Source organism: Apus apus, chromosome 9 (assembly GCF_020740795.1).
Source record: "Apus apus isolate bApuApu2 chromosome 9, bApuApu2.pri.cur, whole genome shotgun sequence".
NCBI lineage: Eukaryota > Metazoa > Chordata > Aves > Apodiformes > Apodidae > Apus > Apus apus.
In genome coordinates, this window is record NC_067290.1 from 5,222,244 (window position 1) to 5,466,036 (window position 243,793).

General features: G+C 45.9%; 1 protein-coding gene across 11 annotated transcripts; it reads left to right on the top strand.

The window, feature by feature from the left end:
• Nucleotides 1-27,618: 27,618 nt before the first annotated feature.
• CADPS (calcium dependent secretion activator) lies at nt 27,619-243,579 on the top strand. 11 transcript variants are annotated; one of them, XM_051627715.1, is made up of 31 exons: nt 27,619-28,020; nt 69,342-69,455; nt 73,918-74,250; nt 105,200-105,280; nt 110,224-110,460; nt 112,741-112,862; nt 128,582-128,693; nt 132,613-132,752; nt 134,767-134,833; nt 142,881-142,989; nt 144,044-144,256; nt 148,285-148,296; nt 155,303-155,439; nt 160,614-160,801; nt 170,978-171,079; nt 171,971-172,034; nt 172,770-172,893; nt 175,324-175,392; nt 176,255-176,272; nt 185,805-185,911; nt 191,553-191,709; nt 192,702-192,843; nt 199,931-200,077; nt 203,169-203,324; nt 206,466-206,613; nt 212,280-212,354; nt 213,382-213,465; nt 217,674-217,706; nt 220,751-220,858; nt 240,306-240,410; nt 242,204-243,579. In XM_051627715.1, the coding sequence occupies exons 1-31, from the start codon at nt 27,634-27,636 to the stop codon at nt 242,381-242,383; spliced, it is 4,071 nt and encodes a 1,356-aa protein (XP_051483675.1). In that variant the 5' UTR covers nt 27,619-27,633; the 3' UTR covers nt 242,384-243,579. The 11 variants fall into 11 exon arrangements, with proteins under 11 accessions (XP_051483675.1, XP_051483682.1, XP_051483677.1 ...); XM_051627722.1 differs by lacking the exon at nt 199,931-200,077; XM_051627717.1 differs by lacking the exon at nt 176,255-176,272.
• The last annotated feature ends 214 nt before the right edge of the window (nt 243,580-243,793 follow it).

Below are 243,793 nucleotides of genomic sequence, written 5' to 3' on the forward strand. Positions count from 1 at the left end.
TGGTCTACTGTTGTTCTTCATTAAATAGGTACAAAATCCTGCTCTTCATTAAAAAACCCACACACCTCTTTATGCAACTTGTAACATTTTTTTTGACCCCAAATATGTTCTGTGCTTTGTAGTGCTTCATAACGACAAAAACAAAAAACCACCCCAAAAACCAGATGGTTCATCTTCACAATTCTGTTTGTCATGGAATAAGGTGGCAGCATTTCTGGCTGGTGAACGTAGCCTTCTCCCACAGTCCTGAGGAGAAGAAAGCCCAACTCTATCATACAAGAACTGTTTTAAATTTAAAGCCAAATTGATTGATGTTTGTGTTGGGAAAGGCAGAGAGCTAAGTAGTTTGTTTCAAGAGAGAAGCTAAGTTTGCATTCAGGTATTTAAATGATAAAAATATTTCAATTATACGATATGTTCAGATTTTGATTTATGAAGGTCTTGCTTCATCATCTCATCACTTCTTTTACCCTTTCCATAATTCAAGCTTTCATCCCACATCCCTCTGGGAAATGTTTTTTTTAAAAACAGGGAAAACTCTTCCAAAAGCCTTCTGCCTCCATTCCTTTGACTCTTACCTGTAACTGATATAAATAGATGTATAATTAGACATTAAAAAGTCAACACATCAAGCTTCTTCATTAATTATGATTTGCCTATTGAGTTAATGTCCTCGAAAATTATTCTGCAGGTGATGTGATTGTCTTTTCTAGACATAATTGCATTGTTTATCCTATAGAGGCTTTCCATAGAGTTGTGTTAATTGTAATAACAACCCATGCACACAAAGGAGTCATTTGCATTGTCCTTTCCTGCTCACGACTTCCAGATATGCAGACAATACACAAAATCCCAAAAATTGCCCTTCTGCAACTCAGGTGCTTTTTTTAATTATTATTATCTCCTAAAATTCTAACTATAAATGTCTTAAAAATCAGGTATCTAGATGTAAGTATTAGATGCCATAACTAATACCATTTGTATCTCACATTTTCAGGGGCAGTATCTAGGCTCTAATGTTTTCATAACTCAGGCCATATGTTAGAGGAGTTACATCAGAGCTACCTGGAGCTGTCTAAAAGCAGCACGACTGTATTTTAAGCTATTTCCCAAGGCCATGGGGAATAAACAGGCCTGATCATCCCTTTCAAGAGACAGCAATATTCCCTATGAGCACACACACCTCACTCATCTATGAAAACTACTAATTAACAGGGCACATTTTGCTGCTACCTGATTCTGCACACCCTTTTGCAATGAGTGATTAACTTTAAATAGCTTGATAATCAAGTGCAAATTAGGAAGGGTGGAATTGGGATGTTGGAAGTATTTAGAGACCTGGAAACCTCCCTTCCCAGCCTATTTCCTAGAGATAGGTGGCCCAGTAGGCTTTTCCTGTGGCTGGCCATGCTATGCTCACAGAAGGGTGGCTGCAGGAGCAGGGCAAGGAGACAGCAGTCATGTAGGCATGGAGAAACCATTCCTTATGACTCCCCACTTGGTGTTCTCCCTCTCCCTGAGCTGGGCTGCTGAAGATGTGTGTTTACCATGGCTCATGGAGGAGAGGGCTCTGTTGCCAAGCTGTCTAGAGATTCATCCTTTCAGCTCTTGAGGTGGATTTGGTTTGCTCCTGAAGGCCAGCAGCTGTCAGGTATGTGCTCCAGAAGATTTTGGGACCATGCAGGGCCTGACAGCAGGGCTCCTGGTGCCACCTGGGGGGAGGTTCTGTTTCAATCCAGTTGGTTTTTCCACATGGGAATCCATGTATTGTTGGATTGTACACCTTACTTAATGGGGAGGTTGTTGCCTTTAATCCAGCTGCTTGGATGCTTTTGTTGGGTCTTGGAAATCCTCTTGGGGAAGGAAGCTCCCACCTGCACATGTCTTGCTGACAGGTGGTGCAGACTTGCCTGTAAATTGGGCTCCATCTCAAAGACAAGGCATGCTGGTAGCTCCATAGCATTGATCTGGGGCAGTGGAATGGCTATAGTAATATCTGTTTCCATCTGGGGGTCTCTCAGCATTCTCTGCTATGCTTTTTGTTTCTCTCTTGTTCCCTCAGGAATGTGTGGGTTGGTGATGAGAAAGTTTACAAAATTTGTCATGGAAATTCTTTTTATTTCACCTTTTCCCTTCCCTGTTTCTAAGACTTGTCAGGTCTGCTGAACCCTTTGCTTCTTCCAGCTGATCTTTCTGCCTTGCCAGTGTTCTCTTAACAGGAGAATCCTCCTCTTTTCTTGCAGTGTTCAGAAACCACAGTGGTGGACAGAAGGACTCACTGTGTTGAGGTTCCTGGACACTTTTTGTGGTCTGAGTTATTTCTGAGGCTAATTAGCTTATCAGCTCTTGATGAGATTTGTTAAGTGCTTGCTTAAAGAAAACAAACAGCAAGAGTTTTGAACCTTCAGAGAGATATATAATTGAGGCTCAAGCCCAGGTATCTCCCCTCCTGCAGTTTGGCAAATCCCCTCTGCTGTCAGCTCTTCCTCTGGCACCTGCCTCATCTCAAATTGCTGTGCAAGACATGCACATGTTATTTTCCTTTCTGCTGTCAGCTCTTTCCTCCACATCATTTGCTACTTCAAATAATGCTTTGAAAAAGGAACTCTGATGTCTGCTTTCAGATGAGAAATGACAATCCCTGGGTAACCTGTTCAAACACATTGACAGGAAAGCTGTAATTTCAGGATGGCATCTTTCCCTCTCCAGTCATGAGATATATTGCAGATGAATGGAACAACTGCAAGTGATTTCTTAGTCACAAATTTAAATAGATAAGCAAGGAAATGCCCTGATGGTCTGTTGAGGAGCTGCATTTGAGATGTGATTTGAGCAAGTGTTTTCATTGCAGTGTATCTACCTTCCTTCCAGCACGAAAAGATACCTTCACAAGTATATTTTTCCAGGAAAATTTTGGCTTGGTTTTGTAAGATCTAATTGTTTTGCTACTTCTAAGCTGAACAGCTTTGTTCAGAAACAGGTTTTTTTAGGCTGAGTGTATCTACATGCCTTTAGGTGTGACTATAGACAGGCCTGTGCAGAGGAGAGAAAGCAATTCCAGCTGCATTTCTCCAGCAGGGCATCCTGGGGAAACCAGAGAACTGGAAGTAAAGCCTAAAGGTGTAACAAGGCAAGGAAAGGTGGAGAAAAAGCTGTTGTGAGCATGTGAGTTGTTGTGAAGCAAGTGTGGTGGCAGGTTTCAATTTGGCCTGGGGGATTTCCCTAATATTTCAGCTGGGCCTGAGTCCTTTCACATAAACGGAAAGAAGCCTTTGGTGCAGAAATGAGGCCCAAAGCATACAGAACTTTTTGGCTGTTCAAAAATATAGATTGTCTCTTAAGAGACGATGATATGCCACATGATTTTATTGAAGAGCTGATTCTCAGAGATACAACTCTGTGGCCTACAGGACGCAATGGAAGTTTTGACAGCCCATGAACATGGGCTGTTTATGCCAGAGTTACAATAAACCCTCTGAAAAGCACTTCCAGTTATTTTAAATTACTTTATTCTCTGCATCTCCAAACTCTGATCACTTGCAAAGTGAAGTGCTCTTAAAAACTTTAAGTACTTTATTAATTTTAAATTGCTCTGAACTGTAGAAGCCCAGAAACCCAAAGCACTCTTGAAAATCTCACGTGTTACAACTGCTTTGAATTGCTAAAAAAAAATGGGTTCAAAATCCATTTTATGTGTTTATTATTTTCATGTTCGTGGTTTCCCTTTCTGTGCAACAGAGTGGAGACATAACATCTTGAGTCCACTAGGAAAAAAATATCATTCTAAGAACAAGTCTTCAAACAAGTTGTTAAAATAAAAAAAGAGCAACTTTGAAAAAATTCAGTAATACACTAGGATTGCCAGAAAATGCCTGTGCCTTCACACACTCCTATTTATCCCAAATCTGAGATGCAGGCAGACATATGCTGAGCTGTGTCCCTGTTACTGATGGCTATATTAAATTCTGGAAGAGGCTGGTGTTGTTTCCTCATGCCTGTCAGCAGCACCCTGGGCTGGCTGCTCCAATATCTGATTGCAAAGTTCCTCAGGTGCTGCTGGGCACAGAAATCTTCCTGCTTACTGCCTGGATTGACAGTAAGTTTTGTCCCTGAAAAATGGCACTGAGATTCTGATAAATATTTTAATAAACCCTCTGTGGGAAGGATGGCAGGGTTGATAAGGGCCTGCAGTTATTGGCAGGATGTGTCCAGGGGCAGTGAAATTGTCATGTTTCCCACTCTTGGCTGTGGCACACTCTTAATACACCCTTGGCACAGCCTCCTGCTGAGGCTGGGATACTTGATCTCCATTCCTGTTGCATCCTTGATGAGCGAGCCCAGTCAGTTTGAGCCCCAAGACCAGTTCCCTGTCCTGTGGACAGTGGAAGAAGTCATGGCTGTGGAGGTGTCTGGAGCTGTGAGAACCAGGGGGATGATCAGCAGCTTTAGGGTTGATGAGGCTTTCAGATGTCATAGATTTTGATGCCACCATGTCACTGCATTGTGCCTCTCCCACCCTGCTTGTGCACTCCTTGTCCTCACCCCCCCAAAACACATCTCTGGCTTCTACCTTGGAGGGAATTGGTTATGGAGAAGGAAAGGTTCCTGAAAGTTGAAATTTTTATAAAGAGAGGGGGAATACTTTGAAATAACTTTGTGCAGTTTGCTTGGTTCCTGAATCTCTCTGTTCCTGAAATGAAGGTCATGGGGCTGAAGTAGGAGTAGATCTCAGCACTTCAAGCTTCTGCTGTGCCAGTACTTGTACTACTTTGACTTCAGTGCTGCTGTTCCCTTGCCTGCCTGGCTGTTTTACCAAGTGTGAGCAGTGACCTTAACCCCATCACACACAGTCTCTGCTCTGAACCTTTTATACTTTTGCCTCATTTTGCAATATTGTTTCTCCTTATCCATTCCCTGCTCTGCTCGCAGAATGGGGACAGAGCTGTGGCTTACTGGGTCCTGCCTGACTTCTGTGCAGGTTTCCCTTTCTCAGTGTCTTCCACTGGGGACAAAGGACACAACATGTGTCCTTTGACTATCTGGGTTTCAGCCACCAACCACAACACACAGGTTTTGAATTCAATGAGAGAAATATAACCCCATTGAATTGCAAGGTGGCTATGGACAAGACACTTAAATGTAAATCAGCTCCAAAGAACATCTGGGACAGGTTCCTGGTATACCCTGGGAACCTCTTCCTGCAAGTGGGAGAATACAGGAAAAGCAGCAGCTTGAGTGCAGCTGCATGAGAAGATGAGATGGCTGCAGCTCCATCCCATCTGCCTTCATGCCCATGGCTGGGCTGCATAAAAAAAACTGGGCCAGGGGACTATTTTTTTTGGTACAGATTTTCTGAGGTCACAAAATAAAAAGGGAACCCCCCTTTCAGAAGACCAAACCAGGCTTTCACATCCCGGCAGACCCAGTGCCATCTCTGACCCTCCTGGGTAGAGTTTCTCCTGTAAAAGTGTATTCCCCACCTCCATGGTCAGAATACTATGCATGGGAAAGAGAAGGGCAGAGGGTGTCTCAGGACCAGCTCAGGGACCTGCTGCCTTTGGTGTGTTTGTTTGGGGAAGGAGGAGGAGTGCCAGCTGCTCTCATCACCCTTAAAGTTGCATGGGGTAACCAAATAATCTTGCATTAACTGAACTACTGGAGGAGTCAAGCTGAAAGGTTGGTGCCATGCCCTGTGCTCCCATGTTTCCAGCTCATTTTATCTCCACCCACTCATTTGGCACTGGGAGGTGGTGGTGCTGCCCTTCCCAGGGGCATGGCATTGCAGGAGGGCAGTCCTGGGAGCTGAGACTCCTCACCTCACTTGGCTTCCAGATTGTGGAAGCTGAAGCCAAGGTTGTTCAGATACAAATGCTCAGCAGCAGGAAGCTCCCTGTGAGAAAGAAGAGCAGCACTGAAGTTAGTTTTGAGGTGAGCACCTCCAGGGATTGGCCAGCGCACTGGGATGGCTGGGAACTATAGGTGTTTCTTACTACTTATGTATCAGACCCTCCCTGTGAGAACTGGGACTCTTGAGACTCTCCACTGTGTACATCAGGGCCCTGGGCTGGTCTGGAGCAGAGCTGGGTGTGTTCCCCCATCCCCAGGGGAGCTCAGTGCTCCCCCACAAGCTCCCACTTCCCTAGCTCAGCAAGAACAAATGTCTAGGAGGATCCTGCAGATGAGCTGCTCCCAGCTAATACCTAATCAAAAGAAAATACCCTTTTGGCAAGGTGTGGGAGGAGCAGCATGGCACTCTGCTTCACTGGGGACAAGTCACACTGTGATCTTCAGCTGCTGGAGCAGAGTTAGGGATGACTAATATGGAATGAAGCAGCACAACAGGTTGCTCCCCCTGGTAAAGCCTTTGATTTCAGTGGCAGGTGTTGACAGATGAAACTAAGAAATGCTTCACATGCTCACATAAAGCTGTCTGAATACTATCATAAATGAAAACTTTAAATACATTTTTCCTCTCAAAGAGAAAAGGAAATTATAGCTATGGAGGAAAAGCTTCTGGGGATCTCCAAGTCATTTGTTTTGCATTTGTTTTCCCAGATTTTTTTAAAAAAGTCATATTTATCACAAAATAAATAATTCATCATCCTTAAAAAAATATTAATATCTCTGATCATTACTTCCAAGAAACAGTATCAAATATTTAGGTTTTTCTCCTATTTAGAGTAACTGTTTCTATCACAGGATGGTGGCCTCCTGTGTGGCTGAGCAATGCAAGGCTTTCATCTACAGTCAAAACAACCATCAAAGATTTTTGCAACCCTCCCTGTCACCAGGAAATCAGCTCTTTAAAAGCTCTCTCTGCTTTCAGGCTCTGATCTCCCTGCTACATTCAGCTGGTGGGGAAAAAAAATATTATATATAAAAAATTGGAAAAGCAATTTTTTTGTCTCTCCAAGGAGTTTGTCACTTTGGGAGCTTGGGATCCTTGGTGGGCTTTGGCACAGCCCTAATTCCATTGGAACATTGGGGTCTGGCTTTGAGCCCCTGTGTCTTGCAGTGTGACTGTGTCTGGGGAAGGATGTGGTGTCAGGGGGCTCAGCCCTGGGACACCCTGCATGGGATGCCAGGCAGGCAGGGGGTTTGCTGGGAGGGACTGGTGGCAGTCCCAGCTGGCACAGGGAGCAGGGTTTGTGTGACACTTTCATTTCTACTCCCTCCTTATTCATGCCTTATAATCAATCCACAAGTGATTAATGATGGCTCTAATTGACTTTCTTCTCCACCCTCCTGCTGGAAGATGCACAGACCTGCCTTTGCTGAAATCTACACACGTGGTCTCAGACTGTGAGTGTGTCACCTCTGCCCTGGTCTTGTCCCCTCAGTGCCTGGCTGTCTGCTGGCACCCAACACACTGTCAGGAGGGGGGATGAGCACCCTGTTTTCTTTCAAAGCTCTGTGCTGAGACCTAATTTGGTTTATTTGCCACTGATGGTATAGCTTGATTTATTCTTCAATTTTAATTAAGAGGCTCTTGCCCCAAAAAGCTGCTTGCTGGTATGAAGGCTGTGTGTGTGCAGTGGAAATGCCATGAGCACATTCACTTGAGCAGTTCTGTTCCCAAAAGAAATGACCAAGTGAAGCAGTGAGGTGGTTCCCTGTGTGGCACTTGGCAGCATGAGAGGGCAGAAAGCATGAGTGGTGCAGCCATGGTGTGGGATCACAACATGTTCAATCCAAAAAACATCTTGTTGTTATCACCTCAGCTATATGAGGAATGATGATCTGGCTTCAGGATAGGTTTGTGACATCTAGACCTTCAGGAGAACTGACTGTAGGATACTTGGTTTTTACCAGCTCTTCACAGGTCTCAATAGTTTCAGAGAAGATTTGAAGAAATATATAGAGATGTGGATCCAAAGGGTGCTTTGTAAATATTTTGTGTTCCCAAAGGAGTGATGTGCCAGTTGGTGTGGAGAGCAGGATGTTCCCCTTGTCCATGCCAGGTGAACTGCAGCTGAGCTTTTGGTGCTGGGGTGCCCAGACCCCCCACAAACAAGGATCTGCAGTTAGTGACCCAAAGGCCATGCAAAATGAGCTGCTTGGATGTAAATACATCCTAAAGCACTTCAGCCATCACTGGCTTCTAGAAAGAAAAATCACTCCAAGTCCATCATTGCAGTGTGGAAGCCAAATGACTGGCAAACCATGACATGTGCCAGATACTAAGTGATGCACGATGAGGTGCTTCAGCAGTTGATCATGGAAGAGAGGAAGCCACTATGAAATGAAAGGGAAGTGGGAAGACAAGAATCTGCCTACACCAAACAGAGCCCTCTCCAAGAGATGAGACACTGGTTTTGTTGCACTGAAGGAGCTGCTAAAAAAGAAAACCATTGAATTTGATGTTGGAAAAAAACCCAAACAGATCTGGGTTCAATAGGTAAAGTCCTGATAGCAGTGGCTGCAGCCTCCAGCTGTGCATTGCTCTGATAAAACATTCTAGTTTCCACTGCAATGCCTGATAAAAACATTTCCACTGTGAGCAGATCCACCTCAGCACTTAGGAACACGCTGTTGGGCCAGCAGCCCCTCTGCTGCACAGTGTTTCAGAAATAATTGCATCAGGACCCCCTCCTGTATCAGCCCTTTAGCTATTTTCAACCTAATTACTCACCTTCAGACCCAAATCTCTCTCTCAGAGGCTGATCTCTTGGGCACAGCTCTACCACGTCCCTGTTCTTGCCAAGCTCAAGTGCCACAATCTCTTTCAGCACACGACCTTGCCCACAGCTAAAGGGAAATGTGTGCAGCCTCATCACATTCAGCCAAGCAGGACATTCACCCCTGCACCAGGGACCTCTCCTGGCCTCTGCTCCTCACTCACCCAGCACAGGTCAGTAACCAGGCAGATCTGATGGGATTTCATGTGGTGGTTTTCCACGTAACCCCTGAAGCATTGCCTGGCTCAGGGCCACAAAGAGCTTTCTGTGGAGATCCTGCTTGAAACATGGCCACTTCAACTGGTCTTTGACAGGTAATTCTTTTCACTGGTATTTAATTCACTTTGTGTGCTGTGTTGATTTTGCACTGAACTGGCTCCTTGAACATTACATTGTGGGATACCAAGTCAAATATTTTACAGAAGCTTAAATCAACACTATTTCCTTTATTAAGCAAAATGGTAATCTCATTATAAAAAAATCCAGTTAGTTTTAGATCTACTCCTCATCAGTCCCTGTCAATGGGCATTAATGATATTATCCCTTCTTATTTTTTTAATCCCTGCAGTTGTTTCTCATTGTCTGGGATCCATTATCTCCCCAGGATCAAAGCTCAGCAGGCATATTGATATCCAAATCACTCAGCTTCCCTTTAAATAACAGCTTTTCTTCTGCTGTAATTTTGCCTGTATTCCCCAGTCTCTGCAAAACCAGCATTAGCAGTTCAGAAAAGCCAGTAAGTTCTCTTCAAAACTCTTCTATGCAAATTATTTAGACTGCTGATTTGAAGCTGCTTAGCTGTTGTAACTGTTGCTTGTTACCCCTTGAGTTTCTGCTCTTATACAAATTGTTGTATCATCATCATCTGATGGGAATGCATCATTTGTGGTTGTTTTTCTCCCCAGGTTCAGAACAGGGATGTTTGTTCATTAAAAAACGTTTGCCTTTCTGCATAATTATTGCCATTTCTATAATTTCAATTTTGGTGGTAGTCCAAAGACATTGTTTGGCTTCTCTTCATCCCTAGCATATTTTAAAGACTTTTTCTTACTGCTTTTTTTCTCTGTGCATTGTTTTCCTTCCTTCCCCTTATCTAATTGATCCACTTTCTAATTTCCAGATTACACTAACTGCACCTTTCCCCTTTTCTCTTTGTTTTCTGTTTAGATGCAAATATTGCTTCCTTCATTGTTTCTCTGACATGTCTGATTTCTGTAACCATCTCAGGGACCTTTTGCCAGCAGAGGGACTGGGGCTTTCAGAGCCTTTGGCTGCAGAAGCCTACAAAGGTGTGCCTGTATTTTCTGAGCTCTGTTCTGGACCAGCATTGTTTTGCATTATAAAAAGGGCTTTTTCAAAGCACCACATGGATGTGTGACTAGCTGAGATTTTTTCAGCTCCCCATGAGCTGTGTTCAACACTTGATCTTGTCGTCCTACAGGAATGGCTACAAATCCATTCTGGAGTTGTTTCCTCCCTGCCTGAGGGAAGATACTGTCTTGTTGGGTGTTATTTGTTTTTGCATTAGGTAATGGAAATAAACTCTGGAGCTTCACTGGGTGCTGACAGGTCTATAGAGATACCTGCTGTTGGCCAGCCCTCCCCTAGACACTTCCTTGCATTTTCATCCCCAGCTTCCACCTCCAGCAGAGGAGCAGCCTGAGCTGCACATTTGCTGGTCTGGGAGAATTAAGTGCACTCAGGGGAGCAGCAGCTTATTGCTGAAAATAAGATGTCCCCAAACTACAGTTTCTCATTGCTGGGATAGTTGAGCCAGAGCTTTCTGACTTTGGCTTTTCTGTATGGAATGAAGTTGTCAATTTATGAGTATTGTTTTCTGGACAGGCAGCATGTTTTCTCAATTATTTCTATTTCTGCCTTTAGGTAACAGATCTAGATTATCAAGGGTCATCCTGGGGACATTTTTAAGGATGTGAGGCTGGCCCAGCTGCTGCTGTCAAAGCCATGCAAGGTGGCAGGGTTTTGAGAGGAAGGGAAACTGACAGGAAGCTCTTGACTTGGTGGCCAGGAGGTGTTCACCTCCATGGTAGCTCTACCAAAAATGACTGGGATGATCAAGGAAACCTGGCAGCCCCTCCAGTGCTCAGATGGGTGCCTCAGGGCTGCTGCCCTCCCCAGGTCACAAATCTGGGGTTGGGTTTGCAAGGGTTGGCGTCTGTTGCCCTAATATCTCCTCTTTGGGATGCCACCTCTCCTCTTGTGTCTGTCAGACCACAGGGACTTGTAGTCCACACACCGTGCCTTGAGGGAACTCCCTTGTTAGCCACCTTCCCACGTGCAGACACTCCAGGTTTTCTGTGCATTCCTCAAATAATGAAACCCCAGTGCAAAATTCAGCATGTCTGGATAGCACGTGAGTTGGTCACACACCTGCTGGTGCTCTCAGCAGGAGACAAAGGGCAGCAAACCACAAAGACAACTCCCTCCTCTCTGATGGAGGTGCCTTTCTTTGCATTATGCTCAGGCTGTTTAAAATAAATTGCAGCAATTTTCTTCACACTGAATCTGAAGATTAAAAAAAAAAAGGCACTTTGGGGTATGAATAAATGGAGAATAACATGTTATATTCCTGCGAAGTTGTAGTCTTCTAGGATCCAGCTACCCACTTTGATAACTGTTTCTTCCACACAGGAGCTAAATAAGTAGTTCTCCACTAATTTAGTCAGTAGGTTGTAATTATTTTCCAATAATACTCTTGCACAAAGCTCTGTGTAAATACAAAATACAAAAATAGCCTCTGTGCTAGGGGCTTGCAGTTCAAATGACACAGAAAGCAGTGCCCTGTGAATGAATGTGGAATCACAGTGGGTTTTATTGATCCATGATTAGCCATCAGATCCAGCTGGGATGAGATAATACATTAACTCTGCTCATGTTACAATTATTATAGAGAGTCACATATTTACTTAAGCAAAAAAACCCCAAACCCCACAGTCTGTGTTGAGTTTGCTTTGATGCTAAATACAAAAAGCATTCTACTAAAGCAAAGCCTTGCTAACATCATCCTTTTAGCCCAGCCTCTGCATTTCCCAAGCATTTTCCTTCTCAGGAATGCTGCTCTTCTCTATTTACACCCACACCCTTCACATGGCCAACCATAGCTTGATCTGCGGACAGCAGTGTTGTGTGTGCCCTCTGCAGTGGCCAGTTGCCAGGTGAAGAGGTGCTCATGGTACCCAGGAGGCAGAGAAAAAGCCACATTTCCAAAGCACGTGGCACTGTGTGCATCTGAAACGTCAAGGCTCTTCACAACAGGCTCATATAGGAAGATATTTGTCCTACATTTTGCATTCTCAAGCTTATATTTGAATTTAAAATAAGCTTCTCTACAGAGAAGAAGTAATTGAGCAGCATTTCAAGGAGCCCACTCACAATGATGACCTCCACATACACAGCAAAATTGATTAAATGCACACTTACTTCCCTGCAGCTTCAGCAAGGCCAACAGGTCAATCACATTAATATCAGATACTCAGTTTTATTGGAGATTTCTTGTGGAAATAAATGTCAGCATAGCTGCAGACCAGAAATGTAAAGATTTGCTAGAGAAATCAAACATGAATTAATCAGATCTTGTGGTTTGACAAGGCTTTTTCCATTGATATTCCTCCCTGGGCACCTCAAGCTATGGATGCAATGTAGGATGTGCTCTGTGATTAGGAGAAATGTCAGATAAAGTGTCTCAGCACAACACAGAAGCAGGTGAAATGCAGTGGGTTTTGGGATGTAATACATCTCCCCTGATGTTGGAGACATTATAAACACCTCCATCAGTGGCATGGGCTCCTTTTGTAGCCAGGGAGACAACTCAAGACTCTTAAAGCAGGAGCTATCAGACACATTTAAGACACTTGTCATGAAAGGAGATGGACTGTAGCCTGAAATTGCCTGTTGTGCTGTGGTCTCTGCAAAAGATGGCTTGTAAGGAACCAGCAGTTTTGGAGATGGAGGGTTTGGAGGGTGCTTCCTGAAACAGCCCCCATGTCTGTTGCAACTGTAGTTCTACCATTATGGGCACATGGGTTGGAGACTTGGAAGCAGGAGAGTGCAGGGATTCTGCTCTGCTTTATTGCCTCAAAACAGCCTCTGGGCTTGACTTCCATGCTGGCTGCAAAACTCAAAGCCTGGAGATTTTGCAGAGTGGTGTATGAAGGACACACGACACATTCCTTCCAACATCATAGAATCATAGAATCCTAGGGGTTGGAAGGGACCTCGAAAGATCATCTAGTCCAACCCCCCTGCCACAGCAGGGTCACCCAGAGCACATCACACAGGAACGCATCCAGGTGGGTTTTGAATGTCTCCAGAGAAGGAGACTCTACAACCTCTCTGGGCAGCCTGTCCCAGGGCTCTGTCACTCTCACAGTAAAAAAAATTTTCTGATGTTCACCTTAAACCTCCTATGCTCCAATTTGTATCCATTACTCCTTGTCCTATCACTGGACATCACTGAGAAAAGCTTAACTCCATCTTCTTGACACTCACCCTTTACGTATTTGTAAACATTGATGAGGTCACCCCTCAGTCTCCTTTTCTCCAAACTAAAGAGACCCAGCTCCCTCAGCCTTTCCTCATCAGGGAGATGTTCCATCCTGGCGTTCTAGAACACAGTGGGAATTAAAGGGAAAAGAAAAGGTGAGTGTTTCAACAGGCCTGTCCTGCCACAGCATGTCACAGGCAGTGTGACACTGAGCCTCTGCAACCCATCCAAAAACTCAAGTACCTGTTAAAACCAGTGCAATGACTCAGACACCAAGCTACTAGCAGGGGGATGGTTGGACTCTGTGATCTCTGAGGTCTTTTCCAACCAAGGTAATTCTGTGATTCTCTGTTGTAGACTGCCAATAGCTCACTAAATTGCATGTTTTGTTTGCACATATTCATCCTCGTCAGGTTAAATTCAGTTTCAAAATGCTTTTAATATTTTCAACGAATTCAATATAATGTTAAGTAAATATTAATTATCTGCCTAGCATTATTAAACTTATACCCTTCTAGCACTTGTTTTTTGTAAGTTAATTATCCAAAGCTTTTCTGCACCAACAACATTAATGAAACCTCTGACTGCAATCAAGCAAGTTTTTAATACAGAAAAGTGTTTGGATGTATGTTTAAAAGCAAAAAACAAGGAGTAGTGCCAGATCTTTGAAGAATATATGTTGTCTTTGCATTTTTAGAAGCTGGCACATTCTTGATTACTCTGTCCCTTGATTACCCTTACAGATGAGGTGAATGTGGCTGCACAGAGACAGCAGCTTGCCAAGGCCCCTGTGGTACCTGTAAATCACAGGCAGCAGCAATTGCTTTTTTTTTCCCCCTCCCTGTGGGTCTTGGAAATGTTTGTGGTCTCAGCTGTTTCCATGACTGGTCGAGTGCCAAGTCACCATTTCAGACATCGTCCCACATCCAGTCCCAAGTGGCTGAGCTGGCTGGGAAGGCATGGCCAGGCAAGGCAGAGCCAGCTGCATTTGGGGGGTTTGTGGGCATAAAGAGAACATCTTAAAAAAAAAAAAAAAAGCAGGTGAAAATAATGAATTGACAAGAAAAACAGCCCAGTGCCGTTCTTGGACCAAGGCAAAGCAGAAATGGGAGAAGCTCTCTGAGTAGAACTCACAAGTTTTGTAAAGAATATAAATTAACAAGGACTGTAAATATCAGTACCATGGGGAATGTCTTGGAGTTAGTTCCTTGTGAGGGAAATGGTGGCTCCCATCCTTGTCATGCCCACCTGGGCAGTGCCAGCATTGAAGTGTTCACCCCATCTCCTCACCCAGGCTGCACAACCCGGTGGGCACTGACCCCCTGCACATCAGCCTAGAGCAGGGGGTTGTGTGCATATGAAGCAGCACATCTCAACAAACCCTGGGAATGGTGACATTTCGGAGCCCTCCCTCAAAAAAACAATATCCCATATGGCAATGATGTTGGGAATGGCTCCCTGAGAAACTTGGTGCTCCCTGCCCTCCCTGCTTGCTGAAACGATGCTCTACCAAGGGGACCAGGAACAGCAGCTCCTCAGCCATCAATTACCATGGGAGACCAGATAGCAAGAGGCAGTCTGCTTGTAGATGCTGTGACATGCTCTCAGGGCTTGATAAACTGCAGCAGTATTTACCTAGTCATCCACTTTCTATTTCAGAGAGGAAAAGGGCAGCAAATATTAAGGAAAGTGGCCTTGTGAGAACTTGCTTTCTCTCCTCTACAACTGTAAGACTCTTAAGAGGTGAGGGACAGTAGGAAGGCTAGAAATAAACATCACATCTTTATTGGCTTATATAATTTTAAGCAGGGAAACATGCTAACTCCAATGCAGGAAAATGTTTTTAAAGAAAGGTATATTTTGCAGTGCTGTAAAGTTTCACATAAAGCAGTGCAAGGAAGACAGGTAACATTCAGTGAACAATCCTGAGCTCACCATCTTTGGGAACCTCAGTATTATTTATTGCCTCCTAAGAGGTGGTTTGACCAGAGCTTACACAAGTCTATGCAGAGGGAATATATGATGCTGCCTAGCAGAAAATGGCACAATAAAATGGGAGCTGAACCCAGACAAACAGCTGAAAAGATGGCACAACATTTTTTGACAGAGGCAATATTTAACAAGCTTTGTAGATGCTCCAACTTTCCCTCCACTGCAGGGTTTTGCACTGGGACTGGAGGTCCTGAGCTAAGCACTGTTGAGGTGCAGGCACAGGCAGTCAGAAATTACTGGGTGTGATTCAGGTTTGGCTGCAGCCAGCCTTGGAAATCCATTCTCATCACTTGTGGCTGAAAAACATGTGATTGTGTCCTTCAATTTCAGTCTGGGCAGTTTCATTGCAGGGTAGGGAAGGTTGGACATCTTCCTCCTGCTCCTCAGGGAGGTGTTCCTGCTTACCTGGTCCTGATTTTCTGACCATGCCTGGTCTGTCCCGTGAGATGGTGGAGCAGCCCTCTGGGGCTTGTCCTTACTGGCTGTGGTGACAAGACACATTCATGTATTCACAGGATGGCACGGAATGGCAGCGGGATCCTGCAGGGAAAAGGCACAGCACAAAGCTTGCTTAGGGACAGCTTGCCAGGGTGACACAAGTGCTGGCTCCTGCTGTGACTGGGGAGTCTACTGGCAGTTTTTTGTAGTTCTGGTTACTCCCAATGAAGAGCTCCTTGCCTCCCTCTGTGCTTGGAGCTGCAGGGTGATACCAGCCTTTCTCCAGCTATTTGAAATCCAGCAAGCAATGCTGCTTTGCTGCTCCCTTCTGCCACTGCTGGCCTCCTTGGGGGAAATACTGTGACTGTTCTCCCATCTGAAGATGCGTTTGGAAATTTTGATGTCTCCAGGGAGCAAATTGTCTCTCTCCTTCTCATCACATATGCTACTAGAGTTATTTGGCTTCATAGTTATTTCCATCTCCATGTACTCATGATAAAACACTGCCCTGCCCTCAGCAGGGTCCACACTCTCTATGGCTGGTCCTCATTGGCATGAGCTGTTGTGGTTTTCACGTGGTGGTTCTGCCAGCCCCACTTCCACAAATGCTCACAGAGGCTGGATGGTGCATGTCCAGCCTGATACATGTACAACACACAGCCCTGCACACACACAGAGAGCTCAGTGCACATAAAATACTTTGGATGTACAACAGAGCAGACACGCAATGCACAGACAGCACAGGGAACATGGAGCGTGGTGCAGGTACAGCACAGACAGCACAGTGCATGTATGGCACAATGCCCAAAATCCCAAGCCTCCCTCAGCTCCCTCTAGAGCCTGAGGGGCTCTGAAGGAGCTGATCTGCCCAGTAGACTCAGTCCTGATGGCTTTGACAGAACCAGGCAGCTGGCTGCCTCTCTGTATTGCTCCCAGTCCACCTGAGAACCAGGTTACCTTCTTCACCCTTGCCCCCAGTCTCCCCATAACAGCATGGGGCTGACTGGAGCTGTTTGCTTTTACCTACCCCACTCAAAGGGCTGCTGAGGAGACATACAGACTTTGTCCCTCTGTTGTACACACAGGAAAACAGGTTGCCAGAAGTTATGCCAGTGAGAATAATAGAGTGTTCAGTGTTTCAGCCCTGCTGTTCAAAACCTGCTGTTTAGAAGAAATAAGCTGTGTTGATCAGCAGAATCCTGCCAGAGAAACAAAGCCTGGCTCTGCAACACTACTGAAGTTTAGGATTTGTCCTAAAGATGTGTGATTGATTGACACACAGAGGGCAAAGAGGGTCCACGTGGGCAAGCTCCCACCAATAGTGATGAGGAGCTGGTGGGCATCCTGGAAACCCAGCACCCATGTGGCTGCAAGCTGGGATGCCCATGTACCCAGAGCATGTGCAGCCCTCGAGGCAGTGCCAAATGGGAGAGATACCTTCATTCTGGGAGATCAGAGTGGCTGTTCCTGTTCCATACCAGCCTTTCACAGACCACCTGCTGCAAACCACCTGCTGAAATAGGTGTTTTCTGTAGGACGAGCCATGCCCTGGCTGAGGGTGGTGGCAGAAGCAACTCAGCAAGTCTGCAGTCTGAAAAATTATGTCCTGTGACACTGTCTACCTGTTGCAGCTTGATTTGCTGTTAAACAGGATCTCCCCTGTTTCTGTGTAATATCTCTGCAAATGGTGTTGAGTTCAGAGCATCACCCAAGACTGAGGCAGCAAGATGTTCCTGTGAACCACAGAAACCATGTTACAGGAACATTCTTTTTGTTAAGTGATCTGGCCATCCTTATAATATATTTAAATTAATAGTGTCCTAGGATCATTACAAATAATATAATATTTTTAAGTATTAGGCTGAGGCAGTTCTATAGAAATTTTACTATTATTATCCTCTTGCCCACCACCTCACATGTAGAAGTATTAGTTTGTGTGTATCTATAGGTAGACAGACAGATAGATAGATAGACAAATAGATGATAGATAGATAGATAGATAGATAGATAGATAGATAGATAGATAGATAGATGCACACATATACATACAGTGCTTGATGTCACCCCAGGATCAAGTTTCTTAGTGAAGGAGAAAATTTTGCATCTAACCTGAAAGCTACTGTTTGCAACAAAAATACTTGGGAAGTAACAGGGAATGCAAACACTGCACAAATGCTTGGAAGGGATCCAAACTCTTTCAAAACCTACATCAAACCTTCCTGTTCTGTTGCTGCTGCTATGTGATACCATGTACAAAGATGTCAAATTACTTAGAAGGCTGAACTCTGTGCAACTCAGCATCTTTCCCATCAGTAAAATAGAGATTCATAGTGTAATCAAACTATTAGAGGAGGTTTCCATGGTGTAAAGAGATGTATTTCCTTACATTAATATGCTTTTAAGGGACAAATTCACTCAGCAGCTGTTTTACCAGGTTGTGAAACATGCAGCACGGGCACAGCCAACGCACACAGCAGTACAGCCCCAGACCTCTTCCTGCTCAGGAAAATCACTTTCTCTGTGGGAATCTGATCAGTCTATAATTTACCTGGGGCTGTATTTGGGCTATGTTCCTCTGGGAGCCTGGATCAGCTGTGTCTCATTTGGGTGAGTACCTCCCTGACTCCAGGCAGGTGGTTGCGAAGGGGTATTTTATGAGACAGACCTGCCTCATTTGCCTTGCCTGGGAAGGCAGAGCCTGTCATGAAAGGGGTGAGGTGGCAGCAGGATTGAGCCTGTGGGTGCCAGCTGGAGTCCCCTCATCATAGCTGGCTGCCTGTAGCAAATGGAGAGGAAGAAGTCAAGCATTGCTCTTCTCTGGCTTCCCAAAGTCACCCCAAGTCCCCTGAACATAAAGCCCCCACCAGTGAAACCACAGCTGTGGGCTTCTTCATACTTCAGTTGTAATGCCCTGGTGCTCTACTTCTAACTTGTCCATAGAAATGTGCTCAGAGATGAGACATGTAAATATCTAGGTGACTCAAAGTGCAGGACATGAAGCTGAGTTTCTTTTTTTTTCATTTGGTTCCGCTGAAGTCTTCCTTTTTTCATCAAACTTGGCAGGGAATTGGTTAAAAGCAGCTTTCAACCTCTTCAAACTGGTGGGAGCCTAAAACTTCCCCAGTGGATCTCTTCAGGAGTTTCACAGGGAGCCTGGCTGTGGTGTTGCTCATGTGAATAACTAAAAAGATGTTTATTTGGAGTGATCAAAGAGGAATTCCTTTGAGAAAACTCAACCAAATCGAGCAATTGCTGAGCAACTCAGGAGGACACCCAAGCACTCTCCTCCCAATGAGCCTTGGTGTGTCAAAATGGGTCACCATCATTTCCAAAATAACCACAGGAGAAACAGCCCCTTCCTAAGTGTGTGAGCTTCCAGTTTGATAAAACCCCCACCTCTGCCAAACTCTTCTGCTCTTACCAACCACGGCCGAGCTCCTGAATGGGACACTCAGGGAGGCTGGATGTTATTTGTAACCTGTCTGATGGCAAAGTCCTTCTGAGCAGCACTGAGTCTGCTTGCCAGGCATTTAGCTGGTCCTTTCCTGAATTAATAGCAGAGAAACTGCAAAGTGCTGTGAGTCATGGCTGTGCCACCAGCCAGGGTGCTCCTGAGCACCGGAGCAGTTTCGCCAGGAAGGACACAAACAGCTGGCTGGTATTTGTGTCAAATTATTGATATGTAAGCAGGGAGCATGCTGTGCATTTAAATCACTTTCACACTAAATTTGGAACAGAAATCATTAAATATTTATTCCACGCCTAAAATACTGCTCGAGCGTCCTACTTACTGATATTACATATTAATTCACGTAGGCTTTGCAGTACTGATCCTGGGCTCATTTTTAAATGGTGATTCCAAGGTGTTCATTATGATTGGGCTGTTTAATAGAATGTGGATTTCATGGCCCCAGAGAAATCCCATCTGGTCACTTCTGTAAACCTGAGGAAGTTGCTTGTGAGAAGGGAAATTCAAGGGTCTGTAATTACCGTGAGAGAAAAAACAAAGCGCTAGCTGGAAGTTTTTAGTGATCTGTTGAAGACCAGGAAAATCAGCCCTTACAGAATACAGACACTTCAAAGCCCAGCAGAAATTAGGAGTTATTTCCTCAGCACTGGGAGTACTGTGCATTCAGAGAAGTAACAGCTCAGCCAGGGCGTAATTGCGACAAATCGATCGCTTCCTTCTCCGGATGCTCTCCTGAAATGTGAGGACCAGTTGAAAAACTACCACAAGAAACTTGAAAATAAGTAGATAGATGCACCTGGGCTTGCAGTGACCAGAGGGATGGCAATCAGGCACTGAATGGCAGCAGCAATCCAGTCCAGGTTTTGTAGGAGCCCTGTGCGTGCTGGAATAGATCAGCCACAATTATTTCCGAGCTCTGGGCTAGCAGAGTAGGGTGCTTTTAATAAAGCTCCCGTGGTCCTATCTGCAATAAGCCTCAGTCATTTTTAATTATAGACGCCTTGAAAACTGGGAGCCAGCTCTGATTGGGCAGGAAAATATTGCTACAATCCTCTCACTAGGGTTTGGAAAAGGATTTTGGTGCCGAACCTGACACAAACGTGATGCTGCCAGTCTCGCCAGAAAACAGAGATAAACAGCTCATGTGTGGATTTTGCTGAGTAGCTGCAGACATCGAGTCTGCCCTCCTTCAGGGCCTGCTGGGTCAGGCTAATTTGGGGTTATTTTATCACCTGGGGTAGCAAACCTTAATAAGAGGCTGCCAAGCACCAGGGTCAAGCACCTTCGACTCTTCGCATCCCTGGGGCGAGGGGCTCTGCCCCAGCCTGGGGGAGGAGAGCAGTGGGGCAGGGGACCCAGGGCATGCAACATGTTTCCCAGCATCCTTTGGATAAATTTCCCCACCTCCTGCCCTCTGTTATCAAAGAGGGCAATCCAGCCTCTCCTCCTCTGCCTCTCATTGGGCATCACCCCTGCATTCACTGCAGTGCCTTGGAGGTCCCTGGGGAAGCACATCAGGTGGGTCATCACGAGCATCAGCCTCAAGGCATAGAAGCCACCAAAGCTGATGTGCTGGCTGCCTCCTTCCCACAGAAGGGCTGAGGGAGGCGGAGGGCTGGGGGAGCAGCAGCATTGCCTCGGGAGGCCAGGGTACTTCAAGCCCAGCCACCAGCACCCCCCACACAGCGTCTAAATGCAGTTGAAGGGTGGAATAAACGCTCCTACCACAGCACACACGGCGAGTTCTGGTTGCTGGGAGCTCTCATTTCCTTGCAGATGCTAATCAGGCCTGGAGAGCAGCACTGGGCACCTGCAAGGCAGGGAGAGGCAATGCAAAACGATGGCTCCACAGACTTTTTTGAGGGACTTGCTTTCCCAAAGCATATTCAAGCACTCTAGCTAGAAATAGATTAGCAGGTGACCTCATTGCAAGCCCCACTTTCCCAGCAGTGTGGGGCACTCCATCTCTCTTGGCTCTGCCAGTCCCCAGTGAGCTGCTGCCACCAAGCAGGACACATAACTGGTCCCACCATGGAAGAGAGACTGACCCTCAACCAACTGGAAGCTGCCCTCCGAGAGGACAGTTTGTTGAAGAAAGGAAACTTCCTTGCCCTGTTGTAATTCAGGCAGCCCTGCACTGTAAATACAGTGTGTGCGGGGCAGGGAGGAGGCTGAGCAGCTGCTACAGCACTGGTCAGAGCAAGGCTGAGCTGCAGCAGTGCCACCACTGCTCTTGCATGTCCCCAGCTGCAGCAGATGGGTCTCCTGTGGTGCCTTCCTTCCCCATTCCACACTTCCCTGATGCCCAGGGGTTCAGTAAGGCCAGCAGCCTGCCCTGGCCCCTGCTTTGCTCCCAGCACAGCCCTGATGCAGTCAGGATCCCAATGTAAATATTAGCTCAGCGTGTGTGAAGGGGGTGAAAAGAGCACCATTTTAAGCCCTTCTGTTTGGAAATCCAGCAATCTATATAATGCTGTTACCAAGAAACAAGGATTGTTTTCTGTGCTATTTTAGGAGATGGTGAAACAAACAGAGCCCAGGACACACCAGGATTTCCATTTCCCCTCTGTGAATTAGTGTGATTACCAAGCAGCAGTGTTTCACCCTGGCACTCTGCTGCCCCAGACTGGGCTCCATTCATGCCTAAAAGGAAGGTTGTGTTACTCAAACCTGCCCCTTACACAGCCTTGTTACCCAGGGCTGCAGCTGCTGTTCTTTACCCTGCCCAGCTGCAAGGGGCAAACTGTCTGGCCCTTCACAGTGTGTGTCCAAGGACATCACAGCAAGTCCTCTGGAGAAGATACCATTTACTCAGCACTATTTGTTGCACAGCCTAAGCAAGACTGGCCCTCAGAAGCTCCTCTGCTTCTGCTTTCAGTTGATACTGAAATTTCTTATTTTTATGAACCAGAAAATATCTTTAAGGAGACTCTTTGCCACTGTCTTTCTCTTTTTTTTCCCTTCCCGTGTTGCCTGATACTGTACAAAATTCAGACTTGTATTGCAAAATTGGTTTTCCAAAACAAGATGTACAGCTGAGCAAACACTTCTTTCACATTTTGACACAAGTTGCCAAAGGGCCAGAGTTGTGGTGAGTAACAGCCAGAAGAGAAAACGATCAAAAATGCTGGACTTCTATGGGAGCCAAGAGCAGGGAATATGTGATTCCCAGGTGGCTGGCACTGGGAGGCACCATGCCCACCTCTGCACCAGCCAAAATCAGGAGCTGCTCTGCTTGTCTAGCTGGTCTCAAAGCAAGGGTGAATCCCAGCTGAGGCCCCTGCACACTCCTCCAGCATTTCCAGATCCATACCCAGCATGCTGCAGGCACAAAGCAAATCACTCCTGGCTCATTTCACCAACAACATCTGAGATGGATGGGCAGAAGCAGTGAGTGTCCCAGCACCTGCAGCTTGCAGGCTCATCTCACATCCAAATCTCTTGTTCAGTGCAAGCAACTTCCCATGGTCATCAGGGAGGCTAAACAGGTACAAGAGATGCTCTTTGCTCTCTCTTCTCCCTTCTCAACCATCTCCATGACTCCTAGCCACCAGTGCACACAGATTTTACAAAGGCACTAATTGCTTCCAGCTTACATAAATATTCCGCTTTAGGCCTTTAACCAGGATTAATATAATGAGCATGGGTTTGTTTGTTTTCCACATGAGCCTCCTTGTGGGACCTATTCTGTTAAGCTCTCCCAAATGGCTGCTTTAGATGGAGTTTACTCTTTCTGAGGGTTTCTTCCAAACCATTGGGTCCTGCCAGCCTGCTTGCCAAGGCAGCGCCCCAGCACCCAGTGCTGTGTACACAGCCACTCTTTTTCCAAAGCCAGGGCCTGGCTTCAGCTCTGCTTTTCTTCACAGTCATTTCCACAAATCATTATCTACACTGATTTCCCCAGTCTAATGGGAATAAATGGAGAGGGCTACGAAGGCTGCAGCGGTGATTTTTTCTAATACCAGCTGGCTCTTCCGTGTGACACCGTACAAAATGGAAACAAATTTGAAACATCTCACAAAATACTTTTAATCTTCTCCAACCCATGCTGCTTCCAATGTCTGAGGCCACCTGAGATCTCCTTGACTCAGCTGCAGTGGCTCTAGCCAGCAGAAGTGAGAGGCATTATGCCATCCATGGGGATGGTGCAGGCGCTGCCAGGCAGGTGCGTGTTTGCTGCTCCTTGTTTGCCATGTAAACACCAGCAGGCACAGAGGTCAAATATTCCCGCACAGCGAGCACTGCTTCTTACTGGAACCTGCAAGAGAGCTGGCAATGCAGACACTTCGGATCTCATTAGGTAATTCTTCTGGAAAGTGTTTTAGAAGAAGCCATTTAGAGGAAGCACTCTCCCCGTTTCTCCCTGGCAGAAACATACAGTGATTTTATTAGGCATTAGGAGGAAATTCTTTAGTGTGAGGGTGGTGAGACACTGGAACAGGTTGCCCAGGGAAGCTGTGGAAGCCCCATCCCTGGAAGTGTCCAAGGGCAGGTTGGATGGTGCTCTGAGCAACCTGATCTAGTGGGAGGTGTCCCTGCCCATGCGAGGGGGCTGGATCTAGATGATCTTTAAGGTCCCTTCCAACTCAAACCATTCTATGACTCTATTAATTCTTTGAATTAATTTGCCATTCTGGGAACAAATATGTTAAGGGCAGATTTTTTGAAACCTCCTGGAACCTGCTCCAAAGTGCTAAGCCAGAAAACATCATAGATTTTGCAGCTGTGTTGCATCTTGAAAACAAACTGCCCAACGTTATGAATCCTTTTAACCCAAAGAGCCTTTGTTTTAGTATCCTGAGCAAACAGCATTATAAACTGATACAGTATCAACAATGACTTAGCTAATGCTCTCATTTGTCTACATTTATCCACTCATAATGGGTAATTACACAATTACCCACCATGAAACATTACCAGGGGAAGTTACGCACATGTAATTTTCATGATGGCTCCGCTCGCTCTCCTTCCCCTCCTGCAGGAGGCTGGACAGTCGTGCCTGTTTTCTGGCTCACCCAGCCACGATTCAGATCATCTTTCTAGGTGCAAAATTCAGGATTCACACACTGTTGATGTTTTTAACAGAGCAATATACCTTGGGATGTTTCGACACCATGGAAGGCCTTGGCTCCCTCAAAAAGTACCACAAAAATGGGTGCAGTGGGGGTTAATGCTGGAAGTTTTTGAAAATCCTGCTCCTCTTGTTGTCATCAGAGGGGATTTTTCCTGCAGCTGGGGATGCTGTGAGAGCACTGCTTTGCAGTAGGGTGCAAACAACTGTAAGTGGAACATGTTTTGGAGGGAGCTGGATACACCTCTCTGGACAAAACTGGCATTTGGAAACAGAAAGCAAAGGGGCCTGAGACTGTTTGACTTTATCCTTGTGTTTACTCAGGAAAAAGTATTAATGTTGTAACTGTGCGTTCAGACATAAACACTGGGAAAACATGGCTGTGCAAATTAAAGGAAAAGCAGAGCATTGATCACTCTGAGGTGATGTGTTCCTGCTTCTCTGGACCAGCAGCATTTCCAGATGAACTTGACTAATCTGTGCCTGGATGTCCAGTCAGGCCCTTTCAAGCATATCCAGTTTCAAAGTTCTCCAGTGAGCAAAATCTCACGCACTACAGGATAAATATAGGAGATATGCTTTTGAAAACTCCTAAAGAAGAACACATTTTTTTGGGGTGGTTGTATATTTCTATTTTGCATCAACTAATTGGAGAAATCTTTTCTGACAATCTGTCAGAGAAGTCAATCTGTCTCTGTAGATAGATGTCTGTGATGTTCCTACCAGCAAAAGTTGCTTCTGTCACCCCCCAGCTCCTTTCCTCCAGCAAATCCAGCTCTGCAGAGTTATCTGTAGCACTTCCTACCACCTAAACAATTCAGAGCAATCACCACTGAAAGAAAACCTTTCAGAAAAGAAAATGGTCCAGTTGTCCTTTGATCATCTTAGAGAGTTTCACTGCTGTCATATCTGGGATGGGGAAGATGGAGAGCTGCAGCTTTCAGACATCTACTCCCTCCACTACAAGGGAGAGTCCCTGCAGCCTCATGTTGCAGCGAGAAATGTCTCCAATCTCCAGTACAATAAACAGCATTTCTTTCTAGAAAACCCCAAAGAGAAAGGTCTCTCCTCTGTTGTGGGATTACCTACAGATGACACCATTATAGGCACTGATATAATCAGTTCTATTTTGTTTTGCCTTTGCAGTTGGCACTCCGGGCAATGAGGGTTTTTTCTGATGGATAATATGAAAATTGCATCTGTTTTTAGAACCACAAAAGAGACCTTAAAAAATGAGAGAATTTTGCTGAGATCTTTGAAGATGTTCCCATCACCCTTGTGGTGGTCATCCTGACGTTAGTCGTGTTAGGGTCATGTGTGCAAGGCAGAATGGCACCTGGAGGTGCTGTAGGACATGTCCCTGTCACAAGGGGCTGGCAGCACAGCCAGGTGACAATGTCCCTGCAGTGAGGAGGGGGAGCTGCCTCACAGCAATGGTACCATGGTACTTGTACGGTTTTGCTTGGGGAGGTAATAAATATGGAGGCATAAAGCAAAATGATACTGAGGAAGGCTGAGAGGGACTGAAGAACCTTTTCCTAAGTTCAGCTTGGACCAGCCTGTAGGGCCGAGGGCAGCCTGGCAGGGGCAGAGGGCTGGGGGCTGTGCAGAGGGCAGTGCCTGTGCCCTGATGTCCTGGGCAGGACGCCCTTCTGGGAGCTGCTCTCATGAAGACTGAACCATGGACAGTTCCGTGCAGTGCCAGGGGTGCGAGGCTGCAAATCCCAGGCTTCCCAACCCCAGTTCCTGACAGGGAGCACGCACTTTCCTTGCAGCAACTTGAAAACTCTGCCCTTTCCAGAAAAGAGTTCAGCATCCCCAGGGCTTGCTGCCCCACAGGCAGGACAAACATCACGGCATGCACAGCCACAGGCCTCCTGGCCACTGTCCCACCACTGGCTGCCAGAGTCCCTGGGGGATTCCCACAAGGGTGGCAGTGAGGCTGGCTGCTCCTGCAGGCAGCCCCGTGGGACCTGCAGGGTGGCAGAGCTCCAGCAGGGAAGGCCGTCAGGCTTGGGGAAAGCCATTTCCCCCCCCCCATCTGCACCATTTCTTCAGGTGCTTCTTGTGGCTTTCAGAAACGCAGGGCCCCGTTTTTTTGGTTTGTTTGTTTGTTTGTTTGTTTCCAGACTCATCTGCTCCACGGAGCTATTAATTAGAAGCAGGCAAGGAGCTCAGAAAGCCCAGTTGATGTGAAAATCCTGAAACACGTGGTCTGAAGCAGCACCCATCTCCCCTCCTGGGAGCTAATGTCATCATCCCCTCACCAGGAGCTGAAGTTTACCTGCTCTCTCCAACAGTGAAACCAACATTTACCAACATGTGTAAGAGGTGACAGGTGTTTTGGCATCTACAAAAGAAGCACTGCTAATTGGGTGGGAAAAAAATACAAACCTTGAAAACACTCACCCACCACAAATATACATGTACGGGCAAAGGAAGCCTCAAGCAGACCTGAAAATGACGAAAAATTGAAACATGGAGCAAACATGGGATGTCATCACTGACTCGTCCCTCGGAACTGCTCCTGAAGTCCTTGGATTGCTCCAGGTAATCCTCAAAGCAGAGCTATCGTTACACAGGTAATAATTAGTGAGTTGGGTGAAATGTTTATTGGCAGGGTGGCTTTTCACTTCAGATGTTTAGCTGCCTCGAGGTGCAAGAAGAGCTGCATGGTGGAAAGCAGAGCAGCTGAGAGCCTCAAGTCTGCAGGGACTGGTGTGGCTCGTGCAGCCACGTGGGTGCAGGGGTGCCCGCGTGGGGCTGTGGGCACACCAGAGGTGTCTGTGGGGACCCCTTGGCACAGTGACATGTGGGCATGGCTGTTGGGACAGCAATACCTGCATGTGCTGTGGGGACACCTTGGGCACAGTGACACCTGGGTGTGATGCAGGGACACCTTGGGCACAGTGACACCTGGGTGAGCTGTGGGGACACCTTGGGCACAGTGACACCTGGGCATGGCTGTGGGGACACCTTGGGCACAGTGACATCTGGGTGTGATGCGGGGACCCCTTGGGCACAGTGACACCTGGGTGAGCTGTGGGGACACCTTGGGCACAGTGACACCTGAGTGTGATGCGGGGACCCCTTGGGCACAGTGACGCCTGGGTGTGCTGCGGGGACACCTCGGGCAGAGCGGAGCCCGTGCGGGGCGCTGCGGACCCCAAGGACACCCGGGTGCCGGTGGGGACAGGCGGGCAGGGCGGCGCGCGCCGGGGGGCACCCGCCCCCCCGGGCCGCCCCTCGGGGACGCGCGCGCGGGGCCGTGCCCGCCGCTCCCGCTGCCGCGCGCCCCGCCGTGCAGCACCGCGGCCAGCGCCCGCGCGCAGGGGGCGGGGCCGGGGCGGGGCCGGGGCGGCGCGGGGGCGCGCACGGGCGCGGCGGCGAGCGGAGCCAGAGCCGGGCAGAGCCCAGCGGAGCCAGAGGAGCCCAAAAAGCCGGCCCGGCCCCGGCCGAGCCCAGCCTAGCCGCTGTCGCCATGCTGGACCCGTCGTCCAGCGAGGAGGAGTCGGAGGAGCTGGTGGAAGAGGAGAGCGGGAAGGAGCCGCTGGCTCCCGCCGCGGCGCGGCTCTCCCCCAGCCGCCCCGGAGAGGGCCCGGGCGGCGGCGGTGGCGGCGGCGGCGGCGGCAGCGGCGGCGGCAGCAGCGGGGGGCTGCAGCCGGGAGGGCGCGGCGGCGGTGCGGCTCGGCCCGCCAGCCCCAGCCCCTCGGTGGCCAGCGAGAAGGAGAAAGACGAGCTGGAGCGGCTGCAGCGGGAGGAGGAGGAGAGGAAGAGGAAGCTGCAGCTCTACGTCTTCGTCATGCGCTGCATCGCCTACCCCTTCAACGCCAAGCAGCCCACCGACATGGCCCGCCGGCAGCAGAAGGTACCGTCGCCCCGGCTGCCCTGCCCGGCCAAGCCCGGCCTCCCCTACCCGCTCCCTGGCTACATCCTTCCTGCCCCCAGCCCGCTCCCCTGGCTGCCCTTTTGTCCCCTGCTCGCCAACCCCGCCGCGTGCTCCCTCACGCACCCTGCTGCTCGCACCCCTGCCTGTGCCCTTGCCCCTCCTCCCGCCTCCATCCCGCTCTCAGCAGCCTCACGCACCGCTCCCCAGGCCCGCAGCCGCCCGGGCACCCCAAGGGCAGCGCTGGCTCGGGGCACTTGGGTCCCGCACGGGTGGGGTTTGCCGGCAGCCTCCCTGTCCCCTTGTCCCCCCTCCGTGCTGCTCCCCGCCGTGGTTTCCCGCACGGAGCCGACACGCTGACATGACATACGGCATCGCACCTAGTTATGCAACATCGGGATTTGGGAAGTTTGGGATGTTGGCCCCGTCTAAAGGTTGTTGGAAGGAGGGAAATGGGTTATGTTGCTGGGAAACACCAGGCGTGTGCCCTTCTCTGCTGCCAAGGGGCTCTGCGACTCCGTGCTCGCTGCAAAGTTTGCTTAACTGGGAGTGCTGGTGGTGACCCGGGAAGTTACCGGGTCTCATTTCAACTTCTTGCAAGTGTTTGTGTGTGGTGAGCTCCCTGACGCCAGCTTGCTGGCAAAACATGGGAGCAGAGCTTTGTGATGGAGATGCTGCCGCAAGACCTGACTCTTCCTCCCCGAGCGCGGCAGGGCGGCAGGGCCACCCGCTGCTGCGGGCAGAGGCTGGGCAGGAGCCCCTCACCTGGGCTCCCCAGCACGAGGAACTGCCTTGGAGCTTGTTTCTCCACTGAGACACAAACTCATGGGCCAGGGCAGAACTAAGTTTCTCCGGGATGCAGATACTGGCACCTTTCAGTCCAATACAGCCAACTTTATCCCTGTGGCAGCCAGAGTTAGGTCTGTGTTGGGATGTAGCTCCCTGGAGTGGTTGGCTGATTTATTTTTTTGTTTGTTTGTTTCCCCTCTTCTCGGTTGAGTTTCTTAGACTGCAGTTTTAGCCTTGATACCGTTCTGCATTCACACATGACCTTTACCAATCAGACAGGCTCCTGGATGTATTGATGCAAACGACATTCAGGGCTGCTACACCACAGGACTATTATTAGTCATTGCAACAGACGGAGGTAGGAAAATGTATCTGCACTGTGTGCAGTTTAAAGGCAATATAGGACAATCTGGTGTTGCTGGAAGGTTGAATGAGCTGCTTTTGTTTGCTGAGGCAAAGTGCATCGCTGGAAATATAGCTAGGTTTGGAGAACTTTGGAATATATATGTTCTTTTTCTCTTTTTTTTTTGCCTTTTCAATAGATTGTGGATTTCCAAAGTTGTTTGGGCTTTTGTTTCCTGTGCGACTTGTTTGTTTGAGAAAAAGACGATGAAATTGAAGTAATTGCTAGTTTTGCGACACTTTGTTTGCAAACAAACAAAGAAGCCTTGCAACTGTTTCTCACACACACACAAAAAAAGTAAACTGAAATTGAAAGGTGTTTTTTCAAAGGAGCAGACAGTCCAGAGAACAGTGGCTGGGAAGAAGGGTGATTCACAGCCCCTGAAATCAAAAGACTGCACTGTGAAGGGACAGAAAGAGGGGAGGGAAAGAGGAAAGGGAAGGAATAAAGTCCAAGTGAAAAAAGTAAATGAGGAGTAATGAGAAAAATTATAAACTGATGGCAATACTTGAGGGAACGGGGAGGTTACACAGGATCTTGGGAGGAAATAAGCCATTCTCTGTGAAATAAGGAATGTAGGGAAATGTGTCTGGCTTATACAAACAGCTAAAATAGGTGTGTCTTGGGGGCTTACCATTTCTCCTCAAACTTAGTAGTGAAGTAGAATTGGGAAAGCTAAATTTAACTTGACAACACATGTCAAACTGAATTCACCCTTCTAAAGGTGAATCCATTCTAGGTTTTTATCTTCTGTGTATCCCTGTATTTAGCTGTCACGCAGGTTCCTTGTCCTTTTTCCTTAGCATGACTACTATTCAAGTCAGTTAAAAGACTGCCACAGCTCAGAGTTTATTGCTGGACTCCATTTGTTCCTCTGCTTTCCTCACACATCTCTTGCATAAAGCTCACCCTTCCTTCTTTGGCTTAAGGGGAACCAGAAGGTGAAGGTGTGGGACTCGTTCCCCCTTGGTCACCAAGCTTCTGTTGTGGTGACTCTGCCAGGGACTTGGTGGCTCTGTCGAGACTTGGTGTATTGATGGGCCTTTGGTAATGATGGAAGTGCTAGATACTGCAAGACTCATCAGTGCAGAGCAAATGTATTTTGATCCTCAGGGGAAAGGTGGGAGAAACCCAGGTTTTGGTCCTGCTCTGATAGGAGCTGTTGCCTCCGTTCTCTCATCAGCAGGTGAGGGGGATAAAAATTCCCTCTCCATGTGCTGTTTGCCGCTTCACCCTCACAGCCTGTCATTTGCAAGGGAAAGGTTTAATCTTGGGAGGAATGGGAAGCAGAAAACCCCCAAAGATTGTGGTTTGCAGCCCCCATGCTGGTGTGCAGGACTGCATTCTTGCCTCTCCTCTCAATGCCAGACAGAGAGGTTGTGGAGGGAAGATGGGCACCCTGGAGACATGAAGGCCTGGCCCTGCCCACCCACTCACTGTGGTCACTGCCCCATGAGCAGGGTGCCTGAGAGCCCCACAGAAGCTCTGCTGAGGCAGGGATGCTGCGGCTCCCCACGGGAGGTGTGGGGACCAGCCAGGCTTCAGTGAGGCTGCTCAGACCCCACGCCTGCATCAGGGAGGTGTTGAGCAGCCACCACAGAGGTACTTTGGTGGAGCTGTGAGGAGCAGTGAGGGCTACACCTCTGCTCAGCAGGTCCTGCCTTGTGCTGGGAGGAGGGTAAGGTCTGGCATCACCTGGCCCACAGGTCTCCTCAGTAGCACAGGAGTTGCTCCCACCCCAAGCAGGGTGACCACGGTTTTGCAGGTGAGCCTGTCACCTCTGCAGCAGCTGCCTGGCACAACCCAGCATCTCTGGGTTACCAGATAAGAGCCAGCCTATCTCCACGGGAGGACCACAGGTGGGCTCTGTTGCATGCAGCCCCTGCCAAGCTCCCAGAGCCCGAGCTGCTTCTGTAGATTCGTCGTCATCTTTGCAATTTTCTCAGAAAAGAAAGTAACTGATTTTGTTGCAGGCACAGCACTGAGGTTCTTGTCTAGGCTGAAGATCCCTGTGGTACAACCCCTGAGGTGTATAATCCTCCCTCCTTGATCCTGCAGCATTGCTGTATCAGAGCTGGCTGGTGCCCTGAGCCCCAGGGGCTGTGTATCACAGTGCTGTGATGCACAGGCACCGAGGTTACCAGCTGTGTAGCAGCACTCCTGTGTGTAGTGTTCTGGAGCTGGAAAATGCAGCCTGGTGTTTTATAGCACTTGTGAACCCCCTTGGAATGAGGGGAAACGTGTACTTAACGTTCTGTTGCAACAGAAAGATAATTGGATGTGGTTTGATACATTTTAACATGTATGAGAGTGAAAGAGACTAGTGGAAACTTGTGAATGGGTGACACGTGCTGCACGTGGGTATGACAGGGATGCTTGTTTACACCTGTAATACACCCTTTTTCCATTTTCAAGATTAATTCAAGCAAATACCACTCAGAGCTGGTATTTTTCTGAATCCTGACACCCCAGAAATTTCAGCGACAGAGTAAAAATTGGTTTTTAGATCCGTATGTTAAAACCTACATTTTTGCTTCAGGTTTATCTTGATGTAAGTTGAATAATGATACATCTGTGATGTCTACCTGTAAGTTCTTTTATTTACATGTCTTTAACATTGTTTCCTAAGGAGGAGAAAAAAAAAAGGCTTATTATACACCTGCCTGTGCTGTCTTACTTCCTTCTTGGATTTCTTTTTTAAGCTGCCACTGAATTCCAGGCACATTTGACAGGCAGCCAGTGGTCTGCAAGATACTCTTCTCTTAATAGCTTAGTGAAAATAGGGAGATCTGTATTTAGCTCCTACCCTAGGTAGGAGGAGGGTGGCAGTGTGTGGGCAGCCCTTCCTAGACACCGGGTAATCTGAGCAAAAGACTTACTGAACGTGTGGCCTGGGAGGAAAAGCTCCCATCAGAGCTCACACCTTGCTGGGCACTGAAGTCTCCAGCCTCGCTGTGCAGCTCAGGAGGAAAGCAGCTCTGCCAACTCTATTGCTCTCAGAACAATGTGTTTTAGTACTGCAGATGGCACTTAGCTTGGTAATTGCTTGCCCAGGATGTATTTAGTCTTTTCTCTAGCTCATGCTGGCTTGTTGGAAGTAGAGCTGAGATGACCATACATGCTCTGTGCCTCTCCCTGCTTGAACCCAACTGTCTGAAGCCTTTGGGAGCAGAACTCAGTCGGCAGCCTGGACGTGTTGGGCAATGTGTATGTCTGTAATGATGCAGACCAAGCACCTTTGGGTGTGGGTTATACCTTGTACTAAATACCTCCAGAACAAGGCAGCCAAAAGGCACAGTGAAACCCAGGAATTGGCATTTGCTCATTCAAAATAGCATAAACTGGGAGATCTTCTCCAGATTATCACCACGAAGAACTTCTTAGGAGATAAAACGTGGAGAGCATGTTAGGTCAGGCCTCACTGCAGACGTGGTTGCCATCACCTGGTTTTCATCACTTTGTCTCCTTCCCTCCAATGGAGCAGGCAGGTGGCATGCAGGAATGTAAATCAATTCCCAGCAGGATAAACGTGGGATGAAAAAAGTTCCAGCTTAGTTGCAGATTACTGGAGTTACTCCTGGGAGAAGTGGCTTGTGATTTGGGTCCTTGTGTAAGCCTGTGGGATGACGTTGGGTGCATTAGCAAAATTCTCAGTCAAATTCAGCAAAGCGCTTAAGCCTGAGCTTTGCTGAATGGGGGTTGATTTATGTGTGGTGCTTCATGCAGAACAGGTGTGAGGGACCAGGAACTCTGTTAAATCAGTTATGGTGCATCTGAAAAAATCAAATTTCTGCCATTTTGGTGTACGTGCAAATGCTGTAACAGTTAAGAACACAGTCAAGCTAGTGCAGCCTTCCAAACAATCTCATACTTCTTCCCTATCATGGGAACCAACACATTGTTCCTCTGGCACAGACCATGACTCAGGTGGTGTTTGGTCTTGTTTTTAGCAGCTCTCTGCTGGTCTAACTGTGATTTTTATGGTCAGATTCTGCCCTGCTGACCCCAAGAAACACTTGGAGTTGTGGCTTTCTCAGCTCTTCAGGTGAGAAGAGGTAAAGATGATGCTCTGCTTGTTTTCTGAGTTCCTCTGTTGCTCTCTAGTGTTGTTTTAAGAAGGAGAAGCAAGATTCAGGCAGGTCTTAGGCATGAGCTGGAGAGTTGTTAGCAGGGCTTTGCAAGATGATTATTAGAGCTATGTCCATGGAAGCCTGGAAGTAGTTGGGGGCTGCCTTCAGCCACTGAGCTGGCTCAGTGTGGACACTGGCCATTGCCACCATCAGATGAGGGCTGTGCATGTGGCTGGGCTCTCAGCTAGGGCCATTCCTGGGTCAGCTCTGTGCTAACCCCAAAGTGAAGGTGAGCCTGCCCATGTGTCACTGCTGCTTGGAGAGCATTGCTGTGGAAAAGGAGGACTGGCACATCTGAGATGCCTTGTTCCTCAAAGGATGTGATCGTTGTGCTCCAATTGTCTGGAATCTGCAGAAAATGGTTGTTTTCAGTTAGAACACATCATTTATTTTGCCAGTGCCTTATCTTAATTTAATTCTAGCAGATAGTAAATATTTGTCCTACTTTGGCTATTTATATACTTGCAGCTTATTGGATTGGGAAGCAGGTAATTAAATGGGCTGTGAGCTTGGTCTTTGGCTGTTGTAAAACTTTGCAGTTTCTGCTCCGTAGCCCCACAATTCGGTTATTGTAGGTGGTACTTCTCAGGCTAGAGGTGTTGTCAACTGAGAGTGGAGAAAACTCATCAGATCAGGCAGTTCCAGCCTCTCCTAAAGCCTATCATTTCCAAAAGGTATTATTTATGGGCTTGCTTGGTGTAGTCTAGACGCTCTCCCTGAAGCACTTTGCCTTTTGCACAACTTGTAATTCCTTCTGCTGAATGATGAGTCACTTGTTCCCCATTCGCCTAAGTGGGAAGTGGTCAGCAAGTCACTTGCCTGTGTAATTTTTTGTGTAGCTGGAGAAGTATTTTATTTGGTTTTAGTGTGGTTTAGCAGCAGGAGCCCAGCCATCACAGCACTCCTCCTACAAGTGTATTGATACAAACCTCTTGCAGCCACTGCCAATGCTTTAGTCCAAGAGAGTGGAAGGTAAATATCCTATTTCTATTTAATGATGTAAACCTGATTAATACATTAAGACCAATCAATACAGTATAATCAATAAAGCTGTTGCTTGCTTGGTGTTGATGTGAATTCAGTTAGTGGCTTCAGCAGGGCCAGGGTTTCACACCCAAAGTGATCTCTAGGAACCACCTATATTTTAGTGTCTTTAAAAACTAAGGCTAATTAAAACAGTGGAGTTCCCTTAACACAGCAGATCAAGGGACCTTCCTGGTGAGCAGGTCCTCTCTGTTGGTCACCTAGGAGGATGGGTGGCTCCTCAGAGGTGGGGTTTCATGGGTGGCCAGCAAAGGTCTTGCCTTCTTGGAAACAGAGCAGGGTGATGTGCAAGGGAAGGTGGCATCTGACTTCCCAGCTCTTGGAGAGCATGGTACAGGCACAGGAGGACAAGGTTTGTCTCCTTGCCTTGGCTTCTCCACACCATAAGAAGCATGGCTAGCTCCCAGCAAGTCAAAATTTGGCCACCCTTATCATAGGGCATGCTTTGAAGTCCAGCAGGAGGATCCAGCTGTGTCTTCATAAGCATGGGAGGTGCAAGAGATAGAAGGTTCCTGGGTAGTTTCTCTGTCAGTACCTTGTAGGTACTGAAAAATATATATGGAGCATCCTAACCTGGCACTTGCTTTGGAAGAAGTTATTTGTGAGTACAGGATACTTGGGTTGCTTTTATTGGGTTTTCTCCTGGGTTGGATGCACTGGATGCAAGTGCAGTCACTGAGTGTTTGAGGTGAACATGTGAAACTGTTGTTTGAAAAGGTGCTTTTAGTGATTATACTTGGTATTGTTTGTCTGTGATTCAGGTTGATAAAGTCAGACTTTTTATAGAATTTAAACACCTGAGTTAAAATGTCATGCAAGTGTTTATTCAGCTTGGGGTAAGCAGTGCCATGTTTGTAGTTGTCATAGTTCAGAACCTGTCTATCTACCTCACAGTAAGGCAGACAAGCATTTTGGCAGTGGAAAAGAAGCACTTATTTTGGATGTTGTCATTGCCTAATGTACTTCTGCAGGAGAAGGGAACCCTGCATCTGGAGCAGCTGCAGCTCCAGGGCATGCAAAGACTCCGCTCTGTCCCTTGGAGTAGGGCTTGAAGTGCACAGTTTGCCTTCCAATTGCCTGTCTGGCACAGGGGAGGAAAGTAATAGGGAGCAAAGGCTGTTTTCCAGGCTCACGCCGTGAGGAAGTACTGATAGAAGAAGCCATTTGTTAAGAAATGCACTACTGAAACAGTCTCACATATTGTCTTGTGAAGAGTATCAGCTGTGTCTGTGCTAGCATCTGAATTGGATCCCGAGCACCTGCTGAGGCTGGAGAGGATGGTGCTGGGAGTTTGCAGATCCTGTAAGTTTCTAGTAGCCCCTGATGTCTATTAGTTGCAATGCGTGTTTGCAATTGGTGAGGTGTGTGGGGCACGCCAGCTCCTGTAGGAAGCAATTCTCTCTTCCCCAGGGAATTTGTCATGTTACCAATCCAGATGATGCTACATTGGGGTTGCTGTGAGATTCAGAAGACTGAGACTTGTGGTGAAGTATTTTACCATCCTAAGCAGCCCAGCATACAGCTGCATGTAAAATCCTGCATCCCACTGCTCAACCTTCTCCATCTCCGTGTCACAGGGGAGCAGCCCTTGCTTCCCTCAGAGAGGGGTGGTGATGTGCCTTTTTTGAGATGGATGTGGGTGTGTGAGCATGAGAGTCATTTTGGAGACCAAGGAGTCACAGCCAATGTACAGGCTTCCTCTGGGAACAGGAGGGGACAAGCTGCCTGGCTGGTGGCACCCTGGTGAGATGAAGGAGACTTGGGTTTCATATTTGTCTGCCAGAGGGAATATAAACCAAGGTTCCTGAGCTCTTCAGAAGCTCTGTTGGGTCTGCTGGCAGGGGCTAGTTTTTGCAAGAAGGGGGTTTCATTTTGCCTGCTGTGCTTTGGAAAGGGTCAGGTGCTCTCACAACTCAGCAGCACAGGATTTAGGCAGCCAGGAGGTGATGCAGAGGCATCACAGAAGCAGGACATCATACAAAAGGTGAATTTCCTCCAAGGTGCCAAATACCCTGTCCTGATTCAGCTAGAGGGCACAAATCCTTTTCATTTTGCACAGGCCAACTTTGCTTTGATTGCCTACAGCCCTAGATTTCCCCTCCCTCCTAGCATACTGCTCCTACCCATCTTGCAAACCAGAGACGACAGACTCATTGCTGCCTCGGAAGGAAGCTAATGGGGTGACGCAGCAGGAGCCAGCTGCTTTGCTACCTGCATGGTGACAATGCAAGGATGAAGGAAGGACACAGCCAGCAGTTCTTCAGCCACAGGCAAGGCTGTGTGACCCACCAGCGGTGTGTGCTGCAAAAACCAGGGCTGTACCTCCCACCCCTGGCACTGCAGACCACCCTCTGCCAGTGAGACCTATAGGCAGGAGCCATCTGCTGCTGCTCTCTGGGGACACACAGCTGTCTGACTTGCATGGGGTTGTATTTTGGTGCATAGCCAAGAGCTAGCTGGAGTTAGGACTGCAGAGACTCTGTGTGTGCTCAGTCATTGGCGAGGGCAGAGCAGCTCCCAAGCGTGAATCGATGCCGACGCTCTGCGGTGGGGAGGAGTGGGGAGCTGGGAAGGACACCATGCCTGGCCAAGAAAGTTTGGAGATGGGAAGTGACAGCTTTGCTCCTGCCCTTCCTTAGGCCTTTGGTGCTTCAGTCTGCAAATTTTCTCCTTCCAGAAGGGACCTGTGAAGAAGCCAGAGCAGGGAGGAGGGTTTGCTCACAGCTCTGATGAGTAGCTGTGTTTTCTTTTTCCAGCTTCCATTTGCTCTGCAGCAGGCATGGCCTGGGGCCATGCAGGGATGGTGAGAAATAGTACTTTTCTAGCCTCTAGCTGTCTCGAGAGAACTTCTGTCCTCAGAAAACTCGAGTTGATCATGCAGGGGTGGTTTAGAATGGTCAGAGATCTGCCCGGTACAATTTCTGCTCGTTGGCAGATTCCCTGGACTTCAGCGGTGCCTTCTGCTCATGAAGACGTTGATTGTGATGCTGCAAAGACCCTGCCCCTACTTTCAGCTGAGGTCTCGTGGCTTTTTTCTCCTCTGAGAGTTCCTTTTTCACCTGTATCTCTTGGCATGTTTCTCTCAGCCTGAGCCACATGCAGGGACGGTGCCTCACAGCAGCAGGTGCCTTTGCTCCAGCCTCGCTGGCACAGGGAGGGAAGGGTGAGCAGGGAATGCCATCAGAGAACTTGCTCTTTAAGCAGTGAGCTGGCTGCTTGCACTGGCTACCATTAGCCTCTGTGGCCAAGACATGGACATCCCCCCAGGGGTTACCCCAGCCCAGGGGAGAGGGTTACATGTCTGCAGAACAGAGTGAGCATACCTGAGGCACAGGTAGGAAATGGAGCATGCTGCTGGCAGCCTGAGGAGCATCCTCAAGCAGGTTTGGCATTTGAATTCCACTTTTAAACCTCTTTTGTTAGCTGCTGTGCACATGCTTATGCAAGGGTTATGAACTGAGCAGGGCAGGATCTCTGTGGGTGCTGAAGAGCAGCGTGGTTAGGAGGTTCCTCTTTCAATAGTGGCAGTCACTGAACTGTCCTGATGCCAGTGCCATACATGTTGCTGGCTGGCATAAAGTGGATGTTTCTTTCTAAGGCTATTTCACTTCTCTGCTGCTGACCTTTTATTTGGAGTTCCTCAAGCTCAGACCTCGAAAGCCTCCATTGTAAAGCTCCTGCAAAGACCTCCTGCATATTTCATGGAGAAGATGATGTGTGATAGAAATTCTTCCTGTAATCTCATCTCTCTGTAAACTCTCTTCTCAGATTCCGTCTCACACCAGAATATTCCTGTCTGTGCAAGAGTCACCCCAAAAGTGAATCAGATCCTGCTGAGTGGGACAGTCTTCCCACCACCTATTTATAGTGTGTGCAATTACCCTCCATGCATCTCGGAACTCTTAATTGCCTTTTTATTGCTGTTTAGCAGCATGTTAAAGGTTTTCGAATGCTCGTGCCTTGTTTTCTCATTAGCTCTATTTATTCCTCCTTTGGCTCCCTTCCTCAACCTCATCAAATTTAGCATCTTCTGTTTGCCTTCGGGGCCTTGGGCAGCTCTGCCGCTTCTGACTTGTTCTCCCATGTCCTTTCTCGTGTTGCTGCTCCAGATGCTCCTTGTTCCCCTGTCTCACCCTGTCATGCTGTCAGGTCCTTCTCCTGGAAAAGACTCTGTGCTGCCCTGCGAGCAGTCCCTTTGCTGGGCAGGGTGGCTCAGGCAGGATGCCTCGGTGTCTCCTAAGGTATCTCCTTATGTCAGGCAAGGCTGGTTTGCCTGGAGAGGATGCCCGGGCTATTAAGGGCAGGAACACTATCTGGGAATGGGGAACACTGGTCAAGACTCTGGAAGGGAGCTGGTAATGGGGACTGGGAGTTGGTAAGCAAGGTGCGAAGCAGGTGCTGTGGGTTGTGGATTTGTTTTGCTAGGGTGGCCCAGGAGCTGCTGCATCAGTTGTCCCCATGTGGCATGGCCCTCCCTAAAGCCACAGTGTGTTTCTCTGGCAGCACCTACAACTGATGTCACTGGGATTGCTTTTTTAATGCTTTGTGTTTATCCTGTACCTGTTTTCACCTGTCTCCTCTCTGATGGCCATGACAACATGGGCTTTGTGCTTGTACAGCACCTGGCACCCTGTCTGGGTAACCAGGAGCAAGCAATAGCCTGGGTTTGTCTCATACAGTCTCCGAGTGCAAAGTCCTTTTTGATGTTATTTGCTTTATGTTTTAGCCTTGTTGCATGGCATTTCCATAACTCAAATTAATTTAATTATCCCCTGAGGTGCTTGCTTGCTCACAGTTGTCCAGGACTTTATTGCCCTCCTCTTGTGTATTGAGGAGCCCACACAAGTCTGAATCATCAATAAATGTAATCACAGTGCTTGATGTTTGTTCTTCCAAGTCTGTGATATATACGATAAATGAAACTGGTCTTAATACCAATCTGTGCCTCCCTTTTCAGCACCTGTTATGTTCCAAAATGCTGCTTTGCTCATACAGCTCTGCTACTCAATCCTAACAGCATTTGTATTGACCAGAGAAATTAGTATTTTATGTAAAATTGTATCAAAAGCTTTCTCAACTTATAGGTGATTCATGGCCAGAACTTACCCCCAGCAGTGTGAGCACATCTGCTAAGCTTGGTGTCAGCTCAGACAGGACTTGGTGACCAGGCTGAGTTCAGTAGCCTGTAGTGCTCTGCAGGTTGCAGGCTCAGCACAGGTGAATGTGCCCTGCATCCCTGCCTGCATCCCTGCCTGCATCCCTGCCTGCATCCCTGCCTGCATCCCACAGTCACCTGGGCCCCAGTGGTAGTCGCAGTGCAGGCTTGTGCAGTGCTGCCCTGGGCTGGCATCCTCACCAGTGGGCTCCAGCCAAGTGCAGGGCTTCATCAGTCAAAGAACAAATTACTGAACTGGAACAGGGACCAAAGCTTCCTAGTCCCAGAGGGTGTCTGGGGTTTCAGATACCTTGTGCTTGAAGTGAAAGCAGAGGCAGAGCTCAGCAGTCTGGGCACTGGCTGGGGGCTTGGGCTAGGTTACAGGCTTAGCTCCCTGGTCACTCCTTCACAAGCTCACACAATTCTCCAGATTTTTCTGCTGCCATCAATAAAAAGATGATGAAAATATTTCTCTTTCCTCCAGAGAGTGCTGGAAGATGGTGAGAGCTTATGAGATGCTGAGTTAATTGTGTAGTGCAGGATGTGTGGGTCCCTGGGAGCACTAGGACTGGGTCAGGGAGAGTGGCTGTCCTGCAGCTCAGACACAGACAGACACTGAGCATCCCCGGGCTGCCACTTCTGCCACTTGCTGTGTCCTCCTGCAGCCTCTGCAGCTGCTGCCTCTATTAATAAGACAGTTAATAGCATTGCATAATTCATGCTTACAAGTTGTATGCACTTGATGATAAAAGGAGCCGATGTTTAATTTACACACACAGGGTTTCATATAGATCTTAACAGCTCCATGCTCAGTAGCCCTGCATCCTTTCCTCCTCTCTGTTTGCATTTGGGAAGGTGGGCAGCAGGCTGCCTGGTGTTTCCATAGGCAGAGGAGTGCAAGGTTTGCCCCCAGTTCTCTCCTCTGTCATCTCCTGAGCTTGTCACGGGTGCTGTTGTCCTTCAGGAAGGTGCAGCAGGGAGAACTGCACTGCAATTCCTTTTCACACTCTCAAACCCCTACTATGAAAGGAAGGCAGGGACAAACAAAATGGGGCCATTTAAAATTATCATAACAGCTCAGCTACCCCCCGTTTAAGCCCATACAAGCAGGAGAAGAGTAAGACGCCCTGGTTCTTTCCTATAAGCTGAAGGCACAAGATTCAGCGGCCAGCAAGAAGCAGATGGGTTTGCTATTTCTGTGCCCTTTGCTTTGATTGCTGCAGGTCTGGGAGGGAGTTGCAGCTGCTCCAGTAGTGTGGCAAATGGTCTCCATTTATCTTGTGGTGTTATGCCCAGGTAATGACAATTGTTCTCTTTCCATTGTCTATATATTTGGACTAAGAAAATCGCAGTGTTTTTTCTGTGAAAATTTAATGGTGAAAGATGACACCAGAAGTGTTGTGGTTTTTTCTTTAACCAATTGTTTAATTTACCATATCACTCCTACAGTAATGGTGAGATTTTTCCTTGCTGTGGCTCAGGAGAACAGATGTACCTTTGAATTTATTTATTTATTTCTACCTAGACAGAATCTTCTGTTTTATTTGCAGCTCTGATTACTTGCTTTGCAGTGCTGTGACCTACATTCAAGGTGGAACTTGTGATAAGTGTTTGCTTTGGGGAGGGAGGCACAGCCATGGTTTTGAGAAGATTAAGGCCTGTCAGGCAGCAACCCTCATTTCAATTAAATGTCAAAATGCAAATCAAGCAGGCTTCAGAGTATGGTCAAGGTGAGAGTCGAAAGGACCTTAATCCATTCTGAGATGAAGTTGAAATCCTCCTGTGCTTTAATTGTTCTTGGTCAATTAGGTTGGGTAGGAATGGTGTGGGGGTAAGTCAAAGTTGTGCAAGACAGTGTGTCAGTGATATTTTTGTCATGTGTTCAAAGGCTTGTTGGCTACATGTTGTACTTGCTTGCCCAAAGGACTGTTACCCCTCAAGTGATAGAAAAATGGCTGAAAGTTGCAGCTGTGCTGATGGGGGTGGGTGCCTGGGGTGCACAGCATGAGGCTGTGGGGTGGATATAGAGGATGTCCCGTGCTCCAGATGTTCCCATCTGCCTGGTGATGCTGCTCACTCCACGTGTTTTGACCAGAAAAGCAGCAATAACAACAAAATCCAGAAGGGTTTTAAGACTGGTTTTGTGGAGGTGCAGCCTGGTTTGAGCATCCAGCCAGCAGGGTTTCTCTAGATTGCCTCTCGGTGCTTTTAGTTAAATCAGCTTCTCTCATGGGAGAGATCTTAAAAACAGATATTGTCTCAAAACAAGCAAAACAAAAAAAATCCAGGAAAGGCAGGTGCAACATGGGTGCTACTGCTGGATCTCCTTAGGTGGCTTATGGGAGCAGCCAGCCCTGTGTGACCAATCCCAGTCCTTGTTGTCCCAGCCAAGAGCTAGGGTTGCTGTGCAAGGAAGGGGAAGCTTGTTTGGGATGGCAGGGATGGGAGCAGCCCCCTGGGGCTCTTGGGCAGCTCCACTGGATGCTCCATGGTTTGGATGGTGCAGCAATGCTGAGCATGGCCACAGCCAGAGTTGCTGAGTATCAGCATCACTAAACAACTGGAATGGAGGTTTTCTCCATGACGTTGGTGCCTTTGGGAGAGATGGTGTCTGGAGCCAAGAGCACAGTTTGCTAAAGCAGAAAGAAGCATGTGAGCCCCAGGACTTTGGGGCTGGAGTGAGGAATTGCTCGCATGGATGGTCTGTGTAGAGCAAGTAGGTGCCTAGGGGGGCATTTCTTCCCTTTTCTGGCTTTGAAAGGGTAAATGAGAGAGCTAAAGTAGTGGGAAGGCTCTGAAATATTTTCATTCTCTCTGCTTGAAGGGATAAGTTACAATTTTAGGAAAGGTAAGGTAAATGAAAGATGATGTTTCTACTCTTCAGTCTTTCTCCTTTTCATATATCTGCTTCACCTTCTGGCTTCTCAGCAAACATTAATGAAAAAATTGGGGGTGAGAACCAGCAAAAAACGATTTGTCCCTGTTGAAATCATGTATACGAGGTCATAGCTGTTTATGTAGCAAATCTCACAGGACTTGAAAAATGTCCTTGTTGTCGACTTGTGCAATTTGTCAGGGGTGTTTATGGAGTTACAGCACTACTTTTTACCAGAGATGACAACTGTATGCTGTGGTTGTACATCGTGCCTCTTGTAGGATCCAGCTTGGATGACTGAGATTTGTAGATACAAGGCTCATAAGCTCAATGAAAAAATAGCAAAAATGTGAACTATGCAGTTATTTTCATAGCAAAATACTTCATTATGGTTGCGTGTTGACTTTGCACTAGAAAAAAACTGCTGTAGACAGAAAAGCTCTGTAAATATCCCTGTTCTTGGGAGCTAGACCTTGCCTGAAGGGCATTCACAGGCACCCCACATCACCCCCTTTCCCTGGGAGCTGAGCAGCTGGTGAGTCCCCCATAGCTGGCAGATGTGTCCCAGCCCCGTGGGGCTGGGGGTGTTTTTCCAAGGCAGACCTGGGCATCGCTTTTGAGAGCTGCAGGGAGCTGGGGGCTGAGCTGAGGCTGGAAGGGCTGCAAATGGGAAGACAGAGGCAGGGGAACAGCCTTTTCCATCACATGGGCTGCTGCTGAATCATTGTTTACGCTGCTTCTGTACCTGCTGACTCGATGCATGGAAATAGAACACCTCTATTTTTAGCTCCTACCTTGTACATTCATGCACACGCACGCTGAAATTAGACTTTTTGTGATGGGAGCAGTTTTTTGCCTACATGGGGAAAGTATTTCAGAATTGTAGCACAGTAACTCCCAGTTTCTTCCCTTCCTAACATCACCCACACAAGTGGAGAGTGGGGGAGAGCTGCTTGCTCTGTGCACTAGTTAGGTGGTGTGGGCAGGACCCGAGTGCCTTGGAGCTGCTTCTCTCCTCGGTGCCATTCAGCTGTGGTCCTGCCCTGCTGCCTTTCTGGCACCAGAACTGCAGCTGCCAAATCTTATTCCATATCCTGCTGGCTTCCTTTGCCCTTTCCTGTAGGGCTGATTTGGTACCTAAATATGATCCATCAATGATTGCAGCAGGACCAGGGTGTTTTGGTTTGTTGCTGTCAGATTTTACTCATCTGTGATTTCCTTTGCCCGTCTCATTGCCCGTTGATGCTGGTGGAGCAATATCCAGCTCTATCAGCAGAGGAGTAGGTCCCAAGATAAAACCAGCACATTTGTTTTGGCAGGAGTTTTGTGTTGGCTGTTACCTGCTGCTACAGTTAATTGTGTTGTGAAAACAGGCGCTGCTTTTGCATATGAGCTGGGACATGGAGGTGAGGTAAAGCAGTGACTCGTCACTGGCAAAATAATCCCATCGTTTTCTCTGAGGCCAGGACCTTGTTTGCTTTGTTCACGCTGCACAGAACAGGAGTGCAAAGGTAGTTGCTGGTGGAATATTCCAGTGAAAACAAGGCTTTCTCATTCTAGTGTATTGGGATTGACACTGGCATTGTGGGAAGAGATGAAATGAAAAAGTGCTCTGCTTTTAAATGGCTCAGTCATCTGCATGACAGCAGCTCTGTGGCACTGTCTGTCCTCAGCTGCTGAGACTTGAGAATCTGGCTGGGATTCCCTGGATCCAGTGTGATTATTTGACTTAATGCATCTTCTAACAAATATCACTCTGCCCTCCTTTGTGTCTTCCTGGTGCATGGGACACTGGTCCCTGCCACCAGAAACCCAGGAGCAGGTGTTGCTGAAACGTGTGAAATGGTATGTGTGGTGACAGCAAACCAGTGTGTGTTGTGTCCTGTAGGCATAGGGGGTGTGCCAAAAGGCTGGTCAGGATTCCTGCCTCCAAACCCTTAGTGCATCCTTGACATTCTCCTGACTGCCCTCTTGGGTTTGCTGTCAGGAGGAGGTGGCAGGGGAGACTCTGCCACTCTCCAGTGTGGGATAAGCTTTAGCATTGGCTGGTGGGAATCCTGACTTTGACCCCAAGGTCTCTGTAGCTGTGGTTTCTGGACAGTTTGATTGCTAAACTACTGTCTTCCAGCAGGCCTCGTGTCCTAAGCCACTTGCAGCAGACCCTGCAGCAGTCTTGCTTTCCTTGCCCAGCTTGTTTAGAGAGTCGATATCCAGCATTACCTCCAAATCCAGACCTGTTTCCCAAATAACCATTTAACCATGCTGGGACAATTTGGGCAGGCCAGAGAGAATTGACTTAGTCATCTGGTTCTCACTCTGGCCCAGCAATGCCTGATGTCTTTTGGCTTCTTTGCTGCCTTTCATCATGACTTTGCCTTGGCACCTGCACCCGAGAGAGCGCCGTGTCCTTGTGAAACCCTTGCTGGGCGAGTTCCTCTCCTCGTCTCAGGGATACTGGGAATGAAACAGACACTCGCATCACTGCAGAATGATTTCCTGCCTGTGGAGCTGCGCATGGAGCTGCTGCACAGTTGCTCCTCACTGCACATGGAGCCCCAGCTCTTTCCCAAGGAAATTGTCCTGCTGAATTGCTTTGGAACTTCGCAGCGGGAAGGAGGTTTGATTCTCGTGCTCCGTCGTGCTTGCCAGCCCAACTTGTGAGCTGTTTGCCAGAAGTACACGTGGGTATAAGTGCCTTGGCTTCCCCTGGACTGGTTTTCCATGCTTTGGTGGCTTCCCTGCATGGGGGCATCACTAGTTCCTGTTGGAAACCTCCCATGGCAAAAGGGGGGAGAAAGGGAAGTGGGGAGCCAGGGCGCAGTGGAGGAAGGTGCTTGTGTTGAAGAAGAAATACCATGTGCTTCTGTTTTACCTGCCTGCACTTTGCCCAGCAGCTGGGAATAAGGTAGAGCAAAGGACTGGTGTAACCCAAGGACAGGATAGTGCTACCCAGGGGTACAGTGGGTTCTGAATGGGAACCCACCCAAACCCTGGGCCCAGGCATTGGAGTGTGGTGCCTTGTACCCCCATGCTCTTTGTGCCATGGTGCTGGCATGCAGGGATGTGTTCTTCCTCCATGGTTCCATCCTTTCTTAGAGAGCACCAGCAATCTTACTAATATCTCCTCAGAGGAGCAGGTTTAGAGGGCTGTTACTAAGTTTATATTGAAAAACCTCTTTGCTAGGTGGGTTTTCCTTAGCTTTTTGGTGATGGAGCCATAGTACCACTCTGTTTTGGGAAGGGAAACACTGAACTTTTGGGATCTTAATGTCCTTTTTACTGCACCCCAAACTGAGGTGCATGTCTTTTCCCTCCACAAATGTTTAAATCCAAGCATCTTGAGCCTCAAACAACATGCAAAGATCCCCAGGTATCTCTGAGCCTCCTGTCTCCAGGATTATTCAGAGATTTGCAAATTATAAGGGTGCTGAAACAAGTTGTCTTGAGCTTCAGTGGAAAAGTATTTGATGGCCTGTGGTATCTTGCAGTTAACTTGCCAATCACCCTCCTGCATCAGTGGTACTTTTCCACCACTGATGCTATCAGAGGCCAGAGCTTTCTGCTTGGCTTATAGCCATCCTCTTACTTAAGGCACAGAGAGACCAAGGGAAGGAGAGGCTGAGCACAACCTGTATGGGGTTTAGACTTATGTGGGGTAGAAAAGAACAGTTTCCCACAGGAAGGCACTCCCAAATCAGTGCTGGGCTCCAGCTTTTTCCCTGCTGCTCCTGGGGAGATGCCAGAAGCTGTGCTGGGGGTGCTCTGGTGCTTGACACAGAGTGCATGATGTCTCATCAGACACCTGCACAGAGGGCTCACGGGTCAATACCTCGTTACAGCAACCCATGTGTCTGGCTTGCCTTTTTGCTCTCTAATTGCTGCCTCCTTGCTTCCTATCTGCATCCAGTAAGCAAGCTGCCGTGATAGTTAATTACTCTTCTGGGGTGAGGGCTGTATTATAGTCTGTTCTGTCAATACTAATTGTTTTATAGAAATATGAAGTACCACTTTCCCTTCCCTCCAAGGACTTTGAGATGCAGTCTGGGCTTTAATGATATCACTTGTCCTTCTGTCCAGGGTAAGCAAGAAAACATGATCTCCCATTTGCAATGGGCACTTAGGGTTATCTTTTGGAGAACTGCAAGTGCTCTGCTTTTGGGGTCCCTTCCTGTGCCTTTCCAGTAAAGCTCTTTCCCTGTCCAATTACCTTGCTGGGGGTGTGTATTTATAACTAATCAATCACAACCCAAGATCAGAGCAGTGATTTTAATTTCTCCTGGTGAATCCAGGCAATCTTTCCTTACATTGTTCCTATCCTGGGTGGGATTCCTTCTTGCTTTTCAGCCTTTGCTTTAATAAATAGGTTGCTGAAAAGAGTAAGTCGGTAAGAGAAGGTTGTAGGTGGGCATCTCCTGAGAGTGCAGGCAGTAGCATGTGAGGGCATCACATAAGGAAAACTCTCCCTCTCATGCATGAAAAATGTCAGCCCTTGACACTCAAAGGTATCTCTGCTTGCTTGTGCTGGCTCCAGTGGTCAAGTTAGGCATCCACTGGTGATAGTTCTTTGCGGTGCTATTTATAATTTTTGGCTGTGTTTATACTGCTCTGGAGTAAGCACCAGATAAACCAACATTCATAATTAAAGAAAGGTAAATTAAAATGTGCCCCCTGTGTGTTCAGCTTCAGGTGACGTGTTGTGTTTGTAGTGACTAATGTTTTGGGGCTGTTCTGGGGGTTGCTTTGCCTCCCTGGAGGTTTTGCTCTTAGCTTTTGTCACTAGCAGTAGAGCACAGAGCAGGATGTACTCGCAGGTGTGCACCCCAGATCTGTGTGAGCTGTCGTGCAGAGATGACATAGGGAAGTGGGGAAGGGCCTGGTACCTGGCTGAGGGAAAGGCCCTGGCACTGGGATGCTCTAGACCTCATCCTGACTGCTTTGAGTTCCCACAGCTTCAAGGCTTCATCTACTCTTTGCTGGTTATACTGGGCAAAAGGAGATGGGCTGTGCAGGAGGAGTGCAGGATCCAAGGGTCGGTGGTATTCCTTTGTCTTCCCAGGGGATTCATGGAGCAGAACCATACTTAAGTAGATTCACTTTTAGTAAATAGTCCAACTTCTGTTGCTATCAACATTTTTCAGTGGCAAGCATGGGAGGGCAAGCAGAGGTGGAGGTATTGCAGAGCCACAGGTTCAGAAATACTCAGGGACTGTGGACTGGGAGGCAGGGGTGCTGATCCAGTTGAATGGTGCCAAACAACTGCTGGTGGCTCCCACTGCTGTGCCAAGGGGCTGGGCTGCTGGATGTCCTTGGTGCATCCTTGTCAGGCTGAGGAACCTTTGTTGAAAGTCTCCAGCTGCTGTACACAGGCTGAGGTTGTGTGGCACTCAGTGCAAGCTCTGAACTGGGAGACAGCTTTTTCTCTGGAGGAGGGTGGGGGCTTTTTTTGTGTATCATGTGGGATTTATAAAGAAAACTTACACCACTATGGGCTGAACCTTTCCTTTGTTCCATAAAAATACGGAGTGGGGTGGAAATCAGCTTTTTAGACTTGGTCTCTATTCATACTCTCTGTTCATGTGTTGAGGGCTGGGTGTTCTTGTGACTGGAGGTTAGTTGTTCAGTTTGGAGTTCCCGTACAAGGACTTCCCATCCCAGCTGGGCGCTCTCAGGGACTTCTCTGCTGTTTTTCAGCAAAGGTTGAGGTACTGCTGATGTCACCTGCAGAAAGTGCTGTGAAGAATGACCTTAAAATGCACCCTAACTTAAACCCTGTTCCATCAGGGGTGCTGTGCTGGTGTCCTTGCTGTTGTATCACCCAGGCTTTTTGAAGGCTGCATATAAATTGGTCTCTGAAAACAGTTTTCTGATCTCAGCCACCAATCTGATTATGGATACATTAGGGAATGGAAGCATGAGAAGCCAGGTCGTGGCTTTACATTTTAGCATTAAAGGTCAAGTTCAGTTGATTATTTTATTTTAATTCTTGGATAGCACCAGTCTCTGTCTCATACACTTGCAACTTCATGCGTGTCTACCAAGGCACAGGCAGGAGCTTAGAGATCAGGTAACAGCAAGTCCAGGCTTTGCTTCTGGGACTCTTCTGGGGAAGGGAGGCAGGAATGTCTCAGCTGTTTAAAGATGAGAGCGTGGAGCTGCTGTTGCTCAGTGGAACCCGGTGCTGCTGCTTTGTGCCCATCTTCAGTGGGATGCTGGGGACCCCAGGACCATGCACAGCCCTGTCCTGGGTGGGAGCCATGGGAGCTCACTGGTTGGGACCAGCAGCTGGAAATCCATGGCAAAATGCCCACAGGCTTCGTTGGGAGTAGGGCCACCTTCCAGGCTGTTCCTGCTCGGGGCCTGTGGCATGAGGATGTGTTTTGGGGAGGGCTGCTTCAAAGGGCAGTGAGGTTCTCAAACATGGACTTGGGCATGTGCAGTGGTTCAGGATGCCACCTAGATACTGGTCACCTTAATATTAATCTCCTGAGTTTGCAAATCCTGGCTTGAGCTGCAGATTCTTCTGTTAGTATTTTGGGGCTGTTTCCTTCAGTTCCTTATTAAAATGCATGTGTTTATCCTCATTTAAAAAGATCATCTGTATCAAAAAGCTAATGATTACAATACCTGGCTTTCTTTTCCCCAACAAAGATGACAGCAGTGATATAAATCATTATGTTACTGATTGTAAAATTGCTACCTTCAGGCATATCTTTATTTTAGGGTTGGAATTTTTGGCTGCCACAATTTACAGGAAAAAGACAGTTGGAAATTTTCTCCTTTTAATATGTAGTTTTCACAGCTCTCGAATCTCTTGATCGAGTCAAGCTGCTTTGGCTGTCAGGCTGGGAAGAGCACAAGATTAAAGTGCCCTTTTTTTAATATGCAGCTGTGTATATAAGTATATTGTGGCTTTCCTGAGGCAAGATAAAGTCATAAAGATTTCCTGGTGGGCTCATGCGTTACCTGGCTATTGTGGTCTCTGCTGCAGTAGACAATGAGTATCCTCTCCCTGGGACTTCTTGACTCCCAGTTATAAGCCACTGTCACCTTCCTGCCATTCCTGGCATGGCCATTGTGGGACTATTGCCCCTTTAGCACCCAGGTGCAGCAGCTCTAACAGGGCTGGTATGTGCAGAGTCCTGCTGAGAATTTGGAGCCATCAGAATTCAGTTGCTAGTTTACGGAGTGAAATCCCAATGGAATTTTACTGCAGCATCATATGGAAACACTAAGCATTGGGAGTTTTTTAGATTTTTTTTTTTTTTTCCTCCCACCTATGTGGGGAGATGTAAATGCTTGTCTAGGAGAGTCAGGAGCTGCAGAAAGTATCAAAAAAGCCACCACCATCTGCCCACCTCCCAAATGGCCAAGGTCTGCCTTCAGGGAATGACGACAGCAGGCCCTATCAAGGGTATGGATTGTATTTAATTCTGCATTACAATCCCTTTAATCTAGGATTATATCCAGTTGTTTTCTTCATGCAGAGTATATGCTGTCAGATAAAAGCAGTGGCAGCTGGGAAGAGAAAAATGGCTTTGAACAGGGGCTGAAAACCTCGAGTATCTGCAGCTGCAGTTGTCGGAGGCAGGAACCTACTCGCAAAACAAAAATTTCAGGAGGATGCAGGGGCTGACAGGACCCTCCAGCTCTGATAGATGAAGACCCTGAGAAGGCAACCCGTTGCAAATGAAATAGTAATTGCTTTCCCCTCACTGAATGAAATCTTCTCTGAGGCGATTACAGAGATTAAAGCGTCCCACTGCAATGTACCAGAACAAATATAGCCTGTGCCTCTGGCGGGGGCTGCCGCGGGGGCCTCGTGCAAGGTGTGGTGGGTTGCTGGAGTCAAGAATAGAAATCCTGTAAGAAGAGGGCTGGAAGGACCTCAGGCTATCTCATCATCTTCCTCCCTCCCAGCAGGATTGAGTGTGCCCTGGTGACATTTGTCTGGCTGGTCCTGGCAGGGATGCAGGGACACAGGCGCCTGGGCCACCTTCTCCCGTGCATCTGCATCCTTACTGGGACAGGGCTTTTCCCCCAGTATCCAGCCTGGCTTCCTTGCTGTGACATGTGCCTTTGATTTCTTGGCATGTTCATAGGAAATGAATTTTTTTTTTTTTTTGCAGCAGGTTTTTCCTGACTTTGAGGTCTCTTGTCCTCCAAGTCTCTCCCTCCCTGAGGGAGCTCTGCATTCCCACAGCCCTTCCCCAGGTTCACATTTCTTGCCTTGGTCCTGCTCCCCTTCTTAAGGACCAGTTCCCCAGGTGGTCAGAGCCAGCCAAGGTGCCCCTTCCCTGCTCCTGGGGAAGGAGGGGCCTCCCTCTGCCTCTTTCCTTCTGTACCCATCTCTGTGTGGTGCTTTGGCTTGTTTTAGAACCCAACACACCTCCCTTTGCTTGTGCTCAGCCTGTAGTCCTCTCCACTGACAGCCGAACAGCGCTGGCCAAATGACTTAATGCACTCCCAGCCATGCCCCTTGTGTGTTCAGTTAAACCATTGCCCTCAATAAAAGGACCATTTTGCAAACTTGATTGTTGGTAGTAGGTGGCACTTCAACTGTGGTGCATGGGAGACTTTGCTGTGCCTACACAAAATTGTTGTTCTCACTTATCACAGCATGATTGAACTACCTGGTGTTGTTAGCGTTGTTGTTTGATTAGGTTATGTGCTGTACAATTCCAAGTACAGTGTGTGCATGGTATAGTTGATTAACACAAATTAAAGATCTCTGAGGTGCAGGAGTCATACATGTGAGAGTCATAGAGATCCTTTTCCACTCTAATTAGCTCCTTTCCAGAAGAAAAGTAAAAAGCAGCAAAAAAAAATGAGTAGCTCACTTCAGTGTGTAGTAAAAGATAATGGGTTGTGTGGGCTTGGACAGTGCCACATGACAGAGCATCACGCTGGGTGGCACAAAGCTGTGTCTCTTCCCTGCAGCAGCTTGTTCCCATGAAGATTCTGGCTTTTCTAAGGTTGATGGCAAACCTGATGTGGGCAAGCGTGGGTACAGCAGGAGGAGGGTGCCCTCTCCCTCCCCTGGACCCAGGTTGTCCAAACATCACCAAGGTGAGCTTGGCCTCCCCTTCCAGAGCTCAGCATCAGTTCATGCCCAAGAGATGCAGCCTTGTGTCCTTGACACAGCCCTGTGAATGGGGACTGTTCCTGGCTCTCATGAATTACCATGTGAAATTATTTGAGTGATGAGTGTTCTGGGGCACAGGCTGGTGGGGTTTTTCTTTACTTCCATTCTGCACCAGGTGGTACAGGAAGGCCATGAGTGTCTGATTATCAGCAGCAAAAATGAACCCTGCAGCTGATCTGGGTGCGAATGGGACAAGGCAGATCCCTGGGAAGCACAGGCTGCTGCAGAGGCATTTCCAACCAAAGGGATCTGAGGAACCTGTAGTGGGGCACTCAGGAGTGCTTTGGGTTGTGAAAGTGATCTCAGCACCATCACCTCCTATCAAATGATTCAGCAGGAAAAAAAGTATTTCTCTGGCTCAGGGCTACTTAATTTAATTAAAGGTCTGTTGCTCTTGCCAGCAGTTCAGGCAGAATTTGATGTAGTCAGCTGAGGTGGTTGCTTAAGGATGTAGCATTGTCATGCCTGTTTTTCCTCAAGTCTAAATTTTTGTGCTTTAAGTAACAGAATGAAATGATCTGTTGCTGTCTGTGGAGAGCTGATGAGGAGTGATGGAGGTGGTGGGGAGAAACAGTTCAAAGTGGCAGGAGATCTGCTGTGAGACCTGATGGTTTTGCTGCAAATTGCAAAGGCTCAGGATGTGCCACTGACTCGTCTGGTGTGGCCACCACGGGCTCAGCACCTGCTTGTTAAACTGATTTGAAGAAAATAACCTTGATGTCTAGTTTATCTGCCCTCGAAGGACCCTGGTTTGTATCTGGTGTTTTCCTCCGAAGAATAAAAACCTATATTTATAACTTGGAGTTTAGTTTTCTCCAAAAGCCTCAGTGACTTGAGGTGATAGTTGTGATGAGGGACTCCACCTTCTGTCTGAACTGCTGGACCATCATGGGGGGTGTAAAGCAGTACGTTTAAAGTGAGATTTCTTTCTGTAAAGATGTAATGATTGTATAATTGCTGTCTGCTAAAAAAACAAAACAAAACAAAACAAAACAACCAAAAAAACCCAATCAAAATAAGAGCAACTGTCTTTCCCTTGGTATAATGAATTTACAAGGCAAAAGTAACACTGAAGGATCACTCTGAAACAGAGGTGTACACAGCTGAACCCCAGGCTCATGCTGTGGGGCTGTGTTTGAACAATATCTCTATTTCAGAGATCCTGAGCTTCAAGGGGTCTGGAAACCACAGGGGAAGCAGAATCCTGAGCGAGTAGGTTGTACAACATGTACTTTACAGTCCAAGAAGATGTTAATGAGCATTTAGCCAGGAAGCAATAATGCTTCTTTTTGGTTGCTTGTTGCAGAGCTGTGCAAGAGAAGCTAGATATAGCAAAACCAACACCTTCTGCTTTTAAGCCCCTGTTCTTCCATAACTGTTGTTTTCTCATGGACCATCTTGTGGTTTTTGTTCTATATTGTTTTCTGATTCTGACCCTCTTTTTTTTCCCCATACCTATTTTTTTTCTCATGAACTATCTTATGTTCCCACTGAGGATAGAAATGCAGCCTCCACACCCTATCCCAAGGACTTTAGTGTTTGTTGGCAATAGCTGTTTCTGAGTAGCTGCAAGAAATGCTGTGATGGCCCATCTGGTTCCTTGCAGCTTGGTCCCAAGGTCTGTAACCAATCCCCACATGGATGCTGGATCCAGGGGTAGGCATATGGCATTGCTGACACCTCACTGGCCATTTGCACTGCTCTGGCTCCAACTCCCTATCCCAGCTGGGATCTAGCCCTTTTTTACAGCCTGTTGAACTTGAGCCCTGGCTGTTTTCTCATGCTCACAGCCCTGATCATTGGCGTGCTGGGGCTGACTTAGTGCAGTTCTGTACTTATCAAAGGCGATCGTGGAGATTGGAGGCTTTGGGGCTTCTTGGCTACTGTTTCTGTCAGCAGCTCCTATTAACACTAATGGAAACCACACTCTGGCATCAGCAGCACAACACCCCCCCATGTGGTGCTCCACTGTCTGGCAGCGGGATGCTGCAGGATTTGCAGGAATGGGATCATGGAGGTAATTCCTTCTGCGTCACATGGAGATTTTACTGCAAGGGGTCTTGCTATTGCTTCATACATACTGGGCCAGCTTAATCTCTTATTTTCTTTCTTGGGAAGAGCCCACAAATCTGAAGAGCATGGTGGGGTTTAATGCTGGTTCTGCAGGCACCAAGTATTAGAGAGGTGAAGTCTTCTCTTGAGCTCTAGCCTTTGACGTGGTGCTTCAGAAGATTTCTCTGTGGCCCTCCACGCTGCGGGGTATGTCTGCCTGTCTCCAGCAGCACAGCAGCAGCCCCCGAGCAGCCTGTGTCACCCACCCAAATGTCAGCCCGTAGGCAAGAGGATTTTTGCACAGGCTTAGCAAAGAGCTCAGCGACCAGCCCCATTCACAAGTCTCCTTTGTCTTCCAAACAGGCGAGTGGGTGCCTTGCTCCTACTGACTCATGTTGGCCAGACTCTGAGTTCCTCAAGATAAGTGTTTTCATTCTGACGTGCACTTGCTGCATATGTGTTTGCTGGTAGCCTGCAATGTGACAAAAGCATCTGTCTTTCTGTGGTGGTGTGTTTTTTTTTCTGGTACCATCTTCAGTTTCTTTGCTTCTCTGTTGTATCTGGATGAACTGGGGTTCGTTTTGCTGGCTTAAATCATATCTCTGTGAAAATTGTCTAAGGAACTAATCACAAAGCTCAACAAAATAGCACATGGTTTGAAAAGAAGTGGTCACAGTGTAAAAGATTAAAGGAAACTAAAAAAATCTTTTTGCTCCTCAAATCCAAGAGGAGCTTAGGTTTACCCCACGAGATGGCATGGGAGAGAGAAGTGAAATTGCAAAGAAGACAGACACACATCAACAAGAAGGAGTGACCTGTGTCTGGTAGTTCTGCATGTGGGCTTGGGGAGCTTAGCTTGGGGGTACCTGCTCACGACATAAACTTTGACTTTAGAGTCAGTGAGGGGAAAAGTATCTTCTCCAGGACTGGAGCTATCCCTTTGCTTCCCAAGGGGCAGTGGTGCTGAAGTTCTCAGACGACTTCTATTTCCAGCTTCTCTGACTTTTCTTTCCAAGATTTCCTGTGGGGGGAAGTTTGTTGCTGATTTTTGTTTGCCATAACATGCATAATCTGTGGCTTTCCAAGCCCACAGCCAGGGTTTTGGCTGGAATCTGGCAGCTTTCTCTGCTGCGTGGGTCAAGCCAAGTGCTGAAGCCTGGCTGGTAATGAGTTGGAGGTGGAACAAAGTTGCACGCCAGTTTGTCCCTCTCTTGTCAGTGTGGGCAGGATACTTGCCCACTCAAGTAACTGAAGTCTCTGAAGTTTGGAAGCTGCAGATAAGGAGTGGCTGAATGGCAATAAAATGCTGGCAGCACCGAGCAGAGCCCTGCCAGCAGGAAACCACTGCTGTGCTGGGGGGTATGGGCTTGTTTGTGCTGCTTCACTGGTGCTGCCCTTTTGTGCACACCCTTTTCTTGCCTGGCTTTCTGCACAAAACCTGCTTGGTTGCAGTTCAGCCTGGTCTCCTCTTCCTCATGGGGTTTTGAGGCCACGTCAGAGAAGCTGCACAAGCTCTAATGAGGTTGGTGAGGTGGTTTTTGGCAGCTCCTGCCTTCACCTGTGCACCCCGAAGGCTCCCCACTCCTTGCCCATCTCGCAGCCTGTCTCCTCCCTCACCCAGCTGCTGGGGAAGCTTGCTGCCATTATCCCAGAGGGGTGCAAAGACATTTATCTTGGAGACAGGCATCAATCAGGGACGCCTCCTCCCCAGCAGGCTGTGTGGGCCACTTCTGCAACGTGTCACCAGGCTCCGTGCCTGGGGAGAGGCGATCGCTGGCTGTGCCTGCCCATCGTGTGAAACTCCAGGCTCCTCTCATTCAAATATTTTGGGGCATTTCCAGGTAGAAGACTGGATTCCCAGACCCTCATTTCTGCAGCTTTTATTTAAGTGTTATGTATTTAAGATTGTGGTTTTCCTTCCAAGTTCTGCAGGTAACAGTTATCTCTCATTCTTTGGCGTAGGCTGAGGCTTCTAATAGGAATGTTCGAGGGCTTTTTTTTTTTTTTTTAAAAAAAGGCAATCCATCCTGTAGGCTGAGGTGAGCTGGAATTGCTGGGACTCTGTGTACATGTACAGCACCGTGTGGGATGTGTTTTGTGGGATCAGAGTACACGGGGTCCCATGGTCCAGCTGCCACTGAGCTCCAGGATCTACTGCCTGCACAGACCTGCTTCCGGGCTATGGCCCATTCCTCATGCTTGCTGGGAGGGTTAAAACAAGAATAGTGTTTCAATGTGTTGTGTTCATTTTTGGAGCTTATTTTCCCACTTTTTGTGGTTTTGACTCTTACGGTTTCGGTGATCTCTTCCAGAGCTCCTGGGAGCAGAAGTGAAGCTCCAGGATGGAGAATGCTGTAGGCAAATTCTAGCACAGCTGCCTTTTACAAAGAATAATTTGATTTTGTCTTTTCCTCTTTCTGTATGCCCACGTTTTTTCTTCTCCTACAAACACTCCTCTGAAATTACATGCTTCAAATCTGCAGTAGCTGTGTTGCTTTTTGTGGAGGTTTCAATTTGTACTCTCAATGTGCAGACAAACTCATTACCAGATGTAGTAACACGCAGTTATTCTCTCCTGCCCTTTTAGGACTGTGCTCTGCTACCTCTGTGCACAGCCTGTTCTCTTCCCTCCTCCTCCTCCTGGGCTTTTTAAGCCAGTAATAATATGGAATAAGAGACATAAGAAAGCTGGATTTTGGCCTTGGACAGCATATTCTGGGGGTGTGTTGAAGAGGGTATTTGCTCCATCTGTTACATCCCCTGTAGCTGCAGGTCACTGCTCTTGTAGCATCAACTTGTAATTCTTCCCATCCACATGCACATAACCCTGGAGCAAGTGAGGAGCAGAGACAGCTCATCTGATGGGAAGGGGATAGCAGGGGACAGTGACCCTCCCAGCAAAAATGCCCAGAGCTCTTCACTCAAAGCCCTTAAAAACATTCTGCCTCAAGCCCACAGGAGAAAAATTACTGTCTTCTTTTTGAGACAGTCTTCAATATACTACACTGCACAGGAATCCTTAAAACAGCTTTCCTAGCTTCAAATGAGGGAGTTTTTAATGTGTGGTCATGTGGTTTTGGAAAGGATGTTCATGTAAGGTCATATACAAACGTTGTGTTGAAAATTGCTAGACTTTGGATGATAATATATAACAGTGGTACCAAACTTGCTTTTTCTGGGTTTGTTGGAAAAACTGGTTTTGAACTGCTATCTATCACCTTTGGCCAGCAAAGGAACTACAGACCATCAAAGGCACCAAAAAAAGGGTTTGTTTATTTGTTTGTTTGTTTATTTATTCATTACTTCCATCTTACCAGTACTGTCTGTCTCCAGACTGGGTTGCAGATGAGTGCTGGAGAGGTCAGGTTGGACCTGACCAGCTTAGGCTGCGTTTGCTCTCTATGCCAGGGAACCAGCACAAGGTATTTTTGCAGTTTGGTCCTGCTGCATGGGGCTGGGTGGCTGGTTCTGGGTCACAACGAGCAGCTTTGGCAGGGGTTACTTAGCTCTAATTAAACTTGGCAGGAGGTGAAAGGCAAAAGACAACCAGCGTGTTAGCTGGAGGCATCAGGGGCAGAGGGATAGTCACTCAGGGAGCTAGGTTACCCCTCTTGTCCCTGCCAGATGTCCCAAGGGTGGTCTGGATATGTTGGTTCTTAGGGCATTGCTTCTTCAGTGGAAAGGCCTTGGTGCCAAGACATGTATGGCCAGGATACCTTGCCCTGGAGGTGTCTGTCCTTCCACAGCTTCCCTGGCAGACCTCCCTGTGTTGCAAGGCTCTGACCTGTTGCTGCAGACTCCAGAGCCCATCAGCCAGCAAACAGCCCTTCTCTTATCTCAAAACTCATTATCAAACTCCATGCCTAATTTCACCAGGCAGTTAATTGTCCTCTTTGCAGATGCCAGTGTGGGACCTGCACACACACTGCACGTGCACTGTAGTGAACACCATTTCCTCAGCTACCTTCTCCAGCCCAAAGCTGAGGAAAGGCCCCTGCTTCCTCCAGTTTCCCTTGCTGAGTGGATGTGATCTGAGCCTGGAAATTTGAGCACTTGCTTTTGAGGTAAACAAGCCTCAGAGAATAGGTCCCCATGGGGCTCTTGCCCTGGCTCTGTGATGCCTCCAAAAATTTGCAAGATTTGCCACTTTCATTTTCAGCCTCCTGAAACAGACTTGGCCCAAAGACTTGGGCTGTGGGAAAAAAAAAAAGGATAATTCTAAGCATGCCTGTCCTTAAAAAGTGATCATTCACCTCAGTGGAACAATGTTATTGCAAATAACCTTCTCTAATGTCTTTGAAGGAATGTTTGTTCATTCTCACTGGGTACCAGCCACTGTGCAAACGTGTGTTCCCACGTCTCTGCACAGCAGGGGAGATGGAAAGGTGAAATACTCTCTTTTCTTGCAGTAGTTTGCAGCCCCAGAATAAACTACCTTTTACCAAACTTTTTCTTCCAACTTCAAACAACATGCCCATGTAAAATCTGAGATTACTCACTTTAGCAGGAAATGTGAGGAGGAGGAGGTACACTACAGTTTCACACCTTTTTTCTCTTGTTTTTCCATCCAGAAACAAGTTTTGTTTCTGGCTTGACTGATTGGTAGAACCTTCTCCAAGCACTGTCTGAAGGAGACAGCTTATCTTTTGCTGGATCAGAAATGTGCTTGGCTCTTAAGCCGATTTTCTCTGAAATCTGGGATGTTTTCTTTGTTTGTTTCCTGGAGATCATTGCACATGCACAGAGTAAGGGAAAATTTCAAACACAAGTTGTACTTTTCCAGAGCCCGAGTGTCTAATAGGTCAGATCTTTTGATGGCCTGCTTTGAAAATGTGCATTCTTTGGAAAAGAAATATTGCTTGGGTCTGTGTGTGCTTCCCCTTCCACCACACCAGCCCAGGGTCGAGTTGTTTTAGACAGCAGCCCTCTGTTTTGGGGGTAGCAGTATCCCCTGCTCTTGGCCCCAGGGGTGCTGGGTGTGGGATGCCCATAGCAGGGCTCACCACCTCACCTTGTCTGCCTGGAAGCTTCTCTCCATTTCTTGCTATCTTGTTCAGTCCTATCAAAGATACTCCCTCCCCTGCTAACTTTGCCAGGCTGAAAATGGTACTTTAACAGAGGCTGGGACACAGCAGGAGTCCTTGAGTCTCCATTCATTTATCTGTCACTTCTGCTCAGTAAGAACTGTTTTTAAAATAGCTTGTGACATGGAGGAGAGTCGGAGTTTGATTAAAATGATCCCAAAATAATTCTTGTCATGATAGATGTACTTTTTTTTTAAAAAAAAAAAAAAAAAAGAAAATAAAGACCAGACTGCATTTTTGTTTGGAGATCTGAAGTGTCAGTAGGAGATCTTTAGCTCTGGTTGTTTAATATTTTCAAATCAGCATGAGCCACTGTGTCTATTAACCAAGAAGGACAATTAGCTTTTGCTGCATGTAAAGTCCGCCTAGAGTAGGAATATAGAGATGAAAATAGTTCAAATAGTGATTTTAAAGTGTCTCTTCAAAAGTAGGTGGCTTTTCTTCTTGGATAGCACACCATCCTAGTCTGTGAGAGGCTCTCAGTCTTTTCATGTGTGTAGCTGCTTCTGGAGAGAAGTGAAGTGCTGTTATTCTCCTTTCACAAATGGGAGGTGCAGCACAAAGGAAGCAGACAGCTGGGCTGTTGGAGAGCCAGGACTTGCCTGGGTCCTGGGACTCTGCCCTCCTCTATGGGGAACCCACCAGCATCCACCTACTTGTGTTCCCAGCGCATCCCTCACCCACTTTTCCCATTTAGTTTATGGATATTTAGCTCTCCTTCAGCTGTGCCTGGGATCTCCTTATGGTCTTCAGTCCCAGCACTGGATGAACCAAGCCCTGCCTAGCCTCTAAAGTAGTCCAAGAACCAAGATACTTGTGTAGAATCAGCAGCATTATGGGTTACTGATCTTCAGAGAACTGTACTGCCCAAATAACATTTAGCAAGGTGATAGGAAGAGGTTCTCCACTGTTTGTTACTCCTCAGGAGGGGCTGGGAGGGTCTCCCTGGTCACAAGGGCTCTGGCCACGTTGGTGAGCTGAATAGAACCATTTCCTTTAATATTCTTTCTTTTGGGCACATGGACATCATTTGTGAATGTACCTTTATAGGTGGGAGATTTTGCACAAAACTTGTTTTATTATTTAGTAAATACAGTATCAGCTGTCTACAGCAGATGATTGAATGGAGAGATTTTACATGTCTGTCTCAGTGACAGAGCAGGGGGTTGAGGGCTTTGAGGCCACTGGGCAATAGCTGTGCAGCATCTGTACCTCAAACTGACCTTTTAAAATTTCTTGGTCAGTAAGGCTGTAAAACATCCACGTTCTGGAAGTTGTCCTCAGAATATTCTAAAAGAAATATAAATTCTAGTAAGTTCATAGCCCAGCCTGTCCGTGACTTTTCCAAGGGATGCAGTGTAGGTGACTCATGGGAGATGATCCATGATGTTCTCCAGCTCCACATCATGCCCTTCTGCTCTGCAGCACACCATGGTCTTGGGGCACAAAAGTGTCATAGAACCATAGAACAGAATATGCTGAGTTGGAAGGGACCCATCAGGATCATGGAGTCCAACTCCTGTCCCTGTGTGGGGCACCCCAAGAATCACATCATGTGCCTGAGAGCATCATCCAAAAGCTTCTTGAACTCAGGCAGCCTTGGTGCTGTGATCACTGCCCTGAGGAGCTGGTTCCAGTGCTCAGCCACCCTCTGGGTGAAAAACCTTTTCCTGTTATCCAACCTAAACCTCCCCTGATTCAGCTTCCTGCCATTTCCCCCAGTCCTGTCATTGGTCACAGGAGTGAAGAGATCAGGACCTGCCCCATCTCTTCCCCTGATGAGGAAGCCATAGACTGCAATGAAGTCACCCCTCAGCCTCCTCTTCTCCAAGCTGAATAATCTGAGTGACCTCAGCCACTGCTTATAACTCATCCCTTCCAGACCCTTCACCATCCTCATGGCTCTCCTTTGGATGCTCTCCAGTAGTTTGATGTCCTTTTTATATTGTGGTCTCCAAAACTGCTGGCAGTAATCAAGATGAGGCCACACCAATGCAGAGCAGAGTATGCCAGGTAGCATCTCAGGGCTGTGTCACATCAAAGCTCACAAGCTTCAGGAGCCCTGTGTTGTTTTCCATACAAAAGAAAAAGAGAAGGAGTGAAAATGTTACTTTCTGAGACTGCCTAATAGGCTCAAGAGGAGAAGGAAGATCTTCCTTTGATCCTTTTCTTGGATTAAGTTTATTTAAAGGTCTCAGAGCAGCAATGGACTGTACCTACCACACGTACTGGCTGCTGGAGTAAAAAGGCAGGCTAAGCCATTTCAGTTGTGCTTGCAGAGAGCTCCTACGCCAGTCAAAGCAAACATGACTTGACCTGCACTTCTGCCCAAGGCTCTTGCCTGCAGGATTTTCCAGAGGAGGCTGATGCAAGTGGTTGCAGTAGCAGCCCTTGAGAATTGGGGTTAACTGGAGGGGGACTGGGAGAGAGCAAAGAAGGTGTTTGGGCTGGAGAGAGGAGGAGGAGAGAAGCCAGCTGCAGAGTCCAGCCTGGAGGAGACCTCGGAGGGATAAAGGGATTTGTCTCCTGCCTTTGGGGCACCCAGAGGGGCAGCCCAGTGTTGGGGGCTTCACGTGTCTCTCTGTCCATCCTAGACAGCCTCCGTTCTATTTGCCTTCTGCTTTTATTTGCTAGCTGTATTTCTGCTACTGTTTTTCTGGGTTTGTTTTTTTCTGTTTAGTAACAGAGCAGCTACACTTTTACCACAGGCAGGATGATGCTGGGCTGAAAGCTGCCAGATCATGATGCGTTTCAAACAGCAGAGCTCACCAGGTGAGACTCCTGTCACAGCAGAAGTCGACAGGAAGGTTTCCTAAGCAGCATTCACCTTCAGCCCATGTTCATTCACTAGCCCAGAATGTAATAATTTCTATTTCTTGCTTGTATTTTGTGCTGGCTTCTCCATTCTTCGGAGATCAAAGTCTTATATCATTATAAATGGGCATGTATCTGTTTGATCATACATAGAAGAATAGCCAGCAGGGCTAGCTTCGTCTGTTGGATCTGTTGCAGACTCACTCTGCTAATGGCTTGCTTAGGTAAAATAAGATTAAAGTTGGGAGAAGTTCCAAGTTTTCTGTGGTCTTGATAGGTGGCTCCATCTTGGGGTTCTTCCCTTGCACACCAGCTGCAGAGGAAGGACCAGCCAGAAGAGATGGCAGGAGAAGGAAACTTGCAGACAGGACCAGAAGTTCCTGGAGCTGTCAGAGCTGCTTTCTCCAATAAGAGTGGTTGATCTTTATGGCAAAGGGGGGTTGTGTGGTTGGCAATGTGAGAGTTGGATGGACACACCTGGTAGAAGTAGCAAGAGAATCAGGCAGTGGCAAGGTATCTTTTGATGTGTCTACATCTAGGCTTGTCCTGGGTGGTAGCAGGTTGCAGAAGGAAGGTGTAGCTTGGAAAACATGAGGGAGAAGGCCCAGTGTGGCAAAGGCCCAGTCCCAAATCCTGGCTTGACTTTCTTCTTTTAGCATTGTGCATTGCTGTGTTTCAGAAGGTAGGAACACCCAGAACAACGTTTTAGGTCTTTCATGTGTGTCAAACAAATGTGCCTAGCTGGCAGAGTGAATCACAGGAAAGAAATGTACTCAAGGTTTGAGAGGACAAAAAAGAGCATCCACGTGTTTCAAAGAGAGCGATTCAGAGCCTGTGCTTTGTCACTTCTGATAAACTGCTCCTGGATGGAGTCTGGGGCAGTGGAAAGGAGAGATCTGCCCTGCTTGATCGAGAGGCTGCAACTGGGCTTTACCAAAGGGACTGATGTTTTGCTTTCCTATTCCTTATCCAGCAATACTTGAGCCTCTATAAGGAAGAAACCTTCCAGCAAGTGCCAAAATCGTTCTGCACTCTCTGCTGGTGCTGCAAAGCTGCTGGAGTTGGCTTGTAGTATCAGAGGTAGTGAGAGGTCCTGATGAGGATGGGAGCTGATGCTGGGGTGAGTGGTAGCTCTGTGACTGGGCAGAGGAGGGGGCTTCCTTCCTCTGCAGACAGCTCTGGTGGGTTTATGGTCATGTTGCTGAAGCAGACATTTACCATTAGGTCAGGAAATATTTGTATTCTCAGGGTGCTTGAATGAGAGGTTGGTTCAGTCTCTGAGCTGTAAATGAGTGCAGGGCCAGTGTGTAAGGATGCAGGGGCTATTTGCATCGTGTGTGCCCAACCCCAGCCTGATTTCTGAGTGTGGAGCAGGTGGGTACATAGGAGTGTTGCTTCTGGGAGGGTTCTCACCACTCTGACCCATCCCCAGCATTACAAGTGGACTAAGCAGGAAGGGCATGAGCTGCTGCAGACAGAAGGGGCTGTGTGTGCCCGATGCTGCTCTGTGCATGGGACTTCAGGCATGGTGATGGCAGAGTCATTTTCTCTCCAGCAAATTGATTGAGCACCTCTTCTGAGAGAGGAGAAAGTGGCACCAGTGTTGATGGGCCAGGGATGTGACTGGTGCTTGCTGTCCATAAAGGATGAGTGTGTCAAGAGGGGTGGGCAGTGTGGATACACCAGGGCAGAGGGGAGAGGCATCACATCACGTGCCCATGAAGAGGGAATTGTATGGGCACAGGCAGATCACAGAATCACAGAATTTTAGGGGTTGAAAGAGACCTTGAAAGATCATCTAGATGAGTGGGTGTGTGCACAGGGAGCCATGTATGGTCAGGCTGTAAGAGAAAAGGGCCTGCCAACTTGTTATCCTGGAAAGATGTATTGTGGCTATCAGAAACCAAAGCACAGGGAGAGCTCTCTGGTAACAAACACTAACATTTTCTGAAACAACCAGAAAATACACTGTTAGGCAGCTGAGAAGAGTTCCTCAAGACTGGCAGTTAGTGCTGGTCACTTGGGTTAACAGTGAAAAGCCAGCAGAGTTCAGCTGCATCTGCCCAGGAGAGTTTGCAAAGAAAACCCCAAATGCTGGGGATGTGGGTCAGCCCTGCTGTGGTCTTCTCTGCCATTGGGATGGAAGCAGCCTCAGTGCAGGGAAAACCTGATGCCTCTTCCCAGTGCAGAATAACCTGATGGGTTTTCTTCTAGTCTCATGCCCATTGCTGGGGCCTCTGGCCTTCCCCCCATACCTCCCTCTCTCCCTCCCTGTCTTCCCCATTATTCATGCCATGGCTGGTTTTCTGACTCTGGAAGCAGTGAGGAGGAGAGATGCTCACTGGGTTGGTTTTAGCTTTTCCCTTTTTTCACCGGGTGCTGAGAAATAATGAAATATTTATTAGGTGTTACAAAACCAAACCCAGAACAACAGCACAGTGAGCAGTTAAATATTCCTCCTTGCAGTTGTGTGCTGTTAGCTGGTCTCTCTAGGCAAAAGGTAGAGGGAATTACCTGCACTCCCCAGCTGAACAGATTCCTGCAAGTCTGTGCTGGTACTGATGGGCAGAACCATCAGGGACTGGTGTGCAGCACCACTGTGCATCCTCATGTTCCTGCTGGGGACCCTTCCAGCAGATGTGTGGGCACTGTGAGGCACCAGTGCACTGAAACACCCAGTCCTCAGTCAGAGGTGTCCAGGCATGGCAATGAAGGGGGTATCTTTCATTTGAAAATGTCCTTCTACAGAGTTCAAATCTGACTGCTGTTCCAGCAGGTGTCACGTTGGTGCATATGGCTTTATTAGCTGATTTGATTACACATGGAGCTGTGGATGAGTTATTCCATAGGCTGCCACTGACAAATCAGTGGTTAGCCCTAATACATTTGGCATTCTACAATCTAGGATGGCCTCTCCTTGTAAATCTTCTGTGGAACATGGTGTTGCCATAGCATAGTGTAGGTTGCAAGGGAGTTCTGGAGGTCTCTGGCCCAGTTCCCCTCCTCAAAGCAGGGTTCCATCTGAAACCAGGTATGTTCATGCAATCAGGTTGTGAAATTTTTTAAGGCTGGAGATGCCACAGTCTCTCTGGGCCCCTGTCTCAGTGCTTGTCCACCCTCACTGCAACATTGCACAAGAATTCTTATAAATTCTTGTGAAGCTCCACTTTCTACTTGCTTTCAAGACATCATCTGTGGCTCTTGAACATTTAATACTGACAATGTGCAACACACAAAGCTTGGAAAGACAACTCCCCTGTTAGTGCAAGTCATCTTGTTTTCTTCACACATGCAGACTTGAAAGTTCACCTTAAAAGAGAGAAAATCTGCAGTTGTTTTAGGTCTTCAAATTTCAAAGCCCATAAATGTGAGACTTTGCTTTGAGTCTATCCATGAAACAGAGAGGGATACAAACCCCAAATCCAGCTAATATTGTGTGGTTGTGTGATGTAGACCCTAAGCTGTGTGGCTGTGCTGATTCCTGTGTGCTCAGACACAGCAAAGCGTTTTGCAGAGGATGGGTTAGTGAGGCACGTTGCTGTGAATAACTTTCTGCAGGGACCTTTTCTGCAGGAAAGCTCCTCCCTGCAATGCTCCTGCTCCCCCGGTGTAGACGAAGGAGGCAGGATGATGTGAAAAGATGGTGCCAGCTGTTTGCTGGCTGGAGCAACTCTGGAGAAGGTGCCAGGGCTCTGTGCATTCAGGTTTGCATTCGGCTCTGAGTCGGATGGAATATGTGCAAAAATGACATGTAGCAAGAAAGCTGCCAGTGGGCATTTGTCCCAAGGAGGCTGGTGGGCTGTTTGCTGAGATCTGCATCGGGCAAATTCAAGAAATTGCCTCCATGATTTCCTTGTGAGCATGGTGGGGACGTGGCACGTGCCAGAGATTGTTCTTCCCCATTTCTGAGGTCATTAGGTTGTGCTGCAGCTTCTCATAAAAAAAACCAAAAAAGTTAGAGCAAGAAGGTAGGAAGCATTTGGATGCCGAGATGTAGTCACTGGTGAGCTCTTCCCCATAATTTAATCCATTATGGAGAAGACCTCTGCCAAGCTTCCCATCAAAAGCTGTGCAATCTACTAGGGTTGCCAGCCCAAAGCTCCATGGGTGCCCTGCCTGATGCCTGTGCCAGGAGTTCATCATCACTGACTCAATTAATTCCATTTTTAATATGCATGTTTGTATCTGGCAACTTAAGTCTCACATGCTTTAGACACCTAAAGGCTGTGAAACGCTCTGCTGCATAAACACCACGGTATGAACCTGGGAGAGGTCACTTGTGTCCAGAGTCACTTTGTGGAATGTTCTGCAGTCTCTGTCAAACGAGAAGTGACTGTTATTTCTTTAACAGCCTCTGTTTTCCTGTGGGAAAAGGCAGTGGGGGTTGGAAAAGTGTGGGAAGGTAAACAGAATAAACCTCATCCATCCACTACAGTATTTCTGCTTGCTCTGCTTCTCTTCTGTGTGCAGGCACCTGGCTTTGTATTTACATCAGGGGCTGCTCCCCCAGCCTCTCACCACTGGGCTTGCAACCCAGCAGGGCTTCACCTCCCACCAGGCTGGTGCCAAGGCTGTGATATTGTACTGATGTGCTTCCAAGGGGAAGTCATTCTGTTGTTTTCTGCTATTTGTAAGCACACGATGGAAGGTAACTAAGTGAGAAGTGGTTTGTATTGGCCCCTTAGTGGACTTACTGGATCTGCAGAAGCTGTTGGCTCACTTTGTATGGATTGCTAGCTGATAAAATGACACCCCTGCCTTTGGATCAATTAAGCTTCCAGGTGAGCATTGAGAGCATATGCTCTGTTAAGCCCATGGATGGGTTGGTGGCATCACTTGGCCCTGCTTAAAGGCTTTGGAGTGTGACCCTGGGCCTGCCCCGTGCCCCAGTCCAGCCCCTGTCAGGGGTGCTGCCTCCAGCTCCCCCATGGGTGCTTTGGGATTCTGCAGTGATGCCCTTGACCCTTGGTGGGGTGAGAAGAGGCATGAATTGGGAGGTGGAGTGTGCTGGACAGGTTTCATTGGCTGCAGGTCTGGTCCCCTCTGTTCCCTTGCAGGTGCTGACTTTCTGCAGCAGGTGTCTGCAGAAGCTAAACTTACTATGAAAGCTGCTTATTTTTGGTTCAGACTGGCTGCGTTCATGACGACACCCATCACAGTGATGCAGGCACAGATCAATACCCCAGTGCTGCTTCATGGCCTGACAGGGAGGGAAGATGGAGGGTCCCCTTAGCCAAGGACTGGGCTGTGCTGCAGCCTGGTGTGATCAGAGAGGAGAGGATCCCCCTTTCTCTTGGCAGGGAAAATACTTGCATAGAGCTTGGGGGCGAGGAGGAGGCAACTGGCACTTCAAATCTGATGATTCATTTCCACAGCCCTCAGGGAGCTCCTGTGTGAGCTGGTGTATTGGGAGTTTGTGGGGATTTCAAGGAGCATCATGGGTTTTGAAGGCAGCCCATTCAATATTAAGGAAGGAGCATGAGATATTGCTGCTAAGGTGGCATTATAGGTATTGAACAAGCAAAGACTTCTAGAGGTTGTCCTAAGAAATAATCTGGGGAAAAAATAAAATAAAAATGCCATGCACATTGTTAAAAACTCTTTGCTCACAGTACCTATGCTCTTAGTATGCCTTTCCTTGTGCCTCAGAACCCTGATTTCGATGTTACCTGTAGTTTTCCTGTTTCTTTTCTTGGTTTCTTAAGGCCTCTATTGCTTCATCATTTCTGCTTGATGATCACAATGGGTGCTAATACAAAATTGTCGATACATTTAATTAACAACCTGCTTTTCTCTGCTTCCAGATAATTAAATGCTTAATAAAACCAGACCTAGCGCCTTCCCACAGGTGTCTCCCACTTGATCACTACATTGTCTCTGGCTCCTCATATCACTGACCCAGTTTTCAATTCCATCAGTAGCTCCTATCAGCTCGTATAATATTGGAGTGTGTTTTCTGTCAGATGCTGCATGTGTTCCCCAGGGGCTCCTGATGTCTAGGGTACTACTGGCAAACACCACAGTGGTCTTAGGTGCCTGGCGTGGCAGATGGACTCTTGCAGCCAAAAAATTAGATCCTTCCAGCCATAAAGCCAGGAGCTGTTGGCAGTGCTTTTCCAACAGGTAGTGCTTTTTCCACCAGGCTCACTTCAGATGGTGACCAACACTGAGGTGGGTCAGGTTAGAGGGATGGTCCTTGCTCCTGCTCTGTGGTGCTGAGTCTTGTTGGGTGTGTCAGACCCTATGGAGTGTGGGCTGCTGCCCTGGGTGTGGGAATGACCTGCCTTTCCAGCACCCGTGGAGATGACAAAGGCTGTCCCATGTTTTTTGAAGCAGAGCACATAGAGTCTTGCTTTGTCACTTTGAACACCTCTCCATAAGCCCCAGGATCAACTAATCCCAGATTATCACATCAAATGGCTGCTGCTCCCTAGCCCTCCTCAGCATGGTGCTGCAGAATTAATTACCAGTATTCATGATGTTCGTTACCACAGTCCCTAAACACCCTGCATGGTGCATAGTCTAGATCTAGTGATATTTATTGTTGCATTTTCCAAGTGGTCCCTTTTCTGCTTTTTATCACTAGCTGTGTTTACCAGGCTTCATTATGCTCTAGTTGTTTGGATCTCAGTAGTTTTTGATACTTTATTCAAAGCTATTTAAATACTTGGAGCCATTAATTTTATTTTTCTTCTCCATTCTAATGGGCTCATTTCTCCTGCTGGCAAACAGCTGAGAAAAACCCCCTCTTCTTCAGACTTTGATCATTAGTAAATCGTTGTCCAAAGTCTAGCTGCTTTCTTTTCCCTTTAAATTTGAAGTTGTCTTATATACATCTTGTTTGCCTCCTTCTTGTTTGTCTGAATGAATTCTTATCTTCCAACAAGGAGGATCAGTTCCGTATCTGCACTGCTTCATTGTGTCACCTGCATCTTAAGATGTTGTGTGGGGCATTGCTGGGACACGGCTTATGTGCCTGCTGTGACTTTGTGCTATAAGCTGAAGAGGTGGGGGTTTAGCTCTGTCTGGTTTTAAACTGGCAGATCAATTGGCAGAATGATGGCATCTTATCTTACAAGGCTGGAACAAACCCTTGCAAACTTTCTGTTGTTGTAAATTGTGCCCTAATTAAAACTGTCTTGTAAGTTATAGCAGCTGTATGCTGGTAAGGAACTGTTTTGAGCAGGAAAGAGAAAGCAGAGAGAGATTGCTTGGATGAGAACAGGTTTGCCCTCAGATTATTTCCTTGGCATTGAGTTAGCAGTAAACTCTTCCACCACTGGTTCTGGATGGTGTTTTATATGTTACAAGCCAGAAGAAATGAACAAGGAAAAAAACCCAAATGAGGAAAGACCCAAGTTCTGGAGCACTGATGAGTGCTGTGTTCCAACAACCACCTCACAAGGCTTCCCAGTCAGTGATGAAACCTCATCTTCTGTGGGGAGGAGAGGCTAAATGGGAAGAGATTGCACTGGAACAGCCTCTTGCACTCCCACAGCAGCTTGCTGTTGGTCTAGGTATACCTGAAGCGGGGAAACCTTGTGTGCGTTTTGTGGCAGCAGAGTTGTTTAGAAATGATCTTCAGGGTGGTTTTAAGTGCTCATGATGCTTAAATGAACTTGGCAGGGTGAAGAGTGCACAAGCGTGTGAGTACCCACCCGTGGCTGGTTCCTCATCTACTGCTGCTGTCCTCAAAGGAGAGCAGAAGTGCACATTACAGTCACTCCAATAAGATGGTGCAGCAGAATTATGGGGTTTTTTTCCTCATAGGTAAACCTTTCTTTACTAATTTTCTCCTTTTGGCATGTTTTGCAGATAAGTAAGCAGCAGCTCCAGACCATCAAAGATCGTTTCCAGGCCTTTCTGAATGGAGAAACACAGATTGTGGCAGATGAAGCCTTCATAAACGCTGTCCAGAGCTACTACGAGGTAAGAAGAGACAATCCCTCTTCTCACCCCTATTCACAGACAGGGTCGAATTCTGAACTGATGGATTTCCTTTTATCAAAGAGCACAAAACACAGGCAACTGCAAGGCTTCCTCCATCTGATGTCTGGTTCATCACAATGTTCGTGAAGTTCAGCGTGTGAACATGGAACCACATAGCAGTTGTGGCAACCACTACACCCTGGTGTATCTTACAGCTTGGTTATGGGGAAGATGACCCTTCCTTCAAGCTGAAAAATATCTTCTTGATGCTTTTACACAGTGTACTCTATAAAAGGGAAGATGACACAGTATAAAATAAATGTCACCTGCTCCCTATGAAAAATACCAAGAGAAAACTGGGCAGCATGTTCAGTTCTTGCTGACAGTTTTGCTTTGTGTCTAATTGACTCTGGGATTTTCAGCAAGAGTCTTGTCTGTTCACTTTGGTATGACAAGTGCTGTAAAGCAAAGGGGCAGGGAGGAGGAGGATGTACATCTACAAAACTGGATGATACTGAAGAACATGAAGCATCATTCATAATTATACATGTCTGTCTTTTTGCACCTCTTGGTTTGCAGCCCTTAATGCTGCTTTTCATATCTTTTCTCAGAAGGAAAGAGCTTCTGGTTTTGAAGAAAATCAGTGCTTGTGATTTGTATGAGGAATGTTGCTTATTCTTTTTGCTTTCTGCAAACCATTTCTCTTTCTCCCTAGAGCTATTCTGTCAGAAAAGGTGAAGACTTTGAGTTGCCTACATAAAATATTTCTCTGGAAGTGGAATCTTAAGAGGGGACCAAAATCAGATACTAAAACTGAAGAGAATTTTAACTCTATAAAAAATGCCAGCAGCTGCTTCTGTGTAAAGAAAGCAAAAAATATGTCTGGATTAACTCTGTTAAACTGGCCTATTAGTTACTGCCCCATCATTCTCTGTACAGGAAGGAAGCTGAGAGTAATTTACATCTGTTATCAGAAAATAAATTGCCAAGGGATCATCAGTTTATCACAGCTTCACCAAACAGGTGCTCCCAGAGAAGGTTTTCAAGATGGCATGAGCTACGCTTTAGGATATAAGAGCAGAATAATTTGTTCCAATAAGACTGTTAGGCAGGAAAAATAAACTGCTTAAAAACAGGCAAAATGCATCTCTTTTTCACTGGTGGGTCAGGCTGAAAATTTGTCTTGACCAGCTCCAGAGCTCCTGTGCTGTGTAATTACTCCAGAGGAGCAAATGTACCCAGAGCAGTTGATGAGCACGAGATGTCTGCAAGCCCCGTGTCTTCAGTTCAAAAGGACACACTACTGGCTCTGTCCTCTTAAAACAGGCCCCAAAACAGCCTAATGCATCACTATGTCCTTTAGCACAACTTCCTTTTTCTTCTTTTCCAACTGTTGGTCTCCTTTAATTCACCACCATGTACTTTCAGCTCCTGTGCAGCTGAGGCACAGCTGTGCCTGTGTCCTCCTAGGACCCCTCTGTGGTGGCAGGAGGCAAAGCCTGGCCACAGAACCCTGTCCTTGCTCAGTGCCTGAGCCACCTTCCCTGCTGAGGGTGCCTCTCCTCCCCTCTCTGCAGAGAGCTGCCCACCCTGGGCAATCACACCAGACCCTTCTTATCTCAGCTCCTGCAAATCTCAAGGGTTTGTGCAATTTACTGTCCCTTGGATGGATGCTATCTAGAAATCAGTGTTCAGGTACTGGCTCACAAAGCTGCATGATAACTTGGAAAATACTAAAACCTGGTTCTTTGCTGAGCTGAAATCAGCCATTTCTGTGTAGGACATGGCTGGTGCTTCTAAGGGGTTCACTTATGATCAGTGCAAAGTAGGATCATTACCTGAGGAAGGATTATTTTTTTTTTTTTGCTGGAGAAAGAAAGAGGTAAACATGACATAGTAGGTCAGGGATGTGTTTGCTCTTGCCAGGATGTGTTTGCATGGCCACCTTCTGCTGTTAAGTTTGCTGTTGAGGGGCAAGTGTGTGATTGCCAGTCCCAGGCTAGGTCACAGGCTGGTGTCAAACGATTGAGTGAGTTGAGCAGGCTCCACTGCTGGTCTGCAGAGCATCACTGGGCCTGCAGGAATGCTGCAGATCCGTGTGTGCAAGGTGGACTCAGCACACTCCAAAAGACACTCCAAGAGAGCCTGTCTCTTGTTCTTTTACTTCTAATGAGTAAAGCTTCTGTCAACCAACACTTCATGCAGCAGCCCCTTTGGCAGGTGCTATGGAAGTGCTTTGTTAGACCCATTTCCACTCTGGCAGACAGAGCCAGGACCACACGTGACCTGGGGATTCATCTGTGGATGTGGCAGGAGATGCCTGACCCAGCTCCCAGAGGCCAGCTCCTCTCTGCCTGTGCCAGTGTGTGCATCCACACTAGGATTTTGCCCCAGGAATTCTTGACTCCTGGCAGTGCTGCTAGGCAGTCTTACAGCTGGGCAGTCTTACAGCTGGGCCTTTTGCTTGGTATTTCTAAAGAAAGCAGCTGGCTCTGCAGGACAGAACACCTCTTCTGTCTTTGTTATCTTCCTGTTTCATGGTTTTTTCCTGCTGCTTTGTGTCCGGCTGGTGCTGCCCAGTGCCTGCCTGGTGCCTGCCAGCTACAGCCCCCCTCTCCTCTCTACTGGAGGAGGAAAATCAGCACTGAGGAAAGACAAGAAGCCAGGTACCTCTGCTCTAGGTGCTATCACCTCTCTGACAGGCCTGAGGGCCACAGGTAACAGCAGCTGCTGGCAGGTGTGGGAAGTCACTGGTGCTGTCACACAGGGTCAGGCCAAGGACACCTGGAGTGAATGGTTTGAGAGGGGATGTGGGAACTGAGGATGCCACAGCAGAGACATTCACTGTGACCTCCCACTGTTCCCAGCAGCCAGTGTGCTGGGGACTGCCTCAGCTCTGTTGGGAGCTGGGATTTTCATAGCTCTCACCTATTACTTAAAAGCACCTGCACACAGCCAGGGTGTTATCACTCGTATTTAAGCTCTGCAAAGAAAAAAAGTGTGTGCTGTTACCATTTCAGCGTGGACTGAAGAGGCAGCTGGTGGTGTCCTGTCTGTCTCATCTGCAGGGAGCACTCCCCAGCACAGTGATGTTGGAAGGAAACAGCCCAGCTCTTCCTCAATGGTATTTCTGGGCTGGTCCTGGAGAAAAACCCAGTACCACTGCCAACAGATGCCTGTGCCATCAAGCATCTGGGAACATGGAGTGCTGTGTTGTTGAGTGGTATTTAAAAAATCTACCATGTCCTTAAGTCATCTTCAAGCTCTTTAATTATTGAGAGCTGACAGATACACCCCTCTGCTGGCACAGCTTCTTCCCAGCCTGCTGCATTCATCCATTCCCAGCATCATTAATAAAACAGCAGTTCTTGCTGGGCATTGATTTCTCTCCTGTGTTCAGGGCTTGGGAGAGGAGAGCCAACAAAGTATCCCCATGTTCCTCTCTCACCCTTCAGCTCCGTGTTGCTACCATGGCATCTCCTGGGGATCTGTTGTGTTTTGACCTTTCTGCTCTTCTTGCAGTGGTAGGAGCATCTTCACCAAATGCCTTCTCCCTCCTGCTGTCAGTGTCCTGCCCCTTGCAGGCTGCTCTCTCTGCAGAGCCTTCCCAGGCAGCTTCAAGCCATGCTGAACTATCCTGTGCTACTTTAGCAAAGCTGGAGCAGGAAAGGATTTGGCCTTCTCCACCGGTGGCCATGCCACAGGCTGTGTGCCTTTGAATGATCTGACTTGCCTTGGTGTTCACCCACCAGTCTGCAAAGATCAGGCTGCTCATTCTTGTCCTTTCTTGGGATGTTTTAACTTCCAGTGCTGGCTACTCATGTTGGAAAGATCGGCTTACGGGAGAGGTGGAGACACATGTTCACTGAAGGTAACATTAAATTAATTAATGCACTGCCATTCCTGTCATCTTGTGACAGCAGGGCAGTCTGCAAAGATCTCCTCTGGTGTAGCAGCTTAATGTAAGCCTGGTCCTTGTGCTGGTCAGAGGTTTCCCAGGGGCTTGGCTACTGGGATAAATGCAATGCAGTGCTGCTCAGTAGAATGGGATGACTGGGCTCCCTCTGGCAGGGCAGAATTTGGCCAGGTGGATGGAGTTGTGCAATAACTTCCTTATTAAACCATTTGATAGAGCAAAATAGAATCTTACCTTTCCCAGAGGGCATTTATGGATCTGATGAGGTGCGACTGCAACATCGCGTGAAGTCCTAATTGCATCAGAATGTTCCATTTTAGTGGACAAAAAGCAGAAGCTTCGCCTGATTTCATTACTCTTCCCAAGGTACAGCTGAAACTTCTGTCCATCTGGCAACATGTGGCTGCTGAGTGAGGAGCTGGGAAGACAACTGGCAGTCAGTGAGCATGTTTCCCAGTGCTGAAACCACATTTTATGGTACTTAAGGAGGGGAGATTTAATTTTTTTTTTAACTGACACCATTTGAAGTTGCCCCTTTTTTTGCAGGTGTTCCTGAAGAGCGACCGTGTTGCGAGGATGGTGCAGAGTGGAGGGTGCTCAGCAAATGACTCCAGGGAGGTCTTCAAGAAGCACATTGAGAAGAGAGTGCGTAGCCTGCCAGAGATCGATGGGCTCAGCAAGGAGACAGTCCTGAGCTCTTGGATGGCAAAGTTTGATGCTATTTACCGTGGGGAGGAGGATCCCCGCAAGCAGCAGGCCAGGATGACAGCAAGTGCTGCCTCGGAGCTCATCCTCAGCAAGGAGCAGCTCTACGAGATGTTCCAGAACATTTTGGGGATCAAGAAATTTGAGCATCAGCTTCTGTACAATGCATGCCAGGTAAGGCCAAAGGTCCTCTTCCCAGGCTGGGTGGAAATGGATGAGGGTTTCTTGGGGAAGGGATTGCCAATGCGAAATACTGCTGTTGTAAACTGGAAGCTTTGGGTCTGACCAGACTGCTTTTGAGAGAATTTCCACCAGCAATAGTGTTTATGGTTTGTGGCTGGACTTCTGCACTGTTCTGGCTGTCCGGTTGGGCCTCCTCCTCTTGTTCGTGCTCGTTTTCTCCTGCTTGGTTTCTTAGGGTTTTCAGCAGATCTTTCAGAAGGTTTTTATGTAAATTTGCTCTCCTGAAACCCCATAGGATTGCTGCATTGGGAAACTTCTGTTCCTCCAGCGAGGAGTCTGGATCAGCAGGTCTCTGTGCCTAAGTGGGCTGTTTTGCTGTGACTTGCTTGCCTTTCTGCTGTCACATCACCCATCTAAATGACAGAAATACGTCCTTGCAGCCTGCAATAACCTTGTTAGCAGTTGAAGCTCAGATGCCCGCAGGGTGGACGTCTGATGCAAACTCTTATTGAGATTGTGCTCATTCTCCTTAATTAGAGGGGAGCCTCTGTGACCCCCAGATGACTGTGGTGGAAGGAGAAAGCATCCCATACCCCCATGAACCCCCACAATGCTGGCTCTGCTTGCACTAGGAGTTCCCACAGATAAAGCCTCTCCCATTCCTCTTTATTTTTTACTCCGGTTCCCCAGAGGTGTGGAGCTGGGACTCTGCAGAGCTGCTTGCCTTTCCAGCAGCTCTCAGTGAGGGATGTCAGTGGCTGTCCTGGCTCTTGGTGACCCAGATTATAGTCCCCTGCTCTCAGATATAAATATCACAGGCAGGATAAAGGATGTCAGAGTCACGGGCAGGGTAAGGTAATGCTGTGGAAAGTTTTTGGAGAAGCAGACCTCAGTCTCTCTCCCGTAATTCAGGGGTTCAACTTCTTGCTGAAATTACTACATTTGAGACCTATTCTGTCTGTCTTCTGTCTAGCCATTTCCAATTCTTTTTAAGATACAGAAAATTATATTTGATCTGTTTTTTCCTCCTGTAAAGAGCTTAATTATCTCACATTTGTTCGTCTTCATCTCAGACCTTTATGGCAGAAGGGGCAGAGGATAATTAATGTCCCTGAGTAAGGCATCTTCATGACAAAAAGGCAATAGCAATGACTGGATCAGTCCTCATAAATTATCTTTACAAACCAGATTTTGTGCCTCCATCCCTGGATGGAAGACTTCTTTAAAATCAAAACAGTAGTATTTTCAGTGATGTGTTGAGATCTGAGTCAGTGCTGCAGTTGTTTTTTTAACTTGCACCCACTCAAGCCCTGTCTCTCTCATCCTACCTTGACCTGTGCTCAGCTAAGGAACTGGCAGGGACACCTAGTGGAAGGTGTCCCTGCCCGTGCAGGGAAGTTGGAACTCGATGATCTTTAAGGTCCCTTCCAACTAAAAAACTTCTGTGATTCTGGGGTGGTTTTGTGTGAGCATGTGTACGATCCTACCCTCTTGGTTTTGTGGTTCCTAGGGATGCAGAAACCAGTATTTTAAAGTGGCTGCCCTGCTTTTTGGATGATCTCTGCTTATGAGAGCCCTTCTGGCTGACACCGTGAACCCTGTGGCTGCTCCCTGCAAATTGCCCTGTTGCATTGACCAACCTGTTTCCTGCAGCAGCTCCTGGCTTTACTCTGGAAGTGAAGGATTTAATTCTGGGTCTTTTCTAATACTCAGTGGCAGCAAACCTGTAATTTAAGCTTTTAGAGAAAGACATAATTTCTGTTGAAAGTGAGTATTAGCACAGGAGTTACTCTGGTTTTAATACCTGGCTAGTAAGGATTAGCTATGCAGAAGGGAAAGCCCTTTAACACAGTGTGGTTCAGAGCCTGCAATGTCAGCAGATGTTCTGCTGTTTGGTGTGTTTCTGGGGTGCAGTGTGAGTGGTTGCAGTGCTGTGCTGCTGGCATGGTGGGGTCGGAGCTTCCCCCATGGGGAGTGGAGCTGGGAGCAGGTTGCTTTTCCCATTAGGTGCTATGGGGAAGGGAGCACCCAGCAGAACTGCAGGCAGTGCTGTGGGAACCCTCATTTGGGTGCTGCCTGTGGTCGTGTCATGTGGGATGTACCAGAGGGATCTCTGGAGCTCCCCAGGCACCAGCAGCTACTCTGCACTTCGGTCTTGTTCTGAAGCACCAACGTTGCTGTTACCACTTCTTCCCACTGGGTTCCAGCCATGACTTGCAGCCAGTCTCTTGTAGGGTATAAGTAAAACTTGTCAACCAAAAAAGTGGTTTTGTTTGTATGGGGAGTTCCCAGCATGGGTTGAAGGTACACACCACTTGGCTAGTGTGATCTCTGCAGCCGAGCTGCAGAGGAGAGTGGAAAATGATATGCAATGAGCAGTGATTCAGTATCCTGCCCCTTTCACCCCATGAATGCTCCTTCCTGATCTCTCATGATGAAGCATGGGCATCAGCCCTGAAGTAGGAAATTTTCCTTCCTAAACTCTAATAGTAAATTATTTCCTACTGTAACTCCAAAAGCTTTTGGTGTTCGTACAGGGGAGATTTCAAAGCCACAACAGGAGCTTGGGTTCCTGATTGCTCCAGGCTGGAGCTTGCCCTGTCAAGCCCTGGGCTCTACCCTTTGTGGCTTGGAAACTCTCCTGTGTTGTAACCCCCCAGACTGTGCCAAGCTGCTCTCCACCAGCAGCATCTCCAGTGTGTGAAGACATCACTCAGAGAACCAGAGATACCTGCCAACATTACAGCACTAAAACCAGAGACATCTGGAAAGAGAAGAACTGTGTTTATGGCGTTGCAGCAGCCTGGATGGGTGCTGGGTGGGAAGGGACCCAGGCAGCTGGAAGGGAGGAACATGTCCTTGCTGTGCATGGACAGGCAGGGCTGGGACATGCTTCTGTAGGATTTCATTCCAGCTGCTCAGTCTCTCCCCGCCACTTTGCATTTTCATAAATTTTCATTTCCCTCATCTGCCTCTCTCTGTTTGACATGTCATCTTTTGTAGACACCTCTGCTCTGCCAGCCTGTCCTGCAACCAGCAGTGAGCTCTCTTCCTGGCTGGGTTTGCAAACACCCTTCAGCCTGCAGCCATGCTTGAAGCACAGATCCCACACATTGAGCTTTGTAGCATTGGCCCCTTCATCCCTAAAAATGGGCATTTTTTTTCTATTTTTTGTGCTGTCTTGGTTCAGCTTGGATTGCATTTCAGCCTCAGCAGTGCTCATTGACCTTCGTGAGAAGACACTGTTGGTCTGACTCTTGTCTCGTCAGAGTTAATTGGAAAGACAACTTGAATCTTTTTCTTAATAATTTGAAGCTTCTGTTGCCTGTTTCTTAAGAACAAAATATTTTATATACTCTGTTTGTGAATAAGCTTTAAGGAGAAGGAAAACACTGTCTGTTCCTGGATGTGCTGAAAAGTGTAGTATTCCCAGAAATGCCATGTGGGCTCAACTTGCACACATGTGGGTGATTAATACAGTTGCTTTCCTCCCTTGGGCAGGGTACAGGCAGCTCCTGCTGGAGCCCACCACGGACCCTGGCTGGGAGCCCCCCATGCTGCCAGCCCCAGGCTGCATGTGGAGACCAAGCAAACCTCCCAAACAAAGCTGAGGGCAGTAACCAGCTTCCCAGTGGTGGTTTGGTGTTGTATAGGATTTTTTTTTATTTACGTTTATCTTCTGTAGATGGGAGGGATTGGAAAACGGAGCCTTTTCCCTGGCAGGCTGTCTGAATGCCACAGCTCTTTCTAGAGCAGCAGCACAGTGCTGTTAATGCAGTTTATCAGGCAGTCACTGGTGCTTAGAAAAGCAAAGCTGATGGCTTCTCCTGCTGCTCCCATGGGCTGGGAGTGGAGGGACTGGCTGGTTTGACATCCTCTCCCTTCCTTTGGTGTGCAGGGTGGAACTGCCCCAGAGGTGTGCAAGGAGGCCAAGTGTGAGAAGAGTTACTAGTTATTGTCTTCCTAAAGCATGAGCAGGAATATGAGCTGAGACCCCAAACACTTCCTTGAACTTTTCCTGTGGTCTGGAAGAAGGTGTTTTTCTCTCTGTGGTCTTCTGTTACATCATATTCAGTAATTGCATAATGATTACATCACTGGGACTGTGTCTCCATTCACTTCTGAAATAATATTCTGTTTGTGCAGGAGGATGATTTCTAAAGGGATTTTTTTAATCCAGTATCCCCAGGTGGTATGAGATAAGTGTATTCTTAATTTGATAGTGGTGATACAGCAGGATCTGAGATAGCAAAAGGGATTGATGCCGTTGGAAAGGCTTTTAGGAAACAAAGATGGGAAGTGGAGTTGAAGCAGAATGGTTGTGGAGGTAACAGTTTTGTTAAGTACAACATCTGACTATAATGTTTTAAATAACACATAGAGGCTTACATTTTTTGCATAACTCACACTGTGTGGTTTGGTGTTTCCACTCCACTGGAGTCAGCGTGGGAACTGGGGATCTCCGGCTCCAGCAGCAAGCTCCTCTGCTGTGCGAGAGGGGGAGAAGGGTGTTTGAATCTGGGGTTTCTGGTCCAGAAGCCATTGGCAAGGCTTGGGTTTAGCTCTGCTGCTTTATAATTAACCCACAGCTGTGGAAGAGTCATGCAGGAGCTATTTTCTCTAAGTGCTGGGCAGCTCCAAACTTTGGCCTTTGCTGCAGTCGGCGTTTCCTTGGGCACGAGCCCTGTATTTCCCTCTGACCTTCATGACAGCTGAACTGCAGCAGCATCTCTGAAAATTAGGCTGTGGTGTTCTCCCTCTCTTGCTCTTCCCCAGCTGCAGGGCAGTGATTTACTTTTCAATCTCAAGCTGTGTTTGAAAGTCATTTTTAGCTACAGTGAGAAAAGAAGCTGGTACAGTGCTGTTCAGTGAATCCCCGGCAGTAGCTGCTGTGCAGACCAAACCTGGGATGAGTTGCACATTTCCATCCTACCCCTTTGGAGGAAGCACTGGACTCTGGGCTGTCCTTGCAGCACTCCCTGGATTCACAGGCTTCACCATCAGACTTTCTCTTTTTTCCTGGGCCTGAAGTGTCCCATACTTGGGGGCTTTCTTGTTAAGCTGTGCTAAGCTTCCAGTTTCATCAAATTCCCTGTGATGTTAGATTTGAAAACAAATCACTAAATATATGTATGTCAAACTGGCTGACTAATGCATAGTAATACATGGTTGTGGTTTTTCAGCATCTATTCCTGTCCATCCAGATAGAAGGTAAAACATCAGAGAAGTGAACATGTGTGGGTGAGCCACAACACAGACCAAGTCCCATCTCTCTGGTGACTATTTCATGTAGAAGGATGAAAGCCTCTAACCAGGGCAACTGCAATTGTTTCATAAGTTTTGGGGGCCTGTGATTTTTAGCTAGGAAACATTTCAACCCAAATTTTGCCTACCAGAGCTGGCTTAAAACTAGAATTCACTGTTTTGACATTTATTTTTGCAGCTGAATTAGGACACTGTGCCCAAAGGCTGACATTTCTCACAAAGCAGAAAGTTCCCCTGCCAAAAAAAATAAAAGTTTCAGAAGTCCTAGCAGAAGAGATATTTAGGATTTCTGTCCTGCATCAAATGTTTGATTTTTAGCTCAAGTCAGTATTAGAGATGATGTGCTGAGGTGGTGTCTTGCCTTCTGCCCGTCTCTCATCTCTGCAGTTCAGGTGTTTGCCTTGAACTTTGTTACTTGACTCTCTGTGTTGCATTGAGCCCATTGCAAGAGGAACTGGGTTGATGCAGCAGAAACAGGTAGGGACAGAAACTGCCGTGGAGTAACTGCTGTAACTGCTCAGACTGGGAGATGAAGGTTAAGGTGATCTCAGGATTAATGTTTGGTTTGTGTGTGTCCTTCCCAAATTAATGATTTCTTTTAGATGGTTGTGATGAAAAATTCCCAGCCATGCCTTGCAATGAGATTTGAGCCCAGGATCATTGCACAGTGTGGAGTCACCTCTCTGTGCACATCTGTGTCCCTCCAGTTCAGAGGTCCAGGGCTTTAGTGTCAGATCACTCCCTACTGTTCCCTGCTCAGTAGTTTTGAAGAACAGAAAGCAATTCCCTTTTCTTCTAGCTTAGTCTTGAAGCTCAGCAGCTATGAAATAGCCATCTGCAGTTCTGGGTGTTTAAGCACTAAGGCTGGCTATAGTGACCCTTCCAGAAGAGCCAGAGGTTTGCTCATCCCCAGAGCCCCTGCAAGCAGATCTTCATGGAGGGCTGGTGGGGAGCTGGGGCTGCAAGCAATGACCAACGGAGCCTCCATGGGCTCTTCTCTCCAGGGCAGGACACCTGGATGCTGTAGATGACTGGCAGCTTCAGCCAGCACCACTGTCCCCCTTGAAAACCCCCATAGCATCAGCCAGACCCCTTGGCTTCCCTCCCCCTGCTTTCACTCCTTCAGAACACCTTTAGGTCACTCTGCCTGTTTCCACACTGTGAAGGTTATCCCCTCCCTTTAAAACAAAGCCACTGCCAATAAAAATGGGTCAAGGTGGGTTTGAGATGATCAAAAGCCTCAAAATCCATACAGCATCATACTCTGTTTCCAGTAATTCAGTATTTATTTCCATGGAAACGGCAATGGCAGCCTGGAGCCTTCTGCAGGGTTGTAATTACTCCTGTAGCAGCCGCAGCGTGTCTGTCAGGGCTTGAGCAGCTCCCAGAGACAGCAGTGATTTAGCTCCTGGTGGGAAACAGGAAAAGGTAAAAGCGTGGGGAAGTGAATGAAATTTTCCCCTTCATAATAATCACACAACGTAGCTACACGTGGTCCTCCAGGGGGGAGGAAGGGTTGTCCTTTGTCAGCTCAGGGTCCGTATTTTGAAGAATGACGTTGGTGTAAGAGGGAGGGGTGAGTGTGATGTCTGGCTCAGCTGCCAGGCACCCGTGTGGGAGGGGTTACTGGTGGAGGTCACCCAGGAGGTGCAGAGAAGTCCCCTACAGTGACAGGTGATGCATTGTTTAGTGTCTTTATAATTAAGAGCAGGAGAGGTGATTCAGATGGGAGTGCTGTCTGCTGGTGCTGTCTGCTCCAGCACCCGACATCCGGTGTCCTGCAGCATCCGAGGGAGAGCTGCAGGGAAAGGGGGACATGGTGGTGAGTGGGGTGGCCCTGGCAGGGTGCCAGGGCCTGCTGCCTTTTGGGGAGGAGAATGCAGCCATCCCTCTCTGCCAGGGTGGGACCCGCTCCCCAGGGCTGTCAGCACCACGTGTCTGTCTTGCGCAGGCACGTATGGACCTGTGTGTACATCCATTAGCTGCAGGAGCAGCTTATGTTCTGTGCTGTTATGGACTTCGAGAGCAATCTTGGCCCCTGTAATTAAATTTAAAGCAAATTAGCTCTTCTATTAAACAAAATAAATCTGATGTAGCCTAATGCTGTATTCTCAAGCTATGGCTGATCAATCGCTCCTGCAAAGAGTAAGCAAATGCTGCTGAGCAGATGGTCTTGGCTGAGGCATGGTCAATTAAACTAATTAAAGATGCTTTCATTTAATCAGAGGGTGTTTTAACCCTGTTAGATGCCAGTTGGGGATGTATGTTTTCGTGCACTAGGAACTTGGAGTTCTGGCCCTACTATGGATGTCTTCTGGTTTTACAGTCCCTTTACAGAAACCAGGCTAGAGAGTGCATCCAAAGAGCAGATGTTTAGCAGAGAAATGATCATGTCATGCCACAATGGTAAGGACTTGCAGAGGAAAAGTCAGTTGTTTTCTTCTAACTCTAGCCAGAGATGTTTATTAGTCTGAAGAAGTTTTCTGCACTGAATCCTTCCCAGACCACCTCCTGCCAACCTTCCCTCCAGGTTTGAGGACATGGATGCCTCACCATAACCTAGGCAAATCTCACTTGCTCCACCAAAAGAAGCAGTGGCTTTTTATGGTGTAATATTTAGGGACAGATAATGGTGTCAGCATCCAGACAGGTTCTTCAGTGGAGGACCAGCCTCATTTCTGCTCTTTGCTGCCACGCCAAATGTTTTGGCTGGTGGGAGCCCCTCTGCCACAGGTTCTAGGGGTGGATTGAATTCAAGATTTGCTGCTCCCCTGCCCTTCCTGTAAGGGCAAGGCAAGCGCCACCAAGAGAGCTCGTTAGGCTAATGGAAAAGCATGCAAAATGATCACAAGAAGCAGCAGCAGAGAAAAGTAACTCATCCAGCCCTTCAGTGGTCCCTTGCTGGGCACGCTGGGACCAGCAGTCCTCTGCATCTCCAGCAGCTTGTACAAATTAAATTCAAACCAGTTGTGCTTTATCCAGAGGCCACGTGGGCAACTTCACGCATCAAACCAGATCTCTCCTGCTTCAGCAGTATTGATCCCTGCAGGTACACTAGGGCAAAAGTTGGGGTGATTTTCAAGATGTTCATCCTCTGTGAAATGGTTTCTATTTGTCTATTTGGTGAGGAGGTTTTGTGGTGCAATATCAGCTGAATGCTCTTTGTGGTCTGTGTGGACTGATTAATTTCCACAGTTCAAGGTTTAAATTACCAACAAGACGTCTCTTCAGTTTTATTTTCGTTTCAATTGGCCCATGAATACTTCTCATCATCTGCATTCATGCTGCAAAGGAATGCATAAAAAAATAACCATGGTTACCTTATAAAATATCAATTACTTGGCATTTTCGGTGTACCTTAACCCCTCTATTTAGGGACTGCTAATTCTCTTATTTCACTGAAAATCTAATTGTTGGCATGACTTTCCCACTGCTTAGTCAGATGGGGTTTTTTTATGATTTTCATTGGATCAGGAGTCTCATTTCAAATGGATGTTTCTTTAATGCAATTTTGTTTCCCTACCACCACCTTGCGTTTTGGAAAGAATAAGGTGAGCAATGAATTCCTGGGGAAGGATAACACTTTGGCCCTGAGGTTATTGACTGGGAAATTTGTTCTGGTGTCTGCTGCTTCTGCAAGTGCCTGGCTGCTTCCACCTCTGAGCTTTATTGTAGGAATAGATCAGAGCAGAGGGGAAGGTCAGGAAGATGGACTGCTCCGGGCACAGCTGTGCAGAAGGAGATGCTGAAGCAGTGAGGAAGGTTTTTCAGGAGCTACAGAAACAAGGAAAGTTCTTGAGCATCATTAAATGTGACAACATTTAGGAGATGTAGCTTGAAACTGTTTTAAGTGGAGAGGCACAAAATAGAAAACCCAGAGTTGTTCCCTTTGTACTGGCAGAGAGGAGACTACTGATTGAAATGGGGGAGCAACTGGAAAAGAAGTTGTTGGATTCAGGGAAACCACTTTGCACTGAAAAACCCAGTGATCTCGTGGGGCACGTTGCATCTGCATAGGAATGGCCCAGCCTCAAAATGCCTGGTGGGTCTACCCAAGGAGAAGCCAATCCAAATGTCCATCATGGAGGGGGTGTTAGCCAAAGGTGATGCATAAAATCAAATGTCTGTTGCTTATCTCCCCCCAAAAAAAGGTAAAATGTAACAGAGTTGGGTTGGAGGATGCATTGTGAGTTGAGCTTCCATGTGGTCTTGTTCTCAGAGGTGGGATTCAGCTCTCAAAATGCCATGTTTATTTCAAGCAATCTCTTGCTGCCCCAACTCTGAATTCAGTGCAAGCCACAGTATGTAAAAAACAGTTCCTCAGCATGTCCTGTGTTTTATTAGGAAGGGAAAACGTCACTCCTCTTTGTCTGTCCCTCAGCCAAAGTTGGGAACCAGAAGATGTGTCAAAGAAAGGACCTCACTGGCCGCCTTTGGAGAAAGTAATCTTGTTTTTTCTTAGAGCAGCATTTGCTTCCTGCAGTACATGTTCCTGTCAATCAGCCCCAGAGGCCCTGGGAGACAGAAGGGGTGTTATCCAGACCTCTCTCTCTCTCTCTCTTTAAGCAAGGAACTGCTAACTGCAAAAGAACCCATATGTGTTGCTTATCTTAAGGAAGGCTGGAATACTTAATAAGACATAACTGGTGCATGACCCTGCACTATGCTAATGCCTCTCTTTCTCTTCCTTTTAACTGGAAATACAATGCAGCCTCTAGAATTTAATTTTGCGTGTAGGTTTTTGAATCTAATTTGAATTCCACATGAAAACCTCAGTGCTCTGCAGCACTTCAACCCTCAGGCGTGTTTTGTCACTGAAACCCTGTGGCTTTCCTGGGGAGCTGTCAATGCCTATCGGAAAGATTCCATAGTAGGGGTTACACATGGTCATGCTGGAGGCTGGTGCCAGAGCTCCAGGGTCTTCATTTCAACCAGGAATGTCTTGTCAGAGAACCAGGACTGGTTTTCACTGTGCTGTGCTAGTTTAATGTTGCACACTACTCTTCCAGTTGTATTTTTATCGTTCATTTTTGTCATAGGGATGAGTCTTGTGACATACGTCATCCCCTAAGTGAATATTTTGAAAGTTCTGTATTAATATTTTACTGAGTTTTCTCTAATCTTATTTCTGAAAGTTGTGGTTTCCTCAAGGCTGCTTCTACCCCTTTCCAATCCATGTTATGTTCAGAATTCCAGAAAAGAGAATTATTTTTAAAATAGATATCTTATTCACCAGTCCTTTTCTCCATTCCCTGCACTTCATTCTTGAGGCTACCAGTGTTTCCATGTTGCTTGAGAAATGCTTTGTGCCACAGCTTGGGATGTGATAGACAGTGTCATTTGAATTCAGAAGAAACTTTGGGAGTCAGATGGATCAGGCTATGGAAAGTATTGTATGAATATAAAATACAGCTGGGTTAATCTTCTAGTTAGCACCTAAAATATACCAAAATAAAAAGAGAACAGGTATACTTCTTAAGAGAAAAGAGGTTTTTTCTTCAAAAGGACATCAAAGTAGGCATGTATTTGTTCCCACTGAGCTGAATGTAAATTAGGAAATGACCAACAAACTAGATTTCATGCATTTCAAAGGCTCAATCTCAATATCCCAAACTACAGGGAATGCAACTTATGTAAGCTGCTCTTTCTATTTCAGTGTTGAGTTTTCATCTTCAACATACCGTGGTTTTTCTGGAACATCTGATTCTACTCATGTTTGGTGACGAATTAAGAGTGCAAGTTCAATAGGGAATTGGATGCAAGACAACTTCAAATACAACCTCTCATGTATTTAAAAGGCAGCTATAATAGCTTAAAGTCATATAAAAACCACGCTGGCCTCCATCGTAAAGGCTTTGCTGTATAATGCAGGGCAGTGCTGATGTTTCCTAGCAGGAGTGATCTGTGGATGTGGGTTTCAAGTGTGGTAGCCTTTGGTCCCATTCTTTTCTCTCTGAATTAGAGGGCAGTAAGAAGACAGGGAGGTGAGGACCCAAGATTCTTTGTCATGCAGTGTGAAGTCTTTGCAGAAACGTCATTGCAAGGGAAGAGGGAAAATTGTTGCCTCCCCCATTTAACACAAAGTGTGATGGTGCCTGTGCTTTGCTGGTGGAGCTGAGCTGGGTGCTCATGTGGTCCTGCTGGAGCCTGAAGCCTTCCTTAGAGCGTGCAGAGGAGGGGGCAGCTGAAATTATAGGCATTTCCCAGAACAAAGGAGAACAAAGTGCAGATGCATAATTTTGCTGTCCTCCTCCAAGCCTGCTGCCAGGGGAGTGAGGTTTGCAGTGAGCAAAGATGCTGGGGAGGCAGCGAGCAGAGTGACAGTGACCTGCAGAGAAGTGCTGACAGACTTTGCCCAGCGCCCTGCTGGGTTTTGGTTAAATGTACCTCCTTGTTCTTGTGGGTGCTGGGATGTGCCCTGTGCTCATTTCTGCATCTGGACTGCCTACCACCTGTGTTTACAGCTATGCTGGGAACAGTGTTGCAGGTCTCCAGTCATCGTTGGCATGTGGGAAGGGAAACTGGGCAAGTTCTATGCTTGAGGGTCCTTTGCCCCAGGTATCAACATAAAAGGTAAAATATAGGGCACAGAAAGCAAAATACCAGGTCACCAACAAAGCTCGGAGATCTTGGCAGGTAACAGATTTCAGGAGGATGCTGGAGGGAGGCATCAAGTGTTCAGCTTTACTCCTTGGTGTTCCTTAGCAGAAGGAGCATTAGTGAAGAGTTTCCCCTATTCCCAGGTTGAGGACCATGAGCTGCTGACTTTTGTGGAGGGTTTTGCTCAACACAATTAGCTGCTTTTTTCACATAGCTAAGTCCAGAGACAACAGCGAGAAAGCATTCTGGGTGGTTTAAATGATAAAATTCTAATAGAGTAATTAAATGGTCTCTTATTTGTTCTCTACACCAGTCATTTATCCTGCTGATATTTCCGCCAGTTTGCTGGCGAGCTCATGTTGTGCAACATTGGTGAAATGAGCTGCAGGCATGTGTTGGGCTGCCACTACCAGGAGCCTTGTGTGCAGAGCCAGGACCAGGAGTGGTAAAATAGCTCCAAAACAGAGAGATGGTTTCATGGAGAAACTTACTGTCATTGACATGATAATTTTACTAAATCAGGTGAGGCCTGTTACATTTTATGAGAATGTCATTTGCCAAATGCAGCATTTTATGTTTTAAAGTCTCATTATAAACCCAGTGCTCTTTATTCCTGATGATGAATGTAGTATAAGCAACAGTTCCTCATCACCATACCTGCTGTCTTCTTGTGGCTTGGAGTCTCACTGCCTACCTTCCCTCCCTGTGCATATCCACATTCTCAAAAATGTAAAATATCAAGGAGCTATTTTCAGTCACCTTCTCAGTTCTTCATTCACCTTTCTGCTTGTGGATTTTCTCTTCACTTGGCCTTTTTCTCTGTAACAGTGGATTTTGGCTAGATTTGTGCTCAGATGGTTGAGTAGCAACTAAGGGTAAATTAGCTGAAGGAGCTGTGGCTGCCACTGTCAAATTGATTCCAAAATAACTTGGTGGAGGAGAGTGACTGTCCTGTCAGATGAGAGCAGCAGCTTGGTTTGTATCTGCTTGGGGGGAAGTGAGAGAGTAATACAGGTTAGATGAGTAGAAGAGCAATGCACTCTAAATATGGACTTACAAGCTATCAAAGTTCCATAATGAAGATGGAAGTGACCACTGGTGAGTATGCAGCAGCAGTGTTTGGGAAAGGGTCTGTTTCAAACTTCATGTTTCCCATTAACACCTGCAGTATTTGTGATGAGTAGTGTGTGGTTTCTTCAAGGTTGGTACCACAGCTTTCCTCTGGGAAGTCCCTGCTGGCAGTGTGGTCCCTAGCAAAGCAAGAGGAGAAAACTGCCTGCCTGGTGGTTTGGCTAATTGATGTGGTGCTGTTCTCACCAAGCAAGGTTGGTGGCAGGAGGATCATTCTACTCCTTTCCTGTGCATCACCTTTGCCAGCCATGTAACTCCTTTGTCCAGGCAACTGTTCAGGGTCATTGCTTGGTCAATCTGTTCTGCCTTCATGTGTTGTGATTGTGAAACAGCTGAGGGTGTCTTGCAGCCAGTGGAAGGTTTATTTCTGTGGATGGAAAAAAAACAAAGATACATTCAAGAAGATAATTGGGATCATTAAACTTTCCTATCATAATGTCAGTTGCAGTTTTATCCATTGTATGGCTAAAAACATAAGCAGCATCAATGAACAACAACAACAAAAAATCTATTTCTATCCCAAATATACCAGCAGAAACACTGGCATTGCAATGTCAGAGCGTGGGCCCAGTCTGAGCATTGTCATTAGTGATCTTGGAAGGACCTGGTCTGCTTTGAAATAGGGATGATTTTCTGGATTACAATAAAATACATTTTGTTTCAGCCATATCAGTGGTTATCACTGTTACATGAAGCACCACGTGAACCATGCAGGCCAGTAACTCACCCTGAGAGCTGGTATCTCAGTGGCTCAGGTTCTGTCTTGTCTGCAATCCGAGTAGCAACAGATGCAGGAGATGATTTAGGGAAGGGCAGCACAGGCTGCAAGGGCAGGAGAGCAAGAACATCTGTCTCCCTAAGGGTTCATGCCATGCCAGAGTCCCACAGCAGAAAGGAATCTCTCTCCACTGTTGTGTGAAATTACTGGATGCCAGACATCGATCAGAAGTAAATCGCTCCTGTTCGGGGGGGGAGACTCCATAAGAAGCATTAATAACAAAACAGCTTCTGTCCAGAGGCTGCTGAGGAGAGGTGTGTTGGGGTGCTGGTGAGCACAGGGAAATTAAAATGGGTCAAATCAAGCCCTGCTGGGAAAGGAGTCAATGCCCATTGGTAGCATTAAATCAGATGTAACTGGAGATCACAGGGACAAGCTCTGTTGGATGTGACTGGGCCCGTTCCCGGCGCGATCCCTGCAGAAGGGAAGGGCAGCGCTGGTGCTGCAGCTGACAGCAAGTAACAGCAAGGGCTGGGCTGGGAAAAATGCACCAAGCAAAACCAAGTCCAACATGAAATGGGAACGTTGCCTTTCAGAACTGATGTGGGCTGCCTGCTGTAGAGCTGCCTTCAGGCTGTAATGATTCCTGCCTAAGGATGGAGCAAAAACCATCCCTGTGATCCGACGGTAGCAATCTGCGTGGGGAGCTTTTCTGGCTGCCCTGGGGGGTCTTGCTGTGAAACGCCCCTAGCTGCCCCTGCTGGGGAGGATGTGTGGAGGCTTTTTTGCTACAGGGGCTTATCTACTCTGTGTTCCAATGTCTGAAACAACTGTGCTACCCCAGCTTTTCTCAGGATGCACACCTGTAAGCTCCAGGATAGCTTCTAGCAAACTTTAAAGTCGGCTCCTTTCTTTGCCCTTCCCCCTCTCCCCTGTTTTTTTTTTTTCTTCTTGGTTTTTTTTTCTGCTTCAAAAGAGACTCTGGAGAGGACTTACAGGGAAAGTAAGTGAGAAGGAAGTACAAGCTGTCATAAATAACATTAAAGCAAGAAGCAGACTTGCAGTAAGGTAACGAGATGCCAGGGAAGGTGGTGACAACTGAGTTGTGAAGGGTTTTCAAAGTGCTTGTGTATCACTGATGCCTTGGAGACATCAGCTGAGGCATCTCAGGGCATTGTTGTAACCCAGGAGTACAGGATACAGCCACCACTTCCAGCCACGGTGCCAAGCCTTTGGTGTGTGTGAAGGTCTGGCTCTTGCAGGAAGCATGAAAGAAGAGCCAGCCAGGTATTGAACTCTGTGTGCATGGAGCCATGAGGAAAGCAGGGCCAAAGATAAAATGAAGGCTGAAGGACTGAACAAGGCATGAAGAGCATGTGTCTTCAAAGATAGAGTGAAGGGGAAGAGTGCTGAAGAAGGGATGGGGATGAGGAGGATGTTTTGGGATCTGGTGAGTGTAAGTTAAGGACCAACCACCCTTGTGGGATGCTGAACGGACTGTAGAGGATTTCACTTTCAGAGGATTTGACTCTGACAATACTGTGAGGACAATTGTGCATGAATTGAGCTCAGGAGCAATGCTGCAGCTACAATGGCTGCTCAGGTCTTGGCTAGATAAGCAGAGGAACCTTTGAAAATATTGGGGGATACCAGTAGCCTTCTATAGTGCAGCAGAAAAACCTCTACTATATCCAGATCTGGGATCTGTGCTATAAAAATGTGTTGGAAAGGTCTAGGGTGTCACATGGAAGGATAAGGAAGGACTAACAGTTTGGCTTACCTGGGAAAATGGTCCCAAGTACTTTATCTGTTTGCAGATGTATTGTAGTGATCTTTAACTGTGCATGTCATGGGCAATAAAACTGTGGGATCAAAGCAGATGCTGTTTGCTTTGTTTCTGATAGTCAGGGCTGGAAGAACTGGGCAAAGGTTGTGGCAGCCTTTCTCCTGAAGGATACACTGGGTGTTTTTCTATTGGATAAGCTCGAGTTTGAATGGAGAGCACGGCCTTAACACAGCAACTGTAGGGTGAATTTTACAAGAGATTGCACAGCAAGGGGGTAGGAGCACATTTTGGGCTGCGAGCCCATCAGCCTCACATGGCTGGGCAGGTTATGGACGCCGTGAAAGTATCAGTGCGATCGCTGGATATATAATCAAATTAGTTCAGTTATTTAACTGAACTTTGTCTGGGATGGTTATTTTATCGTGGTCTGCAGCAAAGTTGTGGTGGGCTCTGAAGGGAAGCCCTGCAGCCAGGCAGATTGGAGCTGTTCCTGGGTCACCTCCAGCCAGAAGCCTTTGCTATGGAATTACCCGGGATGCACGGAGCGCTCGGTGCTGTGTGGCAGTGCAGATGAGGTGGTGGCAGATGAGGGGACACTGCTTTACCAGCTGAAGTTGGTTACAAATTCCCACGTGCTCGTAAGCAGAATCTATAAGGTTTGTGCTGTGCAAGAAATGATTTGTTATACATTTCTAAACACGAAATCTAGTCCAAATGGCAAATACTTCTAACATGTGTCATGGTGCAGTAAAGAAAGGGGCCAGCAGCATAAACCTGAACAACTCTGCGTGCTGCTCGGGGTGGGGATGGGAGGTGCTTACCTGCACTTCAGTGCCAGCCTTGCAAACCAGCTCTCACAGGAGTTGTCCCCTGTGCTGATTTTGGAAGGTGCCTGTGAATAAGGTGGTTCACAAGGAGCAGTGGCAGGTTTGTGCCAGGTTTCTGTTTGTCCTGCTGATTGTGGCAGTGAGCACAGACAGGGAAGTGTGCTCACACAGCCAGGACTACATTGGGCATCAGCTCTGCTGCCTCTTCCTCTGCACCAACAGTTGTTCTTGCCTCTTGGGCAAACAGGCTTAGCTGGAGAGGAAAAATAAATAAATTTAAATGGGCTCTGCACGTTTTCCCCCCTCATGCTTAGTTACTTGTCCACTCTTCAGCTCTCTCCTGCTCACAAGAGGCAGCATTTTACAGGGCTGGCTGTTTTCTCTCCTGCTCCATTCATTTTACCTGCAATGGAAAGTGCACATCTGGCACAGCTGTGAGATGTTTGGCCAGGTGTAAAAATGGTTCTGGAGAAGACAAGAGAGGATTGCTAGTTTTTTCTAGGTGGAATACAGAAGAGGCAATCTCACATCTCTGTTTTCAGCAAACACATCCCGCGGAGCGAGTCTGCACGGGGTTTGTAATGTCGGCTGATTTGGGATGAACGAAGCATTTTTTGGTCTTTTCAAGGAACTGGTTAAGTTGTTTCAGTAAAATTTTACTTTCCACTCTAAACCCCACACCAGAGTGTGAGAATGGATTCGAGGTGGATCTAAGCATTTTAGAAACAGAGCAGCTTAGGCTTTTTAGATTGCCGAAAGTGTAGTAAGGAAAACTGGCTGAAAAGGAATGTTGTTTTTTCTGAGGGGGTGGGATCTGTTATGGATTTTGCTCAGCCTGTAAGCCAAATGATTCAGCTACTCCCTCAGCTTTGATGGGAGGTCACTGTGGGATTCTCAGTTGATTCCCTTGCAGCTGCAAAGGAGCACAAGCAGGTATCTGAGCATTTCCCAGCTGTGCCAGTTCCCAGCAAGAGCTCTCTTGCTCTCCTCCACCTTCCTCAACAGCTCACAGCATTTGGGCCATCAGTCCCTTCAGAAGCTGCTTTTTGCTGTTGTTTTTCCCTGTAACTCCAGGTGGAGGGAGGGATGGCCTCAGAGGGAGCTGCTCTTCTGCCTGAGTACGCAGCCAGGGAGCAATCTGATCCCAGGAGCCAGTTGCACACACACATTGTTTATTCCTAAGCACTGATTTCCTCCCCTTGATTTCTGTAGATCTTCTTTAACAAACAACTTAATGATAATTAAAACGGAGGTGAAGAGTTTCAGCTGTAGGTTCTGTATGTGTATGTTCTTGTGGTTGTATAGCTAGCAGCATCTGATGCACCTTTGTTGGAAGTTACTGGGTGGCTCTAGCAGCAGAATTTTGACCTGGTTACAGAGCAGAATGCAAAAAAAATTAAGCTGAGTCCTGTGAGAATGTTTCAGGCATTGCTTTTCTCTTTAATCTCTTCATTGGTATTTTTTCTTAATTTCTAAGAAGATCCACAGCTGCTGTCTGAGATGGGCAGGTACCAACACCGTGGACCTGCAGTCATGGTTGCACACAGCTGGATTCCAGCTGCAAATTCTGCCCTCTCTTGCATGTCCTTTCTGCCTGTGAAGCTTGTTGCCCTCGGTGGAAGCATAAAGGGAAGGTTGAGGGTAGAATACAGATGAAATGGGATCAGAGAGCAGGTTATCATCTTATTTTTGCAATGCACTGCCATTCAGAAAGCACCAAGGGACCTCAACAATAGCAGGGATTGTAATGCCATGCTCTCAGAGTGTCCAATATATTTCCCTAACTCTGTTAGCAAAAGCCTTCTGCCCTGGTAACAATTTCAAAGGAAAGAGGTCAGGCCTTGCTGAATGTAGTGCGAAATAAACCACATTTCCTCAAAAAGCAGGATATGAGAGTGCTCCTTGCAGAAGAGCTGTCTGAAAGAGTTACCTTTCAGCTACAGTGAGGCCTGATGAACCACCCAGCCCATGTTGCATGATTAAATTGATCATCTTTTGTTCATTAAATTGCTGTGGAGAGCTGTACTGTCTCCCTTGCCATCCCAACCCTGTCCTTGCCTGCCCTCCCAGGGTGGGCTGCGCCTTGGGGTTCAGAGGTGGTGGGTGCTTCTCCCTCTTCTCCAGCTGTGCTGCATCCTGGCATGTGCCAAAGCTTGAGCTAGTCCAGCCTGGGTTGGGGTGAACGTGGTGAGCAACTAATAGGCTTTTTGGCTTTAAATGAAAAGAGTAATGAGTAAAACAGTGTGCAAAACAGCTCTTCATCCTGTGGGGATGGAAAAGCTTTGCCTGGAGGCTCCACCCATACTGAGCTCTAGGGAAAGATAATGAAGAGGCAGTGGCTGAAGCCTGGAGGAGGACTGGGGGAAGCTGCTGGTGTTTTCATGAGCACAGTGTGAGACCCTCAGGGTGACAGCGGGCACTTTTCTGCCTTGGTTCCCCTACACACTGGGGTCCGTGTCACACGCAGCACTGCAAAGAGCCCAGGAGGGAGCTGCAAGGGGTTGAGACAGTGCACTGAAAGGCTGCCCAGCAAGCTGGCTCCACTCGCCATCTCGTGGTGATGGCTTCTTGGGGCTGGGCTGGGTCAGCCTCATGTGGGTGGTGATGGACAGACAGACACCCTGTCCTGCTCTGGCTGGAGCAGGCTGCAGGCAAACAGCCCTCCCAGGACAGCAGAGCAGCTCAAAAGCTCCATATAATAATAATAATAGTCCACATGGAGAAAGATGTTAATGACAGGGGATGTGATTGACTGCCTTTTTCTGTCGCTGCTGTACGATCACTATTTAAATCAGCTCACATTAACTGCAGTTATATTTAACACTGTCTGTCTACACGGCTGAATTTGTAGATTGTTAATTTCCAATTGCAAATCGCCTAGTGATGCCTGACTGCTTATAAATATTTGTAATGTGGGTTAGTATTTTCTATTACGTGTGGTGCACGTTCTGGAAAAGCCTGATTGTTCTCTCTGCCGTGCAGCGGGTCTGGCGGGAGCTGCCGAAGCCTCGGTGCTCTCTTATCTAAAGGCTGTTGCCTTTTACAGCTGGTGCGTCAGGAGTAGCCAGCACTGTGTGTGCCTGTGTGTTCTGGCTGGGAAATCCATTAGGATTCATTTGGCTCCCCGAGAAGAAGAAAAGAGAATGTTTCTTGTCTGCAGTGTGATAACGCTTGGTGACACTGCACGTTATCGCTGAGCTCCTGGAGCCGCACTGAGCATCGAGGTGGGATGTGGAGGGTGTGGTGGCTCTTAGCCCAGGAGGAATTTTAAAACTGTACCATTGTCAGGGACTTTGAATCCCAGGATCCCAAAGTTTTCCTGGTTCTCACAGGGGAATGCCCAACGCCCATCCTCCCTGGCAGGGCTGCGTGCAGTCTGTGCCCAGCAGATGTGGATATTTGTCTTGGTGGGTCTCCTTCAGGTTTTATGTAGCGATGGGTGAAAGACCAAACATCTCAGCTTTGCATCTTCCTGGCTCTTGGCTGCACTGCTCTGGTTGTGGATGTGCTGAGCGAGGGTCCCTGGGGCAGGGAGGAGGTGGAGTGAGTGCCTCTACTGGCAGGTCCCCAGCCCCATCCACCACAAGACTGTTCTGCAGAGCTCTCTGGAATCCTCGTCTCACACACAAACTCAGCAGGGCTAGGAAACCTGTGAGGTGCCCAACTACAGCAACATTCTCCAGCCAGGGAGGCACCCTCCAGCAGCAGGAAAGGAGGGAAGTGCAGAGCACCATCCGGGCCTTTGTGGGTAATGGCTGTTGGGGTGCATCTCCCTGGGGAGCAGTGCCCTGGCCTTTGGGGTGCACCCACAGCCCCAGGCAGTGCCTGTGCTGGGCCCGGGCAGTGGCACCTGCTGTGACTGTGGCAGGTCTGGCTGGAGTTGGTGAGCATGGGCAAGGCTCACTCAGCCGGTGGGAGGGATGTGAGGGGTCAGCCAGTCTGTGTCCCAGCTTTACAGCTGCTATAGCTTGAGCTGCTTCAAGTAAAGCTAGCACAGGCTGCCATGCAAAGGGAGCTGAAGTGTCCTGCTGCTTTGTAGGAGCTGCTGCTTCCAGGCTGATGCATCATCTTCTGTAGTTGTTTTAGTATCTGTACATGTTAATTATTTATCTTACATTGAATATGGGCACATAACAGCCTTTTCCATATTCCTTAGCAGGCTTGCCAGGCTGACTCTCCTCACCAGTAAGGCAACAAGGATGGTGTACCCTATGGGGAAGACTTGCCCCATCTGTTGAGATCTGCTCCTGTGTGACACCTTGTGCTGAACTCCTCCTGCTCTCACCTTATGGACTTCCTGCTTTTAAACGCATCATGTTTTTGCTCCCTGTGTTTGTTTCTTCATAGCTATGCCTCTCACTGCTTTTCTGTGTCTATTTCAATTCTTCTCATATCCCTGATCTTAATGCAGGTGCCAGAACCTCTCACAAGGGTATTTTGCAGGGTTAAATCCCACACGACAGCTTGCAGCTCTGTGTGGCCCTTCTCAAAGGTGCCATAGATCCATTTTGTGCCAATGGCTCTTCAGGGGCAGAACAGGTCCTGTTGGAGGGGATCAGGCTGTAAAAGAGGTGGCAGATGTTCCCAATTAGTGGAGCTAGGATTCCAATCCCTATTTCCTTGTGTTTGCTTTGTTGTTTACAGTGTTGAATGCTAAGTATTTTAAAAATAAGAGCTTTTCTGAAAATGCGGTGATATTCAATAGGATTGGTATGGCTAAGAGTGTTGCTTTTGTTTAAAATCAGGAAATTCCCTACAAGGTAAATTTCTCGGAGACATTTGAATGACTTAGAGCACAACTGTCAGGGCACTGTTCCAAGAAGGAAAAGGAATTGACCTTTTAATTAGCAAAATACAGTAATTTGGCATAACAATCATGATTACTTATTAATAATTAATAATTGTCATTGTTGTTGTTATTTATTGACCAAAAGGACATACAGATGTGATGTTTCTGCTCCAGATTTTGATAAATTGATGCTTGGAGGGACTAAAAATGCCATGGAGACCAGTTCCCTTCCAGTTCTGCATTGCTGTAGAAGGGGGTCTAATGTGACCTGTACAGAGATTTCCTAGTCACGGGTAGGACCAGCAACTTCAGCTCCCTGAGGATGCCGTCCGCCAAGGACATGTAGTGATGTCTTTGCATTCTGAGGATTTGCTCCCTAGAGGCTTAATTCTCCTGCTTTCTCCCTGACCTCAGGAGAAACTTTGCTGCATCAAACCAGTGTAAAACACATCAGCTTGGTCAGGAGAACAGTGTCTTTAGATCTCTCGCTGTGATAATCTAAATTTCACTAATACCAAAATGAGCTGTAACAGGCAATACTGCAATTTTTGCTATCTTAGTCCTTGAAAGCGTGGGAGCCACAACCTTCCTTCTTACATTCCCTCTCTTCCTTTTCTGCTGATACCCAGTTGTTTGACCTCAAAGGGGAACCAAAGCCTTGTTCTTTGTGGCCAAAATCTCTGCTTTGCCAGTTCTCTGCTCAGAACTCCTGCAGAACAGCATCTATTGCCATGCCACTGCAAGACCCAGTGTTGCAATTTGGACTCCGAGGTAGGCACTGACATACCATGAGCATGAGTTCTGGAGAAATGCTGCCCAATTTCCAGCTACAGCTCTGTGGCAAGCAGGTTTCTTTCTGAATGCAGTTTTTCTTTTACTGATATGTTAGCTACTTTTAATGAATGAAAGTAATCATCATTCATGTGATGATGTGTAGCTTCTGTTGTCTACGTGTTCACATCTACCATCATCCCTTCCAAGCACAGTGTGGCTGCAGCAGAGAAACTTAAGTGTCTTTTTTACTACTTGGTCTTGGCCCCTGAAGGATGTCTGATTTTGTGTCAATGTGGAAGCCAGCTAGGGAATTTTAAATTCAAGGCTCAGGCCTGATCCTTGAGTCATTATCAGAGCTGGGAATGAAGTGCAGCTGGGAAGCCACCAATACAGAGACCTCCATGGGGAGGGCTGCATGATGGGGCCAGGCAACCTGACCCCTCCTGTTCAAAAGGGCTTGTCCCTGCAGGATCAGTGCTTCTCTCAGGACACTGTCTCATTGCCAAATGCTGACCTCTGCCAAACATCAGCAAGCAAAGGTTTTGTCTTGAAGTGTGTAAATATGCCATGACTCTCTGAAACCTGTCAGAAGCTGCCTCCTCGTGTTTGTGGATGGCTTTCAGATGCCATGGAGGCTGGTTGAAAATCCCTCAATATGGTAATGAAAGAGCAAGAAACATCTTGAGTTCCCTGCTTGAATCAACAGGAATTGAGACTCCAGCCCCAAACACATTTTAGCAAAAGGGGGAAATTTTTTTAAGTGGCATGAGTGCACAAGCCTTGCCCTAGCCCTGCCCATTGTGTAGACACTGTTGAGGATGTTCCCATGTCTTATTCCATCACCTTTCATCCTGCTGGTGACAGCATACTGCAGCTCTGCTGGAGCAAGTCCTCATACGAGTTGTGTTAGTTCCAAAGGCCAAAGCCTGTTCTAAGTTATGTAACAACACACTAAGCTTTTAATCAAAAGATGAGAAATCAAGGAGATGTGGATCTTTCTTCCATGTTTGGGATGAGTTGATTCTAGCTGTAAAAATTACTTGGAACTGAATAATAGTTTATTGCCATGTGTTGGAAATTCAGGTGCCTCTCGTCCCGCTAACTGGTGTGACATTCAGCATATGATAAGCTGTAGGGAAACAGCCAAACCAGCTGGAGCTCCAGTTTCTTTGTGGTGCCACAGCTCAGGCTCTGCTGCTCGTACACCTTCAAGTGTCCTTAACAGTGCCATAAGAAGAAGGTATTAAGGCATGCTCAGAGGTCAGAGCCTGTGGACAGCTTTGTTTTTAAGCCCTTTCAGTGTCGGACACCTCGCACGGATGATCTCGCAGGGGGATTTGCAAGGTTCAGAAGTGCTCTGGCCACAGATGGAAAGGGATGTGCCTTCCACATGGAAGTGCTCTGCCATCCCTTTTCTTAACAGCTTGCAAAAACCTTTGCAAAGGCAGGCAGCACGTTTTCTTCCCCTCCCTGTTTTGCTGAATCTGGCTTTTAATTTACTTTGATTTAATATTACTCATAAATCTGGAGGTATCTTTGCACAACCTGCTGGAAAGCTGCGTGCTGGGTTTGCTTGTCTCAGCTTTCCTGGAAATCAGCTCAGCTTGTGGGATAAATAGCTATCCAAAAGGCAGCATTTAGGCTGGAGTTCATTTGAGGATGGATCTCTGGATCTCACAGGCATCTGCCTGCAGGTGTGATGGATGAGACCTGGCACTGTACATCCCAAGGACTATGTTTTGCCAGTGAGTCTAGTGCAACCCTAAAGTTTATGACACATGAAATAGGATTTCTCTTAGACAGGGAAGCCTCAGCCCTTACTGAATTTACCAAGTCCTTTCTGCTGTTTTAAATCCCACACCTCACCCCCCTGCCAGGACCCCCTGACTTTCCTCTCATGGCACCAGTGGCTCAGTAGATAACCCAGGAACTTTCTGGGATAACAGGGGTGGGCACCCATCCACAGCAAATAACTAGCAACATGCATCTGCAGTTGGAGGAGACTGAATTCCTGCAGAAGGGGCTGATCTTACCTACACAGGAGCAAAATGGTTTGGGCCCCTCTTCAGGAGGGGGAGTTTGTCACCTTTTGGGATGCTGAAGCCCTAGGACTGTGTAAGAAGCTGGGGGATGATGGGAAAGAAAAATAAAATTCTGGTGAAGCATTAGGTGCAGATTGTAATTCCTTGAATTAAGAGGAATTTTACATTGTGCTAGAAGTAGTCTGCGTGACTGAGCCTAAAAAACTGAAGCCTGGCTGCCCAGGGGAGAGGTCATCTTGAGCATCCTTGCAGTGCAGGGACACTGGGAGAGCAGTCCTGCTGGGACACGTGGGGCTGGAACAGCAGTGTGGAGAGCTTTTGGAGAGGGGGTGACCTGACAGTTCCCTCCAGCCCTTCCAAAGTCCTCTCTGCAACCACATGAGTGACACTTGTTGCATCTGCAGTTCAGGCTGTGCTGCTGCCACTGGTTTTGCTGGCACAGGGAGGTGCGTAACACGGAGTAGCTGTCCTTGCTTCCTCTTCCTCACTCCCATTTCAGATCCCAAGGCAGCTGACAATCCTTGGCTTGCAAATTGCTGCTCAGAGGATTAATGACTTCCTAGCACCCAGGGTGTTAGTGACTTGCCCTCCTGAGGCAGCTTAGCATCTCTCATGTTCCCAGTTCCAAAGGGAGGTCAGCATCCCACCTGTGGTGGAGGGTGGGAGTGTTCAGATCCTCCTCCACTCTCTGCTTCAGAGATGTGGGCAGAGGCTGGGGCCTCAAGCACCAGCTGCTTCCCATGCTCTGCCCTTTGCTGCTCCAACAGAATATTTACTATGAGTGGAAAAGGGATGGCACAGGTCAGTCCCTGATGGTGGCACAGGGAGTGTCTTAGGAAGCTATGTGCAGTTCAGGGTGCTGCCCTGTCCTCCCTGATGTTGCCTTATGTTCTAGAGCAGTGGTTTTGTGATAAGAAATCAAGGGCTTCCATGCCATAAGTCACTTTGGGGGCCACGTGTTTCTTTCAGCTGGAGCACAACATGGTGCTGATGCCACAAGTTGTGAGTACGCCTGGACTGGTAAATTAATTATTAATTGATGGGGGCTTATGAATTTTTCAGTATATTCTCTCATTCTGCAGCACAAAGCACAACCACCTTTTATGAGACAAAGATCTCCTGTGAAGCCCTACATCAAATCTGCAAAATTGTCACCCATATTGAGATCTTGTTCAGCCTTCACAGGCAGCATGTTTGCTTTGAAATACTTAACCATTTGCTGAGCTACATATCTCATAGCGTGTCAAAGGATGAGCACCTTGAAAATTTGAAGGCTTTTGGCACCTATAAACCGTACATGACTCAGGTATTTGGCTCCATCAATTATTTTTTGGAGGTCTTAAGCCAGGCTGAAGAATCATAGAATCATAGAATCTTAGGGTTGGAAGGGACCTCAAAGATCATCTAGTCCAACCCCCCCTGCTAGAGCAGGGTCACCTAGAGCACATCACACAAGAACGCATCCAGGTGGGTTTTGAATGACTCCAGTGAAGGAGACTCCACAACCTCTCTGGGCAGCCTGTTCCAGTGCTCTGTCACTCTCACAGTAAAAAAATTTTTTCGCATATTCACCTTGAACCTCCTATGCTCCAATTTCCACCCATTACCCCTTGTCCTATCACTGGTCATCACTGAGAAAAGCCTAACTCCATCTCCCTGACACTCACCCCTTACGTATTTGTAAACATTAATGAGGTCACCCCTGAGTCTCCTTTTCTCCAAGCTAAAGAGACCCAGCTCCCTCAGCCTCTCCTCATAAGGGAGATGTTCTACTCCCTTAATCATCTTTGTAGCTCTGCGCTGGACTCTCTCAAGCAGATCCCTGTCCTTCTTGAACTGAGGGGCCCAGAACTGGACACAATACTCCAGATGCGGCCTCACCAATGCAGAATAAAGAGGTAGGAGAACCTCTCTTGACCTACTAACCACACCCTTTCTAATGCACCCCAGGATGCCGTTGGCCTTCTTGGCCACAAGGGCACATTGCTGGCTCATGGTCATCCTCCTGTCTACCAGGATTCCCAGGTCCCTTTCACCTACACTGCTCTCCAGCAGGTCAGCCCCCAACCTGTACTGGTGCATGGTGTTTTTCTTCCCCAAATGCAGAACTCTACACTTGCCCTTGTTGAACTTCATCATGTTTCTCCCCGCCCAACTCTCCAGCCTGTCTAAGTCCCTCTGAATGGCAGCACAGCCTTCTGGTGTGTCAGCCACTCCTCCCAGCTTAGTGTCATCAGCAAACTTGCTGAGGGTACATTCTATACCCTCATCCAGGTCGTTGATGAAGATGTTGAACAACACCGGTCCCAGTACCGACCCCTGAGGGACTCCACTGGTCACACACCTCCAACCAGATTCTGCCCCATTGACTACAACTCTCTGACTTCTTCCTTTCAACCAGTTCTTGATCCATCTCACTACCTGATCACCAAATGACATGAGCTTTTCTCCTTTTCCTCCACCCAAGAAAAATCCTTCCCGAAGTGGGCTTTTCAGACTGCACAGTGGTGTGCTGGACATAGGGACAGAGAAAATTCAAGTCAGAGGTTGCCAAAGTGCCCTCAGCACGAGCAGTCCTTGCTTGGTAGCAGCACGTCTGTGCCTACCTCTGGCTGTGCAGGAGGGATTGCCCATCCCCAGGTGCTGGGGATTGATTTCAAGCACAGATTTCATGGAGATCTGGACTAAATGCTTTAATTTCCAGAAGGTGAAAAGCCATGTTTGTTTCTGTTTCCAATGCAGCACAAAACAAGTTGCTGCTCTGCTGCTCAGCGTTCTCATTTGCCAGAGCATTTAAAATGTGTTTTTTTCCAGAACCCCATCACAAATGGCTTCTCCTCTGCAGGAGCGTGCAGCACAGGGGAGGACAGCTGGATTCACCACAACACTGTGACTGTTCTCAGAGGGAATGGGGGAAGTACTTGCAGACAAGCGCCAGTTAGCTTCAGGAATGGGTATGATGTGACACTGGCTGCCCTTGCTGGGAAGCAGGGATCAGCAGTGACTGGCAGGGAGGGATGAAACTGTTAAGTGGTCCCAGTGGTTTCTGTCTGGGGCTCGTGGCACTTATACTGACAATACACACCAAGTCCACGGCATGTGGTGCAAACACCAGGCTGGTTGCTGAAGGTTGTACCTGTGTGTTGCATCCTGTCATTGTAAATCCTTGTAGCTCGCAATGTTATTTGCAACAGCACGGAGCTCAGAGGGTGGATGTAAATCCTGAGTGGTGTTTAACTGGCCTGTGTCTGTAGGGAGTGTGCCCTATCAGTGTTTGGTGGCACAGCTGGATCTACTCTTCCCCTGCCAAGGGCCTGAGTGCTGTGTACAGCCTGTCACTTGTGCCACCAGCATTATCCCCAAGCTTGGAGAGTTAGTCCCTCTTGCTGTGGCTGACAGCACAAGGGCTGTACCCTGCTCAGTCTCCAGGCAGGTGGATTGTTTTGAGGTGTTAAACCCTTGGGCATCACAAAGAAGGGAACAGGAGCCTGCAATCATCACTGTTTGGCTTCAAATAGTACTCGTTTAAAATTATCCCTTGTTAGCATCTTACATGTAAAAAGCCTGTCTTTGGCAGGATATTTGTCTTGCCCTTGTGTGGTCTGCAGGGTTAAAGTAGACACATGCCTGCAGTACCTGTAGTGAGGGGCTGGCAGTGGTGCTGGTGCGTTCTGGATTCCACTCAGAATCTGATCTATATGATTTGATGGGGCTTTTTAAATTGTTTTACTTTAGCAACTGTTGCACCAACATAGATAACCTCTGCTGGGCAGGCAGAGAGAACTAATGTTGTGTGCGGGTAGACGTATGAAAACATCTAATTTAGCAGCAGGCAGTTGGGTAATGATCAGTTGAGAATTGCAAATTACGTACGTCATATATTCGTGGCATGCTGAAGAAAAGCCCAGTGCATATGACAAATCACATACATACTGAAATTTATAATACTTCTCACATTTAATTGACTGGGGCAACCTTATGATTTATATCTTTGCTTTATTCATAGCATGCCCATAACGTAGTCATCATGCAGAACAAAACTAATTCAATTTCTCCTTGACTTTGTAAATCATTTCTGTATTTGGCTGTCAAGTATTTGAATATAAAGTGGGCATACATAGAGCAGAAAATAAATGGCTGGTTTTCTAGTTAAGAAATTTCTTTTTAATTATATTAGGGTCTGTGTTGCCTTGTTTGGCTGTTTGGTCCTGCTTAGATAGCCTGCCTTACATTTGCCCCTTGCCTTATTTTACGAGCAAACTGTATTTTAAGGGCACCACCATTACTCTCTGAATGGGCTTTGTGTAGTGTTATGACTGTGTAAAATGTTCTTGGCTTGCTTTGACGGCAGCAGGAGCCCTTCCCAGGCTTAAGAGTAGTATGTGGCTGAGCTCTTTGAGGTGTGACTCTTAGTCACAAGAGATCTGCTTGAACAGGCCAAGAGAACATGCAGGGACTGCAGGCAGGAGCTGCCTCATTCCTGCTGTTGTGCAGGTAACAGGAAGAAAATGTTATGTTGGCTACAACGAACTGATTGCTTTCCCAAAGATCAGGTTTTGCCATGGAGCCATCATGCAGAGTCATTGAAAATACAGCCTGGAACAATTTTTTTTGTTTCCTTTGAATACCAGGTTGCCTGGCTTGGCATCATCTTGAGAAGCACAGCCCTGAAAAGCAATACCTTAACCCACTCCACCACAACCAAGGAGGCTGCCAAGGCTGCTTGTTGCCTCCTATGAAAACGAATGTATGTATGCAGTCAGATCTTTCCTTGACATGGTTTTTGACACCTGTAGCATCACTGGAAAACATCTGCAAAATCAAGATAGTGCAGAAAGTGTGAGGCAGTTTGCTGGCTCATTATCATACTGCAAAGCCAGCTCTCCTCCTCCACAGCAGCAGCAGCAACATCCTTGATTTCTAAATTTAGTATGCGAGTTATTTTGGTTACAGTGTGATTAACCTCAATTACTGTAGCTTGGATGGAATTCAAATAGTGCCCCCTCTTTCAGAGTTGCAAAGAAATGAAAATCTGGGACTGTACATTTCCTACCCTTAATGAAGCAGCTCTGAGAGATGCTTGCACATTGGTGGAGGTCAGTTGTGTAATGCATTTGTTCATGGAGAAATTACTGGGATAGCTGATCCTGAAAGGTGCTGGTGGCCCAGGGCTCTGTACTGGTTTGGGGATCAGGAATAGGAAGGCAGCTGGTTTGGTGGTGCAGCTGGCATGAACAAAACCTGGGTGGCCACAGCAGAGATCACTGAAGCTTCAGTGGGTTTGAATCACGGTCAGGACACTTAGTAGTTTTCCTGCTTGAATTAAATCTGTAACGGAAGCTTTCAAAAACTAATCAAAAATACACTTTCCCTCAATCTCAGCAGTAATGAATGTCAGCTCTCTGGAAAATCACAGGTGCTGGAGCAAGATGCAAATACGTGCTGCATGCAGGCTGATCTATCCGAGCGTGTGAGAGAGGGGAGATGCAGGATGTGCAGGATGTGCCAGCAACTGAGAAGATGCCATGGAAGGTGACAGGTCTGGGGAAAGCTGCTGTATTTCAGCCCAGCCAGGGAGGGCTCAGGGGCAGGCTCATCGTTTGTCAGGCTGAGAATCAAAACTTTTTTCACTTCTGTAGCTGTAACTTTCCAGACTGCAGTGCACCAGCTGAGCTTTTCTTCTGTGGAGCAGTTTGTCTCCAAAGGAGGATAAAACCCAGGGAGGTGGTTTGTGCAGCCCTAAGGCAGTGAATGCTGCTTGTTTGTGTGTAGCTGTCGGTGGGAGAGCTGACCTATGGTGGCTGGTGGCAATTGCATTTCTGGTAGCCAGAAGGGGCTGATAACTTTTGTCAATGAAGGTGACATTTGGTGGAAGGGCCAGCCCTCCCATCTGAAGTCATGTTTGCATGACAAGGTGAACCAGAACTGTGAGGTTTTGCACCAGGCTGAGCTTGGGTTTGTCCCTCGTGGGTGGAGCAGAGCTGTGACCACCCCACGGCTTCATGCTTCTAGCCTTGTGCTGTGGCCAGAATGACCCCAAAGGAGTCTAAGGAGTGGCTGGAGTCTGGAAACCAGCTATGAAATTGCTACCTCATTACAGCAGCTCTTGACTTCTTCAGGGACTAGTTTGATTTTGTGCTTTTTTGTTGTTTTGTAATTTATGTCTTTGTATTCCCACTAAAAATAACGGATCTGCCCTGAGTCCTGCCAACGGGCAGCTGCTCGCAGCAGTCACTGTGCTGCTTCCACGTGTGCTGTAATTGCTTGCTTAACTGGCAGAAACAATATTTTACCCTTAGAAGACATCTCAGGGCCAGGCAGATGCCAAAAACTGAGCTATGGGGCTGTGGGCAGCGTGTTGCAAAGAACAATGCTGAAGAAAAACTGATTGTATGAATTGGGTGGTAGCACAGGGGTGCAGGAATGTGGGGGGAAAAGTGAAAGAAATACGGAAATTCTGTTTCTGGGTATTTCTGCTGAGCCTTCTCTCTTTTTCTGGGTGGCAAGCAGGGGCAGGGAGCATTTGGCTTGGTGACCCAAAGCTGCTGTGTGTTGTGTCCCAGCACAGGGGGGGTGTTCTGGTTTGAGAGGGCAGAAACTAGTTTTATGGCATCGATATGATGGCAACAGGGGGCTGTGGTTTCCCAAGCACCAGCAACGTGACAGCCTGCTGGAGGCCACCCTGCTTTCCAGGTGTTCAGATAGTCACCATCAAGGCTTGCTGTCAGGCTGGCTCACAGGACAAAGTGGGTGTGAGACCTCAAGGTGAGGATGCTCAGCCCAGGAGGCAGCTTGGCAGGCATCAAAGCAGGCATCACAACCCCTGGTTGTGTCTGTTTTGAGATGGTGAACATTGTGTGCATCCTTTGGTGGGGCCTGTCACCACTCCCTCTGTGCTGTTCTTATTTGAGATCATACTACAGATGGGCAGCCTGAAGAACTGAGCTGCTTGTAAAGGTGCTGCATTGGGTAGTTTTTCACCTTGATTCCCCTTTTGTTTTTATACAGCTGGACAACCCGGATGAGCAAGCAGCACAGATCAGACGGGAGTTAGATGGACGTCTTCAAATGGCAGAACAAATTGCCAAGGTAAAAAAAAAAAACCAAACCAGTCTTCTGTATTAACAAGCTCTTCAACCAGAGATATGAATACAGGCTGGGGGAAGACATACTAGAGAGCAGCTGTGTGGAAAAAGACCTGGGGGTACTAGTGGATCAAAAGCTGGACACAAGGCACTCATGCGCAATTGCAGCCCAGAAGGCAAAGCACATCCTGGGCTGCAATTCACTTCAAAAGAAGTGTGGCCAGCAGATGGAGAAGGTTGATTCTGACCCTCTGCTCTGCCCTGGTGGGACCTCACCTGGAGTACTGCATCCAGTTCTGGAGCCCTCAACACAAGAAGGATGTGAACCTGTTGGAGTCACCTGTTGGAGCATGTCCAGAGGAGGGCCACAAAAATGATCCAAGGGCTGGAGCAACTCTCTGATGAGGACAGGCTGAGGGAGTTGGGGTTGTTCAGCCTGAAGAAGACTCCAGGGGGACCTCATAGGGACCTTCCCATACCTGAAAGGGGCCTATAAGAAGGCTGGGGAACACCTGTTCACTAGGGCATGTAACAATAGGACAAGGGGTAATGGTTTTAAGCTAGAGAAGGGTAAAATTAGGTTGGAAATTAGGAATAAATTCTTTAATATGAGAGTGTCAGGTCACTGGAACGGGTTGCCTAGAGAGGTGGTGGAGGCCCCATCCCTGGAGATATTCAAGGTCAGGCTTGATGGGGCTCTGAGCAACCTGATCTAGTTGGACTACATGACCCTTACTGGTCTCCAGCCCCATACATTCTATGATTCTATACAGAAGCAGGTAAGTAGTTTGATGCAGCCCCCAGGTCATGTCCTAATCTCACAGATTTCTCCTCCCAGTAATCATCAGTTAAAAATGAGCAGCTTTTTAACTACAAACAAAACAACAAGTGCACATGAAGCTGTTGTGATGTACATTTCTTGGAACATCCTGATGAGCTGGAACAGTTTCTGTTCCTGCGGAATCCCTCATGAATCCTCAGCAGTGGAGAAGGAATTGTCCTGAGGTGCTCCATCTGGATCTGCAAGTTCACATCACATTTGTCAGACTTACATGGCAGGCAACAAAGTTGGTGATGGCATGTGAAAAGGAGCCCAGAAATGCCCTGATGGGGTTTGTGCCACTTGCTGGGCTGCTGGGAGCCAGAGTTCCCTGCCTGCAGATAGATCTTGCCCCAGTAAAGATACTTCAGATGTGCTGTCCCAAGCATGATCATACTGCACCATGGCAGTCAGGCTGGCATTGCACCTCAAAACAAATTTTATAACTAAGTACTCAGCTAAACTCCCCAGACACCCTTCTGAGATGAAAAATCTCCCTAGAAGCAAATTACACCCTCCCATAGTGCAGATTTACATTGCCTCTGATGGACCATAAGTGGAAAGAAAACCTGGATCCTGTTGGCATCTTTATGGCAGAGATTTTATCCTTGCCTCTAATCAGATGCTTGGAGTCACCTATAAAGCCCTAATGGGACTGAAGTCATTGGGAATGATCTATCTGGCTGTTCTTGATAATCAAGAAAACATTACTAGAAGGAAAAGAAAAAGGTCTAACCAGGGAGACATCGCTCAGGGTAGGGACCTGCCTTCAGCAGCAGTCCTCTTGGCACCAAGCTGTGCCTGGTGGTGGGTTTTTATGAGAAAGGTCATCTTGGAGCTGTTTGTGACCACACTGAGATCCCTGGGTATGAAAGGCAGAGCCTGTTCCTTTATGGTCAAGTGTTAGCAAGGGTGCTGGTTGCACCTGAGCAGTTATTTCTCTCTTGCATTTTTGCTACTGCTGTCTTTGGGGAGAGGGCTCCATTTTCCTCACTTCACTGATACAAACAGCAAGGTGGCCAAGGACCACGTGTCCAAATAGTGGTGCAGCAAACTGACTGCAGCTCCTTTGTTCAGCATTTGGCCCTTTGCCATTTCATTGTCAAGAAGACCTACAGGATTTTTTGATTTGCAGCAAAACGTGAGCCCCTGCACAGAGTTCTGCTGCTCCTGTTCCGAGCTGGGTAGCCAGGCACTGGGTGCCAGAATGAGATTGCCTGGTTTTGTTGTTTCATTTTCTCTTTATGGCATGTGGGACAGCAATATGCATGGTTCAGTAGCAGCCAGCAGAGGCTGCAGCTTCATGAATTATTTTTTGCAAATGAGAATTTGCCATTTCCATTCCTCCCTCAAGGATGCTGGAAACAAACCATGCCTCTGCTGGCCCTGTGAGAGACAGGCAGGGGAAAGTCCTCGGCACAACCTGACATTTCCCTGTGCAGAATCCAACCTTCAAAACACAGCTGAGCACCTTAGAGGGCAGTTTAGAGTAAAAGCGACTTACCTGTGATGCAGCTGGCAGGTACTGATATTTAATCTCCTTCACATGACTGCTTCAGGCCTTCTTTCCAGAATGAGAAACCTTGTACTTTCAGACTCGTGAATACCATCTTGTGGAGGCATCCAAATGACCTTTTCAATCCTTCTCTGTATCCTCCTTTCTGGGCAGGACAACTTTCCCTCTGGCATAGGGCAGGTTCACAATTCAGCTCAGTGAAAGGACAGCATTTCCACTTTTATCTCCAATTTCCAGTTTTTAATGCAGGTTTGTTGCACAGGGAGACTTAGTGTGCTTATGAAACCAGCTCTGAGATGGCCATCGTGGAGATCCCATACTAAAGGCAAATTAGCACCTTATTAATAAATTAAGAAATTCACGCTAGGATGTTTGTACTTCAGAGGCAATGAAGGTTGTGGAGTCTAACAGGACCTGGGGTCATAGTGCTGCAGGACCAGTGGCTCTGCAAGCCCTCATCTGACCTGTCGTCTGACCCCAAATATGTCACCATGCATGCCAGCTTTCTTTGGTGACCAGGTGCTGCACCTGGATGGCAGGGCACAGCTCTGGGTCTTTTTACCTCCTCATGTGCCCAGGGGAGGGTGCCCAGTGTGGTACCAGTGCAGCTGTAGGCAAGCCCAGCCTTGGAACCAGCCAGCCTGAGGATCATCCTCGAGGTCAAGCAGGTGTTTTAAAGCTCCATCTGGACAGGCTTTTCACTCCCTGTGTTTTAATTTTCCAGAAGCTAAATGAGAGCAGTGTTACAGCTGAGAGCTTAGTGATGCCAAGGCTGAGGAATATTTTTCTCTGCAGTAGCAAGTCCTCTGCTGTCCTGTGGTGCTTTTCCCCCACCCAGTCACCTGGCTTCAAGGGCAAGGAAAATCACAAGTAAGAGCAACTAAATGAGACCTTGTGATGACTCCAGAGCAATATGTCCCTCTGGGGTGGCCCCACACTGCTGGACTGGCTGTTCCTCGCAGTCTCTTTGCTCTGCTTCTCTCCACACTTGTCCCCATTTCTGGTCCTCTCCCTCCAATTACATGCGGAGGTGACTGACACCCTTTCTTGCTGTTGTCTGTATGTCTGGCTAGTGTCTTCCTCCAAACTTCCCCCAGCTCTGTCTCCACCCTGGGTAACTTGGGACCACACTTGCTTCTCTGTGTTTCTATCACTAGACCCAGTCCCACTTGTGTTGTTATGTGTCACTTCAAACTACCTGGCTTTAGCCTTAGTGTGAGAAGCTGCTGGTGACACACAATGAGATGCCTCAGTCCTTTCTACGCTTCTGAAGAGCTTTGTGGGGGCAGTGCCAAAATTGCAGTCCCTGGAGGAGGGATGGATAGCAGCAGGGGGAAAAAGGATTGATGTTTGAATGTCATTCCTTCAGCAGTAGTTCTCAAAAATCGACAAAACAGTTGTGTTTGTTGCTTTTTTTCCTAGGGTAGCTTGCAACTTATATAATGCATAATAGGTAGTTTATCTTATGCCAGGTCTAATTTACATGTGGGAATTACCTCCCAAGTTTGAGGTTGGAAACAGAAGGCTGTATTTTAACTGCTTGGTGTGAGCACTGCTGTGAGCTGTGCTTGTAACATGTAAGCTTTGGAGGACTGATGCAGAACCTAGTGTAGTGGAGTACTTTTTCAGCAGCCTGACAACAGTCTTCTAGAAAAAACCATGACCTTTTTTTCTAGCATACGTTTTACAAACTGCTTTTGCACTTTTGCAATATTATGAATTGCCACCAAGATACTTTGTACACCAGCCTGGAGTTCCCTGGCTGCAGCTGCTGCTCGCTGTCGAACGCCTTGCACAGTCTCTTGTAACTCACCGAGAGATGTGCAAACCCTGAGCAGATTCAGGGCATGGGCGAAGTTGTCAGAAGACACAGGGCTCAGACTAGTGATCCTGAGAGAGCTGGAACACGGGCAGCAGTTCAAAGGTGAGAATACATGTTGGGGAACATCACACTGCTCACACTGTCACCTTTGGTTGTAATGTTTAAACACCCTGTTTACAGCAAGCAGGACTGGAGGGCCTGACAGTGAACAGCTGTCTTGTTAGTGGGACACATGGGCCCTGGCAAGTAATGGAAAGGGTGTTTTACCCCTTCTTCCACTTGGGAGCACACATTCCTGCCCATACATTGCAGATTTTCCCTCCTTGGGCTTCTTCCACACCTAGAGAACTAATGGAGCAACTGCTCAGAAGTGTTCTTGAAAGAGCTGGCACATTTGAGAGACTGGAAAACAAGCCTCTAACTGTCAGCATCCTTTGAATCAGTAATGAATTGCTGTCAGTCACAAAGTTCAGCTGGGATCTGGCCTGGAGTGTTTGTAGTTGTGAATACAGATACATGCAGAGGGCCATTTGCAGATTAAAGAAAAGAATGAAATGCAAGTGTATGCAAGAAACAGTAAAACTGGATAAGAACCAAGTGGTAATTCTATGGGAAACTAACAATAATGTGTCTGCATTACACAGGAGGAAGGTGTCATTTGTCATCTGGTTTATGGGAGTTCTCTGCTCACAAGCTTCTGCAGATGCTCCTGGGGGATTCTCCCTGTGCAACAAGTGGTTGCTGATTGTCACAGCCCTTCATTCTGTTGTTTTTGTTTCCAAATCCAAGGAGCGCAAGTTTCCCAAGTTTGTGTCCAAAGAAATGGAAAACATGTACATTGAGGAGCTGAAGTCATCTGTCAATCTCCTGATGGCAAACTTAGAGAGCATGCCTGTGTCTAAAGGAGGCTCCGAGTTCAAGCTGCAGAAGCTGAAACGCAGTCACAACACCTCAATAATTGACATGGGAGAGGAGAACGAGAACCAGCTTTCCAAATCAGATGTTGTGTTGTCGTTCTCCCTGGAGGTAAGCTTCATGCTCACGGCAGTGTGCAGAGTTTGTGGGAATAATAAGGAGAGCAAACAACTTTTGCTCAGGTCAAGCTGTGGTTAGGTGGAGAGAGATCAATAGAAATCCCTTCCTGATCTCCATGAGGAGCAGCTCTTCTCTGAGTTACCAGAAGCTTTGCCTGTGGTCAAACACTGTGTCCTTTCTGGTGTCTCACCATCTTGTTGGAAAAAACTGTGAGATAAACCATCTGGCATATTCTGCTGGTGTGTATCAAATGGCTCAGAAATCTGCTTCATTAACTGACCTCTTCCTACAGCTTGTTACTGACTGTACCCCAGTACCCTGGAGCCTGTTGTCCCTGAACCCAGTACAGTAATGCAACACCATAAATGTCAGCATGATTAATTATTACTGGTTAGAGGGGTCACTGTGCTTCCCTGCAAGCCTCGCCTCCTCTTTGGAGAACCTTTAAACATTACTGGGGTTTGACTGCACCCAACAGATTGGCTTGCAGTTTGTGTGGAAACACTCTGCTTTGCTGCCTTACTCTTGGCCTTGTGTTGAGCACTGACTTTCTGCTCAGCCTCTGTCAAGCAGGGTGTCTGCACAGCCCAGGGGAAGGCAGGGACCCACTGTTACCTCTGACACAGGCTGTCTTGGTCCTGCAACCGCTGTGGCTGCTGTAGCTGCTTTCAACCAACTTAACTGTTCTGTGCAAAAATATTTGCAGTCTAGTCAAGACATTTGCTCCTAGGACTCATCAGCACACCCATGCAGAATAGCTGTTGTCTGACAGTGAGTGGGTTTATGTTACATTGTCAAAACAACTACCAGGATGGGGTAAAAACTGTAGGATGCAGAAAAATCAGCAAATTCTATTTTTTTCTAATTTCCTGTTTATTTATCTTCCTAAGAGGTCTCTTGATATAGATATATATATAGATATATAGATATATATCATGCCAATGCAAAACTTAACAATGCTGGTTGTCCAGTCTCAGAGTTTAATTTATTGGTGTCTGAAACAATCTGTGTAATACTCAGCTCAGTCTTGTTTTAAAATAGGACTGTGAACCCAGAGATGGTGCCTTCAACAGCAGCATCAAATAAAGCCTGACTTCTGAATGTTCCTGTACAGAGAAGCAGGGAACTATCACAAAGCAGCAGACCTCTCTGTTGCAAAAGCCTGTGCAGCATGAATAGCTGTCCATAAAGGGACTTGTCCTTACAATGGGATGTCTCAAAGGCTTTGCTCCAGCTGAGCCCCATTCAGTAGGAAGCAGAAGCTCAGTGAAACACTGACTTCAGGAGCTGGCAGGTCTCTGCACTCTGTCTGTGCATGGAATTCTTGCTGCAAAATAGTTTTTCCAAAAAATGTGTGCTCATCAGAGGGTTTTTGGAGCTCTGTGTGCCAGGGAAGAGATCTTCAGTGCAAGGACAGATCACAGGACCCGAGGAGATGAATTTTAAACCCCTCTGTAAATACTGCATAGATAGCTGTACTAAAGCCCAAACAGAAACTCCCACAGTGTTTCTTGTAGAAATGTTTAAGGTACATGGTTAACAGGATTAATCACCTTTACAATGAAGGACCTGTGAGAAACTTAGATGGTGATTTCTTGATAAGAAATTTCTTTTTAAGAAAGGTGGAGAAAGATGCTTTGCCTGTAGTAATAAGGGGCAATGGTTTGAAACTGGTATATGGTAGATTTAGATGGAATCTAAGGAAGAAAATTGTTACAATGAGGGTGGTGAGACACTGGAACATGTTGCACAGAGAAATTGTGGAAGCCTCACCTCTGGAATTGTTCAAGGTCGGGTTGGACTGGACTCTGAGCAACCTGATCCAGTGAAAGATGTCCCTGCCCTCAACAGGTGGGTTGGACTAGATGATCTTCACAGGTCAAACCCAAACCATTCTATGATTTATCATGAAAATAAGTTTTTGGCACAAGCTGAGCAGCTGTTATGCTTTTTTTTTTTTTTTCTGGATTTCACGTATTAAGGCACTTTTAGGTGAGGCCTCTCTCCTGTAGGCTGACACAGCCCTGCGCACCCAGGAGTTTCAACAAGCCCACGTGCAGTCAGAGAGAGACCACAGGGTCTCCATGCAGACCTCACTGGCTGCTGCAGTCCCCACTGAGTCTGGGCAGTGCCACTGTCCCTGCCCACCTGCCACCATGAACCTCCAGCAGCACATGGAGGATCCCAGTGCTGGCTGGCCAGGGGTTCATCAGCCAGAGTGAGGTCTGGAGGAGGCTGCTCCTTTTAAACTCCTCTTTCTTTGCCCGGCAGGTTGTCATCATGGAAGTGCAGGGTCTGAAGTCGTTGGCCCCCAACCGCATTGTCTACTGCACCATGGAAGTTGAAGGTGGGGAGAAACTGCAGACTGACCAGGCTGAAGCCTCAAAGCCAACGTAAGTCTTGCTTTGCCTTTTGTTGTCTCCACCATCCTCTCCTCTGCCCAATCTCGGTGCTGCAGAGTCTCTGCAGATAGCTCTGGCTGCTGCATGATGAGGCCAGAGAGGACTTTGAGAAGCAAAGGAGAAATGTGGCCTTCCACCTATGCAGATTGTCATCTTGTGACTAAGAATGGTACATAAGCCCTGACTGAGGAAAAAAGAAGTGTTAATGACAGGCTTACGTCTCTTGTAGCCATAGAGATATAAATTTGTGCCCCTACGTAAGTACTTTGCTAAATAGGGATGGAGTTAAGCATGTGCTTAGATAAATACTTGTTTGAGTGTCCATCTGAACTGGTGCCATCAGGTATAGGTACGTAATCCCATCCTCACTGTCAGGGTTTTGGCAGTCCTATGGGAAAGGGGAACAGCTGGCAGGGACACACTCCAGCAGCCATAGCAAGAAGTGGGAGAGAGGAGCTGGGGAAAGCTTCAAGTCACTTACTTAAAGCTTCATCTGAGGCCACTCTGCCCTGGTCCAGTTCAAGGGCAGAGTCTTATTCTGTCCTCTTTGACCTGGTCCCCAAATCCCCAGATTTGGCCCCATGCTTGGCTTTTTTTGTCTTAGCCAGATGTTGTAAGTCTGCTAGTAGTGATTGGTCTTTGTTAATTTGAAAGGAGAAAATTATGAATGGCTTATTTCCTTTCCCATTGGTGGGATTAGTTGACTTGAAACACTATCTGTATGGTTTGAGGCAGTTTTCCCCTGGTTCACTGCAGGGATTTCACACTTCAATGAAATTCTCGGTGCACATCCTTACAGTGGAGAATTGCCAAGGTCATATGAAGCCTCCTCCAGTGGTGGGGAGCAATGGAGGAGGGGCTGCTGTGGGATGTTCCCTCTCTGTCCCTAGTATCCCATTCCCTCTGAGTGATGGGCCCCCAGTGACATTTCACCAGGAGCTTCCCAAGCTTGTGGAAGGAAAGCCAAACCACCCAGCTGGGTTGCATGCTGGTGCACGAGCACTGCAGGCAGGAGCAGCTGATGCAGGCAGGAGGAGAGCAGAGCCAAAGACAGGCTGCCTGCCCTCACTGGTTCTCCTCCTGCTGAGGCTCAGAAACTGCTGATGCCTTGTGCCCTACGCTGTACCGGAGGAGCAGGAATCTGCAGTAAGCAGTTTAAAAACAATATTCCCAATCAGGGAAAGTGCTGCAGCCTGGCTTACTTTTCAAAAAGCTTCAAAATCTACTTCAGAGAAGGAAGTAGGAGAGCTGTGCTTGGAGGAAATTTCCATAAGAACCTGCAGTTGTCACTATTTTAGGTATTTTTATGGCTTCAATGGAGAAACTTGGGCTCTGTTTAGGGGAAATTACTGCTACTCATACTGAAAAGCAGGCTTCTGCTGGGTTAAATGTGTGTGTTTAGCTTGCTCTGTTCATCCCAGTTTTGCTTAAAGGGTCTGTCCTTCCTTATGCAAGCCTGCTTGCTGTCAGCCACAGGACCATTTATACAAGTGTTGTTTTGAAAATAAGGGCTGCAGGAGTGAGCTCTTTAATTGAGTGGGTCTGTTTATCATAATGAAATGTACAGTGTCTGGGCAGGAAGCCATCAGCCCTCAGGAAAATGCAGCTAACGCTGAATGCTGCGGCTTCATACAAGTTATGCAAGTCCACCACACTCATCCTCTCCCTGCACTGGCTTCCCATCTCAGGCTTGAAGTCTTCTGAGTTGCTCCAGCAGTTGGGGTAATACCTTTGGAAGTGCCTTAGGAGGGGAGCGGGTTAGACAGTTGCATTCCTTGAGGGTTCTGAGACTTTTTCTTTCAAAACCAACCACCCAATCCAAGACTCTAGAATAATCTTCCACAGAAGCCATCCCAGAAAGCTGGTTCTTTTTTCTTCTCTGTGTTAGAAGTGCTTCTTTCACCTTGACTCCCTTTCCAGACACAACAGCCCAGACAGTGAAAACCAAAGCCCTATGAAAGTAATTTACTGCACTTTACATTCTCCTCTTCAAAAGAGAAGGAAAGAGAGAATGAACCAAATGTGACACATTTGTCATCTTGCTTCATACAAGACCTGAAGGCTTTCAGGTACTCGGGTGATGAGGGCAGTGATGGAAACAGCTCAGAGAAGTGCTTGGTGTATTTTTGATCTATGCTGCCTTGCAGACAAAAGACCCATGGCCAACCAAAACCACCTGCTAGAGTGTCTCATTTGATGCTGACCTCACTCTCTTTGAGGTCTTTCACACCCTGTTTGCTTGTGTACTTACTGCCATAAGCAAAGCACTCATTGATAAAGGGACTAGATCAGCAAAAGCATGCTGGGCTGCTCCCCAGGGAAGCTTGCTCCCCAGGCATCCCAGGTTTTGTGTGCTTTGGCAGGGGATACTCCTGGCCTGAGGGTGAGGAGCACGCTGCCAGGATTCTGAGCTTCAGCACTATGGAGGTGTAAATACTGAAACAGGTTACCCCTGTGCACCCCAAAACTTCTGTTTCTCAGAAGCTCAAAAAATAGAAATTCAGGTTAAGTGCCTGTTCTCAGAAGATGTGGAGAATACAGCAAGTATTTTCTCTGCTATAACTCTTCAAACGGCCTGAAATTAATTTTTTCCATTGTCTGGAGGTTCTACAGGCTACAAAAGACTAAATTTTTCATACACATCAGGGGATAAAAAAGTTACACTCACTGGAAGACTTCCCTTTTTTATGACAGCTCTGTGTCCTGGGGAGGTGGAGGGCATCATGGAGCCTCATGATCTTGTAGGACATATTTTTACCTAAGAATAAGTCATGGAGTTTGCTATATTCTCACATGTCCTTGAAATGCCAACCCTCAGCCAAAACCCCAGGGCACAGCACACTGGTGGCAGTCGCTGCTCTTCAGCTTGATGCTGTGCAACGGGGTGCTAATCTGGGCTCTGCACCTCTGACAGAAAAAGGCAACTTCCCAGCCAGCGAAGGATTTCCAAAAGCACTGGTCTAGTTTGGTGAGAGAGTCCCCTTTTGTCTTCCCTAGTGCAAAACCAGCAGGTTTTGAGAATAAGTTTGAAAGCATCAGTGACTTTGGAGCTTGGATCCTGTTTGTAGCTCTAGGAAGAGGCAGGGTGGCAGCAGGGTTAGTGGTGACACATAGCAGGGGAGCAGAGGAGTTGTCCGTGCAGAGTGTGGCTCTCAGGACGGCAGTAAATACTGATCTATTTTTTTCTCAGGCTCTGTGTTGGATTCTTGACATTTTAAGCCCCATCATTCAAGTGAGGATTATCTGCCTCAGTATGGGTGCAGAGGATGGCACAGTACTAGAGAAAGCCAGACTGAAATAGCAAGGGTTATTTCAGATCAGGCTTGCAGTGTATTAGTGATGCTTTTAATAAGTTGTGTAAGAAAAAGCCTTTGTATTATGCCCTAACCCACAGATGTCTCTGCAAAATACCCAAATCCCACTGCGAGCAGGATTCTACTCCTTTTCAGTAGAAAATTCTCCTGCTTGGAATTGTATTCTTGCAGATATTTGAGGGTTTATACCCCCTCTCTTGCCTGCACGTTGTCCTGATGTCTGCAAAGCACGAGGGGCCAGTGGCTCTGCCCGGCTCTGACACGGCTGTGCCAGGAGCTGCATTTGCGATGCTGCTGTTTGCGTGGGCTGAGAACAAGGTTGCCAAGGGGCCTGGGAACAGCACAAAAGGTCCAGCCACAGCACCCCTGTCCTGTAGTCTCTAAAGAGGCTGCTGAACATATTTAAACAGTGAGCTGTGCTTGTAGCAGTGCTCATGGGGCTGTGCCAGTGATTCATCTTCTTATTGTGTCGCCCTTCTCTGACATGAGCAGAACAAAAGAGAACAAAAAGAGACAAACAGCAGCAGGGTCCTGTGTGCCTCATAAGTAAATGCTGTTTATTCACCTGGACATACTTCAGCGTGCAGCTGAGTCTCGTTCTCCTCTGGCTCACAGGAGTGAGAGTCAGGTGCATTGAACTCAGCTGAACAATTTGGGTTCGTAGCAGTAAATAACGGGTGGGGGAGAACCAGGCCATGCTGTCTGGGCATTCTGGCATGTCAAAGAATGGATGGAGATGTGGACTGCTCCTCTGACCCTAGAAATGACTACATTTGAAGGTTATATATCCCACCTTGCAGAGCAGCCTCTTCAGGACTAGTGCAAGAGTTGTGCAGTAGCTCAGAGTATGAGAAATGAGGATGGAACTTCTTATTTTTGAAGGAGAAAAGAGCATTCTTTGATGCCTTCTTTTTTTATTCCCTGCAGTTTTATTAAGCATGTGCTGTGGGGCAGTGCTGGAAAAAGGACACTCCATTTGTCTCATCTGACTCCATCTCACTTACGTTTGTCACAACCAAGTCCTTGGGCCTCATGCCCTCTCCAGAAATTCACTGTTGATAAGTAACGGCTTAGGAAAAATCTGAAACCTCTCTATCTCTGTATCCTTAGCCACTGCTCTAGGAGACAGAGGTGCCCTGTTTCATCTTGGTTCTTGCTCCTGATGCTGCTCCCTGATTTGCTCTCAAGGTGCTCTGGTGGCTCAGCTGCTTATCTCTGCAGTGACAGGCTGCCTGTGTTAGGATCCTTACACCAAACCTCTGAGCTTATCGCTCAGGGAGGGTCTTGGTTTCAGACTGGTGTGCTGCTGCTTCCCTCAGAGCCTGCTGCCTGACAGTGAAGAGATACAGAACTCCACAGCATCCTTCCTCAGCACCATTTGGTGACTGTCTCCTTCTGGGAGATGGGCCCTGAGCAGCACAGGGAGAAGCCCAGCAGGAGGGGAGGCTGGCGAGCAGGAGGACCCCCTCTCTCTTTGCAGAAGGGGAAAATCTGTTTTTTTTTCAGGAATCCCCTGCCTCAAGCCCTGGGCTTTGGAGTGATTCTTAGTGACTTTGCACAGAGCAGGAGCATTTTGTTGCAGACAGTGTTTTGCTGCCATGGTTAGCTGGTGATGCTCGTGATAAAATGAGAAAGGTCCTTCTGAGATGAGCTTGCATGTATAAATTACAAATAAATATTCTGCATGCGGGTGAACTGATTTAACCCAGCTAAGCTGAAGATGTTGATACTGATGTGAGTGGGAGCAGAGTGCAGCCCATAATTCACATTGTGTATCCCTCAGGACAGCTGTTGGTGCAGTGCCTGGTAGGTCACTTCCAGACACGCATGGCTCTGCAGTCCAGGAGGTTGGGCAGAGCCTGTGGCATTGCTGCGAGAGACTTGCAGGCTCTGCAGACAGGCAGGACAATCAGCCACCTCAGACTACCTGGCATCACCCGGGTGCTCTGAGCCTGTGCTCCACCCAGGGCTGCTGCAGAAGTGACACACGTGGCAAAACTCAGGAAGAAGGACCGTGTGGCTACAATTTTAAGCAGTCATTCATATCTAGGTTTGTGTGCCTAGCTAAGCCCTGTGCAAGCAAAATTCATGATTCATGCTGGGTAAAAAGCAAAGCAAAAGCAAGTTTTATGAGCACTGCTTTTTTTTGCCACTTTTTTTTTTTTTCTTCTCCCTATTCTAGTTGGCTTCAGCATTAAGTATAAGCTGCCTTAGTTACCCAGACTGACTGGTTTGCCTTTCCAGTTGTGTGATTTCATTTCACAGCTGTGCAGATGTTTTCAGCTCTTTTTCTCCAGCAAACCTCCAGGAGCTTTTATAAATGGTGTCAAAGTAGGTGGCTGAGCCCTGGGTACAGCTAACATCAGACATCAATTCTGAGATACAGCCCTCGTCCCTGGGGTGAGGCTCTGAGCAGAGGGTCCATCTGCCCCAAGGCATGTGTTGGGGAATGTCTTCCAGAAGAGATCTTCACCTTTTCTTTGTGCCAGTCCAGTGAGGATGCTCTGAGCCCATGATGCTGCTGGGCTAAGAGGTTGACAATGACAGGGACAGGAACTTCAGGGAATTTGCTTTTAGCCCCTCTCTAGGGCTGAAGAAAACAAATTGTCCAAATCCCCTATACAAGATTTCTTCACTTATACAGCTAGTTAGCGTGTCTAGGAGCCAGTTTTTCAATGAGACTTGGCATGGCTTTGCAGCTGAAGGTTCTGCTGTTAGTTCAGTTTGTCCTGCTCTTCAAAACCCCTTTTGTGTGTGTCATAGTATTTCCATCATGCTCCTGAGATCTATGCTAGGATGTTCCCATTTTTGAAAGCGGAGGCTGTGGACAAGTCATTAAGCACAGCAAAAAAATGCACTAAAAAGTGATTACCCAGGTGCAAGTATGTGATCTGTTTGGGGAAGTCTTCACACAGGTGGTTTAGTGGCCTCTTTGATTAGAAATTCAGAACCTCTCCTGATGCAGCTGCTCTGCAGGAGTGGTTCTTACACAGTTCAGCTGCTGCCCAGGGCGGGGAGACAAAAAATCTGCTTAAGGTGAAACAGCTGAGTTTTTTCCCAGAATAAAGGCAAGGCCCCTTAATGATTCCCTCACCTGGAGTGTCACTCAGATGGCCACACTGCCGTGGTGCAGCCTCCTGGACAGCAGTGCCATGATCTGCTGGGACTGCAAGGTGGGGATCCCAGGTAGGGTTCTACTCTCAAAGGTCTCATGTGCTCTGTCCTCTCTCCTGTTCTCTAAGTGTTACACTAGAAGCTGTGTTGAAGAGTAATGAAGGCTTGTTACTATAGACCTGCCTCTTGTAATTGGTGTCTCTGGTATCAAGTAAGTGCAAGCTCTGGCTGTGTTTTCCTTGACCTTTAGAGCATATGTAGCATTGCTTTCACATAGATTCTCTGGTGTCTGGTAAGGGTTGAGTTCATGCACCTTCTCTTTCACAGATGAATGTTTCTCTTTTCTCGCCAGCTGTCTAATTCCTGAGTGTTCCTGTGCACTTGGGAATTATGTATTCTTGTGATAGTGCATACATTCAAATTTAAGTATTCCAGAAGGTGTGATGATGCCCAAGGCAATTTTCGTTGATACCCGTCTGCTTCATCACTCCTATGCCTGCAACCTCAAGATGAGATGGTGAAGACCAAAAGGACATTGAAATGAAATTGGGATTCAATGATCTGAAATAGTGCTAAATTAAGAGGAGGGGGCCAAAACAAAATTACCAGGATACATTCAGTCCTCCTGTTTAATGTTTTAAAGACACCAATGGTTGGTGTCTTTAAAAAAATTAGGTCATGCTTTAGTGCAAGTTCTGCACATTGCTTGTTGAGTGAAAGGCAGGGGGTGAGACTTGTGAAAAGTGCCCAGTTGTTGGTTTATTTATTAAGTGCTGTGTACAAGTAGAGCACATTATTATTTAATGAGGAGTACTGCTCTTGCTGGTTGTAAAGCAGCGCAGGGAGATAGAGAGCATACTTCAAAGAACTGGGACTGTGCCCGTTCCTGCCTGGACAGAGCTCTGGAATTGGGAATGATTTAATGGGAAGGCCAAGCTTGACAGTGATTTCTCAATATTTTAGTTGTCCTTTTTGCAAAATGAAGGTAGAGAGGCCAGTTGCCTTTGTGAATGACCTAGGTCTCCCAATGAACAGCAGCACTGTGTGTGAGCACTCTGAAGGAGCTGTGTACTGTTGTCACTGCGTGGGCAAAGAGGGCAGGACATGCTTGTGGAGGGAGGAGCTTGCAAGCATGGCTGGAGCACAGAGAGACACAGCAGTGTTTTCTTGAACCCCATCCAGAACAACTCCAAAGTGTCTGAGACTGATTAAGTCCATGAAAGGCAGGACTCAATGCACAGGAGTGTCTTGCCTGACTCATTGTTCTTTCACACCTTTGCCAAAAGACCTTGTAGGCAAATAAAGCCAATAGCATCCATAGCAACTCCCACTCTATGGCTTAGAGGACATGAGAAGGGGGATCCCAGCAGCTTCACAGCCACTGCAGATGGGGGATCCCTCAGGATGTGGGAAGAGGGCTTACCAGCCCCTGGTGGTGGTTGCTGAAGGAAGAATGAAGTCCTGTAAGTGAGGGGTTGTTGAGCCCTGTGATCATTGTTGTGCCAGAGTAGCAAAATGCATGTCTAGGGACAGATCTCCCACAGCAACAAAGGTTGTGGTGTTGGTGCATTTGTTGTAGCTCTTCTCAGGGGCTGCATCCCTGGGCCAGTGGCTGGCTCAGTCCTTACTTTGGGCTTCCTATCTATGAAAGTAGGGCAAGGCTTCTATTTCACAGCAGTGACTGAGATGGCTGGGTGGGCATCACCTGCTGGAAGTGCATACTCATCCCCTCTGACCCTGGAAATGCCAGGTTTACTTTTCTTCTAACCATCAGAAGTTAGGCAAGACAAACCCGTGCCAGGTGTCTGGCTGGATCTGGGCTTCCTGTCTCGGGCCCTGGCTTAGAAGAACATGGGACAGCAAAAATGTCAGTGATGGCACAGGAAAAGTTGATTGCACATCCCTTGTTTCTCTCTTTAGCTGATTTTGAAAGGGTAGCTTGTGCCTTTTTCTGCTTTGTTTAGATTTAGGAAATATTTTACTGCTTTCCTCTACTGAATCCTGTGAAGGAGGCTCTAGACTATGCTGGTACAAAACAAGTTACCTGCATTTCCAGGCAGAGGGTTTATCTCTCCTTTTCCATGGTCTGTACTTGTGAGATGTCAAGTTTCTGTAAAGTGGGCAGTGCATGGTATTGGTTAGTCTAAATCACAGCCAGGCCTTAACTAGCTGCAGGGCTCCCCTTTGCAGTTGTGGTTTGTTTTTTCTGGGGTGATAAGATTTGGTAGAAGTAATGAATCACATCTGCATGAAGTAATTGGTCTGTGAAGTGAGCAGCTCTGGGGCTGGTTCTGTGGAGCATCTTTGGCCAAAGGAAACTTTGCTTAGCATGTGCAGGGCGTTGCAGTGGCCTTATAGAAAAAGTGGTGACAAGTAGGGATAGTAAATGCATAGGGTTTTCATTCATGCAATGGGTCTACCGTGTGCTTTACCCAAAGCAGATATACTGATAAGAGTAGGCAGCCCTTGTAAAAGCAATTATTCTTTCACTTCAGACCTCCCAGTAAAAGGTTGCTGGGCTTACATTTCCTTGTCCTCCTGCTGAGCTTTTCTCCTGTAATTGTAATGTCACAGTATTAAGCAAGAGCACAGGGCATTTGAAAAATCAGTTGTCATTTGAGTCACGCTAAGTCATCACGCAACTTATTTTCCCTGTTAATACCTCGGCGATTGTGGTGAAGAGCGTTGCTATAAATTCCCATCCAAAGCAGCCGCGGGATTTCTGCGGTAAAGCTCAGCCTGGGTGAAGCAGACTGGGAGGAGCGTGTGGTCCTGGGCTGGGTGCGTGGCAGAGGGACATCTCCGGGGCGGGAATGCCATCTCGTGGCCGTAGATCGCTATTATGTGATTGAATCCTCCTCCCATCCCTTCTTGCAACTTCCCCATAACAATTCTCCTGTGCCTCAGTTGTGCTCTGGAAACAGAAATCAAGCAAAGATCATCCTTTTTTTGGGTTCCTAAAGCTGTGCCATCCATCTCAGCAGCTCCTCTTGGCTGCGGTGCCCTGGCAGCCAAGTGACACGGAGCTGGCACAGGAGTGGGGGCTGCTCGTGAGCCACGAGCAGATCAAGAGCAAACCTCCACAGGCTTTGCTTTGCTGCAGTCTCTGTCAGCTTTGCCCTGTTCCTTCTGCACCTTGCACACTCCAACACAGATGTGATGCTCTCCTAGACATATTTCTCTCAGCCAGCAGCCGGAGTGTTGCCGGAGCCAGTCTGAGGATGTGGGAGTTGCAGCTCCTGGAGAGAGAGATGGTGCCTTTTATCAGCTGTCTGGTGTGGCTGGCTGCATCATGTTCAGCAAGATGGTGTCTGCGTGCATGACATTTACATTGTGTCTCAGAGCCATGGGACCAAAAAATGGACAGTCCCTGAAATGCTGGAGGTTGGAAGACATCCTTGGCTGCTGCAAGGAGGAGCTGAGTCCTTAAGGAGCTGCTGCCTCTGCTCATCTTTTCCACAGTGCTTTCTGCAGTAGTGTTTTTGGGTAAATGAGCACCCTTTTGTTAAGCAGTGTAATTACTGATTATGTCTTTTTAGTGGAGGGAGTATTCTGTGCTTGGCAGGAATTAGGATATCGGAGGAAGTGATGGATTCACTCAGAGGTTGTCCCATCAGAGCAGACCCCAGTGCTTGGAGTAAAGACATGGCCTCACTCAGAGTTACATAGCTCCAGGAGAATCAAGCTGTGTTATGAATGCAAGCCAGCCTCTATCTCTTTCTACAGGCAGAGTGGAAAGGTAACTTTCTTAGCATCTGAATTGTATTTTCCTGGCCCAGGCCTTTTTTCCATGAGCAGAAACATAGAAGGTTCTTTGCATCTATATATGCCTTTTGAGATTTTAATTTCAGATCTTTGTTGTGGCCCTGCAGCAGTTACCTCCAACATGCCTCTTTAGCAGTGGAGATGGGCAGGGGCACTTCTAGAGCAGGCTTCATTTCATCTGCTTGCTGCCTCTAAACTGGGATGAGGCAACTTAAGGCTTAACTCCACTATTCATTAGTTCTCTCCTCACAACAGCAAGAACCCAAGGCAGGTGACTTGGGCATGTGTACATGGTAGTACAGTCCCCTAAATTTGTGGTTTTCCACAGTTGTGGTCTCTTTCATGTCTCAGCATCCTCTCCTGATAGCTACAGATCAAATCCTGTCCTCAGAGCCATGGTTCCATCTGAGGCCCTCTATGGCCTGTGAAGTCTAGACTCAAACCCACAAAACCCACCAAATGGGTTAAGTTACTTGCTGGGGTTTTTGCCTTTGGGGGAGCTGCATTCCCAAGGATGTGCTCCTGGCCTGGGAGGCCTGGCCTGCTGATTCAGTTACATCTGAAAAACAATATTGAGCAGGTGGCTCATTAAACTAGTGCAAATCTGGCCAAAGTGCAGGGATATTTTTCTGCAAGACTTTTTGCTTAACCAGTAAACTTGTGGGAACAAGGGCAGCATCTCCAGCAGAGGGGCCGTGTCCCAGGGTACTGCTGTGTACAAGGAGCATAATGCACATCTGAGGGAAACCTTGAGGGCAGAGTGTTGCTCTCTTTAATACACATTTTATTTTCTGCTTTTTCGTGTTTATTCCATGCAAGCTGCCAAGCAAACCCGTTTCAATAAATATGTCTAGAGAGGGGAAAAAAGATGTCCTCTGGCAGTTTTGAAGCCCATGGAAACTGGTCATAGATCATGTTTAGATGTCAACTCTGTCTCAAGCCCATCACTCTCCAGCTGCTCCCATGTTAGCCCACTGACAGGCAGAGCTGGTTGGCAGAGCTGATTCATGGCACAGCAGTGTAATTCAGTTGCACTTGTTCATTATTTATAGAAATCAGAGGCATTGATGTTCTGGCCAGATCAAGTTACAAGAGCAGTGATGGAAGAAGGTTTATTCTTTCAGATTAGGGGCTAAGCAGAGTTGCTGGAGATCAGTAGTTGACTGAGAGAATTATTGCATTCTGCTGGGTGTTAACGTGTATGTTTTGGGAAGGTCATGGGTACTAAAGCTTCACTTAGAGGAACTTAAAACAGGAGGTGAATAGAAATTAGTAAGTCAGTGTCTCTTGAGAGCAGCTGAGAAAATTGTAGACGAGGCCACACGAGTGGGATATTGTAGAGAAAAACAGTTGGAAGTGTGATAGAACTAGGAGGTCTTGTTTTGTCCATAAGCTGGGAAGGGCTGAGTAGCATCAGCCTGCAGGTTTGCCAGCTTGAAACAGCTGCTGGTAGCTTGGTCTGAGCAGCCTGGCACCTGCATCAGCAATGGCCATGCTCTCCTTCTATGTGCCAGTCAAGACAGTGCCTGGGATAGCTCCCAAATGCTCCTGGACCAGTCAGGTAAGCTTCAAATGCTCCAGGTTGGATGAGCCCATGGAGGTAGCTGGAGACAAGTCTGACCCTCCTCCCTTGCTGTCCAGATTGTGCCATCTGGATCAGTGTCATTTTATGTGTCATTTAGCAAACAATCTCAGCACTTTGGGCTGTTGGTTTAGTAACTGATGGCACCTCTGGGTGAATCCCTGTTCCTAAAGGTTACACACAAATTCTACAGTGATGACTTACTTATTTTGCTTGTAAAAGGTAAAACAAAGGCCAGCATCAAGTTAGCCACTGGGGCACATCTCATCCTCTGGCTTTTTGCAACCAGAAGTGTTTAGCTACTAATTCTAAGTTTGATGCCTAACTAGAAACCCTGGAGGTGCGAACAGATCCTACTGATACCACTGGAACAGCACAGATGCTGTAAATAGGGTGATAAATCTAGCCAAGTCCTTTTGCATAGAAACATTTCTTGGCCAGCTCCAGACTTTGGGATACACTAGGCAGGAAGAAATGCCAGGCTGAGGGTTTCAGGTGAGATTCACACACTTAATATGGTCCTAACTGAGCAAGTAGTGTCAGAATTTTTCTATTTTTTTCTGTGCCTTGTATTTCCTTTTGGCCAGAATGACACTGTTTGTCCTTGTTTGCAGATGTATTACTGCTTTGAAGTGTCAGCATGAGCTCTCTGATACGGGGACAATGTAGTGTGGCTACTTCATGAGAGGATCTGTCCAGAGTGGGTCCCAAGGCACTTTCCCAACGAATAAGCTCCCTGCAGTGATAACTTGCTTAATTATTAAATGTGGAAAGGAAACCATTACATTGCTAGTCCCTCAGAAGATCCTAATATCTAACTACTGTCCAGAGCTAATTATCTGAACAATAATTTCATACACAGCACAGATAAACTGCATACTTAGATTGAATACAAATGATGTTTCAGGGACATGAATGATGGTCTTGTGCTGAGCATCACTATGGCAACTAATGACATCACCACAGGCTTCAACCTGCACAAAACCCAACTCTGAGGGTCTCTGTGTTTGTTGACATGGATCTTTTCAGGGCTTTTGGGGCTATGAATATGTAAGCACCACAGTGTTGTCAAGGGTTTGCTATGTATGTTTACTGTCATTTGAAACATTTATTCCCTTTGTGGTTAATGTTGTTCTCGTGAAGAAAACCTAATGAAAATTACTGTTTGTATTTGGTTAGTAACATTTGTTGATAACATATGGTCTGGGAACGCTTCAGCAAATAAGAGCTTTTTAATAGTAAACAGAGATATGAGTTCTATAAAGCAGATCCTGTCAAAATTCACAGTGTAAGGTTGGATCTTTTCTTACTTTTTATACCCAAACAAAGATTATCTTCCTCCTGGTGACAGCACTTCTTTTGAAGAGAGAAAACATAACCTGTGACCTGAAGCTGCAATTAGAAGACCAGGTTGTTTCCTGGTTCTTATGCTTAAAATGTTTATTAGGTAGCTGATGGGTTACACGTGAAAAAGGTGTAATATTGGGGATCTGACTGGACCTGTAGTGCTGCTGATAATTTATGGCAAACCCCTGCTCCCTGGCACTGGTGGCAGTTTGATGCATTGTCATGAAACGTGGAATAGTGACACCAGGAGAGAGAACTTCAGAGCAAAGCTGACAAAGAAACAGAGTTTCTTAACCAGCTCTGCACTGGACACTAAGGTCAGTTGGACAGGATTTGCTCAGAGGAGAGCAAAGCATTGAACCTTACTCCTTGGCCATGGGAAGGAGTGAATTATTTTTCATGCTAACTTTTATAATGCATGTTTGCTGTTTATGTTGGAAGAACATGTGGTCACTGGACCACATGTCCTCTGAGCCCTTTCTCAGTCATTTCAAGGGAACTGCCCTTCTTTAGCAGGACCTAGTTTGAGAACAGTGCAAAAGTGAGAAGGTGTCAATAATAGTATGAGAGTGAATAGAAGTGGTTAGTGGAATATGGTCATCTGGGTTGCAGTGTGTGTTCCATCACAGGTGTTTCTCCTTGCATGCTCTTGGTTACTTCTAGTTTACATAAAGCACCTTGTCTGTGGTTTTCTTCAAGCTTCTTGTACACATTGCGTGAGCTTTCAACTGTGCTGAATTTTCAGGATCTGTGGGAACAGTGTATAAATCTAGCTCACAATGAAATATACAAAAAGACAAAGAGAACCAAAAAAAAAAAAGAGAACAGTTTTTATCTGCTAGTTTCACGTTGGGTCTCTGTATGATGGGATGTTCAGGAGCATCCTCCTTGCAGTGGTGCACTCTTCCCCAGCCCTTCCTCTGGCTTTTGTCTTTGGCTGAGCTTGTGCTAATGAGGGCAAGTGTGGTTTTAACAGTGCTTTGCTTAGCAATGCTTGTAAGTTTGTCTGGCTTTATTTTAGGAAGCTTCTAACTTTCTAAGCTGTAGAAACAAAGCTTGAAACACAGCTGTGAAGTCTCAAACATGAAAGCGTCGTGACTTTTTACCCTTTAGTGTAGAAGGGATTTTTGTCCCTTCTCTGCTACTTTCAAAATTGTTTAAAGCTTACAAATAGGCATCATTTAAAGTTCCACTTAATTTTTGTTCCATGACCCTCTTCAGTCTGTGCTTGTTTGCCAGAGGGGAGAGTTTTCCTATATCTCAAAAACCTTATGACAGGTGGGAAATTTGATGTGCTGGTGTGAGTGGCACCACTTGTGGAGGCTCTTCATGAGCTTGCTTGAAAAGCCTTGGCCCTTGAGATGTTGAACAGAATTGGTGTTTCACAGCTTTCCTTTCCCTACAATCTCTCTAGATGGTAGCTGACTGCTGTGTAAGGCCTGGGTATCTTTAGGAGAACCCCACAAGGATGCTTGCCAGTGCAGCTCAGGTAAACCTTCATGGGTGTCCCCAGGCAGCATCTCCAGCTGCAGCACACTGCTCCCTGGGATGGGGACAGAGCCCAGGAGGAAAGTCCAAAAGCCCTTCAAGGAAAGTGAACTGTGGCCAGACTGGGGCTCTGTCCTCAAAGCTTCCCAACATGTTCAAATCAAGAGAGGAAACCTCTGGTGTGATGTGCTCAGGCCCATCACCAGACCTCCCTCCAGTGGGCTGCAGTGCAGCTGTGGTTCCCACCCTGGTGCAGGGGGGTCAGCTGCAGGGTGGGCTCTCCTGGTGAAAATAAAAATGGCAATTCTAGCCACAGGTGTTGGCAGAATGTGGCTAGAACCCCTGTGCCTGCAGGGTCCTAGGTGGGACTCTTTCATGTTTTCTGCACACTTGGGCAGCTTGTGGTTGCAGGAGCTTGGAGATGTCACCTAGAAACATACATGTCTAGAGAGGGTTTTCTCTTATTGTGGGTCATTCAGCCTCCATGTCGCTGCTTTCCAAACTGCAAGACCACCTGGGGATTGACTTGTGGAGTGCAAATAGTAGACAGTGGTCTCAGTTTGTGGGATAGTTGGGGAGGTGACTGCTTCCTGGCATGGATGATGTCCTACTCTGCAGGCTTACTCCAGACATAATGGCTTGAACTTAAACCTGGTATGGGACTTGGAGGATGACCCAGGTTAAGCTGGGGTTTCTGAAGAGAAAACAAACCTCACTATCAGCCCAGAAAGGAGAGGTTAATTAACCAAGAGAAGGGCAGAGGCACAAGTGATTACAGATGTCCTAGGTGCAGATGTCCTCAAACAAGTTCTGTTGTGACTATGCAGGCTGTTGCTGGAGGAGGCAGCAAGATTAAAAAGTTATCTTAAATTTGGTAGCATGCTGCTCCCAAATACTCCTTTTTTTTTTTCCCCAAAGAACCGTCATGGGTTTTACAAACATCTGCCCCACATTTCCCTAGGAACGTAATTAATGCCCTTGTCACTCAGCTCAGCTTCTTCAGCTTATGCCAGTCAGAACGTTTTTGGTTAGACGTTGCATGCCCAAAGTGTAGTGCGGCTGCTGACCCCCTGAACATCTTTCTGTCCTTATTTCCACAGCTGGGGCACCCAAGGAGACTTCACAACGACACATGCACTTCCTGCAGTGAAGGTGAAGCTGTTCACAGAGAGCACAGGAGTGCTGGCTCTGGAGGACAAAGAGCTTGGGAGGGTATGATGATTTTGAGCTTAATAATGTTTCCTTCTGGCCCTGCTTTTCAGAAGAAATCTCTCCTGTACGGAAATACCTTTGGAGCACAACATGCTCTGCTTTTTTGCCAACCTTCTTGGGGGGGAAGGAGGGTAAAAAAAGCAAGCTCTCCACTGCTGGAAAGGAGAGCATCTCACATGCTGGCTTTGTTGTGAGCTTTTAGTGGCAGCGTTTCAGCTGGCTGTGCCTGCTCTCAGCAAAGCAGAGGATCTTGTGTGTGATGTTGGCAGTCCGGAAAGCCTTAGAAGTTGCTTACGGAAATGGACATTCCTGAGGCAGAAAAGGGGATTATGCTGAAGCAAAAAAGAGGGGATTTAAGTCTGGCAAGAGAGTGTTAAGCTGCTCTCATATCTGCTGAGCAGCCGGTGCACGGTTGGAGCATTTGAAAGCCCTGACTGTGGTACTCGCTGCAATGGGCTGGAAATCCTGGCTCCCATCAGGAGTGTGGCTGGACCAGTGGCTTCAGTGGGGCTGGACTGGGGAGGGAAATGTTTATTGCCCCCATCAACAGTGTTAATAGGGAAGAGCTCGGACTCCCAGGGTACTGGCCACAGAGCTACCCTTCCCACCCCATCTCTGCCCCTTGCCTGCAGTCTCTAAACCAGGACCTTGGGACTGGTGGCCATCCATCGCTGCAGCCCACAGCTGCAGAATATCTGTAGACAATGCTTTCCTGTGGATTTGGGACACTGGAGTTAGTCTCCATGGATTTTTTGCAGCTGTATGTTTTGTTTTGACCCCTGGCGTGACTGCCATCAGACTTCATGCCATCCCTTCATCTGTTCTTCAGGGGTGTGAGATCTGCATCAGTTCAGGGTAACAGAGGTTGCACCTTACACACAGGCTTGGCACCTCCCATGTCCTGGCTTAGCATGGCCTGAGTGATCTCCTGCCTGAACTCTGCCCAGCTCAGCAGTGCACCTTGTTCTCATTGTCTACATGGCTGTGGCCAAGAAAGGCACCAGTCCTGTGGCAAGCCCAAGGATGGTGTTTCCAATTATGGATTCACCTTTTGGGATGTTTCTTGCTAGCTCCTTGTCTGCTTGTGCCTTGACACAAAAGTGTCTGTGTCCATACAAGAAAGTTTTTTCTAATTAATGTGGTTTTATGTTAATCTTATTCATACAAGGGCCAAATGTTTTTTCAGGTCCTAGCGAGCCGTTCATTTAATTTATATCCTTATGGTGGAAAGAACTGCATGTGATTTTGTCTCACAAAAGTTCTGTTAATTTTAACTATTTGTGTTTCCACATTCATGCAACATCCTTTGTTCCTGCACTTGAGAAAAAGAAAAGTGAAGCTACCCCGTCTTTCTTCTCTCCATCTTGTCTTCAAAGAGAGTCAGTCACAACACCTTCAGACTTTCCTCATCCACACCTTGATCTTTCCTTTGTCCCTGTGTTCCTCCTTTTTTTGATGAGGATGAATCCTGACCCAGGGTTCAGTGCTCTAGCTGAAGATCTGCAGTTGCTTTCCTTCACAGCATGATAATATTTTCAAGGATTATTTTCAAAACCTTGTACTACAAACAGTCCAGCCCTCCTGCCTTTATCTGCTGCAGGATACTGACCACATCTCTTCACCCATCTGACCACCATGCCATTCAGGGCTTTTCCTACACCCACTGCAGACCCACTTGCTTTGTAAGTCTTGTTTCCATGGGCAGCCATGAGTGGTGCTGACTTTGCTGGTCTCGGGAAGCAATTAGCTGCGCTTGTTGTTCTGAGGAAGGCATCAGGCTCCAGAGCAACCCCCTGTGGCCCTGCAATGCTGATGAGCCAGCACAGCCAATGTGCTTTAATTCCCACTCCAGCAGGAAGCCATCTCTGAGCTCGGAGCCCCTGCAGGCCCGATGATGTGGGCCAGCAGCAGCCAGGACAGGAGCCCCTGGCCCGTGGCCACCAGCGTGCCCCGCGGGCAGGACTTCAGAGGGATGCTCGGTGCGCCTGGAGCAGCCTAGAGGTGACACGTGTCTGCTCCGGCTGCATCGGGATGGCTTTTGTGAGGAAATAATGAAACCAGGAGCGTGTTAAAGCCCCTGGTTCAGCTGCAGGAGTGGACACGAAGCTATCTGCACAGAGAGGAGGGAAGCAGGTTTTATACACAAAAACACCCGTGCTCAGCCGCCCTTTGAGAAGCGGCTTTGTGCTCTGCCAGGCGGTTACAATGCCCACTTTCTGTTCCCAATGTTAAACTGGCAACCAGCCCACACTCCTCATTGCACCACTTTTGTAGAAAGGAAAGTTGGAAAATGCTCCCAAGCCCTGAACTGCTGGATGGGCAGCTGAAGGCATGGGAATTGATCCTGGCCCCATTGAAGCCAGTGGCAAAGCTCCCGTGGATTTCAGCTGTGCCAAGACTTGATCTGCTGAGAGCAGGCAGTTGAAGAGCCATGAATTACAACACTACTGAGCAAAGTTTATGTACCCTTTTGATGAAAAAGAGTTAGAAATCAAAGTAGAGAGCATCCCAGGCATCCTGAGTGGCTGCTGCGTTACTGAGATGTGACTTAGTCCCAATCTATGTGCTTGCACAGCCAGCCTTGCAGTGGGGTCTTTGGAAGCTGCTCAGATTTGGGTCCATCCGTGTTTCTAACAGCGCTCCCCATAGAGGACTCGCTTCTCATCTTCAGGATTTGCTTAAATGTGTTCCTTTTTTTTCCAGGAGTGATGCAGTAGAGACTGCCCTTGCTCAGTTATCTGTGTGACTAATACGAGCTTCAGACTCCTGCCAGAGCAAGCATTAGTCTAATTCAATAAAAGAAGTGATAAATAATGTTGATGAGTAAGGGTGAAGTCAAGAATCTACTGATGTTAACCTCAGTCTTTGGAGGAGGCTATCAAATAATTTGTAAAACCATTCATGAGAGGGTAACAGTATCAAGAATATTTTGGTGAAAAGCAGCTCCTAGGATGTTGACTCAGTGGTAAAGTTGAAGAGGAGAAGAATACAAAATTTTGTTTTGGTCTGGAGTCTGGCAGAAGCAGAGACATAGGAGGGAGAGGGTTAAGCCACCTCAGAGTACACATATGGAAGCACCAGGAGAAAATGTTGGATGTGGTGATGTTCTGAGAGCATGCTCTGTGGCTTGCTGTCTGAGGGAGATGCTCTGCTTAGTAGGAGCAGTGGGTGAGTGGGAAAAGCACATCCATGATCAGAAAAGATTAGTTGCTTCTTGGAGCCTTTCACTTTTTTTGATGAGCGAAGCAGTTCCATTTGCATTCACCTGCACGGCTCCACTACAGTCACTGGTGTCATGACATGGGATGCAGATTTTATCTGCTGTTGTAGTGCAGGCAGACAAACATCTCAAATGCTGCCTACTCCTTCCAGTATTAACAATAAGCAAAAATCAAACCAGCTTCTCAGAAGCTGGTGGTAGCAACAGGTGAACCATTTTAGGTAGAGCTGAGCCCTGGAAATGGCACACCTCACATGGGAAATGTCAGGAGGGCTGGAGGTTGCCTGCCTTGTATGAGGCTGTAAGTGAGGGGTTGCAGTGAGCAACCTCAGAAATAAACTTGTTGCTGGTTTGCTAATCACAGCATTCCACCATCACACCTGGCCTGATTTACCTGGACAGTTGCATGTTTGGTTACCACTGTCATGCCTTTGATGATGGGAACTAGCAATGCAGTTCTCTTCTGCACAACCTCCTGGACAATGGCAGGTTAGATAGAGGAGCCAAAGAATATATGAACTACTCTCAAGATAATAAACTGTACTCTACAAAAGCAGTAAAAGCCACACTCACTGATGTGAATAGGAATTTCCAAATTGACTTTTAAGGGAAAAGCAGCTCAGCTGATGTGCTTTTGTTCCCCATCAAAACCCATTTTGTGAATAATTTTCCCTTTAATATTGATTTTGACACTTGCAGGTTGTTCTCCACCCTACTCCCAACAGCCCAAAGCAATCAGAGTGGCACAAAATGACTGTTTCCAAAAACTGCCCGGATCAAGACCTGAAGATCAAGCTTGCTGTGCGAATGGATAAGCCTCAAAACATGAAGCACTCTGGGTAAATATTTGTCTTGAACCGAGTTCAATTTGTTTTGCCTGTGTGTTAGAAAATTTCTCTCTCTTAAGATTCTAGAAGAGAAACATTTTCTCAAGTTCACAGGAGATCAGAAGAAATGGAAATACAAAAATGACATAATTTCAGTAATTTATAATGCACTTTCCATATTCTTAGCATACTCTATTATGCATATCAGCCAAGCAGTTTAAATTGTAAACAGTATTCCTCAGGAAATTGCTAGGTTATTTTTTTTCCTCTAAGGAAATAATAGGTGAACTGCCTGACTCTCTATTGAGAATGGTGTAATTTCCTCAATTATTCTGTGTTTCCCTGCCATTGACCCAGAAGCACAGTGCACCTTCTGCTTGAAGCAAAGTCCAGTGTGACAGTCATTATTTATACATAGCACAATTAAATAGCACTTGCCTGGAGTGGGCAGTTGCATGGAGTATGACTAATGATCTGGAAGGTTAGAAGGGAAGCCTCTCCCCTCCAGCCATGAGTGTCAGAGGGTCGAGGCTGATCCCTGACCACCAGCCCTTCCACCTTCGTGCTGTGCAATTACAAATTAGATCATCCTTGGAAAGGTCTAACTATAGCACCATTGGCAAGGCTTTCCTCTGCTTGCTCTTTAGAGCTGAGTGTGTGATTAAAAACCAGAAGCTATCCAGGAAAAAGTCACTGTTTTGATTAACACCTTCTCCAGTATGTTTTTGGTGCTATAAAAGTGACTTTGTTTCGTTTTTGTTATAATTGTGTTTTGATAGATTCAATCCATTATTAGATGGTTTAGATCACTCATCTTTGTTTTAATTCCTTCTCCTCCTCCTCCTGTCTTCTCTGCTATTGAGATCAGAGCCAATACGCACACATGAAGTTTAATTGCCACAGACATGAAAAGCAAGGAAGGACAGTTCACCTGTCATACTTGTTTCCTCGACAGCAGCTGATGGCAACAGGGCTGAGCAGTCCTGGCTTTACTCAGGCTTTCTTCAACTAACATTTGATTTACAACATGCTGTTCAAAACTATGTGGTTTATGATACTAGCTTGCTGTCAGAACTGAGATAGTCTTTCTGTTAGTGTTGGTGGCAATAGCAAAAAACTCAGTTGTCGTCCTGTTTTTGAGCTAGCCAAAGGCTCAATGCCCCCATTAGTATGGCTTGGAATTTTGAGGCTTAAACATTCACCAAGAGCATGTTGGATATTTTCTACCCTAAGAAACCATTACCATAACCAAAAATAATTGTTTTTCTATGTATATGTATAAAGTAATTACAATGATACATAAAACATATTTGTGCTGAATAATATCCTTGTGTTTATTATAATTATTCTGGTGCTGCCACTGTTTTTGCTGGTGTGGATATTACAGTGTCACAGCAGTCACTTCATCACAGAGATTATATGCTAATTTTGAAATTAATTTTTAGAGTCAATCTTTCTTCTGTAGAAAGCAGTACATTCGATCCTCCTTAGCAATTACTGAGTTTGCTTTAATATCTGTAGCCAAGGGATTTCTAGGAGTTCATCTTAACCTGTTCAGTGAAGAGACCTGGTTTAGTCTAGTGGATCCTGAGATCCCAGGCACTGGTTTTGATGTAATAAGTATCCCTCTGTTTGGCAGCTCCCTCAGCCCAGTGGTTTTATGAAGGCTTAAAGCAACATTCAGGATTTCTCTCCCTTAATTATTCCATTGCAAATGTATTCTTCACCCATCCAACCATGTTGTAGGTATTCGCTGGCATTAAAGGGCTTCTAAATTCTGAGCAAGTTGTGAAAGACAAAGAGAGAATTAATAGTGTGTAACATTAAGACACTAGGAGCTTTTTGTGTCAATTTCTTTACAGGTTATTTGTTCAAGCTAGAAATAAACACATCTGTGAACGCTGCATAGCTTAGGAATGTCATTACTCCTGCTTGCACATTAACTTCAGTTTCTAAAGTGCTCTGAAAAGCAAGAGAACAACATATAGTCACTTGTGTACTGAAATCACTTGTTCTTTTCTCCTAGGTATTTATGGGCCATTGGCAAAAATGTTTGGAAGAGATGGAAGAAACGATTCTTTGTCCTGGTCCAGGTAACAGATTTAGCTAGGAGTGATCTTAAATGACAACATGAAATATTTAGGTGTTTCCTCTGGTCATTTTCAGTGCCTTGTAAGTGATGCTGAGCTGTAGTTCTTCATAGGGTGTCTGTTAAGTCATTGGTTTCTTTCTAAATGTGTACATCTCCTCAAGGATATCCCAGTTGCAGACCTCTAGCCAGGAGTTTTCTGACGCATGTGAAAGCTTGGGGAAATGGAGAACCAATTTTAGTGAGGAGTTAATGAGATGAGGAGGAAGCTCTGTCTTGGATGTGTCTTGGCTGGAGATACTTGGGTGTAAATGCTTCCTTTTGAGCCTGCAGGTAATATCTGAAGTCCATTGAAATCTACAGAAGTTTCATCACGGACTCTGCCAGGCTCAGTATATCATTCTTGACACTCATCTTGCCTTCACATTCAGTACTGTCTCCCATTGTCTACAGCTCTCATCCATCATTTTGCAATTACTTTCTTCCTTTTTTCTTTTATTCACTGTCTGCCCTCCCAGTTTCAGTAGACATGTATATTTGGCCATGGTTAGGAATTTCAAGGAAACAGGCGGAAGATGTCCTGTGTGACCTAAAAGGATCTGATCGGTACTTGGAGTGTTATGTTTTCTCTCACGTTCCCAAGGGTTGCTGAAACCACTGCACTGGCCACAGAAGTGTGGGGCTCCAGTTTGAGCAGCTCCACCTTCACACCAAGCTGTTAAAGCCACAGAGTCCTCTTGGATCCATCTTCCCCTCCTGCCTCTCTGGATTCCCCAGAGTATGTTGTCTCCTAGTATGAAAAATAAAATCTTCATGCAGGGTCCTGTGGTGAAAGCACCACAGATATGCTCTGATGGAATAACATGGGATCCAACTGAGATCTTGTGCCACCACAGATCTGAAGTGGTCAAGTCAAGAAGGGTGAAATCCTACTGCTGATGAAGCAGCTGGCAGCTCTGTCACAGAGGGCCAAGATTTCATCTGTGTGTAAGAACTGAGATGGTGTAAACCAGATGCACCGGGCTCCACATTTGGGATGGAGCATGTTTGTGTGCTGGCTTTTCTGTGCTGGTGAGGGGTGGAGTCCACATGGTCTATCTTCTGCTTTATGCAGCTGGTTTGTCTGGTCCTAAACCACCTGGTGTAAGCTGGTTAGTTTGTTTTGAGTTAATTATTACTCCAAGTTTAACTGTGTTGGTAGGAAGCTTCATTGCATTCCCTATTTGTCCATCACTGCTGGTTTCCATAGCACTAAACTGTTTAGCAGGCCAGAAGATCCATCCTGTGGAGGTAAAAGGGGATTTATGATGTGTGTGACCTATTTAAGTAGGAGCCCATTTGGAGAGATCAGTTGAGTAGCTAGTCCAATAACCAAGTATGTTCAGCAGCAACAGTTCACGTGCTTCTTTTGTGTTCCAGATGGGGTCAAAATGGCCAAAGAAGTGGGGGAGTTACTGTAGAGCAGCCACAGAAGATGCCTCTGTTTGCCCAAACAGTGTATTTAGGTGTAGATAAAAGAGGTGGGTTTAGTATCTGTGTAATCCTTTCCTAGAAGCATCTGACTTGCAAATGCACCCTCCATGCAGGGACTGGCCAGGGCCGTGGTGGGACAAAGTGCTTGGCACCTCACAGGGGAAACTGTGAACAGAGGTTTTACAAAGCAGAGAATCCTCTGTCCCAAAATAGCTCCTCTCATAAATTAATCTCTCGATACTCTTGTGTGCAAGGGTTTGCAGGTTTGGACATGGATTCTCTCTCAAGGAGCCTTTCTTCTGGCCTTTCTCTGTGGCTGCAGGCACTTCTCTAGTTTTTGGTTGCTATGTATTCTCCAGCTTGCTGTGGAATTGAAGCTCTCAGAGTTATTCCATGTTTTCTCATGTTACTAGGTCTGTATTTGTCAGTTGGCATATAAGAGGAGAATTTTGCCAGGAAAGCAATTCATTTGAATAAGATGAGCAGACTTTTGCCCCCAGAGAGTCTCTGTAGCCCACCTCAGAAATTCCAGCTGCCACTGCAGCTTCTCTGTTATGTTACCGTTTGCTCAACATTTGGTGCAATGTAAAGTGTTCTGCCGTACATCAAATATAAACAAGAAACACTCTCTATGCAGTCCCTCAGATGTAGCTGGAGCATATTGAACATGTCAGCAGGCAATAAAGATGGAATAAAAATACTTTGCTGTCCGTATGTTTGTCATTTGCTTTTCATGCAATGCAAAGGATGGGTGCTGATACAAACAGGGATTGGCAGCAAAGGTGTTGATGTCCAGGGTGCTCTGAACTCTGCTAAACTGCAGATAGAGAATAACCCTGGCAGGAAGGTGAGCTGGCTTAGTTACATAGGGAGTGGACTAGGAGCAGCCTCTGTTTCTGGAGCTCGCTCATCCACACCAGGCTCCCGTTTGCACCAGAGCCAAGAGGTGGAATGCACAGGATAAAGTCCATCTGGGATGTAGTGGTCTTGTTAGTCTGTGTCACTGCCAGGAGGGCAAGGCTGTAAGTTCAGATAAATAACTAAAGTTTTCCTTTCTGATCCTTTGTCTCTCTCCCTTACCTGTAGCACCTTCTATTGCAGCTCCATCTCCTCTCTCATCACTTGCAGAGTAACCTCCTGTTCCTGTGGCCTCTCCTGCCCCTCTTTCCCCATGTCAGAGGGACGCAGCCTTGGTTCCTTCAGTGCTATTTGTTGCTACTGCTCTGCCTTCTGGTACCAGAGGTTAAGGAGTTCATGGTAAAAAATACTAAAACTCTTGATAACTATCTAAGCAAAGGTGCCAAACTGCTTGGGCGGCACCAAGGAGGAAGGTGTTGATGGAAGTTTGTCTCTTTGTGTCATGATGCCTCTCCGGTATGAACGAAGGCTTTGTGCGTGTGTGGAGGAAAGGGGCTCTGCAGGGAGCATTCCCAGTGCCACTTGGCTTGTGTAAGCCCTGGGGAGAAGCGGAAAGGAACATTAACTGCCTTGTAATTTGGGTGGAATAATCCCTCGCACCTTCTGTGTCTGTGTCGCTGCGAGGGTTGTACAGGAAAAGAGATTTATTTGTTTGGGTGTAGTGGGTGAGAGAGGTTCCTTTGTGCCCGTCCTAGAACTGGGCCTTGCCTCTCCAGCACGGGTGTTGCTGGGTGGGCTTGGTGCAGCCCCTTGGGGAAGGTTTGCAGTGTGGCATGGCTGGCAGAGCCTGTGCAGTGCTCCTCCAGCATGCTGTGCCTAGAGGGGATAGTTTTCTCTTTCAAGTGAATCACAGTCCTCCCTGCACGCTGCCCACCCTTCTCGTAGACACCCTTCGAGATGAGCAGCAGAAGAGCAGAATACTGATTAGATGTAAATTACATGGCAGAGACTCGTTACTTGCCTAATTTTAAATCCTGAGATATGCAGTGTGAAAGTGATGGCAGAATATGGCCCTGAGCTTGGATGGAAATGGTCTGCAGCATCACAAGTGAGGAAAATGCTTCGTAAAGGCAACAGTAATGCCAGTGGCAGTGGTAAGAGAAAGCAATGGAGCAATTTAGGGCAAAGTTCTCTGTGACTGGTTAAGAAAGAAAATGTACATCCATCACAGATGTTGTAAGTGTTTCCTAAGTTGTGATATCAGCTGCCTAAGCGCAGCATCCAAAATTCAGCCACTTTGCCAATTAGACCCTTAATCGTGCAAAAGCTGGGATTTTTGATAGCTGACAGGGCTTGTATTCATTCTTTGCAAGGTCTAATCTGCTGTACTGGCAGCAACACTGTTGTTGGTTCTGGTGGGTTTGCTGGCTTTGCGATAGGAAATTTCTTATCTTGATTCTTAAGGGCAAGTGAATTAATTACATGGAGAGTTCAGACCGAATCTGTTCTTCTCTTGTCATAACCCCATTTCTGTGCTCTGGCAGCATATGGGAAGTAACACTCCATGGTACCTGGATGACATGTCTGCTGAGTAGCTTGAAGCAGTTTTTGGCTGATTGTGTCTGGTGGTGTTTGAAGAATGTTGTTGGAACCAGATCAACTCTCTGCAGATTAAAACCAGTTGCAGTGTCTATGCCTGGATCTATTGTTCTAGCGACAGATTCCCTGAAAACTCATTATAGTTTAGACTAACAGTGACAGTTCCTGCTTTTAGCAAAACTCAACCCACTTGGGATAAAATTAAATGAAGCAAGTGTTCAGTAGTTCCAGATAACCAACAGAATTTGAAAATAATTCAGCAAAAGGGCAGTATACTACACAGTCCTAGCCTGTGGTCCTCAAGTCAAGGTAAATGACCCGTGGCTGGTCCCCATAATCATATTACATCATGTTTTCAGTTGGACCCTAGCTGAGCACTGGGCATAGGTGTTGTTCTGTAGGAAACCTTGAGTGTTGATGATAAATACAAAATGTTTGGGAGCTGCTGCTTAAACAGATGCCACAGTTGATTGCAGCTGGCTGTGGTAGGTCTTGCATGTCCCATCCGTACTCACACGGGATGGCTTCCCACCACGCAGCCCTGCCTGAGGAGAGCACAGACACACCTTCTGCTTGAAGGATGGAGTTAGGACAACTGCTGTGTGCAATTGTTTAGGGCTGAATGGACATGCTAAGATGTGAAAACTGTTGAAAACAACAGTTTTCACATCTTTCACATTCCTCTCTTTCAGCTAGATAATTTCCTCTGCTCATTTGTGTCAAGAAAGGGCTTGAGAGGCAATGTACAGCTGCAACCAGAGGACAAGAGCCTCCCATCAAAGTGGAAAGCTGTATTACAGCTGGCAGTATCTTAGCACAGTTTCTCTCCCTTGGGACAAAATGAATGCTGTTAATCTAGGAAAGGTCCATTTAAGAATTTAACCCAAGTGGGGCAGTGTTATGTCAACAGCAAGAAAGGGGGAGGTGAATGACTGAGCTCGGTGTGTGAGGGATGACAATTAACAGGTTTGAGCAGGATCCTGGAGAAAGTGGTGCTCACTAAAGCAGGAGTCTCTGGTGGGAAAACAAGGACAAAGTCAGGACTGCTTAATACATATCTACTGTATTTCTTAATCAGTTGGATTATATAGCTGGTGACAGAATATGGTCAAGTGCCAAGAAAGTCAGATCTAATTTAGCAGCCTGCGAATAGTGAACTTTGGCATTTGTCTCCTGCAGTCTTGTTTTCCTTCTCCAGAATTTCTTTGTCTTTTTCTCATTTTTCCCCATATATTTTTTCCTTCTGTTCTTTTGTCTCAAATAATTTCTCAAAGCATTTTCCTTTTTTTTTTTTTTTTTTTTGTAATGAAACAGCCAGGCCAGTCTTGGTTTATTTCCCTGCTTTTAGTTTCACTCAGTTCAGCTTCCTTAGATGCTCCTTTCCTGGCCCTCATTGAGTCCTTGGATGAAATCCCAGCTGCCTTGGGAGTTTGCCCTTCACTGGGCAGAGATTTCTTCTGTCTTCCTTCAGTTTCCTCTATCTGTGTTTTTTCCAATTACTCAAACCATTCATCTTGCCCATCCCATCTGCTCGCTCGCTCTCATACTCGACTATGGCTCGGTGTGAACTCAGCAGGCTGTAAGATTAATTTCGGCTATTAACTGTTTCACTTGTCTGGCCACTTCTAAGTGTCTACAGAAAGCAGGCTCTGTAAAGCACAATATTTTAGAGGGCTGATGAAAGGCAAGCTGCACCCTCCACTTGACCTCACAGTGCTGTTCAGATGCAAAGCATGATTGGGACTTACTGAGCTCTCTGGAATCTGGTTTTGTCAGGTTTTGCTTTCCCACTGCACATGAACAGAAGGAGCCACACTGCACTGGTAGCCAGGGCGTCACCTTCTTTCTGACCCCAGGCTATAAATGCTTTAGGCCACAAGATAGGACGGACAGGTTGATATGCCAGTCCTTGAAGGTAAGTAGCTGGAGTTGTTTAGGTGCAGATGCTCTGCATGGCGCTGTTGGCACCTCCTCCAGAGGCCACTGACAATAGCTATCCCCTCCCTCCAGCCTGATCCTAGCTTGCCTCTTGTCAGCAGGCTCTTGGGCAATCCTGAGCTTGGGCTTTGGACTTGAGCTGTGTGAGCACAGAAGAGTAGGATGTGAGCCCTGGCTCATCACACATTGTAGGCTGACCTGTGGGTTTTTCTTAGAGGTCTCTTCTAATAATGATGTAGGGCAACTTCTTCCAAGGGAACCATGTGAGTGCAAACTGGAGAGACCAATTTGCTTTGTATCCATCCCAGGATGGCTCCACTGGAGCCCACTGTCTACATCTGTCTTTTATAACTTTTATCACAAGAAGTATAAACTCTGAAATACCTGCATGTGTTTCCATACATTATTAGTGTTGTGTTGGAATGGTTGGCTTATTGATAGGGATGGAGAATATTTTCTGGGTCTAGAGATGAGAACAATTACTTGTACATGAAGAAGAGCCTGAAATTCAGACCTCACGTTCAGGATCAAAGAGTAAAAAACTGAACTACTGAACGGATTTTACCTGTCGCTACAGAGTGTGCACGAGAGGAAGAAAACATTCTTTGTATTTATGTTTTCAATCAGTGTCAGCGTAGTTTAACACTGACTCATTTCAGGATTTAAATTTATCACGCAGCCCCTGAAGTTCAGGCTGTCTAACACGGAGACACCAAATCCTCCCGGTTGAGATGAAATCTCTGGGATCTTACTGTAAATAAAGCACATACAAGAGTTTCTCCAGGAGATGGCAGCAATATACTGCAAGTGCCACTGAATGAACGCTGCAGGAATCGTCTGAATGTTGTGCTGCGGGGCACTGGGTTATTTATAGCTTTATTCTTGTTAATCTTTTTTAATTCCTGTGTTGCTGGTACGGTGGTGTGCATTCAAAGTTCATAGCACAGAATAGGCACGGGTGTGCTCCTGCTATTGGTCTGTTACTTGTCAATCTTTCGTCAGTGCTGGTAGTTTTAAGGAGGATGCAAGATGCTTAAAGCATCACTTTTAGTCTTAACTCCCACAAATGTGTTAATGATAGGGTTTATTCTTAGGTGGCTTTTGGAGCTGTTCCTGGAGGAAGGCACGGTGCAGGCAGGGCTGCTGGGAGCAGGCTGGCTGCGAGCAGAAGCCCGTAGAGGGCAGCAATAAACCAAGTGCTGGTTGGGAGACTCTACGCCTATAGACGGGTCCGCTGACTTCAATAAATGACATTTTATTAGCAATGGATGCCACCAAAATAGGGGCTTCTTGTGCATTTGTAGCCAAATGTTTTTTCTGGAGTTTGGAGGCAAAATCCCCCAGCCCAGCCACTCACCCATCACTCAGGGTCTCTCCCAACTTCCCCAAAATGATGAACGTGATCCATTGCCACCCACCAGAGTTTTCAAGTTTCCTCCAGAGGTCAAGAAAACATCCAGACGAATAAAACGGCGTCAGGCGTGTCCAGGATGTGACACAACCTTAACAAAGTCATTTGAAATCATTTGACAGTAAATTTCCCCGTGAGTTCCTAGCCTGGAGCATGGAGAATCCTCTCCTCTCCTCCCTGGCCCAGCTTCTCACCGACCATCCAGCGTGCAGCGCGCCGAGCAGGCGCGGGGTCTTGATGTGCCCTGATGCCTCCTGAAGGCAAGGCAGGAGCCTGGCGGAGCCCCCGCAGCTGAGTCGGCTGCCGTCAAGAGCTTGACATTGAATGTGTCGTGTCATGCAGATGGTACCTCAGAGGAGTGAGAGCTGCCATTTACAGCACTGATGACAACAACTGCCGAGATCAGTGGGATCTTAAGATTGCTTTAATATGACTGGCACCTAGCAATTTAGCTCACATTGTTTGTGACAGGGTGTCACTCTTGCACTTGTCTGGGGATGAATGATAGAGGGTTTTAAACGTGGGCCTTCCTCTTTGGGAGGAAATTGAACCGCTGTACCTACCGATGTGGAGAATAAGATGCCTGTCGCAGCGTGGTGTGTTAAGGGAGAGCTTTGCAAAAACCTGGTAAAAAGTTAAATCTGTCTGGTTTGGGCAATGACTGTCAAAGTTCCCCCCGCCAGCCCCTGCGAGCAGCGTGTGGCGTTTGTGAGCGCTTGGGTTGCTGTGTCGTGATCACCCGGTGCCATCTTCACTTTGTGGTTTCCTCCAGGTTAGTCAGTATACATTTGCTATGTGCAGCTACCGGGAGAAAAAAGCTGAACCTCAAGAGCTGCTGCAGCTGGACGGATACACTGTGGACTACACGGACCCACAGCCAGGTATGGGGGCCCACGGGTGCTCCTGCTCACCACGTGCCTGCAGCTCCCAAACGGAGTCCTCTGTCTCTCTCTTTCTCTCTCTCCCTGCTTGCAGCTGAACTGTGATCAGCATTATTCTAAATATGTTTGTGTTTATACTGATCATTAGCTATGCATGACTTTACTATAAATAGATCTGAGGAACTGAGCTAGGAGTTGCACCAAAGGAGGGAAAAACTCATCTCTTCTGGGGAGCCTAAATGAATTAGATGCTGAAATCCTAATGAAATTTGATTTTGAGCTGAACGCTCAATCTGAGTAATGATCCTAACCTGTGCCTTCATATTATATTCCCTAAATAAAAGGTTAGCAGCTACACCTATCTTTATTGTAGAAAGTATTTGTGGGCCCAACCCAGCATTTTTACCTGCCCCATTTTATCTCTGATGGATGTGAGTGGAAGAGGCAGGGACAGGAAGCCCTGGAGGTCCCTGCGCAGTGGTGGGACCCTTCTTCAAGTGGAGGAGCACCACATTTAATTAAGTGGTACAACACATGGAACATCCTCACCATGCCCTGGATAATGGTACCCCCAGAGGAGATGAAGAAAGACACAGTAGGCTGGTTGTCAAGACCTTGATTCCAGGTTAATTCTCATGTTGGGAAGATGGGTGTTTAATCAGGGCAAGGACAGAAATAAGCACATCACCCAACACCTTTTGGGCAGTCTGAGCACTGATGTGCTTGATTTAATGGGAAACCTCCCATCACATCCTCTCAAAAAACCCTTTTTAATGGGGCTCCAGCTATTCAGCCCCCTTGGGACCTGCACAGACAGGGCTATGGGTGAGGGAAGCAATTAATCCAAGAGTTTTGAGACATGTTTTAGCAATTGTGGTGCAGGGTGCTACCTGGGTACCTGGTGGGTTGCCTTGTAGGTGAGTTTGGCGCGGAGGAGAGAATGGAGCTTGGCCAGGAGCTGGGGGCAGAGTGGGACTGGCTGAGAGGTGGGAAGCCTGGGGGAGATCTGCCGGGCTGGCCTTGGAGTCTACATTGTCTTTTCCTCTCCTACCAGGTTTGGAGGGTGGCAGAGCATTCTTCAACGCTGTGAAGGAAGGAGACACAGTGATTTTTGCAAGTGATGATGAGCAGGACCGGATCCTGTGGGTCCAAGCCATGTACCGAGCCACCGGCCAGTCTCACAAACCTGTGCCACCTACCCAAGTGCAAAAGCTAAATGCTAAAGGAGGAAATGTACCCCAGCTAGATGCCCCAATCTCTCAATTTTGTAAGTAAATAAGTTCTCCTAGAGAGCAGAAGTCTTTGATGGAAAGATTTTCTGCACTGATGTAAATCAATATTTGCACATGTGTTTCTGACTCCAAAATGAATTTTTCTTCATTATCATTAAGCTGCTTTTTACATCAGTGGATCCAGAAGTAGTTAACCTGTGTGCTTAGCACAACCAAACCCAAGAAAGAAAATTCCTTGGGGAGCTTGTCAATGGGTATTTTAAAGTGCAATACTTGATGGAGGAAGAGACTGGGATCTGAGAGCCTGAGGCCCAGCTTGCTTTCGGCAGACGTGCGTTTTACCCCCACACAATAAGCTGCACACCCAGATCAGAGCAGTTCATTAGCACCATTAGCTGTCTGTCAAACCCATCACGTGCTCAGAACTACAGGTGCAAATCTTGCAAGTATGAAATGCACACACAAAAAAGAGGTCTCCTGTTGAATATTCAACTGTAGGAAAACATATGGTATTTTTAACAGGTTGCTTTGCAGGCCAGTTAGATGTGAATTTAAAGCAATCATCTTTTAAGTCGTAGCTGCACTGCATGTCCTGTGCAGTTATACCCAGTTTGCCTAATTTGAAATTTAGAGCAATTTCTTTTGTCTTGCAAATGTAATTTGATGACAAACCAGACAAATGCCTCCTCGCTCCTTTTTCTTGAAGGTCTTGCTCGATTGTCTGGAGCCCCTTTGTTATGTAACATACAGCAGTTCTTACTAGTTTCAGCAAAATTTGAGAGGTGGTATCACTAAATATAAGTAAAATAAGGAAAAGTGGTAAAGATTAGCGAATTCTTCTCATTCAATCAGATTTTAACATTTTAAATAGTCTCTGTAAAGCTGTTGTGGAGTATTTTGTTGAAAGGAAATGGGAAGATCTGCCGTTTTCTTCTCTGTATCATTTGACCATCTTTTATACTGGTTTCATTTCTTCATGTCAGTAATTATTGAAAATAACAACACAGGGTGTACAGCTGTATGGTCAGTGTTACAGCAGAAAACCTCTGCTTGCTGCATTTTAGTTTTGTTTTACCCTCTACATGCCAGTATATTTTGGACTCCCTTTCTGCCTTACATTGCTGCTGCTGTGAGTGAGACATAGCATCATGCAGCACCATAAACACAGAGTCAGTGTTTTCACGTCAGTGACCCTCATCCCAGTCAAGTCACTGACTTTGGGGGTGTAAGGTGTAGAGGACTGGGGCTGGGAGGGAAGGGTCATCTCTCAGAAAGCCCAGATGGGAACTGGGCTCTTGCAAGTGGGAAGTTTGCTGGCTGTGATTAGCCTCTAGACCTGGCTGAGTGACACAGACCTGAGAGCATTCCCATGGGTTTTTGGATGCAGCAGGCACAGATCCTTCTGCTACTGCTTTTTTACTTGCTAAAAGCCTTCCAAGTGCAGAAGGGAGAGAGGCAGAGGGATGCTGCTTGTGGCTCCCTCCCCTAACAAGCGATGCTGAAGGATGCTCTTAGCTATGTGCTGTGGCTGGTGCAAAGGGGATGTGCTCTTCCTTGTCCTAGCATGATCCCTGTGGATTAGGATGAGGACAGTGAGAGAACATCAAACTGGGAAGGCACCTTTCCCTCCAGGCTTCTCCCATCCTTGTAGACATCAGGCCTGGAGAATTATTCTTCTGGGTAAATTCCTGATGCTTACAGAGTTTTCACTTTGCTAGACAAATATGTGGGATTAGGTGAAGGGTCCTTTTCCCAGACATGTTGTAGTTGCTTGGCAGCAACTGTAGCAAAGTCTGGCAGGAGCTGGGGAAGGGGATGCTTGGGGCTGTTGACCTTCAGGTGTGTTATCCCAATGCACAGCCAAGCGGTGTGTGTGGGGAGAGCTGAACCCCCCTGCTTAGGTTACCTGGGTGGGAGATGGGGCAGCTGTCTTATCCTAGAGAGCAGTGAAGTTGGTGACTGAGCCCAGGAGTCCTCTTTACATCTAAGCACATCCCAGCAGATTCACTGGAGATGTGTGCTGCTCATGGTCTTGCAGACCTGTATCAGCCTGACTGTGCTCAAAACTATAGAAATGCTACAGGTCTGACCTTCTTCCATCTCACCTGCCAGGAGGCAGGGCTCCCTCGTCATTGCCTCTGATGAGAACAGCTGGGATTTTACCCCCTGGTCTCTTCAGAGTATCTGAAGGGGTCAGGATCTGACTTCAGTTTGTCTCACTTGTTCTCATGACAATAACAGCTTCAAATCTGTATAAATCAGCCTCTTTTCTACCACTACACTCTTTCCATTTTTTTCTCACAAGCTGGGTGGCTTCAGGCTCCCGTTTTTGCTGCAGGCACTGGGAAACTCTTTTGGTTGTGTTGTGCCAAAGCATGGAAGGGAGGAATGAGTCAGCTCCTCAGTCCAATGGTGACTTGCTACTTCAGCATTCTCTGGACTAGGTGAACAGTGAATTCTGTCCTTGGTCTTCCTTCCTCTTCGTCCCTTGGATCTCGATTCCTCTGAAAGCCCTTTGTGCACAGGACAAGAGGAGGAGAGCAACATGCACAGTACACCTTCATCTCAACAGCAAGGGCTACTCATTTTTTCATAATTCAATGTTTATACATGGCAATGCTTGTTGCAAAAGTCATTGGGCTCAGCAGTTAAATAACAAGAAGCAGAAGTGAGTCATGCATGCCACACATGATGGCTTACTGGGAGTCTTAAATACACAAATACATATCTCAGCTCCTTCAGTCTTAAAATTCAAACATATCAAGTATTGCATTTTTAAAAGGGTCATGGTTTGTTGTTGGGTGTTTTTTTTTTGGCTTGGGTTTTTGGTTCGGTTTTATTTTTGCCTGCAGAAAGGTAAGGACTTTTGTGAGACATTTTATTATTGTACGTTTATCTTTCGACATGTCATCTTTTTCGTGCTTATTAGAGGCTCTGGTGAATGAGGATGTGCAAAGAAGTAAATGTTAAGCCATTTGATGAGTAACTGTTGTTACAGCTTTCATGTTGTAGCAGTCTGAGATGGCACATGCGCATGCATGCACACGCAGAGAAAAACCAGCCCTCCGCGCCTGTGGTGGAGCTGTCTGTCAAACTGAAACTTGAGGAGAACATACTTTGCTGCTGGGGAAACTTGGGAGAAAGAGTGAATTCATTTGCTTCTCACCTCTTGACTTAGTGAACACAAAATTTGAGTAGCACTGAAGTTCTCATCCACTGTTTGATAGCGGCACTTGACTTGGGAGTAAACAGACAGCTCCAAACCAGGGTGGGGTTTATTTTATTTGCAATTTAAGTACTGAAAAAAATAGATCCTGCTATTCATTGATTTTTGTATGACTCTACAGTCCCTTTTACGTGGGTGAACAATACCTGTTAGAGTGAAAAGTTTTGCTTTTTTTATTTTGCTGCAACTTAAAAGACAAACTCCATTCACGCAAAGCTATGCTTCTCTCCGGTGTTTGCGTTATAAAAGAAAAAACCCCAAACTGTTCTTGTTTACTGTTGAAATCATGCACAGTTATTCTAGTCAATAATGCTGCCAATACATATTACACCTTTTGGCAATATTTAAGCTTCATAAAAGTGGTCACTTGTCTGAAAGCACCAATCTTTGTTTGTTCTGTGTTAGTGATGCATCAAACAAAATTCCCAAACGTGCTCAACCTTCATTTTTTTTTTCTTTTTAAACCCTTTTCTTTTTAACATGAAAGATTGGTCCGTACTTGTTTTACATATCACTTGTTGTTATCTTTCATTTTTTAATGTCTGTTTCTATTTAATGACTGTTAACCACGCCATATACAAAGAGTTGGATGTTTTGAGAATTTGTAATGATGTGTTCCCCCATAATAAGTAGTGAGGTTTATTGAGCTGCTTAAGAAATTTTCAGCTGTAAGTGGTTTTCTTTTGGTTGGTTTGATTTTCTTTACTTTTCTTTAATTTTCTTTGCTTGAACCCAAATATTTAGCTGCTAGGTTAGGGCTCCTGTCTGCTTTCCTGAGCCTTGTTGCTAGTCTTTATGTTATTCTGGTTTGTTCCTTCTTACCCTGCTAACTTCTAGCTGGACTCAAGGGTAAGTGCTTCCCTGTAGCTAGCACAGCTCAGATAATCAGACTAGATTATCTGACATATGCAATGTGCTTTTTTTTTTTTTTTCCTCTTAAATCTTTCTCATGTTTAGATTTTGTAGTACAAACTTTCCATGTTCTTTTCCTGAATTGAGGTTTGAAATGTAAGTTTCCATACTGAAATTAGGATGCATGTGATGTTTGCATAATTGCCTTCTCTCCCTGGCTTTCACATTGGCATCAAGTGATCCTCTTAGTAAAGCCAACCATTAACATTTCTATTTTTCATTCCAAGATGTAAATATTAATTAACATCACAATAAAACTGTAAATAATACCTTCCTTTGTTTCATGGAATTTACATCTAGTTGACTGCTTCCTGCCTGAAAACAGATCATTTTGCACTCTGACAATATCCTTTCTCTCCGTGCCAATGATTAGCTTGGTGCAGCGCACCGGCGTGCGGGGCTAACCATGGACACCTCAAAGCCTAGAAAGGTAGGGCAGGACAGCCAGAGAGACCTAGATGAGGTGCAGGACTCCACAGGAGACCCCCCAAAACCCCCTCTACACATGCCTTGTGAAAACAAGCCTGAGTCATTGAGGTTTGGTAAGTCCCTGTCCCTTAAACTCGGGAGGGATGATTTTGGCAGCAAGCAGCAGCTCCCTGGGTCACTCTGGTTTTGGAGATGCTGATCCACTCCAACTTAAATACCTTAGTCACAGAGGGGTGCTGCTGTTCCCCCAAATTATCATCAATTAATGTTTTAGCATGGGTTTCAATCACCAGTCAAGGCAATGCTTACCAAAGAATAGGTCAGGGGAATTATTATTTTGCCTTTTCCCACTGAAATACCTACTTTGAAAAAGATAAAAACCCAAACTTGTGCTGCAAAGGAGCTTCTCCTTAGTCTTTGTTCACCCAGTACAAATTCTTTATTGGTGTTAAAAGCTGCTTCTCTAATACCTGGTGAGTGCCTGCCTTCCTTGTGAGGGAATAGCATCAGTGGGTCATGAGAGCTGGCAAATATGTATCCAGAGTATCTGAATGCAATTATGAGAAGGAACAGGCGGTGTCATCCCTCCTGGCCATCAAACAAGACTCTTTTTTTTTCCTTCTTCCTCCTTTTGTTTCTTTTTTTTTTTCCTTTTTTTTTTCTTCTTTTTTTTTTTTTCCCCTGTGTGTGAGAATGTGTGTGTGTATAAATATACCCCTGGGTAGCAGGCAGAATTCCTTCTCAGCAGACACTTTCTTTTTTCTTTCTCTTTTTTGTTTTCCAAATGTTTGGATTTCCAAAGAGGATTCTTATCAGACTATATTAAAAAAAAAAAGAAGACACCAAAAAAAAGTAAAAAAAAAAAAAGTTTAATTTTATGGAAACACAGATTGTTTTTCCACTTTGAAAGAAAGAAAGAAAGAGTGAATGAACGAATGAACTTGGGTCTGGCAACATTACATGTATTTGCATTACAATGCATTGCTATCCTATTAGATTATTAGTTTTGTGCTTTAACTGCTTTATTTTTTTTAGATAGTTAGAGATATCATGAGAACGCTGCTGTGTCTTCTGTATTGTCAACTTGCGGATGCTTCATTGCAGGAATGCAGAATTAAAATGTTCATTCAGTTCTCACATAACTTGCATGAACTTAAAACTAGCCTGTAAATCACTTCTACGTGCTTTAGGAAGCATGGGACTCTAACTTATGAAATACAAATGTAGAGGTTTCCGCAGTCGTCCAATTCCAAATATTTTCAAATAGTTATAAAAATGCTGTGAAACAATGTTTTATATTATAAATAGCTGTTCTAAAACTGTGTTTTTAACTTGCCACACAAGGAATTATGTAAGTGCCTACTACAAATTCTTATTCATTTAACTACCAAACATCAGATAACTTAGATTTCAATTCAGTGCCTAGTGTGTCTGGTGATTTACAGGAACATTCATAATTGTTTATTAAAACTGTAACTCGAGCAGAAATGAATTTGTTTGCAGCAAGGGAAAAGCCATAAAACACAGGACTAAACAGCCAATTAGATTTAAAGCCATCTTCTAACGTGGAATAATATGAAGGGGGGGGAAAAAAAGAGCTCTCAGATCTCCGGCTGAGAGGCGAGTTCAGCCGCTGCAGCGGGGAGGGGGTTTGCAGACCCCAAGACACAGGCAGGCACACACAGCACTGGTCAGAGGTGGCAATGCCATAGTGTAAGTCACCAGCCAGCACTGCCAGCAGCTCACTCCCAAACAGCAGCCTGGCATTTTACCTCCCAACACGGGGAGTTTTCCACCCTCCACTAGAGCACTGGTATTTGCTAGTAAAGCCTCTCAGCTCCTGGCCGAACAAAACGAGGTTTCTAAGCGCTTCCCCATGGTATTTCTTTACCCAGGGGCAGCCCAAGCATGCTTGTTAGCTTCTCTCTGAGAGCAGGAGGGGACCTGCCACCCTTGGAAGACCATGGCTGGGCCAGTGGCAGGTCCTGGTGGGCACACCATGGCCAGCCCACCACGGGACACTGCCAGCCAGCACCGCCCAGGCTGCAAAACTTCTCCCGCTTTGCCCGGCCAGGCCAGAGAAGAGTTTTCTAGAAATATCTGTAAATGAATAGCTGCCATCAATCATTGTCATTCCTTTATTTCATGTCTCCTGATGAGGTTGACTAGTGTCATTGTTTGTTACTGTCCAAACCACATCTTCATTCTTGTAATGTCAAGCAGATATGACAAGCACACATTTTCCAGATGAGTAAGATACAAAGTCACCTTTTAATTTACAGTTCTTTGGTTTTTTTTTGTTTGTTGGCTTTGTTGGCTTTTTAAATAAGCAAACATGTTGTAAAAATGTACTGGATGTTCAGTTGCTTTTGGTACTAAAACAAAGTCACTCATTAACAAGAAAAAAATAAATCTGGAGTAAGAAATTCTTATAATAAAATGGCTACCTAAAGCCTTTTATAACAAGAATTCTTTTATGGAGCTTGTCCCCCGCTATTAACTTCACCACTCTCAGAGCAAAATCTGCCAAAATTATTGCTGGAGCAAAAGAAATGCAGAGGGCAGGGAAATACATTAAAAAAAAAACAACAACAACAAAAACACAAGAATGAGAGATTTGACTGGTTTGTCTCTTCCTTTTTAAATAACAGATAAAGAAAAATGCAGCCCTCAGAGGACCAAAGGGTGGGACAGTCCTTTGGTTTTCATAGTTATTGTTGCTGTTGTTGAAATCTTTGTGTTCCTGACACTGGCAGATTGCTGAGACTCTGATTTCAAACACTTGTAGGGAGTGTGTGAGTGTGGCTAGTTCATGGAGTCAGTATAAAATGCAAACTGGATAAAAAATGGCAAAAAATAACCCTGGCAGCATTTTAGAAAGGGTGTAACGTAGGTGACTAAGTGTGATATAAAAGGCCAGAATCTGCAGTTTTCCAGAAGAAAGGTTTCTAGAGTCTGTGCTGCCAATTTACCTCCGTGGGCAGCCTCCCTTCTGAGACCACCATCGAACACCTTTCAGCTGCAGTTGTGTGCAGCTTGTCTAAATATGTAAGATAACTTTTGTGGGCCTGCAGCAGCATTTTTGGCTGGGGCCCCAAACAAAGAAGCACCAGCAAAGCTTGGCACGGCACCTTGGGAAGGGATTGTAAATTACTGGAGCATCATATAACTTATTTTCTTTGGTTTCTTCTTTCTTTTTAGCTAGAATAACAGAGCAGGGTCAAAATAGCAACCATATTTGACTGAAACAATTAAATTAAAGTACTTAGAAGTTAGCTGTACAGTTTGAGTGTGACTATTAGCCATTCTCATGTTGTAGTTGGTTTAAAATCTCATTCAAACTGTGCAAGCCGTTTTGAAAGAAGATAGGTTATATATAAAACTTAGTTTATATGCAGATGTCAGCATTATTTTAAATCTCAGATCAACTGTCTGGTATGGAGGAACAACATGTTTAGATCTACCCTTTTCTTTTTGTACTGCTGAGGAAGTTTAGTGCTTGGGATATAATTTGATTCCTAAATTTCATTTTAAAAGCAATGCAGTTGAAAGAATCAAAATGCAAAAAACCCTAATAATTCCAAGTTGCATGGCATGTTAATTTTCTAACAGTCAATTAAGGGAAGGTAAGTTTAGGATTGTCATTTTTAATGTGCTCCTAGGTATTCTTACGAGTTTTAAGCATCTAGCCCAGAGCAGATATTGCATTTAGGAGAAAGAAATGTGTGTATTACCATTCTCCAAAGACATCACCAGCTCTGCCCATGCAAAATGATCTGATCATGCCAGAACTATGGCTCTGGGCTGCTGCAGGGAGAGCTGCAGATGCTCATCTTCCTTCCCTTGGCAGAAAACTACATTTTAAAGCACCAACCAAGCAGAAGTCTTGCAGCTCATACTTTTTTGGTCACTCGAGCTCATGCAGTGCCATGTCTGATGCCTCTCACTTCAGGTGGTTCTTCAGGTTTGGGGCAAATGGGCTTTCCAGCAGGCACCCAACAGGATGCTCAGCAAGATGTGGCTTCCAAGTGATTAAGGAAAGTAAAATTGCCCCTGATTATGGACTGTCATGAAGGCCATTTAAGTGCTGTGTCAGTTCTCAGCACTTGGCGGGGAACTGGCTGTGCCCTTGCCTTAGGCAGGGAGATCTTAAAAAGCCCAGGACAGACCCTCAGCTCCATCGTAACCAGCAGAGCTTCTGCTGGTTCACACTAACCAAAGGTCTGCTTTCTGTCCACCTTATTTAGAGAAGATACAGTGGGAAAAAGCTTACTTTTTGAAGTAAAACATACACATTTCGAACATGCTTTCTAGCACATCTGCTTAAAAAGTTTCACCAGCTAAAGGGCCAGAGGACTCTTCAAATTTCCAGCTGATTTACTCAGCTCTTGAAGCCTAGTTGGCTGAGCAGGAGGATTGACAGTGTATCAGGGGTTCTAATTGAAAAGTAATAAAATCTCTGAGCAAAGCTGGCAAACGAAGGCCTCCAGCCAATTTGTCAGCTTGCAGTCAACTCTGAGGAGCAGGGCAGAGCAGCAAGCCATTAAAAATAGTCTGATAATATCTGTTAAAACATTTTGTGGGCACTAGGGATGGAGTTGAAAACAGACAAACTCTTTGGGGGTGAACTCCATCAAATCAATCTTGGCCCAAAGGGACAGAGACGATGGGGCAGAAAGCTGTCAAAACAGACAGGAGCCGGCCTGTGCTGTGAGCCCTGAGGCTGGGTGGGCTTCACATCCCACACCCAAGGGTGCTGGAGAGGTGCTGTGGAGCTGATGCACTTGTCGGGGAGGTTGTCCCTGTCCCCGGAGCCAGCACTCACACTGCCACGTTGCTCGGCAGTGACTGCGGCTTCTTCTGAATGCAGGATGGAGGAGGGATTTGGGACTGGGGAGGGAGGCAGCAGGACCTGGTGCTCAGAGAGGACCAGGGAATCAGACCCTCAAAAATTAACAAGCTGTAGGAAATAAAATAAATAATTCAGTGTTTATTCTGCAGGGTTTTTATAAGGAAAATTGCCAGCTATGGCTGAATTAAGTATTGCTAGCAGCTAATTGAAATGTTACATGTTTTAATTTGTCTGATTTCTTTCCAGTGGGTGATGTTATTTATATAGTTTGTATATAGCTAATGACAGACTATACAGAGAATGTAAAGATTGGTCAGTAATATCTGAGAGCACAGACGTGAACAAAGTATCTAGGAAGGCATGCCATCCTTCACAGCTGAATATTAAATAGTAAAACGTATCTAAAATAATACTATCTCATTATCATTTAAAGCTCCTTTTATTCTTTTTTATTATTATTTATTTTTTAATTGAGCATTTTTATTTCTTGTGGTACAAAAAAGGATTTTGTTTTAAAACAAATACAGTTACCATATATTACTATCGCAGAAAACTGCATTTTTTTGTGTCCTTTCAGCCACATTGTTTCAAGGCCACCCAGTTCCCCTCAGAGGCTATAAACAGGGGAAGGATTTAAATCCTTTTCTCTTTGTCAAGGATTTGGCAAGAACCCATATAGTAGGAAGCTGAGCACAGACAAAACCAAGTGAAAGGTGTCCTTTAATTCCCCGGCCGCTGGTAGAACAAAGGCTGCTCCCAGCGGGGTCCCGGCTGGCCGCACCCAGGCCGGCTTGGCGGCTTCATTTCAACTGCTGAATTTGGTGTATTTTTAGTTAACCATGTTGAGATTAATTAATTAGCCCCTAAGAGTTAGTGCATGTAAACGTCACCCAAAGCAGAGAAGTGTGAATACGTTGAGGCTGTTAATTCACCCAAAAAACGGCAGCTCGTAATCCAGGCAGGGGAGACGCGGCCCCTTCCGTCGGGATGGCTGGCAGCTCTGCCACACTCTTGGGTTACTCCCTCAGTGACAACAAACCACATATCCATTTAACTTCTTAGCAATGCTTAAAAGAGCATCTTTTTTTTTTATTTCGGGGAGGTAGCGTTTAAAGTTGCCATAAAGGGAAAAATTGCCGTGGGGAGACAAACATTGGCGTTTGGATAAAGAACAACGTAACCGGTTTGATACCTAGAAAACCTAGTAAATGTAGAGGAAAAATGCTACAGCTGTAACTTCATTAGAATGGCAGAATCTATTATAATTAACTGCAACTAACTAAATAGGAGCTAATTTACTTACGTGAGCCAAAATTCTGTTAACTTATAGCGTATTGTAAGATACAGAGCAAGTTCTTGGGTTTGTGTTCTGTTTTTAAGTACAGAATAAATGCACTATAATGAGCTGTTGACAAGATGTTAATTCTAAAATCTTTTGCCTAAATACAAGAACTTAGTCCATAACTGATGCAAGTTGACAATGGGAGGTGAAAGAAAAGTGTGCTGTATAGCCTGCAAAGAGAAAAGTTAATGGCAATGTAGGGAAGAGGAGATATTTAGCTTTCATGCTTCATACTGTATATTTTCTTCTGTTGTATTTGTCAACTAAAATGTCTTATATCTCTCTAAATGGTGTCTTTCTCTATATGTATAAATGAACAGATGCAGATAGAGCTCAAAAGCATGGCATGGATGAATTTATCTCTTCCAATCCCTGTAACTTTGACCACGCTTCACTCTTTGAGATGGTTCAGCGCCTCACTTTGGACCACAGACTTAATGATTCCTATTCTTGTCTGGCAAGTATATTCTTTGGTCTCTAGTGATTTAAACATCAAGCAGCAAAGTCAAAGCTAGTGCAAGTGGGGGCTAATCCCCCTGTTGCTGGAAGATTGACTTCTGTTTACACCAGGTTTGAATTTGGCCCAGAGGTATTTTCTTTTGAAAGGCTACCTGCAGTGAGCTGACTGCTGTTCTTCTCCAGTTGCACTGTCTTTACCATTTCTGTTTGCTTAAAATGCTGAAAGTGTTTCTTCCTGCAAAGACAAACGCCAGTGTGGGGATGTGAAGTAGAGAGCAGTGTTTTGCAGCCTCCTGCACTGCCTTCCAGAGTCTTCTGGATGAAAGAACAGAGGGAAAAATGACAGTCTGGTACCACCTCCCATGTCAATGGAGTCCCACCAGGAGTAGCTGTGGCCCAGCTTTGTGTCCCTTTATGAGCAGGGATTCCAAGCAGGTAACAGATGGGACTAGGTGGATCACTGTAGTGATGCTGCAGCCTGTCCACACTCATGTAGTTGCACGCCCATCCTGATTGTTCTCATGAGCATGGGTTGCAGCTCTCAGTCCAGTATTGTGCAACATGCTCCATAGGACAGTGGCACTGAGGTGCTCCAGGACAGCTTGTACCTTTGACTGGGGTGCAGTGCTTGGAGGCTCTTAAGTATTGTGAGGATTTAAATGACAAATAACCTTTAAAAATACAACTTGAACAATTAATGTTTCAGCAGTTTCAGTGAGGAGGATGAAGAGGCTCTTAGGTTTTCAGAAAACAGCAGGAAGAAACCTCTAGAGGGTCTTGAAATGCTGATCTTGTCCTGAACATGATGTGGGACAGATCCTGACCTGCCACCCTCCTCACGTTGCTCAGAAACCTCCACACTGGGGTGTCAACCTGGGCTTCTTCAGCAGAAGGACCACCCTGTGCCAATAGCCTTCACATTTTGCCAGTTATGCAGTCCCTGAAGCTGAGGCTCTGGATTGGCTTGCCATTAAAAGTAGCAACCTGGGAAGACAACTGAGCAGTTGGCAATAAGGCTGTTAGGATTTAGTCTCAAATCCTGTCCTCCATTTTCCCCTCTACCATAGTACTCCTCTCACCTGCTCTGCTCCTTGAACCGCACGCGAGGTATGACCTCCTCAGAAGGGCTAAGATCCAATAAATGCCTTTAGCAGTAGTGAGTTGTCACCTTCCTGATGATAGGCAGGGCTAGGAGGAACGGTTGTGGAAGTCCCCTGAGGTAAGGATGGGGTGGGGGAAATCTTCAAGTGTGCACTTTGCCTGCAGATACCCAAGTGGTACAAGTAGGCTTGGTGGGAACATTGTCAGACCTGCAGCAGATTCCATCAAGGTCTTTGCTCTGGCAGGCAGTGAATTTGGCATGCAGCTTCTGCTCCCCACGCATGGCTGACCCTGGGAAGACCATCCCCATGCATGCATGTCTGACAGGTTGGCTTGCAGCTGATTTGTCTCTGTGCAGTCTCAGGCCTGATGAGAGCTGTGGACGTTGAGTTAAATTCATGGAGATGTGCAAGGCCATCACTGAAAATGATTAATAATGTTTCTCTTCAAGAAACCCACCAGCCACACTTCTGCTTGTTATCAAGATGCTTAGGCCCTTGCTGGAAGCTCCTGGAGTGGTGGACCTCCCCTCAGCACCAAGACTTGTGCTTCCTTGGAGTAGAGCATCACTAACTAACCATCTTCTTTCAAATCACCCATTGCAGAGTGTTATAGAGAAGAGAATAATGGCCTGTGTTCACATATGCTTGGATTTCACATGCTTCTTTACTTATTTTACTATGGTTTTGTCCTGATTATGGCATAACAAAAACAGACTGACCTCAATATTTGAGTTCAACTGCAAAGAGCTCCCATTGATCTTGCTACATCTTTGGGATGCTGGTGATACCACCATGCCAGCTTCCCTGGAGGAGCTGTGAGCCCATGGTAAGCCTGCTCTGTCCTCTCTGTGTGCTGTTGGGCAGTCGTTATTCTCCTTACAGGAGTTCCCATGCAAAGTCCTGCAGAGTTTTGCCTCATCACACAGCTTCTTGTTTTCAAACGTGGATGTGGAGGTGCAAGGGAAGACTTACCCTGACACAGAGGATAACCCAGCATTGCCTCCTTTCCGTGGAACCAGGTTAAACAATGTTATTGTGAGCCTACTCACTGGCTGAGCCAGGCGTCCCTATGAAAACAAACAGGCTGACTGACTCATCTCAGCTGTGGCAGAAGTGATGTTTGCTGGCAGAGAGCACTGTGCTGGGGAAGGAGAAGAGCACTGTCTGCATCCCTTGCTGAGGTCTCCTGCCCATCGTCCACAGACTGCTAGCACAGTCACATTCACAGCTCTTCCTGGACTTTTGGGAAGAGTCTGCAGCTCTTCCAGCTTAGTATGGACCCCCCACACATGTGGGTCTTCATTCCTTTCTGCTTGGACATGTGTGTTGTTTCTACCCTTCAACTCTTCCCAAGACTTCCCAGCCTACCGCCAGCATCCAGCTCACACAGACTGGTCCCTGCTGGGGCTGTTTTGCCCTTGATGTGTCAGCATCCGTGGGATTCGTGCAGTACAGCACAGCATGTGCTGAGGATTGGTGGTCTCCCAGAGTGCCCAGCCTAGCTAAGATGATGTGAAGGAGTCAGGCTGAAAGGTCCATGAAGCAGGCCACCAAATGAAATCCTTTCAGCTATATTATGTGTGAAAATTCAACTACCACAAAGTGAATTTTTTCTCTCAAAACCCCTCTTTTTTGCAAAAGCTGCATTTGCCACTGGAAAAATTGTCAGTGATTCACCAACCCTGACCAAGCCTTGCTTCATCCAGCTTCAGAGCTTCCATTGCACTCCCCAAAGGTGCCTGGGACAGGTATCCCCTTCTTGATGCAGTTCAGCTTGTTGGACGTGGTCAGTTGAGTTCACTGTGCTCTAGAGCCTTCCTCCATTGTCCCCTCCAGGTTTCCTCATGCTATTGAAGAACATCAGGGACACCAGGCTGAGCTGCACTCAGGAGAGACACCTGGTATGGCACCATTCTCAGCTGTGCTTGCCAGCCTGGCTGGTTGTCAGCTGGTTGCACCGTGCAAATCTTAACCGAGCCAGCATCTACCTGTAGATGTGGGGGATTTCTCTGAATATCACCTTTCATCAGACGTCAGGGGTTTTTTCTGATGCTGTGAGAAGCAGTGTTTACTGCTCCTTTGAAGCCCCATTTCATACCTCTGCTTTGCAAAAACAGACCAGCTGATCCTCCTGGGCTCTGGGTCTCACCCATATTCTACTTGCCCATGCTCTCATGAGGTATCTTGGTATGAGGCTTATCACTGAACCTCTGAGCTTCTGCTCAGGCTCTCCCTTATTGAGCCATGGCAGTGATCTTGAGTGGTTGCTCTCATCCCTTCTGTCCACCTGAGGACCAGCACTTCTCAGAGCCTGGTGCCAGGGAGCCGTGTGGGGTGCTCCAGACTGTTGGGTTCAACCTCCTACTTCTTTCACCCCAAACTCTGGGCTTGATACTTAGTGGCTCTAGTGAAATTAAGGCCAACCTTCCTGTTGGTGTCAGGGGGGCCAAGATTTCACCACACAGGGAGGACCCAGTCCTTTGTATGTATTAGCTGAATAGAACAATTTCAACTGTATTTCTACCCCAGTAACCAAATACAGGTCGTTCTATCGCAGAACAGCAACATCATTTCTATATTTTTACCATGCCTGATCGCCAAGGACTTGTGTGAAGAGGGACAAGGTGAAGAGACAGCCCAAGGTTGTAACAAACAGGCAACATAAAGAAATCCAGAATCAAGCATAATGCCACCAACCAAAAAGAAAATAAAAATACTGTTAAAAGCGGTGAAGACAAATATACCCCTCCCAAAAAATAGCCTTCCAGAGTGCTGTCCCATCTGCATTGTTCTGTGGCTTCATTTTGAAATGTGCACTTGTAGTGATCCTAGCACTGTAGCTGCTCCCTATATCTATCATTTTCCCCTCATTATTTTAATTCTTTTCTCAATCTGTTTTGGAGTTGGCCCAATAAGGATGAGCAAATCCTTCTCTATGTCTTTGAGCTCTTAATTGATATTTCTTCAACTCTTTTCAAAGCAGCTATTTTGGCATCTAGAAAAGATTTGGTGTCATCTGAGTGGTAGAAAATATATTTTAATCTTTCACAGCAGTGTTGTTTCTAAGATGTAGCATTTGGGGTAACAGATGGGGTGGCAAAGAAGTTGCCTATAGGGGCAGTGCTCTGCCTCAACTACTCTCCCGCCCGCTGCAGGAACTTTTCAATTAAACGATGAAAGATTTTGCAGCTTGATGCATTCCAGAGCTGCGTCTTAGCAATTGTTTAGCACCCAAATTTCCATGTAAATATTGACAGTTTTGCAGCATTTTGAAAAGCAATCTTCAAGAATATTCTTGTTCTTGCTAGCGCCTTCCCCAAAGGCAGGGGCATGCTCCACTTCGGCTGTCCTGGGATGTTCACCGGAGCCATTCTCTCGTGGGGAAAGGCATCCTCCTCAGGAGCACGGACCTTGCACCACAAGCCATGTGTCACCAAGCCCTCAGGACTGGCAGACGGAAATAGTCTGTGGTTTCTAGATGTGTAAGGAATCCCTGCTCGTGAGCAGAGCTCCCCTTTGCCTCAGTGCCGAGGAGGCAGGCGATGGCAGAGCTCGTTGCCAGCGGGATGCAGTAAGGATGGTGGGAAATGTCCCTTCCTGATACTGCAGAGCTGCCTTTCTCCGTCTGCAGGACACTGCTACCTGTCAGATGCAAGAGAAGTCATTGCTCAGTGTAATCCTCCATGCTTTCCCCCAGATCACTCTTCTTGCTCCTGGCCAAATGTACAGTCCCATCCTTGAAATGAGATTACTGTTTCATGCTGTTTAAATGACCAAACCTTTGTCATCTCTTAATGGTGTCCTTTTTTTTCTTCTTTTCTTTTTCTTCTTTCTTTTTTTTTTCCTTTCTTTTTTTGCTAGGCACTGACATGAACTGGCCTGATTTATCAGCATTTTAAATGAGATCTCCTTATAATGGTAGCATAAAATGTTTTGTTAACAGTTTCCTTAATGTAGCCTTAGGTTTGCATTTCTTTTATTAGAACAGTTGACTACTACACCTCCAAATCTGATAGCCTTTCTATTTAATAACTTATATTTAAAATCAAGTCTCTTTATTTCTAAACAGGGCTGGTTTAGTCCTGGCCAGGTCTTTGTGCTAGATGAGTATTGTGCACGTAATGGAGTGAGAGGCTGTCACAGACATCTCTGCTACCTCAGAGATTTGCTAGAGCGCGCAGAAAACGGAGCTATGATTGACCCCACCTTACTTCACTACAGCTTTGCCTTTTGTGCATCGCATGTTCATGGCAACAGGTAAGGAATTCTTCTTGGCTAGCAGCTCCCTGCCAGCAAGGGGTGACTTTGTCAAATATAGGTTTATTTGGATAATGCACAACAGTCCCAAATTTGTTTTCACAGTGGATGTTTGGCAGCAGTGCTTCTAGTGGCATAGTTGGTTTGTTTGTTTGTTTCATTGCCTGTTTAATGTAAGCAATAAAAATGCACGTAGAGGATCCAGAAATGAGGGGGTTTAACTTTCTTACTCAGGCACCTGCTAGATGCAGTTCTGGATAAGACAGAGTTGAAGTACATGCGACTGTCCCGGGTTGAATAAATAGAAGGAAATGTTACACTGTGCTGACTTAATTGCAGTGTGAGAGGATCTGACAAGTTGCTGCAATGAAATTTTCAGCAGTATCAAACTTCAGTGTTCAGAAGGGCTTTAAGCCCTCAGGCACCCATATCTCATTTGGAGTCCACATGACGTCAGCTCAGAAATTGCTTAGACATAACTGAAAATTTTGTCTCGCTGCGGTTGCAAAACAGTTCCAATTTCAGAAGAAGCCTGTTCCTTTCTCTCAAACGTGGCAAACCTTTGATGGGAGGAACTGGAGGTGTGCTTTTTCCTTTTCTATTTATTTTGTTGACAGCTGTAGCATCCATTGCAGCCTCCTTTTCAGCTTTTTTCTGCTAAGTTGCATTCTGTACTTGAGATATCGCTCTCTATCCTGCATATGCTGCTGAAGAAAGGAATGTTATGAAATAATTATGTGTTTTCATAAACCCTCTGGTAAATACCATCCCAAATTATGACACACGTTGCTCAGGTTTCACATTGCAAGGCTGCCACTTGCTTTTGCAGTTACTTTCATACATCTTGTCATGGAAACCAAGTTTCTGCTTCCTTAGTTTCTTTTTTAGTTCTGACTTTCTTTTGCTCATTCGTTCCTTCTTTGCCAATTGTTATTTGATTTCAGTTGTTTCTGTTCAGTTTATTTTCCTTTCGTTTTATTTTGAGTTTTTTCATGCTTTCTTCTTGTTTCTTTCACTTTTGCTGCTGGCCTTGCCCCCCTGCGTTTCAATCACTCCCCAAAGCCAACTCATGGCAGAATTACTTGGTGGGTCACAGCCAAGTGCAAACGGCGAGGGGGGCAAAGCCCCTGCCGCTGAAGTGGAGCCAAAAAAGGATTCCAAAAAGGAGTCCAAAAAAAGGAAAGATTCCAAAACCCAGCCGAATCCAGAGCCGAAAAGGTAAGTGAAAGCGCGCAGTGCACAGAAGTGTGTTGTGGAGGGCACTGAGCTTCTCAGTCACTGAGCACACTGGGCAGTTTGTGTCCCTGTGGCACAAGGAGACCCACCGTGGCACTGGTGTTTGGGTCCTGCACTCTCCTGGGAGTTGGATGGCTTGGAGGACCTGAGTCGCATAAGGGGTCAAGGCCTTGAGATTTTTAGGTGTGTGTTCAGGAGATGGCTCACGGGGTGTGTTAGGGGACGGGACCAGGCAGGGGAAAATGGCCACCCCTGTCACCCCTCTTCCATAGGCAGGGCTCATCCTGGCAGGAGGTTGTTGTTATTGAGACAGGACCTGGTTCAAAGCCTGTTTGGCCCATAACAGAGAGGAGTTGGGATGCTGTTCTCAGCTGCACCATGTGCCTCTTCACAGGATCCAGCACAGCCAGAGCTGGAGCTTCCTCTTCATCAGGGTCAGTGTCAGGCGTGTGTGTTGGTACTGGCCATAGTGACACCCTGCCATTCCCTCTCCCTGGGACTGGAAAATTGTGGGCTTAGGAAAGCGTCTTGCTTTAAAAGCCTTGTGGTGTTTAGACCCCAGTCCTGTGCCTGTACAGCTGCCCAGGGCTGCATGTGGCTACTGTGTCGTGCTAGAAGGCTCCTGGGCACTGCCTAGGGGGCAACTTGACCACGGCTGGGCTCTTCAAGTAATTAATTTAAAATATTCCAAGAAGGAATGAGGTGTTTTGCTATTATGTAGCTACCTTTGCTTTAAGTTGAATTCACACTGAAATGCTGATGGTTCATCTTCCTTCATGGTCAGTGTTGCCTCTCAGTTTCCCAAGGATGACGGGGGCTGCCAGGCTGCAGCCTTGTGCCTTCTCACCAGGGCAGGCTCTGCCTGACACCCAGGAGCATGAGGGCCTTGGTAGGGGGACTGCAGGGTGGTTTCTGGCCTCTGCTACTGGGAGGTCACAAAAAGAGACTGCAGGGGGCCTGAGAGAAAACACAACTCTGTATCTTTGGTGTCTACTGTCAGAAATCTGAATATCTGAGTGGAAGGGTCGGGATTTCTTTTCAGAAAGCTGTTTAGGCCACGTGCATCGTGCATTTACAAGCTGGCTGGCAGAGAGTGACAGAAAGCCAGTATTTACCCCTGCCGTCCTCGCTGGCACTTGCGACATGTGTAAAGCCAGGTTTGCTTCAGCTGCATCCCTTCATCCACCTGCCACAACCATCCGTTGCTCGTTGCCTTAGGGCTGGCTGTGCTCTCCCAGGAAACCTATAGCTCATGGCAGAGCTGAAAAACTTCCAGTGTAAAATTTGTCGAGGTGGGAACACGCCTGCCCTGGAAACTGGGCACGGAGCATCTCAGAGCAGCCGTGCGTTGCATTGTTATTGGTATGCACAGTGGCCTGGGAGGGATTCAAGTTGACATCTTTCTGTTTAACAAAGGCTTCTTTTTCTGTCAAATCTGAGAAAGTGTCGATTTTCTTTTCAAAAAGGAAGTTCCTTCACTTTTAGACAGTAAAAAAAAAAACCCAAGTGGGTGGTTTGGCTTTCCCCAGAATGAGGTTGGCTGTCAGTCAGGATCTGCCACCCAGTAATGAAGGTCGGGCAGGGAGATAATTTCATGTGGCTATCAATCTCCTGTATTAGCAGCAGACAGTGATGGAGCTGAGGTGGGCTGTCTGGTTGTATCGTGTTTGCATAAGGTCAGGCAGCGAGGCAACAGTCGCTCGCAGTCAGCGGGGAAGTGCAGGCAGGCTGCGGTGCGGAGGCTGAGGACAGCCTGAAGGTCAGGGCTGACAGGATGACAGGCATCAGTGTGGGGACGATGCCTCCTCGCCTGCCTGGCTCCTGCCTTGGTGGCACGGCCACTGCGTTGCAGTCGGGATGGGAGCAGGACAGCTGCTGGTGGAAATGCACCTCCAGCTTGGAGCTGACCCTGCGAGCGCAGCAGGTGAAATGGTCAAAATGTGATTCGGGGAATATTTTGGAGCCCTGTTGCTTTATATGTAAAGGTTTAGTTCTCTACCCTTTCCTTGGGCTCAGGTAGTTTGTTCAGACCCCTGGAACCCTGACAAAATCTCTCCAAAAACAAAGCTCAAAGTCACTGCTATTTGCATGACAGTCTCCTTGATTTTTCTGTCAATTTCATCCTTTTCCAAGTAAAAATGGAGTTAAATGTAAATTGCTTGTCCTGAGTTTCACCTCATGCAGACACCTGAATATGTAAGGTGCAGGCTGTCAGGAAAGCAGGGACCAGCCAAAGGCTGTGAATATCCACATGGTTTGCTGTTACCCAGGTACTTGCTCATCACTAAGACTGAGGAGCTCAAGGCTTTTTCACTGTTGTGGTCTCTGGTGAGTTGTTAAGAGGGTTTTGTCCACCAGGTATCACTGGATGCCTTTTGTAAAGTCCTGCCATTATGAAAGATGATGTGATTTCTGATGTGTTTACCTAGGTGACAGGTAAGAAAGGCATGGCAATATTCAGGCATCCAGCTCCACAAACTGTGGGTTTATTGGTGTCTGTTTGCTTTTGGTACCACCTCTGTAGTGTCAGGGCTGTTGCTTCCCTTTTATCATGAGTCCTCCAAAAATCTAGGAAAGGCAAGAAGCAGGAATGGTTTTGAGAAGACCTCATGGTTTGGAGTAAAATCATGAAAGGTTTTACACAATCACCCAGGCCTTTCCCCCCTTCTGTTTCTATGGTTGTTGCTGTCCTGGCATTGGAGGGCTATGACCCTGCTGCCAGTGTCGTTTGGCACGCAAAGCAGGGATGTGTTCAAAGAGTCCTGCTGCTTCCCTGTCTGTGCATGGGAGAGCAGAGAGTTGAGCTCAGCTTTCCCAGGTCCAGAGTTACAGCCTAAACCTCAAGGGGTGATTCCTGCCCCTTTCAATGGAGTGGCTTTCAGGAGTGTCTTAGTTTTGGACGTGCCTTTTTGGAAATCAGCCATGTAGTAACTTACTTTTTAAATGTTAAAGTTGGCACAAAAAAAAAGACTCTTCCTATTTACTAATCCCAATTATTTTTTTTTATTAGCTTAAGATATTGATTGTGTGGATGCTAAGTATTAGCAGTCATTGAGCTTATAAAAATCATGGTGCTGAACTGAATCCCCTCCAGTCCAATAACAACTGAACAGCATAATTCTCTGCAAGTTGTTCTTTACCTTCTTACCCAAGGTCCAAGCAGTTACCAGTCTCTGTTAATTTGCTATATCAGGGACTTGCCCTTCCCCCTGTCAGCTGTATTTTACAGCATCAGACTTGCTTTCAAGCAGTAGCTCTTTTGTTAGCTGACATTAGCATTAGCTTTCATTAGTTTTTTACAACTGTAAGCCAGCAGAAATAATGTTATCGTCATAAACCTTGAGGAACTGAAAAGTCTGTGTAATGTATTTGAAATTTTTTCCATTGTATTTTATTGATAAATCTGGGTGTTTCACACAGAGGCAAGATGTCCATACAGCTAAAGAAACAAACCAGCATGGTTTCCATCCCTTAAAAGAATTAGTAGCGATGTGAACATTTTATCACAGTATCTTCATATGCTTCCCATATACTTTGGGTTCAGTTTCCTCCTCTCACACAGGTGCACGGCCCTGGCTGCGCTGAGGCAGGTGAAAACCTGGCAGGACGTGGTGCTGAGACCTTTCCTTAGGTGCCAGCTCCATGTCCCGACCAGCCCCGTGATTGCCGGCAGTGACAGGGCGTGCGTTTGGGCTGGCTGCCGGATCAGAGCCAGTGCCTGTGCTGCAGGGAGGTGGTTGCCAGCCACCAGCAGATGACCAGCTCTGTGTGGCTGGCTGATGGGGTTCACTGCAATGGATGTGGGGTGGCAGAGCTCGCAAACCATCCGCTCCAGCCACAGAGTAGCAGGGGTGCAGATTGCATGTGGGAAGCGCTGAGCTGCGACTTGGCGCTGCGCTGTGGAGGTGAAGGCAGGGGTTGGGAGGATGAACTGGCTCCCGTGCTCTGCAGCATCTGGAGTGGGTGGAGGCCTGGGCTGAACAAAGGGCTTTCAACCTGCAGCGTGTGCCCAGTGTGAATTCCTGGAAGAAAAGGGAAGTCGGGGAAAATCCATGTTTGCTGAATAAGCTTTTTGCTTTTTTTTTCAAGGGGTCCGAACAGGTGGGCTCTTTCAGGTCAGATTTGCAGGGGGAGATGCAGGAGGCAGCAGGCAGGCAGCTGTGGTCCTGCCCACATCCCCAGAGCTGGTCCCCCTGCAACCAGTGGGACTTGGGTGCAGGCAAGTCTTCCTGCAAGGCATCCTTTGAAAGCCTGTCCCGACACATGCTGTCCAAGGCACTAATCATTGCTGTTTACTGTATAGCTCATATGTGCTGCACCTGGCAGCCAGCAAGGGAGCTGAAGGCAGCACGTGTTTTATATTTGAGTTGTTACTTTAAAAATCAAATTATTTGCATCAGTTTTTGACATTGTTTTTTTCCCCTTGGCTCTGTGTGCCAGGGCTCACAGTGCGTGCAAAGATCTGTTTGCTACGTGTAAGCAATATTTTCCCCAGTAAAAAAAAAACAACAACAACAAAACAGAAGTGTAGACAAGTTAAACATAAAAGGTGTAAAAGATGAGATGTCTTCTGATTTTTTAGCCACCGTGGTATTTCATGCAGGCTTATGTCAAAGAGATTAACCCACTGGAGCTATACTGTGTATTTCTAAAAGCACACAAATGCATGCTATTGCTTCATATATTAGTCTTTGTTAAAAATCATTTTGATATATTTGTTTTAGCAGCATAACTAGCCCCTGGGGGCACTGGGTATAATTAGAAAAGGGCATGGGGGGAGGCGGGGCTTGCTTGTAGAATAAAGCAGTGGCCTTAGGATCACAGGTCCTAATTATAATTTATAATTAACCCCGGAATTTGAACAAACCATCTAAGCTAAACAAGGACTATCATTTTTACTGTTTAAATTGCAACCTTTTTTTTTTTTTTATTTCACCACCTGCTTTGTTAATGTTGTTGTTTTTATGGCTTAAAACTTAAAAACAAGAGGGGATTAGGAAAGCGACATTTAAAACTTTTCATATGAATTACTTACAGTGGGAATTTACTAGTTTAGAGCCAACACAGTGAATCTGCAGCAGAAGGAGTAAAATGGAACTTGTTTACTTATAATTAAAATTTTCCTTATTTATTTTTCTTGCCTTTTTTTGCCCTTCTGCTTCCCTCTCTGCCCACAACTTCTGCCATACACCTCAAGTGTCTGTGGGCAGGAGCTGTAGAGTATGAGATGAAATCGTGTCTCCACAGCAGTGGAGACATTCATGTTGTTTGTTGACCCAAATTCATAGGCCCAAACCCATTTTGTCCCTTGCACACCTGTATATACCACGTACATACAGGATTTTTTTCACCCTTTTGCTCTCATTCCCTGCCCCTGCTTCAGTTTAGTAATGATGTGGTTGTGGATTGCACGTGAGAACATCCATTTCCTCCAGCTGCATTTTAGCAAGCCCTGCTGCAGAAATGCTGCTCACTGGAGAAGTTGGTGCCTCTGTCCAGGAGATCAAATAGCCAATACCAAAGTTGAACTGGAGACCTTTGCAAAATTGCCAATAAGCATCAGAATGAGCTGGTGCGATTTGAGCTTCTCTTGGGGATTTTTTTTCAGCCATGTACTGAGATTGTCTAGAGCACAGAATCTTAAATTATCACGATGCTAAGCTATATACCCTTTGTGTTCCTGCAAAAGGGAAAATAAATATGTTCCTTCAAAAAGATTACATTTTCGAAGTATATTTGACTTGAATATTTAATTAAGTTTCCAAATTATCAAGCTAATAAATTAAGTGCAAGGCTTTGGGTAGTGTTTTTCCAGTTCTATGTATATCCTGCATTTGTCACTAATTAATGAGTTCCTAATGCTTCAGCTTCTGGGAAGATGAGCAACAAAGATTAACATAACTAGTAAAACCAAAGATGTGCAGCTGAGTTATAGTATTTGAAATTTGACAAAAACATTGGAAGTATTATTATTTGTGACATGGCTCAAGATGGGGGATTGTGAGGAAAGCAAAGATGACAGAACTGGTGCTAACCACTGTGACAACAACTTGAAAAGCAGCCGACATGACATCTTTCCTATCATGCTGCCGAAAATGTCAAGTTTGTGAAGGACAGTGAGAAAATGGTTTGCCGAAAATTTGAAAGGTAGATTCAAGAGATGCTCATCATGTCAGATGCAATATAGTCCACAGCTGGGTGAGAAAGGGAGTCCTTGCCGTGGTGATGGCTCTCAGTTGGCAGGCCCTTCCAGACATCCACACTGCTCCAAAAATGGCTACAGCTGACCTGTAGATTGTCTCAAGTTTGTAGTAGCATGATATGAGAAAGCGACGTGCCCTGCGTGGAGGGAGCAATGCCAAGAACCACTGGGCTTGGTGTCCTCCTGGCTCACAAAAACCCTGTGGAAGGTGAACAGCAGGGGGTGACCATAGATAAGTCTGGGTGGTCTTACCCGTGCCTTGTTGGTTGGGTTGGCATCCCTTGGAGCCTTGTGCCTTGTGCAAGAGCCATGTTGGCCCGAGGCTGGCTTTCCAGAGCCCACCCTTCACCTTGGTGTGGGTCAGTGCTTTCAAAGAGATGCTTCTAGAGCAGACACTGCCCGGTTGGGATGCGACTGATGCTGCCACATCAGCCCATTTTGGGTGCCTAACAGGAGTCGTTACGTGGTGAGCACTAAATAACCTGTTCTGGCGAAACCAAAGCCCTTTGAATACAGTGAGGAACTGGTGTGAAAGGGCTGCAGACCCAACCTGAGCTGTCAGATCCTGCCATTAAATCTGGCCAGTTGAGGTTATTGACCCAGCAAAGGGTAACATAACTTAGAGACCATTTCCAGTCCCTCAGCAAATCACTGCCAGGGCAGGTGGCTTTTCTGACCTCGTTTGTCAGCGCTGATACAATTAACCTAGTGACACTCTCTGAGCTGGTATGGGTGTGAGGGAGGAACCAAATGCCAAAAGTCAAATGAAGGCTTCAAGCCTGCCCCTTAACGTACAGCATTTATTGAGGTCTGTCTCAAATTATCTGCTCCTCTGCTTGGGAGCAAAGCAGACGCTGCGAGGTGCACAGCATCACAAAAGGCATGACCTGCTCTGTCTGAATATTAAATATTTTATGGAACTTTAGAATAAGAATATATTAAGCATGTTCAGACATTAATTTTTGCTTGATATCTAATTTGGGTTTTTTTGTGGCTTGCTCATTTCTTCAAAATAACTAGTCCTAATTAGGTACTAATGAGACCAGATCCATACTTCCAAAACTGTTTATGAAATGTGTTCCCCAGCTGAGACATTTTATCCACGTTTCAGCCTAAATCTTTTTTCTTTCTTTTTTTTTTTTTTTTTTCCTTAATACACAACTGATTTTGGCAAATAATCAAGCAAAGATTTTTGATTAAATGCTGTTTAAATTTAAATACATCCCCTGGTATTCAAGTCCTTTTCTGTGTCCATGTTGCAAGTTTTATTTGATGTATATTTAGCTTTAAATTTTTGCAGTAAATATCATGTAAGGTTTGCTAGTTCTTCTCCCAAAATGTTTTAATGGTTTATTCACCTGTGTTGGAATATCAGAGTCCATATTTATGATATTCAGAGCTTACTAAATGCAGGGTCAAGGAGAAGTGATTGTACAAATTTTATAGCCTTTAATTTTTTATAGGTTTGAGGGTTTTTTTTTTAAGTTTAAGGCCTTTGATTCTTTAAGAGGAAAATAAAGCCAACCAATTAACCCCTGACAGGAGGTTCATTAGAAGCTTTGTAATCCCTTGCCAAGTCTTTTGTATAGCCAAACCGGTCTAGTACTGCGGATTTATGCAGCTTAAGCTGAAAACTGGAGGAGGCCTTTAAGTAAGAACATTTGTTCAATTTGAAGACGTCTTACATTACCTAAGGAGTGCCTGTGCCAGCAGAGTTGCCCAGGAGTACACAAATCCATAGACTTTGCTCCTCGCTGGCCGTGGGGAGCGGTGCTGTTGATTGTCTGCCTGGACAGTTCCTTTGGTGGGTGGATTAGACTCTCCTCTCACCCAGGATTCTGCTGCGTGTGCCGTGTGGGTGGGGGGGAAAAGGAGAGGATTGCTGCTTTCAGCTCTGGGATGGGTTGGCATCAAGCAGAGGTGAAAGGTGGAAGGGCACGGGGACCACGGCTTCATCCAGCCCCAGGAGAGCTTCAGCAGGATCTGCCCATACACTGTGCTCTGTGAAAGATGAGAAATAGCCCCCTGGCAACAGGACTTGGGTGTCTCACAATGCAGCCCTGTGCAATCCTGAAGTACCAGAGTCTATTATGTAGTCTGAGAAAATATCAGATAAATTGTAGCAATGTGTTATTTTTCATAAATTACAATTAAAGGACCAAAAAGACATTGCATTTTCAGATACAAAATGCATGTTGCTCTCTGGGCACATCTCAGTAGAATATATTGAAGATGGTTCACGGTGAGAAATCCCTGTAATGGGGTGATTCAGTGGTTATAAAATAGTGCAGAATTGTATATTCTGTTTGTATACATGCTGTTGTCAATATTCTTTTATAGTGTGAATTGTGTTAAATTAGCAGCTGAATTTTCCTGCAGAAATTCAGTCTCTGTTTTGCCATCCATGGGCCTGATCCTGCAGTGAGAGCTGGCATTGCACTCCCTGTCAGATACTCAGATTGAAAAGGAGATTCTGCTGTTTCAGACTTAACCTATCTCTGAAAAAATAAGGGGAAAGGGGGGGGAGCTCACCATTTAGATTATCCCTCTGAGAGAGGGTATTTCTTTACTTGTTTATGTTTGATACCTCAGCAGTTGTGCTGCCCTGACCAACCGTATATCGTGACATGTCCTCTGTCCTGGGTCTCATTGTTGGTGACATCCCTTGCCAAGAGGGCAGTGGGGACGGGTTACCAGGTAAAGTGCAGTCTGAATCATCAGTGGCATTTCTCCTGCAGGCCTGACGGGATAGGAACTGTGACCGTAGACGAGAAAGAGCGTTTTGAAGAGATCAAGGAGCGGCTTCGTTTGCTTCTGGAGAATCAGATCACGCATTTTAGGTAAAGGCAGAGAGCCCAGGCTGAGTGCGAGAGGACTGATTTCCTCCCAGCTCCCTCCTATAAGCAGCAAAGCCAAAAGGCAGGTTTTGAATCCATACGAGGAATTTTGCAAATGTAGCACAGACCTACACAGGGCAGTGAAGCTTGCACTGTAGTGTGTTTGTAGCCAGAGAGTGATTTTAAATATATAACCTTTAAAGGGTGTTTCAAACCATCTTGCTCCGGCAGGCATGGTAATGCTGTGGATTTTTTCTAAAATTTCACTACAGCAAAAAAAAATCCCCAGTCCTCTTTCTTTCTCCATTCCCCTCTGCTCGGTTATTACTCATTTCTTTTCTGTTTTCCCCTCGTATACAGACTGCAGGGATGTCACAGCACAGAAAGGATGGATTCTGCCCCTGCACACCAGCCGGTCCTGGGCAAGTGGTGCACGTGTGCAGGCAGATGGGTGATGGGCGTTCACATTCAGTGTCCCCTTGTGAGCCCCTTGGAGCTGCAGCTCACCAGGGATGGTGGCTGCTTCAGCCAATTGCCTACAGCCTGGTGCATTGCCTGGAAGTAAATCTCCTTTCTAGAAGAGCTTTTTTTTTTCCATTTTTACAAGGAGATGATATTTAACTCTCTCCTAGGAGATCTAAGTGCTCTCCAGGTGACACCCAGGTTTAATACGCTACTAAAACTATCAGTTTATTTCTGCCTCTTATTCTGTTTTGCTGCTTTAGTGTCCACACCATCAACCCCTTTCAAAAAGTTACCTGGTAGAAAGACTGCTCATTTCAGACAGAAGAACTGGAGAGTTGCTTGGGCATATTTAGGAAAGCATCTTTATAGCTCTGGAAAGGCTTGTTCACATGCACTTGGTCTCATGTTACCGTGATGTGTTTTTTCTAGGTACTGCTTTCCATTTGGCCGTCCAGAGGGTGCACTAAAAGCTACTCTATCGCTGCTGGAAAGGGTAAGCATTAGAATAGCAGAGAGTGGTTAAAATTACCTGTATTCATGTCTCTTTCCATCCAGAAGGGCTTGAGGACCTGGGCTTTTTTTTTTTTTTTTTTGCATAAGACATGTAATTAATCATAGTTAATAAGTTAATACTGAAATGTGGGGTATTGGGTGGGGTGGTTGTCTCTCCTGCCTCAGCTCAGGGGTAGGAGCCACTGAAGCAGCACAGCCTGCCTCCCTGTTGGTAGTGGAGGATCTCACTGGCAAGCAGCTACACCACTGGCCCTTGTCAGTTCTGCCCAGCTGCTGTCCAGTGAAATTCTCATCTCAGGGCAGCATGAAACCTGCTCACCTTCATCTTCCTCATCCCACTTTCAGCCTCCAACATTCTTTTCACCTCGGCTAACCCACAGTATGGCCAAGCCCAGACCTAAACCCAAGTCAACCGGCAAAGCCTGGGAAGGGCATAACATTGCCTGGCACTGGGGGAATTGTGGTAGATCTTAATGTCCTGCCCTAAAAAAAACCAGAAGCACAAATTTCAGGGCATGCCATAAGGCATAGATACAGCAGGGGTAGGTGCCACATCTCGGTCTGGCCAAGGTGACCTTGTAGTGCATCCTGCATATTGTGCACATACCCCGAGAGCCACGCAGCGCTAGGGCAGAAATGGATGTATGTGCTGGGCTTGGAGAAAAGCAGCTCTGTGTGCCCGATGCCACAACAAATCAGATTTTCTTGTGTCAAGGTGCTGATGAAAGACATAGTTACTCCGGTCCCTCAAGAGGAGGTAAAAACAGTCATCCGTAAATGCTTGGAGCAAGCAGCTCTAGTCAATTATACTCGACTATCAGAGTATGCCAAAATTGAAGGTAAGGCTCTTTCTTCGTGAAATTACAATTTTTGTTATATTTCTAGGTGGCAACTGTGGCTGGGAGCTATTTAAAAGAAGCTCATTTGCTATTTCTTCACTTGTCAATTAAACTGATGTGATTCTGTATCATTTTTGTGGTGTTGGCTTCGGAAGCAGTCAAGAATGGAAGCTATGCAAAACATTTCTTTTTTTTCTGGAAAAGAGAGAGGAAACAGTTAAAAGGAACTGTAGCTTTTTTTTTTTATTTTTTATTGTTAGTGCATTTGGCCAGTGGTGTAGGATTCAGACTCATGTCGTGGTTTTAAAAAACAAATTGAGAAATACTTGGGATGTCATCTTTGCAGCTGAAGGTATAGAGCAGCTAATTGCTTGTGACAGTGGAGTTCAGGAAACAAACGAAAAATAAGAAGCTAAAAAGCTGTTTAATCTATGCTTACTCATTTGTTGCCAATTTAAAATGTCTTTTTTTCTGGGAGTGTTTCATTGTCTTTGCAGCTTGCATAGCAGTCATTGATCAGTGATCTCATACTTGCATCAGATTTCTTTCTTGTCACTCTAAATCGGGCATGGCTGATATTATTGACCTTTTAAGTTATGGGAGAATGATAACCAGTGACCAGAGACACATGTAGCCATCAAAAAGGCATTTTAAAGCTTGCTGGAGGATACGTGTTAGCTGGAGCTCTACGATCCAGTCATTCTTTACATGTTAATCGGTTTACGTTGGTACCTTGTTGGCTGCTATTCCTAACTTGAAACTCCCACCCAACTTTATCTGAGTTCCCAGTTGCTTAAACCTGTATGTTCCAGATGAATGGTATGTTCTGCTCTAAACTTTGGGTTTCTGTCATGTGTGATGTGAAGCTTTCCCACAGCTGAGATGATTGTTGTATGCCTCTAGGACAATATTGAGAGGAGAAAAAAAAAAACAACCCCAAAACTCTCTCCGATTTGTTCTTAGTTCCTGTTTACATGAAAAATTGGGTTATTATATGACAAATTGTCCAGGTTCTGTACATGACATGTCCTCTCTTTTTCCATTTTTTTTCTGTCTAACGATGCAAATTGTGTACCAGTGGTAATGAATTCATTGTTATGCATCCAGTGAGAAACACTTAAGAATTGGGCACTAAAAGGATGTTTATCAACTCTTGACTTGGTAATGAGTGGCAAAAATAGAGAAGGAATGAAGGTTTCATAAGCACCGTATTATCAGGCAATTTATTGAACTACTCAACTTCACAGGATATTTTAATTGGTGTATTCTGTAAAATGCAATGTTTAAATATACTTGACAAGGATGGAGAAGGACTGAGAGTCAAAAGCAGCTTTTCTGTTGATGGATGCTTCTACCCAGGGCTGGCTCCCTTAGGTTCTCTGTGTAAATATCACTAACTCGTTGGTAAGATTTGCTCTCTTCTTTCAGATAAATCTATGCAAAAACAAACTTTATGATCTGTAAGTAAAAATGCATTCATTTCCAAAGTAGAACAGTTAGTGTGTACTTTTCCTTTTGTGCCTCAATTCTTCTTGGTTGTGTTAATTATCTGCCCTCTTTTTCGCACTGTGACTTTTAGGTCTGGGAATACTTTGAAGCAACAAACCTTTTTGTTTTTTTCCAGCTACCTTTTCAGGGAAATAGTTCATTCCACACTACCTGCTCTCTTCTGCTTTTCTCCTCCTTTTTCCGTGATTGGCCACAGCCACTTTTTGATGCTATCTCTATAAAAGTGGTTGTAACACCAATTTCCAAGCATGCTGGGATTGTTAATTCCAACAACCCAACATCCGCCAGCTGCATGCATCAGGTTTTCTCTCATGAGCATAGTCCACTACGTGTTAAAATGCTTCCTTAGAAGAGCAAACCACAAATTTACTTCAATGAGATGTGTTTCTGTGTGCCATACGTGGCTTTGAAATCTTGCTTTTGAAAGCTGACATTTGAATAGCCACGTGGTTAGGAGAGTTTTGTCAGAGATGCAGAACCAAATGAGTGGCAGTGGTGCTTGAGGCTATGCTTATGAAGAAATACCTGTGAAAGCCTTAGATACTGAAGGCTGAAATCCTTAGTATCTCGGAGCCTTAAACCAATGGAATTCTATTTCCCTCTATTCATGATGTTTTGATCATTATATTCTTGCAAGCAGTTCAGAGCAAGCCTCTGGAGTCATGGTCACAGCCTCTCTTGTGACTCATGGGCATGCTGAATGGTTAATCCAGTAGGTCTCCAATTTTAACCCTCCTTGTTTTTTTTCCTTTTTTTTCTTTTTTTCTCTTTTTTTTTTCCCCCTTTTATCCTGTGTGTATCCCAAAATATTCTACGGCTGCTTTCCTTTTAACCTAATATAAAGTTTTCCTCTGACCTATAAGCCTATAACCTCTTTACCTCTGACCTAAGCCTCTTGCATGCCCAAATCCTCTTTTATAGGGAAAAAGAGAGAAATGTATGAGCATCCTGTCTTCTGCTTGGCCTCTCAAGTGATGGATTTAACCATTCGTGAGTACCTACCACCCTCCTCTCCATGCTGTCCTCACTCTTTCTGTTCTCATTACCTCAAGAAAGTCCAGATCCAAACCAACTCACTCTCCTTGCTTCAAGTCTTTTAGCATTGGCTTGTCTGTTGCTTCTGTCTGTGAAACCCAGTGTGAGAAGTCCACAGTCACTTTTTATCAGCCTAAACCAGGTTAGACAATTAATCCATCTGTTTGTGATAAACTCAGATCGTCTGTAAGTTTTTTCAGTTCTTCTTTATGTCCGTGACCTGAATGCATTTTTACTTTGCTTCTGTGTAACCCCAATTTGTAAAGTGCTTGTCACTGGTACACAATCAAAAGGTAGCAGCTACACTGGGGAGAAGTGAGCTAGAGGTCAGATAAAGGACACTTGGAAAAAGCCATCCCTTTGCCTGCATATAAGATCTTTACCCAAGCCTGTGTATAAGATGGTATAAGGCTGTCCTTTCTCTGCACATCAGATCTTACGTGTCTCCTGTCTGTTAGCTCTCGAGCAGAAGGATGTGCTGTACTTGCTGTCCTCCTCAACTTTTTAACTGACTCCTTTGCACCGAGCTCTGGAGGGGACATCCCAGCCCCACCGGCAGGTGGAGAACCCCCTGTGTCCCCAGAGCTCTCTGGTTTCCTATTTGTGCAGCCTTTTCTTTCACCTCCGTGACAGGAGCTTCTTTTGGTAACTCCATGCTTGGGGGGGGCGGGGGGTGAGATGGGGCGACTTTTCTTCCTTTCAAATGTCATATATCACACATAACTGGGGGGCTGTGTGGTCCACTTGCTCATTAATCCTGCATATCTGTTCTTGTTTCTCTCTTTTCTCTCCTTGTTGCTTTCTCTCTTTCATATAGAGAATCAAAAGGACGCAGGTGAACAATTGTATATGCATTATAAATTGCTAGGACTGTTGAGTTATATTTATTTGTTTTTCTTTTTTCATAGCTCCTTAAGATATGTACTCCTTCAGGCTGAAATTGGAGATGCATTAATACTTAAGGAGTTAATTTGTGCTGTCTACGTAATCTCCTTTTCCTTCTTCCTTAGAATAGAGTGTAGATTAGAAATACCTTGTAGAAATGTAGTACCTTCTTAGGAGATGGTTTTAGACAACAATCTAGCCTTTGTAAAGAGAAAGTTTCTTGTTTTCCAAAATAACTGCAGCTCATTTTGGGTGAAAAAAATGTTGGTGATTTGGCCATTAATTTAACACACCTAGCAAGCACATTTATAACTAAACTAACCTTCATTTTTTGGTTTTCATATCTTCTGTTTTATGCCCTGATGGGAGGACTGGGTTTTTAAGTTATTATTTTTTATTATTTTCTATTTTTTTTTGTTAATGTGTAACAAACAATCTGGTGGGACAGAAGTCATGTTTGTCTCTTGTTTATAACCTGTGGTGACATGTAACAAGACAAAGGCTCAGCTGCTCAAGCACCCGTCTCTTCAGAAGGGATAGGGGAGCTCTGCAGCCCCTGTTCTTGTTTCTGTTGTATCCCAGAGTCTAGTTCCAAAGTCTTTGAAATCTGAACTGTTCATTTCTTTTTGTGAGTAGATTGTTCTGTTTTGTGGAGAAAAAAAAAAAAAAATTAAACAAAATCCAAACAAAATAAACCAACGCAAAACCAAACGAACTCCCCTCCCAGAAACAAACAAACAAACAAAAAAGAATCAGGTTGCTTAGAGCTGTGTTTGCAACAGGAAGTTGCTTTTAAAAAGGAGGACAAGAGGCTGGGCCAGGTTCTGCCCTGGCTTCCCCAGTTCTCCACAGCTCAAACTTAACCTGGGGTTCAGAGCTATTGCATGACAGTAAAATTAATTTTGAATAGCAATAAGTATTTAGAAATTGGAGAATATTTTTTCCTTACAACTGTGAGAGGTGCAAATAAACAAATAGCAAATAGAACAATCCCAGCTATTACCATTAACCCGAGAGGATTAAAGTGAGCACAGGCTGTTGTGCATTAAGCTCAATAAATGCTCTGAGCATCGTACTTGCTGGCAGCAGCTTGTCACGTGCTTACAGTTTAGAAATTCAGAAGGGTGTTTCTGTGGCCCAGCATGGTTAAAAATAAAGCTGCCTCTTCTCAGTGCTTGGAGGGAGGGAAAGGACACAAGGAGTTGCAGCTCTGCTGCTTCGTGCCCACAAACCTCTTGTTCTCTTAAATGAAAATTATTCGGGCAAGGTCAGCGGGACTCAACTTGAAACCAGTTCCTCAGCTTAAGTGTGGAGTGAAAAGTGACTGGGTTTTGGCCTGACTTTTTGTTTATTTTGCCAGAAGCAAGAATGCAAATAAGATACTGGAAACAACTTCTTCTTAAACACACAAATGTCACCCTTTGATGTCCTTTCTCCCGAAAAATGTGTAGTCTCTTGCCTTGCTTTAAAAATATTGATTTGAAATAGAACATTAAACAGAACACTATCCTAAAACAATTAAAGATGAATGACTTGCTTTAATTATTAATCAGACAAAGCTACTAACACTCAGATTAATAAGTGCAACCTTTTAATAAGTGTTCATCTGCTTATTTATATAAGTTAGGGATCCATCAGTCCTTTAGAAAATAATAACTTCTCTGTCCCTTCAGTGCAGGATGTGTGAGATATGCTGTGCTGTGTTGGAGTGCTGTGGCACTGAGAGCTCCTGTGAGCACAAGTGCCACTTGGCACTGTTGGAGCTGGGTACAGGCAGCTGTAGAGATGGTGCCAGCCAGGGCCATTAGTTGTCAGTTTGGCAATTGATTGTGTTTAGTACAAGACTTTTTTTTTTTTTTTTTAGTTTTCAGACCAAATATTTCTCATATTGTGGTTTGGTTTTGGTCTCTGTAAAGAGGCTTGTGGTACTGCTGAGTTGGTGCACAGAGGTGAGCAGGGGATGGAGGCAGCTCTTGACTCACTGCTTGGGGGCGGGAGGGGGCAGAGTGATGGGCTCAAGCTGCAAGCTGGAAGTCACTGGAGAGCAGATGAACCCACTGAAGTCCTATTGCTCTGTCACGAAGGGTAATCAGCTACTTTTGGGCTAACCAAAAATGCCAGGTTTTTGCTTGTTCTGCAGCCTTTCCAGCCCCTGTCCACAGAATTGGGGCTCCAGGGGTGCAGCATCTCACCACACTGCATCCCTGGTGTGCACCAGCCTTCCCAGATCTGCCAGGCTTCCCTCAAAGATGTACCTGGTGGTGGTGCCAGGGTGGGTGCAAAGGCAAACCCTGGCTGGTGTAGGGGCCAGTGCTGCCCACAGAGAGGTGAGGGGCAGCCACAGTGCCTGTGCAGAGGCAGACATCTCTCAGTTACCAGTGTCAGGCTGGGGACCTGGGGGCACCCACGGGAGAGTGTGGTGGCTTCGGCTGCATCAGCCTCAGCTGGCACCAGCCATGGAGCATCTTGCACATAGTGCTTGCCCCAGCAGGCAAGGAAAGCATGCTCAGCTGAGGAAGAGAGTGCAGAAGGGGTTGGTTTTTAATTAGGTCAATACAGCTGGGTGTGAAGAAGCAGTGGTGTTTTTCAAGGTGTTTGTACTGGCCCTTGTCACGGTCCCCACTTGCCTTCCCTGTTTCTGGAGCTCAGCCTGGGAAGCTCTGTGCACGTATCTGTAACTCTTAGCGAGTGTGCTGAGTGATGAGGAGCTGAGCTGCCTGTTGATCAGCCTGGTCTGAGCCAAGGAGAGGTCATGTGTGATTTCTCAGCCCAGCCACTGCTAGGCAATCCCTCCCAGCACTTGAGATAAACCACAAAGCTTCAAAAGAAAATAAAATTGCATTCACCCAAATTAATATGGATGCAAAATGTATGAAAACATCGGTCTGTGTGCAGTAGTGGAGACTGAAGTCGTTGATAAATCGCACACTTTAACTCAGGCATGACAGCAACCTGTATTTCTACTGCTGCTTTATTTGTTTCATTCCTTGAAAAGGCATTTAGTTGTGTGTAACGATGAATCCTTGTGCAGTTTTTGAGATTTCCTCTTGCCCTTTCAAAGGCAGCGTTTAAAGCAGTGTCAGAGTTATTACAAGAGCTTCAGAAATCACCATTGTGCCGTTTTCTTTCTACAAGTCTCTTACCAACTGCAGAGCAACTTGCTGCCTCAGGCATGAGATATAATTTGGATATGCAGAAATTCCTCACTTGGCTGGATAATCATCAGAAAGTCAGTCTTTTCAGTATGTTGAGTTCTGAGAGCTGAATTAGAGTATCTTTCTGAGTCAAAAAAAATTTATGAATTTTTCTTACTTTTAAGATGGCACATCTTATTTTGAAAGAAAAATAGATTCCTGAAATCCCTTACAGATATATGCAAATTCATTTCACAAATACAGTAAAAGGCTGCTTTGCCTCAGACTAAGTCTATTATTCTTTATTGTTATTTTGAGAACAGCAGCTCTTTTTACCATTTTCATGATTGGCTCCCAAAAGAATGTACATGTAACACTTATATACCAGTGCCTTTGGCAGGGGTTATATAATTTTAATTATTACAAAGAAATCATTGAGCCAGTGGCTACACTTTTAAAAAATATTAAGAGTCAGCAGTACTCTTGTATTCCAAGTGTAATTCTCACTGTTGCTGATGTGTTAGTAGCCTACCTAGCAGAAATCACGATGCTGAGTGAGAAATACATAGTTTGAAAAATCTTCCAGTCTGTGAAGAGTCACACACAATAAATTGTATGCAATACACATACCTGAAGTAGCACAGATTTTTTTGATATACCTGTTATAATCACTGAAAGCTGAAGCTTATTGCAAGCACAACTGCAGAATTTGGCAGGTAATTTAAATTTCTGCAGGTATTTTATTGGCAAGTATCATGCAGAAGCCTAAAAACCTTTGGCAGAGGTTTGTCCAGGAAAGCACTTTGTCAGGTTGTTAGTAAGGAAGGAGCTGCTCCTGCCTCTGATTTCAGTTTAAATTTGACACACGTGAGCAGCAAATACCAAGAGCGTTTCTGATGCTAAACTGGCTGTGTCAGGGGATTAGAGAGGAAAAGGACAGGGAAGAAAGAAAAGCCAGAGTGAAACAAAACCTGCCACACACGCTGCAGCAGATCGCTGGCAAGTGCCACGAAACCCATCCAGCCTGATACATCTCCCTGGCTCTGAGCAGGAGCTGCAGCTCCTCATGAAAGGGACCTCACATATCATCTCTGAGACCTGGGTCCAAGGAAGCACCTGAATCCCGCATCTCATGGGACATTGCAGTCACAGTCCCATTTGTATTTAATTTGATGGCTGAAATTAATCACTTTCCTTAGGCAGACCTTAATCTTTTAAATTTTCTAACAATAAGGAAGAAAAAAAAAAAAACATGGGTCGGAGCTCACGAGGTGTTCAGTGCTCTTCCTCTCCTCTCCTTCAGCTCCAGGTGGTTTTGCAGCCACTGTGGCTTTAGGTCTGAAAAAAAATTAAATTAACCAAAGAGCTGAATACCTGTGCAGATTGAGCCAGGTCAAGAATTGCATCAAGAGTCTGGGGCTTAACCTGCTGTAATCCCTTGTGGAAGCTTGTTTTCAAGAGCCCGTGGTGGCCAGGGGATGGCAGGAGCAGGGAATGGTGCTGGGAGGGATCTCTCCTGGCCTCCAGGAGAAGCCAGAGCTGCCCCTGGGGCCCTGTGCTGGCAGCTGCCCCAACAGGAGCCTCCTCCAGGCTGTTTTGTATGCGCTGCACTAGGGACTCCTGAAGTCCTGGTGCTGCTGCATCTCTTGCCTCTTCCTCCTCTTGCTTCTCTGCTGATGAGTTTTCCCTAGGACAGAAAACACGTGCACAAGTCAGGCCCGTTTGGCACTGTGGGGTCTGGAAGTGCCTGAAGTCTGCAATCTGTTTCTTGGTGGGCAATGCCCAAGCTGGACTCACATTTATGGGTGCTTGAGGGTCACAGCACTGATTGGCACAGCAGGATGCAGTTCTGGGAGGTGATTTTCACCTGGCTTTGAGGCTCTTAGGATGAGCTTGCTCTCTTTAACTCACCCACCTTTGGAGCCCAACAGACTCCCCTGGATGGCAAGAGGTTCCCCCCACATGGTTGCCAGATGTGGGTGAGAGGAGATGTGTGGTCCCCTCTCCCCACGCTCCCTTTCCACACAAGGACCTTGGCACAGACTGCTCCCCATAGTGAAGGGCAGGAAAATATTCTTCCTACATCTACATACTGAGATCAGGAGCCATCAGTGAGTAGTCAAATTGAATTCTTGCATATGTTTTAAATTAGAGTGAAAGTCATTAGGCCAATGCCCAAAAAGCAGTTATTTTTGTCACTTGAGGCTGAGAGGTTTGTTTCTGGGGACAAAGCCACCCTTGGTAAACATTGAGCAAGGATCAGGATGACTCCAGAGATGAATGAATAATTTGCTTTTCCTGTTATCAGAAAACAACAACAAAACCAAAAAAAGCCAGAAACCAGTAGCTTGAATCTAAGAGTCTGAGTTAAATAATAACACAGCTTAAAAGACTAAAAATGTGTGTGTGTGCACGTGTGCATTGTGTGTGTGTTTATGTAGGTGTGTATATCTGTATGTATGAAGAGGGGAACCAACCTAACTCACACTCTTTTAACGGTTTACTCAGATATTCTTTATTCTACTTTGCTAAGTGTTATAATTCTGTGAGAATTAAAAGCAATCAGAAATCTACTTTGCACAAGCCAACTGATTTTTTTTTTCCCCAGTGGAAAATGCAAGCAAAATGGCAAGGACTTTTGGCAATAGAATGTCCAGATAAATATGCCAGATTCTTTGCAAATGGCATTATTAAAAATAGTCACAGTGCTGCTAAAAACTGTTATTAAATGGGATAGAAACTATTGTGTTAATGTATTCACAGTATATAATTTATTCTCTGAGTGTATGTAAAAGGAAAGGCTATTTTCTTTGAATTTTTCCTATGCTGATATTGTAAACTATATGACAGATGGGTCAAGTCCTGATTGCAGTATTCTAACATTTGGAATAGCAAGTAACATATTTGATAGAGCTGGCAAGTTTTTATATATGATTCAACCCAGAATATAAAAGCCACTAGAATTCCAAGTTGAAAATAATTAAATGAGCTGGAAACGATCAGGAACCACACATTTTTAAGTGACAGATTTTTTTACATGTTTAAATTGCACAAGAATATTTTATAGCTCCCTTTAACCAACAGTGACGTTTAATTCAAAAATGTGTAATTGATATTTGCAAAGCAATTCCTGTGGCTCATTATTCTATTGCTAAATGTACCTGAGCACTGGGGTGCTGACTTAAAGCGATCTTTTTTTAGCTCACCTTTTCTAAATTCTAGATTTTTAACTAAATTACCCTAATTTGGTTTCCTCACGTGGCTGCACGAAGTGCAGTTTCATACTTGCATTGAATTTTTAGCTTTCTGATTGCCTGGTACTGGAGGATGTTTGAATCTGCTGACTTCTAGAAAACGTGTTGTCAAATGGTGTCACTACCGTGTAATACTTCAAGTACCGATAAGCTAAAAAAAAAACCACCCAACTAACCAAACCAGCAGCTTATTCCATTTGTATTTGATCATTTCTGCTTATGTTCCTTTTGAAGTTTCCATCTTTTTGTCACTGTTTATGAAGTCACTTGTCTCTTTACTTTTGGCGTCTCTCTCCGTCATGCACAAGCAGCCCGTCCGCCCAAGCCGAAGCCACCGGCTGGGCCACCATCATCTCCTCAAACGCAGACTAACATGATAAATGACATGCTCAAAGGCATGGCCAAACAGCCGCCAAGTACTGTAATGGTCTTCCTTCCTTTTATTCAGTGGCTTTCTAGTCTAGCAGTTGCTTGTGTAGTAGTAGAAAGCTAGTTTTCCTGTGCAGCTTCATACAAATTACCTAGCGCGATGTGGTAGGTTTTAGAGATTTAGTGGTAGCATTTATATCAAAATGTCCACATTTTTTTGTCTAGCAATGTCTGACATATGCAACATTTTCAAATATCAACGTCAGCACAAAATAACATTGTTGTTGCATAACATTTTGCATGAAAAACTATAAATATGTATGAGCTTTACATGATGTTGGATGAAATGTTTGATAAGTATATCGTATACGTTTCATGTAACTGTCAGTGCTCCAGCTATCTTAGCAGAATATTCTGATGTATAGTAACTTAACCAGGGAAATATTTAAAATAAGAAGAAAAAAAAATTAAGATTGACATCTGCTGGCTGCCAAAGTTGTATAAGCATCAATATTTTCTTTAAAGACAGCATCTCTGAGCAGTTGTTCTTATTAACACTTTTGTCTTGTAGTTGTATTTGAGAGCAGATCAGTGTTGCAAATGCGAACGGGCCTGATGCTGCTCTGATCAATGGAAAAGCTTTCCCTTGGCTTAGGAGGTGCAGAAACAACCAGAGATTACTCAGGGACTGGTCTTGAGACTCCTTTTGCACAAAAGAAAGAGGTTTCTCCTCCTCGTAGTGAGTGAGGTGCGGGCTTGAATAGAAGAAGGAAATTAATAAACCCAGCAGTTCTCCGATTCCAGTATTTGCCCAATAAATTATATTAAGGGGAACCCGGGGTTTTTTTGTCTCCAGAGATATAAGAAATAAAAGGAAAATGGGAGAAGAAACTTCCAAGGCCCATATCTGTGGAATAAATCCACAAAAACATAGTTTGTTTTCTTGGTGCTTTACCATGTTGCATCTCTCAGCTGAGCTGCGCACCTGCAATGTCAGACTGTGTCTGACCAGGTTGCTGAGCTCCTCTGAAGACCAGCCATGTCCCACTCCCTTGACCACCCAAATATGGCTGGTCTGAAAAATATAGCTTTCCTTTTCATAGGAATTTATCACCTGTAAGGAGAACAGGCAAGATTCAAAGGTGGATAATTAAGTCCTGGATGCTCACCAAGCCCTCAGCAAGGCTAGGATTTCTCCCCAGATGACCCAGTAGAGCAGAGTGGTGCCATCTGCATGCAACTACCATTTCAGTCCCATTAGTAGAGAAGATCTCAGTGCTAGCAAAATGCTGATGTGTGCAGAAGGCTGGAGCAAGATGCCCAGCCAGCACCTTGCAGGTTGGCACAATCCTCACTGTGGGATTAGCTGGGATCCTCTGGGAATCCCAGGGAGTTGCTAGGAACAGTGCTTCAGGCATGCAGTGCCAGCTGGGGACTGACAGTCTGTTGTACACTACTCATTGCAGCAGAGCAATTTGGCTATTTGGGGCTGGTGGGTTTTTTTGGCACTTCACCTATTTACAAAGTCTCCAGCTTTAATATCATGGAGAGGACCAAATGCACATGACTGCAGAGGTATGACTTGGCTGATGTAGCTGCCCAAGCCCGATGGTTCTTTGCTATAACTGCACCAGGAAGCAAGGTTGGCACCCAGAGTGACATGTCTGCAGTTAACGTGGTGATGGTCTGTGGCGTAGGTGGATCCACGGGGAGCAGGTTTCCTGCTCTGCTGCTCCTCAGGGCAACCATTGCAGGGAGACTTTGAACACCTCAGGGAGCTGAGCTGCAGTGCAAGCTCCCAGGAACCCCCTCCATTTCACTCAGCCAGCTCTACAGAAGCTCTCATTCAATTCAAATGTGATTGTTTTCTTTTCACTATATTATTTCTAGTGAAATACTCTAACCATTCCAGATTGTTAGCACCTCAGATCTTTAATATCTTATTTCTCTAGGTAGTTTCCATTATTAAGATAACTTAATTATTCTTAAAGTCTTCGGAAAATGCTGCAAAATAATATAGCTAAACACAAAAGCTCCAGGATTTAAACTCTTTGGTTTGTTTGCGGGGTTTTTGCTGTGAAGTTGCATCTCTTTTCCCATCTGAATCTTACCTCTGAACACCTTTGTGGGATTTACCACTTTCCACTCCCTCCAGCATGCGTAACTCCCTGACCCTTGTGGAGTTAAATCCTGGAGCAAAGCAGACCTGCAATTTTTGCCTTCATTAGCAGGTGACATTTAAATTGCTCAAATACGACAATTTATTAAAAGTTCAGACAGATTTGTTTAAATTGATCTTCTTAAAAAGAATTTTAAAATAATATAGGCGTGAGTTCTATAATAGCATCATCTACATTGACAGATACATACTGTTCCTATATTAGTGGCCAGATGCTGTCTTTAGGGAATGAGATGTTCTTATTTGTGCTAATAAAGTGCCACCATCTCACCATAAAGCAAAACAACTCTTAACACTATTGTGAAATTTGGAGCTGGAGCACTGTATTTTCATAGTATAATAACGAATGTGGCTTTCTGGTTTGCTCAGTACTAATTATATAAGCATTTAACATATGCATGAAAAGATCTTTAAAGCTGTAGAATATGGGATTTTTTTATATACATATATATTTTTTCATTTTTTTTTTTAAAGCCTCTAAAATAACTTCCTGTACGTCTAGTTTTTCATTCTGCCTCCCTTTTAACTCAAGTTCTTGTACTACAGAAAATGTAGGCCGGTTAGTCACACCAGCTAAAAAGTTAGAAGATACAATTCGTCTGGCAGAGTTGGTAATTGAAGTCCTACAGCAAAACGAGGAACACCACGCGGAGGTGAGCAGCGGTGCCACGCGAGGTCGCGTCCCCCCCCAGCTCTGCAGCAGGTTGCAGGGGCTTTGCTGGGAGCTTTGTCTCTTTGTGGGATGTCTTCCCAACCGGTGCCGGGGTTGTCTTCTTTAACAGTCAAAAAGCGTTCTGGAATAACGGTGCTCAAGTGGGAGGAAGGCAAAGTAGAGTTCAGGAGGATTGGCTTTGCAGAGGGGGAGAGAGGGCTCAAGGAGGAATGAAGTTCTGCTCTCCTCTGCGTCAGCCTGCAGCCTTTCATACAGTGCCAGCAGGAGCCAAATCTGGCCAAATATATTTACCACCAACTACATACAAGAGCAAGCCTGTCCACTTTTCAGAAAGGTCATATTTCAAAAAAATGTCATGTGTTTTTGTCTCCAGACTGCATTAGTGGGGTCCCTGCAGTAGCTTACTGCTCCTGCTGGCTAGAGCTGGAGCAAGGAAAGCCACCACAAAACTGAACAATTATTTTTTTTTTGGTCCCTTTCTGAGTATTGAGGTTGTTTCCAGGGGTTTCCCTGGGCCCCTGAAATATCTGATCAACTCACCTGCTTTCCTGTTGGCCCCTTCTGCCTTGGCTTGTTGGGAAATACCTTAACTACTAGTCATGGATGTTAGGATTAATTATTCTCTGTTATTTGGATTATCTAAGGCCTAATACAACTACTCTTAACTCTTCAAAGCCCTTTACCAGATAGATTCAGGTTTTAAAACCACTGAAACCATGTCGTAGTGAAATATAGACCAGAAAATCATGAGGCTTGATCCTGGAAACACTTGACCCCACGGGTAGCTGACATTGCTGGCTGTAGTCCTGCTCTCAGCACGTTGGGACATTTTTGCTTGAGCAAGTGACGTTGCCTACATGTGTAAGTATTTGCAGGATTGAGCCCTGAGTTCTCTATAACTGGTGCTCTTGGATACATATTGAAGAGTTAATCATTTTGAGATTCAGAGTGAACAGTAATTGTTTATGACTGTAGGTAATGTAACCCTCACTCACTATTTTCTCTTTTCCTTCCCATTAATATATATATACTCACTATATTTTGCATTAAGAGCATTTGATAAATAATTTCACAGTCACCTAAAAATCATGCCAGTATGTATTAAATTTGCAGTATAGTTTAACTTATTGATAATACACAAGAATCCACAACACCCAACTAATGCCTGCTTGCATATTTAAATTTCCTCCCTGTTTTTCTACTGTTCATTCAATCTTGGATGATCCTGGCAGGGGAAAGAGGTATGTGACTAACCCGAATGACACGAGTCACTCCTGTCATATTTCGTGCATGCCCTCTCAGTGCCATGTTTCCTACTGGGATTTTACCCGGGTTGCCCTCGCTTCCGTAACTTTGACCGAGGAATGTAACAGCAACTTCCAGTTGGCTGCTTGGGGCATTGGCAGCCTGACACAGGAGGGTAAATGTGGCATAGCAGCCTGGTCCATGCATGTAGCAATGGGTATATTTTACGAGCGCTGCAGTTACATCCCAACACAACCCTACCTGCCTGGACTCTCTCCTCAGCCTGTTGTTACCTCTGTCGTTTTGCATTCACCCGACCTCTGGTACACTGTGGTGGAGATGGACTAAGTACTACACGAGTGCCTAGAATGGTAGTGGTCTTCCTCTGGTTTTGTCTGTATGTGCCTTGTACTGGATATACAGTATTTATATGTAGAGAGAGAATATATGGGGTGAAGAGTGAAATAAACTTCCTTTTTACAGAAGCGAGGGCGTGCTTGAGAGTGCTGCTCTTGCACACGAGCTGCCATAACGTTATCTAAGGATAAGGAATGTTTTATTCCACTCATCACCAGGGCAGGCTGGATGTACAACCAGCTGAGAAGGAGCTGTGTTTAAAATGTAGGTAATTTTGAAAACAGCAGACTTCTGCAGGAGGCGGTTCCAGGGTTCAGCCAGCCACGCTGCTGAGATCCCCACCAGAAGGAAGACTCAAAACTGTTCTCCAGCATCTTTTGTGTCACGAGGTTTTGATTAGAGACAGAAGGTTAATGCCAACATGGATAGGAGGTATCCCAGCCCCTTGTTCTGAACGGTGACCTGGAAGGGTGACATTCATCTCTCTCCAGAAGCCCAGCACACTGTCGGCACGTTATTGAATCCCTGTCCTGAGGGTGGCTGTGGCATTTCAGCAGGGCACAGGCACTTGGCCAGCTCTTTGCACACTGAATCGCACCCAAAGGAAGAGAGTGAAGAGGCTGGGTGGTTTATCAGTGATTTTTCTTACATGCTGTAGCCACGTTATGCTCTCAATGTGCAGTGAGAATTGCTGAAATATTGCACTTCAACCCCCCCCCCCCCGAATTATTCCAGGTGAGGTTTTTTTGACATGTCCTTTCACCTGGAGAAGGTTCAACCTGTGAGGTGCAAATCTTCATTCTACTTTGTATGTTTGGCAGAAAATTAAACTGTATCACTTACTGAAGAAATGCATTAATTTACTGAAAACCAACCATTTTTACAATTAAAACATGCCCCTTTTCTCCCCATATGGACACCCAGGCAGACTCCCTGCTGAGATCCCAGAAAATAATACTCAGAGCATGGAAAAGAGTCAAAAAAACCTTGCAGCAGCAGTGCTGTGTTCAGTCGGTTGGGTTTGTCTTGCCCTTAAGAGAGAAGCAAAGAAGCAGGGCAGGGAGGAATTCAGCAGAGACCGTGTGCCCTACGTCTGTGACCTGTGGGAGCAGGAGGTCTCTGTCATTGTGCCCTGGCTCCCCTTGTATCTCCCACCTCCCTTCCTTTCCTCTGGATGACTGAGGACAAGTGCCAGAGACAGTGGCATTCACCTACTTTTAAACTTATGTTTTCTCTCTCTATGTATACATATGTGTATATGTATATATGTATTTTAACTCCTTGAGGTCATACATATATACATGTGTATCCATGTGTAAAATATACAATAATGGGTGTGTTTGGCTATAAAGCACACTTTTTTTTTTTCCCCTTTACATTGTGTTTTGAGCAAAGCAGGTAAGTAGATGGTAAACAACTGAAATGTTACCATCCTGAAGGAGATTTTCAAAGTATGGTGTTACTGCTCCCATCGCAGGAAGGTCCTACTCACTGAGACTAGGGAGGAGGAGGTTTAGGAGCCTGCATAAGTTAGAGACTTAGGGAGCTAAAATTTGATTTTCCAGCAAAAGGGAAACTATGACTGGTTTGGGTATGTTTTTCCATAAATGATCACATGCTTTTCTTTATAATTTCTCTTCAAATTAGCTTTTTTTTTTTCCCCTCTTCATGGAAGCAGGTTTTTATTGCAGGACACTAAAGTGTTTATGTTGGCATTTGTTGCAGAAGATATTCTTTGCCCTCCCCTATTTTGTGTCCCTCCAAAATGCCAGTTGCTGTTGGTTCTTTGTAGCAATCCCCTTTGTCCATAGACCTGTGGGTAGTGTTTGATGAGGACACAGCAAGGCAGGCTCTTGGAAAGCGGAGATAGCACAGCAGTGCAAGGACAGCCCTGTGTCCTCCTTGAAAGCCACAGATGAGTGTTGCTGATTTTAGGAGGACCCTCCATAGCCCCATTGCTCAGCATCAGCTCATTTCCCACCTGTGCTTTGGGAAGAAAGTTTGAAGAGGCATCAGAAGCAGACCTGGGTTTTGATGTTTTCAGTTTTGATGTTTTCAGGTGTCTGGCCACACACTCAGGTGGACACAAGCACCAAACGTGGGAGGAGGAGCTGCAGAGCATGGCCACGCATGCTCAGCCCACCAGGCTTTTCTGGAGTAATGACTCTGCAAAAGCCCAAGGCCACCATGACCACTGCCCCTCAGCTTGCCAACACTCCAGGGCAGGTTTGCTGCAGCAGTGTCCAAAGGCTTCCTCCATGTGCCCGGGGACAGTTTTCAGACAAAGGAGCCCACTGTAGTCACCTTGTCCCCTCACCATGACCACAGGGATGCTGAAACCTGGTGGCATTGCTACTTTGGCCATGGTGTCTACCCAGCCTACCCCTTAGCACACCAAAGCTGTGCCTTCATTGCACCAGCCCACCTTATCCACATCTTCACCCCCACGACAGAGCAGGCCCAATACTAATATCAGTTTGGGGGTTTTTCAGTTATTTTGCTTATTCTGCATCTTGGATGTGCTCTGGGCACATAATGCCCAGTGCCACATCCAACCTATGTATTTCTTACCACCAGTTTTATATCAACTCATGGAATAATAGCAGGGCAGTGTCAGTCTGCTTTATAATCTGGGGAAACAAAGGAGTGGAAATAGTCCCACAGACTCCCTGCCCATATCACTGTCAGCTGAAAAGCTGGGTCAAAATAGGAAAAACTGACGAGGTCCACAGCTGGGATTTTGGGACCTGGTTTTGGGGCACTGCTCTCTCTCCATGGCTAAGTGAATGAGCAGCTGGACCTGTGCTCTGCACATCAGTGCAGTTCTTCATCAGTGAATCAAAACTGAACCCTAGGAAAGTGAAACTCCGTTCTGCATGTTCACTTCTACTAAAACCTGCAAAAAATACCCCTCCCGGACTGGCAATTCCTCTATGAACTGATTCATCTGTTCCCAGCCTTTTCTGTTTCATCTCCAGTCTGCTATCTATGCTAGAGGTTTCTTTCCCTTGCGAAGTGCTGGAAAGCTGTTTCCTAAGTCCTTTAAGTCCCTGAATAATTTCCTGTCACTTCAGAATGACAGCACATGGTCCTAACGACAGCACTTCTCATTTTGCATGTTCCCAGCCAGAAGTGATTACTAAACAGGCATGCATGCGGATGCAGCATTCACATCTGAGCCATGTATGATGTGAATGCCACCTCAGAGAGCCCGTAGAGCAAAATCTAAGGACCCGTTGTGCATGAGAATGAGTGGCTTCACTGATGTTTTTTTGGTTTTCAAGTTTAGATATGTATTTTTTCCTGCCTCTGTGAAAATATAGGCTTGCCGTAGAGATTTATTTTTTTATCTTGGCATGTCGGTAATAGAGCTTTGTAATTGGTTTCCTAATCAGTAGCATTATGGAGGTGGTAGTGTGTTTCTATGGATGTGAATAGCTAACTATGTAAAATGAACAGTGCTGTAATAACTTTTACTGGTGATGCCTGAAATATATCGAAAGAAGAGTGTGATTTAGGACAGGTTTTAATGTCTTAGGCTTCTCATTTTTCAAGACGTATAGAAAGTAGTGAATCCAAATAAAATTTAAACTGTTGAAAAGTACAGCAGAAAACCCACGAGCACAGTGAGGAAGCTCTCAAATTTCTATACTCAAGAATTAGTTGATTTAGCATAATTAAAGATGGACAAAGTCATTTATTGTAAATTGAACAGATGAAACCTTCTCTGCCGTGTTACAGCTGTGTGCCTTTATGGTGGAGCTCTGAATGGATCCTCTGCAAGAACCCTTTGTATGAAAATAGCAGTGCCTAATTCCTGTGATTAGCACTGTTTGTGCATGCTAGCACTTTAAAGCACTGTTCTCTTTACAATAAAGGTAATTTCCATGGGATGCACTCTTTTTAATTTTTTTTTTGCTTATTTTTTTTTTTTTTTTAGATACGTGGCCTAACATCTTTCCCTGTGCTTTATTAGAACTAATATACTTCTTTATTATCTTTTTCTACCAACTCTGAAGGCCTTTGCTTGGTGGTCAGACTTAATGGTTGAGCACGCGGAGACCTTCCTGTCACTGTTTGCAGTGGATATGGATGCTGCTTTAGAGGTGCAACCCCCAGACACCTGGGACAGCTTTCCACTCTTTCAGCTTCTAAACGATTCCCTCCGTAGTGACTGTATGTATTGTATTTTGATCCTTTCTTTTTCAGTGGGCAGCTCAGGTTACAGATAGTACTTTCTGTACTGCACAGACAACTGAGATGTGTACAGATCTACAGTACATACTCTCTGAGCATCAGCTTGATTTTGTTCCATTGCCACTAGAAAAAAAAAAAAAAAAAAGGCACCCAGACACCCCTTAAATCAAATGCCTCAGTCGAAGGTGAGAAGTTGAACTTCTGTTTTGCTTCATCTTCTCACATCCCTTGGTAATGGCTGCCTGATAAGCAGGGAATTATGTACTCTATGTCACTGTCATTAAGTGTGTGTATTGTTTTATATGTGTGTATTGCATTTAACATGGAGTAAAACAGTTGCTGCTTTAAAATATTTTATTGAAGGGAGGAAAATATTAAAGTAAATGGAGGCAGGAGTAGTTCAGAGGAATAGTGCTTTGTGAAATTAAGCTCTTCTTCAAAGCACGTGGGCCCGTGCCTTCAAAACCCATGAGGATCTGGCACCCTCCCAGGTGGTCCTGCTGCTCCCAGGGAGCTGGTGGCAGAATTGGTATTGCCTTCAGTCAGGTCCCAGAGCAGGATCCCAGCAGCTTTCTGTGACCACATAAAAAAGCCAGGGACTCATCCTCAGAGAGCCATTTCCAGTATCATGGTCATGAATAACCAAAGAAGAAATTATTCTCCTACCTACTAAAGCCCGTAATGTGTGCCATGATGTATTTCTTACATCCATTTTATTCACAGGAAGTAATAATGTAAGTTTGACATTAATGGAAAACAGGATTTGTTGTCTGTTTATTTGTTTGGAGTAAGAAGCCATTCCTACTGTCTTTGTCATGGACACTGGTAGCTACTGCCAGCTCCTGTTATGTTCTTGAAGTTTCTTCCTGTTTGCTGACAAATTTGTTGTGTAATGAAGTGCCATGCTGTGGTTTGTTACAGAGCTTTTAGTAACAGTAGTGTCTTAATATACTTTTATTTATCTATTCTAGATAATTTGTGCAATGGAAAATTCCACAAACACCTCCAAGACCTGTTTGCTCCACTTGTTGTTAGATATGTCGATCTGATGGAGTCCTCAATTGCACAGTCAATTCACAGGGGCTTTGAGCGGGAGTCATGGGAGCCAGTAAAGTAAGGAAACCTCCTTTGATACAATCGGAATTGGGGTGCATATGGATGGAGATTCATGCAGAGATGAACTAGCAAATTTTAGACTGGACGTGCAGAAAGTGCTTTAGTTTTTCTAGTGTAATACTAAAAGCAGAAGGCCTGCTCCCTTCAGGGTTTTCAAGTTAAAGAGGGAAATGGGATGCATTGCTACCTCAGTTTGAGCCGCGTGCCTTTGGGCATGGAAGCATGAAAATGTGAAAACCTTCTGAGCTGGCGTGGCTTTTTGGATCCCCTTCTAAAAGGCCTTTTCGAGCTCAAATAGCTCCTTTTCGGAACAAAAAAACCTTGCCTCGCTGTGTTCAGTCCAGCCCCATAATCGGTGTGAGTCACTGCTGTACTTGTTCTTCCCAATACTCATGTTTTCCACCCACCCCATGGAGGGATGGTGCAGCCTTGTGCTTCTCACGTCAGCCCGGTGGCTGACAAGCTGCACGTGTCCCACAGTGTCCCCAGCCCTGCCAGGTCCCAGCTCTCTTCCCTGTAGGATTAGGCATAGAGAAACCATAGTTAATACGGGCAAAATGATTCAAGTAGAATCAGTTCTTTAACTTGGAGAGCTAGGAATTTACCAGCAAGAGCTGAGTAGCCTGAGAGAAACCCAAATTGAACTCAGGGGCTGGTAAATGATAAAAATGTGGCATGTGCTTTGGATTACTGTTGTTATTTCACAGGTTTTGAAGCATTGCTGAACTCTGTCATGCTTGCTTAAAAAAAAAAAACTAAGTCAGATCCTACAAAGGAAAAGCACTGACTTTTCCTGCTAGTAAAGGTATTAGAAGAGAAAGATCGACCCTCTGCAAACAACACGAGTCTGGCGGTGCCTCAGACAGCAGATTGGGACCAGCTGACCTCTGGAAAGACTATTTTCCCTGCTTTTTTTGTGATTCTCTAGGCAAAGTTAAGTGGCACTGCTCTCTCAGAGGTTGCTGTATAAAAGAGCGTGTGGTCTTTCAGGGCTTTTCACACCAAATATGTTCCGTTTACAGGGAAAAGAGATTTTGTTCAGCAGCCAGCCTCCCATATGCAACCTGGAGTCTGAGCACCCAGGTTTTTTCCTTTCTTTCTTGTACATCCTTAGCATCCATAAGGATTCTGTCTGCCAAATCTCAGGCCTTTTCTTGACACCTGATCATCCCCTCTGTTTTGAGTGGGGTTAAGTGGCTGGCATTCAGAAGTCTCTCTCACTTCCCATTTGCTGTCTTTGGTCTGCAGGCTAACAGGATTAAAAATCCTAAAAAATCTTGTTTCAAATAAGCAGATGTGACCCAGAAAACATACAAGAAATAGATCTTTCGAGTAGGAGAATGCCATTTTTACAGCCACTCCTTCAAGCAGAATTGCACTTCCAAGTTAGCATTAACTTTAGTTTCAGAGCTCTGCTTTAGTAATCAATATGTTTGTATTTTCTTGTCTGTTACGAAACAGAGACTGTTAACACCGTGTACCTGTCCACCTCGGTCAATCAGACAATAAGCAATTTGTTCTGCTTTGTTTTGTCAGGCACTGACATGATTTTGGCTTTTAATTACTTCAGTGGCTTAACTATAGATGTCCATAAATACCTGGCTGTGGCACTTGCCTGTCAAAATGTTTTACCCCTGAGTATGCTATTACCCATCATTTTTTACTTATCTTTGATAGTCGTAAAAGGTCTTCTCTTAGTTCTTCTCTAATAGTTATTTCCTTCTGGAGTTATAGTTGCCAAGTGCTTTCAGAGTTGCAGTTTCCAGCAAAAGCCCAGGATGGACTTTCTATCTTACAGACTCGGGTATTTAAAATATTTATTTCAGCAGAAAAGTGGATGCTTTTCATGCGAAGCTTGTGTCCACCTGGTGAAAAGATGCACTTTTGAGGGTTTTCTTCACTGGTTGGCATTTTGTTCTTGTGTCTCACACACAAAAGTATGAGTTACAAAACTGGGTTAACATGATGACACCCAGTGAAGGGAGGTACCAGCAAGCACACCAAGAGTGGCACATACAGTGTAAGGGAAAGCAGGTGTCATTCCTAGGATCTTAGGACAGTTCTGATGTGATGTTCAGAATCAAATGTTAAGCATCTTCACCTTTTGCCTCCTGGGCTCACCACCTGCTCCTCTTTGTCCTGTGGACAGTGAACTTGCAGAAGAACTCAGGTCACAGACTTACTTTGTTGGCTTTGCCCTTCTGTATCTACTGCCTTCTCCAGCCACATGTCCAAGCTGCGGCACAGTCCAGGTTTTGGCCACTGGTTCTCAAATAGTTTGGACCAGCCAACTCCCATCCAAGTCATGGCCTTCCATTGCTGCCTCTCCCAATTTTGGGAATTGGGAACACTGGAGTATGTTTTTCCACAGCTTTGAAGAATGGCCTTCAGGTTGACCAAAAAAGATAGATCATCGTGGCAGTCGGTTCCACTAAGCTTACTGCTGTCCTGCTTTGGATCCCTACAGTGAATTGTGGGAAGGAAGTCTCATTATCTCCTGTTAACCAAGAAATTATTCCACAATGCAGAGACTTTTGTAAGGGTTTCTCTATGCTCAGCCTTGCAATCAAGGCTGAAATATGTGGCCCTCCATAACCTGACCAGATGGCAGTTTGCAAGCATGTATTTCTTCTATTTTCATTGCTGAATACTCTGCACCTTATGCTACAAGGAGTTAGGTATAGAAATCACAAACAGCGAGAGAGATACTGTTAAGTATTGAAAACATGGGGGGGAAAGCATTGATGTAATATGCTCATGAGGGCTCTGTAATCTGCCTCTGCAGAGCTGCTGAATTTGCAGGGGGTCCGTGCCCTATAGCTAGAGCAGCTGGTGTGCTTGTATGAATCCACGCAGAGAAATGTGGAACACTTGTCCTTCGCACAGTCATCCAAATACGGAGGATACAGAGTAGGTCTGTTCTCTGGTGAGTTGAGAGGTCTTGGAAAAGTAGGGTTTGCAATGGGTTTGTTTTTTTTTCCACTCCAGCTTCTTGGAGAGCATGGATTTCTCTTGCAGCCAGCAGACACGTACGTGTGTGTGTGCGTCTCTGTGTGTGTGTCTGTGTTGAAAGATCTTTCTGAGCAAATGCTAAAGCCGGTGCAGTGACAACGAATTTCAAGTCCCTGACTAGGACATAACTCCTTGACCTGTGGCCGTCTCTACTGCACTGCAGTCCTGGCTTTAGCATCTACTAATAAATCACTAACCCTCTGCAAACTATTGGTAAATGTATCATAAATGTAAGAAATTGAACAGTATGATTATACTAATCATTTTACAAGGTTGTACTACTACAAAATGCTGGTGAAAAACGTTTCCCCTTAAAAGAAGCACCGTGTAGTGAAAATGAGTATTTTTGTTACTATTCTGGGTGTCAGTCGGAGGAAGAGCACAGATTTGACTGCCTACTTCACTATCAAGCTCTTTGCTTCTCATCAAGGCGTTTGTGGAGAGCTTTGCTCTTGAGCAGTTGCTCAGCCCAGGCAGTAAGGCTGTAAGCATTTCTAGTGATGGCAGAGACAGGCGTTTGCATCTTCCATCGCTTAATCATTTCGGGCATCCCACAGGGACTGAGTATTGAAGTATGGACAAGGGTCTTGTTTAGCTGCATCCCCAAGCCAGGAGGCAACTCAGTAAAAATACTGTGATTTTTCTGCCCGCCTTTCAGTACTAGGGCAGCTCTACAGGAGCTGTGCAACTGGGCTTGTTCTCTGTGATGGGTGCTACAGTACAGTGTGAGCGCTGGGATGTTGTCTAGGGGTATGTTGCCAGCCTGTTTGCACTGAGAATTTCCCAGCAGACAGTACAGGTGAAAGCCATTTACACAGCTGCCAGACACAAACAGGGCTGAATCAGAAGAAGCCAAGAAAACAAGCAGTGCAGCTCCAGAGAGTGCCTCTTTTATCAAACGTATCAGGATCCAGTCCTGAAGCTGAGTCGTCTTAAATCAGACAGCCCTCATCTTGTTGATGCAAATGCCCACATTCCCTGCCTGATGGCTGAGGTTATATTTAGCCATCTATATTAAATAGGCATGGCTGGCTTCTAGAAACAGCTTCTCATCTTGGACCTGGAGTTTTTTGGTCTGAGCAACTGCAGGCTGGAACATTTGTTGGTAATATTAATCATTTTTTACAGGTCTCACTGCAACTGTTAGTCAGATAATTACATGGGTTGAACCTGCAAAATTGTGCATGTCAATTCAGGAGAATATTTTTAAAATTAGTTACTGTATGTTAACATAATATACTCCATTATTTTGCTGTTTTGTTTTGTTTTAAGAGTACTAACTTATTCTTGCAACATATCTTTGCATCAGCAAAATAATGTGTTGTATAAAAGAAATATGTTTCCATGTGAATATAGTATACTGTTTACTCTAGAAGTCATATTTTATTAATACAGTGTTTTTATTAATATAACACTGTCACTTCTTGAATTTTAATATTAAAACCAAAGGTCCTCTGATTTATGTATTTACCATCTGGCTAAGTTATTTAAGTTGCTTTTCCTTATACATTTATATGTTGTCCACCTCTTGCTATTTCTTTATTTTTTCCATATCAGTATCTAAGCACGTGCACTGCCATTTCTGAAGATTTAACACTCTCTCAATCACTCTGACGTCTGTGTCTCATTCAATAATCATATCATCTTAATAGCAGATACAGTATGAATGGAAACAATGGAAAGCTTTTTTACATTAGGAAATCCTCATCGTATTTGCTTACAGCCTAACAAAGGGAACAAGCATATAGTGTGAAGTCAAATCTACTGACAATCACAGAAACAAAAGGAAAAAAAAAAGAACTTTTAAATTATTTTTTTTTACACTAGAAAAAAACTTTGGATTGTAATTTTCCTCCCCAAAAAGGGATTTTATTCACAAAGGGGGAAGGAGGATAAAGCCTGTTCCCTAAGACTTGCCACCAATGACAACCTGAGCTCTTGCAGAGGTGTGGTTCAAATCTGCTGTTGCGTTAGGAAATATTTATACAGTATAGCCAGTTCAGTTCCATTCCTTTGGTTTTTGGTATACAAAACTTGCAGTAAGAAACTGAGTTCAAGATGTGACTGAAGGAAGTTGCTAAGATTTTAATATGCCTTGAAAGAATCACAGAATTTTTGGGGTTGGAAGGGTCCTTAAATATCAAATTCCAACTCCCCTGCATGGGCAGGGACACCTCCCACTAGAACAGGCTGCTCAGCTCCCCATCCAACCTGCCCTTGAACACCTCCAGGGATGGAGCCCCCACAACATCTCTGGGCAGCCTGTTCCAGTGTCTCACCACCCTTACACTGAAGAAGTTACATCTGATCTCTAAACTAAATCTCTCTTCTTTCAGCTTAAAACCATTACCCCTTGTCCTCTCACTGCAAGCCCCTGTAAAATGTCCCTCCTCAGCTTTCCTGTAGCCCCTTCAGGCACTGGAAGGCCACTGTGAGGTCCCCCCAGAGCCTTCTCTTCTCCAGGCTAAACAACCCCAACTCCCTCAGCCTGTCCTAAGAAAACTGCTCCAGCCCTCAGATTATTTTTGTGGCCCTTCTCTGGACACGTTCCACCAGCTCCACATCTTTCTTGTGCTGGGAGCTCAAGAAGACATAGTGTGTAATTTGAGTTTTCCAAGATTGCGGGTAATGTTGCCTGTACAGTAACTAATTAAATCCAGGGGAATGGGAGAGCCCACCTAATGTAGCCTGTCCTGGTGCTGTCACTGAGAGCAGGGAAGTTGGAAAGCTGAAGCTGTGCCCATGCACATCACAGCTTTCAGTAGCTTCAGCAGTGCAGGGTGAAGCTGAAATCCTGAAGTCCTGATTGCATCTTCACTGAGCCCAAATAACAATCCCATGAAAATTATGTCAAAGCATCTGATCTCTTCCTCAAATGGGACTGTAAAACCACCTATGAATTGTGTCCCAGTGCACCATACAGGATTACTAGATTAAGGCAGAAAAAAAAAAATACACTTCTGAAACTGGCTTCTGATTCCCAGATCCCGTGACATTTTTATTTTGCATAAAAATTAACTGTGGTGAGATACTAATTAAAACAGAATTAGACCAATTATAACATCTAGAGACCTAGCACACTAAAATAGGTCAGGGTGTTTTGCAGACTTTAAGCATGCAGTGCTGTTACACTGCACATTGTTTCAGGAGAGCACATTGCATTAAATTAATACACTAACCCACTTTAAAAATATCTCTATTTGCATAATTAGTGGCATGTCTGAAAATATTTATTGAAGGCATGATGCCCAAGTGCACATGCCTGATAAATTAACCCTTGAATGTCTTAATCACCCCATGGCCCATTTCCAGCCAAGAAACATTCACATTCCAGTCCCGGATTTATTCCGTGCAGTTCATTCAAGGGCACATGTAGAACTGGGCAACCAGTTGGAGGACCAACTGGTCCCAGCTGGAGGACCCATTTTTTCCACACCCAGGAATGCAAGGACCAGGGCATGATCCTTCACAGTGGAACCTTGTGGGTCACTGTTTTGTTGCTCCAGATTAACCCTTCTTAGTTATTTGCAGAGTAGAAAATAAAGAGGTTTTGGAGTGAAATCCCAACTCAATTGAATTTGGTGGCAAGAAAAACTCTTACGGATTTCTGCAGGGCTGGAATTTCAAACTGTGTGTTTGTTATTTGGGATCCCAGTTCTCTAGTAGATCTCTTAGGTTAGCTCTTTCATCCAGCCTGAGCATGTAGGAACTGAGACTCACTTCCTTATGAGGGAGATTTTTCCAAGGAAAGGCTGCTCTCTGCACTTGGCGATGGGGTCAGGACTTGAGGGTGGAGTTATTTTCTGCGGGTTTTTGAGTTAATTTGCTACTTTGTGATTCTTCTTCTTTTCATTCTTCTTTTAGTTTTTAAACTTGCTTTTTCTTGCAGACCTGCAAAGCCAGTACACTTAAGCTTCCATACTCATGCTTCTTTCTGAAATGTTTTGCTTTAGTTTTTTAACTGTCCTTGTGCTGTGAACTTTGCAGATTTGTTTATGAGTGTCACGTGCTTCTGCTACATCTGCATTGTCACTGTTATGGTATTTTTTCTTTCTGTCTGTTTCTTCCACAGGAGTTTAACAAGTAATCTGCCCAATGTGAATCTACCAAATGTGAATCTCCCTAAAGTACCAAATCTACCAGTTAACATCCCACTAGGCATCCCACAAATGCCTAGCTTTTCTGCACCGTCATGGATGGCTGCTATTTATGATTCTGAGTGTGTATTCAGTTCAAATTAGATCTCATTTAAATTTAAAGTAATCTTGGCATGGATATGTATTGTTTGTTTCTGTGCATTATATAAAACTTTAGAGTGATACAGTTAATTAGATGTTTTCTGAATGAGACACTAGTGAATTTCTGGCATGTGTATTTTGAGGGGTTTTTTGGTATAAATCTTGAAAATTTGTCTTACTCCCACTGAGAATTTGGGCAAGTATCTTGCTTTACAAAATAGCTGTCAACAATGGGACATGGTCTGAACAACATACGAACCACAGAACTTACAACGTGATGTTATGTGTCTCAGCAGAGAGTTTTGTCCAAAAGAGAAGATGAACCAATTTCAGTGCCAGACAACCAATTTCTGTGGACCAGATGTAGATCTAAAAGTTAAATTCATACAATGCAAGCTCTGAATTGCCCAGATAATAGTTTTTGTCTTTATTTTGAAGAAACAGTTTAACAAAGAGAAACACCCTGCAACAGTTTTTACTCACATTGGGGGAGGCACCAAGAGAAATTAAAGCTCCACAGCTGTCATCACAGCCTGAATTATGCCATGACCAACTAAAAATACGTATTTTCAATGTGAGCTTTAGATTATGGCCTGGAAAATCAGGCACAGTATCATAGCAGTGCATCTGTAGGAACCCTGTGCTCTGGGCTCCCAGCTCCCGGTCTGAGCATCCCAGGGTGCACAGGTGGAGCAAATTCTGAGCACGGCTTAAGGAAGTTCTTTTCTAACAGCATACTTCCCTTAAAAGTCAAAGCCATCAAGCAGTGTGGAGGGTGATGCACAGTGGGCTCAACCCAAGTCTTGGTGTTTGAGGATGTCCCAGCACAGAAACTATGAGCTTGCCAGTTCTCCTTCTAAATTCCTAGATAGTTATTTAGGGTTGGCATGGGGTGGTCTCAGCCAGCACTGCATGGATGTGTTGCTTTTCCCTACCTTCTCACTTAGAAAACCAAAGAAGCCCCCCCAACCTACCTCCATCACTGTTACTGAAACACCCTTGATTACATCTACACCTGGAGTCCACCCAAACTCTGTATTGCAGAGCAGTTCTAATGAGCCAGAAGTAAAACAAACACTGACATTTGATTTCTTAGTAGATTTTAAAAACTTTTCAAATATTAGCAGGGTCGTTTGTGTTTCAAAGCTATACAACTCATATTCATGCTAAGATAGCTATATTTAAGGCTAGCTTAGGCAGTTGTCTGTTAAGAGTACTTGAAAGTTTTAATCTTTCTCTGTGCATGCTTTGTGGTATCGCCCTTGAAAAGATAAGAATCATGTCATGACAGAAAATTGGATAATCCCTCTGAAAATGCTCGAGCATCAATAGTATATTGCAACCTGCCTGCGTGATTAGAGCAGTTGTGATGCTCACAGGCAAAATATTAACATTGCATCTTGGAAATTAAGATACTATTTTGTTTCTTTGCATGGTGTCTTAATCAAAAGTGAGGAGAAGACCAAGAATAATACTTAAAACATTTTGCAACCAAATGAGCATCATAACCTTGATGTAGTAAATAACAATTCTTGTATTTGTATGTTTTTAATAATTTAAAACAGAAATTCATGCAGTTCCAAAACTGAGTTTAGGCTGTTAAAGCTTCTTTATAGCCAAGCACAGGTTTGAACCGGGCGAAACTAAAACCTGGTGGTAGATGCACACCTGAGACTGCTGTACAAACTGGTCCCCTGGTTAAAGGAAATGCCTGATTCTTTATCTTTTCATCTCCCTGGTTTTCTTTGACTCACCCTTCCCCTCCATCAAGGACATGTTACCTGTTGCTTAGTGTCAGCTACGTTTCTCCTTCAACCGAGACAATTCATTCTTTATCTCGTTGAGTCCGTTAGCACAGGACCCTGCAGGACCTCTCTAGCATGTTGGGACTATGGTTCTTCCCTGGCAGTAGCCATGTCTGCATTAGCTCCAACCTCCTCTAGCATTAACTCAATGCAGCTGGCATCTGTCACGATAGAAACACCCTCAGCTGTTTCTATAGAGGATGTCAGCACAAGTGGTAATGCATGGTGTGTTCAGTACCTCCTAACTTACCGTGTTAGCATTAGTGGTATGCGAGGAGGGGGTTGAAACTCTTGAAGCTCCCTTTGGTAATTGTCCTGGAAAAAAAAAAAAGGAGAGGGAGAAGGAGAGAGGGAGAGAAAAGGGTTATGGATGCATAAATTTCTCTGCGCAGACAGAGCGCAATCCAGATCTGTATTTTTATTCTGTAAGTGGAGGTTTGAGATATAATTATACTGTGAAAAGAGCTGGTGTAGCTACACACTGCAGGACCAAAGCCTTCCATCTGAGCAGGGGTGTGGGTATGAGAATATACACTTGAGAGAGAAATTCAGAGTTTTGTGACAGACCAAAGATGTTGCAAAATATATATACGTATATATATATTTTAATGTAAATTTGTTGTCCTGTAGATGCCTTCGCAAGAGGCAGATTTGTGAAAAGGTGCAGGGGTCAATCCTGCCAAAACTCCTAGATATGAGATCTCTAGTGCCCTTAGCTCAATTGATTTACCCCAATTTTTTTTCAGCTGTTCAAGAGATAAAGCGTGTCCTCGCTCACCACTTGTTAGCACTGTCCCTTACCTGGAAACGGGGGCTCACTGGGGGGGACAAAGCAAACTCAAGATGTAATTTGAAAAGGGGAGAATTGCATGAAACCCTAAATCTTAATAACTGCATACAGTCCAGTATGGCAGTTATTATTGATCAGGAGTTTTCTTCCACAATTTCTAGCCTTAATTCTTAATAATCACATATGTTAATGTGGCTATTAACTAAGGCTGATTTTTACCATACATTCTTCCTCTTAATATGTGTAACTCATAATGTTGTCTTACTCATCTGGTCTGGAAAGTTTTGTGGGTTATGACAGCAAGGTAGAATAGGCAACTGTATGGTAAAACTCAAAATCCTGATGGTGGAGATTGCCAGCGTTGTCCTGTGTATAAAACTACTGTCTGCTCCACACTTGTTGCAGGAATGGTCTCCACATCAGGTTACAAGGAGCCTGATGCCACTTATGACTTTTGTTCTCATTTTGCCCTGCCAGCAATGGATCAGGCACCTCAGAAGATCTGTTCTGGAAACTTGATGCCCTACAGACCTTCATTCGGGATTTGCACTGGCCTGAGGAGGAGTTTGGGAAACACTTGGAGCAACGCTTGAAGCTTATGGCGAGTGACATGATCGAGTCCTGCGTGAAGAGGTACGTGCCCACCAGCAGACTGGCCACAGTTCTCATGGAAGCTCACAGGTTCCATTTTTTTTTTTCTGTCTTGTTATCAATGAAGCTTCACTTCAACCACTATTTACTAGCGGACCCAGCTGATCTCTGCCCAGCACAGATGTGGTGGGAAGCCACTCTTTGCTGTGAATTGTGGACTCTCCCAAGCAAGCACTTCACTGTTGAGATTCTGGAGAGAGCATATGCAGACTAAGGCCATACATCACCCATTCTTTCAAGCTCTGTAGGCAACTACTTATTTTCAATGCTGCACATGAAGTCAAGTCTTTGTAAATGCAGTTTGGAGATGGCAGGGTTGAGTGCTGAAAGCAAAGCCCAAAGTACAATCCCAGCACCCCCCTAGAAGAGCACAGATCCATGAAAAAAACAAGCAAAAAAGTGATCCCAGAAAAGGAATGTTGTGTAGCTTGGCACACAGGCTTCACATATGCTGTCATAGCATCATGGAATGGTTTGGATTGGAAGAGACCTTAAAGATTATCTATATCTAACCCCCCTGCATGGTCAGGGACTCCTCCCACTAGGCCAAGTTGCTCAGAGCCCCATCCAACCTGGCCTTGAATGAGACTGAGAAAAAGTGTCCCATTAATGGAAAAAAGATGTTTTATCATCAATCATGTTACAGGATACTCACCTGCAGATCTTCCAAAACACAGAGATTTCCTTAAAAAGCTTTTAAACATCCAGGCAGCTGTCATTTTGAAAGCAAAATGTTAAGGCTAAATTTCCAGCCTTTCCACAGTCATTTAAGTCCACTTGGCACTAAAGGTGATGAGGCAGAAGGAAGAAATTAACTTTGCATTCCATTGTGCATAAATTAATATACAAAGAGATGAACCAAAGGAAAAAAGGTTGCCAAATATAGCTGGTACATGCTAATATTAGCTGCAGTGTGTGAGGTGGCTGTTCTGTACCACAATTGTCAGGCCACTCAGCAAGTATGAGCGTGGCATTTATTGTTCGCACATTCCTCAGTCTGGATGTGCCACGTCACCGTAGCAGAAGGCATCTTTGGTCCCTGAGATGTAGGCAGGAGACTGCCCCACTGGAAGGCAGACAGCTTGAGATTTGCTCTCTCACCGTGCTGGAGTAAACCCCAGTGCATTTTAAGTGCAATGAGATGGTCATGATGTCATTGGCATCAGGTTGGATGGAGCTTCAAGCAACCTGGTCTAGTGGGAGGTGTCCCTGCCCATGGCAAGGGATTTGAACTAAGTGATCTTTAAGGTCCTTTCCAACCCAAACCATTTTATGCTTCTGATTGAGCAAGTCCCCCATTATTGTAGCAGCTTGTCTTTGGTCCCTTAGCTGGCACAAACGTTGTCAGACTGCTCTGTAGGAGCAAACCCAGAGCTGGAGCTCAGCTCTTTGCTTGGCCCCCAGCACCACCGGCAAAACACTTATTTTCCCTTTTTTATTTATTTTTTAAACTGGAACCAAGGCACTTTTGCTACACCTGCAGTGCAGTTAAAACTGCATGATCTATAGAAATCAGACCAGGTTAGCTCAGCTGAGATAACTGGGAAAAATAAGCAAGTTTCCAGGTACATCTGAAGAAGGGCTCATGTGCCTGAAAGCCGGGGGTTTTTTCCCAACTGCTTCAACCTTTCTACAAATATGTTGCCCCTCTGTAAAAACCTGGCCCAGCTCATAATGGTATGACTATATATAATGGTTTTGAGCATAAGTAAGTAGGAACATGCTCATCTCTGCACAGAGATGGAAAATCCCAGTTGCTTTGGGTCCTTTCGGTAATTATCAAGATTCTAGTCCCCGAGTCCAGGCTAAATCTGGCACTGGTAATTAAATCAGTTCAAATGCCACTGCTGATGTAAACCAATATGCTGCCTTCCCTATTTATATCACCTGCAAACAGGGCCTGGCTAAGGTTTCTTTAGCAATTTCAGTTTGACACAACATTTTTCTTCGCGTCTGTCTCTGAACTGTTGAATACCATGGGGGAGCCACCCCGCCTGCCACGCTCGGGTGTATTTCAGTGCTGTCAGGAAAGAAGCCCTTGCAAGGAAGTCCTGTTTGGCTAATGAATCTGGGCAGGAGGACCTATGTACCAGCTCAGATCTTAGCCCAAGAAGGGGAGTTTCACATTTGTAAATGGGCCATCTTTTGCATAACCCTTGGGGGATCTTTCAAGATCAGAGTTACCCCTGAGCTGCAGTTGCTGTTATTTATTATTTCTAAAGCTCCAATGTTAATTTGTTGGCAGATTCTGGCTGATGTGATAATTGTTCTGTGCTGGTTAGATTAGTGAAGTGCTTCAGGAATCTGCAGAGGGGCTCCAAGGAAAGGCAGGGCAGCGCCCACCGTACTGCAAGTATTCTCCACATTAGAGACACAAATGCCTTGGTATTTTAAAACACATCACAAGATCAAATCCTGTCTTTGTTCCAACAAAGCTCTTGGTGTAACACAGTTTGTAACTGGCAGGGATGTCAAATGTGAGCTCAGGAGAGCAGAGGGGCAGAGCTCATGCAACGTGGGCTCATGTGTTCATACATGCACAACAGCACCCGTGCACATTTTGCAGACGTGTTCTGGTGAGTATGTAAGGTTCAGGGAGGCCACTTCTATGAACCTAGGAGACAATTAGGAACTTTCAGCAAGCAAATACAGTCGTGTAGATCTAAAAATGCAATGATCTGACAGTGTCCTTTCAGTCAAGAGATGAACGTGTTTCTGTTAGTTGTAGTTGATATCATGGAGCAATAGGAGCTTCCTTTAATGCGTCAGGTTTGCTCTTTGTCTGTGGTTGTAAATCAGCTAATGCCACCAAATTATAGGTGTACATTGACACTGCTGGTTGTAACATCATCACACTGTTTATCAAGCATGAGAAAGTCATCGTTTCCCTGAAAGTGTTGCACTGTTTATAAATAGTGTGTATTCTGGAAAGTAGGTTTCTTTTTAAACTGGAAAATCAGTTTTATTGAAAGCACATTTGTACCAAAATACACTATAATTCTCCCAATAGCATTCAGCTTTCTGGTTTTTTGAGCTTTCTTCCAGGATTGTTTCACGTTATTTATTATTCTCTTCAGTATGCTTAAAAGCAACTGAAATGTCTTTTTCTCTTTTCCTTAACAGAACCAGGATTGCATTTGAAGTAAAGCTGCAAAAAACCAGCCGATCAACAGATTTCCGAGTCCCTCAATCAATATGCACCATGTTCAATGTCATGGTGGATGCCAAAGCTCAGTCAACAAAGCTTTGCAGTATGGAAATGGGCCAAGAGGTAAAAATGCAGGTTCTTCCTTTCACAGCTTTTAAAGGCAATGTCATGAAATTTCCTGTCTTCTGTTGTGCTAGTTTCAGAGGCGTTATATCAGTTGTGGATTCAGCTTTTCATACCAGTTATGGATTTAGCTTTTCATAGAGAGTGTGCAAATAAATATGCAGGGGGTCGCTCTCAAGTAAATGTCATGAAAGTAAACATTTGGAATCCTTGTCACTTAGGAGTGACTTTATGCAAGGACTGTGGTATGCATAAAGTGTCTCTTAAGCTTGTTTGATGCATGATGACCATGTATGTTGAGTCATTAACTGCACCTTGGAGCCAGGTGTCAGCAACATACTTTCTGTATATGACAATTTTCTGGAGACAAACATAAGGAAAACAGAATTGCCAAGTTGTTGCTGTGATACTTGTAAGGAAAAACAAACAAACAAACAATAAACAACAAAAAAACCCACCCAAATAGATACTTTCCAAAAGTAGATTGAAATTCCAGCTGCTGTGCCTTCCCTTATTATTGAGTATAATCAGCATGCTTGATGACCCTGCATTTCCAGGTTCTTAATGACTCAAGTTTCCAAACACCAGGACTGTTTTAATTAACTGCTGATGCTTTTTTTTTTTTTCTTCTTAAGCCACAGTTTCAGGTTGAAGTTTCTGTGAGTTGATCTATGAATTAGAAAGACATGGTGAATTGGACTAGATTAAATGCATCATAATGATAATTTTGCTACAGTGGCTTCAAGCCAAATTAAATATTCATGTACCAGTCTAGAATAAATTCACAAATACTGTTTGGCTCTCCTATGCTGCTGCTTGTCAGCATTTCCTAGATAAGACCTTTCACTACAACTTTTCGTTGTCAGAATTTTCAGTGAATCGCTGCAAGTTGTTTTCTCTTCAGTTGTTTACCTCACCCTGTTCCTCTGAGATGACTTGCTCCAAAGACTACTGCCTGCAGCAGGGGTCCTTGCCCTGACGTCAGTGGTGTTTGGATCAATTGATCTTTTTATTTTTCTTATACATGTTTCAGTTACAGTATTTTATTTGTGACAGTCACCTTGTGAGAGAGGTTTCATACTGCTCATCATCAGGTTCTTCCTTCGTCCTCCAGGTCAGCTCAGGCAGATCTTGAGTGGGCTTCTGTTGGTCAAGCCTAGACATGAACTCCTCTACCATTTTCTGTTCCATATTCATACCCATTTATCTCCCCAAATCCCTCAGCCTGCGGCTGCTGCGACATCTGTCCTAGCAGCGCCCCGTCAGCCAGGAAGGGCCATGGTTGTGATGCTCGCCACTGCAAACCAGGGTCAAACCCTTGTGCATTGTACTACCGCAGTCGACAGGGACATTTTGCAGATCAAGCAGACTCTGATATCATGACAGAGCAAGCTCATTGCCTTCATGAAACTCTCAGGTTAAGTGTTCAGACAGCATGAGACTGATGATAACATCCGCTGCGCCTGGTTATAGTGTGACCAGGCACTCGCCGCATCATTCCATGCTACCTCGAGATGCTCTGGGCTTGCCAGAGTTTCCTCTAAATTTTGAGGGTCAGTCACGTTGCACATTGGGCCTGAGTCAAATTGCAAGTGGGATGAGAGTGGACGGCAGCATGGCTGCTCTTCTGCTGTCCTGGGCTGCACAGGGAGTAGCTCTGCAGATCTGGAGGTGTTTGGTACAGCAGCGCCGAGACAGCCTGACTCCTGTGGCAAGCAGCAGTTTCTGGGGCATGAGCTTTTTAACAGATAACTGAACTAATAGACCTGTAAAGCAGATGTAAATTATCAGTGCATAAGTTACCATTTAGGGCTGCAGAATTTTATACACCCTCCCTTTTTTCTTTTCTTCCTTTTAATGAGTGTTCCCGCCTCCCCCTCCATTCGCTCATGCTATTCCATATGTCAGCTACCTCCTTCTCCTCTTCGTGAAGCTGTCTAAACCAGTGTGCTGAGATGCTCATGCCGGGGGGTAAAGGTTAAGATACAGATCTGTAATTACAGCCCATGAGAGGAGGACAACATGCCAACCCACCTCTTCCAATCCCCAGTGGAAATTATGAGGCAATCAAATTAAGAGCAGAGGGATGAGAAACCAGGTTTCAAGACTGTGTTTTCCTATGTAACTGGGAGAGCTGGGTCTGTGCATCATTCAGTCCGTCAGACCCAAATCCCTGGCAGCTGCTGGGGAGGGATGGATGGGAAAGACAGAGGCAACTTGCTGTCCCAACCCTCCATCAGTGCCACAGCTGCCGCCTGGGTCCTAAAATCTGTGGTCCCTTTGCAGACAGTTCAAGAGCAGCCAGAAGGGCTCGTGCTGCCCACTGCTGTGTTCAGGCATTTGCCCATATCTAACTGGAGAAGTCATCTTTATTAGAAACAAACCACTGATTTTTCTGGTGGTCCAGGCTGTGCTTGGTCAGAGACTCTCTCAACACATTATTGGATCTCATTCCTGCCGTTTCCCTCCCACCCCAAAGGCCTTCCCTTTAAGACTACCTTAAGTTTACACTCACTTTAACAGATACTTGGATGCATTTTGTGAGCATTACCCTGTGAAACAAACACCCATCATTTCATTTCCATTTCCTTGTCTCTAAAGGCAGCTGTTAAAACATTTGGTAAACATACTTTACCATCTTAAATATTTATTTTTCCTCTGAATTTTTAATACATCTAAGGGGATAAATGTATGTATTAAATGTTTCTCAGTTGGTCTAGTATGTTTCTATTTAATATCTAAGGTCAGATGGTCCTTAGAGAAATACAACGTACACACAATCTGTTACATGACAAGGCAAGATACTCATCACATAAAGTCAAGTTGAATCATTGTAGTGCACTGATTATGGATTGTAGTAATTGAGCTAATAGAAAGCTGGAATGAACTCCATCGAAAGCAGGGGCTGTGCTGGGTAAAGCAAACCAATTATGTGATCTTTAACCTTGAGCGTTTTCATAAGCAACGTAGAAGGAGCTGTTAGAAACACTGGTGTACGAGCCAGGCGTCTGTGAACGCAGCACCAGGCGGTCGTTTTCCAAACCGCCGCCTTCTCCCACCCCATCCTGCCTGGGGCTCTTCTCCCTGACATGGAGCTGGGGCTGCAGCACGGGCAGCGCAGGGTGCTCGTGGCTGTGGGAGCTGGGGCAGGACCCCCAACCTCATGGGCTCTCTTCTACTCTGGTCCTGGCACCAGGGCTGAGCCTGCCCCAGGGATTGCAGCCGTGGTGGGAATGAGCAGCTGGAGTCCCACCAGCGCTGCCCTGCTGCACCCACAGGGTCCTCGCCAGCTCTCAGGGCTGTGGTTTTATTCCATCACACCTTTTATTTGCTTTTAAAGCAAGCTTTTGCTTGAAAATGCATCTGCCAGTGCGTTTCCCAGTGTACTGTTTTGCATGTAGCCAGCCATTTTTGAGTTAAAACTCATGATTTGCCCAGTGAAGGCAGTTAGCTGAATCCTTGGTTGTGAGGTCTTCCACACACACAGAAAATGCAGCAGCAGAAGGAGAATATTGTGGGGAGAACACCCCCAATATATGCACAGTCCCTTCCTCATCTCCAGGAGGAGGTCCTGGCTGTGCATGCTGAGGACATTGGCAACTCCTGCCCCTACCCAGCTGTTACAGGTCCCCGTCATCCCCAGCTACATCTCCAGCTGTGCTGGGAACTGCCGGCTCAGCCCTGGGAGCTGATAAGGCATTAAACAGATTAATTGTCACTATGATTCTGCTGCGGGACTCGTTTGTGTCTTGACCTGCAGAGCAGGCCATGGAAATGGGAACTGCAAATGCAAATATCACTTGCTTGTTGATGTATGATTTTTTCTCTGAGTGAGCCCATGGTGTGACCATGCCAGCCTGTCCTCCTGTGTGGGTGAGGCTCTGAGTGGCCCCAGCCAGGACTTTGGCCGGGATGTGCTGCACCGTACACCCCTGCCCTGCCTGCTGCAGGGCTCCCCCCTCAAGCACATCCATCCCTGGTAAAGGATCCCAGCTGCCCCAATGCTGAACCCTGCCTGTCAACAGCCAGTTGCCTTCCTTTTCAGAGCAGAATAAAACCCTGAGAGACTGTCAGCAATTATGTACAGTTATGTGCAATCCAGTCCTTTCCCCCTGCAAATGCTACAGGTAGTGATCTCTGATCTTGCAGTGAAAGGAGGTTTTGGTCACATTTCATTTTCCATTGCTTATTGTTTCTGTGCATGATGCTGCTGTTCTCATATGTCCCTTTTTTTTAAAGATTTTGGTTTATTTATTGTTTATCTTCATGTGTTCTTTTTCCTGTCTTTTGCACTTTCCTCTTTATTTCTGTCCCCAATCATCTGAAAAGTTTGCTAAAGAGTGGGTAAGTGTGTCCTACTTTTATTTTCTTTTTCCAAATTCCTGTGTTAATGTTACTGTCATAGAAAAGATCCCCAAACTGTTGAGCAGTTTAAGGACTACCAATCAGACACTGAGACCAATATGTAGCATTTGTAAAGCCCTCGCAGTCTTCCTTCCCAAAGTCTGATTAGTATTTAAAGCAGATTTCTCTTTCAATGTGATTTGATGTTAACATTTTAAAACAATATTAATGCCAAGTGGTAATGAATATAGTGACTAGCACCAGTGCTTGAAATGTTTGACTGAAAAATCAAATGTTTTGTGTTGGAAAGCAGTCATAATCAGTATTTTCTCAGTCCATTGAAAATAAGAATATACTGTATGTTTTCACTAATTAAATCTTGTATTGGAAACAGGTCTTTTCTAAATTAGTAGAAGACTGTATTTTAGTACCTATTCTAGCCATATTGCAGCTGATTGCATCAGAGCTCCCAAGCTAAGCAAGGTTTGGCGTGTGCAGCAATTGGGTTGAGGACTCAGAAGCGCCGGCGCTGCGGGGCAGGCGTTGGTCAGCCGGGCCTGAGCTCGTGCCACGGGAGCTGCTGACACCCAGGGCTCGGGGCTGCACAGCATGCTGGCTTCTGCATGGGACAACAGGCTCATCTTGGTTTGTTGGGGGGGTGTTAATCTATCTTATAGTCACTGAGCAAAGCATTTAAATGAATGCTTAATTTGAACCACACACCTGCTAAACACAGTGTCTAACATGTTCACGTGTGTTGCTGCAGTAGGCGGGAAGTGGGCAGGATCCCCTCTGGGGGCTCAACCCACTGCAGACTCCACTGGTGCAGCAAAACTTCCCCACTCCCCTTCCAAGGGCTGTGTGGGTTGCCGTGCTCTAGGCAAGGGCTGTTCCCCTCTGGCAGCAGGTGGATCTCATTGTCAGGTATGATCCATGTGCCAAATGATCAGGATAATGCCTGCAGACCTGGAACACAAGGACTGCAGGGTCTGAAGGAGCACCGGGTGCTGGTGCTCTTGGGCACAGCAAAGACTCCCCTCCAACGTGTGCCCATGGCTCTGGAGCTTGGGCACACAGAAGAGAGCAGGGTTTGCCCACACTTCACCAACTGATATAAGATTCTCCTGAATTCAAGGTCTCTCCTATAAGAGTAAGTAATCACCGGCCACTATAGCGGAGTACAGGGTAATAAGCTGCGTACTTACTTGGTTTAACTCTATGGTATATTGTGGTTTACCAAGGGAAGAGGCTGACAACCATAGCACTCTTTCCTGTGATCCATGCTAATATTCTCCTCTTCCTCTCCTTTTATTTTTCTTTAGCACCAGTACCATTCAAAAATAGATGAACTAATTGAGGAAACCGTCAAAGAAATGATAACACTCCTGGTGGCAAAGGTAACCTTCACCCTCAGGTGAAGTGATTCGCTGTTAACATGGCATTTTTAATATGTGTGTTTCCATTAAAATGTGACACATTAAGATGTTGAATTGGCTTCTTGTTTCTCACAGGCAAGATCATACATCTCCCAGTCCTTTCATGGTGACTTTTTGATGATAAGGAGCTGTGTGAGATGTAATACTCTGTTAGCAGGATTGCCGTACTGGGCCAGAAGGGTTTTTAAGGAATGGGCATTACGTTGATGAGTCAACACCCTGTGTGGTCAGCACCAGTCCATGGCACTGAGGGTACCTGCAGTGAGGGGGTGACACCACTCAATGCTGCTGCGTAGACGTTGGGTGGCACACAGAGGTGGTCACTGCTCCTACTCATCAGGTTGTGTGGACAGAGTAACTCGTCTTGTGCGAAAATTGCCATATGCTCATCTAAAAAATTAATTTAGAGGTGACAGTAGTGGGAAATACATTCCAAAATGTCAGGTTTCATTGTTTGGAAATTGTTTTTCATCAGCTGCCAGCATTTCCCTTGGGTTGTTGTGTAGGTCTGGTGTGCTGAGCTAACACAGAGGGGAACTGGTACGTAGGGAGAAAGATGGTGGGGTGTGTTTTCCTCTAGTTTCAAACTTTCTGAGAACAAGTCATCCCTATTATGCAGTGGAGACCTTTAAACATAATCCGCCAACATATGCCAGTTCAATTCTTCTGCAAGAATACCCAGCGAGCTGCGTGCTTGACACTGCAGACTGGGAGCAAGAACCACAAGCTTCTCTGTCCAGAGAGACTGTGCTGGCTTCCCTGCACCCACCTCCTGTCCCCGGCACCACCCCTGACACTGAGGGTGATTCCCATAGCACCCAAAAAGCAATGCTTCTTACTCCCAGTTCCCTGGCCCACTGTCCTCAGGGACAAGTTGTCCTTTTCTTTGGCAATGTTGAGAGCTCCACTGACTTCTTTGAGGCCGATGTTGCTTTTTAGACCCTTGTTGAAATATTAAAAATAATTGCAGTATTTTTTATCTTCATAGTTTGTCACCATTTTGGAAGGAGTCTTGGCCAAATTGTCTAGATACGATGAAGGAACTTTGTTTTCTTCTTTCCTGTCATTTACTGTAAGTACAGACAATTTTTTCCTTTATTTGTTTGGGTTTTTTTCCTGAGTTGTAATCTCCTGCTCTCCCAGGACTAGATCAGCTATATCATGATTCTGTCATTCTGGAAGGGTTTTGAACACTGCAACCCCCATGTGAATGCACAACCTATGTGCAGATATACAGTCCATAAACACCAAAGCTGCACAGGCCATCTTATTGTAGCCCAGTGTGAAGCCATCTCTAGTCATCATTCAGGCTAGTGGAATTTACTCTGTTGAGGATGTGTATGAAGATGAAAAAAAAAAATCATTGCACTGTACATGCAGTTTCCCTAACTGAAGAAGTTGCTTCATTGCCACCTTGCATACCAGGTGTGTTCCTTTCTTTCTTCTGGCCATAACAGTGACCACCTTAAGAAGTAAAGGATAAAATCTTTTGCAGGAGTTGTTCAGCTTCTCATAGTTGTCGTTTGCTACTCTTTGGTCCTTTTTGCTGAGTTTGAGGCAGTTTTATAGGATCTATTTGGAAACAGGGATGGTAAGAATGGATGTAGGAAAGGTCACCACCAGCTGAGGCAGCTGTGTGCACACACAGTCTGGCTACTTATCCAAACTGCCACGGGGTCCACACTAGACATCACAACTTCTCAAGTGCGCTGTAGTCACTTAGTTATTTGGACAAGGAGGGAAGGGAGGATGTCCCACTAACTGCCCTACAGTGCAGCTCTTCTCCCATGGTAACACCTGACTGCTTACAGCCCCAGGGCTGTGCTCACCCTGCTCAGGAGGATACCTTTGGGATGGATACCTTCCCCCATTCCAGTGCTGCTGAGGGTTAGGAGATGCTGGTGTGCCAGCAGCAGAGGATGTGGAGGCAACATCTTTTCAGGCATCGGAAGTACCAGCATCAGCCTGGGTAGGCAGTGTGAGGTGCAGCCCATCCTTCTCCATCAATCCAAGCTGTCCATGGTTGATGCTGTGCTGCTCCCAGCACATCCTACTGATGACACTGCCCAGTGGTGCTCCCTTTGATTGCTGAGCAAACCCCCCAGGTGTGCTGGACTCTGGGCACCCGTGAAGAGGCAGCACATGGGGTCAAGTCTCCCACTCTGACAGCCCTTTGAGCCCAGCTCCACAGCTTCAGTTTCCTAAGTTTCCAGCTGGGAAGGGATGTGCACCCAAATAGTTACTGCATGTGGTGTGTGCATGTCCCCAGGAAGATGCTGAGCCCTCACTCCCAGGGAAGAGGCTGGGCACACTGCAGGGAGCAGGGTGGCTTCTTTCTGGGCAAGGGACGTTTCTTGCTTTGTTCCACTTGTTTACTGGGAGCCACTGGGCAGCACCAGCCACAAGAAGAGGCTGAGGAACAGCCCCAAACCCTTTGGCACTGGGCTTAGAAAGTCTCCCTTCCTTGCAGTAGTAATGGGATTTGCTGTGTTTAGTCTTTGCAACGATAGAGAAAACTCTCTCTTGTTACAGCATGCTTGCACCACCTCCCACGGTTTCCCTGTCTGAACAAATACAACAAAGTGTGATGGTCCAAGCCGCTGAGCTCTAGAAAGCATTAGGCTCCCACCCCCTTCCACTGGTTTCTTTCATGGTGTGTTTTCCAGGCACTCTGCAAGCGACATGTAATGGGGGGTCTTGTGACAGACAGTTTTATCACCTAGTAGGATATCCTCATTTCCAATTCTTGCCTCGAAATTCAAGATAAAATTACTGCATCTGTTGTCCTAATAAATTCTTGCTAGCCACTTCTCCTTGCAGAGCACTTTGAGAGGAAAATACCCTTCTAAATTTGGCCAGACTTCTTTTTTTTTTTTTCTCCTGTTTGTTGCTACATTTAAGTGCATCTCGGCGGCTGCTGCCCAGGCCCTGGCTGGGCGTCTGCATGTGCAGATCCACTGAGTCACAGGAATGACAGCTGCTAAAATTCCCTTTAATCTGGATAGCCTCTGTAGGTGGAGAATTACACCTACGGTAATTAAAACTAAAGACTGCCTATTACCCGAGGGAGACAGAAGTAAAAGATCTTATTTTTGTTCTGTGCAAAATTTGTATGGTAAACTGAGACGTTTCATGGCAAAGTCACATACTTTGTGAAAACCGGCAGCCTAGCAAAAATCACACAACATCCGGCAGTTTGGAAATTTCACTAAATGTAGCCAAATCTGAGTTTAAAGAAAAACAAGTAATTATTCTGATTAAAGGGGAGTGGGCAGGAGAAGCAGCTCAGTTTTTTTGTGGGTGGAGGGGGGAGATCGCAGGAAGCCGACTGAGTTATTCTTGTCGCCTCTTTGGGGAAGAAGGCAGCTTGAGATGGTGGTGCTAAGCTGGACCTAAGAGTGCTAAATCCATGCTCAGAGTGCAGGTTTCCTGGGGTGCTGCTGCATCACTTCACACCCTGGGTGGTGTTTGAAGATATGGGTGCACAGTGCAGCCCTGAGTACACACCCTGGCTTCAGTTCGGAGGGCTGTTGAGCTGCACCTTTCCAGGCTTTCCTCTCAGTTGTTTAGCTTTGCTGCCCAGAAAAAAAGCGCATTTGGAGAGAGCTCAGGTAGCCCTGCCTGTGACTGGCGTAGGTTTGGGGTAACTGTGTGCTCCTCTGGAGTTGCCATGCTTGGCTGGGCTCCAGCCACCTTCACACATGGGGGCTGGGGCTCCTCTGCTCCCCTTTGGCAGCAGCAAGGGATAGCACCTCACCACCTCCTAGGAAAGTTGTGAGGATAAATGCAGTGAAAAAGGGCGAGGTATCCAGACAACCAGCTGGGAACAGGGATACCTGCAGGAGAGACAAATATTTGCTCTTCCCTGGGGTCGAGGGCTTGGCGCTGATTTTGCTGCCTCCTTTGTCATCTCCTGTGCCGGGACATGCCCCATCCCCCTCCAGCCCCTCAGAAAGCCAGATCCCAGGTCTCATGGCAGTGACTGGTGCTCGACACCCTCCTCCTGCCCTTCCCTCTGTTCTTGCCCCTCAGCTCGGCAGCCCAGGCACTGCCAGGGCTTGCAGCGTTCACCTCAGCAATTACCACCAGTCTGGTCTTTTGTATCGCCTCATTGTGCTTAATTATGCACCCCCCACACACACCATATGAGTGCTTCCACCCACTCTCACATTCTGTCTCACACATACATTCATTCTCTCATTCGGGACACATAATTTATTCATCCCAAGATGCAACTGCGTGCGTGTTATATTTAGGCTGTTTTAATGGTAGCTTTAGAAATATTTAAAAGCAGGTGAGCTTTTACACCCAAACAAAGATGGCCGGCAACGCTTACCCTAATTAAAAGCAGAAGCGTTGTGGAAAATCCCAGCCGGACTCTTTCTAGACACAGTGCCTTATGCTACAGTGGGAAAAAGGTCTCTCTGGCCAGCTGGGCACTGCTCAGCTGGAAAAGGTGGCCCTGACATCGGGGGCCACCCAGCCGCCCGTGCCAGGCGTTGTGCACCCTGCTGCAGGGCAAACCAGAGACAAAGTCAGTTTGGCTTGAGAGAACACCGCGGGGTGCAGCGTCTGCCCTCTGATACCCTCCCACAAACAACATTTTAAAATGGGAGAACAAATCAAAGGAGACTCCAACGTAGCTGTTCATAGTCTGGGAAGCAGAAAAGCTCTGGGGCACTTCCCTGTGGCAGGGTGTGAGCACGCTGCCCCAGCACAGCTTGCAGGCTGTCCCAGCAGGGCTGGCACAAAGGGGGAAGATTGTGTCCTGGCCTGGACCATGGGCAGGGGCAAAATTAAGGTCCGTCAGGTGCTTTCTTGGTGATTGCCAGCCTCGCCAGGCCACCGTGCCTCCACTGTCAGGGCAGCCAGCACAGGCCCCAGGATGCAGCTCCCAAAGGGAGAGACACGCGCTGCCTTCAGAGACACGTGGCGTGGGGCGGAGAGCGAGGCCTCCAAAGAAAAGAATGATGTCTACTTATGAACCCCATCTTCCCCCGCTTGCTGGAGGAAAAGAGGGAGAAGCAAAACTCCCACACTATCATCTGTTGCTATTAGAGCTTCAGCAGCAGTAAAGTTACCTCTCCAAAACAACACCAAAAAAATACTGCCCTTGTCTATACTTTTAGACAGGAAATATAGTTTTTATCACCATTTTTGCCCCACTCAGCATTATGTTGTCCCAGATCTTGGCTGGAGAAGCTCTTACAGGTGTTTAAAGAATAGCAAAGACCTGAAAACGCACTGGTGGTGTAAACTCTCTTCTTGTTCCTTTCACAGGTGAAGGCTGCTTCCAAATACGTGGATGTACCCGTAAGCACAATTTAAACAACTACTGTCATAATAATTTGCATCCTGCTTTGGTTTATGGCATGTGTAGCAACCCATGTTATGCATTAACAGCCAAGTTTGGACCATAGGCCTTCACACTTCTAACATTTGAACTGGAAAGGATATCTCCATGACGCCAATAAAGAGCAGTTACCCTCTTATGGAGACCTATGAGGTTGTTTAGGCAATAATTTGCAGATGGTGTCAAAAAGGTACCATATTTATGCAATTGGCTGGAATCACATTTTTTAAAAAATGGGAGCAGTGCATTCTGTTAATTCTTCATTTGGACTTGTACAAATACAGTATAATTTCCAAACAAAAAGGTCCAGACATGTTAGAACTGAGCCAACACATCCAACACATTAGCTAATCTATTTTATTTTTGTTCTTCTAATTGTTGATTTATTTTACTCTTTTGGAAAATGACTTTTTTATGACTTTGGGGAAATGGTGATGATCTAGCAACATGTGTTTGGGAAATAGTTAATGAAAATAATTTTTTCCATTTTTCTGTAATTGGTGTAGGAAAACTGTACATTGACTCCTCTAATTAGACCTTGCTTCATCAGGAAAAGAGCCCTTAATGTTCTTAGACAGAGCACTTAACTTGGCAGAAATTTACATTTAAATTGAGTTTAAGTGTAATGCATGAATGTTGGCTGGAATAAGGGGTTACTGTAACATTTACAGGCAGAAAGATCCGGAGCAATTACAAATGAGAAAAGAGTAGATCTTAATATACCACAGTAGTTCCTGCATCCTGTTAGACTGGGCAGTGTAAATCAAGAATAATTCCATTCAGTTTGGTCACCTGTATGTATAATGTATGTATGTAGATTTAATGTGGATGTGATAGCTCTGCGTGCTTTCACCTGACGAGATAAATCTATCAGACATCTTGGACAACATCACCTGCATTTGGTGTTTCCACCCCTCTAGCCCAAAAGAACCCTTTCCTGCCGCACTGCTGTATCTGTACAGCCTGCTGTGAGGAAGACAAACCCTTGAACAATAAGGGGTCTTGCTTGGTTTAAAATATCCCAATGCAGAGATTGGCATCCTGTTGTCTTGGAGTAATAGAAAGAGCATTAGAAAGAGCGACTCAGAATTCATTTCTAGTCCTCAAAAATGTTGAGATCTTTCAGTTGAAACCCCTCGTCATTGGAGTACATCTTAAATATTTAGTCATCAGGAATTTAAGCATGGAACAGTTAATTTAAGTAACTTCTAGGGCAAAGTGTGGCCTTCTCTGAGGTCTCTGTGTTCCTGAAAAGTAGAGCGTCTCTAGGAAAGCACCCTCAGGAAAATGCTATATAACTCTTTTAAGCTTTTGTGGAAGCATTTTCTCAGTGTCTAGGAGACCCTTGGGAGGTCCTCAGTGTTGTGGCCATGTGGGAGCAGGGTCTGTTCTCATCCTCGGAGCCAGTTGGATGCTCTGGTTCTTGTGTAAAATAGAGCAGAAATCATTCATCTGGGTTATTTTTTGGTTGTTTCCCCAACATGAAGCCATGTTACAACAGCTTCTTTGACAGCCCCAAAACTTTGGATGAAATCAACCACCAGCCCCACACAGCTCCCAGACCTTTGCAGCAGGTGATCCATGACCTATGATCCATGACCTTTCCAAGGGAAGGAGAAAGAAAAACCTGTTTTGTTAGAGGCTTCTCTTTTAGAGGACAGAGGAGAACTCTTGGTGTGGAAGAGAAAAGCATTGGTTAAATCTAATTCTGCAAAAGCTTTTGCAATTGTCTGGGTACAAACCAATCCATTTAATACCACCTTGAAATGGGCACGATCGGTGTGCTGAAAATTGCCTGAAAGTGTAACACTTGACTACTGCCACATTTGTGTTGTCCTCATTGTTTTTCAAATTAATACCTTGTCATTGTTGCAGTAGGTGTTAAGAAATGTTACTGGCTTCCCAAGGACCAAACACTGGCCCTTTGCTTGATAATTGTTTGCTTTGTATTAAAAAACTCCCTGCCTACTGCTTTCCAAACTGTCCTCATTTTCACCCTGGAAATTACACAGATGTGTTAACTAACTTCAATTTACAGTGGCTGACAATCATATCTTGAAGAGAAATGATACTCTGTGATCTGAGGTAAATCACAATAATGGAAACTAACAACAGTAGTTATTAACAAACTTACAATGTGCCATGGAAATTTAAGATTTTGTGGCAGCTGTTGTAATGACTCATGTTACAGTATTTTAATGGGTTTCCTTTGAGGTAAGTTTGATTCCAGTATATCAAGCAATGTGAACTTAAACAGGATTTTTATTTTTTTTAAGTGTTTTCACTTCCACCTGCCTCAGTTCCCATTTTCTTTAAAGAAATGTTGTTAGCCCAAAATCTTGCACGTTTCTAGGTTGCTGTTTAAAATCAGTTAAATGCTGCAGAGATGTGATAGCATGGGGAGGCTTCCTGCAGTTTAACCATGGCTTAAACCTTCCTGTAGACATACAGCCCCTGCCTTACCACTTACCCTGTGTATTCTTAAGAGCAGCAGTAAAAGTCAGGGGTCTAAACAGAAAAAGGCAGGTGATTTTGCTTGCCTCCTGCAACACCAGCTGCTCACTGCTCGCATCCTCGCGCTGTTGAAGAAGAACCAAAAGCTCAGCTCTGGCTATGAGCTTTCCACCTCCAGAAACCAGAGGGCTTGCATAGAGAAGGTGAGCCAAGAAAACCACAAATCCCCAGCCCAGCTTGTTAGATCAATAGCAGCCAAGGTAGACAACTCCCTGGCATCAGTGTGTGGAGGAAGAGCTTGATTCCTCTGAGCAGCTTCGCTCTAGGTGAAAGAAGAGAAAGAGTCTTTGCGTGACCTTGTGCTGCACCCGGGATTTTGCTGGGCAAAGCAGCAGGACTCGGGGCCCATCAGGTAAGGAAAGGGTGAACTGCAGAAAGAGAGCAGGAGATGGAGGAGAAGGAAAAGCAGCGATGAGGCTACGCAGAGGAGCTGCCCCCTGCGCCACGATTCACGTTTCTCTCTCTCTCTCTTCTTCTCTCCCCCATGCAGAAGCCGGGGATGGATGTTGCTGATGCCTATGTGACATTTGTCCGCCACTCTCAGGATGTCCTGCGTGATAAGGTCAATGAGGAGATGTATATAGAAAGGTTATTTGATGTAAGTAAATGCCTTCTCCTCCTTGGACACCAAGCAGGAGAGACCCAAAATGTGACAAAATAAGACAGGAGGATAAGTCACATTTTGAGAAAATTTATTGGTTATAGCTTTAAAAAATAAATAAATCTTTCCTTTCCTTCTGACTAAGGCTCGTATCTGCTCTCTGCCTGCTTTAAATCTCTACTCTAGTCTACTCTGTCTTGGTCTGTCTGTGCGTGGATTTTAAGGGAACAGCATCTTCTAAGAGAGTCCTTTACTATGTTTAAGCTTGTGGAAAATCTCTCTGTAACAGAACATCTAGGTCATTGTTCTCGCTGTTCAAATTTGAGCTGGGTTTTTGGCAGATGTGCTTGCTAAGGGCCAGCACTTCCACACATTTTGGCATGCATTTCATTGACAAGCACTCCAAAACTGACAGTAGATCAAGTGTACCAAATTTTAATTTTAAAAGCTAGCCAAAACAGAGCTGATTAGGAATAGCCTTTCATATTTTAGGAGGACCACGCTGTGGTATCTGACACCAAACCTGAAGTTGATACATGGTCTGCTTGATGATGATGGCATGGTAGGAACTGACCCAGATGTTCAGAGCTATTTTTCTGTTGCATAAGGTAAATTCATTGGACTGTAAGAGAACAGTGACCTGTGATGCCCATTTGTTTTGGATTTGGATGCATGTTAACTGATGTTTATGTTGCTCTTGCTGTGTTATAGCCTTTCTGTCCTCATAGCTGTTCTATAGCGAAGGTTTTCTGTTGACAGCCAGCCTGTAGCATTAGTGTTTTAGTCTCCTTTAGGGTATTTGTCCATATATCAGTTTCTGTTTGAAGCAGCTTCTGTTCCTACTTTCCTTCCTTTCATCTCTCAGCAGTGCCATTTCTCAGTCTCCCAGCTCTGGAACTGTAACAACCTTTCTCGCTTTCTTTACTCGCTCTTTTGCTTCCTCAGTGTGCAGGGAAAGCTTTTTCCCCAGCCAGCCTCCTTCTTCACTCAATACCTCTCTTTCTATGCATTACCTGTCCCTTAGAAACCTCTTCCTCCTTTACAATTCCCCTTCTTTCTTTCCTGCGTACCTTCTCAGATTAAAATGGAACTTATCTCTCATGTCAAATGTTTTATCACATTATATCAAGTGGCATGAATTGGAGTCAAATAATCTTGCTGTGTACATCTACTAGCATGACCCATCTCCACTGAGAATGCCTCATTCATGCAGGGAGCACAGCAGTGCCTCCTTGGGCACCGGCTCCGGGGAGAGTTTTGCAGCGCTGAGCACCAGACACAAATCACCCCTCAAGCAGGCACGGGGAGAAAAAACAAAACACAAAACAAAAGACTGTCGCTTCCATCTGCAGCAGGCCTGCAAGTGCACTGCTTGCTTGTGTTCAAATTTATTCTGTGAGCAGTTAAATTTCCAGAGCTCATCTGGACTGTTCTTTTCAATGCCCACACTGCCTTTTCCCTCATCCTTTCCCTATGATTCACAGTTGGTGTGTTTATTCCCTTTGGGCCATTATTTCCAATTTTTAAAGGGCTGTAATTAGCACAAGTAGTGATTTCAGTTTGATCCGCTCATACTTAGTTTTACCAAGCCATATTTTAAACAAATTAATGGTTTACATGGGAGAAGAAAAAAAAAAGGAAAAAAAAAAAAAGAGCAGCTACCTTGGTGGAAAGCAAAAAGTGCAAAACTTTTCTTTCCCCCCCTGCTTTCCTCAAGTCTCCCTGGTCCGTGTGGAGTAAAATAATGGAGAGTAGGGTTTTTTACATTGCTCCGCCTGTTTTGACCCGCGCCAGCTACAGGTGGGAGCCACAGCACGTGGGAGCAGTTCCCACTCCTGCTCCCATTCCCACCCCCATGCCAGCAGGGCAGCCTTGGGACCCAGTGTCTGGAGTAGGTGAGTGCGTGCTCACAGGCGGGGTGAGCTGCGAGGCCCCGGGTTCACAGGGAGGGAAGGGAACACGCCCAAAACTTGGGAATTGTGCTTGGAGCGGGCTTGTGTTGTCTCTGCCAGGTTGAAGCTGAAGAAGCAAATTGAGGTCAGCCTGCAGCACAGTCAATAGTAGCAGGGTTTATGAGGATGGGGGGGGGGGTTCACCTGGGTCCAGACCCTGTTTAAATCAGTGGTGTGCAACAGATGTTCTGGTGAGGACAGGAGCAACGCTTGACCATGTTGTCCTGAGCTTGATCTCAGCCGCAGCCCTGCAGCCCTTTGCCTCTCCCACCCAACACAGTGAAGCAACGTGGGCACAAGGACTTTAAGCTCCTTTGGCCTTTGCACCGATGGTCAGATTTTCCAAGGACATCTTGGGTGCTAGCTCCCTTTTTAATATGAAAGAGAAGAGGAATAATCACAAGTGGTATTTAGGATGCTGATTTAGAGTTGGGCCAGGTTTTGTTCTCGCCTCCCCCAGCACAGCAGCAGAGCAATCCTCTTAGCTGCAGAGTTTTTCCAGGCAATGAGATTATTAACACTTGAGAGGTCAGCTCCTCTGCTGGCTTAGTGCAGAGATGCTGGGTTACCCAGCCAAAAGCTTAGTCCAGATTTATGTGCAGCATGTTAATATGTACAGCAGTGGCAGGTAAACAGCTTAAATCTGCCTGCAGGCAGGTCCTCTGCCCTCAGTGGGATCACATTAAAGACACTTGAAATATAGGGCTAAATCTCCTTTCTGTGCAGTCAGGAAGACTCCTTTGCTGGGAGCAGTGCAAGAGCAGACTTGCACAGTGAACTGTTGCCTATTGCCCCCCAGATATTCCCAGTTCCCACATTTCTCTGCCATCCTGCCCAGCATTTCCATTCATTCCCCTTTGTTTCCTGCCAGGGGCAGAGGCTGCAGAACTTTAGGCCATCTCTCAACAGAAGCCGGTGTAATATGTCTTTTTTGGCGTTTGTTGTGATTTCTTAGCTCAGAGAACCATCTCTCTTCCTCTACATCACATGCCCTGCTCGTACCTGCAGAGCAGAGTGATGATCTTTGGGAGATACTGGTGTTTGTGGAAGATGATTGTAATATTTCTGTGTGGTCTCTGTGTTAATCCTCTTAATTCTGCATATTAGTCAGGGGTTTCCCCCCACACCCTGAAATAGAGTCATCTTAATTTTAAAAATCTGTATTCTTGGGATCATTGAATGAACAGATTGATCGTGGAGTTCTGCTGGTAATCAAAACCTAACTAGCTTTTTGGCAGTGCTGTTTACTGCAGAGTAACATGACTTATTTACTTGGCCTGGCTTACTAATTTGGTAACATTTAAAGCTAAAACACTGTAATAAGGCCCGTTGGTGGTGAGCAGTGGTAACGGAAGAGTTTCAGAATAGCGTGGTAGCATCCATTCCCTGCGCTCCTGTGCCTGGCTGGGTGCTTTGGGATTTAAACCTCTGTGATGCTTTGCACGCATCGCAGAAGGATCACAAACTCTCTGTAGTGCCTGATAGAAAGTACAATTTTATTGCCTTTTTTTCCCCAAAAAAGGGGCAGAGTTGACAAGTAGAATATGACTGTTCATAGGAATGATGAGAGAGAGGTGGGCGGGTGTATCTTAAACATGGAAAATACCTTCAGACTGATCTCAAGTCTTCAGATCAGTCCTGCAAAATTCAGGTCTCCTTTGGCTCAAGACACTCAGAATTTCATAGAATCTGAGTTTTAACATTCATAATGTTGTCTGAAGGCAGCGGGAGTTTTACTTGTAAGGGTTTTGCCCTTTGGTGGAAGTTATTTATACATGTGTGTAGATGTGTATCTTTACACACACCCTTAGATACTCACAGTATAGGATTCAACCCATCAGAATGTATGTGATCCAGAAAGTCTCTGATTGACTAGCAGAGGGTATGAATGCCAACCTTTCTTCCTCATAAATTAGTAAACACTGATGTAAAACATAGTGAGAATATTTCCTCCCCAGCCACAGGCGAGTAGCACGTACACAAAAGGCTACTGAACGTCAAGTGAGCTCCCTGGGATCCTGCGAATTCCAGCATCCTGATGCAGTCCCTTAAATAGCGCAGATGGCATTTTTCTCTCTGATGATTAATTCAATATCTTACTGAAAAAAAAAAAAACAAAAACATGCTTTTGATATGAGTGATCAAAACACCAAGAGAAGCTCCTAAGATTGCAAGGACCTAAAAAAAAAATTAATTTATTTTTTTCCTCCTTGTACTTCTTGAAGACACCAGCCTGAGTAGAAGATAAGGATTAAAATAGATGTGCTTAGTGCTAGTTCATCTGCTTAAATCTAGCAGTCTCTGAGATCAGTGATTAAAAAGCCATCTCTAACTTTGATGAAATCCACTGCACTGGTAATACTGTGTCTCTGATCGCTTTCTTATGGGCCTCATGTCTGCCTAAACCGGACACAGAAAACATTTCACTGGAGATGATACATGGATTATATGGGTCAATTATACACTTAATCTGCCTTCTGGGGATTAAATGTGCATAGATTGACCCTGCATATTTGGCTTGTCCTTGGCAGTTATCAGATCAGGAAGGTTGCCTTTACCAAGAGGTCTGGTAAGAACTTAATCACGCAGTGATACAGCCCACCGAGGCAGCAGCAGTCACGGTGCTTTTTTGCAGAAGGCAGTTTTACCACTTCACTGTCACTGTGTATGTTCAGCTTCCTCGAAGGTCTGTGTCGCAGCCGGGATACCAGACGGAGTATTTTCTCCTGAAATGAGAAAGTGAGCCCATTCATCTCGACAAGAGGGAGGCTTAGCAGGGAGGGTGATAGGAAACCAGGGCTTTGCTCTGTCCTGTGCTGTCCTTGGTACAGAGGGACAGTGTCTCCAGGTCCTCTCTTGGCAGTGAAGGAGAAGCTGTGGCTCCACTGTCAGAGGAGCCAGCATCTCCTTCCCACCACTCTGGGGCAGATACAAGCCCTCTGCTGGGGCTCTGACATCAGGTCCTGTCCCTCAGGCTCAGCTCAGTTGAGGTTTATAAAAGCCCCAGTGATACCCAAGGCTGATGTCGCAACTGGTAGATTTTCGGTTGCCTTTCCTCGGCCCAGAGCCCAGCAGGAACACCAGGCCTGAGGACACAGCTCAGGACTGTTCTCCTATTGCCAGAGGTGGCTGCTCTTGCTTGTAACTGACTTGTGAATATCAGAGATATTGAGGAATAAGGATGCAGGGCACCATGTGCATCTCAGACTTCAGCAAAATCCTTGTACAAATTTCCAAGAACCTGACTGAGCACTTCTCACTGGTTTACTGCAGGATCCACATGCAGCTCAGCATGTTTCAGTACCTGCTGGTTTGGAGCCTGGTATCACACCTGAGTATCCAGGAAAAACTACAAAACATAGACTGACAGCTAGATCAATTAATTCAGCAAGTCCTCTGCAGACACTTAGGCATTAGCTTATTCTTAAAATGAAAGCTTTTGCCTTCAGCAGGGTTACTCACTTGAATTTTGGCAGCTCCCTCAAGGCGCGCCTGCAGGATCATGGCATTTCTTCCTAGAGTGGAAGCCTTGCAATGGCACAGTCAAATGCCAAATGAGAGCCTTCCTCACCCTCCCGTCTCCTTCCCCTCCTCAAACCCAAAAGCCCGGTCGTGAGTCAGTGGAGCTACTCACTGTGAGTTAGAATTACTCACAGGAGGACGGGTTGCAGGATCAGGGGAAGAACGGATGTCAGGCTGCTCGCCGGGCTCCCATCTAATATCTGCTTGCAGCCGCGCTCACCGCTTTCTCTGAGACAGACAACAACCTGTTTCCCTCCCACGCAGCTAGACTGCTCATTAGGGCACTAACTCTCTCCCACTCCCATCCTGATATGGCCTCCACTGAGCTATTTCTTCTGCGTTGTTTTTTTGCTTCTTTTTATTATTATTTTTTTCTTTCCCCCCTCTCCCTCGCCTTCCTGGGTAAGTTGTGAAGTGAAGACAATTAGGCAGATCAATCTCGAGGAAGTGCAGCTTGCTTTTGGTCTCCCTGTGCACCTTTGCAGGAGCCAGAGCAGCACAGCTTTTGCTGCAGAGGCTGCAAAAGCCCTTGGCTGGCTTGGCAGGACTCAGACCCAGACCTGGAGTCAGTCCCACTTGCAGGAACCTTTACTGGGAAAACAAACAAAATTGTGATGGCAAATGTCTTCTAGGAAGGGACAAATGCTCTTTCTGAGGGGGCACGGTGTGCACCATCATTCCACAGACTCTTTTTTTCTTCCCGTGTGCCCAGTTGGAGCCAAGCAGGAGTGGAGAAAGGAGCTTAGCAGGGACATAGCTCCTCAGAGCCAACCCTTGTCCTTTTTGACTCCTGTACATGAGCTTCACACGGCAGCAAGCATGTCCTCGTGCGTTCTCTCCTGCCTCTTCTGTGTTCCCCTTAGCAAGGTTTCTTTGCTGCAGCGCTCGTTTAAGTAGGCTCCATTTAATTTATTTTAGGGAGAGTCTTAATAAAATAAGTCCTAGATCTGTCACTGGATTTTAAATGCTCATAAGGGTTTTTTTTTCCCTCCTAAATGTCTTTATTGGAACAGCTTTTTGTGTTCCAGTAGACATTTGGTTGAAGACAGTTAATTTGATTTCTTTTCCAGAGGAGATTTTCCATTAATCATTCTAAGAAGGCAGACTGATTGCTCTGTTACGTTAAGGTCAGCAAAGGCTTGCTAACATCATCCACCCAGTGCTTTTCAGAGTCAGAGATGTTTGTTTTAGGGCAGGCACTGGGTGAAAGATCATTTATTTCCTGTTAGACTTGAGTAGCCAAGGTTTTGGGGAAGTGGTGCCGTGCTGGTGTATTGCAGGCAGTGAGGTATCCTTGCTCCAGAGAGAGCCTTATTCTGAGCAGCCTCTGCTCCCTACCCAGGGGCTGTCTGTGCACATTTATAACAGTGCCCAAGTAGCATAGCACACTTGGAGCTGAAGCCTTCCAGCTTCCTTTCACAGGCCTTGGCTAATTGGAGCTAGAGTCTGGTGGGTTATTAGGAAGGAGAACCTGTAGGTGCTGACATTCCCCATCAGCCCCAGCCCACACGGGTGCCAACTGAGCCCAGGGGCTGCAAGGAGCATGGGAAGGGCCAGGACATCCTGGAGCACACAGATGTGGGGGGCTGACCCCCCCTCCAGCTGCCGTGGGGCCGGGTCCCTGCTGCCGGCAGCTTTGCTCCCTCCCTCTGGGCTGCGCAAAGAGCCTTTGCCCCAAGGACCTCACGGTGTGCACAGGCCTGAACCAGCGGCCCCTGCACGGACAATGAGGAGTTGTCTGATTTCCAGCAGCGCCTTCAATCCCTCTTTTCCTTTCCTCCCCCTGCAACCCAGCCCCACACAATCGCTGCTATTGCCTGTGCCAGCCAGTGGTGCATGCGAGATTAACCGTCCCAGGTCACTTCATTCCTCTTAATCTGCGGCTCTTTCCTTTCCCGGTGCTCCTTTAAACCTTGCCCTGGATGTATGATATCAGCATTCAAAAATGCTTAGAAGGACTCGGGCAGGGAATGCTTTTCCTCCAGTGTATAACCCCAGGAATGATAACAGGGGAGCTGCTCCCTCCCACGCTCAGGACTGAGACACCCAGGCAGCCTCTAGCTACTTCTTTTTTTAAATTTGCAGGCTATAAAAGAGCAAGCTAAAGTCTATTGAGTCCCACTTTGTGACAGCTTTTGATTCAGCCTAATAACAAGTGTAATTAAATTACTTCATAGCATGCATTACTGTATTGTATCTTATTGAGCAACTTTGCATCCAGTTATACCCTCACTGCCTTGCTCTAACAGGGCTTTGGAATCGGGACAGAAAAAAGCAGCACACCGTGTGGATATTGTGTTTTACTAAGCTGCTTTTTATAGAAGCTCAGATTTTAACATGTCAACTTCACTTCTTTTTTGAAAAATGGAAATAAGCAGAGAATATTTTATAGGTTAAAAAAAGTATTTGAGAACGAGCATCCATACAGAAGTGTTTTTGTGTGTGTGTATGTTTGCCTCTATATTTTTTTAGGCAGAAGCTCTTTAATTTAGGAAGACCAAGGTCTGCAAAATCCTGCAAAGCAGCAGGTTTTTTTGAGTTTTATTTGATAGTTCCCAGCAAGTGCTGGGCACATTGTTACATCGAAGAGAGAGGGGGCCCAGCACCTAGAGTTGACCCACTGGTGTGCAAGGGTCCACTTCAGAGCTCAGTGCTCTGCATGCAGGTAGATGGGACGCTGCGTGCCAGCTCACCCTGTAAAGGCAGAGTCCTCCAGAGGTGCATGTAGCCAGGACAGGCTTTACCTGTTACCTGGAAGGCAGGGATTTCTGCAGATGTATAATGTGGTACCCAAGGATTGGGGCTGTCCTGTTGCAGAGGCTCTGAGCCTGCAAACTTGCAGGTGTCTGCCTTTGCTTAGGCATGGGGTGTCACTGGTCTGTGGGGACAGTGAATAGGAGAGAAGTTAGAGGTGCCACCAGGACTGGTGTCAATGACCTTCCTTTCTAGCTCACTGGGAGCATCGGCCACTGCATCTCCCCCACCCCCCCTGTTGAGCTGACCTTGCAGTAGCTCTTTTCAATTAGATCCTCCTCAGGGAGAAAGTTCAGGAATGCATTGATGTGTCCTGCTTGTGGCCCACTGCCTTTGCCAGGAATGTGAGTGATCTTTTGCAGAGATTCTGGCTAGCAGGGTAGACTACCCTGATCCAGTTTGCTGATGACACTAAAGTGGGAGGACTGGCTGACACACCAGAAGGCTGTGCTGCCATTCAGTGAGACCTGGACAGGCTGGAGAGTTGGGTGGGGAGAAACTTGATGAAATTCAACAAGGGCAAGTGTAGAGTCTTCCATCTGCAGAAGAACAGCCCCATGTACCAGTACAGGTTGAGGGCTGACCTGCTGGAGAGCAGTGTAGGAGAAAGGGACCTGGGGGTCCTGGTGGACAGGAGGATGACCATGAGCCAGCAATGTGCCCTTGTGGCCAAGAAGGCCAGTGGCCTCCTGGGGTGCATTAGAAAGGGTGTAGTTGGTAGGTCAAGGGAGGTTCTCCTCCCCCTCTCTTCTACCCTGGTGAGGCCACATCTGGAATATTGTGTCCAGTTCTGGGCCCTTCAGTTCAAGAAGGACAGGGAACTGCTTGAGAGAGTCCAGGGCAGAGCCACAAAGATGATGAGGGGAGTGGAGCATCTCCCTGATGAGGAAAGGCTGAGGGAGCTGGGTCTCTTGAGCTTGGGGGAGACTGAGGGGCGACCTCATCAATGTTTATAAATATGTTAAGGGCATGTGTCAGGAGAACAGAGCCAGGCTTTGTTCAGTGATGTCCAGTGATAGGACAAGGGGCAGTGGGTGCAAACTGGAACATAGGAGGTTCCACGTAAACGTCAGAAAAAACTTATTTATTGTGAGAGTGACAGAGCCCTGGGACAGGCTGCCCAGAGAGGTTGTGGAGTCTCCTTCTCTGGAGACATTCAAACCCACCTGGACACGTTCCTGTGTGATGTGCTCTGGGTGACCCTGCTCTGGCAGGGGGGTTGGACTGCATGGTCTTTAGAGGTCTCCTCCAACCCCTAAGATTCTGTGATTCTGTGATGTACAACTTAGGAACACTTGAGTAAAAAGAAGACATATTCCCAACAGCAGAGTTGTTCCTCCTCCAGCAAAGGTGCAGTACCATGTGCAGGTCCCTGCCTGGCTGTGTACCTGCTGTGGGAAACCTTTGCTGGTGTGAGGAGAGTGCACAGATTGCCTGCAAAACCACTGACAGGTGGAGTAAACAAACCTTCACCCACTGCTGCGTGTGGAGCTGCAGCTGCAGCGAGCACATGTCGGTGCTAACTCATTTCGTGCAGCACCGAAAGCAGGGAGAGCCAGAGATGATCTTCTTGGGCATCTTTATTTGCTGGGGACCTTGGCCCCACTGGCAAAAAGAATGTCAATCCTCCTTTTCCTCCCTAAAAAGACATAAAATTAGGAGCGGAGAGAAATCTGCAGCGAGGAGCGTGCAAGATGAGTTGTGGCCCTTTGGCGAGCGGGGAATTGGTGCAATCTCACCAGCACATGCAGAAAATGCTCCCGCAAGGAGCCTGGCACCTCCCTCCCATTAACACCCGTGGCACCGGCCTGCCAAGCCCCCTCAGGTCCAACTTCAATCCAATTAAGGGTGAAGTGCCAGCCTGGGCACACCCTGTTGCTGCCATCCCCGAGCAGTGGGTGATCTCAGGTGCCATATGTACTGCAAAAAGCGTGCGGCACTTCGGCGCGCCTGGGTCTGCCTTTCAGCTTTCATTCTGAATTCTCTTCCCTCTTTGAAGGCAGAGCTCTTACGCGATGCAAAAGTTGTTTTGTGGTTTATTTTTGGGAAGAGAAGCAGGGGGGGGGAAAGATAATGTAATTCGGTGATGCCATTTGCATCCTAGACAGATGATGAGTCGCCCTGGCTAGCAGCTTAACCCTATTAGGCAACGCTGGGACTGTGACTTTATTAAATAATAATACAAATTATTTTAATATCAAGCCCCTTTGGCTTTGTAACTTCCTTGTATAGCTGCGTTGTCAGTGTGAATGAAATTTTCTACTTAAGGAATATAAAATAGAGTAAAAGGCATTCTAGAAATCACAGCACTGGGGTGGATGTTGAAGAATACGTTGCGTGTGCTTGAGGTGAGAATGTTATTGAGAGAAAAAATCCCAGGAAAAAAACAGTGCAGCCTTTTATTTCAGTAATAGCTCAGTGTGAGTGTGACCTGGGAGAGTCCAGACAGATTCACCAGGCTTTATTCTAGCAAAGTAATAAAATTTAAGAAAAAACAAAGCCAAACAAAAAAAAAACCCCAACTGGGTTTTCAGGTGATTTTTATTAAATTGTGAGCACTTTGTTAGATCTCTAGTATTTAATGTAGAGGTTAATGGAGAGTTTTAATTCAGAAAGTGAGGGGCATGTTGCCTCTTGTGAGGACTGCTTGCCCAGGCACAGGCAGAGCCTTGCCAGGCACGGCTGGGGGAGGGTTTGCTGGTACGGGCGAGGTGCAAGGGTAGAGTTTGGCAAAGAGTTCCCATATCCCAAACAGTTCGGATTTGTGCGCTCTGCTTCTGAATATACCAATCCAAAGACCCTGCAGAGAAGTTAAATTAGCACACTGCAATCTGTTAGCAAAACTTAGATTTATTTTCTGAAAGAGACCTTCAAAAGTGTATGAACTGGGAGGGGGGGAAAATCACCTTTCCCGTGGCAGACCAAGGGCTGCCCATAGCTCTTGTGGTGCTTGGCTGTTGTGTGCTCCATAGAGCTGCACTGAAAGTCCTGCTTTTGGTGTTGACTTTTGCATATGTAATGAGAGAAAATGCACTCCAAAGAATTATGTGCAATAGCAAAGTTGCCTAATGATGGGACAGTGTTATTATCTGGCGTGCAGCAGCGTAGCAAGGCAATAACTATTTATTTACTCCTTGTGGATAATGTTCTGTTATTTTCTAGGCTTTGGCAATAGCAAGAGAGCATCTGATATATACAATATTGGTGTGGATCCAATTGTTTGTGAACATCCCAAGTTTTGAAACATGGTTGTGAGAGAGGAATATAAGCTTAAGCTTGAAAGGCTAAAAAGCAGAAAGCCCCACACGTAAATGCCATTATGCACTTAATGAGGCAGGGTTTAAAAAAAAAAAAAGAAAAAGAAAAAAAATCAGCCACACAAGTTGGTTTTATCAAAGAAAATGTATAAATAACAACCAGTGATTCAAACTGCCTCACAAAGGGGAAAGCAGGGCCGGGAAGCTAGCACTTCACTTGTGCCATTCAGATAATAGTATTTACTACACTAATCTTTTGGGCTTAGCAATTGACAATCAATATATTATTATCAACAAGCGTTAATGCAAACAAAAAGCTTCCATTTCTTTTTTAAACGTGTCCCTTAAGTCTCTTAAATTTAATTAAAACCGGACAGCTTTCCCTCTAGTACAAATTAGAGTTAAAATCATATTAAATATTTGTTCTACAGGAAAACAAAAGTGTCAGCTTGTGCTACCAGGTTTGGCTGCTTTTTTTTCCCCCTCCTTTTTTTTTTTTTTACACAGAGGGGAAAAAAAAAAACCCCACCAGCTACTCAAAGTTAAAATAAAGTCTCTCTCCCTCCCTCCCTGTCTCCCAAGACTACTGTCTATAACATGTTGTTCCTTATAGAAAGTGGGATATGGTGGCATTTGCTTGATTAACTTGCTCGACAAAAGTGACAGCTGCTGTGGGTGCATGTAGCTAAGCTGCACAGCGCAGTTCCGCCTTTGTACATCTGTCAGCAAAAAAGGAGGAATAAAGAGTGAAAAGAGACAAATTGGTCCCAAAAGGCAATCCATTCAACTCAGGAGGTTTGCTCTATTCAAGCACTCGCTGGGAATCTCAAGTGCTAGGTAGCTTATTCAATTTCATTCATTCTTTAGAATGAGCCCACAAGTGTTTAATTTCTTATTCTGTTGAATAAAAAGGGGGAGCTTTTTTTTTTTTTTATTGGAAGCATTAATTGTAAGACTAGCTGATCAATGCCTGTGATATTAACTCATTGCTTATTTTCTGGTTAGCTGTGTGCTCTTAGAGCTACAGCCACTAAACTTTATTTCTGTAGTGTGGGTAATGTCACACCAATTTCTCTGCCTCTGGAAAACCCCAGCACTCACGGAGATGTAATCTTGGTCCCCTGAGCCTTGGCCCCTGCCAGGCTTGGAGAAACAGGCCAAATCCTTGCCAGGTGTAAATATAGAGAGTCACTGGGTCATTATTGATGCCACCTGTGGCCACGGATGGAACACAACTGAGCCAGATGCTCTTTGCCTGTGGGGCCGTGTCCCCGACCCTGCTGCAGGTCTGGCCCTCTGTGCAGGAGGAGGTTTTGTAGTTCAAACTGCTGAGCTGCTTTGGGATGGCTCTGGTGGTGCCCTGGAGAAGGGCAGGGAAGGGGAGCCCATAAGCAGGGTACCACAGAGTCATACCTGGCACAGAGGTTTTGTTGAGCAGTGGGAGGAAAAGCTGATGAACATGTAGGGTGGAGAAGGCTGTGTGGCAAGTGTCCACTTGCCATCCAAGAAGCATGTGGTTGCAGGGGAAAGTTGTGCCTCTTCCTTCTTTGTCACGTGGCAGAAGGTTCATCCCTGTCTCCTCATTGACACTGGAGACTGGAACTACATGTATGCCTGAGGGACTGAGGCTCTTGCCCCGCTTTTGATAGTGCCACGTCCTCCCCCAGGGCCACCACCATGTATCTTAGCTCAAGAGTTTCAGACAGACTTGTGTCACCAAGACTTGTGTCCCTGCTCTTTCCTCACCCTCCCAGCTGTGGGTCAGCCTGGGGGGTGGCTCATCACCTCCTGCAGCAAAAAAAGCCTGGGATTCCAAAACAGGGCCTGAGAAACAGCCAGGGCTCAGCTCTGGCAGCTCAGCCACCACCTCACTACCTCAGGCTGGGAGCAGGGCAGGAGGCACACTTTGTCCCACCACCACTGTCCTCCACAGCCAGCATCCTAAAGGCTCTCAAACTAGGATAATGTATGCTGCTCTGTGTGTTCAGGCTTGCTGGGAATGTCCCTTTTTTGTTAAAGAAAGGAGAAGAAAACTGCATTGACCAGGAGGCTCTATGCTTCGTGCTTACTGTTTCTACCAAGTTCTTTTGTAATTGCAACAACCATGTTGGATCAACTGCAAAAGAAACATTGAAGGAAGGTGAAGAGGAAGACCCTGATGACCACAGAAGACTAGAGGGACAAGAGTGATCTTTCCATGACTGCCATCAAGCTGTAGGCCTGCAGAGAGCATTGTGTGTACAAGCCTGGCTGTGTGTGCACGCAGGACACACTGTGAGCAAACGCAGGAGCAGAGTCCCTTGGGCAGGCAGCCTTCACCAGAAGACCTGCTCCCACACACCAAAGAAGTCTTCACACAATGCTGGCAGCTGCATCCCCAGGAGGCGTGGTCCTGAGCTGCTGTGGCTGCATCCCTACCTTCCCTGTGGAGGCACTTGCCAAGGGGAGGTGAATTTGATCTCAGAGCCACCCAGGCTGGGACTGGACACAGCTCTGTTGGCTGCCACGGACTGTCAGCAGTTGTAAATCAGCACAGCCCCACTGTGCTTCCCACCAGCTGAGCTCCTGGCCTGTTGGACAGGGATGCAAATACCACATGCAAAGACCTGGTAATTTTTTTAATTCTTTTTTATTTATTTTTTTTTCCTGGCTGATCAAGTCACTCAGTGAGAGCCTGTTGCCTGAGAGAAGGTTCAGTTTTCCTTTGGGAAATAAGACTGAGGATCAGCACGTTCCTCTCTCCCTTTCCACCTCTGTGGTCCACTCAATCCGTGCTGGCTGGCTCAGGGATGCTGCAGAGGTGGGTGCCTGGCACCCAGTCTCTCACCTTTGAAACACCTTGAATTCAAGGTTTCATTTCAAAGCTGCTTTTCATGAATTCAAGGTTTCATTTCAAAGCTGCTTTTCAGGATTTCAAAACAAATCCATGTCCTGGACAAAGAGAGGGAGCCAGCCAGTATTCGGAGCCTCCTTGTGCAATGTGTGTCACAGTTTTAAATAGATTTGTCCTGCTTGGATTGGTTCTGGTTGGAAAGGGAGTACTGAAATGAGAGGTCATAGGGGAGAGTTACTATGGTAATTGAGTAGTATCACCAGTAGTTTTGCTCTTATGAGCATTAAAGCACATAATAATAGACAAACAACAGTGGTTAAAGCAAGCAGGTAGGATTACTATGTTCTTTTGTCAGAAGTATATAATGTCTTGTAGTCAGTTTTAAAGACTTCTCAACCCCCAAATCCACCCAGCAGTCACCTGCTGAGTAATTTTGTATGCCTAATCTCTAGCCCTTAACTACAAGCTTTCTGCTAATTTGAGGCAAATGGGTATTTTTGACACTAAATAGGGCAGTAAAGAATCCCTGACCTAGAAAAACTCCATTCCAAGGCACTGAGAGCAGAAAAATATTCTTTCAGCATCCTTGTGAGACCTTTGGAATGACATAAAATAGCTTTGACTAAACTGTGCTGCAGCCTTCGATTAATGGTTTGCAGAAACTTGCTGAACATCCCTACTACAACTTCCCCCATAAAACTTGTCACTTCAGATTGCCATCAGCCACCACAACAATAATCATTTCATGCCTATTGCTAATTGCAAGCACAGCTGAGGCTCAGCGGGGTGCTCTTGCACAGTCCCAGGCCTTTATACCAGCCTCAATCTGTTGTATGGCACTTGTTCACACACAAAAAAACTACCAGTAAAGGCAGAAAGAGGCAGAGTCACAGGTTCCTTGTAATCCCTCTGCTACCCTGCTGACAACCCAGCCCTATAAGCATTCCTGGTTTTGTCCCACTCTTTACAAAAGCTGAAGTGACCTTAAGCTACTAGTATGTAAGCTTTTGAATGAAGAATACAGCTCCTTCAGGTGCCTTAAGAAGCAGTGTTGCATCTGGCTTATGAGATTCTGTTTGCAGCACCCCTGGGGTGAGCTGTGGCTTCCTGTAACATGTAAAATATGAGTGTGAACTCAGGGTTCATGGCAAGGAACAGGAGGTCATGCTTCCATTCAGCTCACACCAAAGAAGACGGGGGTTTGCAGATGTTCCTGGGTATGTGTAATGACACCACCTCCCGGAGAGCACAGGAACCCAGTACAGGGCTTTTCTTTTTTCTTTTTTCTTTTTTTTTTTAATTAATTTTTTTATAAAATGTGCCACACTCAGTGTGCTACTTGCAGATTTATTCATATCAATTTTTGCAATTTATGTATTCAGAGACAAACTTGCTATTTTAGCAACTTATTGATCATGTTTTTGCATTCAAAAAAAAAAAAAAAAAAAAGGGTGGAGATGGGGGCTGGGAATGAGGAAGCTTCTTGCTCAGTCTGGTTGGGGTGTTAGTTGGGCAGCCTTGGAAGCCCAGCACTTGGCATGCTCCACCTCCAGTAATGCCTGTCCAGGAGCATCCCAGCCTGTTCATGGCCCACCTCATCTACCCAGGCTAGCACCCAGCAATGAGGGTTGCTGCAAAAGACAGAAGGGAAGCAGGAAAACTAACCTGAAGGAGGGATTAAATTCCTGGCTGTGCAAACAGGGTATCTTTTTGCTGTTACTGGGCTCTGGTAGCACCCAAAGAGTGTCTCTTTGCATTTTCTCTGCTGTTAGCCTGGTCACACTATACAGCAGGCAGCAGGGGCTGGAGCATGTGTCCGTGGGAGCCCTGATCCCTTCCCTGCTGATGGCCAGATGGATGTGTGGCATCCACTGGGATGCACCCTCCACAGCCATTCCTCGCCTTGCGCCCCCAAGACTAAGTGCAAATTGTCTTCAGGAATGTGTGTGTGCAGCAACGAGATGTGTAGAGTTAAGGTCCATGGACCTGGGAGCATCAATGAGGTCTAGTCATTCCTTACAGCCAGGTGTGAGGAGTTTTGAGAAAATATATTTGTACCAGTTGCTTCAGTGTGCCCAGTGCCACAGCTGACCTGGCCCTAGGGCTCCAGACGTGCCTGAAATGTGTTGCAGCCCCATAACAAGGCCCCAGAGATCAGCATTTGGGCTGTGCCTTCTGCACCTTGTGTATGGGGACAAGCTGCATGGCTGGAGCTCCCAAGAAACCCTGTGTCCCCAGCATGTGCCCTCCTGCCCTTTGTGGAATGGTAGACCCACACTGGGGGGAGCGAGGTGGCCAGTGTCCTGACAGGACCAGGCTGTGCTCTTTTGTCTGAAATCATCACGTTTCTGTTTCAGAGCATTTGGCTTTGTTGTGGGGTTTTTTTTGTGTTGTGGTTGTTGTTTTTTTAAATAATATAATCATATGCAAATGTTATCTTCTTTGGTAGGTTAGTCATGAATCAGAGGGCTTGTGTGTCTTATAGCACATCAACACTAGTGATAGCTAAAGGGAACATTTAATTTATGGGCTAACTTCTTTTTATGAATATGCAGGGCTTAAATTCAGCAGTTGGTGTGTGCTCTATGAAGTGACGTGACGGGTTTGTGTATCAAGATCAATGAATTAGACTTTGTCTCTTTCTCAGAAAGCAGAAAGTCTTTGGAGTAACTTAGCTTTGAGAAAGAGAGCTCCTTTCATGCAGCTGAGCAGTCTGCCTGGCTGAGCCCTTGTCAGCCAGTGCTCAGGAGGAGAGGGGTACAATGGGGATTTGGCTCGGAGGAGTTTGCATTTCCCCATAATCCAGCATTTTTAAGTGTTTACTCCAACCAGCAAAACATTTAATTTAGTTAATCTGAAGGTTTTGCAGCAGCAAAGTCACCTTGCCAATAACCTCCAGAGGTTATCATTTATGGTTTGGATCCATACAGCCCTGTGTGCGGCACAGGACAAACAGAAATGGCAGGACCTGTCCCCACTGGGGACTTCTCTCATTTAGAGGTGACATAAATACCTGGCAGATTGTTTCATGGAATATGAGAGGCAATGATGGGAGGGAGAGGGTGTGCATGTGTAACATGCAGTGGCTTTGTTCCTCTGTGGGATTTGACTTAAAGAGGTGGTGGAAGGAGGTGACCTGGGCATCCATGTGCCAGCGCGGCCTCACATGCCGCCTAAATGTCACCCAAGAGCATGACTCAAGCATACTGATTGCAGAAAAGTAACAGTTATAAACATTAACAATTTCTATTTTGCCCACATCACGACCTCCAGTGGCAGTTAACAGTATCTGAGATTGATTTCTGATATGGAGAGAGCTCCTGCTTGCCTATCTCAACTAGTTTCATTCAAGCTCTTATCTCTTGCCCGGTCTCCATCCTGGTGAAGAAAGGCCAGCAGGAATCTCTATCACAAGTTGCACAGGGTGTAAGCATCAAGCAAGAGATCACCACGTGCCATTTCTTTGGTGACTCCATCCTTTTATTGCTTCCATTTTATTAACAGGTGGTGTAGAAGTAGAAGTACAGGAACATCTTCATTGACGTGTGGGGATAAGCCCTTCCCCATGTGACCAGCTTCTGCTGCCTGCTCCTGCTGGAGGTAGCAACTCCTAGAGCTTTGCTGTACTATTCAGTAATGTCTGCTGTGCCCACATATTTGTGATGCTGGGCTGGTTTAGCTTGGACTGATTTATTTGCTTTGGTCCTGCCTGCTAAGCCCTTCCCAGTGACAGCTTAGGGTGTTGGAGCTGCACATCCAGCAGTGCCAACCTCATCCTGCTCACAGGCAAGCACTGGCCTCTGGGCCGGTGTCAAAGGGTGGAGGGTAACAAGCCACCAGCTTCAGTTTTGCAGCTGCAGAATATTCAGTCACCTACAGGCACCAGCAGCACTGGCAGCTTCAGCAGCTAGAGGGAAGAGGGAATATTTCTGCATTAGAGACCCCCAGCCAAAGGTGCAGCAGAGAGAGGCAAGAAATCCCTGCACTAGACTGATGGAAGGTTTCAGGCTAGTTGGGAGGGAGCAGCGTTTCAGACTGACTTGGATGGAGCTTGAGCAGGATTTTATAAACCGGTCAGGTGTTTTCTCTTTGCTTGAAGTGGTTCTAGATTAATTGCAGCTGGTCCTCAGGGTAGGTTTTGATCTCTGTGCGTAAGAGACGTTGTGAGAAGGGTGTGACCCCACATACGGAGGGCGATGGGTTTCTGTCTGCAGCCCTCTGTAAGCAGCCGTTGTGCTGAGCACCGTGGGGAGGTTTCTGTGCTCCCTCCCCACACACACACACAGCCCCTGCTTTTCCTTCTCTTGAGGGCTGGCTGCTCCTCTGTGGCTTCAGACGTGCAATGCCAGCCCTGCGTGAGCGGGCGCTGAGCCACAGCCCACCGGAGGCTTCCTGCCCCACAGGGCTGGCAGGCCGCTGCCACGCAGCTGCGAGCCTCGTTCGCAGGCAGGGGGCAAAATTTCAGCCCCCGGGAGAGGCCCTGTGAGTTCAGCAGCTTGAAACAAGTTCATTTCTTTGCCGCTTTTCCATCTTCCGTAATTGTGCGAACCCAAAAGCGTTTCCCGTGGGGGCCTCACCCGCATCCTCACCCGCAGCCAAGCCTTGCCCGGCACCAGCCGCCCCTCTCCTCACCTTCAGGGAACCAGACTCGCCCCCGTGGCTGGTTATGGTTGAAGTTCAAGGCGGTAAGTAGCTTGTGTGTGGGTCTGACACACTTACAGGCAGGACTCCGCTCTCCTTCTGGGGCTGGGGGTAGTGGGAGGTGGGGGGGAAATGAATTAAAAAAAAAATTGATTGTGTCAAACACACACCACCCCAGTGCTGGCTGGGCCCATCAGTGGCAAAATCAGACTGGAAAAAAAAAAAACAACCTTGTGGTGTTGCTGGTGGCCATTACCCCTCCAAATAAGGTTGTTTTTTTGTTGTTGTTATTAGCATTTAAAAGCTCATGCATGGAAATTCTGTGTCAAAAGAGGGTGCCTGTCTCCCCCTCTAAGTCTGTCACGTCCCATCAACAGGCTGGCTGGGGCGAGGTGGGTGCTGGCTGGGTGCAGCCTGTGCTCTTCAGGGCACAGCACACAGCCCTGACGGGGCTGGTTGCTGGAGAAGTCCTGTCTCTCTTGCAGCAATGGTACTCCAGCTCGATGAGTGTTGTCTGCACCTGGCTGACAGACCGCATGGACCTGCAGCTCCACATTTACCAACTGAAAACTCTCATTAGGATAGTAAAGGTAATCATCCAATATGGTTTCAATGCTGTCTTGCTGTTGGAAGGAGTGTGTGTGTGTGTGTCTGTGTGCCTGCATGTGTGCAGCATGTTCTCTGAGGCAAACTTGTCACTGGCAAATAAACTAAGCCTTTCATTAAAATGCTTAAAAATTAAGATACTTGTGTATATGGCATGTAGCAAAGGATAAACAGGAACCTGAAATGCCTATAGATCCAAAACACAGGTATGCAAATAAGAACAAAGTAATTGCTTGCATGAAAAAAGGGAAACACACACTGTTTGATCCTACCTGTTCAATAAACACACCAAAAGTAGCCTTTTTTTGAAGAAAAACATTGATCACACTAATGAACTCCAGTGTTAAAATGGGTTAAATCAAAGGAGAAGTTTTTAACACTGTTTTGCTGGAAACATTTAAGCCCAGCTCTAGCTTCTTATTATCGTCAGAATGCAAATGAGGATTGCTCTCATACTTAATTGAAGTTGTTTCTTTTGCAATGAGTGTATATAATCAACTCTAGGAGATCACAAAGGTGAGATCACATACCCTGAAAGTAACATTTTTTTCCTTGAGTGCACGTGTATGTGTATATGTGTGTGCGTGTCTTGGGACTAATGATAATTATTTCAGTGTGAAATCGCAGTGGTTTACATGAAATAATAAGATCACAGAAGGGGGTAAATATATTTTTGATCATTTTAGGTTCTATCTAATGTTTTTTGCTCTAATATTTTATAATGTTTATGGTCTTCTGTGCAGTGAACACATTGAAGGCATGAATAAATTAAGACTGAAATGTATTAAATGTGCTTTTCATAACTGAAAACAGGCACAGACATTATTTCTGCTTGTCAGCTAGCTAAGGAAAGCGTTTTTCCTTGTGCTTTATTTATACCAATATTACATTCAGAAGCAGCTACAACAAATCCAAGGACTTTCTGAAACAGCAGAACAGTAAATGTTTCCACACAGAGCAGAATGAAATGAACTCCAAGGCCAGAGTTTTTATTTCATGCAGTCAAGAAGTTTTTAAGCATAAATTCAAATGAGAGAGATTAAGTGCAATAACAAGGGAAATACAGCCAACCATGGAAATACATCCCCAGCTTCAGAATTAGGTGGAGAAAGAGAGATTTAAGAAACACACCCCGTGTGCTTATGTTTATACATCAACAATTTTCCGCAGCATTCTGGATTTTGCTTATTTAATCCCAATACTGCAGGTAGGATTATTTAATACAGACCATTCCAGGAACGTGTAATCACGTCTGCGGGTCGGGGCGATAAGCGTTCTGCTGTGGGAAGAAAAATGCCTGCCCTTACCAGCAGAGGAATGTGTCCAGAGGCCAGGGAAGGCAGCTGGCACAGAGCCCCTGGCTGTTGATTCCATCTCTTCTTAGATCCCAACCTACCACATGCAAAGCTCCCTGCTGCAGCCCCCAGCAGTTCCCTGCTCCAGAGCCTGCACCCAGCCCCGCCACCCTGCAAAGGCAGGGCTGGAGCTGTAGAGATGGCAGTTGGTGCTCAGGACACCCTAAAAAGAACCTGTGCCACAGGGAACTGGTGGCCAGCAGTCATCACACATACACACCCCCCCACACACATCCCCCCATCGTCCACCCAACCTAACTTCATGGGGCTGGGATTTTCCTGGGGTCCCAGCTTCTTTCATTAGTGACCCCAAACCCCAGGCATGGGGGCACAGTCTGACTCCTGTGGCAAAGCAGGGGACCCAGTGTCAGCCCTGACTTCTCTGCTGTCTCCTCCTTCCTCCGTGCCTCTCCCTGCTTTAGAAAACGTACCGGGATTTCCGATTGCAAGGTGTGCTGGACTCCACCTTGAACAGCAAAACCTACGAGACCATCCGAAACCGGCTGACTGTAGAGGAGGCCACAGCGTCGGTCAGCGAAGGCGGAGGGCTCCAGGGGATCACCATGAAGGACAGTGATGAGGAGGATGAAGAGGATGACTAGGGAATTCTGGCCTGGAGGACCGGCTGGGGGGTCGCCTGGTATCCGTGCATGTACCTCGTCTGTAACTCAGTTAGCCACATTAGGAATTTTTATGTCAGCTCTAAACGCCCATGAGAAGTTTACCAATACAAATGCCATGTTAGCTGTGTGGTAATAAGATTAGCACCTCTCTTTGATTCATTGGTTTCCTAATTTCATATCTATATGTTCATAAGCAATATGGAGCACCATTGTTTAATACTGTTAATGGAAAAAAAAAAAAAAACTACATAGGAAACATGCTAGGTGTGTCCCTGTTATAATTAAAGTTTAAACAATGCTTCATTAATGTACTGTATATACACTGATGGTAAATTGTTGTGAAGATGAGTGAATCCAGTCCTTTCATTTCTTTGTTTCTCTTCTGTGGATGCCAACTGCTTAAAATTAATAATAATAAAAAAAAAAAACACCAAACAAAACAGCTTTGTTTTTAAAAGAAGAATGAGGCAATTACAAATGATTTTTTTTGTTCTCTCTGTTCATTTAAAAAACCAGAAAACAAACAAACCCAGACAGCCGTTTGAATCACTCTGCATCCTTGTTAATGTACCAGGCTCTTCCTTTCAATATGCAGTTAACTCCATAGAGGCTACATCCCAAAGGATTAGTCATTCTAATTGCCACACCAGATTAATCCTATCATTATGGATATCATGCCACATTACAAGTCCAAAGCAGTTGTTTTCTGTTGACGTTTGCTCCTCTAAATGTTACATTTTTGTTTAAATCTCAAATAACCATATATGTACAAAGACAACTTTATTTACAATCTTAGACTATACAGATGTGTTTATAATAATATATCGAATATTTATTTCAGTAGATTGTAACCATAATTTACAATTCCTCTGTTTCACAATGTTTTTTATATATGTCATGTACATTGCATTTTGACCAGTAACTGCATGTCCATCAGTCCCCCCCCTCCAGAGCATTTACTTTCTGTGTAAAATAGTGATCCATCTTGCTTTTTTTGCCTTATACAAGCCGACAGTTGTAAAAGTGTGAGAACTGTGGCTTCTCAATAAATAACTATTCAGATGTCCTAAGAATAAATTATGGAGTCTTTCTATGTCTGCCTTAGAAAAACAAATAATTACAAGCTGAGATGTAAGAGCCCCCACCTCCCAGAATAAAGGCATTTTCTTTTCTCATGGCTGTTTTTACAGTTTATTAATTAAGAAGATGGTTTTTGGATTTGCTCCCCAAGGTCAGGGTGGGACCAGACTGTCTGTTCCACAGGTGCAAGGACACTTCTGCTGTCACCTCTGTAGTTGTTTCCACTGTTATCCTGAGCTCTACACCCTATGATCTGCCTCTGGATGTCTAATTCATGGTCTGGCCTGGTACAGCCCCTGTTGTTACATG

What these genes read in the sequence shown, in the direction of transcription:
- CADPS (XM_051627715.1), top strand. Translation starts at nt 27,634, where the DNA reads ATGCTGGACCCGTCGTCCAGCGAGGAGGAGTCGGAGGAGCTGGTGGAA. An exon ending in TGTTGTCGTTCTCCCTGGAG is followed by an intron (nt 110,461 to 112,740) that starts GTAAGCTTCATG and finishes TTTGCCCGGCAG; the next exon opens with GTTGTCATCATGGAAGTGCA. An exon ending in TAACACTCCTGGTGGCAAAG is followed by an intron (nt 212,355 to 213,381) that starts GTAACCTTCACC and finishes TTATCTTCATAG; the next exon opens with TTTGTCACCATTTTGGAAGG.